Consider the following 263,457-nt stretch of genomic DNA (forward strand, 5'->3'; position numbering starts at 1 on the left):
CTTCAATTCCTTATTTTCTTAGAAAAGTTTTTTCAAATTGTATTTAGTTGATGAATATTAAATCCTTTTCTACATTTTTATCTTGGTCTTCATGTTCCTCTTTCCTTTAAACTTGCCCTTCCTGGAATGAGCCCTACTTGATAATAATATATTGCTGCTATGATTTTTATTGTTATTATTTATATTATTTTGCATTCGTATTAATTTTCTGTTGAGTATTTTTGTGTCTGTGTTTTAAATTTATGAAATTGGCCCATAGTTTTATTTTATTCTTTGCTCTTACCAGAATTGGTGTGATGACTAGCACAATGTATGTTATACTATTCTGGCATAATAAAATTAGTTGAATGGCTTTTCCAATAAATGAAAATTATGAGTTTAATGTGGACATAGCCTTCCAAATAATCTAGACTTATTCAATTATAAAAGGTGTGTGTGGGGGGGTTGTTTTTGAATTAATCGATCTACTTAAGTTTTCTTTCATCTAGGAAATTTCAAAAGATTTTTCCATTATTTTGTTTATTTTTATAATTTTTTCTAATATACTAACTTGTGCTTCATATTATTATTTCATAATTTTTAAAAAATCTTCATAATTCCTCAGCTGTTTTTCACTTATCTTATTTCATTACTGTTAACCCCTTTCTCCTCCTTTTCTTAACCGCTCTCTTCAGTCTGTTCAAAGTATTTTAAAAGATTTTTTTCATAGGGTCCACTTTATTTATCTATAAAAGTTACAGAGGGAGTGAGGGACAACATAATAGAATCTCACAAACATTATTTAACGTATATACAAATACATAGATATGTGTATATGTGTTTACGTGTATGCCTGTATTTACACTTAGATATATGTACACACCACATATATATATATATATACATATATATATATATTCAAAAGATATTTTAGAAGGTTGGTTTTAGGTTGTCACACCTGGTGATATTCAGGGCTACACCGGCTCTGTGTTTGGGGATTGTGGTGTTCTGTGGACCAGCTCAGTTCTGGGATTAAACTTAGGCCTCCAGCTCTTTGAGCTATCTCCCCTGCCCTGTACAATATTACAGATGCATGAATTGGTGTGTACTCTTTATGATTACTTAACTTACAGTTCCTCATCCTTTTGAATCTTTATATTACTAATTTTGAAATTTGATCAACATTAAATTTACCTCTTTTAATGTTGCTTCTGCACTATTTTTTCTCTACTCTCTGAAACTCCAGTACACTCAGATCAGACTGTCTCACTGCAATTTCTATCACTTTACATTGTTTTATGTGTTTGTTTGCTAGTTTTGTTTTTGTGCCACACCAGTGATGCTCAGAGGTTACTCCTGACTCTGCATGCAGAAATTATTCCTGGCAGTGCTCAGGGGACCATTTGGGATGCCAGGAATCAAACTACAGGTTGGCCATGTGTGAGGCAAACTCCATACCTTCTATTTTGCCAGCCCTTGTCTTTTTACACTTTTTAATATCTTTTCTTTCTCTTGTCTTTCACTTTGGATGCTTACTTATTCATTCTTTCTTGACTCTTTTGTGTTATTAACCTCAATTACTGTGGTTTTTAGTTATGAAATGTCTATTCCAGTCTTGAAAAGAAAGCTTTAAATCCATGCCAAAATTTGAATTCTTGTTTGTAATTCTTTGAAAATATTGTGTTATTCTAAGTCTCCATATCAGATAACATCTGTATCCCAGATGTTAGCTCTATTACCTATGTAGCTCTATCACCTATTGTTTTCTTCCTACTTTAGCACATTTCCTAGTGTACATATTTGTTTTTAGACTAAGTGCTGGAATATAAATAATTGTAAAAATGTCTAGGGAATAGGATGATGATAGGATGATGCTGTTTATCCTATAGAGAGAATTTGCTTTTGCACACATTTCAGGGATAGTGGCGATGCCATATATTTTAAGTTAATCCAGTTATTGAAGTTATCTGAGGCTATCAGTCATATTTTTCAGTTATCCTTTACTCTGAGAGCATAGCATTTTTGAGGTGCCTACCTGGAGGTGTTACCAGCCTCACACTGCCACTTAATTGGTCCTGAACTACATATTTTGTCCTACAAACTGAGTCTGTAAGAATCTCAGTTCAGCTTGTCTGCTGATTCTTCAGAAGTCAGTATCAGTCCCCAGATCAGGCATCCTGTGTTTCTTCTCCTGGAGTGGTCCTGTACTGTTTCACAAACTCTCTAACACCACCCTTTTTAGATGCTCTCAGAAGGTGCCTTAAATAAAACTGCCAGGTTCGCGATTAAATGAAATAAAAAATTTTTAACTATGCAGGATAATCGTTTTTTTTTTTTCCTTCAGGGTTTTAGCCACATACAGTGGAGCTGGCAATCAAACCAAGTCAGCTGCATGCAAGGCAATCACCTTACCATCTGTGTTATCTCTTTGGTCCCTTGCAAGACATTCTTACTTTTTTTGTTTGCTTGTTTTGCAGAGTGAAGGATCAAACTGAGGACCTTCACATGCAAGGCATGTGCACTACTTCTGAGTCACACCTGAGGCTCCTACTACTGGTTTATATATTCCATTGTTTAGATGGGTTTACCTGCATATAGATTTACTTTTTATTTTCTTTGTTCTTTGTTCTCTAGACTTTGGAAGTTTCTTTACAGTGAGTATATTGTTGGTTTTATGTTGGTCACACACTATATCATTTACCTTTATTCCTGAAAAATATAGTCGCTGAATCAAGATGGACTGTTATTTTTTCAGCACAACAAAGAAACCATCATTCTGCTTGCTTTTAGATTCTATTGTTGCTATACACTGAATCACCATGAGATAGTTCAAGCTTTCATGTTTGAGTTTCAATCATACAATGATCAAACACCCATTCCTCCACCAGTGCATGGTCTCCACCAGCAATGTCCCCAGTATACGCCCCCTTTTCCAACTCTCCCCCTGCCTCCATGGCAGACAATTTCCCCCATACTCACTCTTTACTTTTGGGCATTATAATTTGCAATACAGATACTGAGAGGTTATCATGTTTGGTCCTTTATCTACTTTCACCACACATCTCCCAACCCGAATGATTCCTCCAACCATCATTGACTTAGTGACCCCTTCTTTATTCCAACTGCCTTCTCGCCCAGCTCATGAGACAGGCTTCCAACTATGGGGCAATCTTCCTGGCCCTTGTTTCTACTGACCTTGGGTGTCAGTCTCATATTATGTTCTGGGTTCGATTCCTCTGCAATTCCTCCACCCCTCTCAGAGAGCCCAGTAAGCTACCAAGAGTATCTCACCCGCACAGCAAGGCCTGGCAAGCTACCTGTGAAGTATTCAATATGCCAAACACAGTAACAACGAGTCTCACAATGGAGACGTTACTGGGCCTGCTCGAGCAACTCGATGAACAATGGGAGGACAGTGCTACAGTGCTATATTCCAAAAATGAGTGCAGTCCTCCTATGTCTGTCCCTCTCTTTCTGATTCATTTCACTTAGCATGATACTTTCCATGTCCATCCACTTATACGCAGATTTCATGATTTCAACTCTCCTTGGGCTGGAGCGATAGCTCAGCGGGTAGGGTGTTTGCCTTGCACGCGGCCAACCTGGCCAACCTGGCCAACCTGGGTTTAATTCCTTCTCCCCTCTTGGAGAGCCCAGCAAGCTACCGAGAGTATCTTGCCCAAACAGCAAAGCCTGGTAAGCTACCCATGATGTATTCAATACGCCAAACACAGTAACAACAAGTGTCACAATGGAAACATTACTGGGCCCGCTCAAGCAAATTGAGCAAATTGATGAACAACAGGAGGACAGAGCTACAGTGCTACAGTGCATCTCTCCTAACAGCTGCATAGTATTCCATTCAAATACATAATAATTTTCAATAGTGTTAAATACATCTACACAGTTGTATTACCAATCTCTAGAACTATCTTCATCTTGCAAATAGAAACTGTCTGTTCATTAAACTATCCATTTCTCTCCCAACCACTACTGTCTGCATGAATTTGATTCCTCTAGATACTTCATTAGTGCACCAAATGAGTTTCTAGTGACTGTTTTATATAAATTAACATAAATTTCTCAAGGTCCATTCATGTTGAAGTAATTGTAGTGTGCCAGAATCCTTCTCTTCCTCCTCCTCCTTGGGGATGGAGGAACACCTGGAGGTGCTCAGGGCTTACTCCTGGCAGGGGTTAGGGGACCATATGGAGTGCAAGGGATTGAACCTGGGACAGCTGCATATAAGACAAGCACCTGTCCACTATACTATCTCTCCAGCCCCCCAAAATTTCTTTTTTCTTAATGGTTAAATAATATTCCTTTGGTGTCACATTTGCCAGGAAGAGCCTTGCAAGCTATCCGTTGTGTATTCGATATGCCAAAACCAGTAACTACAACTGGTCTCATTCACCTGACCCTGAAAGCTTCACCGACATGGCAGCACTGAGGATGAGAAAGGAGAGGCCGACAAAATCTCAAGGCCGACCTAGGCTGCCACAACGAAGGAAGACAAAAATGATCGTCTGTACTTTCAATGCACGTACGCTAGCATCAGATGCATCCATCGAGGACCTGATGGTACAAGCGCGAATGATCAAGTACGACATCATTGGTCTGACCGAGACAAGAAGGCACGAATCTCACCATGCCGTTTTCGACACTGGAGAAGAATTGTTCCTTGGAACATGCGATAAAAGAGGTGTTGGAGGCGTTGGTGTCCTTGTCAACACAAACTTGGCCAAGAGCATTGATTCATTCGAATGCCTAACAACCCAAATCAGACGTTTACATTTGAATAGATGTGGCTCACTGCCTGCAGTTTCTATCTTCATTGTCTACGCACCAACATCTCATTATGATGAAAGAGAAATCGAGAAGTTCTACATGGAGCTAGAGAAGTTCTATAAAGAAGACCACACCTTCTACAAGATCATTGTGGGTGATTTTAATGCCAAGATAGGACCAAGAAGATCAGCTGAAGAACTTCACATCGGGACCCTAGAATGGAACGAACAGGGTGAGAGACTGTCTGAGTTCATCATGTCGACCAAGACCATTCATGGTAACTCACAGTTCCAGAAGGCAGAATCTAAACGATGGACATGGGAGTCTCCCGATGGACGATTCCACAACGAAATAGACCACATCATATTCAATCGACGGTTTTGCCTGACCAATGTCGCTGTTGTCCCAAAATTTCGAACGGGATTGGACCACCATCTCCTTCGTGCAAAATTCTACTTCACAGAGCGGGGAGAAAGGGCTGCAAAGTTCAAAAAGAGAACTCCCAGAATGACCACCAACTGGGAACTCTTTGGTACTATTGCGGCAACATGGGAAGATGCCATTGTTGACAACATTGAAGAGGAATACGATCGACTGGTTCAGCACCTCCATGAATGTGCGAGGAATGCCAAGAGAGAGATAAGCACAAAAAAACGCCTGTCTCACAAGGATTTGTAAATCTACAACTGTACCTCATGGTGCTTCACTAATAAAAAAAAAAAAAAAAAAGATTAACCAACATTGTAATCAACATTGTTAAACCACCATGATTAAATAAAGTAAAAAATATTTTTTAAATGCTTTTAAAAATAAAAAACAAACAAACAAACAAAAAAACGCCTGTCTTCGAAAACTCTTGAGCTAATTCGCCAGCGTGGTTTGGCGCATGCCTCAGGCAACCGCAAGCTAACGTCCGAGCTCGCAAAGCAGTGCAGAGATGCGATCAAGGAAGACCTCAAAGAGAGAAGAGCAGAAGTACTGGTAGATGCGGCAGAAGCCGGGAAAAGTATTCGTAACGCCCGCCTGTCCTTCGCCAACTACAAGACCAAGATGACTGCCCTCCGACGTCCTGATGGATCCATCACATCCTCCAGAACGGCAATGGAGAAGATTATCCATGACTTCTACTCAAATCTCTTTGATAGCAATGTCCACTTGCCGACATACCAAATTCCACAGGATGGATATGTCGTTCCCAATGTTCTCCCTTCCGAAATCCGACACGCCATTTCGTCGGTAAAGAAACAAACAGCACCCGGCCCAGACAAGGTCAGACCTGGACCTGAAGAACCTGCCGTCAGTACTCATCAATACACTGGCTCGGCTCTTCACTTGCTACCTGTCTGAATGCAAGGTTCTGTCCCAATGGAAAACCAGCAGGACTGTACTACTGTTCAAGAAGGGAGACATCCATGACATTGGCAACTATCGCCCGATCTGCCTATTGTCTGTCATCTACAAGTTGTTCACTCGAGTCATACTAAATAGGATTAGCAGAACACTAGATGAAGGACAACCATGCGAGCAAGCAGGGTTCCGCAAAGGATTCAGCACCATCGACCATATCCACACAATAACCAAGCTCATTGAGGTTTCTCGGGAGTTCAAGATGCCGCTCTGTTTAACGTTCATTGATTTAAAGAAGGCCTTTGATTCTGTTGAGACGGAAGTGGTCATTGAAGCCCTAGCCAATCAGGGCATTCAAGCCCAATACATCAGGATCCTCCGTGAGCTGTATTGCGGATTCACTACCAGGATCTCACCATTCTACAAAGAAGTGATCGTTGATGTCAAGAGAGGGGTGCGGCAGGGTGATACCATTTCACCGAAACTCTTCAGTGCCATCCTCGAGAACATCATGCGATGACTGGAATGGGAAGGAATGGGAGTGAAGATAGATGGTCGGCAACTACACCACCTCCGCTTTGCTGATGACATTGTTTTAATAACACCAAACATCAGCCAAGCGGCACAAATGCTGGCCGACTTCAACCGCGAGTGTGGAAAGGTAGGACTACAGCTGAATCTTACGAAGACAATGTTTATGAGAAACAGCCTCGTTCCTGACACCCCATTCACTCTCAACGGAACGACCATCTCCGAATGCAACAGCTATGTGTACCTAGGTCGAGAGGTCAACATGACAAATGACCTGGCACCCGAGCTGCGCAGAGGAAGAGAGCGGCTTGGAATGCCTTCAAGAAATAGCTAAGAGGATGAAGAACCTCCGGCTCCGGGCACATCTCTTTGATTCCACTGTTCTTCCTGCATTAACATATGCCTCAGAGACCTGGGCCCTACGCAAACAAGATGAGAACGCTATTCAGGTCTCCCAAAGAAGAATAGAAAGAGCTATGCTTGGAATATCACGTTTCACTCAAATGAGAGAAAGAATCCGGAGTTCTGACATCCGTCGACGATCAAGAATCAGGGACGCTGTCTCATTTGCCAAGGTGTCGAAAATCAGATGGGCTGGTCACGTAATGAGATTTAAAGACGACCGCTGGACTAGCGCTGTTACCGACTGGATTCCACGGGATGTCAAAAGACCGCGTGGCCGCCCACCTACCAGATGGTCAGACTTCTTCGTCAAGATCATGAACGATCGGTTTGAGGCCCTTCATGTTCCCGGAGTGAACAGATGCCATGGGGCTACACTAGCACGCGACAGGGACAAATGGAGACGTTACTGGCGCCCGCTCGAGCAAATCGACGACTAACGGGAAGCTAAGTGATTAAGTGATTAAGTTGCTATACACCAATCAGTTGAAAGTTTGGACTATTGACTGCATCTCTTGAATTTGCAGAATGGTGTCCTTTAGGTATTCTGTAAAATTCTCTTCATTACCTTTTAAAGTGTTGGTTTCTCCTTTCCTTCACAGATAGCAACTAATCATGTTAGACCATATTATTCTAAGATTTAAATATATTTTATCTCTTATATCTTTTATATATTTTCCTTTCTACTTTTTAAATCTCCCATGCTGCATTCTGGTATTTTCTCCTATGATATCCCTGCACATTAATTCTTTCCTTATATATGCATGTGATCTACTCTAACCTGTCTTTCAAGTTCTTATTTGAGGATATTGTTTGTTTTAATTTTAGAGGTTTCACTTGCTTCTTTTTTAATATTATCAGTTTGATTTTATAACTACAGGAGACCTCCTGCTTTACTATCAAAGGGAAGGAAAGGGGGTGAGGGAAGCCACATCCCTGGTTCAAACTACTCTTGACAAGTTCTTTTTCAGTTAAAGAAATAAATCAATTTCACTATGTATGTCTCTAATGTTTCCAATTATAAAATGCTGCTGTGAATAAAAATGTGAATTTAAAATTTCCCTATGCATTTAGAATCAACAGCCAGAGAATTTCACAAATTTCAACTTCTTATTTTGTTTTCTGAGTTTTCTTTTGTTTCATTTTATGGTGCCAGGGCTCACACCCAGGGCCTCACACTAGTGAGGCAAACGCTCTATGGCCAAACTATATCTCCAACCTCCGCAAAACTTTGTAAAATTAGTTGAACAATGTCAATTTTTCCCATTTATTATTAAAATCTCTGCACAGTTTCATCTTGCATAGTTGTTTTTATAATCTGTCATTATCGTGCTAAGGGAAGGTTTCCTGTATAAAAAAATAACTGGTCTCTGGGGGTGTGGTGCTGCCAGCAGATCAACCTGTACCTTTGGGGCGAGTGCATCAGCATCCTGATGGTGCCTTCAAGCTTCCTGATACCCCAGAATTGCTGCTGTGCCTTTAGCTGGACCAAGTTTCCTGAGAAACTTTCCTGAGAAACTCGGGACCAAGTTTCCTGAGAAATTAAATGGGCAGAAGTTACATATATGGGAACCATGCCCACAAACCACCTCCGGCTCAGCTGTACAAGCTCATTTATTGGCCTTGCTTCAGAGACCCATAAACAAATCTTGAAAGAGATCTAAAGCCGAAGCTAATCTCAGACCCACACAAGGCTGAACAGACCAGGATAAATTGGAGCCGGGGGGCGGGGGGGGGGCAGGTAAGCCTGGTGTCCTTGGCAGCCACTTGCTTCCACAATCCACTCCCCCAGCCGGACATCACCATCTCAGGGCGGACTTCACCGAGATAGTAACTTGTTGAAAATTTGGATATGCAGATTTTGTGACTGTTACCCAATTAAAAAGCTACTGTGATTATTTTCTGTTGCTTTTTTAAAAAAATTTTTTGGAGGGGCTGGAGCAATAGCACAGCGGGTAGGGTGTTTGCCTTGCACACGGCCAACCTGGGTTCGCGTCCCAGAATCCCATATGGTCCGCTGAGCACCACTAGGAGTAATTCCTGAGTGCAGAGCCAGATGTGACCCCCCCAAAAAAATTTTTTTGAGGAATTGTAAAGAACTGGTGTGGCTCTGTATTTATATTACTTACTTTATAACTCTATTTCGTTACTGAATTAATTGTTGCAATGTGTTCGAAATGTATAAGTCAAATGAAATACCTACATATATGCTCCAGAATTTTTTTTTCTGTGTCAGGAGTAAGAGCTTCCAAGCAGTGTACCTGGATCTGAGGGTGGTGGTGGGCATCCCCTGTGATACTCTACAGGGCTGTGCTGGCATGACAATGGGGTGCTTGGCCACAAATGCAGTGCTAAGTGCTACTTGACCCATTGTTGCTTGGGACCACCAGGACTATCTGTGGCAATGGGGATGTAGGGGAGGCCTACAGTGAGTATATTGTTGGGATCAAACTCTCCACCAACTCTCTTTCCTCTTCTTTCTTGCTTCATCTCTTTCATATTATCTCTGTTCTAATTCTCTAATTCCTCTGAAAAACTTTTGGTAACTCTCTACCACCTCCCAAATATCTGCACAACTAAATGCCATCCCTAGAAGGAAAATATATTTACAGTTGACAGGCGTTCCATTAGAAAAATATTCAGTGGGAAAGCAAGATAAACATTCAGTTTTCTTATTTTTTTCTATCTCTGGGTTTTCCCTTTAATAATCACGAAGTGTGTATCGCTTCTCAGCCTTTTGGCTAAGATCAAGTGTAATAAACACCGAGTGTCAAGTTCCTTTTAAAATATGCCTCTGGTAATTAAAGAATGAATATTACATGAAGTCTCTTTGGGGAACTCCTAGTGGAAATATCTACAGTGATTCCAGATGGGGAACCTCATAAAAGAAATTGGCATTAGTGCAGTTAGACTAGTTCTTACTTTGGGGGTCTTAGACCCCCAAATCAGTGGAAACAAAGGAAAAGGTAATTGTGTAGTTGTTAACTGTTGGCTTTATTTTGAAACTAAAGGTTTGAAATATGCCAAGAATTATATTCCTGTTTTCACGTTCTAGTGGGAGTCTGGAGGTGATCTTTTTAGAGGCCTAGCTGGTAAATGAAAACTTTATCAGCAATGTATGAGTTTTCGGGCTCCTGGAAAATGGTGGTTCTGCTCTGGACTCTAGATAAGTCACTGAATGGTAAATGAGTGTGGCTTGTATCATCTCTTGTCAAAAGAAAAAATAATTTGTATTGAAATACTAAAATGTAAACTACTCATATATAGACATACTTAATGAAGCTGTTGAGCTAAGACTGCAACCTAGTGGTGAGTTTGTTATTAAGAAAAGTGACTATATTCATTGTAGACTATCGATAAAAGGCACATTTGATGGGGAAATGAGAATGAACTCTCTGTAGAAGCATGTTTGTGCCCTTGTTAAGACTGATCTTCCTGTTGGAGGTTGGCTAAGAATAAAGAAAGGATAATTGAAATCGAATCTCTAAAGCTGTTCATTTTGTGCAGTATAAAATGCTACCTTATCTGAAGATCTGCTCACTTCTCTCAGTTCTTTGTCTTTTTAAAGATGAAGACCTTGACTAGACTGCCTTTGCTTCCTTACCTTCTCGCATTAGTAGAACTAGTTTTTTTTTTAATTGGTTTTTTAGTCAGCTCCACTTCAGTTGCATTTTTTTTCTTAAATTTTTATTAGTGAAACACCACGAGGTACAGCTGTAGACTTACAAATTTTTGTGCTTGGGTTTTAGTTATACAATGATCGAATACCTATCACTCCACCAGTGCCCATTCTCCACCACCACCAGTCCCAGTATCCCTGCCACCCCCCAACCCCCCATCCCACCCTACCTCTGTGGCAGGGCATTCCCTTTTGCTAACTCTCTCCTTTTGAGTGCTGTGGATTGCAAAAGAGACATTGAGTGGCAGTCTTGTTCGGTCTATAGTCTACCCTCATCATGCATTTCCCATCCTGAGAGGAACGTCCCAACACCCTTTATTTGGTGCTCCCTTCTCTAACTGAGCTGCTTTTTCCCCTAGCATGTGCAGCTGGCCTCAAAGCCATGGAGTAATCCTCCTGGTACTTATCTCGGCTATTCTTGGGTGTTAGTCTCCTAATTTGTTACTTTATGTTCCTCAGATGAATGCAATCTTTCTATGTCTATCCCTCTCTTTCTGACTCATTTTGCTTAGCATGATACTTTCCATGTAGTACCACTTGTATATGAATTTCATAACTTCATCTTTTCTAACAGATACATAGTACTCCACTGTGTAGATGGACCAAAGTTTCTTTAACCAGTCTTCTGTTCTCGTGCACTCAGGTTTTTTCCAGATTCTGGCTATTGTAAAGAGTGCTGCAATGAACAAACAAATGCAGATGTCGCTTTGACTATACATTTTTGCTTCTCTGGTATATATTCCCAGGAGTGGTATTGCTGGGCCAAATGGGAGCTCAATTTCTAATTTTTTGAGGATCGTCCATACTGTTTTCCAAAAGGGCTGAACCAGTAGGCATTCCCACCAGCAGTTAAGGAGGGTCCCTTTCTCACCAAATCCGCGCCAACACCAGTTGCTTTTGGTCTTTTGGATGTGGGCCAGTCTCTTTGGTGTGAAATGATATCTCATTGTTGTTTTGATCTGCATCTCCCTGATGATTAATAATGTAGAGCATTTTCTCATGTGCCTTTTTGCCATTCGGATTTCTTCTTTGAGAAAGTTTCTTTTCATTTCATCGCCCCATTTTTTGATGGGGTTGGTTGTTTTTTTCTTGTGGAGTCCAACCAGTATTTTGTGTATCCTTGATATCAATAATATCAATAATGTTTGGTCATTTGTTCCCTTGTCTGATGTGTATTTGGAGAATATACTTTCCCATTCTTTAGACTGTCTTTGTATTTTGGTCACTGTTTCTTTGGAGGTGCAGAAGCTTCTTACTTTAAGATAGTCCCGTTTGTCTATCTCTGTTTTCACTTGCTTGGCCAGTGGCATGACATCTTTGAAGATACCATTAGCTTCAATGTCATGGAGGGTTTTGCCAACTTTGTCTTCAATGTACCTTCTGGATTCCGGTCTGATGTTGAAGTCTTTAATCCACTTAGAATTTACTTTTGTACATGGAGTTAGGCAGAAACCTGAGCCCATTTCTTTGCATGTAGCCGTCCAGTTTTTCCAGCATAATTTGTTAAAGAGGCTTTCCCTACTCCACTTCACTTTTCTTGCCCCCTTATCGAAGATTAGATGCTCAAATGCTTGGGGGGAGATGTCAGTATATTCGACCCTGTTCCATTGGTCTACAGCTCTGCCTTTGTTCCAGTACCATGCTGTTTTAATTATTACTGTCTTGTAGTAGAGTTTGAAGTTAGGGAGGTTGATTCCTCCCATTTTCTTTTTCCCAAAAATTGCTTTAGCTATTTGTGAGGTCTTATTGTTCCATATAAATTTCAGGACTGTTTGCTCCACTTCTTTGAAGAATGTCATGGGTATCCTAATAGGGATTGCATTGAATTTATACAGTGCTTTGGGAAGTATTGCCATTTTGACAATGTTAATTCTCCTGATCCATGAGCAGGGGATATTTTTCCAATTCCTCGTATCCTCTTTTATATCCTGAAGTAGAGTTTTGTAGTTTTCTTAGTACAGGTCCTTTACTTCCTTAGTTAAGGTGATTCCTAGGTCCTTGATTTTCTGGGGCACAATTGTAAACGGGATTGTTTTCTTCATGACACTTTCTTCTCTTTCACTATTTGCGTATAGGAAAGCTATGGATTTTTGGGTATTGATTTTATAGCATGCATTCAGTTGCAGTTTTAACTGATTTTATTTTTGTGATTGAAGGAATTAAGATCATACTATTTTTTAACCCAGCTGAATTTTTCATGTACTCTGATTATGAATTTTATTCTTATAATTCTTTGACTCGGCAATAATGTTTGGTCATTTACAGCTTTTCTTGGAAATGCTTTTACTAATTATATTGATTCATATTTCATTGTATTCATTTATTCACATGGTAATGATCAGGGCTCAGGGGTTAGTTCAACAGGCTGAGATGCACTCTGCTTGCTGGTACCCTGGGTTCAGTCTCAAGCACTGCATGGTCACCCAACACCACCGGGAGTGGCCCCTGAGTACTAACCCAGTAGTAATCCCCAAACATCTGGGTGTGGTCCCAAAACAAAAAACATAGTAATGCTCAGACTTTGTCCTTTTTAAAGCAATCATTTTTCCAACCCAAAATATAGAAAGGAGATTTCCCTTCTTTCTGAGAAGATTCCAGCAGCCTCCATATATGACATCTGACATTTTAAAGGTCCCACCTCCACATCTCCTGATCCTCTGCTTGCTCCCCTGTTCTTCCAAGTGAAATTAATCTCCCAGCTGACATCTCTAGACCCTTTTCAGAGCCAGAGGCAGATTCCCCTCTCTTCTGACTACGTTCCACCAACCTCCACTCCCAACCTCTGTCATATTAATGCACCTAGCTCCACATCTCCTGAACCACACGGCTGTATATGCAAGTTGCACAACAGCTCTACTCACCAAATTTCAAACTTCACACAGTTATACTTCTTGTCACTGGGTGAAGAAGAGAAGGGAAGGAAAAAGAGCAATACCCAGACTCATAGTCTCTCAGAGTCTCCCAGTGGGACTAACTACAAAGATTCACCCTCAGCACAGCAGGAGCACAGTAAAACCAATGGGGAAGACAAGCAGACACCCACCAAATTCACTGAGTGAAAACAGTAACACAGAAGGCTCAGTCAGCACCAACAAGCTCTGTAAATCCTCAGAGAATAATGAACTTCAAAAACACAATGGTTCAGGTTAGTTAACAAAACATAGAAATTCTGAGAGTCAAAATGAAAAAACTGTACTCAGAAATGAAGAGTGATAGGTGATATTAAAAAAACTCAACAGAAGATCTGAGCAGCAGAATGTAACGGCAGCTGAGGACAACAGTAAGTAGCTCCACGATGACATGGAGGAAACCTTGGAAAACAACAAGATGAATAAAAGTCTGAAAAGAAATTAACAGCACACCAGAGAATATGGGGTGAGTTCAAAAGGAACAATATAAGAATCACTGGAGTCCCTTGAGGAACAGGAACACAAATTTGATGACTGGCCAATGGTTAAAGGAATCACAGATAAGAATTTCCCATTTACACAATGGAGTACTATGTAGCTGTTAGAAAAGATGAAGTCATGAAATTTACATACAAGTGGTACAACACGGAAAGTATCAGTTAAGCGAAATGAGTCATGAAGAGAGGAATAGACATAGAAAGATTGCATTCGTCTGGGGAACATAAAGTAACAAAATAGGAGACTAACAACCGAGAGTGGCTGAGATTAGTACCAGGAATTTTGCTCCCTGGTTTGGAGGCCAGCCACACATGCTAGGGGAAAGGGGAGCTCAGATAGAGAAGGGAGCACCAAATAAAGGGTGTTGGGAGGATCCTCCCAGGATGGGAGAAGCACGCTGAAAGTAGACTATGGACCAAACATGATTGCCATTCAATACCTCTTTTGCAATCCACAGCACTCAAAAGGAGAAAGTTAGCAAAAGGGAATGCCCTGCCACAGAGGTAGGGTGGGATGGGGGGTTGGGGGGTGGGAGGGATACTGGGACCCGTGGTGGTGGAAAATGGGCACTGGTGGAGGGATGGGTACTTAATCATTGTATAACTGAAACCCAAGCACAAAAATCTGTAAGTCTACAACTGTACCTCATGGTGTTTCACTAATAAAAAATTTTTTTTTAAATTTCCTAGAGTTGAGTAATATAGAAAGCCAAATACAAGAGGCCCAAAGGGTTCCAGCAAAAATAGACTCAAATAGGAAAATTCTCAGAATGACAAACTCCAAATACATAGACAAACTACTGAAAACAGTAAGATATAAAAGGAATTTGAGTACAAAGAAAAGTATATAAGATTCATAGCAAACTGATCAAATGAGACTCTACAAGCCAGAAGGAAATGAAGGGGTATAGGACAAAAACTAATAACATGAGTACCTCATCAAGAATACTATCCAGTGAGATTATCATTCAGAACAATACAGTGATTCATGGACAGGCATCAACTTAAGGAATTCATAGTCTTGGAACCAGTTTTGCACAAGTGTTTAAAGACTGCTTCTTTAAAAGACAGCACTTGGCATTGAGTATGGCATTCACTCATGGTGCTTATGGTTGCTTTCCTCTAAATTAAAAGTGTATGTCTACTCCCAGCTTGCTAAAGTATTTTACACATTTTCAATAACAAATTGTTTCATTTATATTGAATTTTCTATGTCTATAAATTTATTCATATTACACTACTTAGGTTACTGCTAATCAGTAAGCTTTCACACTGATCAAAGTGGTTTATCCCATTTCATTCTTCTAACAAATTGCCTTAGCATCAAATGACGCATTCCTAGTAATATGTAGGAACTTTTAACTGGAAGAAACTTATAATAAGGACTAGTGGTTTAAAGTGTCTCAACTAGGAGGCATGTGGCCTCTGTTGGGTCCCTAGTCTATTCTGAGAGAGCAACAGTAGAAATTGCCCAAGTAGAAAACCATAGTAAAGACTAGGTGGCCACATAAGGAAATGAGAATTCAAGGAAACAGAAGTGACCAAGAAAGGAAAAGTTATCAGAAAAAGATAGAAAACTATTGGTTTAGATCATGGGTTCTAGAACTGAAGTGTCTGGCTTTTATTCTCAACTTGGCCACTTCCTGGGTTTTCTTGGGAAGATTACATAGCTTCCCTGTACCCTGATTTCTTCATCTGAAAACCAGGTATTATAATTATAGGTATTTTATAACATAACTATGAACAGCTTAATTTAACATGTGTAAAGTATTTAGATTTGTGCTTGGTACAGAATAAGAATATGTAAGAAATAGCTATTACAATGAGTAAAGATTCTTGGTTGACTAGCATTCTAGAACATAGATCAGTGCCAACTGACTATTGAGAGATACCAGTGATGACATTTTATAAGTGAGAAAGATTCTTGGTTGACTAGCATTCTAGAATATAGACCAGTGCCAACTGACTATTGAAAGATACCAGTGATGGTATTTTATAAGTGAGTTTGAGTAACTGAGGAAAGCTTGGATAAAGTGGGGACTTATAGTATTCATATAGGATAATTAAATTTTGGGATTATCAGTGAGAAAATTAAGGGAATTTCATGAAATAGATTTAGAAGTGGGATAACTATTTGGACATGGATAAATGAAATTAGAGAATCACAACCGCTCAGAGCCAGGAATTTTTTTTTCAGTGCTGAAAATTGAACCCAGAGCCTCACACTTTTGTGGCAAGTGCTCTACTGTAGGGTTTTATTCTCTGGCCTAAGATGCCAGGAACTTTGAGGACAGTGTGGGGTCACAAGAGCAGAAGATTTGTTAGACAGTTCAGGGACTATGATTAGAGCCTCTTCACTCCACACTTGAAAAACAGAAACAAAGCGTGATGGGGCTGGTGAGACCACTCAGAGGATTGACTTGTGCTGATCTGCACAGGGCCCCAGGTCAAGCTCCCGTGACTGGATTGCTGCCTGAGCACCACTGGGGTAGTCCCCCAGGAACCCTGTGAGCCCCCCACCCATCCCCAAAACAAACATGTTAGCTTTACCTCTGAAGAACAGAGAATATTTATTGGTTTACTATTTAATTTCTTTAAGAGTGGCCACTGCCAGCAGGGCAGGTGTAGGGGAAGGTTAAGGGTCGGAAAAGGGACAGAGCTGCTCCTGGGAATGCTTGGCCAAGAGGTGCTGGCTTATCATTTTATTGTTTGGGTCCCACAGTGTTGTTGTTCTTGGGCTGATGCTCCTTGGGGGGGCCACCAAGTCTATACCCAATGGTGCTGAAGGGGAGAGAAAAGGGGGATAACATGCAGTGCCAGGAACTGAACTTCCAGCCGTATGCATCCAAGGCATATGTGCTTTACTACCTGATCTCTTTACCTATCATAGCAAGGTATTTACTTAGCTTGAGAGTAGAATAAATTATCAGGAAAATATTGGCAGGATGGTTCAGTTAGAAGAGTAAGGAAAAGGAGTAAGAAGCAAGATTTGGTCATTAGATATGGAGATGGTACAGGGGAAGAGACAATTTTAGTTTCAGAATTTTAAGTCAGAAGTGTGAGGGTGCTTTTCACAAAAATGGAACTATTGAGAACATAAACTGCTTTGAGGAAAAGATGCATTCGATTTCAGAAGCATTGAACTAGGGTGATGAAAACGCATTCAATATGAGGCTGGAGCGATAGCACAGCAGGTAGGGCATTTGCCTTGCATGCGGCCAACCTGGGTTTGATTCCCAGCATCCCATATGGTCCCCTGAGCACCACCAGGAGCAATTCCTGAGTGCAGAGCCAGGAGTAGCCCCTGAGCATTGCTGGGTGTGACACAAAAAAACAAAAAATAAATAAAGAAGAAAAAAAGAAAACACATCCAATAAATGATTGGGCAGGTAAGGCAGAAAGACTTCCCTTGAGACTGTGGCCCTTCCCCCTTTTTTTCTACTTTTTCATCTTTCTCATATTACTGAGCATGTTACTAGAATGAACCTAAACCAAAACCTTAAAAATCTAGAATGATATCTTAGCTTTTCTTGTGTATTTTAAATTCTATAAATGTCTAGTAATATTTTAAAGTGAGGTTAAATGAAATTAATTATATATATATATATATATATGAAGAGAGAGAGCGTGTGTGTGTGTGTGTGTGTGTGTGTGTATATGCAAAATAACTTAAAGCACAACTGAGTGGAGTCTCCTCACCATTTCATTATCTTGGTCCTTGGACACCATTCACTCTCAGCCTCAAAGAAATTAAGAGCAAATAAAATATGTAGGTATCTGATTATTTTCTAAATACCACAAGATCTTAATCCATATGTTCAGGAAATAGCACAGTACTTGTCCCCAAACTGTGAGGCATGACCGGTCATGTCTGGCAGATGCTCTTGCCTTTAATGAAACAGAAGCAGAAGCATTGATTGGGAGGAGGCATGGATGTTATCATAATACTGATAACTGGGTGAAAAGTGCATTTGTGAGCAAATCCAGCACTGCCTAGCAACTGTTTCCAGGCAGAGGGTGCTGGCGCTGGCAGTAGCAGGTGCGCCTTTCAGGAGCAGCCATCCTATTTCTGTATACTTTATAGGATGTGAGTTTGGGGTTATTTGGATCCAACTTATAAGGTACTTTTTTTCTTAACAACTCAGTATTGAATATTTTTCTTTTTAGTGATTAACACAACAAACTTAATTGTATTATGACTAGCTCTGAATATGATATAAGTACACAGATTTTGTGTGTGTTATAATAGACTATAAATGGTATCTGAAGCCAGGAGCTTTGGCATTTAAAAAAAAAACTAGTGTGAACTCTGCCACATTCTTAATCAGTCTAGGATTTACAACAATTTCTGAAAACCCAAGATGTGGTTTTAAACATATTGCAGAAACTAAACTTTTGTTGTCTCTTGGCTTGTTTTGGTTTGTTGGGGATTCACACCTCATGGTCCTGGGGGCTACTCCCTGCTCCATGATGGCAGCATGGAAGGGCTTGATCATGCCTGATGGTGCTCTGGGGATCATGCAGTGCGGGGAATTAAACCAGAGCTGAACCCTTGCAATGTAAGCACTTTAACTACCGTACTATCTCTCTGTCCCCTGAAACCAAGCTTTAACTTTTCTCCTGAAAAGTAGATTTCTGGTCTCTTTGGTGTAGTTACTACTTACTGATGCCACTATTGGTTTATTCACTTGCTCCAGGCCTTGCATGAGGGTATTGCTCTACCCATTCATAGTTCCAGAGAAACTAGGAGTGATGCTAGAACTGAGAGTGAGACAGGAAGACTTATTGGTGGTGTAGTGTTTCTCAGGAGAAGAATGTTCAAAAATTTAAGAGTGATGCAGGAAATTCCATAGTCTCAAGGTGGCTGAATATACCCGGTAACTGAGCATTTTAGCACTCTAATTTTGCCCAAGACAGTTGTTGTGAGAATCCTGAAATACATTCCAAAGTATGTGCTTGCATTCAGCCCATCATCCATTCATTCTTTTATACCCATTGCTTCTGGAATTTTTACCCCATTTCCATGTTCATTTTCTTACTGCAGTTAGGCCTCTTTATCTCCCAGGATCCTCGGAAAGCCTTCTTCTTTTACAAACCCACTTTCCCTAACCTCTTTGGAAAATATCCATCCATTGCTTCTTTCTTTTAGTATAAAGCCCAAAGAAATCTGGGGCAAGAGAAATTGGGACAGCAGGTAAGGTGCTTGCCTTGCACTCTATCAATCTGGTTTCAATCCCCAGAACAAATAAGACCTTCTGAGTATGACCAAGGGGCTCCTGAGAGCAGAACAAGAAATACAGTCTGAACACCACAGCTATGGCCCCCCCAACTCCTCTCTCCCCCAAAGAACAAAACTCCAGGAGCTATAGTGACAGAATAGTGGGCAGGGTATTTTCCTTGCATGCAGTCGGCCTGGGTTTGATCCCCAGTATCCCATATGATCCCCTGAGCACTGCCTGGAGAAATTCCTGAGTGCAGAGCCAGGAGTAAGCCCTGGGCATTTCCAAGTGTGACACCCAAAAAAGTAAACAAACTAAAAGAACAAAACTCCAAGGATCTTACTTCATTCTAATCCCCAGCAAACAGAGCTTGCCTTTATTTTTTTTATTTTTATTAGTGAAACACCATGAGGTACAATTGTAGACTTATAAATTTTTGTGCTTGGGTTTCAATTATACAATGATCAAATACCCATCCCTCCACCAGTGCCCATTTTCCACCACAATGGGTCCCAGTATCCTCCCCACCCCCCGTGTCTCTGTGGCACGGCATTCCCTTTTGTTCTCTCTCTCCTTTGGGGTGTTGTGTTTTTGCAAAAGAGGCATTGAGTGGCAATCATGTTTGGTCTATAGTCTACTTTCAGCATGCTTCTCCCATCCTGGGAGGATCCTCCAAATACCCTTTATTTGGTGCTCCCTTCTCTATCTGAGCTCCCTTTTCCCCTAGCATGTGTGGCTGGCTTCCAAGTCATGGAGCAGAACTCCTGGTACTAATCTCAGACACTCTTGGGTGTTAGTCTCCTATTTTGTTACTTTATGTTCCCCAGATGAATGCAATCTTTCTATGGCTATCCCTCTCTTTCTGACTCATTTCGCTTAACATGATACTTTCCGTGTAGTACCACTTGTATGTAAATTTCATGACTTCATCTTTTCTTACAGCTACATAGTACTCCATTGTGTAAATGTATCAAAGTTTCTTTAACCAGTCATCTGTTCTCAGGCACTCAGGTTTTTTTCCAGATTCTGGCTATTGTAAAGAGTGCTTCAATAAACAAACAAATGCAGATGTTGCTTCGACTATACTTTTTTTGCCTCTCTGGGATATATTCCCAGGAGTGGTATTGCTGGGTCAAATGGGAGCTCAATTTCTAATTTTTTGAGAATCGTCCATACTGTTTTCCTAAAGGGCTGAACCAGTCGCATTCCCACCAGCAGTGAAGGAGGGTCCCTTTCTTGCCACATCCGCGCCAGCATCGGTTGCTTTTGTTCTTTTGAATGTGGGCCTGTCTCTGAGGTGTGAGATGGTATCTCATTGTTGTTTTGATCTGCATCTCCCTGATGATTAATGATGTAGAGCATTTTCTCATGTGCCTTTTTGCCATTCGGATTTCTTCTTTGAGAAAGTATCTGTTCTAATGCCATGTACAAAAGTAAGATCAAAATGGATTAAAGACCTCAACATCAGACCAGAATCCATAAGGTACATTGAAGACAAAGTGGGCAAAACCCTCCATGATATTGAAGCTAATGGTATCTTCAAAGATGTCACGCCACTGGCCAAGCAAGTGAAAACAGAGATAGACAAATGGGACTATCTTAAACTAAGAAGCTTCTGCACCTTGAAAGAAACAGTGACCACACAATGGAGTACTATGTAGCTGTTAGAAAAGAGGAAGTCATGAAATTTAGATACAAGTGCTACTACATGGAAAGTATCATGGTAAGCAAAATGAGTCAGAAAGAGAGGGACACACATCCAAAAGAACAAAAGAAACCGATGCTGGCCAGATGTGTCGAGAAAGGGACACTGTTTCACTGTTGGTGGGAATGTCCACTGGTTCAGCCTTTCTGGAAAACAGTATGGACAATTCTCAAAAATTTAGAAATTGAGCTCCCATTTGACCCAGCAATACCACTCCTGGGAATATATCCCAGAGAGGCAAAAATGTATAGTCGAAGTGATATCTGCACTTGTTTGTTCATTGCAGCACTCTTTACAATAGCCAGAACCTGGCAGAAACATGAATGCCCAAGAACAGATGACTGGTTAAAGAAACTTTGGTACATCTACACAATGGAGTACTATGTAGCTGTTAGAAAAGATGAAGTCATGAAATTTATATACAAGTGGTACAATATGGAAAGTATCATGCTAAGTGAAATGAGTCAGAAAGAGAGGGATAGACATAGAAAGATTGCATTCATCTGGGGAATATAAAGAAACAAAATATGAGATTAATACCCAAGAATAGCTGAGATCAACACCAGGAGGATTACTCCATAGCTCAGAGGCCAGCCAGGCATTCTAGGGGAAAGAGCAGCTCATATAGAGAAGGGAGCACCAAATAAAGGGTGTTTGGAGGATCCTCCCAGGAGGGGAGATGCGTGTTGAAAGTAGACTATGGACTGAACATGTTTGCCACTCAAAGCCTCTTTTGCAGACCACAACACTCAAAAGGAGAGAGAGAACACAAGGAATTGCCCTGCCACAGAGGCAGGGTGAGATGGGAGGGATGGGGGTGGGAGGGATATTATCCATGGTGGTGGAAAATGGGCACTGGTGGAGGGATGGGTATTTGATCATTGTATAATCGAAACCCAAGCACAAACAATTGTAAATCTACAACTGTACCTCATGGTGTTTCACTAAAAATAAAAAAAATTAATAAAAAAAAAGAAAGAGAGGGACAGACATAAAAAGATTGTATTCACCTGGGGGACATAAAGTAACAAAATAGATTAATACCCAAGAATAGCTGAGATAAGTACCAGGAGGATTATTCCATGGCTTAGAGGCCAGCCGGGCATGCTAGGGGAAAAGGCAACTCAGATAGAGAAGGGAGCATTAAATAAAGGGTGTTTGGAGGATCCTCCCAGGATGGGACATGCATGCTGAAAGTAGACTATAGATCGAACATGATTGCCACTCAATGCCTCTTTTGCAGACCACAACACCCAAAAGTAGAGAGAGAACAAAAGGGAATGCCCTGCCACAGAGGCAGGGTGGGATAGGGGAGTTGGGGGGTGGGAGGGATACTGGGATCCGTGGTGGTGGGAAATGGTCACTGGTGGATGGATGGGTATTTGATCATTGTGTAATCAAAACCCAAGCACAAAAATTTGTAAGTCTACCTCATGGTGTTTCACTAATAAAAATTAATAAAAAAATATAAAGAAACAGTGACCAAAACACAAAGACAGTCTACAGAATGGGAAAGGATATTCGTCAAATACACATCCAACAAGGGGTTGATGTCAAGGATATACAAAGTACTGGTTGAAATCCACAAGAAGAAAAAATTGCCTTTATTTTTTGTATAACCATAACCCCCTAAACAAAGCCAGAACCCCAGTGGGCCTTCTTGCTTGCTGCATATCCACATTTCTCTATTCTCTTCATTTGGTAGATGAATTAGCTTTTTTTCCTACTATTTTTAAATGGCTTCCACAAATACTTTATTTAAGCAACCTGTACAGCTTTAATGAACACAGGATAAGGTTTTTGTCTCTTGAGGATGTTGTATAAACCACCTAATCTTCCTGAGCCTCCATTTCCACATCTGGAAGAAAGGGGGGAAACACATTATTTTTCATGGTTTTGAAAAAGAAATGATCCATTATTCCCACAAATCCTTAATACTATGTGCCAAGTCATTTTAATTTTTGTACTAAAATAAAAATCCTGCCTTCAATCAAGGTTGTCATCTCGTGAGGTGGGGGACAGGTATATTTATGTTTATATACATGAATGTTGAAACTTAGGTGAAAAAGAAAGGTTAGGGTGCTGTGTAGAGGATTGATAGTTTTAATTTAGATAGTGGGGAGGTGGCTTGGTACTCTGAGGCAGTAACATTTGAAGTGACACTGAAGTGAAGTGTTTGGTAGACTCTAGAAGATTTGGAGGGAATAGAGGATATTGAAGACAGAGGTTTAGATGGACACATGCAGAAATTGAAAGAAAGGTCAAGGGGCCAGAGTGATAGCACAGTGGAGAGGGCATTTGCCTTGCTTGTAGACAACCTGGGTTCAATCCTTGACATCCCATGTGGTCCCCTGAGCACCGCCAGGAGTCATTCCTGAATGGAGAGTCAGGATTCATTCCTGAGTGGAGAGCCAGGAGTAATCCCTGAGCATTGCCGGGTGTGACCCAAAAGCCAAAAAAAAAAAAAATCATAAAAAAAAAAGGTCGAAGTAACAGGGAGAGTAGTTAGAGAGGGCAGTTGGGGACAGAGTGTGGGAAGTAAGAATGAAGGGCCATGAGATTTTAATTTCGTTTTTCAAACAATGGGAAGCAGTGATTTGAAGCAACATGATTTGTGCTTTTAAAAAACCTCTTTGGGGGATAGGGTAGGTAGTCCAGTCAGAGATGCTCAGGGGACCCACCCTCATTGCTAGGGATGTTCTTGGGGGCTTCTCAGCCTGGATTGGCCTCATAACGCCCCCAGCACCAGCAGGCCAAGCTTTCAAATGTGACACCTGGTAGGTCAAAGTGTCTTGGCCAGGGAGGGGAAATGAGCACTGCTTGAGAGAACCTTGCAACAAATCTCTCTGAGAATAGGGTTTAAAGTCGATGATTTCTTGACACATGGCATATACATACATTGACATCTCACTCTCCAGTGCTCAGTGGATATCATGCAACTGACTCATAGATTTCCTTTCTCCCTCAAATGATCGTCAGCTCCCATTGATTCACTCATCCCCAACACTCAGACCAGAACTCATGACATCCAATACCTTGGTAGCATGCTGGATAGCCTCCAAACCAGGGTCAACTCTACTTGAAGTCTTCTTTCTCCTCAAATACTCTCTCCACAATCTCTATTCTAGTTCCTGTCAACCCTGTATTATAGTTGGGCCTCCAGGGACATGAAAATGAGAACTAATGGACAAGCTAGGGTGGGAAAGGTTGTTCTAAGGCTAAGGAACTTCAAGTGTGTCTTGTAAGAATAAGAAAGCAGAACTAATGTTTTGTAGAATAATTTTTTTTTAAAAACCATGATTTACAGTCATTGATAGTTGTATTTTAGACATACAATATTTCAACACCAATCCCACCACCAGTCAACTTCCCTCCTCCAGTACTCTCATACTTTGTCCCCGCCTCCCCACCTACCACCCTGACAGGCACATTACAAAGCTCCATGGTTGCATCTTAGATCTCAAGTTTTTAGTGTGTTGAGTCTGTGCTTTGGATATATGGCTATACTATTCTCCCACACCACCTGTATAACCAAAGCTCCGACTCCTCTTCCCACATTACTTCCCTTTCTCATCATCTTCCTTTTCCTCTTGGTTTCATTCCTTCTCTGTCCTCCTCCTCTCTAAGTCCTGGGGTCAAGGGTGATCTAGGAATCCCCCACCCCTTACTACATTATATTTCCACATCCAGTTATTCTGTATGCCACAGATAAGTGAGATCATTCTGTGTTTATGAAAGCAGCACTACTTTTATAGTTTTCCCAAATGCACTCAGGCAGGTGCTGTTCCCTGGACTTGATATGCTGCCTCCTCTCGGGATCCCTTTCACTCTATTCAATCTCCTGGGATGGGATATGGGCCACTCTGGGAGGCAAGAATCACCCCTGATTCTGTACTCAGGGATCACTCCTAGCAATGCTGGGATCAATTCAGGGTCATCCCAGTGTCAGGCAAGTGCTTTGATCTCTGCATCATCTCTCTCAGTGGTGCTCTGAGCTTCTTTCTGACTCTCTGCATAGAGGTCACTCCTGACAGTTTGAGGGACCAGATGCAGTGCTGGGGGTGAGACCCAGGTTGACCACATGCAGGACACTTTCCCTACCACCTATGCTAACTCTCCAGTTCAACACATTATTTTTTTTAGTATTTTTTATATTATTAGTGAGACACCATGAGGTACAGTTGTAGATTTACAAATTTTGTGCTTGGGTTTCAATTATACAATGACCAAATACCCATCCCTCCACCAGTGACCATTTCCCACCACCATGGATCCCAGTATCCCTCCCAGCCCCTACCCCCTATCCCACTCTACCTCTGTGACAGGGCATTCCCTTTTGTTCTCTCTCTCCTTTTGGGTGTTGTGGTTTGCAAAAAGAGGCATTGAGTGTTGATCATGTTTGGTCTATAGTCTACTTTCAGCATGCTTCTCCCATCCTGGGAGGATCCTCCCAACACCCTTAATTTGGTGCTCCCTTCTCTATCTGAGCTGCCTTTTCCCCTAGCATGTGTGGCTGGCCTCCAAGCCATGGAGTAAGATTCCTGGTACTAATCTTGGCCATTCTTGGATGTTAGTCTCCTATTTTGTTACTTTATGTTCCCCAGATCAACACATTATTTTTTAATTGCATAGCACCACCTTGAAATTTACCCAGGTAAGATGCAAATCAAAACAACAATGAGATATCTCACACCACAGAGACTGGCACACATCAAGGAAAAGAACAACCAATGCTGGTGCAGATGTGGGGAGAAAGGGACTTGTTGGTGGGAATGCTGACTGGTTCAGCCTTTTTGGAAAACAAATGGGCATTCCTTCAAAAACTAGAAATTGAGATTCCATATGACCCAGCAATATCAGTTGTGGGAATATATCCCACGGTGCAAAAACGTTACTAGGCCTGCTCGAGAAATCAATGAACAATGGGAGGACAGTGACAGTGACAGTTGGAAGTAATACCTTATTGTAATTTTGATTTTCATTTCCTTGATAGTCAGTGGTAGGGAACAATTTTTCATATGCCTATTGGCCATCTTTAAGTCATGTTTGAGGAATTTTCTGTTCATCTCCATTTTTTTTTAAATCATTTTTGTGTCTTACCTGGCAATGCTCAGGGCTTACTCCTGGCTCTGCACTCAGGTATTATTCCTGGAGATGCTCAGGGGAGCATATGGGAGGCTGGGGATTGAACCTGGCTTGGCCATGTGCAAGGCAAATGTCTTACCCACTGGATCACTCCGACCCTCCTCTCCCCCTTTTTTTGATGAGGTTGTTTGTTGTTGTTGTGGAACTTTGAGTGTTATTTTTATATCTTGGATACTGACCCTCTGATGTGTGGTATTCAAATATTTTTCTCAGTGGGGAATATTTTAGGCCTTATTTATCTTATAGTACTAAAACTTTTTAGCTTGATATAGTCCTTTAGGTTTTTTTTTTTTTTGGTCTATGAGATTGTGTCATTGAAGACTCTTCTGAGGTCAAGGTCTTAGAGAATGTGCCTGTGTTTTTCTCAATGTATTTTATGAAAGTATTTTCAATTTCAAGGTCTTTATTACATTTTGAATGGATCTTTGTGAAAAGGTGAACTGGGATCTAATTTTTCTTTTTGCATGTGGTTATTCAGTTTTACCAACACCAGTTATTGAAGTGGTTCTCCTTCACCAGAAACTCAGGCACTTAGCTCTTTTGTCATAAATTAACTAATATAAGATTTATCTCTGGGCTCTTATTTCTATTCCATTGATCTTAAAGTGTGTGTTTGTACCAGAAGCATGCACTATAATTACTATAGTTTTGTAGTCATGATTAAGTCTGGAATGCAATGCCTCCCATCTTCTTTTTTCTTAGAACTGTTTTGACTGTTCAGTAGTTTTATGGTTCCATGCATATTTTATAAGTATTTGTTCTATGTCACTGAAAATTGCCATGGGGATTTTGATGGGAATTGCATTGCATCTGTAAAATTACTTTGGGTAAGATGGTCTTCATAGATGCAGAGAAAGCATTGACAATACCCAAATCTTGTTTATGCTAAAAATATCCTTAGCAAAATGAGGGTCGAAGGCACTTGTCTCCAAATTATAGAAGCTATATATGTATATATATATGTTGGAGGCAAGATGGCGCTGACGCTGGTCAAACCCCTCTTGCTCTCCCGAATCCGGCTCACCATCTCACTCTGGATGATGCGCGACTCAGCACACCAGGCATGGAATTGCCCGTGTGATCCCTGCTGGAACTCTGTGTGTGATTCCCACTGGACATCACCGGCTGATTTGTGGGATTAAAGACAGAATGGCATCAACAGGGCGTGGAAAAACCGCAGCCGGGGCTGCAGCATCACCACCTCCCCCCACTGGGCTGAATTACAACACCATTGAGTGTGGAACAGTGACAGTAGTGCACGCAATGGCTTATCCACTGCAGGACGCAGTCCACCAACCATTGACTGACTTGGGACTCAGCATAGGTGTTCCACTTGGCATAGACTCTATACAACGACATCTGGGTGCACTCCAGCCACCTCAAGGAGATCAACCTGAGGCTGCAGATGCCCCAGGCACTGCTCGGAGATGCAGGCAGGTGTGTGTTGTCAGCATGCAAATTGTTACAGCAGGCCAGTCACCAAGAGCTTACATTCAGTAGACTGGGAACACCTGCAGGGATGGTTAGAGATCACCCAAAACCTCCACTCCCACTCTGAGAGAGCCCAGCAAGCTACTGAGGGAATCCCACCCACATAGTAGAGCCTGGCAAGCTACCTGTGATGTACTAAATATGCCAACAACGGTAGCAAAAATGGAGTCTCCAGCTGAGTTGGGAAGAATTAGAGGGCTTGTACTAAGCAGACGGTGTGCAAGTAAATGGGCAGGAAGGCGCCCCACAAGCAACTGGTGGCCACCAAGGCGGCCCGCAAGAGCGCACCAGCCATGGGCGGCGTGGCCAACAATGTGGCGCTGCACAAGATCCGTCTCTACCAGAAGTCCACTAAGCTGCTCATCTACAAGCTGCCGTTCCAGCAGCTGGTGCACAATATCCCGCAGGACTTCAAGACCAACCTGTGCTCCCAGAGCTCGACTGGCATGGTGCTGCAGGAGGTGTGGTAGACCTACCTGGTGGTGCTTTTCAAAGACACCAACCTCTGTGCCATCCATGCCAAGCATGTCACCATTATGCCCAAGGACATCCAGCTGGTGTGCCGCATCCGCAGAGAAAGGGCATAAAGTTTATGATGCTAAAATCTCAGGGCTCCCTTTCTGCTGCCCAAAATGAGCTGGTCTCTTCTCCCCACTCCCCCAGGTCAGTTTTCTCGCCGTCTCTCAAACCCGGGACTTGGATTTCACCGCGCAAGCCCCGAGGCATCCCCCGGACACCGGGAGACAAAGCAGATCTGAGCCCCTCTGCCTCTCCCTTTCCGCCGCCCAAGCCGAGCTGGTCTCTTCTTCCCACCCAGTCTTTACTCCCCGGACACACACCAGGTATCCGTGGGGGTGTGGCCACTTTAGAAGTGGGCGTGGCTTTTTAAAAAGTGGGCGTGTCCTGGTTTTCAGCGGGCCAGGGCTTACGCAGCCGCAGGTAGTTTACTCAAATCAAGAAATCTGACCCCTACACCTGCACAACAACATGAAGAAACAACGCAAATCCCGCCACAGGGAGACGACGAGGAAACAAGTCCAGAAGCCTCAGTAGGTGCTAGCCACCTTAGGGACCTCTCTGACAAGTAATTCAGATATGAAGTCATTAAGATGTTCAACCAACTCAATGAAACAGTCAGACAGATATCCGCTAAATTGAAAGAGGACATGAAAGAAACAATTGATTGCACAATCGACAAAATACAGCAAGAAATGAGAGCAGAAATTGGAAAGCTTCACACAGAAATGGCACCGATCAGAGATTCCATAGATGAAATAAAAAACTCAGTCTGTGCCCTCAAAAATAGAATAACCACAGCTGAGGAAAGAATTAATGATCTGGAAGATCAGCTCACCAAGCCAACATGCAACAACAAACAATGGCAAAGAACCTCAAAATAGCTCTACAGAGAATCAGAGTCCTAGGAGTTGATTCCAAAAGAAAGAACATTAGAATCATTGGACTACCAGAAGCTCATGGAAACAATCCCAATGAAAAAACCATGTTTAAACAAATCATCGCCAAGAAAGTCCCAGAACTCCACAATAGTCATTCAGATTCAAGAAGCCCGAAGGGTGCCAGCTAAAAGAGACCCTAACAGAAACACTCCAAGATATATTATAGTTAGAATGATCAATGCTGCCGATAGAGACACAATACTGCAAGCAGCAAGGGCAAAAAAGGAAATCACTACAAAGGAGCACCCCTGAGATTCACAGCAGACCTATCAGAGGAAACCCTACAAGCCCGAAGGCAGTGGCGAGATATAGTGAAAAAACTCACTGAAATGAATGCTTCACCAAGAATACTCTATCCGGCTAAACTCTCACTCAAAATTGAAGGAAAGGTACACTATTTTCTAGATAAACAGCAGCTCAGGAACTTCATAGACGCAAAACCAAACCTAAAACAAGGGCTAAAGGGGCTACTATAAGACAAGACAAACCCTACAAAAACAACACACCCACACAGAAACATGACACAAAACCCCATAACCATACTCTCTCTCAATGTCAACGGTCTAAATTCACCATTTAAGAGACACAGAGTGGCAAAATGGATACAGAGACAGAACCCAACATTCTGCAGCCTACAAGAAACTCATCTCAACACTCAGAGCAAACACAGACTCAAAGTCAAAGGATGGAAAACAATCCTGCAAGCAAACAGCTCCTGCAAAAAAGCTGGTGTGACCATATTAGTATCTGACAACATTAATTTCACCTTGAAAAAGACTAGAGGGAACAGTGAAGGCTATTTTCTCTTCATCAAGGGATACGTACAACAGGAAGAAATCACACTCTTAAATGTATACGCACCTAATGAGGGAACAGCTAAATATTTAAAACAACTGCTAACAGATTTTAAGGAGGACATTGCAAGCAACACAATAGTACTTGGAGACTTCAACATCACCCTATCACCTCTGGACAGATCAACAAGAACAAAACCCAGCAAGGAATCATTGGCTTTGAAAGAAGAAATAGAAGAGAGAGGGCTTATAGACCTATACAAGGCTTTACACCCCAAAAAGAAAGAATACACATTCTTTTCCAGTGCACATGGAACATTTTCCAAAATAGACCATGTGCTAGGACACAAAACATACCTCAACAAAATCAGGAAGATAGAAATAGTATCAGCCATCTTTTCAGACCATGATGCACTGAGGATAGAAGTGAATCGCACACAGACACGGAGAACCAAATCAAACACCTAGAAATTAAACAACTTTATGCTGAACAATGAGTGGGTCAGGAACGAAGTCAAGGACGAAATCAAAAGATACCTGGAAACAAATGAGAATGAAGACACGAGCTACCAGAACCTATGGGATGCAGTGAAAGCCGTATTAAGGGGAAAATTTATAGCTCTGCAAGCATATCTTAGGTCTGTAGAAATGGTGCACATAAACAACTTGACCTCACAGCTCAAGACCTTAGAAAAGGATCAACAGAAAGAGCCTAAATCAGGCAGAAGGAAAGAGATCATAAAACTTAGAGCAGAAATCAATGTCATGGAACCTAAAGAAACAATCGAAAGATCAATGAAACCAAGAGCTGGTTCTTCGAGAAAATAAACAACATAGATAAACCACTAGCAACACTCACAAAGAAACACAGAGAGAGAACCCTAATAAACTGAATCAGAAATGAGAAGGGGGATATCAAAACAGAAACCAAAAAAATCCAAAAGATCATCAGAGACTACTTTGAAAGTCTGTATACCACGAAACAAGAGAACCTAGAAGAAATGGTTAAATTCCTGGACTCCTATAATCTCCCAAAGCTGAATCAAGAAGATCTGGAGTATCTGAATAGACCTATTAACATCAACGAATTAGTAACTGTATTCAAAAGTCTTCCCAAAAACAAAATCCCAGGTCCAGATGGATTCACTAGCGAATTTTTCCAAATATTTAAAGAGGACCTACTGCCAGTCCTTCTCAAGCTTTTCCAGGAAATTGAAAAAACGGAAACTCTCCCAAACAGTTTATATGAAGCCCATATCTCTCTAATACCAAAAGGAAACAAAGACACCACGAGAAAAGAAAACTACAGGACGCTATCCCTGATGAACACAGATGCAAAGATTCTCAACAAAATACTAGCAAATAGAATTCAACTACTCATCAAAAAGATCATACACCATGACCAAGTAGGATTCATCCCGGGGATGCAAGGCTGGTTTAACACTCGGAAATCAATCAACATAATCCACCATATCAACAAAAGAAAAGATAAAAATCATATGATCATATCAATAGATGCAGAGAAAGCATTTGACAAGATCCAGCACCCATTTATGATGAAAACCCTAGCCAAAATGGGGATAGAGGGCACTTTCCTCAATATAGTTAAAGCCATCTACCACAAGCCTACAGCAAGCATCATCCTCAATGGCGAAAAACTGAGAGCCTTCCCTCTAAGATCAGGGATGAGACAAGGATGTCCACTCTCTCCACTGCTGTTCAATATAGTACTGGAAGTACTTGCAAGAGCAATTAGGCAAGAAAAAGATATTAGGGGCATCCAGGCAGGAAAGGAAGAAATCAAGCTCTCACTATTCGCAGATGTTATGATACTATACTTAGAGATTCCTAAAACCTCTACCAAGAAACTTCTAGAAACAATAGGCTTCTATAGTAAAGTTGCGGGCTATAAAATCAGTACCCAAAAGTCCATGGCTTTCCTATACGCAAATAGTGAAAGAGAAGAAAGTGTCATGAAGAAAACAATTCCGTTTACAATTGTGCCCCAGAAAATCAAGGACCTAGGAATCACCTTAACTAATGAAGTAAAGGACCTGTACAAAGAAAACTACAAAACACTACTTCAAGAAATAAAAGAGGATACAAGGAAATGGAAAAATATCCCCTGCTCATGGATCAGGAGAATTAACATTGTCAAAATGGCAATACTTCCCAAAGCACTGTATAAATTCAACCTAATCCCTATTAGGATACCCATGACATTCTTCAAAGAAGTGGAGCAAACAGTCCTGAAATTTATATGGAACAATAAAACCCCATAAATAGCTAAAGCAATTCTTGGGAAAAAGAAAATGGGAGGAATCAACCTCCCTAACTTCAAACTCTACTTCAAGACAGTAATAATTAAAACAGCATGGTACTGGAACAAAGGCAGAGTTGTAGACCAATGGAACAGGGTCGAATATACTGACATCTCCCCCAAAGCATACGAGCATCTAATCTTCGATAAGGGGGCAAGAAAAGTGAAGTGGAGCAGGGAAAGCCTCTTTAACAAATTATGCTGGAAAAACTGGACGGCTACATGCAAAGAAATGGGCTCAGGTCTCTGCCTAACTCCATGTACAAAAGTAAATTCTAAGTGGATTAAAGACTTCAACATCAGACCAGAATCTATAAGGTACATTGAGGAAAAGGTTGGCAAAACCCTCCATGACATAGAAGCTAATGGTGTCTTCAAAGATGTCACATCGCTGGCCAAGCAAGTGGAAACAGAAATAGACAAATGGGACTATCTTAAACTAAGAAGCTTCTGCACCTCAAAAGAAACAGTGACCAAAATACAAAGACAGTCTACAGAATGGGAAAGGATATTTGCCAAATACACATCTGATAAGGGGTTAATTTCAAGGATATACAAAGTACTGGTTGAACTCCACAAAAAGAAAACATTCAACCCCATCAAAAAATGGGGAGATGAAATTAATAGAAACTTTCACAAAGAAGAAAAGCGAATGGCTAAAAGGCACATGAGAAAATGCTCCACATCATTAATCATCAGGGAGATGCAGATCAAAACCACAATGAGATATCACTTCACACCACAGAAACTGGCCCATATCCACAAGAACAAAAGCAATGGGTGATGGCGCGGATGTGGTGAGAAAGGGACACTACTACACTGCTGGTGGGAATGCCGACTAGTTCAGCCCTTTTGGAAAACAGTATGGACGATTCTCAAAAAATTAGAAATTGAGCTCCCATTTGATCCAGCAATACCACTCCTGGGAATATATCCCAGAGAGGCAAAAAAGTATAGTCGAAGTGACATCTGCAATTGTCTGTTTACTGCAGCACTCTTTACAATAGCCAGAATCTGGAAAAAACCTGAGTGCCCAAGAACAGATGACTGGTTAAAGAAACTCTGGTACATTTACACAATGGAGTACTATGTAGCTGTTAGAAAAGACAAAGTCACGAAATTTACATATAAGTGGTACTACACGGAAAGTATCATGTTAAGCGAAATGATTCAGAAAGATAGGGATAGACATAGAAAGATTGCATTCATCTGGGGAACATAAAGTAACAAAATAGGAGACTAACACCCAAGAATGGCCGAGATTAGTACCAGGAATTTTAACTCTATGGCTTGGAGGCCAACCACACATACTAGGGGAAAAGGGAGCTCAGATAAAGAAGGGAACACCGAATAAAGGTGTTGTGAGGATGCTCTCAGGATGGGAGAAGCATGCAGAAAGTAGACTATAGACTAAACATGATTGTCACCCATTGCCTCTTTTGCAAACCACAACACCCAATAAGAGAGAGAGAACAAAAAGGAATGCCCTGCCACAGAGGCAGGGTGGGATGGGGGGGATGGAGGTGGGAGGGATCCTGGGATCCTGGTGGTGGGAAATGGGCACTGGTGGAGGGATGGGTATTTGATCATTGTATAATTGAAACCCAAGCACAAAAATGTGTAAGTCTGCAGCTGTACCTCATGATGTCTCACTATTAAAATTTTTTTAATTAAAATGAATAAATAAATAAATAAAGCCCACTTAATTATTAAAAAAATAAAATAAAATAAATCTCAGGGCTGTGACAAATGGAGACGCTACTGGCGCCCACTCGAGAAAATCGATGATTAACAGGATGACAGTGCTACAGTACAGTGCATATATGGTAAATCCTCAGCTAACATCATCCTTAGTGAGAAAACTAGTATTTTTTTCTAGGGTCAGTCACAAGACAAGGATGTCCACTGTGACCGTTACTATATAACATAATATTGTAAGTTCTTCCCACAGCAATTAGGCAAGACGATATATCCAAAGATGTCAAACAATTAGGGTCAAAAAGATTAAAACAGCATGTAGGATATTTGCCTTATATGCAGGACAGTGGTATAGTGCAGCTAACCCAAGTTTTGATCTCCAGCACCACAGATGTTCCCTGAGCACAAAGCTAGGAGGAAGCCTTGAACACCATTGGGTGTGACCCAAAAGCTAAAAATCGAACAAAATTTTCTTACTGCTCCTATACTCACTCTTACTAAAATTGTGCATTTGTAAGATTTATCTAGTTCATGTCAATTTAGAATATGTATTAGCATAGAATTATTCAACTCTTTAATTTTTTAATTTGTATGCCCACAAAAGAGAAAGATACAGGTTTTGAAAAACTTGTCAATTTTTTTGTTATTTCCTTTGTTTTGGAATTTCAGTAGTTTAGCTTTAATCATCTATATGTCTGTCAGTGTCACCACCTACACAATAGATTTAAAAGAATAAAAAAAAGTATCTCATATGTGGGATATAAAGAATCATAGTAAAGGAACAACCAATGGCCAAAGTCATTGGAACAAGAGAGTTTCTCTATGAAACTGGGTTACATGACTGGGGTCTTGCTTGGGGAGAGTGATGGGTGTGGTGGTAGAATGATGTGAGCATGAAAAATACAGTTAACAGTATTGTTAATCCTGTAGTGTCCTGTAGTGTCAATAAAATCCTCTAAATCCTGTAGTGTCAATAAAAGTGATAAAATACAAAAACCCCAAAGAATGGAATTTTCTGGGGCTGCGAAAAGAGAGAAGGAAGGGCAGAAGAGAACTAGAGGGCGTTAGTGATCTTAATTGGGATTGGTCACTTGCCTCTCTCCTCAGACTTGAGAGTTGTGATTACAAATGACTAACCTCCACCTAATCTGGTACTAACTCTACTGACACTGTGACTGCCTGAGGAACCCAGGCAAATCTGTCAGCCTTGGATGTTAGTGAATACAGGCCTGCTGGCAGCTCTGAAACCAAATGGTAAGACTTCCTATGAGCCCATGGGAGTTCTAGGATGGTAACAGCATGTAGGTCAGCTGCATTGTCAGATTTTATACATAAATTATTCTTAATGATGGTATTGTTATGATTATAAAATATTTACTCTTTTCCAAATATGAGCTAATCTGGATTTAATTTCTGGAGATCTTTGGTTCTGGGTTTTTTTTTTTTAAATTGAATTCAGGACATAACCCCTATTTTGATTCATGAAGTAGGGCTGCAGGATTGCTGAAAGTTGGCATATTAGGCTGTGAGTGTGACTCATTAATATGAACCCTTAGCTGATGACTATCCTGCAACCACAGTCCTCTGGTCAACATGGCGTAAAGTAATAGAGCTTGCTAAAAATGTTCAGACAGAGATATTAAAGAAAAAAAGGCTAATTAAGTCACAAAAACTTGACTCTGAGACTTATATGAGAGGAGAAACTATTCAAGGAAATCAGAAGTCAATGAAGAAAAAATGGAAAAGTTTCAACTTTCAATCAATTCATGTGTGTGCAGATGTGTACAAATGTGTGTATGCCAACACACACACACACAGGTTGGTTGTACAGGGGGTACAACTGATGCTCAGTGGCCAGGGTGGTGCTAGTTGAACCTGGTAAACCACATATGAGGCAATTGCCTTATTCCTGACCTCTCTGGCCCTCCAGAAACTAATTCTTTTTTTTTTATATTTTTTTTAAAGTTGTAGATTTACAATTTTTTGTGCTTTGGTTTCAATTATACAATGATCAGATACCCATCCCTCCACCAGTGCCCATTTTCCACCACCATGGATAATATCCCTCCCACCCCCATCCCCCCATCCCCCCTGTCTCTGTGGCAGGGCAATCCCCTGTGTTCTCTCTCTCCTTTTGGGTGTTGTGGTCTGCAAAAGAGGCATTGAGTGGCAAACATGTTCAGTCCATAGTCTACTTTCGACATGCATCTCCCCTCCTGGGAGGATCCTCCAAACATCCTTTATTTGGTGCTCCCTTCTCTATCTGAACAGCCCTTTCCTCTAGGATACCCGGCTGGCCTCTAAGTTATGGAGTAATCCTCCTGGTGCTGATATCAGCTATTCTTGGGTATTAATCTCATACTTTGTTACTTTATATCCCCCAGATGAATGCAATCTTTCTATGTCTATCCCTCTCTTTCTGACTCATTTCGCTTAGCATGATACTTTCCATATTGTACCACTTGTATGTAAATTTCATGACTTCATCTTTTCTAAGAGCTACATAGTACTCCATTGTGTAGATGTACCAAAGTTTCTTTAACCAGTCATCTGTTCTTGGGCATTCAGGTTTCTTCCAGTTTCTGGCTATTGTAAAGAGTGCTGCAATGAACAAACAAGTGCAGATGTCACTTCGACTATACCTTTTTGCCTCTCTGGGATATATTCCCAGGAGTGGTATCCAGCAACTAATTCTTAAGAGCTTCTGGCCCATTCTAAGTTTGTCTTTGAGAGTGCTGTCTTTAATTAAAAACAGCAAGCTATAAAGAATTAGAAGTTGCAAATGTAAAATGATGTAATTTATGAATTTGTAATTTAATTGCAAGTAAACCTTTATTGAACAATTTGCTTCCAGTTTAGCATTTGAGGCATTGCTTTAGTTAGATGGGGGCATCAACCTCACATTTTAAAGAAGACAGTTATAAACTGTTTTTTTGGTTTGGGTTTTGGGGCACATCTGGTGATGCTCAGGGGTTACTCCTGGCTCTGCACTCATGAATCACTCCTGGTGGCGCTCAGGGGACCAATTGAGATGCTGGGAGTCAAACCCAGGTCAGCTACATGCAAAGCAAATGTCCTACCCGCTGTACTATGACTCAGGTCCCTATTTATAAAGTTTTTAAGAAGGGTAAATCAGGAAAATTCACCTTTTCATATATCAGGTTTTGATATGATCTTCCATACCAGAGTACTTTGCTTTTTCAGGTTCCTGTTTTTTTTTTTTAATTAATTTGCTCTGCTAATGACTAACATATTAAAGATATATGCTCCTAGGCCACAGGGTGAGTTGATAATGCAATAATTTATGAACAACGGTTAGAATCAGATTTAGAATCCCAGGTTTACTCCTGCCCAGTTTCTTCTACTAACATTTATTGACCTAAAGGTAAAGGTAAAGGTAAAGGTAAAGGCCCTCCCGTTGATCATCGATTTGCTCGAGCGGGCCCAGTAACGTCTCCATTGGAGACTTTGTTGTTACTCTGTCTGGCATATCGATAGCTTGCCGGGCTCTCCGAGAGGGGCTGAGGAATCGAACTCAGGTCGGCCATGTTAGCTGCGTGCAAGGCAAATGCCCTACCCGCTGTGCTATCGCTCCAGCCCTAATTCTAGAAAAAAGTTTTCCTTTTCAACAGGGGCCACACCCTGTGGTGCTGGTAGGTGGCTTCCAGCCCTACACTGTGACTGGGATTGAACGTGATCATACATGCTCATCATGTGCTCTATCTGACATGGGATTGCTTTTATTAAGTCATGCTCACAGCCATATCAGTTATTGTTCACCTTTGAAAAATTTCCTGCCTCAAAACACCAAATTCCAAATATTAGTATCTTCAGTTTTACATCTAGGTCTTATGAAAATTTGCTTGAATTACCATATCCCTTGCTGAATGGAGTGTATATATATATATATATTACACATATATATTGAAATTCATTTTTTCTGCTATTATTTGCAAAGGTTGGAGCAATAGCACAGCAGGTAGGGCATTTGCCTTGCATGCAGCTAACCTGGGTTCGTTTCCTCAGTCCCTCTCGGAGAGCCCAGCAAGCTACTGAGAGTATCCTGCCTGCACAGCAAATCTGGCAAGCTCCCTGTGGTGTATTCAATATGCCCAAAAGAGTAACAGCGAGTCTCACAATGAAGACATTATTGGTGCCCACTTGAGCAAATCAATGAACAATGGGACGACAATGCTACAGTACTGTTATTTGCAAAACATGACTAAAAGGTACTTGAGTATTGACACATGGGAACATAGGATGAGAAGCAAGTTGGAGTATTAAAATGTTTCTCATTTCATGCGAGTTGGACAAACACAGGCTTCTGTGTTTGACCTGTCATGACAGGCAGGCAATATGATATTATGGCAAAATGCTTTCTTTAAAAAATTTTTTTCTTTGGATTTTTTTCCTAGGGGAATAAACTTTGAAAAATTAAATATATATTCTGTCCCTTTCACTGCATGATTCCTGAGTACTGCCAGAGGCAACCCCCAAGCACCAATCTGAGAAAAGTACCTGAGTTAAGTTAGTGGGTTTGAAGAAACTTTTTTATATATAGTGGCAGGGAGCCAGCCCAAAGAACTTGTGCACTTTCTTTGTTTGCAGGAGGTCAGCATTCATTCCTCTGCACCATGTGGTCCCATAAGCACCACCAGTAGTGTTCCCAGGCAGCATGCTGGGAGTATCCCACCAACTCTCTGAGTGTGGCCAAAAGAGTAAAGGCACATATGAAAGGCAAACAATTTATTTCATCAACAGTAGCTTTCTGAGTTCTCAGACTGTCTTCTATTTTTAGGGTTATTTTCTGAGACTGCTCCTTACCACCAAGGCTCTTTTGAAAACAGAACTCATGCCCTACTTCTTTTTATTCTTGCTAAGTTGATGAGCGTCTATCCAGATACCTGAAACTGCCTCCAGTGTTTTCAGTTGCTCTAACAGGAGGGAGTCAGCTGTGTGAGAGAAACTGCATTTCAGCTGTTCTTGAGAAAGAATCGTCCCTCAGTTTGCGCTGGTCATGGTGCTAGAAGGAAAACTGTCATGAAAACCAAAAATGATTAATAACCCTTCCTACAGAGACCGCCTTGTGATTTCATTTGCCTCTATTAACCCACAGGGACAGTTCAATATAGTTGAACCCAGAGTGTCATTTGTGACAGTCTTTTTTAAAAGCATTTGCTTGCTCTCTTAAGTCATGTACCTTTTAACATAATAGGCATTCCGTCTAAAATGGCACTATGTCTACTTTCTGTAAACACCTCTGGACGTCTCAGGCCTACCTGCTTAAACAAGTTGTCTTGGGACTCTAGGCATAATATTGTTTCCACCCCCAGGCCCATTTTCATGTTATCTTGTAAGAGCAATTCCTCTCACTAAATAGCTATATTCACTGTTATTTTTGTCAGTTTTCATCAGCCTTTGGCTTTAGGGCAGATATCAGTGCTAAGCTCAAATACAGCAGCCAATAAATAGACTTTCCCCTTCCTTCTTAGAGATGCTTGAGCAGAAGCAAATGTATTATCTTGCTGCAAAAGAAGATAATTGCCACTAAATGAAAACAGTAATGGGTTCTGGACTAACTTGGGGAGAAATAGGTTATACCCACCCCACCCACACTCTCTCTCCCACCGAAAAAGAAACCACCTATATCGGATAATACACACCTATTATCAGGAACTGGGACTTAATTTAGAAGACTTTTATTGGTTCTATTCTCTCGTCACTGAGAGTAAAAAATGAAATGGTTCAAAGTTGTTTTTACTTCTGATACATAATTTCCTTGGATGCAGTTAACAATCTCTACTAATCAAGTTCAGGAAACTCATTGCTACCTAGTATGACCCTTTCTGGTGCAGAGAACCTGAGATTCCAACCCAGAGCATTCTTTTGAATCATGCTGGCTGACTGAGCCCACCTGTTTCCTATCAAAACCCCACCCCTGTCTTTCTGTTTCCAAGGCCTAGTTGAATGATTAATTACAATCAGATGTAGGAAATAAACTATTTTCTTTGAAAATCTGAGGAATAGTCTGAGTATATTTTTATTATAATACAACTTGTTTTGTTTTTGGAGGCCACACCTGGCAGTAATCAGGGATCATTCCAGGAGGGGCTCAGAGACCATATGGGGTGCTGGAGATCTAATCTAGGTCGGTTGCATGCAAGGCAAACACCGTACTATCTCTCCAGCCCCCAGACATCTATAGCTTTATATCAAGAAACATTGTTATGACAGGGCCAATAGTTCAACAGGCTGGAATGCAGGCTTTGCATATATTCTATCCTTATCACAACATGGTTCTGAGCACTGCCAGGGATGCTCCCCACGCATCAGTTTGGGCAAAGTCCTTGAGCACTTCTGGGTTTGAAGAAACTTTTAAAATGTATCTTGAACTCTAGAATATTTAAAAATAAGCTTGACATTTCTCCTACTGGATTATTTTTTGAAAAATAAAATACTTTATTTAAACACCCTGGTTTACAAACACCCTTGTTTATAACACAGTTTATATGGGCTTTTCTTGTTCCAACACCCATTCCACCACCAGAGTGACCTTCTACCACACTCTCCCAATTTTCCCAGCACACCCCCACCCCAAGCCTGCCTCCTTAGCAGGCACACAATAATTCATTTTATATTGTGCGTTACAACGAAATGACTAATGAAATTATTGAAAGTACTTAAAGTAAAAGAAAATTTGTGAAAATCTTTAAATCTGATCGTAGGGTTGTTAGTCCTTATCTAAAGATTTACTTAGCTCTTCGTTGCCAGTTGAGGCGTCTGTGTTGTGGTCCTTTGAGTTTAGTTGGCTTCATTGTTACTTTCCATATAATTTCATGTGTTCCTACTGGGATTTCTGTATTGTGGAATTTGAAGATGTCCAGAGACTTCAGGATCTGTATTCTGGGTCAATGAATGGACAAGTGGTGGCTGTGGAAGGTAGGTGTGGTTGCCAGTGCTTCTGGACGAAGCGGGGACAGGGGGGAGGCTGCTCACTCTCACTTTAAGAAGATCCCAGAGTTCTCAGCCTGGACATTGGGGTACCTGAAATTCTTCGTAGCTTGGTGTGTCTGCAGAGATTCTTATTGAAGTAGTGGAGCTGAGCCGTTGGCATGGCTGCAGTGGTGGGGTATGTGTGCAGCAGCTGGGGCTTCGGGAGGGCGGGGACTTGACCTGTCCCCCTCTCAAGGGTGTCCTATAGTTTTCAGTGGGGAGACCAGTATGTCCATAAAGTTTAGCTGCTTTGCTTGTGTCTCCTTGGAGATCGAGTTGTGAGTCAATAGAGCAGGGCCATAGGGAAACAAACATTTGGTGTTTCCAAAGTTTTAAAGCTTTGCATCCTGGCTTGCTCTTCAAACCCATATTCTCACTTGACATGTATCTTGCTTATTTGTCTCTATTTTTATTTACTTTTTAAAATCCACTCCAGAGAAGCCCATGTTCTCTCTCAAACATGTACTTTCTCTCTTTCCCTCCCCTCAGATCTTTCTAAATAAGTTTTTTTTTTACAAATTTTATTTATTTATTTTTCTGCTTTTTGAGTCACACCCGGCGATGCACAGGGGTTACTCCTGGCTCTGCACTCAGGAGTTAGCCCTGGTGGTGCTCAGGGAACCATATGGGATGCTGGGAGTCGAACCCGGGTCGGCCACGTGTAAGGCAAACGCCCTATCTGCTGTGCTATTGCTCCAGTCCCCTTAATAAGTTTTGAACAATAAAAACCATCTAAAAACATTTTGCATCCCAAAACCCTAGACTAGGGTCTGACATAAAAATGTACATGTCACCTACTACACGGAGATTATTTGACTATTTTCCAGTCAAATATAAATACTATTTAATCACATACAAAAACTCTGATTGGGAGACTATCAATCAAAAATATAAACCCCAAAAATGAATCAATAAAATATATGTATGGGAAAATACCAGGTTTTTCAGTAAACACTAAAAGTTCTGTTCTAACTTATAAACTGAAACTAGAAGATAGAATTCCAATTTTTATGCATTAAACAAAATTTTTTTAATTTTAGATTTTCTAATATTTAGGAATGTTTATTGAGATACTGTTACAAAGTTTTGTTTATAATAGAGTTGTTTCAGGCATGCACTATTCCAACACCAGTCCCACCACCAATGTCCCCTTCCTTCCACCTATATCCCCACGTTCCCTCTCACTCTCGAGCCTGCCCTCTTGGCAGGCTTGTAATAAATTTATTTTCTATTACTTGGTCCAATAAAACTTATTGGGAAATAATGTAGCACTGTAGCACTGTCCTCCCATTCTTCATCAATTTGCTCGAGCGGGCACCAGTAATGTCTCCATTGTGAGACTTGTTGTTTCTGCTATTGGCATATCGAATATGCCTTGGAGAGCCTGTCAGGCTCTGCCGTGCGGGCGGGATACTCTCGGTAGCTTGCTGGGATCTTTGAGAGGAACGAAGGAACTGTAACCAGGTCGACCATATGCAAGGCAAATGAACTACCTGCTGTGCTATCGCTCCATTGGGAAATAATTGAAAGTTCATTTGTGATGACGAATTGCTATATTTTTAAATCTTAATCTAGTAGAAGACAACCAGATGGGCTATTACTTAGTGCCATACTCAATGCCACATGATGGGAAGTTTTCCTGTCTTTTAAAGAAATTCTTTTAATACTTCTTGCAAAACTGGTTTGAAGGCTACAAATTCCCTATGCTGTTTCCTGTTCATGAAGCTCTGTATAGGTCTTCAAATCTAAATGATGATCTCGCTAGATAGAGTATTCTTGGTGAGGTGTTCATTATGTCGAGTTTTTTCTTCCATATTCTCTGGCTCACAGTTTCATTTGACCAATCTGCTACATCTTACAGACTTTTCTTTGTACATCAGTCCCTTGTTTTTTGTTTTGTTTTGTTTTCAGATTTTTGGGTCATACTCGGTGATACACAGGGCTTACTCCTGGCTCTGCACTCAGAAATTACTCCTGGTAGTGCTTGGAGAACCATATGGGATGCTGGGAATCGAACCCGGATCGACTGTGTGCAAGGCAAATGCCCTACCCACTGTGCTATCGTTCCAACCCCTCAGTTCTTCTTTTGATCTTGCTTCTTCCAGTATTCTGTTTCTATTTAGATTTTATCATTTTTGAGTAACATGTGGAGTTTTCCTAACTTAATCTCTTTCCACTGGGATTATACAGTCTCTTGGATCTCTGTCTGAAATCCTCAACTCTGGGAAGTTATTTATAATTTCTTTACTGTTATTCATCACATTTGCATTCCTGTTCTTCAGAGACTCTAGTGATTCTTCTATTGTTCCTCTTGAACTCACTCCATAGTTCTCTGGTGTGAATTTCTTTCCAAGATATTTTCCAGCTTCTGCTGTTCCCAATTCCTCATTTTGGGAGCTCCTTGATCTTTTGCTCGGCTTCTGTTATTCTGTTGTTCAGAGTTTCGATTAACTTTTTTATATCAACAACCGTATTCTTCTTTTCTGTTATTTCTGTAGTCGTGTTTTCATTCCTACTCTCGCATTTTCTTGTGCTTTGCGGACTACCTGTGCTGTCATTTATTTGAACTCATTGAATATCCCCATCATAGTGTCACTAAGACACTGAGGATTTACTGGTGTGGCTTATGTCTTCAGTGATATCGTTTTCACTCATTAAACTTGGTGGGCCATTATGTGCTTTCCCCATTGGTCTTCTAGTATTTTTGTTCTGCTGGAGGTGAGTCTTTGTAGTTGCCCCCTGGCTGATACCGGGGTATTAAGCGGAAGGTTGCTCTCTGTCTTCTCTGCCCTTCCTCACAGAATGACAGGAAGAATAAGTAGATATATTATGACACGGCCGCATGAACAGCCATGTGCTTCAGAAGCTGTGGTGTGGGCTCTTAGCATGGCACAGTATGGGTATGGAGGCTACCGGGACCCACCCAGGAGGAAGGGGTTTAGCCTCTCTTTGGAATAGGCCCAGTGATATCAGCCAGAGATGATTCACCTGGGATGGTGGAGCAACAAGCAAAAGTCAGGTGGGAGCTGTGGCGTGGGCATGAAGCAAAAGTCTTATTTCATTTCTCTATCATTTATCACTCTGGAAGTAAAACATTTGTTTCTTGTAAATTGTACCTAGATGCTATTCTATTAGACTTCTTACTCCACACTGGTAGGACACAATCGTGCCTTTTGTTTGTCTCTCCTACCTGAATACAGTGCCCACACACTTGGTTGCTGTGCCAGAGAGCACACTTGGCAATGTGGGGATCAGACTCTCCAGGACCTGTCAAGGCACTACCTCTGAGCCACTGCCCTGGGACCTAGGCAGACATTTCTGTCCCATCCCTCACTTTCTAATTTACACCGCAAGCTCTCTTGTGACTCTCCCAGATTTCTCTGCTTCTACAATCCTTTATTGCTATATAATCAGACGATAAATGCAAATGTTTGATCCTCAGATATGCTGGCCAGTGCCACAGTGGTGGCCGAGGGAACCCCATGGACGGAGGCACCTCACTTCACATCATATTTCTGTCTGCCTGGCTAACGACGTGCCCTCTCTTGCTGCTTGCACAAGTGTGAGTCTGCTGGCCTGGCCTGAAGCAGACACGGGAGCTGGAGTTGGAGTGTGCTGTACTTCCCATGTCTCTGCTGTATGTCTGCACTGTGCATGGAAGAGGACTGAGATAGAAACAGGACCTGTTTGGGGCCCTAGTGATAGTGCAGTGGGTAGTGCACTTGTCTTGCACATGGCCAAGCTGAGTTTGATCTCTGGCACCCTCTATGGTTCCCCAGTCCTCGCCAGGAGTGATCCCTGAGTACAGAGTCAGAAGTAAACCCTTGAGTATCATTGGGTGTGGGAAAAGAAGGAAGGAAGGAAGGAAGGAAGGAAGGAAGGAAGGAAGGAAGGAAGGAAGAAGGGGAAGGAGGGAGGGGAGGAGAGGGGGAGGGAGGGAAGGGAAGAAAGGGAAGGGGAAGGAAAGGAGGATGAAAGAAAAAGAGAAATTTACAAGGAAAAGGTTATAGGGTGCTTTGACTGAAGGAGATATATATGTGTATATATACATATATATATATATATATATATATATATATATATATAGTGAGCTTTTTGTTCAGCCAAGTTTTAGGTTGGGGATTCTGTGGATAAAAATGTGGTTCTCCTTCCAATACCTGCTGGGATGTCTCTGGGCCAATTTGCTTTGGGTTTAAATTCTAGCACTTCATTATAACTATCTTTATCATTATTATTCTTACTACTACTACTATACTACTACTACTTCCATTATTTTAATTTCCATGACATGCTGGAAACAAGGAACTCAAAACTCACTGAATTCTTATGATAGCTTGTGTCCGAGAGCCCGGCAAGCTACGGAGAGTATCTCGCCCGCTCGGCAGAGCCTGGCAAGCTCCCCGTGATGTATTCGATATGCCAAACACAGTAACAACAAAGTCTCCAATGGAGACGTTACTGGGCCCGCTCGTGCTTGTGTCCAATCCCTTACTGCATTTGGGTAAAGCCTTATTTTTGAGGGGGTTTTCTCCTCAACACTTATTACGCCAACATTTAACAGGTTACACTTAAGGCACTCATGTTCCTTCATTTTGCTTCTGCCATCAGCGGTTGGACTTTGTGAGAACCCTTGTCCTTCCTCTTTCCCGGTTCAAACCCCCCAGAGCAAGGAAACGCCGGGCTCTGACTTGCAGGTCGGACCTCTGTCTGTCCTTCCCAATCCCAACAGTAGAGGGCGCCGAGCTCCCTCCAGGTATATTTTCTTCAGAGGCTTCTGCAAGTCTTGGTCTAGACCAGAAAGAAACCCAACCCGAGGCCATAGGGGAGACCAAGGTCCCATATGGATGTCATTAGACTGGCCGCTGGCGGCCTCTGCTCGATATCTGGAGATGCAACCTCCGCTGGGGGTAGAAGCAGAGTCTGAGGCGGCCTAGGAACCGCTCTAGGCACCAGCCCCCCAGCTACAGAGCATCAGACTGGCCATTTCGTGGACAACCCCGTGGGGTTTTCCTCTGTCTTAACCAGCCCCTGGGGTGGTAGAAAGAGGGCGAGCCCTGGGCGAACCAGAGCCCTAGCCCCAATGACGGGGGCCACAGCCAGCGAGCTGCACTGCAGAACTACGTTTGTGTGCCGGTTTAGACCATGCACCGGGGGTCCCCAAGCCTTCCAAAAGGCGTCGTGGGGAACAAAAACAGGAAGATGAACAAGTGCATCGCACAGTTGGGGAATATGTGCGTACATACAGTTTTTCCTCTTCTGCGGAGGCCAGAGTCTCTTTCCTCCTAGTCTTGTGCTTTGGTTAACTGGGGAGCAAAAGACTTGGAAAATGTTTTAGTTTCTCCTGTCTCATCCTCAGTGGCTAAGGACTCACGCTGATTTCTTCCTGTGGAATCCAGAGAAGAAATCTATCTAACCTTTTATTCTTGAACGAGGTTGGTAAATTAGGGCTAAAGGCAGAAGCTCAACGATTATGTTGTATGCCTGAAAAATGTAGAACTCATTCTTTTATGAGTTTTAATGCATAATCAATTTGCATTACAAAGACTTAGATCTGACAAACCTAGGACTATTAGTAGCTTCACATTGTCAGAGTGTACCCATTCCAATTCCATTATGTCTTGAAGAAAAATTACATTTCGGGGCTACTGTAATGTTATCTTCATTTAAGTTTTAGTTACAAGTAAGAATGCTTGGTTCATATGGATGCTAAAAGATCCCTGCTAGGTTTTGCATAGTTTGTGCTCCCAGACCCTGGTCTATAGTGATTCTTTGTTATACCTGTTTTCTTATCTTTTTGTTGTTGTTGTTGTTTTGCTGGGGGAGGGGACATACCAGGCAATACTCAATACTCAGTGAACTCAGGGGACCATATATGGTGCCAGGATGAAACCCCGTTTTACTGGGTGCAAGGCAAGTGCTTTAACCACTGTCCTATCTCTCCAGCCCCTACTCTTTGTTAAACCTGAAGGTAGCTAAGCCTCACTATCCTCAGATCTGAGCCTTGTAGGGTCAGTCTTTCTCCAGCTGTTTTTTGAGTCAGGTGAAACCATCACTAGGCTCTGGGCCTTCAAGATTGAATGTTTGCATGACTAATCCATTGTGGGACACAAGAACCCAATAAAGGTTCTTTTGTATGCTCTGACTGTTTGGGCTTTGACTATTGCTAGGAACCGTGCTGGGCTGGGGCCATCACAAAGGCCACGCTGGACTGAATCAGGACCTTGTTTGGGGGAGGTGACTTCCAGGTTTCATAAAAGGTGTTTTGTTTAGGACGCAGCAGGCTTTGGAAACTGCTGTCGAGTCTTTAGGGGGAGTAGAATCTGGGGGTTTTGTTTGTTTACGTGTAAAGGCTTGAGCCACTGAGTCACTTCTGTTCCGCCAATTCTGGACCCAAGCACGTAAAATCAGGGCCTCGAGTGGGGGGACTTGTAGGATTTGAGGGTGAAAACGGGGTCGGAGGGCTCGAACCTTGGGTCCTGGAGGCCTGGGGGAAGCTGCTCAGAGATCACCTGCAGCTGGGCGCGGCGGGGCGGTGGGTTGCTGCATGCGTACAGCCGCGTAGTTTTCTTGGAACTTTGGGGGTGAGTGATGGGGGGGTCTTAATTCCCGCGCCCGGGGAAGGGGCCAAGTTCTGAGCCGTCGGTGAGGGGAGCGTGAGGGCGGCGGCCGCTTTCCCCCAGCACCCCCGCCTCGCACCTCTGCTGGAGACCCCTGCGCCCCCCTGCCCTTCCTCGGCCCGCGCTGAACTCGGCCCGCAGAGGGCGCGCCCCGAAGCCCGGCTCCCCGAGGCGGCACCTGCGGCCCCCGGCGGGCGCGGGGCGCGAACCCGCGAGGAGGTCGCGGAGGGCGGTGCGGCGCGGGAGGAGGGGCCCGAGCCCCGAGCGCGGCCACCGGACGCCGGATCCCGGATCCCGGCTGCGCCGCCGCTCGCCCGAACCTCGGCCTCCGCGCCCGCCGGAGCTTCGGGGCGCGGAGCTCAGCGAGCGCCCGCCCGCGGCCGCCCGGACTCCCGCAGCCCCGAGGGGCGATGGCTCGCGGCTCCCCGGGGACGTGCCGGGTAAGTGCACCCCTGCGACCCCAGGTCTGCCCCGCGGGCTCCCGGGCGGCGGGAGTCCGAGCACCGAGCCTGCAGGGCCGCGCGCCCCGCCCGTGCACCTCGCTCGGCCCCGCGGCTCCCGGGCTTTGGGACTTGCGCCCACGCTACTCCAGCCTGACCACAGGCTTCCAGATTTAAAAAAAAAAAAAAATTTTTTTTTAAAGGTTCGCGTCGGAACCGCGCCTTTCTGTGCTTTCCCCCGCTGCCAATCTTGGGTTCCAAAGTGGCTTGGGAAGAGCAAAGTAGCTCTGATGCTCCTCGGAACCGCGGCGAGCTGGGTCTGGAGTGCAGGCTGGGGCTCGCGGGGCCAGGAGCTCCAGCCCGGGGGGACGGGATCTCAGGAGCAAAGGCAGAAGGACTGCAACTGTTTCCAGTCGGCCGCCGCCTCCCCGGCCTGGGCAGAGGGAGACTGTCATTCCCGGGCGTCAATCACGCCCTTATCAAAGTCTGCGTCTTTGCGGGGACCGGGGCGGGTTTCACTTAGGCTCCGAGGGGAATGAATGCATTTAAGCGTTCAGGTGAGGAGTCTTTTATTATGACCAAGCACAAAGCACTAGCCAGAGCTGGGGTTCTGAGGCGGAAAACCTCATTCGAGTACCTGAACTCCGACTCTGGTTTGTGGAAGGGACAGAGCGTTATTCAGGTAGGCTTGACCCTACGTGCCAGGAAGACGGCCTGGGAACGCAGTCACTTGGGGTTGGCCGTCGGATGGAAGTTGCTCGTTTAGGTCCACGGTCTTAGCAGCGTGTTCCTTTAGACCATCCTCCCGTCCAGCCGTTCTGGCTCCCTGGCACGCCCAGCGAACAGCCACTGCTTCGAGGAACCGGGCCTGTGGCAAGGAGTGCGGGCGGCTGCATTTGGTGGGAGGATAACCCGCCCTTTCTGTTACCAGGCCTTGGGCTGCACTTGCTTGCTTCTTCAGACGTGTTGCTCATTAATTCTGCTTCTGCCAAGTAACCCTCCACCCTGTGTAATTAGATGCAGAATTTTTCAACAGGGAAAATCCAGAACTCATGTGGATGAAAGGAGTTCTTGACACCTCCCCCCCCCCCACCACACACCACACACACACACACACACAAACAATAAAAAGTTCAGAAATGAAAGGTCTCAGACCTCAGTAGAGGGAAGCAGATACTGGTGGAGAGTGTGGTGTTGGAAGAGAGAGAAAGGAAAGATCTAAAAAGGCACAGAGTAAACCTGGTCTCCTTTTACTTGCCAGGCTTTTAGACCCCGGGGCCTCAATTTCTTCATCTGTGAAATGGGAATGGGAGTGCACTTTTATTTATATAGAGAAATTGTGAGCATTCAATGAGATACATCTTCAACAATGAATTTAGAATAGTTACCTCAAAGTCAACCAAGTTATCTTTGGATAAATAATAATCACTTTCATTTCCTTCTTTACCTCAGACCCTTCTCTGTGCTAAAATTCTTAAGCCTGAGTTTAGTAATGCAGCCTAGTTAGAAAAGAGTGCAATTAATTCCTCTCTTCCACAAATTGTCTACGAGTTGGCATTTATACTGATCACATCTACGTTGACTAAAGACCTTACATTCCCCCCCCCCAGCACACATTTTTGTCAAGATAGTCTTTACATTGTGTAATTATGCAGTTAAACTTTTTAAATAGTAACATTTGCCTTCCTGACTTGATTCCCCTAGCCAGTTTATGACTTGGTAGGTTTCACCTTAGCATTTGGTAGGCTTGTCCTCTGTTTGAATGTCATCAACACATTTGGTAACTTTGTTCACCAGCCAAGTCACAGGTGATATATATGGAACAATTCTTTTTGTCATGCTGGCCTATCTTGAAGCTTCTGTGGTAGTCCTGGGCTTGAGGGGCAGGGTGACAGACTAGATTTTACACCGTGGTCCTGACCCCTACTCACGTTGTAACCTTGAGAAACTTCTTATCCATATCAATAAGTGGTATCATCTGCCTCTCACTCATCATCTTCTCTCTGGTTTTTGTTAAAAATCAGAATTATGGATGCAATGAACCACATGCATGGTGATAGCTAAGAATCCCCAGTTGATCCTCAGTAGATTCTGCTGAGATGAACTGATGAATCAGCTGACCTCAGTTAGCCCTGTCCTCCTTACCAGACTAATTCTAGACTATCCTAGTCAGTTGAATCATTGTTTTTCATAGGGGCACCTGCAGAGGAAAAAAAAATTAACCAAGTGCTTTTCTAAAAATAAAGACCTCAAGCATTAACTCATCTATCACAAAAGTAAGCAATGATTTGAAAAAAATCTGGTTCTTAGTGAAGTACTAGTTCCTAGAAATCCCTAATCCCAACCTCCCCAACCCCAGTGTTCCTTATTCACTGATTAAGTCTTGGATTTATCAGATTGTTATCACGCTAACTGATTGGTGACAGCTAAAATAGTGGGACTAAAGCATTTGGGTTTCTAGCGTCTTGAGAATGCCCTCCTCCTACATGTTTTTTTTTTCAAAGGTGGAGTCAGAATATTTCTTTGTTCATGTCTGCCGGTTCTTACTGGAATATATGTAAGTCACCAACACAAAAAGAAATGGATTCTTCGATTCTTTCAAAGTGGCCTCTGCTCTTTGTAGCTTGGTTCTCTCTTAAAGCAGTTTCTTCTGTCTTCTCCTTTGCTTAAAGAGAGCACAGACCATTGGTGCAATTATTTTTCTTCAACTAATATACCATCTGTCTTCAATGTTTGGATTTTTTTCTCAAAAAAAAAGTTTGTTTTCATAGCACGGACAGCACGCAGTAAATCAGTGGTATATCGTGATGTTGAAACTTTGAGATGTATTAACTGGTCCTTGTTAGTGTATGGAATGGCAAAAGCCTGATTGTTAGCATAATTTAAGAAGTAATTTATTTTTTCTAATTAAGAGTTGTGAAATTAAGGATGTTTTGCAAGAGACTACAGGTAGGATAAATTAGTGAAATGAGATAAGATATACAGAGTGCAATGAAGTGGAATGAAATATCCGGCTTAGAGCAGTTCAAACATTGTCTGAGCCAAATAAAACACAGGTTCCAATCTCAAACTCTGCTGCCAGTCTGGGACGTTTGCTTGGAAGTGTCCTGAAGGAGACAGAACTATGTGTAATTTGTTGCTTTCTCATCTGTGTGGAACACAAGGTGAAGTTCATGGATAGCCACTCTTTAACTTTCATTACATGCCTAGATGTGGTTCTGTGCAACCTAGCAAAAGGAGAAGAGACTGCGCTTGAGGATTATTTCATCTTGTGTGGGAAGAAAGTATGAAGTCAATAAGTTTAAGAGGAGAATTCTGAGTAAGGATTGGAAGAATTTAGGAACTCTGATGGAAGACGACGAACCATCCCCAGCCTCCCTGCTCCCCAATCTGGTTTAAGCAGGAAGAAAGGAGGAGTGAGAGGAAATGCTTTAACAAAGACGAGAAAGCTAGGAGACCATCATAGGGCGTGCAGTAAGGAGAATTGCTTGATGGGAGCGAAGATATTTTGGGGTTAAAAGTGAAATAGAATAGATTAAAAATGGGTGTTTAAAAAAAGGTTTAAAAATACCCCTAACCCCTGATCTACTTTCAGTTTAACAGGAATTCAGTAAAGACTCTTTTGGAGTGTGGTCTGTGTATTAGGAAAGAAGTCAGTTCCAGGCGCACAAGCACAGGGTCTACTGCATCTGTCTGGTATGCTGTCAACCCTGGTCTGATTCACTAGTACCACATGATTGCCAAGCACTGCCAAGGGTCACTCCTGAGCACTGAAAGGCGTGAGTCTCCACCTCTCCATCTGCCCAATACTACTAAACTAAAAATAGCAAAACTTTCTGGTTCCTTGGCCCTTTGAGCTAGAGTTGAAGCATATTTGGACACTTTCCCCATGTTTATGATAATGATATTGTAAGTATCCAAAATTATGCAGACTACTAGGCTTGAAAATTAAAGCACATCAACAATTCCAATATACAGACCTTATTGCTAAGAGTTCTGAAATATAAAGACCAATCTTGACTATGTAGGGGGAAAAAGAACTCTACCCTCAGGTTGGGCTGGAGCGATAACCTTGTGGGTAAGGCGTTTGCCTTGCACACAGCTGACCCAGGTTCGATTCCTCCACCCCTCTCGGAGAGCCTGGCAAGCTACTGAGAGTAAGCTCCCCATGACGTATTCGATATGCCAAAACAGTAACAACAAGTCTCACAATTTGTTGTGAGATGTTACTGGTACCCGCTCAAGCAAATTGATGAACAAGAGGTTAATGCTACCCTCAGGTTCACTGACTGGGTCCATGAATTAAACTGCTATTAAGTGAAAAGAGAAAAAAAGATTTATGCTTCTATGTACATAAAGGATTTCACTAAGAAATGTGATTCAAATAGATGGCTAGCATCGGAGACTCTCTATATATGTATCTTAACATCTTACTAAATGGTGATAAGCAAGAAGCTAGACTAAGTGAAAGTAATTGGAGCACCTGAGTTGAGGGTATATTATGGAAAGTTAAGTAGGGGAAATTATGATAAATAAGGGCTGTCTGATAAGATTCATTAAGTAGATGAAAGTTCTCAGATGGTAAGAATTATCTCCAGATACAGGAGTGGGAAATACTTTTTCAGAGTGACTTGTATACCTGTCCTGTTTTTGAAAAGAAAGAGGAGATTGTAGACTGATGGCCTTTGGCCCAAAACAATTATTTCACTTTTTTGCTTTCTGGACCACACTCAGCATAGTTCACTTGCGGCAGTGCTCAGGGACAAGTTGGATTAGTGTCACTCTCTGCAAGGCAAGCTTCTTAACCCCTGTCCTATCTCTTGGGCCTGCAAAACAATTCATATGCTAATATGGCATATGGTGGGATACAGACTGTTTCCCTTCAAATTTTTCATGATTCTTAAAAGTGGAACAAGCTTATTGTCTCAGAAGAAATGTTAGTTATAATCAGTTGATCAATTAAAATGACCAGCCTTTCACTAGACACTATTAAAGTAGTATAGTTGAGAGAAGCCATCCCTCTTCACCAGGAGATGGACAGCAACCTCCCAGCGGTATGCACCATGAATCCTTGATACAATCACCTCACTCAAGGACCTATAATTTTCAGGAGTATTTGGCTTTCACCTCTGAGGAAGACTTTGAGATGGGATATCTGTGGCTTTTGAATGAGGCAGTGAGACCACTGTTCAGAAGCATGGAGTGAGAGCTATCCCAAACAGTCGGATGTCAAGATTAGTGATAATCTTAGAATAGCAGCTGTGATTCTTGTTTGTTTCATCTTTTTCGATTTGGGGTCCATACCTGACAGTGCCCAGGGCTTACTCCTGGCTCTGTGCTCCTAGATCACTCCTGATGGTGCTCAGGAGACTATATGTGGTGCTGGGGATTGAACTCAAGTTGGCTATATTCAAGGCAAGAGCCTACCTGCTGCACTAAATGGTCAGCCCCAGCAGCAGCTGCATTTTTAATGCTTCTTTGTGACTTTCCTTGTCATTGTTCATGGAGGTATTTGGAGCAGGAACTATCACTTTTAATTGAGCATTTAGGGGCTGGAGCAATAGTAGTGGGTATAAAAAACAGTGGGTAGGGTGTTTGCCTTGCACGCAGCCGACCCAGGTTCGATTTCCAGCATCCCATATGGTCCCCCAAGCTCTGCCATGAGTAATTCCTGAGTTCAGAGCCAAGAGTAACCCCTGAGTATCGCCGGGTGTGATGCAAAAAAAAAAATAAGTGAGAATTTTATTATTGGTAGTAATATTATGTGTATGTATGTCTGTGCCTGTGTTTTGCGTGTCTGTTTCTGTGTGCTAGCAACCAAAGTCAGGTCTCATGCATCCAAAGCATGTGCTTTACTAATAAGCCACATTCTCAGCCCCCAGGAAACTGTTATTTTTTTCTCTTTTAAATTTTCATATATATATTAATTAAATCACTGTGAGATGGACCCTTACAAAGCTGTTCATGATTAGGTTTCAGTCATACAGTATTTCACCAGTGTACATTTCCTAGCGTCAGTGTTCCCAGGTTCCCTCCCATCATCCCCACTCCCCATTGTCTGTCTGCCTGCCTCTAGCAGGCACCTCTCTCTCTCTCTGTCTCTCTCTCTCTCTCCTTCCCTCTCTCCCTCCTTCCCTCCCTCCCTATCTCTCCCTCCTTCCCTCCCTCCCTCTCTCCCTCCCTCTCCTTTTGGGCATTATGGCTTGCAATATACTTACTGAAAAGTTTTCATGTATATCTCTTTTAACATTCAGTTCTTGTTCAACATCATCATTTCCCTTCCAGCAATTAAACAACATTATTTTTCAGTGCCAGGGCTTGAACCAAGGGCCTCAGCACATGAAGACAAGTGCTTTAGCACTGAACTATATCCTGGTTCTAATTTTATATTTGGTTTCGGGGAGTCACACCTGCTATAGCGTAGGGCTCACTCCTGGCTCTGCACTCAGGAATTACTCTTGGCAGTGCTCAGGGGGTCATATGAAATGCTGGGGACAGAACCTGGGCTGGTCACGTGCAGGGCAAGTGCCTTACCTGCTGTGCTATCACTCCAGCTCACAGTTCTAATTTAGAAGATGAAACAATCTCTGAGAAGCCAAGAAAATTGCCTGCAGTCAGTGACATGGCCCGCTAGCTTCCCCAGAGGATAGTTCGATGGGTTCTGAGGCTGGCCACCCTGGGAGTGACCTAAAAATAGTTTTTTGAAATCCCCCCCTTAATCTAGTTATGAGCTACTTGAAAAACTTCCTATGTAGAATCTATTGGTCTTTCTGGTTTTCCTTATGTCTGAGACAAGTTTGTTGTATATTTTTTCTCCACTGGCCCAGTGAAGTTCAAAGGAAACCTCATGGGAAGGATACAGATTTTATGCACTGATTTCGTGCATAAAGTCATTTGCTTTAATGGAACTTTTAAAGTTTTGTATCTTCTGAAATCAAGGAGTTTTTTACTTTTTTGTTTTTGTTTGTAATCTTGAGTAAATTGCCAAGCTGCACCCAAAGAAATGATTGGACAATATAACCTTATCAAATCCTAAAATGTAAGCAACTTTCCTCTTCTGTATATTCAACTTTACGATGAATGAAAATCATACTTGACCTTGCATATGGAGAATGCTGCTCCCAGACTGACAGAGGCTGGAATGTCATTTCCAAGTGTATTTGCTACATCACAGATGGCAAATGCTGAATTTAAGAAAGATCCAGGGATGCTCAGCTTTTTAATATTCTTTCCCAGCACAGACCTTGATCTTTTGGTAAAAGGAGAACAATTTATACAATCTGAAGAGATCCCAGAGTATTGACCTTGGTCTCTTGGGATCGGCACCATGAAGGGCATCATACTTCTCATCAACTTGTTCTTGATTCTGATGGTCAATCCTGCATTAGCTTAGCTTAACCCTTGCATCCATCTCAGCACTGTTGGCTTTCGTGTTTATTTTTAAATTTAGAAATACTGCAGCCTCACTGTTTTCACTTCCTCGAAGAGTCTGCTCACTTGATATAAATCCATTGCTGCCCCTCTCATAAAATGGTTGAGTCTCAGATCAGCATTAAATCTGGATTTGAAGTAGCTTGAAAGTATTACATCAAATTATCAATTTGGGTTTTTATTAAAAATAAAATTGGGGGCTCACAAAGGTGCTGAGGGACTTGGTGCTTGGAGTTGCTCTCTGCAGAGCTTGATGGGGAACGAGTGGTACTGGAGATTGAACCCAGGATTCCCACATGCAAAACATGTGCCCCAGTCCTTGGAGTTGTTTCTCTGATCCCATCTGATGTTTTTGCTTTTGTTATTTTTGTGCCACACCGGCAATGCTCAGGGGTTACTCCTGGATCTGCACTCAGGATTTACTCCTGGTGGTGCTTGGGGGAACACATCAGATGCCAGGAAATCAAACCCAGGTTGACCTTGTGCAAGGCAAGCACCCTATCCACTGTACTATTGCTCCAGCCCCCCCATTTGACTTTTGACACTTGGGCGTAGGAAACTAGGGATGCTATTCAGCTTTACCTTGCTTGGGGTTAGATCCCTGGCACCACTATCAAAACATAAGTAAAACCATAGGTGCAATTTGGGTTGAAGAAAAACCCAAAATCTGTTTGTTTCTGTTTGTTGGTTAAAGAAGGTAGATTTCTGGGGACATTGACCTTTTTCTTCTATAAAGGGAGTCACACCAAGTTTGGGAACCTCTTATCTGAAGAGCATTTTTGTTTTATTTTATTGAATCACCGTGAGATATTTATAAGTTTTCATGTTTGGGATACAATCACACAATGATCAAACACCCATCCCTCCACCAGTGCACATTCCCTACACCAATCTCCCCGGTAAACCCCCTTTCCCACCCTCCCCCTGTCTCCATGGCACACGATATTCCCCATACTCTCTTTCTACTTTTGGGCATCATGGTTTGCAATACAGACACTCAGAGGTCATCATGTTTGGTCCTTTACCTACTTTCAGCATACATCTCCCATCCTGACCGGTTCCTCCAGCCATCATTTTCTTAGTGATTCCTTCTCTATTCCATCTGCCTTGATCTGAAGAACATTTCAATGGCAACAAACCAAAGACAGCCTTCTCATGTTACCCAGTTCTTCTCCCCCTTTCCCCACTTGCCATCTAACAACCATAGCTTAGGGATATAACTTTCAGATTTTATAGAGCTCAATTTATGTGTCAGGAATGCAGACATATCACTTGATGTGGCAAAGGAATGAGTGTAGAATATAAGGTCTCTGTGCTTTACAGCCTTGGTGGTTAACCTGGATGATTTCTTCCAACTGTTTGTTTGTATTTTACAACTGGTTGATATGAAGCCAATCTTCATATTCCTGCAAAGATTTATAATAACTGCAGGAGGAATTGCTATAGACTGGGGTTTACCCTTCACAGTCATAAATCAGGGTGAAGCCATACAGTACCGAGGAAGCTGGGAGGATCTGAGGGGAGGCTGGTCTCTCCTTCTGCAATGAGCCTCCATCAATGAGAAGAGGCGCTGCCACCTGACTGAACTCTCCCAGCTCAGCTCAGACTCCCACAGGACTGTCAACATTATTAAAGCATCATTCTTTCCTTAATTATCGTCTTAAGATAAAATAATGAAAAGCACTTAAAGTAAGTACTTTGATGTTCACAGACTTGGGGGGACAATTTAAGAAGGAGAACAACCCTTGCTGAACGTGTTTCATGCTCGGAGGCAGTTCTCCCAGCAGCGCCCTTCATTTCTGTGATGCTCGGTGGAGGAAGATTCCCAGGTTACAGATAACATCAGAATCCACCAGGTCGCTAGTTGCCAACCACCCTTTCACAGAACACTGTTGCTTTCTCTGCCTCTCCACTGAGAGAACCTGGCCTCAGATACGCCCCATGGGGAGCCCGAGACTGCTGCTTGCCTGAGGAAACCGGCTGCTCATTTCCCAGCACTGCAGCAGCGCTCTTGAGGTGACCTTCAGGATGACCAGAGTGCTATTTCCTGTATTTTCTAGCTTTTTCTTTTTGAGTATTACCTTTAAATGGAACCGCTGCCCACTTCCCCATCCCCCTACCCCCACTCCCTTTACCAGCTTAAATGTTGTCATTTGATCCTGTTGTGAATTTATAGTCTGTCAGTGATCCTCATTACAAAGTCCTCTGTTGAACATCCAAACTTCGGGGAACATGCCTGTCGTACCTAAAGAACCACATGGCACACAAGAAAATGTGCTTGTGGTACCCATTATTAGGGGAAAAAATGACAAACATGATTTCAGGGACTCAAGCTTTTTTTATAAAAAATTTTTTTATTTGGGTCATACCGGCAATGCTCAGGGGTTACTCCTGGCTCTGCACTCAGGAATTACTCCTGGCAGTGCTCCATGGACCATATGGGATGCCAGGGATCAAACCCGGGTAGGCCACATGCAAGGTAAATGCCCTACCTGCTGTATTAGAGCCCAGTAAGCTACCGAGTGTATTCGATATGCCAGACACAGTAACAACAAAGTCTCCAATGGAGACATTACTGGGCCCGCTCGAGCTCTGGCCCACAGTTTTTTTTTTTTTAATGACTTGGCTTTAAAAAGTAAGTAATGGTGCTTTGGGATTCCCAGCAGTGCTGGGGATGTGGGGTAGGAAGGGCCAGGGACCAAACGTAGGGCCTCACATATGCTAGGCATGCGCTCTACCACATGAGCCATATGCCTAGACTTGAATTGGCATTTTTTTAAATATATATATATATATTTTTTTATTAGTGAAACACCATGAGGTACAGTTGTAGATTTACAATTTTTGTGCTTGGGTTTCGATTATACAATGATCAGATACCCATCACTCCACCAGTGCCCATTTTCCACCACCATGGATAATATTCCCCCCACCCCCATCCCCCCACCCCCATCCCCCATCCCCCCACCCCTATCCCCCATCCCCCCAGCCTCTGTGGCAGGGCAATTCCCTGTGTTCTCTCTCTCCTTTTGGGTGTTGTGGTCTGCAAAAGAGGCATTGAGTGGCAAACATGTTCAGTCCATAGTTTACTTTCGACATGCATCTCCCCCCCTGGGAGGATCCTCCAAACACCCTTTATTTGGTGCTCCCTTCTCTATCTGAGCTGCCCTTTCCTCTAGAATGCCTGGCTGGCCACTAAGCTATGGTGTAATCCTCCTGGTGCTGATCTCAGCTATTCTTGGGTATTAATCTCATATTTTGTTACTTTATATCCCCCAGATGAATGCAATCTTTCTATGTCTATCCCTCTCTTTCTGACTCATTTCGCTTAGCATGATACTTTCCATGTTGTACCAGTTGTATGTAAATTTCATGACCTCATCCTTTCTAATAGCTACATAGTACTCCATTGTGTAGATGTACCAAAGATTCTTTAACCAGTCATCTGTTCTTGGGCATTCAGGTTTCTTCCAGTTTCTGGCTATTGTAAAGAGTGCTGCAATGAACAAACAAGTGCAGATGTCACTTCGACTATACATTTTTGCCTCTCTGGGATATATTCCCAGGAGTGGTATTGCTGGGTCAAATGGGAGCTCAATTTCTAATTTTTTGAGAATCGTCCATATTGTTTTCCAGAAGGGCTGAACCAGTGGACATTCCCGCCAACAGTGAAGGAGTGTCCCTTTCTCGCCACATCCACGCCAGCATCGGTTGCTTTTGTTCTTTTGAATGTGGGCCAGTCTCTGAGGTGTGAGAGGGTACCTCATTGTGGTTTTGATCTGCATCTCCCTAATGATTAATGATGTAGAGCATTTTCTCATGTGCTTTTTTGCCAATCGGATTTCTTCTTTGAGAAAGTTTCTGTTCATTTCATTGCCCCATTTTTGGATGGGGTTGGATGTTTTCTTCTTGTGGAGCTTAACCAGTATTTTGTATATCCTGGATATCAACCCCTTGTCAGATGTGTATTTGGCAAATATCCTTTCCCATTCTGTAGGCTGTCTTTGTATTTTGGTCACTGTTTCTTTGGAGGTGCAGAAGCTTCTTAGTTTAAGAAAGTCCCATTTATCTATCTCTGTTTTCACTTGCTCGGCCAGTGGCATGGCATCTTTGAAGATACCATTAGCTTCAATGTCATGGAGGGTTTTGCCAACTTTGTCTTCAATGTACCTTATGGTTTCTGGTCTGATGTTGAGGTCTTTAATCCATTTTGATCTTACTTTTGTACATGGTGTTAGGCAGAGTTCTGAGCCCATTTTTTTGCATGTAGCCATCCAGTGATGCCAGCACAATTTGTTAAAGAGGCTTTCCTTACTCCACTTCACATTACTTGCACCTTTATCAAAGATTAGATGATCATATGATTGAGGGGAGATGTCAGTGTATTCAACCCTGTTCCATTGGTCTGCAGTTCTGCCTTTGTTCCAGTACCATGCTGTTTTAATTATTACTGCTTTGTAGTACAGTTTGAAGTTCGGGAGGTTGATTCCTCCCATTTTCTTTTTCCCAAGAATTGCTTTAGCTATTCGTGGGGGCTTATTGTTCCATATAAATTTCAGGAGTGTTTGCTCCATTTCTTTGAAGAATGTCATGGGTATCCTTATAGGGATTGCATTGAATTTATACAACGCTTTCGGTAGTATTGCCATTTTGACAATGTTAAGTCTCCCGACCCATGAGCGGGGGATATCTTTCCATTTCCTCATGTCCTCTTTTATTTCCTGAAGTAGAGTTTTGTAGTTTTCTTTGTACAGGTCCTTTACTTCCTTAGTTAAGCTGATTCCTAGGTACTTGATTTTCTGGGGCACAATTGTGAACGGGATTGTTTTTTTTTCATGTTGCTTTCTTCTCTCTCACTGTTTGCGTATAGGAAAGCCATGGACTTTTGGGTATTGATTTTATAGCCTGCAACTTTACTATACGAGTCTATTGTTTCTAGGAGTTTTTTGGTGGAAGTTATGGGGTTCTCTAAGTATAGTATCATATCATCTGCGAATAGTGAGAGCTTGATTTCTTCCTTTCCTACCTGAATGCCCTTAATATCTTTTTCTTGCCTAATCGCTATTGCAAGTACTTCCAGAATTGGCATTTTTATTATTGTTTCTACATTGAAATTTGAAAGACAGTAAGGCTTTAAAAAAAAAGACTACCATGTGACTTTTGATTTATTTTTTGTTCCAGCACATATCCCTTTACCAGAGTACATCAGTTTCCCTCCCATCCCCCACCTGCCTTTATGAGAGGCGCACCTACCCCTGCCCTCCACTCTCTCTTCTCTTTTGGGCATTATGGTTTGCAATACAGATACTGAAAGGTTATCACATATGTCCCTTTGCCTACTTTCAACACACAGTTCTTGTCCAGAGTGATGATTTCTATTACTGTCATACTGGTCCCTTCTCTATCCTAACTGCCCTATATGTCTCCCTCCACCCCTCCCCCCACACACCCACAGACCTATGGTCAGCTTCCAACCATTGACCAGTCCTTTTGGCCTTTGTTTCTCCTGGCCTTGAATATTAGTCTCATAGTGGTAGGGCATTCGCCTTACAAGCAGCCAACATGGCCGACCCGAGTTCGATTCCTCCGCCCCTCTTGGAGAGCCCGGCAAGCTACCGAGAGTATTCGATATGCCAGACACAGTAACAACAAAGTCTCCAATGGAGACGTTACTGGGCCCGCTCAAGCAAATCGACGATCAACGGGAGGGCCTTTACCTTTACCTTTACCTTACTAATTTTTTAAATATATCACAAATGATTGCAGTTGTTCTATATTTGTCTATATATATATTCCTTCTGACTCATTCCACTCAGATGATACTCTTTGTGTCCATCCGTTTATAAGCAAATTTCATGACTTTTCTCCCCTTTATTTTATTAATTTTTTTTTAGTTTTTTTCCCCTTTATTTTATTTTATTTTTTTTACAGTTGTAGATTTACAATTTTTTGTGCTTTGGTTTCAATTATACAATGATCAGATGCCCATCCCTCCACCAGTGCCCATTTTCCACCACCATGGATAATATCCCTCCCACCCCCATCCCCCCATCCCCCCTGTCTCTGTGGCAGGGCAATCCCCTGTGTTCTCTCTCTCCTTTTGGGTGTTGTGGTCTGCAAAAGAGGCATTGAGTGGCAAATATGTTCAGTCCATAGTCTACTTTCGACATGCATCTCCCCTCCTGGGAGGATCCTCCAAACATCCTTTATTTGGTGCTCCCTTCTCTATCTGAACTGCCCTTTCCTCTAGGATACCCGGCTGACCTCTAAGTTATGGAGTAATCCTCCTGGTGCTGATCTCAGCTATTCTTGGGTATTAATCTCATATTTTGTTACTTTATATCCCCCAGATGAATGCAATCTTTCTATGTCTATCCCTCTCTTTCTGACTCATTTCGCTTAGCATGATACTTTCCATATTGTACCACTTGTATGTAAATTTCATGACTTCATCTTTTCTAACAGCTACATAGTACTCCATTGTGTAGATGTACCAAAGTTTCTTTAACCAGTCATCTGTTCTTGGGCATTCAGGTTTCTTCCAGTATCTGGCTATTGTAAAGAGTGCTGCAATGAACAAACAAGTGCAGATGTCACTTCGACTATACATTTTTGCCTCTCTGGGATATATTCCCAGGAGTGGTATTGCTGGGTCAAATGGGAGCTCAATTTCTAATTTTTTGAGAATCGTCCATACTGTTTTCCAGAAGGGCTGAACCAGTGGACATTCCCACCAACAGTGAAGGAGTGTCCCTTTCTCGCCACATCCACGCCAGAATCGGTTGCTTTTGTTCTTTTGAATGTGGGCCAGTCTCTGAGGTGTGAGATGGTACCTCATTGTGGTTTTGATCTGCATCTCCCTGATGATTAATGATGCAGAGCATTTTCTCATGTGCTTTTTTGCCATTCGGATTTCTTCTTTGAGAAAGTTTCTGTTCACTTCATTGCCCCATTTTTGGATGGGGTTGGATGTTTTCTTCTTGTGGAGTTTAACCAGTATTTTGTATATCCTGGATATCAACCCCTTGTCAGATGTGTATTTGGCGAATATCCTTTCCCATTCTGTAGACTGTCTTTGTATTTTGGTCACTGTTTCTTTGGAGGTGCAGAAGCTTCTTAGTTTAAGATAGTCCCATTTATCTATCTCTGTTTTCACTTGCTCAGACAGTGGCGTGGCATCTTTGAAGATACCATTAGCTTCAATGTCATGGAGGGTTTTGCCAACTTTGTCTTCAATGTACCTTATGGTTTCTGGTCTGATGTTGAGGTCTTTAATCCATTTTGATCTTAATTTTGTACATGGTGTTAGGCAGAGTTCTGAGCCCATTTTTTTGCATGTAGCCATCCAGTGATGCCAGCACAATTTGTTAAAGAGGCTTTCCTTACTCCACTTCACATTACTTGCACCTTTATCAAAGATTAGATGATCATATGATTGAGGGGAGATGTCAGTGTATTCAACCCTGTTCCATTGGTCTGCAGTTCTGCCTTTGTTCCAGTACCATGCTGTTTTAATTATTACTGCTTTGTAGTACAGTTTGAAGTTCGGGAGGTTGATTCCTCCCATTTTCTTTTTCCCAAGAATTGCTTTAGCTATTCGTGGGGGCTTATTGTTCCATATAAATTTCAGGAGTGTTTGCTCCATTTCTTTGAAGAATGTCATGGGTATCCTTATAGGGATTGCATTGAATTTATACAATGCTTTCGGTAGTATTGCCATTTTGACAATGTTAAGTCTCCCGACCCATGAGCGGGGGATATCTTTCCATTTCCTCATGTCCTCTTTTATTTCCTGAAGTAGAGTTTTGTAGTTTTCTTTGTACAGGTCCTTTACTTCCTTAGTTAAGCTGATTCCTAGTACTTGATTTTCTGGGGCACAATTGTGAACAGGATTGTTTTTTTCATGTTGCTTTCTTCTCTCTCACTGTTTGCGTATAGGAAAGCCATGGACTTTTGGGTATTGATTTTATAACCTGCAACTTTACTATACGAGTCTATTGTTTCTAGGAGTTTTTTGGTGGAAGTTATTGGGTTCTCTAAGTAGAGTATCATATCATCTGCGAATAGTGAGAGCTTGATTTCTTCCTTTCCTACCTGAATGCCCTTAATATTTTTTTCCTGCCTAATCGCTATTGCAAGTACTTCCAGTACTATATTGAACAGCAGTGGAGAGAGTGGGCATCCCTGTCTCGTCCCTGATCTTAGAGGGAAGGCTCTCAGTTTTTCCCCATTGAGGATGATGCTTGCTGTAGGCTTGTGGTAGATGGCTTTAATTATGTTGAGGAAGGTCCCCTCTATACCCATTTTGGCTAGGGTTTTCATCATAAAGGGGTGCTGGATCTTATCAAATGCTTTCTCTGCATCTATTGATATGATCATATGCTTTTTATCTTTTCTTTTGTTGATATGGTGGATTATGTTGATTGATTTCCGAATGTTAAACCATCCTTGCATCCCTGGGATGAATCCTACTTGGTCATGGTGTATGATCTTTTTGATGAGTAGTTGGATTCTATTTGCTAGTAGTTTGTTGAGGATCTTTGCATCTGTGTTCATCAGGGATATCGGCCTGTAATTCTCTTTCTTTGTGGTATTCTCCCCTTTATTTTTAATTTAAATTTTTTTTTTAGTGTTTGGACTACACCTGGAAGTCCTCAAGGACTAATCCTGGTGGTACTCAGGGAGAATATATATAGTGCTGGGAATTGAACCAGGTTTGGCAGCTTGCAAGGAAAGTGCCTTAACTAATAGTCCCTGTACCATTTCTCTCCATACCCCCCTAAATCTGCTGAAAGGCTCAGAAGATTATCCAAAGTAGGACAATAAGAAGAAACCATCTCTGTTTTTTCCTGGATTGATTGTATATTTGTTTTATTTAGTCACCCTCTAACTGTAAAGTTATTTATGATTTGGTGTCAGGCATACATTGTTTCAACACCGATTGGTTTACCAGCGTCCACTTCCCTCCACCAATTCCTCCCTGCCCATTTGCCTCCCTGAACACTCCAGTCTGCCTTAAGAGAGGCACTTATAAACACACACACACACACACACACACACACACACACACACCTATTTTGCACTGTGGTTTACAGAACTATTTCTAATAGGGCTCTGTACCTAACACTTGACCACTTTTCAGCACACCACCTCCTCCTCCAGAGAAACCATCTAGTAGTTAAGGTGGACTTCTGGGAATTTAGTGGCCTGAGTGTTGCCAGAGCATATTTTTGAAGTTCCTCTGTTTCTGGCTAGAGCTTCGGGTCTGAATCATATCCAGGTCATGGCTTTTCTGTGACTTCTTAGGCAGTCTGGTAACACCGCACCCAGATGGAGGACCACAGCTCCATCAGAAACAGCCACGGTGTGGGCTGCGGTAATTGGCAGCTGTAGTTTAGGACCGAACAGAAGAATCAGTGGTGGCCGCTAGGCCCAATCCTGAGGAAAGTGCCAGGTCATTCTTTGGATTCTAAGTACTTTGAGGGACTCACATGAAAAGGGCTTCCCTTGTGTTTCTGTTGAGAAGAAGGGTGGATAGGAGAAAAAGTATTCTTAGATTTGGGGGGTGACAGTGGCATGAACAGTGGGCAGTTTACCCATCAGGGCAAGACAAGCAAAGGGCCTCTCTGGGCATCTAAACTACTTGTAGCCTGAGTTAAGTGGTTCTGTTTGCACTCTATTATCTACCTTTGATCTCTGCTAAGTGAGTTTTGAAAGCACTTACACTGGTGGATATTGGTCCTAAACACACAGTGGAGGCTCCATCAAGACTGGCTGATGGGTAAAGTAATGGTCTCACTGACAAGGCCTTATGGAACTTCAGATTATGTATGAAAGTTGACAAAATTGATTTTCAATATTTAAAATTTTTGTTTTAAAAACAATTGTATTTTGTATGATTAGTTAAAATGACAAGAATCTCTTTCTGAAGAGAAACTCTGGTTTCTCTTCAGATTGTATAAATCTTTCTTTATAATATATATAATATATTATATATTATATAATATATATAATATTATATATAATATATATTATATATTATAAAGAAAGGGCTAGAGCGATAGCACAGCGGGTAGGGCGTTTGCCTTGCACGCAGCCAACATGGCCGACCCGAGTTCGATTCCTCCGCCCCTCTCGGAGAGCCCGGCAAGCTACCGAGAGTATTCGATATGCCAGACACAGTAACAACAAAGCCTCCAATGGAGACATTACTGGGCCCGCTCGAGCAAATCGATGATCAACGGGAGGGCCTTTACTTTACTTATAATATATATTATATATAAAAATATAAAAATATTTATATATATACAAAACCCCATACATAAATGTGTATATATATACATATATGTATATAAAATTTGTTTTTGGACCACATGCAGTGATGATCAAGGGTCCATCTAGGAAGCCAGGGATCAAACCCGGGTCAGCCAGGTCCAAGGCAAATGCCCAAACCACTGTACTATCACTCTGGCCTCAGGAATCAAAACATTTTTGTATTTGTAATTCATATCTACAGTTTAATGTACTTTACCTTCACTTGGTGGCTGTGTTAATTTGCAGTTAGAGAGCTCATAAAATCTAAGAAGACCCCCACAATATACTGACTTGCATCAAAAGCACATACAGGATGCCAGAAAAATAGCATAGCAGGTAAAATGCTTGCCTTGCATACAGCCAACCTGGGTTCAATCCCTGGCACTCCGTATAATCTCCTGAACACCACCAGGAGTCATCCCTGAGTACAGACCCAGGAGTAAGCCCTAAGCAGGGCAGGGTGTGTGCCCCTCCCAACCAAAGGCCCAGGGAGAGCGTACATGGGGGTGTATTAAGTACATTGTGTTGTGTGTGGCTTATCCTAGTTTTATCCCCTGAGCACTGCCAGGTGCAGCCCAAATCTGCCCTCACCCTAATAATAATAATAATAATAATCCATGTACTATTGAAATTTAATTTTCTTGTTATGAAAACTACCTTATAGGGAAGAATGGAATTCTACAAAGTCCTTCTCTATAGTGGTATACAGGGTGAAATTGTTGTTCACAATATCAATGCTTTGCTCATTTTGGCTCTGATTTTCCTTCCTCTGATTATCCTTCCTTATTCATAATAAAGGTCCAGGAGTTTTGTGAGGCAAAACTCGCAGAATTGAAATTTAACAGGTCTATGTGGCAGCTGGTACCTTCTCTGAGCATGTGATGGCACGTGATGGCAAGTACATGAGAGTGTTAGACCAACTCACCTACTGACATGAGTCTATCTGTGTGATTCCACCCAGCCGAAGCCGTAATGCCAGATCTGACAGTTACTCTTAAGGTGGTGCCCTATTCTGGAGCAGGGATGGGCCTGGGTCCTAATGGACCTGCTGGTGGAGATCAGGCCAGGGATGGGAGCACTGAGTGGAGGAGCACGAGACCCTGGGGAGGAGCAACATGCGTCTTTAATGGGAAAATGAACTTCAAAGCTAGGATTAGGGGAAGTTCTGCATAATCAAGAGGGGGTGCTGCTGAGTACTCATAAACAGGCCATGACTGAATAGCATTTTTCTTTTTTAAGATTTTTTTTATTAAAACACTGTGAGACCCTTAATAAAGCTGTTGATGATTAGGTTTCAGTTGTACAGTGTTCCAATACCCATCCCTCCATCAGTGTATACTTCCCAGTACAAATGTTCCCCTCTCTCTCTCCCCCCCCCCCCCCACTTTCTCTCTCTCAGATTCCACGAAGAGGGACTAAAATGAGCACAGCTTAGTCTTGCTTGCCATGAGCTCTCAGGATGTTTCCTCTGCAAGAGGAACAAGTCAGGTCTATCCCATTTCTTGGTTATAGGAAGGATGGTAACCACACACACACACACACACAAGTGTGTGTGTGTGTGTCTATGTCTATATAGCACAGTGGGTAGGGCGTTTGCCTTGCATGCGGCCAACCCGGGTTTGATTTCCCCATCCCTCTCGGAGAGCCAGGCAAGCTACCAAGAGTATCCCGCCCGCATGGCAGAGCCTGGCAAGCTCCCCGTGGCATATTCGATATGCCAAAAACAGTAACAATTCTCACAATGGAGACGTTACTGGTACCCGCTCAAGCAAATCAATGAACAATGGGAGGACAGTGCTACTGTGCAGTGTGTGTGTGTGTGTATTAGTGAACTAAGATGATGAAATCTGTAGAACAATCATTTTACGTTGTTTTAGAAGCTAAACTAGCTGAAGGTAGATGGCAGATGGCAGAAAAGTCTACTATCTGGGTATTCTGCACTGCCATGGACAGTACTGAGGCGTGCCCAGATTCAGAGCACTGTGGAGAAGGGGGCGTTGCTAATCTAGTTCTCTGCATGAGGTTATATATCATGCTGTCTACTACACGCTCCTACTCCCTCCCTCTACTCAGGAATTAGTTTAGGAACAATACTGCTAAGAACGAAGTTCTTTCACATTTCATTTCCAAAGCAATTTCTTTTTTAAAACTGCCATTATTCCAAATCAAAGCACTCTTCAAGTTGTCAACGGAAGTGAGACATTGAAAGCCTTCAACTGGCAGTGTCTTGCTGAGGTCCAGAAGAATGGACCCCTGAGCGGGGCTGATTTTAGGCCCGAGGCAGAACAAAGAAGCGCACCTCTTACAGAGCTGGGCACCACTACTGCCTGTGACTCTAAGGGCTGGGACTGTAGACTGATTTGAAAACCTGGCATGACTAATTGCAGCAGGCAGCCCTTGTAAGGGCCGATGCATTTATAAATAGATCAGCGCCTTAGACTTAGGTCTTCCAGAACATCTCAGAAGTGGTTTTGTAGATTTTACGGATATTAAGGAAGATGACAATGAAGTAAACAGATGCTACAAGTTCTGACAAATGTATACACCCATGTAATCAGCACTCCAAGACGGAGAGCATTTCAGTCACCCAGAAAATTCTTTATGGCCCTTTCCAGGCAGACCTGCCACTTCATCTTCAATGAGAACCACTCCTAGGATTTCTATTCCTGGCCTTATTATTGTCCATTCTTGAAATTAACGTAAATATGATTAATCTCGGGGCCAGAGATAGTACAGGCAGGAGGGTGGGGAGCACTTGCCTTACTAACCAGGTTCAATCCAGAGCATCACATGTGGTTCCCTGAGCACAGCTGTGTGTGGTCCAAAACCAAGCAAACAAAGACAACACTATGTTGGCAAAAGGCTATACACAAGCCTATGGAACAGTCTTTTTTTATGGGCCTATAGTTCAAAAATAGAGCCTCCCCCCCAATATAGTTAAGTAGTTTTTATTAAGTCTTACTAGTACTGTATCTTGGTAGTAGCCCTTTGTCAGATGATTGATGGGCAAGTACTTCTCCCAGAGGCTCTCTGACCTCTGTCTTAATGATTCCAGTTGCTCTCAAGACCCAGGGCGCAACCTTGCAGATGCTAATGATGGGAGATGCTCCAGGCTGGAGGTCAGGATGATCCACTGTGGGGTTTAACACAGTTTTCTTCTCAAAGATTAGTCTTGTTGCAATGTCTGAAAATACCTGCCCACTATTTTATTGCTTGGGGTTAAAGGGTACATATATCTGGCATTAATTACTTGGTGATTTATTGTAACATAATGCTGCTTTTGTAAAATCAAAGATCCTAGGGAAAATAATATTCTGATAGTTCCGCTGAGGGACTTCATCTGAAATTCATCAAATAAGTAATCATCTTCAGATTAACCTGAAATATCCAATCATTCATGTCTAATTCTCTTTTCTATACCTCATAATATATAATAGATACCCTATAGAGCAATACATTGTAAAGATGCACAACCAATGAGATTCCTATCTGCAGGGAGATTTTAATCTTGTAAATAAGACAAATGTCACACATCTATCTTGTTCCCCTTTGAAGTAACACATCTAGAATGTGTAGCACTGTGTACAGAATTGACAACAGATAAAAGCAGAAGGTTGGACTTCCTACATCCCACTACATCATCCTTATCAGGTGGGGAACAAATTATGGGGGAAATGGGTAGAACATAGATATTTAGACTTAGTTACAGAAAGTTCACAATAATTTTTACCTTGAGACACGTCATTTCACAAATAAGTCAAGTGACTTTTATGACTTTTTAGGAGCCATTATTTGGTCCAGAAGTAAGTAGGGACCAAAGTCTCATTTGCAGAGCCTTGATCTGATTTCTATTTTCTTGATTGTAGGCATATTCTGCTTCCCCACATATGATCTATCCTAGAGAGTGGGCAACGGACAGGAGTATGTGCTCAGCTTTTTGGGGAGGGATTGCCAAATAAATGTCTGTTAAGACAAGCACTTCCATTTCATCCTGTGATGTTCTTTCCTTACTGTCTCTCTGGTTAATCTACTCCGGGGTGCTATTAAGATCTCTTTCTCTTGATGTGCCACTGTCTATATCATCCTCCTAGCCTGTTAGCTGTAGTTTTATGTATTTTGATACTCCCTCATTTGGCACATACATATTAATGCCTGTTAAGTCTTCTTGATTTATAGATCCTCTGTTTATATAATGGCCAGCTTTCTTTTTTATACCACTTTAGTTTAATAGTCTACTTTGTCTAATGTAAGTATAGCATCCCAGTCTTTTACTTTGAGCTTGTGTTTATTGTGAAAGTTCAAGAGTGTCTCTTGTAAGCAGCAGATGGTAGAATTCAACTTTCTGATCCATTTAGCCACTCTGTGCCCTTACACTGGCCACTGACATTAAAATCATTCAACTATGACAATTGAATGCCATCTTTTTGTATAGGTTCTGGTTCTATGTGTAGTCTTTGTTCTTTTGGGGGGGGTAGTTTTGGGGATATATCTAGTGATGCTCAGGGCTTACTCTTGATCTGTATTCGGCGATCACTTCTGGCAGTGCTTGGAGAATCATATGTGGTTCTGGGGATCAAACTAGGTTTGGCTGCGTGCAAAGTAAGTGCCTTACTCCTGGAACAATTTCTCAGGCCCTCTTTGTTTCTTTTAAAAGTGTTCATTCAGGGGCTGGAGCGATAGCACAGCAAGTAAGGCGTTTGCCTTGCACGCAGCCAACATGGCTGACACAGGTTCGATTCCCAGCATCCCATATGGTCCCCCGAGAATCGCCAGGAGCAATTCCTGAGTGCATGAGCCAGGAGTAATCCCTGAGAATTGCCAGATGTGACCCAAAAAGCAAACAAAAACAAAAACAAAAAAAAAGTATTCATTCATTATACAACTCTTTTGGGTTGTTTGTAAATATCTAACCAACAATAAAGTCTGACTAATAGAAGCCCAAGATGTATAAACTCTTGACGTTGGAAGTAGGAACCATTTTTAATATGCTAATTTCTCCTAACACTATAGATCCAGGTTAGCAAATCAATAAATACTCTGAGCTTTGCAAATCACCGGGTCATAACTACTCAACTCTACTACTGTAGCATGAAATGGATGATATGTAAATAAATAAGCCTACCTGTTTTTGCATAAATTTTATAACAAAAACAGGCATCTAGCTGAAATTTGGCATTAAGGCTGGAAAAGTTTACATGAATATAACCCAGCAAAATTTTAATATCTTGTCAATTGCCATTTATTACTTAGTAACTATCTTTTCTATTAAAAGATAAAAATGTTACCTCAACATTCCCTCTAAGTGACCAAAGTGGTGGTAAAGAGGCCCCTTTCCACATGCTACCTGCTTATTCAGTATTCTGCATTCTGTGACTTCAAAATGAAACATCTCTTCTCTTGACAGATAAACACTACCTGTGGAGAGTGGTGAGAGGACTTTCCTGAAGTGGCCTGAAGTGGGAACGTGCTAGTCAACGTCACGTGGATACTCAGGGTTTTCTTTCAAAGATGCTGCTGAAATAGTCCTTGTGGCTGCTTTCCTTCACTCTTCATAACATGGGCTGCATGAAATCAAAGCAGACTTTCCCATTTCCTAACACATTTGATACTGGGAAGCAAAATGCAAGTAAAGAAAGCTTTATATCTGATGACAGATTTCTACCCAGGAAGCCTTCTTCATCTTGTGTCATGGAGGACATGAAGGAATCCCCAGTGGCCAGTGTGGCAATCACCAATTTTGCAGACCGCCTGTCCCAGAAAATCATAAGCGATGCCATACAACAGTGGGCAAGCAACAACGTCAAGTACCACGACATTCCATACATTGAAAGTGATGGGCAGTGATGCTGTAGGAGAACAGCTCTTTCTTGACCTGTAGATAAGAGCTGGTGCTAGTTTCCACAGGGGGAACTAAAGCCAAAACTGGTGTGAATAAATACAAGTAACTTCATCTGTTCTAGTAAGTCTGTATTAGCAGCAATTTTTATCTGCTAAGTTTTGAATTTTGGTCTTTCAAAGGGTTAACCATAGGTTCTGTGGCACCACAGGAATCAGCTACATGTCCTATCAAGTTCTCCCTGAGGAAGTAGAATTATTACCAAAGAAGAAATTTAAAGAGCCACACATTTCCAAGTGGTTATTTTAAAGACATCTATGGTGGGTGGTGGGGAGGGGGCTACAGGGTGTGTGTGTGTGTGTGTGTGTGTGTGTGTGTGTGTGTGTGAGACCAAAGCCTGGACCGTATACATATGAAGTATGTGCACTACCACTAAAGCTAACTACAGACCCTACTACTGAAACAGTGGCTGTAAAATATCTATATTCATTTATACCCCAAAATCAAGATATGAAGTGAAATTTTCTTGAAATGCAAGGGAATGGCACTCAAGTCACGGTACTAATAACTGGCGGTCCTGTTTGTGTCCAAAAACCATGTGCCGAGGATCCCTACTTCACAAATGACCCAGTATCAGAAAATAGCCCTTGTAGGAGAGGTCTATGTGAGCCTATACAAAAGATGCCTTTGCCCCATCACATAAACAAGCATAACAATTACCTTGAACCTCTGACTAGCCACAGCTGCTCCTTGATGACTTTATATCTCAGACAAGAGTTTGCAGAAATCGTGACAGTGATGATTATTGCTTGAAAACAAGAAGCCCCATGATATACAAAAAAAGTACTAAAGGCCATACATAGAAACCAAGTCCTGATTGCTTTTAGTACTGAAAGTGTTAACTTTACAGTCTCAAAGACACAGAGCTCACATACTTTTGAAAAAAAACTGACTAGATGGCTGATCACCAAATCTTACTACTATGAGACAAAATCATACATGAGTAGTTTTTTTTATAAAATATCACTATTCCAAAGTACACATTTGATGATAACGATACTCATAGGGCAGTTATAGCTATGTACTATTTTTAAAAATAGCCTTCTCCCCTCAACCCCAAATCCCAATTTGGGAAAGTTGTCAGTACACATCTCATTTTTAAAAAAGAATAGCACATTGTTATCATTTTGAATTGGAAAAAGTGGAAGTCTTTAATCTTCATCAAGATTTGCACATGCTGAGTATCACTGGAGTTTTATTGAAGGTCATGAGTATCAGGTCTTTTATTAGTTTTGTGATTAAAATCAAAAGGCAAGAAAACATTTGTAATTTTTAAAATTATACATATACACACATATATGTATGTATATATAGAAAGGCAGAAATACTTGAAACTTGCAGTTTAAATGAATGATCTCTCCAAGTTACATGGGGGTGAGGGAGCTACTTTGAGTAGTATGCAATTTTTCAGTTGTCTTGCAATACCTGATCAACTTCCATTTCACCTAATCTCAGAATCTGTGCTATCTAATGTACTTGCACAATTGAGCAAAACTATAAAACAGATGAAATTCATACATGAAGTTTTGATGCTAGGAGCAGAGTCCCCAAAATGCAAACCTATTTATAGATCATTAAAAAAAACTATTTTTCTGGGGTGGGGGGTGTTGTGTTTTGGTTTTGATGGCACTGGGGTTGAACCCAATGCAAAAAAAAATTAGGCTTTTGAATAAAACTTAACCTAGTAACTCAAATCTCTAGCCACATTTTATCAATTTTATATCAGGCATCAGGACATTTTTTACAAGTAATTTGCTGTTTTAAGAATTTAATTAGGGCTGGAGAAGTATAAGACACCTGCTGACTGCATACAGCTAACACCCATCTGGTTCCTTAAAGCACCATCAAGGGTCACTCCTGAGCACTACTGGGTGTGGCCCACCCCCTATAAGAAAAAGATTTAAATATATATTTATATATATACAATATCATGGCAAGAATTGAAAAGCCATATAAAGTAGCATGTCAAAAGCTTTATTTTAGCGCACATAGAGTTGTAGATTGGTGGCATTTGGTCAAGTCTAAATTATTTTAGCCTCAGGTTTCTCCTTTGCTCTGGGGCCCTATATACCAGGAATATAACAGGGATTTCTGCCAGACCCATATGTAGCTAGAAGTCTAATCTCTGTTCCCTCTCTGACACTGAGGCAGTAGTTTTTGTCATCAAGCACTACCCATGGGTCCCTGGGTCATTTAGTAGAGTATGATATGACATATAGGGCTTTATCTTGGTTATGAAAGATATATATCAAACCATGGACCACGAACTACAAGACTCGCAAATCAGTGAATTAGCAGATAAACCAAGTTGGGGAGGAGAAAGAGCTGGATACACAAATCTGCATTGCATGAGACTGTTAACAAGATAAACAATTTTCTGTAAGCTTCCAGATCACAGGTCCCTGGGGTGTGGGGTCAGATGAAGTGTGTGCATGGGAAAGACACAGAACGTAGTCAGGCCTATGAGGGTCGCCTTTTTTCTTAACACGTACAGACATTTTTGCTTTTTTCCCTAAACAATATAGTGTAACAACTATTTACAAAGCACTTAAAGAGTAACAGAAACAAGTAATCTAGAGATGATTTAAAGTATTGCACATTTTACCAAAAGAACTTGGGCATCTTTTGGTTCTGGTATCTTGGAGGTGGGATTAGAGCATATCCCCTGCAGATATAAGGGTTGATTATAGACCTTGTAACAGTGAAATGGGGACATCTTTTATAGGACAGTTTTATTTCAATACTTTAAATACTGGCTTTTCCTGAATGCCTTTGATGAACAATGTCAGAATACAGAGCCTGTTTGGAAGGAAGCTGAGGTGTAAACAAAAGACTGAAAGAATCGTTAGCTACTAGAAAGAAAAAATACTGGTTCCAACTGAAATCACAAAGGAGGTAAAAGCAGTGGCCAGGATCTGTTTGGCTATCAAAATCTTGGACAGTAACTGAGTCAAGATGCTGCGAACTTTGCTGGTGCTTTGTCATAATATCCAGAGGCACAGAAGTACTGCTTCACACAGGCAATAAAGTTTCCAGAGCAACAAAGGTTCTCTGAGGATGATAATGCCAGTGCATCTACAGGCTGGGGTGGCTGCTTCCCTTTGGAGAGATTCTTAACAGTTGGTGGAATAGCTTGTACCATACAGCGACCTGTTCATGGCTGCAATCCCAAGAAGTGGGATTAACTTCAGTTGATCATCCCAGCCATCAGCTGGTTTGGCGGACTAGTGGAGTTTTTGGGGATCAGCATTTATTATAAACATTGTAACTGCCACAAATAAAGCTGTTTTTACCATGGGGGGGGGGGATCCCCACCAAAACTAACCAAAAACCAGTGGCGAAATTATAAGTTAAAGCGTAGGAATAGGAAGGCCCAAACAATGACACTCAGCACTCAGGCTTCGTCGGAAGCAGCACTCTAAAAACGAATTTCCAGTGTTTGCAGCTGGAGGAAGGGACAAGGTGGTACCTTCACCATGCTGAGCCATACCCAGCCACTGTATCGCTCTCCTTAAGAACATCCCGGGAAGGGTCTGGAGTGATAGCACAGCAGGTAGGGCGTTTGCCTTGCACACGGCTGACCCAGGTTTGATTCCCAGCATCCTATATGGACCCCTGAGCACCACCAGGCATAATTCCTGAGTGCAGAGCCAGGAGTAACCACTGTGCATTGCCGAGTGTGACCCAAAAAGCCAAAAAACAAACAAAAAAAACCCCACCTAGGACAGGGGCAGTTGAGTGCTACCAGTGCAACAAAGAACCTGCAGGTGGCAACTCTGTAGGAAACGTGCCCGTCCCCCCTCTATAAAGCCTGAACCTCAGATGGCTGCCCTGCTCTCCCACAGCACTGTTGGCTCTTTTTCAGTTTCAGGCCTTTGATCCAAGAAGTCGCTACTTTCAGTTGCCTTATGAGTTCTTTGCAAACTACTTCTAGTTATTAGCACATAAAGCACAAGTTCGAAGGGAATCAGGAATAAGACGATCTTACTCCCAAAGGAACCCCCTTTTGTCAAATTGCCTTATTAGTACCAAAACAGGTAGAGTAACATGAAATTTATCAGCCCTTACTCAGTTTGGTTGGCATTTCCGGAGTTATGGGGAAGCAAACTTCTGTGTTAGTTTTAGAAATGAAAAATTCAGGACAACACTCTACATGAACTCAAGGACCAGCAAAAACAAAGTTGTAACAGATGATTGCTGAACCCCAGCACCCTCACCTGGGGTTGGTATGACCAAACAGGACTTCCTGGAGCAGCAGACCTGAGTTCAGAAGTGCTCCCCACTTCTTCATTTACAGAACTCAGTTTTGTTACCAAATTCTCTTCACTGTAAGACCGAACTATGATATAGTCTATTTTTTTCCAAATGGCTCTGTGAAAACATTTTTGTAACTGTACAATAAAAGCTTCGCTGAAACTATGAGTTCTAATTGAAGTAAGCCATTGCTTGTCAACATGATGTTTTATGCTACACTTTCGAATTCTCACAGCAAAGATTTAATGTATTTGATGCATTTCTTTTGGGGTGTCCCACAGTGACCTTAAGAGGCCTGTGGGTCCCTCCCACCTGTTTTTAGCTAACCAGCTACTGCGGGGGGGGGGGGGTTGGGGGGCCGGGCACAGTGGGCGCAGAATTATCTTGCCATCTCCGAGGCTCCTGAGGGCCTCCAGGGCTGTAGCACCCTGTGATGTTCGAGGGACCATGTGGTGCGAGGAATGGAATTGGGATTGGCCACCTGCAAGGCCTGCGCCTTAATCCTGGTACTCCCTCTCCAGTCCCTCTTTTCTGCATTTGCATCCAATAAGTGAATAAAAAATTCTTTCATACAAATAATTTATCAGATCATGTAGTTGGTCCTCCAAGTAGGAGGGATTTTGTTGTTTTTGTGTTGCTTTTCAGGTACTGCTCAGGGACTGCTCCTGGTTCTGTACTCAGGATCACCCATGGTGGGTCCAGGGTACCATATGCTGTGCAGGAGATTAAACTGGGGCAAGTGGCCTAACCACTCTACTCTTTTCGTAGTCCCCACAATGGAGAGTTTTAAGAATAAACAGGAGAGCTAGAAATCCAGCACAATGGGTTGGTGTACATGCTTTGCGAGCAGGAAGCCTAGGTTCTATTCCTAGCACTGCATGGTTCCCCAAGCTCCGCCACGAGTGACCCCTGACCATGACTGGGTGTGAGCCCCAAACCAAATCAACCAGAATCAACCCAGAATCAACCCAGTAATCAAACCTGTGGGCTCCCTCTGAAATATCTCTCAACCCTTATGATGGTCCTGAAACTATAATGTACATATAAGTTTAATTAATAAAACCTTAGTATAAAACATAAAGTTCCTACTTTAATTACACATTTCACATGCATTAATGGCCTTCAAAAATAGGAACTGATGAAATTTTCTGTAAAGGACCAGGGTAAATATTTCAGGCTTTGGAAGCCTTATAATCTCTACTGAAGCTATTCAACTTAAAAGAGCTATATATGTAAAGAATACAGTATAAGCCAATAAAGCTTTATTTATGGACATTGATATGTGAATTTCATATAATTCTTACATCATGAAACATTAGTCTTTGATTAGTCTGATTTCTTTCCCCAAACACTGAAAAAAAAGTAACTCCAAATTCAACACATGGGCCAGAATTTGCCAAATTCTCCTCCAAAATACCTTAAAAATAGAGTCACCTCAAAATTTTAAATCATTACTTCCCAGAGATTTAAAAAGATCTTTCAAGTCTTCATCAGTAACTTCTTTTAGATCAGCTGGTTTCCACTTCGGACTTTGGTCTTTATCTATTAACACTATCAAGAAAAGAAATAGATGTTAGCACATTTCTGATACTGCCAGAATTTAATTACTGAACTGACGGAACTACCTTGCATTAGGCATATTTTTCAACAGCATGAGTATATTCTGCAAAGTTAAATTTTGTACATTTAAATTTTTCTGCTAAATTAAGCTTCCATAGAATTTAGATGGATATCAGCATACTAGTCGTGAGTATAATGATCTCAAGATTATATTTTAACTTAAGCCTCATGTCTCTAGTTTAAATAAAGTCATGTGAACTGATCAGTGGAGTAAGCCATAGAACTTTTTTCTTCAACAAAATGAAAACTGAAACTCCATGTTATAAAATTGCTAAAACTCAAGTTAGTGTATTACACAAAGAAAACAGGGGCAAGTGCAAGGCCCAGACCAGCCTCATAACCTCCTCCATACTGAATTTCAGGAGGAGAGAGGGGACTTTATGTATAACTAATTGTGAATTCTATTGTTTTGCTGAATCTCCTAGTTCACACAGCTCTGAATTAAAGTTCCAGACTTTTCTTCAGGTTATCATGAAACCCTCCTCCTCTAATTTCACACAGTCATCACTCAATAACCACAGAGTATCCCCACAGGATTTATGAGTATGAGGTAATCTGTAACCTCTCCTTTAATAAGGAAGGCAAATGTCAATATCCTGGTTGTGACACTATTTTATAAAAGTAAAGTAAAGGCCCTCCTGTTGATCATCGATTTGCTCGAGCGGGCCCAGTAACGTCCCCATTGGAGACTTTGTTGTTACTGTGTCTGGCATATCGAATACGTCACGGGGAGCTTGCCAGGCTCTGCCATGCGGGCGAGATACTCTCGGTAGCTTGCCGGGCTCTCCGAGAGGGGCGGAGGAATCGAACTCGGGTCGGCCATGTTGGCTGTGTGCAAGGCAAACGCCCTACCGCTGTGCTATCGCTCCAGCCTATCGCCATTAGGGAAACTGGGCAGGAGGTCTGCAGAGCTTCTGTGTAATGCCTTCCCAGTGCATGTGCATCAATCACTGTTACCGAGCTAAAAAAAGGGGGGAGGGGGAATAGGGTCTAGGCTGAATGCGGCTGTGGAAGGGACATAGGCTAATGCATAAAAAAGCACATGGTTCTTGTGAAGTATAGAAATGTCTAGACACGAAAGCTCTAGGGTGAAGCTAAAGAACAAATTTAGCATTACAACAACAAAAACAAAAAAGCCAGTCTGGAAACCCAAGAGGCAGGCTGCCTCTGGAGGTAGAGGGGAAGGTGGCTTTCTGCAGAATTAGAGGTGTGTGTTTGGGGGGGAGCGGGGGAGGTATCTGTAGGTTTGGCTGCCAACCAACCCTACTCCAGCATCAGGTAAGTGCTGATACTGAATGGCATGTTATGATGGGATTGTGATCACACCCAAAAGTGTTTGGGGGACCTGGTGGTGCTGGAGAACAAATCAAGGATATGCTGAAAAGTGAGGCAACGCATACTCTTCATTGGAAAGTAACACAAAAAGCACCTGCACAGTGAGTCAGAACTTTGAGACAACCTGGCTTCATCCCTTTCTCCTTAAAATAACTTTGCACTAGAAAATATTATTTCTTTCAGTTTGAGAAGGACTATTTCAGCAACATAACTAAAGGAACACTCAGGTTCTCCTAAAATAAGAGGGAGAGGGAGAGGTAGAGAGAGAGTGAGAGGGGGAGAAGGAGGGGGAGAGAGACCCCATTATTGAGTCAGGGTGATACATCCAAACATCTAAGGGTGAGCGTACATGCTTAGCATGCAAGAGGCCTGGGTTCAGCCCCCAGTACCACATGGTTCCCAGGCACCTGAGCAGCACTGAGTATGGTGCCAAACCAAAAAATAATAAAAATTAAAATGAGTACTGGTTTCTGTAAAACACACAGTCATCTCCTCTGACTAACTCCATGTCTTCTAAGAGAATGTGAGCTTGATTTTTATATCACATGATGATATAAAAATTACCCTAGAAATCAAGAGTAATGCATTCTAGAGCAGTGAATGGTATTTATTAACATCTACAGCTCTGAGTATATAACCTTTCATTCAGATGTCTAAATGTCTATTCGGAATCTGTACTATGTTGATCAATAAAACATAGGAAAATTAGAGATGCAAAAACAGGAGAAACAACTCATGTAAAATAAACAGTGATTGTAGGGATAAGGACTTACACATTAAAAAGCAACTGTGCACATTTGCTAGGAACAGCATCAGTCATGAGATAATTTCAGACAAGGTAGAGAATATTAATCTGTAATTAATCTGTAAGTGAACAACACTGGTTATGTTGTATAATTTTTTTCTAGCAGTGTTCAACTGCTCTGGTGCAAGCAAGGAGCTGGACATTTATTTATTTTTATTTTTATTTTTTTGCTTTTTGGGTCACACCCGGCGATGTTCAGGGGTTACTCCTGCAAAGCCATTGCACTCAGGAATCACTCCTGGCAGTGCTTGGGAGACCATATGGGATGCTGGGAATCGAACCCAGGTGGGCCGCAAGGCAAACGCCCTATCTGCTGTGCTATTTGTTCCAGCCCCGGAGGCTTTGGCATTGCTGAACCATGGCCCAGTCAGTAGAAGAGGGAGCTGGGAGGGGACTTGAGAGGTATCCTGGCAAAAATAAACACAGCTTACAAAGACCAAAGCAGCAGAGAGTGCTCAAATGCTCTGTGGCCCTAGAGGCAGGCCAGGGGCTGAGAGGGCAGATAACCACCCAACAGATAACAAGATTAGAGAAATCTCTGTGGTTTCAAAAACTTGGTCTTCCTTTTTCATGTCAGCTGACAACATGAAAACAAAATAAAACTTTGCAATCTTTACAAGAATGTAATATTGACTAATAAAGTAACTATTGTTTTTGGTTAATAGATGCTCAGGAGTCCTCCACGGGAAGGAAAAGGTCGTTTGTCACTCACCTGCTCTAACCCCTTCATGAAAGTCATGGCCTCCCTGTAAGAAAACAGAGGTTAGATGGGGGAATTTCCCGTCCCAACCAGGACTGTGCCATTCAGAGAGTGACCCCCCCTCTGAGAGCCCACACTAACTCACCATCTTTGTTCTCCACTGCTGCCAATTCCTGCTTCCCTGCGGAGCTCCTCTGAAGCTGCTTTCCCCTCCAACCCCCACTATCTATGGCAGCACTTTGCTTTTCAATTGGCCCACTTTCCCCAGCCCATTAAATGTAGTCACTTTTCTTTGAAAATATGCTCATCTCCTTCAAGCCTTTCTATCTCTGGGACAAAAAAAAACTTTAAAAACTCCAGCACCAGTGCAACCCTGCTACTATCTCTACTGACATCCAGGTTGCTAAATCTGCTGAGGAAAAAACAAAACAAACGGACAAAAATAAAGCCACCATACAATTTTGACTGGTTTCACTGAAAGTCTATGATCACAAAGCTCACATAGACATGGAATACTATCCTACAGTCGTTTTCTCTTTCTCATTCCCAGACAGTCCAACTGATTTCTGCCTCCTCAATCTCTACCCCTTGCACACTTAATTCTCATTTATTCTCAGCCCTAACGATCTGCCCCTTCTGAAATGATTCGGCAGATTCACCCACAATTTCCATGTTGCAAATTAACCTAAGGGTCCTCTGTACATAAAAAGAGAAGGCATTTTTATTCAAAGTTGAAAGAAAAAATCACTATGATTCTTAAGTGTTCCATAAAATTCTTTGTGTATTTACAATACTGGGCTGGAGCAATAGCACTGCGGTTACTGCATTTGCCTTGCATGTGGCCGACCAGGGCTCGATTCCTCAGTCCCTCTTGGAGAGTCCAGCAAGCTACCGAGAGTATCCCGCCTGCACCAGGCAGAGCCTGGCAAGCTCCCTGTGGCATATTTGATATGCCAAAAACAGTAACAAGTCTCACAATGGAGATGTTACCGTGCCCGCTTGAGCAAATCAATGAACAACAGGAGGACAGTGCTACAGTGCTACATTTACAATACTATTTTCAATGCTAAGTTCATAATGAAAATGTCAGACTAGTAACTTGCAGTGTACATTTATTTTTCTACTTGTCTACTTATACTATAGTCACCAGGATGATGTCTTAAAATGATCACATTTTGCTTTGAATGCCACATGAGATAAGGAATTCTTATCCTTAAATACTGCAAATCAACTTGTTTCACAAAGCCCTAGAGAAGCAATATTGCTGTATATCTTTTTATTATTATTATTATTATTATTGAATCACCGTGAGCTACAGTTACAAAACTTTCATTTTTTTCCCCCTTTTTTGGGGGGATGTCACACCCGGCGATGTCCAGGGGTTACTCCTGGCTCATGCACTCAGAAATTACTCCTGGCAGTGCTCAGTGGACCATATGGGATGCTGAGAATCGAACCCAGGTTGGCCGTGTGCAAGGTAAACGCCCTACCCGCTGTGCTATCACTCCAGCCCCAAAACTTTCATGTTTGAGTTTCAGTCATACAGTGATCAAACATCCATCCCTCCACCAGTGCACATTTTCTACCACCAATGTCCCCAGTATCACTCCCTGCTTCTCTCCCCACCCCGCCCCATTCCACCCCTCCCCTTGCCTCTATGGCAGACAATTTCCCTCTTACTCTCTTTCTACTTATGAGTATTATGGTTTGCAGTACAGATAATGAGAGGCAATCATGTTTGGTCCTTTATCTACTTTCATATTGCTATATATCTTAAGCCAATTCCATGCTATGTTTTCACAGAATAGATTTGCAGGTAGTCTGAGTATTCTTGCTTATAGCTTTCTGATTTTCACATGTTCTACAATGAACACTTATTATTTTACTCACTAGAAAATGACATTTAAAAATTCTTACCATACAAGCTTGACTCAGCCGATATTCCATCGTTAATACTTCTTGCAAAGTCTTCGAAGACCCCTCTGTGAGTTGCCTCAGTGTGATCTTTAGTGATGTTGGAGACATTTTATTAATTACCTATTGGAAAAAAATTTAATTTACTAATTTTGGATCAATTTATTGTTTGTAATAAGCCAGTTGAGTTGAGCATTGGTATAAATAACAGTTAAATATGTCCCTTACCAAGTAAAGGACCTGTACAAAGAAAACTACAAAACGCTACTTCAGGAAATAAAAGAGGACATGAGGAAATGGAAAGATACCCCCTGCTCATGGGTCGGGAGACTTAACATTGTCAAAATGGCAATACTACCGAAAGCATTGTATAAATTCAATGCAATCCATATAAGGATCCCCATGACATTCTTCAAAGAAATGGAGCAAACACTCCTGAAATTTATATGGAACAATAAGCCCCCACGAATAGCTAAAGCAATTCTTGGGAAAAAGAAAATGGGAGGAATCAACCTCCCGAACTTCAAACTGTACTACAAAGCAGTAATAATTAAAACAGCATGGTACTGGAACAAAGGCAGAACTGAAGACCAATGGAACAGGGTTGAATACACTGACATCTCCCCTCAATCATATGATCATCTAATCTTTGATAAAGGTGCAAGTAATGTGGAGTAAGGAAAGCCTCTTTAACAAATTGTGCTGGCATCACTGGACGGCTACATGCAAAAAAATGGGCTCAGAACTCTGCCTAACACCATGTACAAAAGTAAGATCAAAATGGATTAAAGACCTCAACATCAGACCAGAAACCATAAGGTACATTGAAGACAAAGTTGGCAAAACCCTCCATGACATTGAAGCTAATGGTATCTTCAAAGATACCACGCCACTGTCTGAGCAAGTGAAAACAGAGATAGATAAATGGGACTATCTTAAACTAAGAAGCTTCTGCACCACCAAAGAAACAGTGACCAAAATACAAAGACAGTCTACAGAATGGGAAAGGATATTCGCCGAATACACATCTGACAAGGGGTTGATATCCAGGATATACAAAATACTGGTTAAACTCCACAAGAAGAAAACATCCAACCCCATCCAAAAATGGGGCAATGAAATGAACAGAAACTTTCTCAAAGAAGAAATCCAATTGGCAAAAAAGCACATGAAAAAATGCTCTACATCATTAATCATCAGGGAGATTCAGATCAAAACCACAATGAGATACCATCTCACACCTCAGAGACTGGCCCACATTCAAAAGAACAAAAGCAACCGATTCTGGCGTGGATGTAGCGAGAAAGGGACACTCCTTCACTGTTGGTGGGAATGCCGACTGGTTCAGCCCTTCTGGAAAACAGTATGGACGATTCTCAAAAAATTAGAAATTGAGCTCCCATTTGACCCAGCATTACCACTCCTGGGAATATATCCCAGAGAGGCAAAAATGTATAGTCGAAGTGACATCTGCACTTGTTTGTTCATTGCAGCACTCTGCAATAGCCAGAAACTGGAAGAAACCCGAATGCCCAAGAACAGATGACTGGTTAAAGAAACTTTGGTACATCTACACAATGGAGTACTATGTAGCTGTTAGAAAAGATGAAGTCATGAAATTTACATACAAGTGGTACAACATGGAAAGTATCATGCTAAGCGAAATGAGTCAGAAAGAGAGGGATAGACATAGAAAGATTTCATTCATCTGGGGGATATAAAGTAACAAAGTATGAGATTAATACCCAAGAATAGCTGAGATCAGCACCAGGAGGATTACTCCATAGCTTAGTGACCAGCCGGGCATTCTAGAGGAAAGGGCAGCTCAGATAGAGAAGGGAGCACCAAATAAAGGGTGTTTGGAGGATCCTCCCAGGAGGGGAGATGCATGTCGAAAGTGGACTATGGACTGAACATGTTTGCCACTCAATGCCTCTTTTGCAGACCACAACACCCAAAAGGAGAGAGAGAACACAGGGGATTGCCCTGCCACAGAGGCAGGGGGGATGGGGGTTGGGGGTGGGGGGGATATTATCCATGGTGGTGGAAAATGGGCACTGGTGGAGGGATGGGTATCTTATCATTGTATAATTGAAACCCAAGCACAAAAAATTGTAAATCTACAACTGTACCTCATGGTGTTTCACTAATAAAAAAAAAATAAAAAAAATATGTCCCTTACCAGTACTTTCATCCACTTACCTTGGAAATAAGGAAGGACAACAATTCAAAAGTCACTTGTATTCCTGAATAAAATAAGAATGCTGGGCCTGACAACTGCAAGAACAGTTGCAAAAACCACTTCCTTCTGCATTTAGAAGTGATACTGCTACCATTATATGTGTAAGGGTCATAAATTGCAAGAATCAAAAATCTGAAGCTTGCTTTTTCCTTTAAAATTATAACACAAAATTTTCACACATGTTGTTGAATGACTGTCTGAAAGGTGCAAAATTTACTTTTTGAGTGAAAGGCATTAGCCACATCAAAATTCCAGCCTCTTTAAGCACCCTCAAATTTGGCACAGAAATTCAGAGAACAGACTGCATGAACAGGACCTTACTTAGCAAATTCCAGAACATAAACAAATGATGGCTATCCAGGAAGCATTCAGAGAAGATCAAAGCCCAACAGCTGCTGGAGAAAAGTTAATATGAGGAGGAGGAAATGGTGATGAATCTGGTTCTTCACAGGAATTCATTCTCTCTCCAGTACTATTTGAAAATAGTCCCTTGAATGCCCTGATAACAATTCTATTATAGTTTTTCTGGTTGCAAGCCATGTGGAAGATGGCACTGCTGCAAAAGACTGCATACAATCGGAAGAGATGTCCCCCTTCTATAGCCAAGTAGACAATGGATCCATTTTGATGAGGGGAAAAAAATACCCACTAATTTTTCTAGCCATATAACCATGTTCATATTGCTACAGAGAACACTTGAAGGACTTCATTTACAATGTAAAAGGTACAATAACGGGACAGACGCAGACACATTTATGCTTTTCTAGTCTACTTGGCGGGGCTGGGTCCCTTGGGGTGAGGAGGGCTCTCACCCCCCCCCCCCCCCCACTGCCTGGCACAGCAGCTGAACCTCCACTACCCAATCACTGCCATGCTCCAGGCAGCTTTTCGGACACTCAGGCCAAGCCTCACGCATGAATGAAGTCCCATGGAACCCAGATAATGTGGAACTTCGTGACCCTGGACTCTGGACTCAACAGGATCCTGGAAAAGAGATCCTCTGCCTGCTTTCCACAGTCTCCAGTGACTCAGGGATCACACCCATAAGCCACACCCTGCAAAAATGGTCAATTCTTCATAATATGATGATATGATGATATCCTAATACATTATTTTTCTATTATATAGTACCTCAAATTATTCCAGAGTATTTCTACCTAAGAAATAGATTCTGCTGGTGGAGAGCACCCAGTCCCTTCTCTTTTGTCTAGTGTGAATTGATTTTTGCTCCAATATACTTCCCGTTTCTAATTAGGCTTAAGCTTCTCTTCTGACGTCATACAATACTACTCCTAAGTATACAGAAAAATGTGTATCTGTGTTACCAAATGAAATAGGCAAAAATGTTCACAGCAGCACAATATGCAGCAGTAAAACCAACAAATACTCCTATGTATCAATTGTATGAATAAAAAAAATGTGGTCTGTCATATAATGAATTATAGCATTGTAGACTAATTGCTATATACATGAAAGAGTCTCACAAATACAGAGAGCAAAGCAGCTAGATACTCAGTCCATGGGAGGGAGGAAAGACAAAGAGACCCAGTGGGACATCTGGAATGCTCCAAATTCATTCTGGGTGTTCTGTTCATCCTGTAAAAAAATTCTGAGCTCCACGTTTATGATATCTATATTTTCCTCTACTTCAAAAATAAATTCTTTAAATATATCCACACTCAGAACAGACTCACTGAATTTAAGTTCTCAAGTATAATTCTAAGGCCAATCTGGTTCCAATCTTCGTGGCTGTTTCCTGATACTCTACTTTTGCTCCCTTCTGCATTCTCCAAATGCTTGTCCTGTGCACGCGTGTTTTGTTCTGTATAAAATACCTTTTTTTTTTTATCACTTGGCAACTCATCCCATCTTTTAGACGGTAATTAGATAAATCCTCTATAAAACAGAGCCAAAGGAGAGAGCGAACAAAGGGTCTAGCAGAGACACAGGAAGCCTGTCACAAGGTCTGGTTTGACGGCACAGCACAGAGATAAGGCAGGAGGAGTTGTTGCTAGGAAGGGAGCTGACAGAGGACAGAGGTACACACACAAACAAAAGAAATGGAAAGTTTCTGGCTCACCTCCTTAGACAGTATAAAAGGGGGAGGCAACTGTCTTTTACCAGGATCCCGACCATTACGGAGCGGGAATTTCCTAGTCTTATTTTGCCTTCAATAAAACTTTACTTTTTGCCCTGCTGCTGATCATCAGCTGCCTCTCCTTTGTTGAAAGGTCAACAAGAACCTAGCTATGTTGTAACAATACTTTATTGGGGGGGGGCAGTTTGGGCCCCACCTTGTGGTACTCCAAGGCTACTCCCAGCTCTGTGCTCAAAGAGCCATCCCTAGCTGCGCAAAAGGGACCATAGAGGCCAGGGATCAAACCAGGGTTAGCAGCATTCAAGGTAAGCACCCAAACCCTGTTCTATATCTCCAGTCCTGTCCTCTGAAACTTTTTAGATTCCATCCCTCCCTCACTTTTGGTTTCTTTGAGGGCCACACCTGGTTGAGCTCAGGGTTTACTCCTGACTCTGCATTCACTCATGACAGAGCTGGGAGACCATATGCAGTACCAGGGATTGAACTGGAATTTACTGCATGCAAATGCCTTCTCTCCCAAACCCATGAACTGTGGACACCAATGGTGCAAGACCCCATTTCAGTGGCATTTGTTATACTCTACTATAATTGCCTTATTAGCTGCTATTCCACCAGACTGAACTCCCTCGTCCCTCTCAGTTACTACAGCTTCATCTTTGTGCTTCCAGGAAGAGTATAGCCCCATACCCACTCATTCACTCATTCCTCTGACTTGCCATGTGACACGGTATGCATGAAAGCTGTCTAGAAAAACATGAGTGAGCAAGTTTCTCAGAAACTAGGGTCTGCCAGACAGCACTCAATAAAGCCAAGAGACAGAAGGAACAAACAAGTATACACAACAGGATGAGGATAAGCAGAGAGAGGGGCGCAGATCTTTATGGAATGGCACGGCCATTGTGGAGGTTCGGAGGTTCCAAGAAGTGCTCAGGGAGCCCAAGACCACCTCCAGGGATACTTGACCAATCAGTCAGAGGTTTAATGCTCACTGTATTAACCAACACTGTCATTAATTTACTTTAATGAGGTAATAATGTGGTGCCAGAGATTAACCAGCTCCCCAGTCCTTAAACTCACATTAAATATAATTTAGTAGATTATTTCATATTTTTAATAGTTCATTTTGCTGGGGTATAATTTGTACTCTCATAAAACTATGAAATGTTATACTATAAAATTCACTTTCAGTGCACAATTCTTCAAGTCTGGTAAATATATACAGCTATGTAACTATTTCTGCAATCAAGACAGAGGACATTTCCATCACCTTGACACGTTCTTTCTTCAACTCTACCCACAGACAACTGCTCTGTTTTTTGCTCATACTGTTTTTTCATGTGTCTTTTCTAGAATCTCATAAAAATACAAGCATAGAGCAGGTGGTGCTTTCTATCTCCCCTCTTTTGCGAGGCTGCTTCTCATCCAAGAAGCATATTCATCCAAGTTATATGTGCATCAGTCCCTGGTCTCATCTAATAGCTGAATAGTGTTTCACATGTAAGTATATCACAATCTCCTCACTCCCTCTGTGACTAGCAGGGATTGGGCTGTTTCTAGTAGCAGACTATTACAAAATTACTATGAGTATGTGAATACAAGCATCTGGGTAGATCTGTTTTCTTTTTTCCTTGGTAAATAGTTAGGAATGGGATTGTTGGGTCTTGTAGCAGGTGTATATTTAACTTTATACAAAGCCACCAACCAGTTTTCCTGCTCCCAGTATGAGTTCTCTACGAGCTCTACCACTACATGGCCTTGATATGATCCACCTTTATGGATCAGATCATTTAATGTGTGTATAATGACAACTGTGACTTTAATTTGTATTTTCCTGATAATCAAAGATGTTGACAGGTTTTCGTGAAGTTGCAAAAATTCTGTATATATTATTTTAAAGTCCTCTTACCACATACGTTTTGTAAATATTTCCCATACACCTATATCATTCTCATTTTCTTGACAGTCTTTCCAAGAAGAATAGTGTTTTATTATGAAACACAAATTTTATTGATTTTTATTGTAGTCTGTAGTTTTATCTTAAAATATAACATAAAAGCTCATTTTTTGTCCTGAGGGTCACCAGCAGCTCAACCTTGGCTCTCTTCTAGAGAAGAAAGTGTCTCCCCCTCCTCTCCCCTCTTCTCTTCTCTCTCTCTCTCTCTCTCTCTCTCTCTCTCTCTTTCTCTCTCCCCCTCTTGTCTTTCTTTCATTCTCATTCTCTATCCCTCCCATTTCTCAAAATACAGCTCTTTTATTTGAAAAATTGAAATAAAGTGTAAAGACACAAAGATTTTCTCCTATTTTCTTTTAGAGGCACACAGTGTTAGCTGTGAGTACGAAATTCATTTTGAATTGTATACAGTGTAAAGAAGTTCACAACATATGACCTCAAGTTATGCCACCTTGGATTAGGGATTATTTTGAATTAAAAGCACTTGGAAAGGCAATAATTATAGCAGGATACCCTGATTATCCTTTCTTCCTGAAAGCACAAGAGACACCTTCCAACATCAGGAAGAAAGGATATATATTTTCTAACCAGAAGCAAGAAAATGGGGGCCAAGAAATGGTACAAATCTTGTTTCCAACCTTTATCTTTCCAGTTACTTTCTTCTTACCATCTACTCTTCCTAGCTCACACTCCCTTTTCTTGACTTTTTTCTTCACTAACTTATTGTTTCTATCAAACTCTTTTGAATCCTCATTCTCTTACTAAGGCTTTCAGGTACATGTAACAATTTTAAAAGATTTATTTTTTATCCTGTGACTGTGCTACCAGTGTATGTAGACCCTAAGAAGGTAGAGGAGAATTTATAAGTACAAAGAGTCAACTTTTCCTTTATATGATTGTTCCAGTTGTTCTAGAAACACTTGCTATGAAGACTACCTTTTTATTCCCACTGAATTTACCTGGTGGTTCAAGCCAGTCTTTACGCTATTTATCCCCTTCCCCCCATCTCCCCATCCCACCCCCTACCCTGTCCCACCCTCATATATTTAGCTTCTGGCACAGGAACACAAACTTTTCCCTGCTTTCAGGGCCTTGTTAGCAGTTCAGCTTAGTGCTTGCCTGAGATTCTGTCTCTGGTCTTGGTGATTTATCAAAACAGGTGCTGGTTAATTGTCTTGGAATTCCCAAAGAAGAAAGCTAAGGCAATTTTCCTACTCTCTTATTTTTTCCTTTCCTTTAAGAATAACAGTCCTGAGCTGTCTTCATTGTCCAAAACCTAAAACATATTTTTCAAAGTTTCAACCAGTTTTATAATTGTTCACAGAAGAGCACTCCTGTAGTATTTAATTGGTCATGTCTGACTCTATTTTGAAATTGTAAAGTATATGTATGTGTATAAAACTTAATGAAATAATTATACTTCTGGGTATATATCCCAAAGAATTAACTGAAGGGCATCAAAGATATATTTGCAACCCATGTTCTTTTTTTTTAAATAGTTTTGTCTTTAATTCAAAGCTCTGTGATGTGAAAATTCTGGCTACAAGATACAAATACTGGATTACTGCACTTAAATTTGGTATGTGAACAAGCAAAGCAAATCATAGACAATGTCCAATGAAAATAAACCCCCAGGTTGGCCATAGAATTGAAGTTACCAAAGTGGAGGGCGGGTAGAGGGTGGGTGGTGGGGGAACTAGTAGAATTAAAGGTTCTTATAGACTGTGGTGTAGGAACATTGACATTTTGGTGGTGAGCAATGTGGTGACTTTGTAACCCTAAAGCATATAAACATTTACACTCTTGTAAAAACAATGGGCTGGAGCGATAGCACAGTGGGTAGGGCGTTTGCCTTGCATGGGGCCGACCTGGGTTTGATTGCAGCCGACCTGGATTCAATTCTTCTGTCCCTCTCGGAGAGCCTGACAAGCTACCGAGAGTATCCCGCCCACATGGCAGAGCCTGGCACGCTCCCCATGGTGTATTCAATATGCCCAAAACAGTAACAAGTCTCACTATGGAGACATTACTGGTGCCCGCTCGAGCAAAACAATGAACAATGGGAGAACAGTGCTGTAGTACTGCAGTAAAAACAATGTTCACTGTATCACTGTATCACTGCCATCCCATTGTTCATCGATTTACTAGAGCGGTCACCAGTAACGTTTCCATTCGTTCCAGCCCTGAGATTTTAGCAGCCTCTTCTTACTCGTCTTTCTCAATGCTGCGGTATTGGAGGTTCTTCTAGGGTCAAGGGAATGAGACCTGTTGATGTTACTGTTTTTGGCATATTGGATATGCCACGGGTACCTTGCCAGGCTCTGCTGTGAAAAACAATGTTACCTCAGTAAAAAAAATATTTTTTAAGAAATTTATGGCTTCTCCTTTATAGTTTACACTTGACTACTACTAGGACTGTATTATCATAATTTAAAGCTTTGTTTCCATTAGCTTTGTTGAATTACAGTTTTATGAAGTAAACTAAACATAAACATAAAATACGATATTTGATAAATTTGAAATGTGAAACTACTTACAATCAAAACAATGCCCATTCCATTTCTCCCAAAAATGTTTTTTATAGGCCTTAGTATTTCTTCCTTCCTATCTCAATCTTCCCCAACAGCAATATAAGCAATTACAGCTTTGCCATATTTCACTTAAAGATTAATTGGGATTTTACAAAATTTTATACAAATGGAATCATAGTTTATGTACAAATGGAATCATAGTTTATGTTTTTTACTTATTACATTCAGAATAATTATTTTAACTTATATTGATTCATGTATGAATAATAAGTCATTCTTTTTGTATTGAATAAAATATTTTCATTTCCTTTTCACATTTTCATATCCTTTTCGTATTGTCAAATTCCACTGAAGGTAATATAGCACATTTCATCTACCCATTCATTTCTATTGGACACTTAGGTTGTTTTATTTTGCCAATTACAAATAAAACTTTTATGATTATTATATACACATAGTCAAATAGGCATGTTTTCATTTTCTTGAGGTTAATACCTAACAATGAAATAACTGGTCCCGATAGTAAGTGACTCTTGACGTTTTTAAGAGACTGAAAGTCTTTTTTACAGAATTGTTATACCATTTTACATTCCTAGTAGTGCTGAATTTTATAATTTGGGAGGGATTATGAATACTTTTGAATTAGTTTGAATATTTTTAATCACTGTTCTTGGACATGGATAATTTACTTGGAAAAAAGTTAATCTTTTTGAATCTTGCTTATATGTTTTTAGGCCAATCTAGAGGAGTATTATTCTAGGACGAATTTGCCTGAATGAGAGAAGTGTGTTCTGTGTACTCCACACAATGCCCTATGAATTGTGATGTTTCATAGTTTGAGAGATGGAAACGGAAACTATTCCTAGTCCAGAATAAACTCCAAAGATGATATTCTGTCTGACCATTTTATATAGGTCTTTCCACCAGTTTCAGGTAATTTACATGTGTGTATACACTGATCTCCTGATGTCTCCTGCATACTGAGAAGGATATTCTGCTGTTCTCTGGAGTTATCTATTTTGTAGCTCATCCTGAGCACTCTGGCAACCCATGTTCTAAGCAGAATTATGTACAAGAAACAAAATATAGACACAACCCAAGTCCCTATTAACAATACTGGACAAAATGTGATAAATACACACAATGAAACTTGCATTATTCTGCTTTTAAAAAAATTGGACACAAACTGCAACATGGGTGAAACTTAAAACATTATACTCAACAACATAACCCAAATACATGAGGATCAACACTATCTGATTGAACTTAGGGAAGCTACCTAGAACATTCTAATTCAGAGAGAAAGAGAAAGTAAAATTGTGGGTGCCAGGAGCTGCAGTGGAGGGAGGATGGGGGCGGGGGGAGGGAATGAAGAGTCATGATAGAGATGAAGTGTCAGTTTTGCAAGTGTGTGTGCAAACCCCAGCCTTTACAGTGACAATATAGGAAGGAAAAGAAGGGCAAAAGTGAAGAAAATAAATGAAACATTAAAAATTCAAGGTATAAATCCTCCATTTGTATGGACATGTTGATATGAGTGCATAACATAAATTGCAGCTCTTGTGTTAACATGTTAAGCAATTAGCAAGGATATAGAAACGACTGTGCTGTTGTCCACAGATGATCTTTGAGAGAAAAGGAACCCACAAGACTCAAGAACAGATGATTGCAACTTTGAACAAAAACAGAACAAGGTCCTTGAGATTTGCAGAAAATAGAAAGGAAGCTCCGAGAAGCCACTGGGCTTGGGAGTTTCCCCAGAGACTCACTCCTTAGGGTGAGAATCTTCCTCCAAATGTGTTCAGACCTCAGTTCTCATCATTCTGTGAAAAATACCAGCAAATATCTTCTCCTGATATTAATATCTATCTTCCCCTTTTGGTGTTTCTAGTTAACATAAGTAAAAGAAGTCCTGTTTCTAAAATCTGTCAAGATGTCTCAGGTGGGAGTTTTTGGAACCTCACATCATGTTATTCCCAGTACATACTAATATTCTGTAGCTACATCAATCACCAGAGCTGCAGATCGAATTAATGAAAAAGAAAATCTATCCTTCCGCTGAGAGTGTGTTTATCCTACCACGCTAGGGGACTCAGTTAGAATATTTTTCTTTTTGTGTTTTTGTGCCACATCCAGCCTGCTCAGGGGTTACTCCTGGTGGGGGTCAGGGAGCCAAGGGGGATGTCAGAATCAGTTGGGTGCAAGAAAACTGCCCTACTTGCTGTACTATCTATCTCTCCCCTGGTAAGAACCTTCTTCTGAATAGAGACTAATCACAATTAACAGAGACTAGAGTGAACACTGGAACACTACACAGCCATATCCCTCAGTTCTGAGACCACCAATATGTGAAAGTGTTCTGCATCATTCATCATCAGGGAAGAGCAAATCAACAAGAGAGAGATATCACCTCACTCCAGACAGACCAGAAATCAAAGATGACAGAAATCAATAGTGCTGGAGGAGTACTGGGGAAAAGGAACCATCAACCACTGTTGGTGGGACTGCTGTCTGTCTCTGGAAAACAATACAAAGACTTCTCAAAACACTAGGAGGAGAGCTTTCATATGACCCAGCAACTCTACTTCTTGGCCTCTACTCGAAGAGAGTCACTGTCACTGTCCTCCTGTTGCTCATCGATTTTGCTCGAGTGGGCCCAGTAACGTCTCCATTGTGAGACTTGTTGTTACTGTGTTTGGCATATTGAATACGTCACGGATAGCTTGCCAGGCTTTGCCGTGTGGGCAAGATACTCTTGGTAGTTTGCCGGGCTCTCCGAGAGGGGTGGAGGAATTAAACCCAGCTCGGCTGGGCCAGCTGCACACAGGGAAACGCCCTACCCGCTGTGCTATCACTCCAGTCCACTCAAAAAGAGTAAAAGCATTATTTTGAAAAGATATTTGTACTCCTTTGTGCACTGAAGTGCTATTCACAAGAACCACAATCTGAAAATAAAAGCCTCCCACAAAAAGATGAGCAGATTAAAAAAAGTGGTACAGTACACACAAATGTAGTATTGAACACTACACAGATATAAGAAAAGATGAAATCTTGCAGTTCACTACACCTTGGATGGAACTGGAAACTATTAAGCTGAGCAAAGTAAGTCAAATGGAGGATAAATGCCAAATGACCTTACATATATGTACAATAAAACATATATAAAGGTAAAGGTAAAGGTAAAGGCCCTCCCGTTGATCGTTGATTTGCTCGAGCAGGCCCAGTAACGTCTCCATTGGAGACTTTGTTGTTACTGTGTCTGGCATATCGAATACTCTCGGTAGCTTGCCGGGCTCTCCGAGAGGGGCGGAGGAATCGAACTCGGGTCGGCCATGTTGGCTGCGTGCAAGGCAAACGCCCTACCCACAAAGTCTCCATTGGAGACTTTGTTGTTACTTTGTTGTTACTGTGTCTGGCATATCGAATACTCTCGGTAGCTTGCCGGGCTCTCCGAGAGGGGCAGAGGAATCGAACTCGGGTCGGCCATGTTGGCCGCTTGTAAGGCGAACGCCCTACCCGTTGTGCTATCGCTCCAGCCCAAAACATATATAAAGGGATCAGAAAGACAATACAGGAGGTAAGGCACTTTACCAACCCTACTACAAATCCCTAGTACAAGGTACTCCTGAGCACAGAGTCAGGAACAGCCACTGAGCACTTCCAGATGAGACCCTCTCCCATAACTTCCCCACACCCACACACATAAATGGAGAAATATATATTATATATATATATGTGAACATATACATATATATGGTAATGAACAATGCCAATGATAACATCATATTGGCAAAATAAGAGGGAGGTGATCAGTGGTGTATGGATACTGGTGCTCTGGTCGCCAGTATGGCACAGCAACATCATACTCCTGAAACACTACCACGTGAACATTACTGTAAAATCATGGTGCCTGAATTAAAAATATAAAATAGGGTCCAGGGATGTGGATCAATGGAGGAGAACATACTTTACACGTATAAAGACCTAAGTTTATCCCTGATGCTATGCACATACGAAACAGAGAAATAGAGCAAGAATGTGGCTCTGTGGTAAAGTGCATGCCTGTGAGCAGACGTAAGACATGGGTTCAGTTCCCAGTACCTAAAACAATTATTAATATATGTGTGTATACATGTACATATATGTATGTATATATCACTGTCACTGTCCTCCCACTGCTCATTGATTTGCTTGAGCAGGCCCAGTAACACTGTGAGACTTGTTACTGTGTTTGGCATATTGAATACGTCATGGGGAGCTTGCCAGGCTCTGCCGTGCGGGCGAGATACTCTCAGTAGCTTGCAGGGCATTCTGAGAGGGGCAGAGGAATTGAACTTGGGTTGGCCATGTTGGCTGCATGCAAGGCAAACGCCCTACCGCTGTGCTATTGCTCCAGCCCACGTATGTATGTATATGTGTATATATGTACACACACATACACACACATACACACACACACACACACACATATATATATATATATATATATATATATATTTGCTAACATCTATACTGCTTTGCGTTAATATCTGACACCTTAGGAAGTACTGTTCTGTCTGATTAACCAGAAAAGAATTGAAGTAAAAATTCTTGAACTATAAAATAATAGCCTGATGCATCCAAAAGAACAAGAGCAATAAGATGTGAGGAGAAAGGGGTTCTCCTTCTTTGTTGGTGGGAAAGCTGACTACTTCAGTCTTTTTGGAAAACAAGATGGACATTCCTCAAAGAAACAGAAATTGAGCTCCCATTTGACCCAGCAATACCACTTCTGGGAATACAGCCTGGGGTCCCCAAAATGCCCTCAATTGCTTCTTCCACTGGACAATGATGACCATAGGAGATGAAGCATGCAGACTAAGTTGTTCTTTTCTAAGTCCTTAAACAGTTTGGCTTAGCTGTCAGTATCCAAACAGGCAAACTGAGCACTTGGATTTAGGTGATGAAATTCTGGAACTGCTTTCTGAGGCTCAACTGGATTTAGGGGAAACTAGTGTGGAAGCTCACACATGATACAGAGATGCCCCCTGTCACATGACTTCACCAGGCTTAGGGCAGGAACCATGCAAACATTACCTTCAACTGCTCTAGGGCAAAAGGCGAACCATCTTTTCGTAAGTTTTCAATAACTTGTTCCACAGTATTGGCTGAAAAACAACTAGAAAAGAGTAATTTCATCATTGTACAAGTGATTTCTTCTTTCTAGGAGAGGAATGAATCTTAACATCAGCTTCCCTGAGCCCCACTTCAATAATGAAAATTTTCCCAACTTTTTTTACTGGATGATATAAATAACACCTTGCTTCCCTGGCTCGGTGTATGCAGAGTAGTTTCACAAATGCAAAACATAACCTAAATTTTTCCGTTTGCTTCCTTATGTCTTCTATATATGAATCAATGGTATCTGTGAAAAACAGTTAATTCTAAAAACTGCAGAGAGTTGGTTTATTTTTCAACAGTTTCCTTCCTGTTTCCTTAAGCTAGTATGTCCATCTGCCAAATTACTGCATGACGTCTTTTTGCTGATAAATTTGATAACCTTTCAGAGAAGATGATTTTACAAATATAGAGAATAATTCCATTGTCACATTAGAGTCTTTCTTCCTTTTATTTTTGAAAAAGACATCTTGTAGGGTGAGGATGTATTTCTAGGGTAGGACACACACTTCATATAAATTATGTTTATATGAAAAAAGAAAAACATGTTTTGCACTAACATGAATCAGCATGTTTACTTAAATAGAACCGATTTATTTCTCCTTGAAAGAGTGGGCAAGAAATAACTTTCAAAGATAAGAGCAAATAAAAACATGATACAATCTGATTCTAGAATCTGGTGTGTTAGCAAGCCCAATGCAAACATAATGTTATCAAATTCAACTGAATAGTCCTTCCAAAGGAATAGCTATAATTGAGAGCTCTGCTTAAATACCTGTTTATTTTGTCCATGTGTTCTTCAAGTATAAAAGGCTTGTCTTGATCAATTTTGGACTGTTCAAAAAGAAAAAACTTTAATTAATTTGAAGTAACAAGCCTTTTTAGCTTCCTTAAAATTTTCATTTTAATGATACACTTTGTGACAGATTATCACTTTGAAATTACATCCAACAGTCTCATAAATAACTGCCACCATATGTTCAAAATTCAGACAAGTGTGTATTATTCCAGGCTCACTCCTCAAAATGCCAAAGGCAAAAAATGTTCCTATGGGGCCAAGGCTGTGGCTTAAGAGGCAAAGCACATGCGTGGCACATGTGAGACCCCAGGTTCCATCCCTGGCACTACATGTCCCACACCACCTGCTATGCCAGGTGTGGCCCCTGTGAAAAGTAAAATTTTTTGTATTTCCATTTATGTACCATGATAGGTGATACATTATCACCTATTATAATATGTCAGTGAATTTAACAGTGTCCTGAGAACAATTTCATCATGCCCACATTTCCATTACCATACCCTGTACAATCCCCAAACAGTACCTCCCACAGGAGCTCAAGGACACATGAACAACTGTGAAAGGAGATTCTGGACCCAAAATTAGTCCTCTCACAAAGGAATATCATTTTGAAACCCTAATCCCTAAAGTGATGGTACATAGAAGTGGAACTAGAGGCTTTGGAAGGTATACTCGCCCAGAGAGTGGAGCCCTCACAATGGGATTAGTGCCCCCTAATGGAAGAGATGTGGGGGAACTTCCCTCCTCTGCTCAGTGTGAGGGAGGAATAGCAAGGAAAGATTTGTCAGAATTCTTTCTTTTGTTTTCTTTTTGGGTCACACCTGGCATTGCACAGGGGTTACTCCTGGTTCATGCACTCAGAAGTTACTCCTGGCAGTGCTCGGGGGACCATATGGGATGCTAGGAATCGAACCCGGGTGAACCGCCTGCAAGGAAAATGCCCTACCTGCTGTGCTATCACTCAAGCCCCTTGTCAGAATTCTTATGAGGGCCCTCAACTGTAATGGTATCAGCTGGCTCCTTAATCTTATATTTTCCAGCCTCCATGACTCATAGAAGTTTCATTTCTGCTACTTAAGCCATAAAGTCTATGGTATTTTTGTTATAGCTGACCAAACTGACTAAGAGAGACTGTATGTACCAGTTCTGAAAATGATCAGAGAATGGGATGGATGTCTATCCATATGATGTCAGGTATCAAGCCTGGGTTGACTGTATTCCAGGCAAATGCTCTACCCACTGTACTACTGAGCTGGCCACTATTTTTTTGCATTTTGAGCCACACCTACCAGTGCTCGTTTCTTACTCCTACCTCTGTGCTCAGGGATCACTCCTGGCCAGGGTTCAGGAGACCATACATGGGGTGGCGGATCAAAGATGGTTTAACTGCATGAAAGACCAGTGCCTTACTGACTGTTCTTGGCTTCCCCTTCTTCAGGTTAAGCTTTCAGTGTTCTCCTATACTAAGTAGCTGCTCTCAACTTTGTGCTTTAAAACCTTCAAAATCCTGACATCACATACCTGCCACTTTCTTCTCTCTTATTCTACTGACTTTTATGTCTTTTCTATTCCTTTATTGGAATTTTAATGAGGTTCTGTGGGGGGGGGGAGGGGAACATATAGTAAATCCATCATGTTTAATTAGAGGTCATCGAGCACTTTTATAGATCCATGACTCTTACAAGAAAATCTAGACAACAAAACTAAGGATTACTAAAGTAAACCTTGCAATATATCACATACATACGCACCAGAATTTCCCGTTAGTAACTCCATAAATAGCATCAACACTGGACCTTCTTTATAAAAATGTCAGGGTGTCATGAAAAGCCTTTGAAAGTATCAAATGAACATAGAACAATGCCCTCAATGCACCAGCAGTGAGCAGATAAGCTGTACAGTTTCCCAGTATCAGTTTCTTAGATAGCTGTTCTAACACTTAGGAAACAACAGTAAATAATTTCTAATACACTTATTTATACCCAGAAGCTATAATACTCGCCAACTGCTAATTTTCCAATCACTTGCCCTTTCCCATAAATTAAACTGAAGTAGAAAATTGAAAAGATTACCTTCTTATGGTATGTTTCTAAGATACCCGCAATATTTTCTTTAGAAGGAGATTTCAGGGCTAACAAATCTTCCTCTAACATACCCAGCTAAAGGAGAGAAAAAAAAAATAAAAGATGAGAAATGTTCTAGAAATGCATAATCTTAGAAATTTTAAAATCTTTAAATCTTCCTATGTAGTTGAATCACTACAGTAAGTTTTACTGAAGTTGAATGTGTATACCTTAAAGAAAATTCTTTAAAGAAAATTCTCTAAAGGCTACCTTAAGGAATAAAAATGGAAGCAACTAGTGAGGATCTCCATTTCTGTTTTTCTCTGGCAAAGAACTGAGAACTTGAAATGTAATACTGGAATCAAATATCTGAATTATAAATTTTAATTAATTTAAAAATTATCTTAAGTAATGTCTACTATAGTCTGTGCATAGCATTATAATATGTATATACATATATAATATATCCAGGGCTGGAGTGATAGCACAGCAGTAGGGCGTTTGCCTTGTGCGCAGCCGGCCAAGCCGACCCGGGTTCGATTCCTCCGCCCCTCTCAGAGAGCCTGGCAAGCTACTGAGAGTATCTCGCCCGCACGACAAAGCCTGGCAAGCTACCAGTGATGTATTCGATATGCTAAACTCAGTAACAGCAAAGTTTCAAAATGGAGACATTACTGGGCCCGCTCGAGCAAATCGATGAACAACGGGAGGATAGTGACAGTGATAATATATCCACACTTACTTCCTTTTCTACATCGTTCATATACCTATCCCTATTCTTAGTTAAGTAGAACTTCTTTCCAAACATAAGTAATACTTTGCTGTCCCTGTGATTTTCTCGTTAAATATTTCTTCTATCCAGATGCCTTTTCCTGACACTACTTTCCACAGTTGCAATCTTTAAGAAAACTTCTCGTCCTTTCTTATAAATGAGTTCTTCTTATCCAATCATTCCTTTGTATTCTGTTTTCACATCTATCTCACCTACTCCAGTAGATAAGACCGTGCATCTTTGGATCGTCCTCTATCCCTTGCATCTGCACTGCTGTATTACTCATCTCTGTTATTCTCTATGAAGGCTGGTGAATATGTGCAACCTATACACTTCATATAATATTCCTGGACAAGCTGACAAAGACTGAAGAAGGTTGTGAATCACTTTCTCCCGTCCTTAACTACATTCCACCATAATCAAAGATGTCTGCTCCAAATCATGGAGTACTCATGTTTACTTCCTGCTACATATCAACGGAAGAAAGAAATAATCACCTACTTGATAGATCTGAAAATGTCCCAAACACAAAGAAACATATGAAACTTATTCTTCGTCAGCTATTGTAAGGGAAATGCTAATGAGAGCAACAATTGCCATCTCACACTAGTGAAAACTATTACGGAAAACAGTATGAACATTCCTGAAAATAAAAAAAAAATAATAACAGCAACTTTATGACACAACACTTACTGGCATCTGCCCCAAACCACAAAACCAACAACTGAAAAAGATATGTGCTCATATCTGTGCTCACTGCAGTGCTTAGTACAATAGACAGGATGTGCAGGGTGGGGCGGAGGAGATGAGGAAACAACAAATTTCTAAGGTACAATTAATGAATCAAGAAGTTGTAGTGTATGTGTAGTGTATGGGTCAGTAAGACAGTACAGTGGGTAGGTCAATTGCTTTGCAGATAGCTGATCCAGGTTCATTCCCCGGCATGACATACAGTTCCCTAAGCCCCACCAGGAGTGATCCCTGAGCACAGAGCCAGGAGTAAGCCCTGAGCACTACCAGGCATGACCCCAAAACAAAAAAAAAAACAAACCAGGAAATAAGTATCAATGACAAACCCTTGTAAAGGACTGCAAAGCTCAGATTACGAAGCAGTGGGTGGAGGTGGAGAGGAGCTGGAAGTAGCATGAGAACATTGGTGAAGGGTCCTAATTGTAGGGGATGAAGGAGCTTTGTCTATCAATACCATAAACTTTAATACATTCATAGATGTTACCAAAACTATACTTAAATAAAAGATATAAATACAAATGATTTTTAGAATTTATTTACTACTATCCATATAAATTATTATACCAGCTATAAAAATTAAATAAAGATAATAAATTATCTTCTTATGTATAAAATGTATGTACTTAAATAACTGAGGTTGTGAATCTTGGGCAAGGGTTGCTAGAGGGAAAAGTTTAAGGAGCCATGATATAAATCAGTTCAATCAGAGTGACCTAAGTCAGGTGAAACAGAATATATCCTATGTCTGCTGATAGGAACCATAAGGCAAAATCACCTTGGGCTGGGCTTTCTGTTACATAAAAGTCTTAAAACCAAATATCATTATTATAATTTCACATAAGATGAAAAGGAGGACTATGAGCTTTAACACCTTCTCCAAGGTCACACAGTTTGAAGTAGTAAATCCAGGAATCAAACCCATGTCTACCAAAAAACCCTATAATCACAACCACTCACACTATCTCCTGTGCAGGTAATATGAATTATTCCAACCATACACAAAACAATCACTGAATTTTATTTAATTACCTTTTCAAAATCTACAAAGTGTGTAGCGATTCCTGCTTTTAAGACATCTCTTCCTTTTAGCCTGAATCCCGTTAAGGCAAGGAAGTAGCCAAGTTTTCCTTGAAGCCGTGGCAAGAAATAACCTCCACCCACATCAGGGAATAATCCTGTGTTTAAAAAGCAAAAAAGATACAACAATGATTATAATCAAAGGGATAAACATAATTCACTGTATTTTTAGATCAGATGGTCATATTTAATTAAAAGTAGTATCAAAGTGCAGGCGGGAGAACCCGGCAAGCTACCGAGAGTATCCCGCCCGCACGGCAGAGCCTGGCAAGCTCCTTGTGGTGTGGCGTATTCATATGCCAAAAACAGTAACAACAAGTCTCACAATGGAGATGTTACTGGTGCCCACTCGAGCATATCGATTAACAACGGAGGACAGTGCTACAGTGCTACAGTATCAAAGTATTTAATTCAATTGGTATCAATAAACAGTATAAACTGGAGTATATTTCAAAATTTTTTGTTTCATTCCCATACAAGACAACAGGGTATTAATTTTGATATCCTTCTTTCATAGGCTGATGTAAATATAACTAAATTACTTTTTAGCAATCTCAGCAACAAGTAGCACTGTAGTACTGTCCTGTTGTTCGTCGATTTGCTTGAGTGGGCCCAGTAACATCTCCATCGTGAGACTTGTTGTTACTGTGTTTGGCATATTGAATATGTCACGGGTAGCTTGCCAGGCTTTGCCGTGCGGGCGAGATACTCTCGGTAGCTTGCTGGGCTCACCGAGAGGGGTGGAGGAATCGAACCCAGCTCAGCCAGGCCGGCTGCATGCAAGGCAAACGAACTACTGCTGTGCTATCCCTCCAGCCCCTGAAACAAGTAAAAACTAAAATAAATTTCTTTCCAAATAGCATTCATTGGAAAACTAAGGCTACTGTGGGGAATTTTATTTTACAGTTCCTTAGCTCCTGTGGCTTTAGGAATTAACATTGATCTCTGCTATGGACAGAACTGTGTCCCCTCCAGTTTCCTATGCTGAAAGTCCTCACCCTCAGTGAGATAACTTAGATCAGATCATGTATCTTTCTAAGAAAGGAAAATTCAGGGGTACATACAGAAGAAAGGCCATTCCAAGTCAGAACCTCAGGAGCAGCCCGGCCAGGCCAGGGCAGTAGCGGGGCAGTAGGTAAGTGCCTTGAATGAATAAGGCCTGACGTTCTCTCTCTGGAACTGCAAGTATTGCAGTAGCAGTAGGAGAAACCAAACATGCCAATGACTTGATCTTGGACATCAGTCTCTAGAACTGTGTGAAATACATGTCTTAACCACCCCGTTTGTGGTATTTGATTATGGCAGGACTAACAGACTAATACACTCCCAAATGATACATTTACTTACACTTTTCCATTGAATATCAAGAGCTTAGATCTTAATTCTAAACATGAACACAAAAATTGTAAGCATCTGGGATAGCCACCTGGCAAAAACACAATTCTTGATCCTCATTTCTCCTTCCACAATGTTTTTTCCCGAATAGATTTCATCTATCCAAAAGATTTACTTGGAAATTCAAGACATTCTGAATAACAAAATAACCCATGAGGAAAGAATAAAAATGGAAGTATCATGGTCCCTGGCTTCAAATTATACTATAAGAAAAGTAAATTAAAATGGCAAGGCATTGTAATAAAGCCAGGCACAAAAGACAAGGGAATAGAACCGAGAGCCCAGAAATAAACCCATACATACATGGACAATCGATATATGACAAAAATGTCAAGAGCTACAATGTGCATGGAAAAATCTCTGCCTTCAACAGTGCTGGGAAATATGGATAGTAGATGCAAAGGAATGAAACTAGACCACTAACACCAATTCCAGAAATCAATTAATGGATTACTATAAATACACTGAGGAACTCGTAAGTGATAGTCTCCTTGACATCAATCTTATAAATATGTTTTAGATCTCAATTCCCAATAAAAATGGGGGAAGAGGAAAACAACATTTAAAAGTTGCATAGTGAAAAACTATGATAAAAATAAGAGCATATATTTGCAAATAATGTATCTGACATGAGGATAATATTTGACATACAGAAGAACTCATAAAACTTAACAACAGCAGGGGCTGGAGCGATAGCACAGCGGGTAGGGCATTTGCCTTGCATGCAGTCAACATGGCTGACCCAGGTTCGATTCCCAGCATCCCATATGGTCCCCTGAGCACTACCAGGAGTAATTCCTGAGTGCATGAGCCAGGAGTAACCCCTGAGCATCGCCGGGTGTGACCCAAAAAGCAAAAATAAAAAACAACAACAACAACAAAAAAACTTAACAACAGCAACTAAAAAACTAAGGACTGGAGAGATAGCTTGGAGGACTCAGGTTTAATCCCCAGCAATTTGTGGTCCCTCACAAATGCCAGGAGTGACCCCCCCTGGAACACTGAGCCAGGAGCAGCCCATGAGTACTGCCAATCTTGACCGAAAGATCAAAAATAACTTGGAATTAAAAATAAAAAGTGTCTGAACAGAGACATTTCCAAAGATGACATACAGATGACCATCAAACACCAAAAAAATACTCATTTCTTGTTTTTAGGAAAATGAACAATGAGATAACACCTCACATTTCTGAGAAAGGATATTATTCATAACACAAAACAAATGACAAGTATTGGGGAGAATATGAAGAGAAGCTAACCTTTGCTGGTAGGAATGTAAATGATTCAGTCATTAATCACTTAATCACTTAATCACTTAATCACTTAGCTTCCCGTTAGTCGTCGATTTGCTCGAGCGGGCGCAAGTAACGTCTCCATTTGTCCCTGTCGCGTGCTAGTGTAGCCCAATGGCATCTCTTCGCTCCGGGAACATGGAGGGCCTCAAACCGATCGTTCATGATCTTGACAAAGAAGTCTGACCATCTGGTAGGTGGGCGGCCACGCGGTCTTTTGACATCCCGTGGAATCCAATCAGTAACAGCTCTAGTCCAACGGTCGTCTTTAAATCTCATTACGTGACCAGCCCATCTGATTTTCGACACCTTGGCATATGAGACAGCGTCCCTGATCCTTGATCGTCGACGGATGTCAGAACTCCGGATTCTTTCTCTCATTTGAGTGAAACGTGTTATTCCAAGCATAGCTCTTTCTATTCTTCTTTGGGAGACCTGAATAGCATTCTCATCTTGTTTGCGTAGGGCCCAGGTCTCTGAGGCATATGTTAATGCAGGAAGAACAGTGGAATCAAAGAGATGTGCCCAGAGCCGGAGGTTCTTCGTCCTCTTAGCTATTTCTTCGACGTTCTTGAAGGCGTTCCAAGCCGCTCTCTTCCTCCTGCGCAGCTCGGGTGCCAGGTCATTTCTCATGTTGACCTCTCGACCTAGGTAGACATAGCTGTTGCATTCGGAGATGGTCGTTCCATTGAGAGCGAATGGGGCGTCAGGAACAAGGCTGTTTCTCATAAACATTGTCTTCGTAAGATTCAGCTGTAGTCCTACCTTTCCACACTCACGGTCAAAGTTGGCCAGCATTTGTGCCGCTTGGCTGATGTTTGGTGTTATTAAAACAATGTCATCAGCAAAGCGGAGGTGGTGTAGTTGCCGACCATCTATCTTCACTCCCATTCCTTCCCATTCCAGTCGTCGCATGATGTTCTCGAGGGTGGCACTGAAGAGTTTCAGTGAAATGGTATCACCCTGCCGCACCCCTCTCTTGACATCAACGATCACTTCTTTGTAGAATGGTGAGATCCTGGTAGTGAATCCGCAATACAGCTCACGGAGGATCCTGATGTATTGGGCTTGAATGCCCTGATTGGCTAGGGCTTCAATGACCGCTTCCGTCTCAACAGAATCAAAGGCCTTCTTTAAATCAATGAACGTTAAGCAGAGCGGCATCTTGAACTCCCGAGAAACCTCAATGAGCTTGGTTACCGTGTGGATATGGTCGATGGTGCTGAATCCTTTGCAGAACCCTGCTTGCTCGCATGGTTGTCCTTCATCTAGTGTTCTGCCAATCCTATTCAGGATGACTCGAGTGAACAGCTTGTAGATGACAGACAATAGGCAGATCGGGCGATAGTTGCCAATGTCATGGATGTCTCCCTTCTTGAACAGTAGTACGGTCCTGCTGGTTTTCCATTGGGACGGAACCTTGCATTCAGACAGGTAGCGAGTGAAGAGCCGAGCCAGTGTATTGATGAGTACTGACGGCAGGTTCTTCAGGTGTTCAGGTCTGACCTTGTCTGGGCCGGGTGCTGTTTGCTTCTTTACCAACGAAATGGCGTGTCGGATTTCGGAAGGGAGAACGTTAGGAACGACATACCCATCCTGTGGAATTTGGTATGTCGGCAAGTGGACATGGCTATCGAAGAGATTTGAGTAGAAGTCATGGATAATCTTCTCCATTGCCGTTCTGGAGGATGTGATGGATCCATCAGGACGTCGGAGGGCAGTCATCTTGGTCTTATAGTTGGCGAAGGACAGGCGGGCCTTACGAATACTTTTCCCGGCTTCTGCCGCATCTACCAGTACTTCTGCTCTTCTCTCTTTGAGGTCTTCCTTGATCGCATCTCTGCACTGCTTTGCAAGCTCGGACGTTAGCTTGCGGTTGCCTGAGGCATGCGCCAAACCACGCTGGCGAATTAGCTCAAGAGTTTTCGAAGATAGGCGATTTTTTGTGGCTATCTCTCTCTTGGCGTTCCTCGCACATTCATGGAGGTGCTGAACCAGTCGATCGTATTCCTCCTCAATGTTGTCAACAATGGCATCTTCCCATGTTGCCGCAATAGTACCAAAGAGTTCCCAGTTGGTGGTCATTCTGGGAGTTCTCTTTTTGAACTTTGCAGCCCTTTTTCCCCGCTCTGTGAAGTAGAATTTTGCACGAAGGAGACGGTGGTCCGATCCCGTTCGAAATTTTGGGACAACAGCAACATCAGTCAGGCAAAACCGTCGATTGAATACGATGTGGTCTATTTCGTTGTGGAATCATCCACCGGGAGACTCCCATGTCCATCGTTTAGATTCAGCCTTCTGGAACTGTGAGTTACCATGAATGGTCTTGGTCGACATGATGAACTCAGACAGTCTCTCACCCTGTTCGTTCCATTCTAGGCCATGGGTCCCGATGTGAAGTTCTTCAGCTGATCTTCTCGGTCCTATCTTGGCATTAAAATCACCCACAATGATCTTGTAGAAGGTGTGGTCTTCTTTATAGAACTTCTCTAGCTCCATGTAGAACTTCTCGATTTCTCTTTCATCATAATGAGATGTTGGTGCGTAGACAACGAAGATAGAAACTGCAGGCAGTGAGCCACATCTATTCAAATGTAAACGTCCAATTCGGGTTGTTAGGCATTCGAATGAATCAATACTCTTGGCCAAGTTTGTGTTGACAAGGACACCGATGCCTCCAACACCTCTTTTATCGCATGTTCCGAGGAACAATTCTTCTCCGGTGTCGAAAACGGCATGGTGAGATTCGTGCCTTCTTGTCTCGGTCAGACCAATGATGTCGTACTTGATCATTCGCGCTTGTACCATCAGGTCCTCGATGGATGCATCTGATGCTAGCGTACGTGCATTGAAAGTACAGACGATCATTTTTGTCTTCCTTCGTTGTGGCAGCCTAGGTCGGCCTTGAGATTTTGTCGGCCTCTCCTTTCTCATCCTTCTCAGTGCTGCCATGTCGGTGAAGCCTTCAGGGTCAGGTGAATGAGACCAGTTGTAGTTACTGGTTTTGGCATATCGAATACACAGCGGATAGCTTGCCAGGCTCTTCCGTGCGGGCGGAATACTCTCGGTAGCTTGCCAGTCTTTCCGAGAGGTATAGAGGCTTTTGGGGTGACCTCTAATCACCCTTGTAGGTGTTACCATATTTGAACCCTATCATTATGGAAAGAAATATGGAAAACACTAAATCAGACAGATACATGCATCACCATATTCACTGAAACATTATTTACATTAAACAAAAGCTTGAAACAATCCAGTGACCCACAAACAAGTGACTGGATATACCAGAGGTAGCATATATACACAATGGAATACATATTACTCAACTACAAAAACAAAAAGACAAAATCCTGCCACTTGCAGCAACATGGTAGAACCTAAATGGTAATACATTAAGTGAAATAAATAAGAGAGAAAAGAATCCATATGATTTCACCTACATGAGTTACATATGTGAACAAGAGAGGAACTTTTAGATTATAAAAGCACATTTTGGTTACCAGAAGGAAAGAGGATAGGGCAGTATATAAATCAGGTAAAATGAGTCAACTCTAGAGTAAAGGATAGAATGGGACTTTTAGGAATGAAATAATATATATGGATATTGATTTCCACTATACACACAGAAACTTATAATGCAATGCTGTGTCAATAAAATTTCAAAATTAAATATCAAAGCACAAAGTAGAAAATAAAACCAATAGCTTTTTTGAGATAAATAAACCTCTATTTAGATAGAATCCAAAAAAGAGGACACTTCTTTTTTGTTTCTATAATATTGAATCATCGTGAGGTACATAGTTATAAAGTTGTTCATGACTGGGTTTCAATCATACAATATTCCAACACTCAAAAAGAGAGGATACATTTTACCTATAGCAAGAGTGAAAAGTCAGCATCAATCTATATTCTACAGAATAAAAAAATATGGGACCAGAGCAATAGTGCAGTGTACAGGGCATTTTCCTTGCACATGGCTGACCCAGGTTCAATTACTGGCATCTCCTATAGTCTTACTAGCCCAGCAGGCTTGATCCTGAGTGCAGAACCAGGAATAACCCCTGAGCATCACCAGGTGTGACCTAAATATATATATATATATATATATATATGACTGTTATGAACTAGTTTATGGTAATAAATTAGACAAATTGCTTAAAAGACCAAAAGTATCAAAACTTGAACAAAAACAAACATAAATTTAGTAGTTTTAGAGCTCAACAAGCCACTAAGCTGCCAAATCATTCAAGGTAGATGGCTCACTGGGCTGAAAACTCTGTGACCCTCTCTTCCAGAGAGACCCAACAGCCCCACACCTGACATCCTCAGACATATAAACAGCCCAGCTTCACAGCTTCTAGAGCATGAGGCTGCATGCGTGACTGCATGTGCAACTGCCTGACATCTCCAAATTTCATAGTACTGACATTCCAATAGAAGCACAGCAAATCATATAGAAAAGTTGTGTGGAAGCCCACTAAGCTCAATGAGTGAAAACAGTAACACAGAAAGCTCACACAGCACCAACCATCTTAGTAAATGTTCAGACTATGACTTTAGTAATGTCACAGTGAGAGAGACAATGATCACAAATTCTAGATGGAATTCTACCAAACAGAAGGGGAAAAAAAGGAAAAGATAGAAATTCTAAACAAATTCTTTCAGAAAATTAAGCCACTATTACCTTGCTACAAAAATGAAGTAAGAATGTTATAAGAAAATCACATAACAGTACCATAAATGAGCATAAATCAAAAGTTCCAAATGAAACTGCATTATACCAGAGTCTCAACATTAAAAAAACACAGTAACAACTAGGCTATACCGGAGTCAGATTTAGCTCAGCAATACAGAGTTAGTTTTATGCTTATTAAACAATTCAAGTAAAATATCATTAACAAATTAAGGAAGAAAATCTACAACTATCTCACTAGATGTAGACACACATACACACACACACACACAAAGATGATAGCACTGTAGGGGGCTAGAGAGATAGCAGAGAGGGTAGGGCGTTTGCCTCATACGCGGCCGGCCCGGGTTTGATTCCCAGCATCCCATATGGTCCCCTGAGCACCACCAGGAGTAACTCCTGAGTGCAGAGCCAGGAGTAACCCCTGTGCATCGCTGGGTATAACTCAAAAAGCAAAAAAAAAAAAAAAAGACTGTAGTATTGTCCTCCCACTGCTTATAGATTTGCTTGAGTGGGCACCAGTAACATCTCCATTGTGAGACTTGTTGTTACTGTTTTTGGCATATGGAATATGCCATGGGGAGCTTTCCAGGCTCTGCCATGTGAGCGGGATACTCTTGGTAGCTTGCTGGGCTCTCTGAGAGGGACAGAGGAATTGAACCTAGGTCAGCCGCATGCAAGGCAAATGCCCCACCCCCTATACTATCGCTCCACAAAGACAAAATCCAAAATCTACTATTCAAAAATCCTCAGCAATATGGGAATAGAATGAAATCAGTTCTCATTCTGATAAAGGGCATCTATAAAAGACTTACATCAAACGAAACTCAACAGGACTGAAAGTTTCCCTTAGCATCAACAACAAGCTAAGAATATTTACTCTCAACATTTACAATCAACATTATACTGAAGGTTCATTCTACCAGTACATTAAGGCAAGAAAAAAAGAAATTAAAAGTAACCATTTAGAAATAAAAGTGTAAACTTTACCAATGAATTTCTTGGTAAAAGACAAAATTATCTACTTAGAAAATGCAAAGCAATCTACTGGGAAAAAATATGCTAGGACTAATAAATAATGTTAGCAAGTACGCAGTATATAGAATCACACCCGAAAAAAGCTGCATTGCTAGATACTGATAACGAAAATCTAAGGATTAGATTTTAAAAATATAAACTAGACATGAACAAACCTCAGACCAGAGCAACTTGCTGCAGAAATGGCCCCGGACTTTGCAATAGGCCGTTTCCACTGTGCAACTCAAGACGGGGGCAGGCTCTGTCCCTTTGCCCGCCCTCTAGAAGCTCTGGTGGCCGCCATTTTCTAGAAGTCAGCGACAAGCTCCAGGTACAGGTGGAGGTGGTGGCAGCCTCATGGGACAGGGGAGGAGTGGGACCTTGTCCTTCCCCCCACCCCAATGGGACTCAGAGATGATGCTGCATCTGACCACCGTCTACTTAAGCTCCCACATGGCCATGATGCACAGACACACAAACAAATCACTGCAACTTGCTCCAGTGATCTCTTCAGACCCTAATTATTGAAATTTTAGAATTCCTAGAGCGTGTGGCCATGACATTATATTGTATCCATAACAAGCAATACAAAACATATTGTCTAGCATTGCCTTTTTGGGAGGTATGAGCGGTGGTGGGACTGGTTTCGAAATATTGAAGGTAACTAGAGAAAGAAAGTATTGTGCAAACTGTCTGCCACACAGGCAGGGGGAGGTGTGGAATGGGTGGGGAGGGGGGGATACCGGGGATTTTGGTGGTGGAAAACTTGCACTGGTGAAGGAATGGGTGTTTGATGATTTTATGATCAAAGCTCAAACATGAAAGCTTTGTTACTGTACCTCACGGTGAATCAATAAAAAAAATATAAAAAAATAAAATAAGTAAACGAATAAAAATAAATATAAACTAAAATTTTAACTACCACTTATATTAGCATTATACAATAGAAAGTACATAAGATAACTCTGACAAAGGATGTGTAAAAATTAACGCTGAGAGAAACAATAAGAACTAATGCCAAAAGAAACTAAAAACTTGGCTGAGTGAAATAAAGGAAGATCTAATTAATTAGGGAAATGTACCTTGCTCAGAGCTTTGAAGACTGTTGCGCTGGAGAGATAGTACAGCAGATAGGGTGCTTGCCTAGCACATGACTGACCCAGGTTTGATCCCCAGCATGTTATGTAGTAGCACAGCCAGTAGTGACCTCTGAGTACAGAGCCAAGTGAAAGTCCTGGGTACCCCAGAGCGTGGCCTAAATAACACAGAGACACCACCAACCACATACACACAAACTGACTAACTTACTGTACAAACCACAGAAATGGATGGATCTTGATAGTCAAAACAACTTAGGGTAAAAAACAAAAGATCATCACTACCCGATTCCACAACTTACTAGAAAGCAAAGTAATCTAGACTGGATTGTTGGTGAGAAGATCGATATATAGAGAAAGGTGGAAAGACAGTGAGTGAAGAAACAACAGCATTTTCAATAAATGGTGTGGGAAACATTGTCTCTCTACATGCAAAATAATAAACATCAATCTACACTTTTGTTCTATTCGTCATGGAATATATAAAAGTTAGCTCAAAATAGATCATAGATATAAGTATATTTACCCCTCATAATCTTCTACCTAAAATTACTTCAATGTCCTAGTATCTCCAGCTAGTCTTGCTCTTATATTTTCAAATATACTTAGGAATCTTCTTATCCTAATTCATTTTCTTAAAGGTTTTTTACTGCAGTATATCACACAGATTCTACCAATTCCTTGACAGTATAATCTGAAATGTATCAAAAGAAGATGGTTTCTGGGCTAAGGATGTAGTGCAAGTGGTAGAACACGTGCATTTTGATTCCAAAACCAACTCAGTCCCACTCCCCATCCCACACCACCAGGTGTTGCTCCTACAGTCACAATAAGAACAAACAAGACATAAATAATAATAAAAATACGGGGCTTTGGGGAAGGGGGGGTTGTTTTTGTTTTTGCTTTTTTGTTTTACCTATTGCTGTTTCTGGCATTGCAAAAAGAGACTTTTCAGTAGCCACTCGGAATTGCCCATGAACTGAGAGGCCAACTCCCTAGGGGGAAACAAAAGGCAAAATGTTTCAAAATACTGTAAAACATAAAAGTCAGCTCAATACATACACAGACATAAATCAAATAAATTACCTTCATATCCCACGGGGAATGCTTTCAGGAGAGACTGCCGGAAAGCCTATATCACATAATTTCAGAAGAACTTACTGAGCAACAACAAAATATAAGAGTATCTCTGTTTTGGAATAGATTTGTTGTAGCAAAGATGTTTTTGATTAATATTCTATGTTGTGCTTTGTGTCCTTGTTTTCAATGCCCTTTTATTTCAACTAGATGAAGCATTACAGAATACTGATTCTTCCCAGAACCCCTGAGTACTGTGAGTAAAACCAGTAATCAAAATGCACAAATAAGCTATTCTAGAAAAATTCAGTATCTCTGTAAAAACAGACACCTTTTTTTTTTTTTTTGGCTTTTTGGGTCACACCCGGCGATGCACTCAGGAATCACTCCTGGCTGTGCTCAGGGGACCATATGGGATGCTGGGAATCGAACCCGGGTCGGCTGCGTGCAAGGCAAACGCCCTACCTGCTGTGCTATCACTCCTGCCCCAGAACACACTTCTTAATTCATATATTTCATCAAATAAAATAGCAACATCATTTTCTCAGATATATTTGACAGAAGCAACCATATAACTCTAAGAAACTGGTTACTGGGCTCAAGAGACAGTACACAGAGATAAAGTGTCTGCCTTGAATGCCATTGACCCAGTAAAATCTCCTGCACTGTACATGTCCCCTGAGCAATGCTGGGGTGTCTTCTGAGCACAGAAGAGGAATAGCTCCTAAGCACTACCAAGTGTGACCCCAAAACAAAACTAAACAAAAATTAGAACTGATTACTAAACACAAGTTTTAAAAAATAAAGATTTGACTGAAAATGTATCTGACTTCTTGAATATCACTAAAAAGGACCACCTCACAGTCATCTTTTTTTTTCTTTTTTTTTGCAGGGGTCACACCCAGCGATGCTTGGGGCTTACTCCTGGCTCTGCATTCAGGAATTACTCCTGACGGTGCTTTGGGGATCATATGGGATGCTGAGGATTGAACTCGAGTAGGCTACGTACAAGGCAAATGTCCTACCTGCTGTACTATCACTCTGGCCCTCATAGTCATCTTTAAATAAACATTTGAGTAAACAAAAATATCTGAATTAGAAAAATACATGTATGATAGAGTTTATGATAATCACTATAACATACCAAGCTCATATTCTGACACGTATTTTCTATTAAGTTTATTTACTTTACATAGAACTTCCTATTAGGCATTTTAGTGTTCAATTCTTTTTAATAAATGTGCTCCATTTTTGACATCACAGACTTAAAATCATCCCCCACTTTTACTTCAAATATATAATCTTCAATCCCATTTTGGCAGCTTTAATTTGAAGATGTATCTTGGGCCAGGCTACCTTTTACCATCCTCACCATTACAAACCTAACTCAAGTCACTATCATCTGTTGCCAGTGCTAATCTCTTCTTTTTTGCCAAGATCCATCCTCTACACACCAGGAAAGTAAACTTTTAAGATTGTATCATGTCTTTTTCCTGCCCCCAAATCTCCAGTGACTTCCCATCATGTAGTAGTATTATGAAATTTCCCCCCATGCCTGGTAATATCCTACATGATCATCTCCCTTTCTTACCCCCGATCTTTAGGATCTACCATTCTCAGCTTTTCTCACATTTACTTTGGTCGTCAACCATACCAGATCCAAAACTTCTTAATTAACATGTCTTTTTTTTTTTGAAGTTTTATTTATTTATTTATTTGTTTGTTTGTTTTTTGGGTCACATCTGGTGATGCACAGTGGATACCCCTGGCTCTGCACTCAGGAATTACTCCTGGCAGTGCTGGGGGTGGGGCATATGGGATGCTGGGGATCGAACCTGGGTTGGCTGCATGCAAAGAAAATGCCCTACCTGCTGTGCTATCACTCTAGTCCCAAAGTTATAATATGCATATACAAATAGTAAGATAATCTGTGTATAAATAAAATGATTATCACCACTACTCATATGAACCAAAATGCAGTTAATAGTTATAAAAAATTATTTTATGTACCCTATTAGTCACTACTCTGTTCATCTTTTTTGATAACTAGTACTCTGACTTCTTGTATCACTTGGATCACTTGTCATCCCCTTGATCATTGATTAGCTCAAGCAGGCGCCAATAACGTCTCCATTCGTTCCTGTCCCATGCTAGTGTAGCCCAATGGCATCTGCTCACTCCAGGAACACGAAGAGCCACAAACCATTTGTTTAGGGTTTTGACGAAGAAGTCCGACCATCTCGTAGGAAGGCAGCCATGTGTCCTTTTGACGACCCGTGGAATCCAATCGGTAACGGATCTAGCCCAGAGGGCATCTCCAAATCTCATTACATGTACAGCCCATCTGATTTTTGACACCTTGGCAAATGAGAGAGCATCCCTGATTCTCAATCATTGATGGAGGTCGGAACTCTGGATTCCTTCTCTCACTTGAGTGAAATGTGATATTCCAAGCATAGCTCTTTTGAATCCTCTTTGGGATACCTGAATAGTTTTCACGTCCTGTTTTCTAATAAATAATATCCTGACTTCTAATAAAATTAATTTTGTTCTTGTTTTAATCTTGATATATAAACTACTGTCACTGTCCTCCCATTGTTCATTGATTTGCTTGAGTGGACCCAGTATAGCAAGTTATCATTTTTCATTCAACATAATTCATGGATGAGAAAGAAAAAAAGAACGGATTCCCTTCTAGGGCCACAATCTGTGAGGAGTTTCCTCATGTCTATGTGGATTTTCTGTGAGTGTTCTGGTTTTCTCCCACAACCCAAAACAAAGATGTGCATCTTGGGTCTACAGGCATATCTACATTGTCCTAGCATGAGTTAGTGTCGGAGTGTGTGTGTGGGAGTGTGTGTGTGTGTGTGTGTGTTGTATGTGTGTCCTGTCATGGGAGGACTAAGGGCTTTCCTGCACAGTGTTGGTTCCTTCTTTGAGCACTGAGTTGCCAAAATCAGTTAAATTCCCTCATGAACCTAAAATAGAATAGCTTAATAAATAATAATAAATAGAAACTAATATTAGAAGTGTTTGGATTAGTCATGTTTTTGTGGCCAGCACCCAATACTGTCCCCCAAGTCTCAATAGGAGTGATCCCAGAGTGCAGAGCCAGGAGTAAGCCCTGAGCATCACAAAGTGTGACCTAAAATCAAAAAACAATACAAATAAAAATAATAAAGTCAGTTCCCAAGAACCGATTTACATTAAGGAATTGCTGTGTGAACTTTTTATCTGTTAATACCTATGAGGCCAATTCATGTGTTTATGTTTATAGTGATATTTTTCATTGTACAAATTCCTTTGTATAAATAAACAATAATTTGTCTATTTTTTTTTTGTTTGGGTGCCACAGCCAATGGGAGTGTGAGAAACCCAGGCAGTCTCAGGCTAGGCTGCTGTATCTCTCTGACCCCTAAGTAATAATTTATTAATATATTCTACTCTAAATAGCTACTTGAGTTTTCCAGCTTGAGTCTATTACAAATAATAATTCAACCATCATTCTAATGTTTAATCTTTTGCTGTATAAGTACACACATTTTGGTAGTCAGAATAAATATATATATATGTATATATATAAAACTGTCACATCAACTATTTTAATTCACTGAAATTTAAGATATTATCAACATTTTTCAAAAACAATAGTTCCAATATCTACTGCACCAGGAGCACAAGTTTGTTATTCCACATTCTTAACAATATTTGGAATTGTCTAACATCTTAGTCACTCTGAGGAACATATGTTAGTATTTCAGTGTGGTTTCAATTCGCATTTCCTTGATGATTGTTTTTTTTGTTTCATGTTTATTAGCTATCTGGGCATTCTCTTTTGAAATGTCTAGTCTATATTATTCACTTTCCACTGAGTTGACTTACTGATAGAAAAATTTTTTTCTTTGAGTGGTAGGCAACTATCCCAAGGCCTTAAACATACAGGACAAGTGTTTTACCTACTGCTATACTACATCCCTGGTCCTAACAGATTTTCTTCATATGAAATAAAATACATATGTACTTTTTTTTTGGAGAATTCTTTTCTAAGCCATAGGTCTACCAATTATCATTTTTTAAGCCTGTGATTTTTCTTTTTAGTCTCCTCCTGATTTCTTGGAATACACATAAATTCTTAATTTTAAGTCTAATCTGTTTTTATTTGTGCTTGTAGAGTACTTAGTATTTAAAGAGTTCTTTCCCACCCTCAAGACATACTGCTTATATTTCAAAAACTCAGGATTTTCCAATTATCTTCTTATCTTCTCATGAGTGGCTGCTAGTTTAATTCTGCCAGAGGCACACAACACATTCCATAAGCTAAATCCGCTGATTATGTTGAGAAGACTATTCTATGGCCAATTATGGTAAATAGCCTATGTACATAAGAGCTGCTGTTACTGAGTACATACTGATTGGATGGAATATACTTTAAAATATTAAAATCATATGCATACATGTCAAATATACGTGTATCCATGAACATTCATCAAATATGTCTGTATCATCAAATTTTGTACAAAGTGTGTTCAAGACATTAGAATAAAAGTACAGCAGGTAGGACGCTTGCCTTGAATGTTGAAAGGTTCTTCCCTCCCATCCCACAAGGAACCTGAGCCCTTCCAGGAGTGAATCTGAACACAGGGCCAGAAGTGAGCCCCCAGCACCTCTGGGTGTGGCCTCAAAACAAACAAAATAAGTGTGCTCAAATTTGCTGGGACTGCCTTGTTTATTTCCACACACGGAATTTCCACTGTTTTTGCAAGACACAACTTTCTTTCCCTTTGAAAAGAAGGAAAGTTCTTTACTTTTTTCTTTTTCTGAATTAGAAAAGACTTTAAGAGAAGGAAAAGGAAAGGGATGCAGGGTAGCTCCTAAAGGATTCCAGAGAAAGGGAAGTCTTTCCCTTAACAAAGGTGGGTGGGTGAGCATTTCTTTATTATGTTCTAAAAATGTGGATGCGACTTTCACTGTTGTGGTGCTCAAGGTTGCCTGACCTGCCAGTGTGATGTAGTGGGAGCGCAGAGTGCACCCAGACAAACATAAAACACATCCCTAGGTCCACAACATTCTTTAATGTTTGAAAATATCATAGCAGTAGAGTTATTTCAGATAACCCATCATTTTTGAGTTTTATCTTCATTTTCATACTATATGCTAGGAACTCATTAAATAATACAGTTCAACCTCAATTTCTGTTTTAGACTGGGAGTTTCTAAAGTGTATTTATAAAATATCTTCTCCCTACAGATTATTAGTAAGTAATGTTATTTTCAGAATCTGACAGTGATGTTAAGGGGGTAAAAAGTTACAAAGTTTTAAACTGAGGGAACGCTTGGAATTTATTTGTTTTTTAAATTTTTATTAGTGAAACACCATGAGGTACAGTTGTAGACTTACAAATTTTTGTGCTTGGATTTCAAGAGGCTCCATCTTCAAGAGAGAATGCCTGGATGCAAACCAGACCTCAACCAGAGTGAAGTGTGCCTTCAAATACTCCCATTCCTAACTGGATTGAGATGATCTGGACATACTACTTTCTTTGCATATGTCTATCGAAAACAAAAGTCATCCCCTTTGGGGAGGAAAATAATGTCACCCCTGGGCTTAATAATACTCATTTAGAAATAATAATATTCAAAAATAGAAGAAAAAAGCCACATGACCAAAGCCACAGAAAATGCTCTAATTAGAAACATATATAATAATTTTTGTTGTATTTATTTAATAATTATAAAGCATCCTATATCAAATTAAAATGTTTGCAATAAGATATGTTAAATTTGACATTGAAATTGTCAAATATCTGGGGTTTTTGGTGGTGGAGAATGGGCACTGGTGAAGGTATAGGTGTTTCATTGTATGACCGAGACTTGGACCCGAAAGTTTTGTAACTGCTCTCACGATGATTCAATAAATAAAATTATAAAAAATGAAAAAAAAAGTAAGGTGGAGTTCATGCACAATTCAATCAGCTAATCAGTGGCTGAATAAATGGCAGTACTCCTACATAAAAAAAAAAAAAGAAATTGTCATATAGGTTTTTTTTTAAGTTAATACTGGTATGGAATATTTTTCTTTTCTTTTACATTTAACCATACCTTATATTTTATAGTATGTGAAGCATTCTGACATTGTTTTTCACTCAGATTACTGCAAAACAATCATTTTTGCAACATTATGCTGACATTAATAGATAAATTAATTTGATCAATATTTATAAGCTACTATAAAAATGACAATATGGACAAACATAAATAGCAAAAATGAAACAAGCATATGAATGTGTCATTCAAACTCATAAACATTTATATCATCATAAGGATGACAATGAATTTTTGTTCAGGGACCAAAACTCAGTTTTTATATATTGGCATCCTTAAAGGCAAAATATAAGCAATCTAGGTCTTTTTAAAAATGTTTTTATATTAAGAGACATGGTTGGATGACTTTTCAGATTGTTCAAGAGAGGAAAAAGTGTTACCATAGTTTTATTTAAGGTGATAATCCAGTTACAATTACTTAAGAAGCACAACTAAATCCTCCTCAGTGAAAATGCTAAGATGTAACTAGGAAAAAACATTTGTATATTTCCAGGTACTGGTATTCTAGACCCCAAAAACGCAGTGTTATAAAATGATTGGTATAAAAATTAAGTTAATTAATAGTCATCCAAATGGCAAATATATGTCAAGATGAATCTCTTGACACACAAACACATGTGGAACAATTTAACTTGGTACTTTAGAAGTAAAGATCCCAGATAATAGTAAATTGACATTAAATTTCCTGAGTTTACTGTTTTTATTAGATTATACATATTGAAGGATTCAGCAATTAAAAGAAATATAATATCTGGGACTGGAAAGTTGTAAGGTGCTTGCCTTAGGTGTGGCCAACCTGAGCTCAATCCCCTAGCACTACAGAAGGTCCCTCAACAGTACCAGGGGGGATTTCTAAGCACAGAACCAAGAGTAAGCCCTGTGCACCATTGGATGTGCCCAGAAAGCAAAAATAAATACATAGAATTATTGATTTCTCAGTTTCATATTTTTAATTGTAATATCTCTACCTTTCTCTCAAATGGTTCAGAAAAATATCATTCATAAATGTAAAGGAGAGGAAAATAGAATGATGAAAAGAAGAGAAATTAGAAAATGTGGATGATGGATATATTAGAACTCTTTGTACTGTTCTTACATTTTTTATTTTTTAATTTATTTTTAAAATTTTTATATTTTTATTTTTATTTATTTATTGTTTTTTGTTCTTACATGTTTTCTACTAGTTTGAAACTGTTTCACAATGTGAAAAAAAATTATTTAAAATTTTTAAATGAATGTTCCAAGTAAACTGTGACAAAGATCATAGCAAAAAAAAAAATTCTAAAAGGCACATAATGGGTCACATGATTAATGCTTACAAAGTTTGGGATTTAAATTTTCTTACAAGACAATGAGTAAACTTCTGCCACCACTGCCCCAACAAAGCCCCATCAGCCAAAAACCTTCAGAACCCAATCATCTCCATGCTCATAGCCAACTTCCACAGGCTCAGGACATGCCCCAACTCATGAGAATGAATCCACTGAAAAACCCAGGTATGTGGTGTTTGTGACTGAAATCTCCAGGCTTGCATGGAGTCAGGAATGGGCGACCTCTCCCCATATTCCTGTTCTTCCGAGAGCCTGGTAGTCATGCCCACGAACTGCCTCTGTTACTATATAAGTTCATTAACAGCCATGATCCAGAGACACACAAATAAATCTCGAAAGAGAAAAGCTGCAGATATGCCTCTCGACCCCAAAGTCATCCTCCAGTTAAAAATTTAACTCCAGCTCTATTATCCTATTTAAGATTTTAGAATTGCTGGAGCACATGGCCGTGAATTCCATGCAACATCTCATAACTCTATACCACTGATGTATCAAGAGTAGCACACCACATTTGATGGGGTATAAAGTAGAAACCGATCTTGATGAAAAAAAAAAAACACATATATAAGCACATGAGGCTCAACCTGTAACAACATGTTAGTAATCTCTTATACAAGGGCTTAATGGCTCCAAGGTGAAGATGTAACAATTTTCACATACTATCCTCTAAAGAGAACTTTTGGGATCATTTTTAGCAGATTATTTATAACAAGCAATATAAAATAAATTATTTAGGTTCTGCCTTTAGGGCAGGTTTGGGTGATGGTGGGAAAATTGGAAATAATGGTGATAGGAAGGTGTAACGGTGGTGGGACTGGAGTTGGAATACAGAATGTAATAAATTATTGTGAACAACTTTATAAAAATAAAATTACAAAAAGAAAGTCATCTCTGATTATATCTGATCATCACTTCTGTTCCAAGTTCCAAGTATCTGATTTACTTTGAACAGAATTATTTAGCATTCTTTTACTGGGCTCCCAAAATTTTTCTCATTCATTACCTCGAAAGATTTATTCTTGGGGGTTGGAGTGATAGTACAGTGGGTAGGGCGTTTGCCTTGCCCACGGCCACCCGGGTTCGGTTCCCAGCATCCCATATTATCCCCCGAGCACTGCCAGAACTAATTCCTGAGTGCAAAACCAGGAGTAACCCCAGAGCATTGCCGGGTGTGACCCAAAAAGCAAAAACAGAAAAACTTATTCTCATTGTTTGTATTCTTGTTCTTTGGTGAGAGCTTCTCAAATTGGTTCAGTTAGATTTGGTTTTGGGGCCACACTCAGCATTACTCAGGCCTTACTTCTGGCTCTGCATTCAAGATCACTCCTAGGAGAGCTCAGGATCACTCCTAGCAGGGCTCAGGGAACTACATATAGGGCCAGGGATTGTGCATGGCAAGCAAGCACCTTACTCATACTATCTCTCTGGCCCCAGTTTCTCAAGTCTATCCTTCACAGATACAACTTCCTTATCTATAATATTCAATTTGGTTTCAAATCTAGGCCTTCAAAATGAAATGTGAATCCTACTATTACATTTTATTTGACAGCCATCCTTCCTTCTGCTACCCATTCTCCTTATAAAGCTGTTATCCTTTCATCTGAGCTCACTGAATCCCTAGGGAGTCAATATTTTATCAGTGCCATCTCTTTGTACATGCGATTAAATATGCCAATTTTCATTTTTATTCTTTTTTCTTGGTTGTATTCATAGTCATATTTCAGTTCTTCCTCCAGTTCCTGTTTCTTTTCCTTCCTCTTACTCTGCAATATTTATCATTTATCATGGAGCTTCTATTTTCCCTGTTCTAATACTTCTTGTCCAATAAAAGCAAAATCAATGTATGCTCAGTACCTGCGAACTAGTAGGAGGGTATAGACTGCTTTTGATCCTGCAAGTAAAATCACATCCCAAAACAATGTGTAAGATCTAAGAATTTTCTGGTGTCTAAGAGGATTATTTTGTATAGTCCTGCTAAAGAAGAGGGGGACTGTCTTCTTTTATCTCCAGTGACTCAATCTACGAAACATTAAACATGTAGAATTTTCCAATTTCCTCTCTCTGGTCTCCTGCTACCTCCATAAAGCCTACTTTTCACTGCCATGAAAGCTCATTCTCGCCTTTCACTTTCTTTTTTTTTAAATAAGGCTTATCTGTGTTATAGGCAGTGCCATACAATTTACCAATTTTTCTGCAGTCATTTCTTATATCTTTTTTTTCCAATCCAGATCAAGTTATACAATGTCAGTGACATTTTATAATTCTTAGTAATAGCACAAACACATACCAAAAAAAAATTGTTGACTGATATGCAATATTAGAAAACTACAAAAGAATCCAAATGATGGGCTGGGGATATGACTCAGCAACATAGCTCAAACCTCAAATGCATGAAGCCATGTGCTGAATCTCTGGCACCAACAAATAACTCATAAAACAAAAACTGAAACAAGGAATTCAAATGCTTTTACTAAGGAAATATTTTGTGTAACAGGTACAATTTAGGTAACCACATCCCCACTAATCAGTCTTAAAATAACGCAATAGCAGTTTCTTTCCTGAGGCTGTTATCAGCCATCATTTTCAGTTTGAGCAGAAAAAAGCAGGCATTCCTTCTCTCTTCCATCTCCTTAATATACACACATACACAGTTCTGTTGTCTTAAAACACTTGATAATTAAAGGTAAAAAAGCATGTAGCAAAAACAAATTTTCTGTGACTGAGATGGTCTAAAAGTGCTATATGCAAACAGTATATTCCAAATCTTTTAATCACTTCACTTACATTTAATAATTGTTAACTCATGTTAATACAACTCCTATAAGTGGGTGCACTTACCCCACCCATTGTAATTCCATGAATAAATGCAACATATGGTTTCTTGCAAGAATCTAAAAAAGAATAAAGCTGTAATTAGTTTCAGTGTTTGAAGCATAGTATTTCACTTTTTCTGAAAATCATATTGCATGTAATAAAACTATGTTCTTAAAATTGTTGTATGAAATAAAGTAGATTACATGTCATTTTCCATTAATGTGTCATTTCTGAAATGTCAATCTATAAACAATCCCCTCCCGGTCATCTACTCATTATCACTTAACACTTAATATGTAATTTTCATATATATATTTTCAGATATAAAATAATGGAAGCTAATTGATGATAGAGCGATAGCACAGGGGGTAGGGCGTTTGCCTTGCACACAGCCAATATGTCCGACCTGAGTTTGATTCCTCCGCCCCTCTCGGAGAGCCCGGCAGGCTACCGAGAGTATCTCGCCTGCACGGCAAAGCCTGGCAAGCTCCCCGTGACATATTCGATATGCCAAACACAGTAACAACAAGTCTCACGATGGAGACATTACTGGGCCTGCTCGAGCAAATCGATGAACAATGGTAGGACAGTGAAAATTGATGCAGGATATAAAACCAAAATCAGCAAAATTATTTATTTATTAAAATGCTTTATTTTATATTTTGTAAAAATTAATTATTTTAATACCCACTTCTCACCATAGATAGATCAACTAGAGGAAAAAAATCAATAAGTAAAAAATTGACCTACAAGGAAGAAATGGGAGAGATGAGCCTAATAGATATTAAAACGCTCCACCCCCAAAATTCAAGTATATGTTCTTCTGCAATGCATATGGGACATTCTCCAGGACAAACAATGACCATATGGTGGGATACAAAACAAGTCTCTGAAAATCAAGAAGACAAAAATATCAAGTGTCTTCTTAGACTGTAACACTTTGAAAGAGGAAATTAATCCAAAACAGAAAGTAGGGTAAAACTCAAATACTTGGAACTAAACAGATTATTAATGAGCAACCAGTAGGTAAAGACACAATTAGAAGAAATCAAAAGATTCCTAGAAACAAATGAGAATGAAGATCAAGTTACTAAATCATATGGGTCACAAATTAAGAAGAAAGATCATAGCAACGCAAGCACGCATCAGAAAATAAAAAAAGGCCCAATTAAGTAACCTAACTATACATCTTAAATTACTAGAAAAAGATCAACAAAAGAAGCAAATGAAATACAAGAAAGAATAAAACCAAGTGGTGATCAATGAAATGGAAGCCAAAATAAGCAAACCAACAATGCCAAGAACTGTTTTTTCAAAAGAATAAACAAGATCAATTCATTCTAAACTAGACTTATAAAGAAAAAAAAATCTTATAAATTGGATCAGAAATAAAAAAGGAAGTTACACACCTGATAGAATAGAAATTCAAAAAGAATATCAAAAATGAAAATGAAATACTACAAAACTGAAGAACCTAGAAGAAATGGATAAATTTTTGTCCCTTTTTTTTTTTTTGTTTGTTTGTTTTGCCATACCTAGTGGTGCCTAGGAGCTACTGCATGGCAATGCTTGGGGGACAATGTGGTGCCAGGGATCAAACCAGGGTCTCTTACGTGCAAAGACTGGGCTCCAACTCACTGAGCAATTTCTTCAGCCCCAGGTTTTCCGAATTTTGTAACTTCTGAAGGCTGAGTCAAAAGGAAGCAGAATACCTAAAGAGACTAATTACTGATAGAGGAATCAAAACAGTCTTTCCCCTAAACAAAAGCCCAGGCCCAGGTGGGTTTACTAGTGAGTTCACCTATAACCCTAAAAGAAGACCTACTTCCTACCCTTCTCATGCTATTACAAAAGTAAAAAATAAAAAAAAAATAAATAAAAGAAAAGAAATCCTCCTGAAACTTTCCTATGAGATCTATATCTTTTTCTCTCCCCTATTTATTGTGGTACTATGATTTACAATACACTTAGTGATACTTTCATGCATTCATCTTTCCAATACCAGAATGCCTCCTACCTCTACTAATGTCATATTAACCTGACAGCAAAAGCAGCCAAAGACATAACTAAAAAGAAAATTATAGTCCAATACTCCTGATAAATACAGATGCAAAAGTCCTCAACAAATCTTAGGAAACCATATCCAAAAGAAGATAGCATGTTTATGCTAGGGATGCAAGGACAGTCTAATATATACAAGGCATTCATATCTACGCAAATACCAAAGAAATCATATGATAATATCAATAGATGCAGAGAAAGCATTTGACAAGAACCACTACCAATTTATGATAAATTCCATCAACAAACTGGAAATAAAGAGAATTTTCCTAAAAATAGTGAAGGCCACTTGTCATAAACCACAGCTACCATCATGAACTCAAAGGAGAAAAACTGAAATTTTTTCCCCAAAGATCAAGCACTAGACAAGATCAAGCACAGTCCACCTTTTGTGGATTGTGTAATATTTTATGCTTGAAAGCGCTCTCTCTCTCTCTCTCTCTCTCTCTCTCTCTCTCTCTCTGACACACACACACACAGACCCTAGAAACAACACACACGTGAAGGCTGTAAAATGAAAATACAGAATGCATGTATATAGAAATCCATGGCATTTCTTTATGCAAACAATAGAAATAGCACTGTAGCACTGTCCTCTCATTGTTCATCAATTTGCTTGAGCAGGCAACAATAACATCTCACAACAAATTGTGAGACTTGTTGTTACTGATTTTGGCATATCAAATATGTCACGCAGAGCTTGTCAGGCTGTGCTGTGCAGGCAAGATACTCTCGGTAGCTTGCTGGAGTCTCCAAGAGGGACGGAGGAATAGAACCCGGGTCGGCCATGTAGGCCGCTTGCAAGGCAAACGCCCTACCCACTGTGCTATCGCTCCAGCCAAAGAAAATTTTTTATTTACTACTGTGCTCTCAAAAATCAAGTTCCTGGCTGGAAGAAACCTGAGTGCCCAAGAACAGATGACTGGTTAAAGAAACTTTGGTACATCTACACAATGGAGTACTATGTAGCTCTTAGAAAAGATGAAGTCATGAAATTTACATACAAGTGGTACTACATGGAAAGTATCATGCTAAGCAAAATGAGTCAGAAAGAGAGGGATAGACATAGAAAGATTACATTCATCTGGGGGATATAAAGTAACAAAATATGAGATTAATACCCAAGAATAGCTGAGATCAACACCAGGAGGATTACTCCATAGCTTAGAGGCCAGCCAGGCATTCTAGGGGAAAGGGCAGCTCAGATAGAGAAGGGAGCACCAAATAAAGTGTGTTTGAAGGATCCTCCCAGGAGGGGAGATGCATGTTGAAAGTAGACTATGGACTGAACATGTTTGCCACTCAATGCCTCTTTTGCAGACCACAACACCCAAAAGGAGAGAGAGAACAAAAGGGAATGCCCTGCCACAGAGGCAGGGTGGGATGGGGGGATTGAGGGGGGAGGGATATTATCCATGGTGGTGGAAAATGGGCACTGGTGGAGGGATGGGTATTTGATCATTGTATAACCGAAACGCAAGCACAAAAAATTGTAAATCTACAACTGTACTACATGGTGTTTCACTAATTAAAAAAAAAATCAAGTTCCTGGAAACCAACTTAATTAGGAGGTTAAAGACTTATGTGGGGAAAACTAAAAATCCCTATTGAAAGAAACAGAAGACACAAGAAAATAGAAACACATCCCCTGCTTATGGATTGAAAGGAAGAGCAGCAGTCCCCATAAAAATTTTCAAGGCATTTTTTATTTCGATTTTATTTTTGTTTGGGAGACACACCTGGCTATACCCCTGGCTCTGCACCCAGGAATCACCCCTGGAAGACTCAGGGGACTATACTGGGTGTCAGGGATCAAATCCAGGTCAGCCACATTCAAGACAAGCATCCTACTTGCTATACTAATTGCTCTGGCACTCCAAGGCACTTTTTAACGTCATAAACTGAATACCACTAAAATTCATATGGAGTAATAAAACCAGCTTACTAGTCAAAACCATCCTGGGGAAAAATGAAAATGAGAGAGGTTTTTCTCTTCCCAACTTTAAATCATACTAAAAAGCTGTAGTTATAACCAACACTGTGTGGTAGTGAAATAAAGGCAGACTCAGATAATAGAACAGAATCAAGTGGGTGCCTTGCATCTGTCTGTAAGGCTCTGGATATAATCCATGGCACCACAGAAAAACAACAACAACAAAATATCAAAAAAGCCCAGCACTAAATAGAAGTATGTTTCTGCCCCACTACCAATGGAACATGGAATGTCAATTTTCCTTCCAGAGTTCCTTTAGGATTAGGAAATAATATTTCATAGGACTTCGGTTCTTCCTTTTCCAAGAAAGTACATATAATTAGAATACATTCTTTTTGATTTTATAACATATTGGTTTTATAACAAATATACTGTTAGTACAGCCTACTGATATTGAAGAATAAATTATTCTTGATGTATGGTCAGAATAATTCAATCAACTTTATGTCTGGAACATGGTATATAAAGGAGTAAATAAGTGCCTACTGATTACATTTTTAACAATTCATACTGTGCAGTTTCTTTGACTCAGTTTTCAAAGCACTCAGTAGAGCATACATACCAATTGCATTGTTCAGTATATACTCTTCTCTGAAAAAGTCTTTAGCTAATTGCTGTTTTGCCTTTCCGGCTTCTGAGACAGCTACAAAAAAGAAAACAATAATAAAAATTTTAATGTCTTTTTTAGTCAATACAGCAATAAAAAGTTCTTAAAAACCATATCAAATACTGAAGGGAAATTCTAGAGTGGCTTTTTTTAGGTTTTAAAGTTGCTTTTGGCACAATGGGAGAACAGATCTGCACAACTGGGTTTGGAAATAGGGGGGGTTGAAAGGGACCCTGGAGCCCTTGGGAACAAGAAATGTGCACGCTAGTAACAGGTGTGGTGTTGGAATTCTGTGCACGGGAAACCATCATTAACAGGACTGTACATCACAGAACCTCAATCGATAAAGAATAAAATAACATTCTCTTTGGCACAAATATTTTAGTTACCCTCAGATCCACAGCATAAAGCAAAATTATAATGCTAAAGTTCCTAATAATTTCTCATAAATATCTCTGCCTAAATTAAACATTAGAGAGCCCAAAACGCAGTGCAGTGGCTTAGGGTGCCCGCTGGCACGAATACAGTAGTTCAAATCCCCAGAGCCTCCCACACAATAAGCACAATCAAGTCAGTCTGCTGTGTGAACCTGACAGCTCTTTCTGTCTGCAAACAATCCCACAGTGTGTCAACCAGGTATGTGCAAGCATCACTGAGGGGTATGACTCCTGGGGAGCATCCCAACTCAATAAAAGATGTGCGAGTGCCCTGGAAGTGCCACCTCTGGTGAGTATGTAGTGACCACTGCAGCAACCACCAGGCAAAACAACCATAGCTGCGGGTTCCCGGCAAGCATGATTGCAAAACCAGCTAAAGGAGTGCAGACCTGAGTAAGCAGGACAGCTGCCTGCACACGCAGCATGGTCTGAAACACAACCCCTGGCAAGCACATGTGTGAGCCCATGGAACCCCCAGTCATCATCACATCAGCAGCAACAAAGAAAAAAGGGGAAGGAGAGGGGAATAAAAATGAATTAAAAATTAGACATTGCCACAAAATTGCTTTCCATCTGACTCCTTTCTCTGAGTTAAACATTCAGTAGTGATACAGTATAGCTTAACACAAGATTTTAACACAACACATTCTAGATACTCATAAATCTATTGCTTGTGAGCTGTGCACACAAGACCACAGCTTGTTCTACTGAGTTAAATATTTCTGCTATATTCTTTTAATACCAAATGCACTTAATGAGTATCCACAAGGTACCAAGCACACACAAGATGAGGTGCTTCACAGAGTAAGACAGCAACAGAAGAGAGTCAGCTGAATGAGAGAGACAGCGGCAACTACCACACCCTCCCTTGGGCCAGACACCAGGGAGGATAGGCGCTGTGCAAATGGGACCCGGATCGAAGCAATTAGAAAACAGTTCCTATAGAGGCAAGCCTGAGCCCAGTTTAAATGACAGCTAAGCATTTCCTAGAAAATAACAGGGGGAAAGTTTCCTGTCTCAGAGCAAAGAATCACATGCAGAAATGAGGAAAAACAAGTCCCCTTCCCTTCCTTCCCTCCCCCATTCTCCCCTTCTCCTTCTCTCCTTCCTTCCTTCTCTCCTTCCTTCCTTCCTTCCTTCCTTCCTTCCTTCCTTCCTTCCTTCCTTCCTTCTTTCCTTCCTTCCTTCCCTCCCTCCCTCCCTCCCTCCCTCCCTTCCTCCCTCTATAAATAAACTCTACCTCTGGGCCATGCCTCCTGTCCCAAATTTAAGACTTAAACAACTCAAAAAAATGGTAAAAGGTGGGGCCAGAGAAGAAAAATAAGGTTGCTGTATCTTTTAATAGTGATAGAAATGTAATTTCTTAAAGAGTGGGTGACTGTTTGGTTTAACAGACAATTGCAAAGCAAAATATAAATAATGAATACTAGTCGATTACTTTATTTCTGTTACCATTCCCTGGGAACGAAAGTTCAGCGATATCAACGGTTCCTCAAACATTAAGGTAATTAACAAATCTTTCTCATCCAGTGCTATTTCATATGCCTTTTCTGTCTTTAAGTCCTATGAGAAAATAGGCTAAATTAAATGTATTTGCTGTGTGTTTCTCCTTTTGTAAGAGTTACTTGTAAAAATGATCATAGATATTAGATTCACTCAAGAACTGTGATTTATCTTCCTTCAGAAGACAGTCTTCTTCTCCTGCTCCTGTCTGTATCATGGTAGTAGGACTCACACCCCAATCTCATACAAATCAGGCATGCAATTTACCTGAGTCATATCCCAGCATCTTTCTACTCTTTTCAAGAACAGCCTATAATATAGCTTATCATTCTGAAGCCCTCTAGCACAGGCACCTCCAACTCGCATCTGCTGTCCTTTACTGAGGCCTCACCAGTGCTTACCTAGTCTGAAAAAAAAGAAGAATATTGCCTGGTGCAGTGAAGTTCTCTAACTTAAAAATCTTCAGGGTTTTTTTTTTCTTTCTGATCTTATTCTAATCCAGTTCCATGTAAATTAAAGTAATTAATGGTCATGTACTGTTTTGTTTTTGCTTTGGGGGCCACACCTCAACGACTCAAGGGTGGCCCCCAAAGGGCTGTGGGGACCATGCAGTGCAGAGAATGGAAGTTGGGTCTCCCCAAAGCATGTGCTCCAGTCCACTGAGCCATCTCCTGGGACCTCTGAATCATATCTTTTTTTTTTTGAGGAGGTGGGGGGAGTGAGAGTTAGGGCTGTGGAGCATGGTGACTGACACTGGTGCAGATAAGACCTAACTTTGCAAAGCAGCCCAGAAGCAAAGCCTCACAAGAGGAAGTATCTGGGCAAAGTTGGCAAAAACAGGTGTCAGCCAGCACTGGGTATTCGACCTTGAGCCTCACTTGACCGGAGGTCAATAGTCACATGAGCCCTAGACACAGAAACTGTCACATGTGTTTAGCAGGTCATCCTAACTGCAGCACCTAGCCTTGATTGCAATTGGACTGGGGCAAAACAGAGTTGGAGAGGTGATAAGCTAATAATGCTAAACTTTCTGTGATTGGACCATCCTCTTAAGCTGTGACTCCCTATAAAATGTCTGTATTTTGCAATAAAGTGAACAGCCATCAGCTGCTCCCAGAGGGATGATGTCTGTCATCCTTCACCCCACGTCTGCTTTGACCCGGTGCACAACATGTCCAGGCACCAATGTGGGGGAAATTTTTCCTCAACATCGGGCTACAACTACCAGTACTCGGACTGCTCCCCACTCAGGGTAGAATGCAGTGCCAGGGTTCAAACCTGGGACTCCTGAACATAAAGCAAGCATTCCAGAACTTTTAGCCACTAATCATACACACACACACACACACATGTGTGTGTGTGTGCATTCCCTTGATATCTTTCACTTATTGATTTGTCTGTATTTTATTTCCTTATTATTATTTTGATTCAAGAGCCACATCTGGTAGTAGTCAGGGCTTACTCCTCGTTTTGTGCTCAGGAATCACTCCTGGCTGGCTTGGGGACCATAAGGGATGCCAGGTATCATACCTGGGTCAGCCATATTGTGCAAGGCATATGCCTTGCTCACAATACTATCGCTCTGGCCCCCAACCTGTAGTTTTTAAAGAATCTATGAATTTCCCATAATTTAACTGCAATGCTCTATACATGTATACTAGAATAATTCTACAATGCATTGCTGAGTTACAAACATGAATATAATGTTAAACCTACATGAAGAAAATAGCTCACAGTCAAAGAAGACAAAAATCAATACATAAGCTTTTACCATCTGTATGCTGACAAGATTAGACCAACTCCAGGGAGAAATTCAATTACAGATCGAAAAATAATGCCTTATAACTATTCACATTGTGGGCAAAACAATTTAAAAATCATTCCACCAACAAGTGAGCCAAGCTAATAAAGCTTTAAATCTACTTTAATATGAATTTTATTTTCTCCTGCCCTTTCTTTGTGGGCACTATGATGTCCAGTGTCTCATACTGGTTTGCATTACTCATACACACTTGGCTGCAGTGTGCCGAAGGCTGTACTTGCTGTGCCAGGGATCAAATGGGTACAATGTAGGTGGTGCAAGGGACAAAGTCTGTGGTCTCATGAATGCAAAGAAGGTGCTCTTATCACTGAGCCATATCCTAAGAGCTATTTAATTTTTGAGGAATGGCACTAGAGACCAAACCTAGGGCCTCATGCATGCAAGGCATGAGCTATACTACTGAGCAACATTCTGGATCCCTGCTAGGTATTGATTGCATGTTTGGGGGCCATACCTGGAAGTGCTCAAGGGCTACACCTGGCTCTTTATTTAGGGATTGCTCCCGGTGGTATTAGGGGGACCAGGTGTTTCCAGGTTATTCAACCCACATGCAAACCATGTTCCACTGGCTTCACCTGCAGCCGAGCATGCTCTCCATCATCTCTCTGACCCTAAGTATTTATGTGATACCCTGAATCAAGCTTGTTTCTTCCTAATCCAAATGCAATTTATAAGATCTTGTGATTTTGAATGCAAACACTATTTATTGTATAACACAATACAAAAAATTGTCAACTATTTAAAACTTAAAATTTCTACGAATATAAGGCAAACAGCGTCCATAAACCATACCAATGCTGGTAGGGATATGGAGCAATGGTAGGAAGGAAGGAACAAACGAACAAACTTTTGGATTTAAAAACAAAATACCAAAACAGATTTGAATATATATAAAATACGGAGAATAATCATTGTATAACTGAAACCCAAGTACAAAAATTCGTAAGTCTATAACTATACCTCATGGTGTTTCACTAATAAAAAAATAAATAAATAAAAATAAATTTTAAAAAATGAAAAAAAATTAAATTTAATTTAAAAAACAAAATAAAATACTGAGAATACATGACTTTGATACTCAACTTTTGTCTTTAAAGTTAAATGTGTTCACATTGGCCAATGAAATTAGAAAAGGGTAATTAACTTTATTACTCATCTCAAAATATTTTATTTTTTGTTTCATTCGGTTTTTGTCTTTTTGGGGTCACACCCCATGATTCTTAGAGCTTACTCCTGGCCCTGCACTCAGGGATTCTAGTGGGATCGGGAGACCATATGTATTTCCAAAGATTGAAACTAAATTGGCAGCAAAGCTAGAGCCCTATCTGCTGAACTATCTCTCCTGCTCTCAGCATGCTTTTTCAAACATATGGAACATTATGTTGACAATATTGGATAAACTCTCTAATTAAGTACATGCTCACACTGGAATTACAAAGCGTGAGACAACATGGTAATCATTCTGGAAACACATGAGCACATGTCACACTTAAAGAATAGCAAGGCACTCACCACAGCCAGACTTTCAAGTCATATGACAACCAAACTGCTTGGTATCAGCTGTTCTAACACAAAAGTAGACTCTCATGGTCTAACTAAACATTCTGCTTCTGGTGACACCGGGACAAGAACAAGATATTTCAATTCAGAAGTACACACATGTAACTTGTTCTTTTTTTTAAATAAACTGTTATTTCCTCTTTTTAATATTAACTGCAAAAGATCCCTAATTTTCCCTTTTTTCCTAATTTAACAACATAAGAATGCATAACTTCATAGCAAAAAAATTCTAAAAAGTAGCACTGCACTGCACTGTCCTCCCGTTGCTTATCGATTTGCTCAAGTGGGCCCAGTAACGTCTCCATTGTGAGACTCGTTGTTACTGTGTTTGGCATATCGAATACATCATGGGTAGCTAGCTCGGCTTTGCCATGCAGGCGAGATACTCTCGGTAGCTTGCCGGGCTCTCCGAGAGGGGCAGAGGAATTGAACCTGGGTCCGCCAGACTGGTCACGTGCAAGGCAAATGCCTTACCGCCGTGCTATCGCACCAGCCCTCTGGTTTCTCTTCAGATTGTATAGATCTTTCTAAAAAGTAAATTTAAAAAATAGCAAAGTAAATCAAAGAATTATAATACTTGCTAATATTTTATCTGTTTTAGTATAATAAAAAGTTCTTTGACGTGAAGGGAAAATTTATTTTTACCTCTAATATCACCTCCAGCACAGAAAGCTTTTTCTCCGGTTCCCTTTATAATGATCAGGAACGTTTCAGGATCTTGTTCCCATTTCTATCCAAACGTGAAAGAATATGTCATGAACATATCACAAAAGCAAACTCATTGGAGACATAAACATATGCACATATAAACATATTGTTAGAATATATATGAAAATATATGTGGATACACATAAGGTATAAGCTTTATAAACCATAACCAGAAGAATGGACCATAACTCTATTTTCCTTTCTGACATAAATTGAGGTTATTCCAAAATATTGCTAGAGGAGAACTCTGCAATTCAGATTTCATAGAGGCATCTGGAATAATAGCCGTGATGAATTTGAGACCACAGTTCTTTTTTAAAAATGGGCTAAATGACTTATTCATGAAACATAAAATAACATAGTATGAGGAAAGATAACATAGTATGAGGAAATGCTAATAAATCAAAGCTAAGTGTCAAACACAAGTGAGTCTGGCTTTAAGTCATGCCTTTCCACAGTAACATGCAGTTCACTCAGGAAAAGACTAAGGGCTTCGTTAAGGAAAATACTGATCCAGGGGTTGAGGTGAAGGTGCATGCCTTGGATGCAGACATTCCCAGGTTCAATTCCTGGCACCGCGTGGTTCCCCCATGCATCACAAAGTACCACCTGAGAAGTGGCTCCTGAGCTCCTATGGGTGTAGTCTGGAACCCCCAATTACTGACAGGCTAACTCAGGGAATCTCACACATATCACCATAAGGCCCTGGTAGAACTGCACCCACCTATCCCTCACTGTAGTGCAAGTCAGTGGCCAAGAATTCTAGGAGGGGGCCCTGGGATGTCCTGTGCACCATTTTGCCTACACACCATCCCCCCACTTTCTATCCACCTCCCACAAATGTTAGAAAAACAAACCAAAATAGTTTCAAACCAAAATAGCACTGTGTGGAAGTAGATTAGATCATGCAGGCTCATGCATACCCCAGAAGGCAGAATCAGAATCATTTGTTAAAAGGTTAAATAAATAAGTGGGGAGCACAATCAGGAACTTAGAGCTATGTGAAAGTAGAAGTGTTATCTATTGATGTGATGAAATTCTTGCTTATAAATGGATGGTCATGGAGAGGCTTATGCCGAGTGAAAAGAGTCAATAGGAAAGGAACAGTCATAGAATGACTGCACTCATGTGTGGGATTTAAAAAGCAGAGTGTGAGTCTATTACCCAAGGACAGTAGAATCAAGAGTCAGGAGGACTAGTCCATGGTTGGAAGCTTGCCCAAGTTGGGGGCGGGGCAGAGGGCAGGAGAAGAGCAGTTAGAATAGAGAAGGGACCACTATGACAATGATAGATGGAAATGATGACTATGGATAAGAATTGAATACTGAAAGTTGGTAAAGGGATATGCATGATGACCTTTCAATACCTGAATACCCAAAGGAATGAGAGAGAGAGAGAGAGAGAGAGAGAGAGAGAGAGAGAGAGAAGAAAAGTGGGTTTTGATTCTCTCTCTTAGGGGGCTAGGGGTAGAAGAAGTGAAACTGAAACTGGTGGGAAATATACACAGAAGGGATAGATGTTGGAAAATTGTATGGGGAAAACCCAATCATGAACAACTTTGTAACTATGTAGATCACAGTAATTAAATTAAAGAAATAGAGAAATTCCTCTGGCTAAGAGGATACCAGAAGAACACCCTAGAGAAAGGAAAAAAAAAATGGAGGTTCCAAATTCATGAGAACTGGGCACTGATCCTGGAGAATCCCATGATTCTATGGGTGAGTAGGAGAAGTGTCCTATTAAATATTTTGAGGGCTGTGGCTCATGACCTGCAAATTGAGGCCCTAGTCAGATATCCCCCACTCTCCCCAGTCCCCACCCAAGACCATGAGATGGGGCCATGTAGCCCTCGAAATAATTGTAATTGCTCTAAAGCTAGTACAAACCTTTAGCTGTGGATAAATCTGCCGGATCATATTAAGATTAAGAGCATTCAGGAATTTTGGTCTGTTCAGTGTGATCACTCCAGCACAGCCTCTTTTTTCCAGTAGCACTTCTGCTGCTGCATCTGTGTGCTTGGTCATTCTCTGCTTAAAAAAAAAAAAAAAGGAATTTTAGAGTAAAATTAACAGGATTTTTATAACAGGTTACATCAAACAAAGATCTCATACAGTGTTAAGACTATGGATAAGAGGCTGGAGTGATAGTCCAGCGAGTAGGGCATTTGCCTTGCACGTGGCCAACCCGGGTTTGATTCCCAGCATCTCATATGGTCCCCTGAGCACCTCCAGGAATAATTCCTGAGTGCAGAGCCAGGAGTAACCCCTGTGTATTGCCAGGTCTGACAGAGAAAGCAAAAAAAAAAAAAAAAAAAGTGAAACTCACATGTCAGAGTTTCTTCTAGGAACTTTTTCTTCTAGACTCTGTAATAGTGTTTCAACAGTATGTCTATTTCCTTACTTTAAAGACATCACAGGATAGCTGTCTTTGTGATATCTATCAATTGGCTAAAAATAAAAAAAAACCATGCTTGTAATATAATTATGGAGGGCCACATATACCATAGCAATCTCACATCTCACAGATCATGAGTACTGATTTATACACTTATAAGGTACAAACTACATAGAAATTTCCCCCAAAATCTATATTTGTAGCTAACGGAACCACACATTTCTTTTTCTTTTGGGGAGCCAGAGAGATAACTCAAATCCTCCTAGTTTCTCGAGTACTATGATAAAGTGACCCCCCCAAGCACTCAGGTAGGAGTAGCCCCTCAGCATATCATGGAAACCGACCCCCCCTCGACTCCCAAAAAAGAAGGAAAAAATGCTTTCTTTAATCCTCACACACCATAAGGACAATGTATAACATGAAATTCAAAGTCAGGTTAACTTAGAAAAATTTATCTGGTACGTGACAACCAAAACTAAGCAGGACACCCATTAGCTAAAATCTAGTGACATCTGAAAGTTCATATTTTAACTTCATGATGCTTCAGTTCTCCTTTACAAAAACATTTTCATATTGGAGTTACAGCAATAGCACAGCAGTAGGGTGTTTGCCTTGCATGTGGCCAGCCCAGCCGAGGTGGATTTGATTCCTCAGCCCCTCTTGGAGAGCCCAGCAAGCTACTGAGTATCTCGCCCGCACAGCAAAGCCTGGCAAGCTACCTGTGACATATTCGATATGCCAAACACAGTAACAGCAAGTCTCACAATGGAGACGTTACTGGGCCCGCTGGAGCAAATCGATACGCAACGGGAGGACAGTGCTATATGTTAAATTAAACAACACAATAGATAGTATCTTATCTTCAAACTAATACTAAAAACTGTAATAAAGTATTTTTAGCCAATTGATAGTTATCACAAAGACAGCTATCCTGTGATGTCTTTAAAGTAAGGAAACAGACATACTGTTGAAACACACTATTATAGAGTCTAAAAGAAAAACTCCAACACTTGTTTAAAATCATTCACACTGGAGAGTAATTCCTGTCCTAGAAAACTACAGAATGATTATTTTTACATATGGCTAAGATGAAATACATGTAAGTACAGATACTACAGTTGCCTCTTTAATGGAAAATGACTGAAAATAAAAAATATTATCAAAAGAAAATTAGTTTTGCATATTATAGTCAGACAAAAATGCATCCTATGAAGCCTTTCAAAAGAATGGGGCAAGCTGGGGCTGGAGCAAGTATAGTGGGTCTAGGGCTCTTGCCTTGCATGCAGGACCTGGATTCAATCCCCAGCATCCCATATGGCCCCAGAGCCCACCAGGCATGATCCTTGAATGCAGAGCCAGGACTAAGCTCTGAACACAGACACAGCTCTGAACCACCTCCATCCACCCCCCAAAAAATAAGAGAATAAATTAAGTTACTTCTCCATATACTGTAAGAATAATCTCAAGGGCAAATAGTGTTTCACTTACTCACTTACATACAAACTTGCATTTACAAACTATCTCTAGCTGCATTCACAGGATAATGTGAAATGATTCTTCTAGAAAAGAAACCTGGGTGTCTCAGAGACAGAAATGGAAAACTTTTCATTATTATTATTATTATTATTATTATTATTATTAGTGAAACACCATGAGGTACAGTTGTAGACTAACAAGTTGTTGTGCTTGGGTCACAGTTATACAATGATTGAGTACCTGTCCCTTCACCAGTGCCCATTCCCCACCTCCAATGCTCCTGGAATATCTCTCCCCCTGCCAACCCCCCATCCAACACCACCCCTGTGGCAGGGCATTCCCTTTTGTTCTCTCTCTCCTTTCGGGTGCTGTGGTTTGCAAAAGAGGCACTGAGTGGCAATCATGTTTGGTCTATAGTCTACTTTCAGCATGCACCTCTCATCCTGGAAGGATACTCCCAACACCCTTTATTTGGTGCTCCCTTCTCTATCTGAGCTGCCTTCTCCCCCCGCATGTGCGGCTGACCTCCAAGCCATGGAGTGAACCTCCTGGTACTTATCTTGGCTATTCTTGAGTGTTAGTCTCCCAATTTGTTACTTTATATTCCCCAGATGAATGCAATCTTTCTATGTCTGTCCGTCTCTTTCTGACTCATTTCACTTAGCATGATACTTTCCATGTAGTACCACTTGTATGTAAATTTGGAGAACGTTTTTAAGGCCACGCTTGGCTTGGCTGTGTTCAGAACTTATGCCGGACCCTGACCTCAGGGATCACTCCTGGCTAGTGCTCAGGAGACCATATGGGATGCTGGATATCAAAATTAAATTGGCCGGTGCAAGCCACGTGCCCTACCTGCTGTACTATATATCACTCTGGCCTAGGATGTAAAAATTTTTACTGAATGGTTCCTCTAATTTTGTGCAATATGTATTCACAACCCACTCAAACTATGCTTTCAGATACTATGGGGGGGTGGGGCAAGGCAAATTTGGATTACCCCAGCTGTGTTCACAGTTTACTCCTGGTTCAGTGCTCAAGGATCACTCCTGGTGATGCCAGGGAACCCTAAATAGAGCTGGTGTTCAAACCAGCTGTAAATGGAAAGTAAAAACTTACAAGAGTTGGTTAAGTGTCCTTACATTGAAAAAAATACTCTACAAACATAGTCTTATGCAATAAACAGAAATTAAGTATAATATTTAGAGTATAATCTGTGTTTTTTATATATTCACAGTCAGAGAAAAAAATGAATGGCTGTATGTACATCAAATTAAAAACCAAGGTTTTAGGTCTCCTCCTGGGTTCAATTACTGGTACCACAGATGGTCTTCCGAGTCCTCAGGAGTGATCCCTGAGCACACAGCCAGGAGTAATGCTTGAGCACCACCAGGTGTGGTCCAAAAATATATAACATCTTCCCAAAATAATCTCTTTAAAATATCTTTAGTCTCTAAGATCAAATCGGTGATTACCAGTGGGGAAAAGGCCAGAGAACAGCCTTCTATGTCAGAACAGAAGCTATATTTAGACTCAGCATCCTCACAGCCACGAAGTCCATTTCATGCTTAGTACCTCAAAAGAAAAGGCTGAGTTCTACATCCTGGAGCAACATAACTGAGAGAAATCAAGGGGGAGGATGCACCAGAAGGAGAATCGACACAAGACAGTGGACTAATCCGGCACTTGCCCTTTACTGACTATTCTTTTGATTTTATTACTAAAAATTGCACCACGAAAGTTTGGTGGGCTTTTGCGTTGCTTTGCTGGCGCGGATGTGGCGAGAAACGGACACTCCTTCACTGTTGGTGGGAATGTCGACTGATTCAGCCCTTCTGGAAAACTGTATGGACGATTCTCAAAAAATTTGAAATTGAGCTCCCATTTGACCCAGCAATACCACTCCTGGGAATATATCCCAGAGAGGCAAAAATGTATAGTCGAAGTGACATCTGCACTTGTTTGTTCATTGCAGCACTCTTTACAATAGCCAGAAACTGGAAGAAACCTGAATGCCCAAGAACAGAGGACTGGTTAAAGAAACTTTGGTACATCTACACAATGGAGTACTATGTAGCTGTTAGAAAAGATGAAGTCATGAAATTTACATACAAGTGGTACAACATGGAAAGTATCATGCTAAGCGAAATGAGTCAGAAAGAGAGGGATAGACATAGAAAGATTGCATTCATCTGGGGGATATAAAGTAACAAAGGTAAGGTAAAGGCCCTCCCAATGATCGTCGATTTGCTCGAGCGGGCCCAGTAACGTCTCCATTGGAGACTTTGTTGTTACTGTGTCTGGCATATCGAATACTCTCGGTAGCTTGCCGGGCTCTCCGAGAGGGGCGGTGGAATCGAACTCGGGTCGGCCATGTTGGCCGCTTGTAAAGCGAACGCCCTACCCGCTGTGCTATCGCTCCAGCCCCAAGAATAGCTGAGATCAGCACCAGGAAGATTACTCCATAGCTTAGAGGCCAGCCGGGCATTCTAGGGGAAAGGGCAGCTCAGATAGAGAAGGGAGCACCAAATAAAGTGTGTTTGGAGGATCCTCCCAGGAGGGGAGATGCATGTTGAAAGTAGACTATGGACTGAACATGTTTGCCACTCAATGCCTCTTTTGCAGACCACAGCACCCAGGGGGAGAGAAAGAACAGAAGGGAATTCCCTGCCACAGAGGCAGGGGGGAAGGGGGGGTTGGGGGGGTGGGGATGGCAAAGATATTATCCATGGTGGTGGAAAATGGGCACTGATGGAGGGATGGGTATTTGATCATTGTATAATCAAAACCCAAGCACAAAAAAATTGTAAATATACAACTGTACCTCATGGTGTTTCACCAATAAAAAGAAAAAAAAATTGCACCACGGTAGAAATTTAATATGCTAATGAGGAACGGGCCTCAGAAAGAAGCTTGATCTACTGTACCTACCTATCCTATATCTTCCCAGCACTACATGCTCACGTCACTCCTTTCCCATCTCAACTCCTATAAAAAACGGTCCTGGTGTTGTACTGAAGTCAGTTAAGATACACTGCCCACATAACAAGACACACGGGAACTCACGGGATGGGGTTAAGCCGGCGCTTTCCTTCACCTGCCCCAAGGAGACCCCGAGTCGCTGCTCACAAACGGCCTCTCTGGCATCTGATCAAGCTGCTTAATGGCCATGATCCCAGAGACTCAGAAACAAATCTCGGAAACCCAGCGGCTTTTGGCAGAAATCCCTCCAGATTTAATTATTAAAATTTCAGAATTCCAAAATCTTGCAGCCGCATGACTTCATATGCTATTCATAATCAGCAACAGAAAATAAATTGTCTAATGTTGCCTTTTCGGCAGATCTGAGTGTTGGGGTAAAATCCCAAATAATAATGGTGGGTATGGTGCCGAAATATTGAATGTAATCAAAGTAGAGAGAGAGTAATGTGGAAATCATCTGCCACACAGGTAGGAGGAGAGTGTGGGATGGAGGGGTATACTGGGGGTTTTGGTGGTGGAAAATGTGCACTGGTATAGGGATGGATGTTTCATCATTGTATGATGGAGACTGAAACCCGAAAGCTTTGTAACTGCTCTCACAGTGATTCAATAAATAAATTTATTAAAAAAAAAAAAGACACATTCTCTCTTGCAGTCTCCCAGATGCTCAGGATAAAACTACATTAAGTGCAGCCTGAATCTTTCCTTGATTTCAGTTTATATCAAGGAAAGCCATGGGGTCATATCATAAACAAAAGGGTCTGATTCTGTAATGAGTATGGGAATTTTTAGTTATGAATTTAGTGGAGTATTCATAGGTGTTGATTTTTAATGACGCACACCTGGAATATATATTATGAAGCAATTTGCCTTTTTAAATTAAAAAAATAAATATGTAAAAAGTCATAGGAAACAAGCCATGGGGGCATCACTTTAAAAAAAAGAAAAATCTTACAAGAACTAAAAACTTAAGACAGGTTGCAGTGCCGCCAGCAGGTCAACCTGTCATCATGCACTGAATGCATCTGCAGACTAATGGTGCCTTCAGGCTTCCTGATACCCCAAAATTGCTGCTGTGCCTCTGGCCAGACCCCAACAACTCATGGCCAAGTTGCCTGAGAAATTAAACGGCCAAAAGTTAGATATGTGGGAGCCACGCCCACACACCACCTTCAGCTCAGCTATACAAGCTCATTTATCAGCCTTGTTTCAGAGACTCATAAATAAATCTCAAAAAAGATCAAAAGCCGCAGTTAATCTCAAACACTCACATGGCTGAATAAACCAGGGTAAATAGGAGTGTGGGGGGAGACAGGGGAGATGAGACAGCCTGGTGCCCGCCCAAAGCAGAGTCCCTGGCAGCTGCTTGCTCCCACAATCCAAAATCACCCCCTTGCCCCTGCCAGATTTCATCATCTCAGGACAGACCTCACTGAGATATTAACCTGTTGAAAATTTGGATATTCGGGTTATGTGACTAAAATCTCCAGGCTTTCTCGGGGTTGGGATGGGCCACCTCCCTCCACTTCCCTTGTACTTCTGGAAGTCTCGGCAGTCACATGCACACCCCAAAGCTGCCACCCAGTTTAAAGAGCGACTCCATTCTTACCTTCTTGATAAAAATACTTAACACCCGCCCGCCCGCTCCTCTCTGGAAAGAAAGATGGCGGCCTCACGGGAGCCTTGTGGACAGCAGGTTTGAGCCGCAGCTGAGAGCGGCATGGACCTCATGGGAAGGGGGGCGTAATGGGCCGTCCTTCACGCCCGACCGAGGTCGCCAGCTGCCCCCCACGAGCGGCTCTCTGGCACGACCACGACTCCAGAGCACAGAAACCAATCTCTTAACTATCTATCTTTTAATAGAAATTCTTCCAGGGTTAATAAGTAAAATAGCAGAAATCCAAAACCGCGCGGCCGCAATAGCAGCTGCGCGACATCATTTTATTCTTAAACCAAGTTGTAGAAAGCAAATCATTTCACAACGCTGTTTCAGCATGTCTGATGGGTGGGGGGAGGGTCCTAAACTCTAAACAATAATTGTGCATCTTCTATCGAAACAATGTATCTAGTCAAAGTAGATAGAGTATTAACTAGAACTCATCTGCCTCACAGGAATTGGGAGGGGTGGGAGGTGGGGTTCTATTGGGGTTCACGGTTAAAAATAAGTATTGCTAAAGGGAAATGTGTTTGATATTTACATGACTGAGACCTAAACCCGAAAGCTCTGTAACTTTTCCCACAGTGATTCAATAAAGAAATAAATTAAAAAAAAAAAAACTTAACACCCTGAACAAACACGATGACCTCTTAGTACCTGTATTGCAAACCATAATGCACAAAACAAGAAAAGAGCCTGCCATAGAGGCAGACTGGGAGGAGAGGCAAGGTGGGGGTGATGGTGGGAGTGAAAAGGGGGACATTGGTGGTGGAAAATGTATGCTGGATGGCCGTTGGATCACTGTATGACTGAAACCCAATTATGAACATTTTTATAATGGTCTATCTCATGGACATTCAGTTAAAAATTTTTAAAAAACCCAACTTAAAACAAACAATAACATGTTGTCAAAGATGCAGTGTGAAAGGGACACTGTAGTGGGAATGAGAAATGACAGTTATGCTGGTAGACAATTTGGCAGACTCATAAAGTTATATTTAGACTTACCATACAAACCTACAATCTTACCCCTCGCTCAGCATTTACCCAAGTGAATGAAAAACTTCTATTCACACAAACATAGGTCAATGTGTAACAGCTTCCCCCCACCTCACCCCCAATCTCTAAAACCTGAAAGGAACCAAGGTGCTCTTCGACAAGAAAATGCATCAATACTGTTGTGGATATACAAACACGGGAATCCTACTCAGTGTAGATTCACCCAATAACACAGATACATTTTACCCAAGTGAAAAATCTTTTTTTTAATTTTTTAAAAAAATTTTTAATTTTTATTAGTGAAACACTATGAGGTACAGTTGTAGACTTACAATTTTTGTGCTTGGGTTTCAGTTATACAATGATCAAGTACCCATCCCTCCACCAGTGCCCATTTTCCACCACCATGGATAATATCCTTCCCATCCCCATTCCCCCCATCCCACGCTGCCTCTGTGGCAGGGCATTCCCTTTTGTTCTTTCTCTCCTTTTGGGTGTTGTGGTTTGCAAAAGAGGCATTGCGTGGCAATCATGTTTGGTCGATGGTATAGTGGTCAGCATAGCTGCCTTCCAAGTGAAAAATCTTGAGCCAAAAGGCTATTATAGAACCCCCTTCAATGTGACCTTCTATAAAAAATCAAAATTCCAGGAGGCATAAAGGGTGGAGGTGAGAAAAGTGGTTGATTACAAAAAGAGAAGTACACTAAGTCTCAGGTCGTGGGACTGCTCTGTTTGTACAGTGGGTGCATGATTTACACATCTAGCAAAACCACTGAAATATAAAGAGCAAACTTTATGTATGCAAACTTGGGGGCATAAGGTGTCCCAGGCCCTGGGGGAAGAAGAGCACCTGGGCCATAGCTGGCAATATTGGTTACTTGGGCAACCAAGCTAGACTAACGGGTTCAATCAAGACGTGCTACACCGGTCCTGCAGTGCCAGGGACCATGAGGGCCAGCCCCTCATTACTGGCAGCAGCCAGGTCCTGAGAGCCTCCAGGGCTACAAGTGATGATGTTGCAGATGCTATGGGTGAGGGTATGAGAGAGGAGCTATAATATAGCAGGATCAAACCAGGGTCCCATGCTTAGGGTGTGTACCCCTAGCACCTGTTCAGTCCTGCCCCCTAAAAAGCATATGTTGTTTTAAAAGATCTGCCAGGATATCAGGGGATTCCGACACGGAATTGTAGCTCTAACTTGGGACTCTAACTGAATTACTATCTTCTATGTTCTTCCTCTGTAGACAGAAGGGGCAAGGGAGTACTCCCAAATCCCTTTTAGAAGGATCTGATCTTGTTCATGAGATTTCCCACTTCCTAATTGCCCACTCCAAAAAAACCCCACTCCAAGCACCATTACACTGATAATTAGATTTCAGACAATGAATTGGGGGGGGGGGGGGGTTGACACGTCCAGCCATTCATTTCTGGCAATGTGATCAATGAACAATATCCAAGCTTTGCAAGGATATGACAGTAGCTGGCATGAATAAAATGATTATCATATTATAATACCAGATTTTTAAAGTTTTTTTTAACTTTTAAAACATTGTGGGACGGGGCACTCTCAACAATGCCCAGGGATTACTCAGGAATCACTCCTGATGGGGCTTGGGATACCATATGGGATGCCAAGGATCTCACCCAATTAGGCCTCATGCAAGGCAAGTGCCCTTCCCACTGTACTATCCTTCTAGCCCTAAAAGATATATATATGTATACATAAAATTTTTTAAAGATATATTTTTAAGTACCTCATTCTCACAAGCACTTAAGGTAGATACTATTTCCCCATTTTATATTTGTCTAAAAGGAAGTTAAGAGAGAGCAAGAATAAGTAGCAGACCCATTATTTAAGCCCAGGCATTGACTTAAAAGTCCCTTGTTCATATTCATAACCTTATGACACCTGCAGAGTATATGAATTAAGTCTTAAAACTATAAAATCAGGAACCATGGCATGCCAAGGCCCACAAAATTTACCACTATTTCTCTATTTCGCTAACAATGACACAATTAGTTACACTTCATAATCTAAATGACAGTAAAGTCAAACTTACCAAATGTTGCAGTATGATATCAGTCCTTCTGGCAGAATTAAACCTGAAACAAATGAGAATACCATGAACAAAGTAATGTTAGTCATGTCTCAATGTTTAAATATATTTTCCCTTTTTCTTTAGCCTCTTCTAAAAGGCTTCAGATCAAAACGTTAATGACAGGGCCGGGAGATGATGGAAAGGGCTGGAGCGCATGCTTTGCATGCAAAAGCCCTGCATCTGATCCCTGGCACTGGGTGGTCCCTCAAGTACCACCTGGAGTAACCATGGAGCACCCAACTAGGAGTAGCCTCTGAGCACTGCCATATATTGCTCCCAACCAACAGCATCAACAAAAAGTTATCAACAACAGCAGACATTTCTGTTCTGTTTTGCTTTGAATTTTGAGTTTCACAGCCATATTTGGCTGTACTCAGGGCTTACTCCTAGTTCTGTAATCAGAGATCACTCTTAGCATTGCTCAAGAGACCACAAGTGGTATCAGGCATTGAACCCAGTCCATCTGCATGCAAGGCAAGCACCTTCCATACCTGCTGTATGTCTCCCAGCCTCCAAAAAAAGTGTTTAAGTCTCGCTCGTTTCCAGAGTAAATGAAAAAAATGATACAACTACTCTGAAGGTCAATTTGGCAGCTTTTTGTTTTTTTGATCAAATTAAACACATTCTTACTGTATGATCAAGCAATTGTGCTCCGTGATACTTATCCAAATGAGCTGAAAATTCATGTGCACACACAAACACACAAAACTTGACACATGTGTACTAAAGTTTTATTCATTACAGCCAAAATGTGGAAGTAACCAAAATGCCCTTTGTCAATGAATAAACAAACTGCAACACATTCATACCATGGAGTATTACTCAACAACAGTAAAAAAAAATGATATAGTATTCTATAAGAAGACACAGTAGAACCTTAAATGTATTCTTTCAAAGCAAAAAGAGAAAAAAGTCAGTATGAAAAGACCACAAACTATGAGGCCAACTCTAACAAGACTTCTGAAAAAAAGACAAAAGAATTGAAATAGAAATATCCATAAATAATCTCAGTGGTCCCAGGGGTGGTGATTTTGACCCACACTAGGGGACGTTCAAAAATAATCTTATTCTAGCCCAGTGGTTCCACAACTTGTCTGCTCATTAGAATAACCTGTGACCTGTTGGAAATATCCCAAAGACCAGGTCACAGCCAAGAACAATTCAAATGTGGAGGTAAACCATGGTCATAGGTGTCTTGTCTGAAATTCCCCAAATGATCTCAAAGTACAAACACTTTGCATATCTGTACTTGTAGCTCTCAAGATCCTGTTTCCCAACAATAAACTGAAGTGACAGGTTCTTGCCTATTCAGGGGGCATTTTTATATATAAGATTTTCATAATGACTTAGCATGTGAGTAACAGCTTCTCAGAGGCATCACTTGTAAACTTTTTCCCAACCAAAAACTTTTTTTTCTTTTTAGAAGTGTTAGGATAAAAAAAAAAAGGAAAAAAAAGAAGTGGAGCTTGAGAGAGTGGATTAAGGGCACACCTGCATGCAGCTGACCCAGTTAGATCCTCAGATTCACACAGCTCCCCAAGCATGTAGGTGCATCCCTGATGGACCCCAAGTACCCCCATGTGGCCAAGTACTCCCTGACACCCCAGGGCCAGAGAAGAACTGCATTGTCAGGCCCTCAATTGTCAAGAACTATCATGAGGGGACCCCAAGGCTCCTGAGCACCACTCAGAGAAACCTCCCACCCCCCAGTCCCAGTAAAAAACAGCAACAACAATCTGTTTAAAAATTACTTTCTTTTCCAGAATAACTAAGAATTATTAATGAGGCAAGTATTCAAATGCCAGTTCAAGGTTAAAGGTAAGGAAGCCAGACTGGCAAGTCTTACACAAATAAGGGCAGTCTGGGGCATAAAAAGTAACAGAGGCGAACTCAGGCTTAGCTTCAAGTCCCAGTTAATTTGGAAGATCATTCTATTCCACTAAACAGAAAACTACCAAAAATAAGAGGGATGGGCTGAGAATAGCACTGTGGGGTCACAGAAACCTCAGAACTTGAGGTCCTGGGGCAAGCTCAGTGACAGAGTCTGCTCCCTGGTACCACCACATGCATTCAGCTCTGGCCTGGTGGTCTGCAAGATCCCCAGGTCACATGGAATTCCTGGCCACACACAGCCAGGTGCATATGAGCACTCAGACTGAAGGGGTGTGACCCTGGCTGAGAAATGCAACTACAAAGACATGTGAGACCTGACGAGTACATGCATGAGCACCACAGGGAACTTGGGACAAAATATCTGAGCTAAAGAAGCATAACCCCAGCAAGCACATGTGTGAGCAAATCAATCTGATGTGTACCCCTGGAAAGCACTACAGCCACATTGGGGGGGAGGGGTGCTCCAGCTCCGAGGTGAAACTACATTTCTAGTTAGATCTTGTAGTCCTATTTCTTCTATTTGTTCATAAAAGCTCCATTCTCGGTGACTTTTAACAGAAATGAACATTCTTTCTTGAAAATGGAGTTTGACAAATAGAATGATTAAGAAATTCAGAACTGAGGGGCTTCTCCTTCTTTCCCATCAGTCCCCACACTGCCCTCTGGTGGAAGAGATGAGTATGGTTACGTGCTGGCTAGTGCTCCCTGGCTCCAGAGGAGGCAGAGTTCCATGGGCAACTGCTCCCCAAATGTGGCATCCAGACCAGCATCATCATTAGCCCTGGGAACTTATTGCCTGGTTCAGAAATGCACATTCAGATAGACTGAATTAGAAATTAGCATGAGACTCAGAAACCTGTTTTTAACAGAACCTCTGCTGGGTAACTGTGATACAGGCTTAAGCTAAAAAGAATTGACTAAGAAGGATGAGAGTATTATTGTTAAGATTTTGGAAAGTATACAACAGCACATGGGGTCACAAAATTAACTTTTCATGAAACTGTGAAAGATGATGTATAATGCAGGCCCAAGATTGTGTGGCACAAGTGGAAGAGAACATGCCTGAAGTATATAAAATGCAATCTGATCCCTGGTATGGTATAGCCCCACCCCACAACATCACACATAGTAACAGCCCGGAGCACCAAGCACTACCTGGAGTGACTGCTATAAAGGACCTTGAGCATCACCAGGTTAAACAGTCATAGCAAAAAGAAAAGAGAAAAGAAAATATACATAATGAAAATAATACTGTCACACACACATACTGTCCTCCTGTTATTCATCGACTTGCTCGAGCAGGCCCAATAATGTCTCCATTTTGAGACTTGTTGTTACTGTGTTTAGCATATCGAATACATCACATGGAGCTGGGCAAGGTAGGCTTACTCTTCAAGCCCAAATTCTCTCTTGAACATGTATTTACTTTCACTTCCCTAGCATCTTTCTAAGCAAGTTTCATTCAATAAAAGTTATCTTGCTTCACACACACAGAAAAAGACATGGGCAAGGTAAGAAAGTGGACAGGGCAGAAACTCAAGGCCAAAACCCAGTTATTAATTGTTGAACTTATTAAACCAACTGTGAAAACAGAAAGGAATGATTCTGAGGAGTTATGATGACTAGATCCAGAACACAACAGGCTGATTACATGCCTTGCATGCAGGAGACCTGGGTCCAACCCACCCAACACAAGGATCTCTAAGCACTGCTAGGGAGCAACAGCCAAGTATAGAACCAGGAATGACACATGAACACCACAGGTCCAACAACAACAACCACCACAAAAACCAAAAAAGTTGTTATAAAGTTAAAAAAATATATGGTAAAGGAAAATAATTCTATCCATAATTACTCCAAAACTGGATAGTTAGGATACAGGTACTGAAAGTTTGGGAAGGAAATTCACTGGCTTGTGGAATGAAATAGGAATTCCCTTAAACTCTAATTTCTACAAACAGAAGTAGAAATAGTCTACAGCCAAGTGGAGAAAAGAGACAGCTTGAGAGCAAAGTTAGGGCTGAAGATAGTCAGGAAGTCACATGCACAATCACTTAGGTATAAGAACCTCTTAGCACTGAAGTATAGATGAGAATCTAGACTTTAAAATGAGCAGCCTCAAGTTTGCCTAGGTCTACAAGTGTTTTGTCTGTTTTTGTTGAACAAAATCAACAAACACATCTAAAAATTGGGGGATGGCCCAGGGAACTGGCTCAGTGATTTAGATTTAGAACATCTGCACATGTGAAGTCATGATTTCAGACCCCAGCACTGCCACACAGGCAAGCTCTAGAGGTGGGATATCTGTTTGAGCCCATCAGCTCCGGGGTCCGTGATCCCCAAACCACAAATGACTTGCACCTACACCACAGTCTAGTGGGGTACAACCCACAGCAAGTGAGCCCCATTAAAAGATCTGCAAGCACATCATTCCTGTGCACGTGTGAGAGCACCTTGGCAACCCTCACAAGCAATCCTAGGTGAGCACCAAGGCTGAGCAGTGAGCCCTGCACCTTGATGTTTTATTCCCATCAGCGCACTGTAGCACTGTAGCACTGTCCTCCCGTTGTTCATCGATTTACTCGAGCGGGCATCAGTAACGTCTCCATTGTGAGATTTCTTGTTGCTGTGTTTGGCATATTGAATATGTCACGGGTAGCTTGCCAGGCTTTGCCATGTGGGAGAGATACTCTCGGTAGCTTGCCAGGCTCTCCGAGAGGGGCAGAGGAATCGAACCGGGGTCAGCTGGGCCGGCCATGTGCAAGGCAAACACCCTACCGCTGTGCTATCGCTCCCATCGCACAGCTACAACAAAACAACAAAGGGATGAAAAACCCAGATATTTTATCTGAAAGTGAAGTTTTCCACTTCTCAAAATAAGGGTTGTTACAGGAGCCTTCGTCCTGTACTCTAACATGGTAACAAAGCAAGGCTTGGGCTAAGAGCTGCCCCTTGATTCAGAGCAGTAGTTCTAACTCACTTGCCCACTGCTGGCATCCGGACGTGGGATTTGACCTCTCCACTCCGTGGACTGCAGCTGAAAATCTTAGCTCTAGTCAAACCCTCTATTCCTACTCCCATTTAGCCTCTTCACCCCGGTTTTGTACTCCTACCCTGGAAGAGTAACAATGAAGAATCAAATACTGAGCCTTTCAAAACTTCAAGTGGCCCTGGATTAAGCAAGAATCAATGTGTCTCAGCACAGTATAAGAGCAGATGGAGAAAGCTAAAGTAACTAAATGTAACTTTGTTTAAATATTTGTTTCAAGTTGGCTCTGCTTTATTGCTACTTCAAAGGCCTCAGGAAACAATAAAAAGATAAAGTGAGCCAAGCTGACCACAGGCTAATTTAATTAAACTTTGAAACAGACCCCCACCCCCATATACACCCCAGAAGCAAGAACTTAATTATATATTATAAACTTTGTTTGGGGGGAAGTCTGTGCTTAGGATTTACTCCTGGCTCTGGGCTCAGACACTGGCCCAGGGATCACTCAGAGATCACTTGTAGCAATGCTCAGGGGGCCATAATGGTTGCCAGGGATCCAACTCAGGTAGGCTATGTGCAAGACAGAGATGCCCTACTCGCTGTACTATAGCTTCAGCCCCAAGTACTACAAGTTTAAGTCAAACACAAGAACAGACATTCTCAGGGACTTCCAGCAGTAGGAAGGCCCCCCTGAGAAGTTCTGAGCAGAGAAAGAGCAGGCACTGAAGTCAACTCCGGCAAGATTAATCTGGAGGTCATGTGCTGAAGAACATATTGAACAGAGGAACAGTAAGTGCACCAACTTTCCGTAAAGTGGACAAACAATGAATCAGAACTTTTCAAATTCAAGCCAACAGGAATAAAGTTAAAAATGGCAGAACTGAAAATAACGTCAGAAATCTGTGTAAAGGACAGTGGCCAAGAAGCTGAAAGTGCCGGTGAGGACTAAAGGTAGCTTTCCTATTACACTTATAAATTTATATACAGATGTTTCCAGCAAGTGTTTATGTAAAATGCAAATGAGACAGCTAAGTGGTTGTGATGAAGACTGAAGTGCAACATAAATCAAGGTCAGACAAACACGTGACGAGTTATCTTCAGCACAGGGCATTTGATTGGGAGGAAATGCGCAAAAGCTGAATTGGCACTAGCACTAAGTAACTGGGAGTGGTTGTAGGAGAGCAAGAACAATGCCACAAGGCCAGGGAAGCCAAGGAAGGCTGGAGTTCAAGGGTTTCCCAACAGCGCCACAGCTCCGCAGCCCCATTTCTTCTCAGAACCACTCTGTGCAACCCCCAGTGCCTTAATTCACTTGTGGGGTGTGCCTTGATATACCGAATAATCTCAACTCCACTCTGCTAAGGCAGGATCCACTCCAGCACTGACACTGGAGGAGCCCCAAACTCATACAAGTCAGCCCCAAGTCAGCCTGTGGTTTGAAGAGTGAATGAGACTAAATAAAGTTCATCTGAATTCTGGGAATGAGATACTTTCCCCATCTGTCCACCCACTTTGTTTTGCATAGAGCTGGATTATTTACTGACAATTTCCCCAAAAAAGCAGGTCGTGGGAACCTGGTCAATAACAGTCTGGCTTAGCATGGGGATTCACCTGCCACACATAAAGAAATACCTCTGAGCACCTCCCATTGTAATCACCAAACCAAAGAAATTAAAAGTACTAATTTTTTCTTTTTTTTTTTTTACTGTTTCTGCTTCTCCAAGACAACTAAAGATTAAAAAAGAAAAATATGAAAGAAGAAAACTACCCTTCAATTCCCATTAAGTAATCGCTGAGAGCCATGATACACTGTTCAACAATTAAGACACTTCCCACTAAAGCACTTAGATTGTTAAACAAAGCAGCACTTCCATCCCTTCGCTTCAGAGCAAACTCAAAGAGGTGAAAGAAGGCAGCAATTTTAACTTTGGGGTAAGAGGAGACCAGATAGAGTAGGATGCTTCTCCCTTCATATGATCCCAGTTGCTTCCTGGTACTGTATGGAGGTAACACTGACGCATCCTAACTTATTTTTTAAAAAATAAAATAAACGAGGACTATCAAAGTTCCTGAGCTAAACTCAAAATGCAATCACTAGCACTTTCAAAAACCAAGCACATCGTTGACACACAGACTCCACCGTGTCATGGTGTCCCGCCAGACCTTAAGTTGGAGTCTTTTGCAAAAAATAAAAAAATAACGAAAAAAGTCGCTCACGAGCACAGCTGCAAGCATCAGCTATGCGCGAGCGTTTGTTGGCTGCACAAAAGATGCCTGATATTCCTCTAACTTAAAACCCGACGTGTGCCCCAAACTACAGTCAACTCTGAAGAAGGAAAAGGGACGGAGAAGGAAAGAAAAGAAAGTTTTGCAGGGGGGAAAAGTTAAGCAGCCGGAGCCGCTGGAAATCCAGAAGGAGCGGCGAGTAAGAAGGACACTGGGGAGGGCCGGGGGGCTCCACTGGAAGGGCGACGCCTCTGAGGACCACTCGAAACTTGGAGGCGAGGATACCCCGACCTTTTTTCCACCTTGGCGAGCTCAGCTGACGAGCCCGCCCTCCGGTGCTCGCTCACTCACTCACCTCGACATGAGCCTGCACACCGCCTGCAACCCCATCGCCAAAACACTCGCGAGGCGACATTGGCCGGGCGGCGAATCCCATTGGTTTCTTACGCCTCACGTCAGACCCGCCCACCGCCGTTCTACGCCACAGGTCATAGATGATAAGTCCTCCACAAGGCCAGAGCGGTCTTGAGGGTTTGTTGTTGTTTTTCCCGCTACGCAGCACTAGGGGGCGGGGCCAGAATAAGCGCTAGAAAAGGATTGGAGGAGGGAGAGGAATGGAAAATAGGGCGTGGCCTAGGGACAGCTAGGTCGGGTGGGGCGGGGCTAGGTGGGGTGGGGCGGGGTCAGAATAAGCGCTAGAAAAGGATTGGCGAAGGGAGAGGAATGGGGAAATACGGCAAATAGGGCGTGGCCTAAGGACAGGCGGGGCGGGGCGGGGCGGGGCGGGACGGGGCGGGACGAAGTGTAGGACGTGCTGTCTCTGGACTCAGGGGCCAGCAGGGAGCAGGCGCGGGCTCATGGCAAGTAAAAAGTTGGTGCTCCAAAGGCTCTCCTGCGAATAGCTCTAATAGTCCAGGCTTGACCTATTAAAGTTTCTAGCCAAGACTGACTGAAAGACCTTGCTGCAGTGTTCACATTTTTAGATTAAAACTGTAATCTTGAGTTTGAAACACACGATAACAGTATAACTTTGTCATTTATTCCTGAACCAACAGAACAGAATTTTTTTTCAAAACAGTATTAACATTTCCAGCTATAAAAAAAAATTGTCTCTGCCAATTCAACTAACTACTATTATCAATAAAAGCGAGATTACATTCAAAAAGTAGTTTACTTAAATGAAACAGATTTAACTTGCTCTCTAAGAATCACTGTTGAGTTGATTCAGAAGAGTGTTCCACCACATTCAGAGTTCGGGAGCAAATATTTTATCATTTGTATGGACCCTTTCATCAAGAAAAAAAAGTTTATGTAAAAACTTGAAAGAGAAGTTAGATTTTATTTTCTCTCCTTGACATTTTAGACAATGAGGTCAAAACTTTGACCAAAATCCACTTTTTTAACTTAATCACCGAACACCCAATGAGCAGACAAGCAGTGAGCATTGCAAAAGTTCCACCTGCTATTACATTGCTTAACTCTTTAGAGGACTTGGCTGTGGAAGCACCATCATCTGATCACCTTAGGTTTCACTCTGCACTCACAAAACACAAAAGAGGCCCCTGACCCAGCATGGTTAACTGTAAAGGAAGTAGAATTTCCTGTTAGAAAACCCTAGGTTCAGAGCTCATGTTTCCCCCTAACTTCTGGGGTGCAGCTGGTGACACACAAGTCCAAACCTGAAAGAGCCCTGCATTACTCTTGACGAATCTTAAATATGTATGTATGTATGTATTTATTTATTTATTTGGGGGTTGGGTGACATCTGGCTGTGCTCAAGGCTTACATCTCACTCTGTACTTAGGAATCACTTCTGGTGGGGCTGAGGAAACCATATGGGTTGTTGGGGATCAAGCCCTGGTGGACTTCATTCAAGGCAAATGCCATACAGGCTGTCCTATCTTTCTTCTCTTTTGATACATTTTAAAGGTCTCCTTGGATGTGGTTTGCACCAAAATGGTTTGCAGGTGGGGAGTCTCCGTTCAGTCCCTGGCACCCCCCTTCTTACACACACACACACACACACACACACACACACACACGTCATTTGTAATACCCTGAGCCACAATTCAAGTGTGTGATCCTAGAGAGCGCCAAATTCCATTATGAGGCTGAGGTTATCACACAAGGCAACAAGGTAACAGAAAGAGAAGGACATATAAAGAAATATAAAGATACATATATTTATAGTTTAACTTTTTGGATTATTTTCTCCCACCCCTTCCTTCAAATAACACTTCTAATCAGAATCCTAGTACATCACCTTGTTAGAATTGTTTCCTAAATGCTAGTTTTCTCTTGTTCCTTGAGGCTAAAAACAGAATCTATTTTCCTTCTGAATAAGTAGCATTGGTTTACAAAAATAAATATTTATATACATTAGGAGTACAATGTTGCCACACCACATCCATGACTAAAATGCCAATATCCCTCCACCATAGACTGAACCCTTTCAGCCCCTTTCCCCCAATACCACCACCTGCAATTTCGAACATCAATGCTGTGGTCAGTTCAAGGTTGTTTGTTTTTATGGGGTGTGCATGGGGGAGGGTCTCCCAAGCAGTGTGCAGGAGGTCTAGGGGCTCTTCCAGTGATTCTCCACAACCTGGCTACCCCTGCAGTACTGGGAGTCTCCAGGACTGATCCTGGCTGTGCAGAAGGGGTGAGGACTGTGATTCCTCGGTTCAAAATGAAGTCAAGCACATAAAACCTTGTACTCTCTCTGGCCCCCAAAGTCTAAGGGTTATTATTATTATTTTTTGCTTGGGTGTGGTATGTTCTCTCACTTCGATTTTTATACACCACACGAGTGTGATAATGCAGTATTTGTCTTTCTGCTTCTGACATATTTTGCTTAGCAAGACACACACAAACACACATACCAGTTCCCTCCATGTTATAACTAAAGGCAAGATTCCCTCTTTTCTAGTAACTGAGTAGTATCCTAATGTAAACTTATACCACATCTTTATCTCCACACCTGTCACTGAGTGACTGAGTTGCTATTATAAGTTGTGCTTCAATAAGCATAAGTTTTCATATTATCTTTTCAAAATTGAGATTTTGTGTTCTTGGGATAGACACTAAGGGATAGAATTGCTCGATCATCTGGTAGTTCTATTTTTATTTTTTGGGAGATCTCCATATGTAGAAATAGAAATTAACATGTTGCTGGAATCTTTCATAAAACATAAAGCTAAGAACATAACAAATAACATAAAATTTGATATACTAATTAACTAATTAGGAAAGATATTTTGCATACAAATAACAATTGTGTGTCTTAATCAGCATAAACCTGGCATTAGACTGAAAAAAGTCAGGTTGTAAAATGTGTCATAATACAGATGCTCCCAGAATTAAGTATCCAAAACAAGCAAAAGATATCTAGTAGCCAATATCAAGGGAAACGACTCCCTCTTATTTTCCCTGTTGGAAATCAATAACTAGGCATCAATAAAGGGCTCTGGAGGGTCTACATAAAAGTCACCTCTACCTTGAAGGTCCTCAGCCCAACAAGCCTTCCCCATACTCTACCGCCCTCAAAGATTTCTGCCAAAGCCAGAAGTAGCTTATTCATCCCAGCATCCACTTCTGGAAGAACTTCTGATCCGGTCTCTTCTATGTTCCAACAGGCCTGCACTGTGCCACCTGCCTGGCTGCACCAATTTTCCCTGACCTGGGAGTTGGGTAGAAGTCTCCCCCAAACAATAACCTATAAATTAGAGGAGGCTTTTCAGAAATAAGGGTTTTAGGTATAGAAAACTTCACAGACGACACCAAACATGCGTGTCCAGAATTCCAGTCATGGTACTGGATAGGGAGGGAGGGCAGGAACAGATGACAAAAGGCTGACCTGCCTAATTTAGGGTAATTACACAGAAATAGGATAGGTAAAAGGTAAAGGTAAAGGCCCTCCCGTTGATCGTCGATTTGCTCGAGCGGGCCCAGTAACGTCTCCATTGGAGACTTTGTTGTTACTGTGTCTGGCATATCGAATACTCTCGGTAGCTTGCCGGGCTCTCCGAGAGGGGCGGAGGAATCGAACTTGGGTCGGCCATGTTGGCCGCTTGTAAGGCGAACGCCCTACCCACTGTGCTATCGCTCCAGCCCAGGATAGGATCAGATTTTAATTTAATCAGGATAATTTAGAAGCATGGTCCATGGATCAGATCAGAAAAGAGTAAATCCAAACTTACCACACCACTTCTAGGGCCTTTTCTGAACCTTCATATTAATTTGCCTTGCAAGAGATTTTGATTTGCCTTGAAGCTAGAGCGATAGCACAGCAGGTAGGGTGTTTGCCTTGCACACGGCCAACCCTGGTTTGATTCCTCTGCCCCTTCCGAGAGCCTGGCAAGCTATTGAGAGTATCTCGCCTGCGCGGCAAAGCCTGGCAAGCTACCCATGACGTATTTGATATGCCAAACACTGTAACAAGTGTCACAATGGAGACATTACTGGGGCCACTCAAGTAAATGGATGAACAATGGGAGGACAGTGACAGTGACAGTGACAGTGACAGTGACAGTGGCTTGCCTGGCTACAACTCTACTCGATAAAATTTCACAACTTAGTGTTTAAATAATCAGGCATTTATTTCAGTTTTCTGGCAAAGTTGCTTCTTTCTTTCAGAACTCAGGAGAACAATCTGATTAACTTAGTTTTTGTTGAGTCATGAAAGGACCACCTTTGATCAAGAGGCCATGGGGTTAAGGAATCTGAAAGATGGCTCAAAGGGCTGAAGACAAGTTTTGCACGAAGGAATACCTGGCTTTGTCTCTGGCACCACTGCCAGGAGTGACCCCAGAACAGTAAGTCAGAAGTATTCCGAGATCATCACCAGGTAAGGTCCCAAGACCCCAAAGTAAAAGAGGCCTTGGGATTTAATTTCAGTGATGCTGAGAATGTACACATATTCACAAGATTATGTGAATTTGGACTGGCAATGAAGACATACTTCTGAGATCATTAACCAGTATCCAAGCCCAGATAACTGCTTCTGATAGTAGCTGATTAAAATAGCGTTAATAGGGGCTGTAGCAATAGCACAGTGAGTAGGACGTTTGCCTTGCATGCGGCTGACTCGGGTTCAATTTCCAACATCCCATATGGTACACCAAGCACAACCAGGAGTAATTCCTGGGAGCATGAGCCAGAAGTAACCCCTGTGCATTGCCAAGTATGACCCAAAAAGAAAAAAAATAGGATTAATAAAAAGGAAAAATTTCAAAACAAAGATGTTTTCTGTTAGAAAAAAATATGTGCATTAGCATACACAGAAACAATCTAGAGAATAATATTCAATCAACAACATAAGTCACAACTAGGTGGTGGTGGAAATATGGATGACTCATTAATTTCCACAATTATTCAATAGTCTCTCTTAAGAACATTTGCATAACAAAAATAAAAGTGAATTATTTATAGAAGTAAAAATAAAGGTATTCATCTGGAAATATAGCAAGGGGGTCTTCAGGCACTTGACTTTCACACTGCCAACTCTGGTTTGGTAGATATGGTTCCTGAGCCCTGTAAGAAGTGATCCATGAGTACATAGTCAGGAGTAAATCCTGAGCACTTCCCCAAACCCACTAGTAATAAATTATAATTTTTAAGAATAAATAACTGTCTCATAAAACATACTGTATGTTTCTTTAAAGAAAACAGTCAGAGGATATGGTGCCACCAGCAGGTGAATCTGTACCTGTGAGGCGAGTGCATCAGCAGCCTGATGGCACCGTCAGACTTTTAGATACCCCCAAATTGCTGCTGTGCTTTTGGCCAGACACCAAAAACTTGGGGCAAAGTTTACCAAGAAAGTAAACGGCCAAAAGTTAGGAATGTGGGAGACACACGCACAAACCACCTCCAGCTCAGCTATATAATTGGAGGCATGGCCTCTCTGGTTCCTGATCGAACAGCTTAACGGCCATGATCCCAGAGAATCAGAAAGAAACCACGGAACACAAAGGCTTTGGGCAGAAATGCAACCTCTTCCTGCAGTAGGTTACTGGGGCTGGGCCACTCCAGGTGGGAATAGGTTTCATGCCTTGGCCTGTTCCCCCTGGTGGCCGGTGACCGCCATCCTCCAGAGGCCACTGGACAGTCACGTTTGGTCCTGCAGTGACGAGACACGTGGGGCCTCACCAGATGGGGGTGGAACCGGCCCTTTCCTCCCCATCCCAGCAAGATCCCGAGTCGCCGCCCATGAACGGCCACTCTGGCTCCTGATCAAGCTGATTAATGGCCATGATCCCAGAGACTCAGAAACAAATCTTGAAATCCAGTGGCTTTTGGCAGAATTGCTCCTGGACTGCATACAAGGTGGTAGTCATCTCAGAGCTTATAGGAAAGCCAGGAATGAGCCAGTGGTGACGGGGCAATTGCGGTTTCATAGGAAAGGGGTTGGTACCGGCTTGTCCTTCATACCCTACCGAGGTCACAAGTTGCCCCCTAGAAACGGCTCTCCGGCACGGCCATGGCTCCAGAGGCAATAGGACTTAATCCAGAGCCCGGCAGCTTGCGGTAAAAAAGTGAATGGACCATGCGTTAAACTATGGCACCATGCCTCCCCGGGAGGGAAAGGGTGTTGTTCCCTTCTGCGTTTCCCCCCACCCCCCGGCAGCAAGGTGGCTGCCACCTCAGAGCTTATAGAAAAGCCAGATATGAGTGGTGACCGGGCAACTTCAGTCTCATGGGAAGGGGTGGCGGTACTGGCTGGTCCTTCACGCCTTACCAAGATCACGAGTTGCCCCCCACAAGTGGCTCTCCCACACGGACATGGCTCCAGAGGCAAAAGCCCCACAGCTTGCAGCAGAAAAGTGAATGGACCATGCATTAAACTCCAGTGCCATGCCTCTCCAGGAGGGAAAGGGTGTTGCTCCCTTTCGCCTTTCTCCCCCATGGCATCAAGGTGGTCGCTGCCTCAGAGCTTATAGGAAAGCAAGGTATGAGCCAGCGGTAATGGGGCATCTGCAGTATCATGGGAATGGGGATGGTACTGGCTTATCCTTCATCCCCTACTGAAGTCACGAGTTGCCCCCCATGAGTGGCTCTCCGGCACAGCCATAACACCAGATGCACAGAAACCAATCTCATAATTATCTGGCTCTTTGCAGAAATCCAAAATCATTATATGATTCTCATAACCAGCTATAGAAAACATAGTACTTCACAATGCCTTTACAGCAATTCTGATTTTGGGGGGGGGGGGGGAGGATTCTAAACAATAATGGTGCATCTTTTGTCGAAATAATGAATGTAATCAATGTAGAGAAGAGTTAAGTGGAAATCATCTGCTTCACAGGCATTAGGAGGGGTGGGAGAGGGTATATTGGGGTTCTTGGTGGTGAAAATTGAGTACTGGTGAAGGGAGAGGTATTTGATTATTGTATGACTGAGACTTAAACCTGAAAGTTTAGTAACTTTTCCCAATAAATCACAGATCACAGATCATCCTGTTATTCGTCGATTGCCTCGAGCAGGCCCCAGTAACGTCTCCTTCATCCTAGCCCTGAGATTATGTTCAAGGCTCTTTAGGAGAATGAGACCCGTCATTGTTACTGGTATATTGGGTACGCCACGGGGAGTTTGCCAGACTCTGCCGTGTGGGCAGGCTACATTCGGTAGCCTGCCAGTTTGTCAAAGTAGGAATGAGATGTCATAATAAGACCCCGCCTACTGGAATTTGGAGGATCTGGGGGGAGGATGCTCAACTCCAATCCGAGTAGGCTTGGAGATCTCGGCCCCGGAACCCACGTGGCTTTGTCCCTCTGCCGGTACCTTCAGGTGTGTGGAGAGTGGTCTCAGCATGGTGGTGGCTGGTCCTGGAGGTCTTCGGCTGCCGGGGCCCTGGTCAGGGCGGGGAGGAAAGCTCAACCCACTCCCCTCCAAGGGGCCCCGGCGAGGAATAGTCAGGCGTGGGGGCAGGAGACTGCACTGTTCTCCCTCCGGGAGCTGGTTTTTATAGTCTCTGAGTCTTGGCCGCTGATGGGATTACACGGCGCCAGGGGGCCAGTTCGTGGGTGTGACCAATTAATTGATCACAGCCAGTTACAGATTTCTTTGTTCCTTTCCCAATAAATATTTTAACAAATATTTTATTTATTCAATAAATAAATATAAGAAGAAAAATAAATAAAACTATGAAAAAAAAGTAAGGTGGAGTTCATACCCAAATCAATCAGCTAATCAGTGGCTGAATAAATAGCAGTACTCCTACATAAAAAAAAAAGTGGTGAAGCACAGAAATTGTGTCCAGGTTCCTGTCAGACTATGTCTTAACTGGGAGTTTTATGTGGAATGTTAATGATAGGGAAAGTTTACTAGTAGTTTGAATGTATTTACTTTAATATACACTGTTTCAATAAACATTTTATCCTGTTTAAAAAAAAGAAAATTACCAACTCTATAGATGAAATTGTTCTTTATCACTGTATACACAGTATACACTATTGTATAAGTCTAGTGAGTTACCATAGGTGGTGAGTGTATTGCTTCAAAGAAGAGTGAAAAGCTTGTGTTCTTTCATAAGCAGTTCCTCAGAATCATAGGAAAATGTACCAATACATTTTTTATTTTTATATGTTGCATGCTAAATGGTATCTGATAATTGAAATAAAGATACGTGTATAACACATACAACATAAGATAATAACTTTGCACTTTATTTTCAAAGAATAGAAGTCTTGGTCTATGGCAATAGCACAAGTCTATTTGTCTATTTCTAACATGCAGTATCAAATCACCTACATTATTTAAAATTACATAGAGCCTAGGATGTGGATCAAAAAGCCTAGAATGTGAGAGGCTCTTAATTCAACCCTGGGTACCACATACCTCTCCCATGCCCTCACTCCTAATATTCTAAGGCATGACCCTCTTGTCACCTTAGCACCATTAATGCCTAAGCACCACTGGGTCCAATCCCTTTAAAAATAAAGTAATAGAACTGTACAGTGGGTACAGACAGTACAGCAGGTAGAGTGTTTGCCTTGTGTCCAGCTGACCCAGGTTCAATCCCTGGCATATCCAATGACCCCCCAAGCCCATCAGGACTCATCCCTGAGCTCTGCCAAGTAGGATCCCAAAACCAAATAAATAAATAAAATTAATAAAATATCTGTATCACTGTATCACTGTCATCCCATTGTTCATCAATTTACTTGAGCGGTGGTCAGTAATGTCTCCATTTGTTCCAGCCCTAAGATTTTAGCAGCCTCTCCTTACTCTTCTTCTTTTTTTTTATGTAGAAGTGCTGCTATTTATTCAGCCACTGATTAGCTGATTGAATTGGGCATAAACTCCACCTTGCTTTTTTTCATAGTTTTATTTATTTATTTATCTTCTTATATTTATTTATTGAATCACTGTGGGAAAAGTTACTAAGCTTTCAGGCTTAAGTCTCGGTCATACAATAATCAAACACCCTTCACCAGTACTCATTTTTCACCACGAAGAACCCCCAATATGCCCCTCCCCACCCCTCCTAATGCCTGTGAGGCAGATGATTTCCACTTAACTCTTCTCTACATTGATTACATTCATTATTTGACAAAAGATGCACCATCATTGTTTAGAATTTCCCCCAACAATCAGAATTGCTGAAAAGGCATTGTGAAATACTTTGTTTTCTATAGCTGGTTATGAGAATCATATAACGTTGCACGGCCAGTAGTGCAATTTTGGATTTCTGCAAAGAGCCAGATAATTATGAGATTGGTTTCTGTGCATCTGGTGTTATGGCTGTGCTGTAGAGCCACTTGTAGGGGGCAACTAGTGACCTCGGTAGGGTGTGAAGAATGAGCCGGTACCGCCCCCCTTCCCATGAGACTGCAGTTGCCCTTTCACCGCTGGCTCATACCTGGCTTTCCAATAAGCTCTGAAGCAGCGGCCACCTTGCTGCTGGGGGGGTGGGCGGGGGGAGAAAGGCAGAAGGGAAGGGAGCAACACCCTTTCCCTCCCGGGGAGGCATGGTGCCATAGTTTAATGCATGGTCCATTCACTTTTCTGCTGCAAGCTGCCGGGCTCTGGATTGCCTCTGGAGCCATGGCCGTGTATGTGGTCCAAAGGCATTTCTGCCAAAAGCCACTGGGTTTCAAGATTTGTTTCTGAGTCTCTGGGATCATGACCATTAATCAACTTGATCAGGAGCCAAAAAGGCCATTTGTAGGCGGCGACTCGGGATCTCACTGGGATGGGGAGGAAAGGGCCAGTTCCACCTTCATCTGGTGAGGCCCCATGTGTCTCATCACTGCATGCCCAAACCTGTCTGTCCAGTGGCCTCTGGAGGATGATGGTCACCGGGCCGCCAAGTAGAACAGGCCAAGGCACGAAACCTATTCCCACCTGGAGTGGCCCAGCCCCAGTAACCTACTGCAGGAACAGTAGGTTTCTGCCAAAAGCCTTTGGGTTCCGTGGTTTGTTTCTGATTCTCTGGGATCATGGCCGTTAAGCAGTTCGATCAGGAACCAGAGAGGCCATGCCTCCAATTATATAGCTGAGCCGGAGGTGGTTTGTGGGTGTGTCTCCCACATACCTAACTTTTGGCCGTTTACTTTCTTGGAAAACTTTGCCCCAAGTTTTTGGGGTCTGGCCAAAGGCACAGCAGCAATTTTGGGGTATCTGAAAGTTTGATGGTGCCATCAGGCTGCTGATGTACTCGCCTCACAGGTACAGATTCACCTGCTGGCGGCACCATACCCCATTTACTCTTCTTTCTTAATGCTTCCATATTGAAGGCTCTTTCAGGGTCAGGGGAATGAGACCCATTATTGTTACTGTTTTTGGCATATCAAATATGCCACAGGTAGCTTGCCAGGCTCTGCTGTTAATAAAAATAAGTTAATAAAATATGCATTAATTATTCCTCAGTTTAGCAATAAATATTTTAAATCACCACTAAATACCCCCATATGAGTAAGGGAACAAATTGCCCATACTAAGTTTCATAAATTAGGTTATTAGTTTACAAATTATGTTAGTTCCAGCAAAGCTGTGGAATCAGGAAGATTTTTTGTAATAATAATGGTCTTTAAATATTTCTAGGTTTCCTTAGAAATGCTTATATCCATGTAAATATAGCTATACTAATATGTAACAGGTTAATTTTGTTTTCTTTTGTTTATTCTTTCTCTGATTAATGATATTCCTTAATATTTCTTTTGTAGTTGAGAAATAAAATTAAACGAATGTCAAAATAGTGTTTCCTAACTCACAGGGGGAAACTTTGAGTCTTTTTCAGAATTTTTAAAAATTTAAAAAATTTTATAAGTTAGTTCACAATGTTTGATTACATTCAATCTTCAAACACCAATCCCACCACCTTTACACCTTCCTACCACCAAATTCAGGATCTTTCCATCCCAAACCCCAATCCCTGTCCCAAAACACAATCGAAATAGTATATTTTGTATTGTCTGTTATGAAGAACTGCTGAACATACTTACAAAAAAGTATTCATATAGGAAACAGTGTGAAGATTGTTCTATTTTGATGGGAGCCATTAAGACATTCTATAGGATTATTCTTTTAACTATGTTTGTTTTCCAGAAGGATAATTAAAAAAAAAAAAGATAAGGAGAGGCCGGAGTGATAGTACAACGGGTAGGACATTTGCTTTCTTTACAGCCGACCTGTGTTTGATCCCTGCTACCCCATATGTTTCCTTCAGCATCATGAGGAGTAAATCTTGAGTGCAGAGACAGGAGTAATCCCTGAGCACCGCTGGGTATGACTCCCCCCCCCCCCAAAAGAGGTAAGAATAGAGAAAAATAATGGATGTCAGTGTTCTGTGAGTTTACTATGCTCAGAAACCCTCACATATGTGCAGCCATGATGCTTGCCATGAGTCACACATCAGGTTGTGAAACTTAAATTCAGCTGTGGTGCTCATCAAAGTTAGCATTCCTGTCACTGGCACGTGCCAGAGGGCACATTCTTAGTGGAGGCACATAAGCTACGGTTGTGGTGCTTCTCAGGACCGCTGCTGCTCTCACACACTTTCATGTCAGGACTTGCACTTCCAGGTCATGGCATTTACACATCCCATGAGTCTCAGTGCTTGCTGGGGGTCACACGCCTTTTGGTGGTGCTCACACACACACCTGGCATTGGTGTAGCCAGGAACAATTTTTGGTGTCAGGGATCAGCAAAGCAGCCAGGCTGACCAAATCATGCTTAGCACGTGTCGGGCACTGGAGATTTGAGCTCATAACCATTTGCTTACAAGGTGGGTTACTCTAAGTTCGTGTATTATTCCTAAGACCCTGACATATGACTTTTAACACTCAGAGTGAATGAAATTTTAAGTCATTTACTGCTGATTAAAAACGTATGGTAGAGAGCAAAAGGGAATGCCCTGCCACAGAGGTGAGGTGGGGGGAGGGGAACAGGGGGACGTTGGAGGGAGGGATACTGGGATCATTGGTGGTGGAGAATGCGCACTGGTAGAAGGATGGGTACTCGATCATTGTATGACTGAAACATAAGCACAAAAGTTTATAAATCTGTAACTGTACCTCATGGTGATTCATTTAAATAAATAAATAAATGCCAAGATCAAAGTCTGCACCCCACTCAAAAAAGATTATCTTAAGCCACAGGCAACAGGAGACCAGACATATCTTGGGGAAATGAAAGGTGACTAGAAATTAAGCTTCCCTTCCTACATCTTGTGGTGTTAAACCATGATCTGCAACTTCTATACCTTGGTAGTCCCAAAGAAGCATCTGCTAACTACATACTAGCTATTTCCAAATTAAAACTGTATGGCATGTAATATATTAAACTTTTGTGGGGTTTTTTTTGTTTGTTTTGTTTTTATTTGGGGGTGGGGGCACATCCAGCAGTACTCAGGGGTTGTTCCTGGCTCTGCACTCAGGAATTTCTCCTGAGGGTTGGTGGGGGGGTGTGCTGGGCACTGAAGGTACTTCAAATATTACTTAAATGTGCAAGGCTGTACTATCACTCTGCTTCATATTTAACTATTTTAAAAGTCCAAAAATTCTACAGGGGCCAGGAAATAGTATGGTAGTTAGGGTGTATGTCAACCATGCATCTGACCTGGTTCAATTCCCTGGCACCGGCAACTGAGATCATCCAAGCACTACTGGATATGGCCTTGAAGACCCCCCTACCCCAGTACTAGCAAGGGGCCCAAGTAATCCACAGCATCTCAGAGCAGAGCAGTGTCATATCTTCAAGCCCTTGCACTGAAACTCCTGTCAGGTTGGTGAAGACTCTTTTGGGAGTCTCGCCACTCAAAAAAAGTTCTACAAGGGAAAAATGTGCTTGAAAGAATAAAAAGAAAAGTGAAGTATTAAAAAAAATAGAAAGAACCAAGTGTATGTTTTTGGCAATGTTCCAGTGTTTTCTTTGCATTGATAATATTTGATTTGTGACTACTCAAAAAGAATCATAACAAGTAAGCATTAACACTTGGTGTACTCTATTCAAAAGAAAAACCTCGTTAAAACATTTAGGATCTAATGTTTAATACGTGTCAGGGATTGGAAAAGCTACAATTTCTTTTAGGTTGTAAGGTATTAGAAGTAATAGTTTAGTTCCAAATGCCCAAATATTTTTAATGTCTTCAAATATTACTTACATAGTGAGGGACTCCATTGGTCACAGAAAGAAGTTACTTAACAAATTGAAAATTATATTGATCATCATATGAGAGATCTCCTTCTTGTCTCTTCTTGCCTTTCTAGTTTTTTTGTTGGCTTTTCACCAGAGTGATTTGGTAATAAAAGATGTGGAGGAGATATAATAGGTGTGGTTTAGAAAAAGAATTTGATTATGAGTATTAGACATTTTAAAGAAACCTCTTAAAATTCTATTTTTGAAAGTTTGAGAAATTGAAAGTCTTTTCATAACCATTCCCTATAAAATTAATCATGTCCATACTTGTCACATAATATCCAAGAGACAGATTATGACATTGTTAACTGTTCTAAAAATAAAGCCAGGCAAATTTATCACAAAGTAAAATACACAAAGGAATAAACAATCAGGATGTAAATGGTCAAGATAACAAAGTATGCCGTAAAATGATTTTACAATCTTAAGCCTTTACGGTAGGATCCAAAAATACATTCAATTTGGGGTCTTCTCTGGATAGCTAAAGTAAACAAGAAATATTCTAGAAAGTTTAAGAATTGAAGGAAATGACTCACCAGATAGTATGTTTGTCCAGAGGATAACCTTTGTACTAAACCACAGAGGACTTTACACCTAATCAGCAGGGGTTGGGCCTGGCAGTTTAGAAGGAATGTTCAGATGAAAAGCAGGGCAAGGCAATTCAGTGCCCCTACCCTGAACCTGATTGCTTTCAGATTCCATGTTTTATTCCCATGAGACAGAGGGGAACTCAGATCTAAGATTTCATCTACTTAACACTTGGATTTACAAAATTGTATAGCTGAGACTTCAGTAAGCAATAGTTTTGTGAAAAGGTACGTTAAAAAAAAACATACTTTTCATTTCAATGAATTTTATATATATAAAGTGTGAGTAAGTGAGTGTGTGTGTGTGTGTGTGTGTGTGTGTGTGTGTGTTATGATATAGATACTCAGGGTCAATGAAGCCTTTTAGGAAGGATACTGGGATCATTTGTGGTGGAGAATGGGCACTGGTGGAGGGATGGGTACTCGATCATTGTATGAGTGAAACACAAGCACAAAAGATTGTAAGTCTGTAACTATACCTCACGGTGATTCATTAATAAAAAATTATTTTAAAAAAATTTTAATGCATGGTAAATGATTACAAAGATTCCTTCTCTCAAGATTTTAAGTGTTGACTTCAAGGAGAATGTATTATAGACATGTACAAATGCTGAAAAATTCCTTATAGTGCAGTGAGTTAGAATCTAAATCAAGATGTGACAGTATCAGGAAATGTTGTGTAACAATTGCTAAATTTAACAGTAGTTTGATTAGACTTAGTAAAGAAATTGACTGAGTCTAGAGAGTTGAGAGCTGCCAACTGTTACAGCACTATTAACTTCATTCTGGAGGCTTTGGCTAATGTCTCTGCAAGGTTCCTGGACCCAGCTGCAGTATGTTGGGAATGGGGAGGACATTTTCTCACACATCCCACAAGCCATGTTCTGTTACTAGCTAGGGGATCCTACAGTTCGCCTCAATTATGCCACTATGCATCTGAAGACTTTTCTCCTTTTACCCAAGGATTCATTTTTATTTTTAATTCATTGAAAAGGTTTTACAGTGGTCTCACTTTGGTGGGTGTAGAATTTCAGTGATTATGTTGTAATGTTTTGAATCTTTGTTCAAAACTTGCCAGGAATTCATTTTCTGATTGTATATCTGTAATCATTAAGAGTTGGAAACAACACAACAACCGATCATAAATAAAAGAAAAAGACAGGAATTTGGATTTGAGTTGTAGGCAGTCTAATATTCCAAGAATTAATGTGCAGAAACTAATGATCTAATAGTCTCTTTAATCTAATAGTCCCCTCACTCACTCTTGAGTATTATGTTTAGGTCAACATTTGACCATGCATAATAAAGACTAAATTACACATTTTAAATTTGTATCGAATATCCCTTTGACAGACTGGAGAGATAGTACATGGTTTAAACCATTTGCCTGGTATGCAAATGACTCCAGTTTGATCCCAGGCACCACATATGGTATCCTAAGCACTACCAAGAGTCACCCCTAATCATAAGGCCAGGAATTAACCTGATCACTCCTGGATGTGGCCCCAAATACCCCTCCTCCCCAAAATGAGTAGCCCTTTGACTATAATTTGTCATTGTGATATAAGAAGAAGTAGATTGTAAAATTTCTGGATTTATATCTTTAGAGAAAAGGTAAATTTTTCTTTGTGTTCTTTTGTCCTGTTTTTTAGAGCATAATAGTGGTGGTAAGCTGTACTGAACATTGTCAATGATGCTAGCAGAGTGTCAAAATGGAAGGAGTGAATGAAAACAGGATAGCAAAAAAAGTGGTTGCTCTCCTAATATCATTTCACAAGGCCAAGATTAAAGTTTTAACCCACAAGACTTCCTCCTCACTCCTATCCCTGTTCCAAAACTGCAGAGGCCAGTCCCAAGTTCAAGGTTACCTGTGCTCCTCACTGACTCCCCATAAACCTCAAATTCCTACAAGTTCCTTCTTCAGTTGATTAATAGAAACATGCACTTACCAGACCACCAGAATATAAAAGGATACAATTCATGAAGAGCCAGTTCCAAGAGAAGCAAAAAGGTCAGCTATAGGGAAAGGGTCTAGGGAAGGTTGTAGAACTTCCCTGTCCACTTTAAGCAGGTTGTTGTTTACCAACCCAGAGCTCACACCACCTTGTTCTTTTGAGGTGAGGGGTTATGGAAACATCACTTTACAGGCATACTTGATTACATCACTGGCTATTGGTACAGGTGTTTAACCTCCAGCTTCAGATCAGAAGAGTGTGAGCAAAAGTACCAACATTAACCATGTGGTGACTCCACCTTAACAAACCTTCATCCTTAGGTAGGATCAAAAAGGCATCTAACATGAGGTTGGAATGATAGTACAGTGGATAAGGTACCTGCCTTGCACACGGTCAACCTGGGTTTTATCCCTGGCACCCCATGTGGTCCCTGGGTGATCCTTGAGCATAGAGTCAGGAGTAAGCTCTAGCTCCACCAGGCATGGCCCCAAAATTTCAAAAACCATCCAAACATACAAAAAAGGAAATCTAACATAACTAAAGATACCTGTTACTCTTATTGCTAAGGAGACCTAAGGATTTAGGCAGTTATGACCCAAAATTTGTAGACTACGATCAACTGTATTTTTCTTTTAAACTATATAGTACCTTATAACTATTGAAATAATTTTTCAAAGGAATATTTAATTACATTGGTGAAATGATCCTTCATGATGATTAAGCAACAGTACACAGAACAATGTTAGGCAAAGTTCACAAGCGCACAGGAAATGAAAAATTATGCTCCAGCGTTTTAATGGTTAGAGTATTTATGGTTGGTTTTATTGTATTTATATATATATATATATACATACACAAATATACGTCTTTATTTAAATTTTTTACTGTTGTAGAGGTAACATGATTTCAATATTATTAAAGCATATGGTCTTTTACTGAGGAAAGGGACATTTTGGGTACCACACAGCAGTACTAAGGGGCTATACTCAGAATCCTGGCTCTGGGTCAAGGGTCATTCCTGATGGTTCTGGGGATCAAACCAATATTGGTCATGGGTAAGGAAAGTGACTTAAACTTTGCGCTCTCTCTCTCTCTCTCTCTCTCTCTCTCTGATACCACATTTATCCCTTCCCTTCACTTTCCTTCCCTCCCTTCCCTCCCCTTCTTTTTTTCTTTATATTTTGTTTTTGGGCCATACCTTGAGATGCTCAGAACTTACTCTTAGTTCTGTGCTCAGGGATCACTCCTGGCAGGCTCGGGGGACTGTATGGAATGCTGGGGATTGAACGGGGCTGGCCTCATGCAACAAGTTTCCTACACACTGTGCTAACTCTTCCACCCACCCCCGCATTTATGGTTTTGATGTACCCAGTTACTGCACCTCATCATCCCCAAAGTTCAATACCCTCCACTAATGTCCTTATGTTACTTCCAGTCTACCTCTTCTATCCCTTCCCATCTTATCCCCCTGACTTGGTAATGTCGGTTTTGTAATTCAAGGCCACGTGTTTGCCATCGTTTGTTGTTATGTTGTGCCTCGTCTTTATTCTCCATATACCACTGATAAGTGAAATGATGCACTATTTGTCCATTTTGCTCTAGTTTACTTCTCTTAACATGAGGCCCTCTAGTTCTACCCATAATTCTACCCAATTTGTTTTTCACACTCTTCAAGGTTTCCACAAACTTAAAAAATTTCTTAAAATACCTTGAAAAAATTAATTTTGGTGTACAGCTATTGTGTTGCTATTTAAAAAGCTATGACAATTGTCCAGTAATCCAGAAATGTATAATCAAGGAAATTGGAGGACCCACAATTAGTGCTTAGAGGAATGCAATACAGGATATAGTGATCATTGCAGAACTCTGGAACTCACACATGCTAAGTACAAGCCCCACCACTTAAGCTACAATCCCTGGAACCTACTTTAATCTCATTTAGATGTTAGACCCCATATTAGCTTTTTATTTTCCTTAGAGGTTCAAAAAAACATCAAGTTTTGAATATTTCTAGACTAGAGTCTGTGATTTTGAAGTCAGTAGATGCCATGGGTGGCTTACGTGAAGCAAGGAAGGGAGAGATGGTCACTTTCTCCTAATCTTCCTCTGCCACCCGATCCCAACTGGGAAGGCTAGGACAGATAAAGTCTGTGATGAGCCCCACACAGCATGGAGCTCGAGTCCCGTCAGCTCTGCCCCACAAGGTGGCCATCAAGCCACACCTGATGTTCACTTGGTCTTCTCGGCACAGGAGTTGATCCCCATCACCCAATCTCTCAGGGAGTTGCGGATTCAGACTGGAGCAAGGAATTGCTTTTTGCAGTAAAGAAAAGTTGGTCCTAGGCCTTACCCAGGGTTTCTTGGTCCTTGTCTTTCTCACAGAAAGGAATTTCAGGAGTAGACAATTAGTGAAGTAAACACAGATTTTATTTGGTGGCTTTTAGGAAGGAGAAGGAGGGAGAGCAAAGGAGAGAGAGTTAAGTGCTCAAGGGAGAATGCGGGCTTTTCCAGAGATGGGGCGAGACCTAGTACACATCTCAAGAGGGGAGATGCAGGCGACACATGTGCTTGGTCGCCACATGTGCTCAGCCACATGGGCACAAGCAGCAAAGGGGCTCAGGCAGCATATGCACACGCTTTCTTTTTTCAAGGTGGCTTTTATAGGGTTTCTCCAAACTGCCCCATGTGAGGCTTCTACCTAGGTAAAAGTTCGTTGCTAGGGTGGTTGCCAAAGGGGTTAGAGTTGAGAGTGGTCAATGATCCTATTTGAAATTCCATTCCTGGCCTTTGTTCCTGCCAGAGTTTCTCTTGGAGGAGGGCTCCAGCCTCCTCTGTGTCTGTTGGCATCAGGTGAAAATCTTATTAGGCCCCTTAGCTCACAAGGTAGGTCCTGACGACCTCAGTCCTGGTGGTTTTACTACACCCTAGGAATTCCATTGCCATGGGGCCCTTTCCTGTCTGTCTATATGAATTTCTTCAAAATAATACAATGGGGCATTCTCAAAATCTAATAGAGATGGACTGGGATGTAGCTCATCAGGATTTGAACACTTCCCTTGCTTATATGAGGTACTGGGTTCCATTGCCAGTACTGCAAACAAACAAACAAACAAACAAAGAGAGAAAAAGGGAGAATAATAGAGTACTACATTCCCAAAGACTAGCCACACAGTGAGAAGGCAAGTTCCTGCTTCAGGAAACTTGTAAATTCTTTTTACCTTGCCAAAAGTCAAAAGTGCAGATGAAAACATGCAGGACTTGTTGCAGATGAAATGAGAGAATTGTGTCATATGGTATTCGCCAGCATTCCTTTATTACTTAGACTGCCCTATAAGGAGCCAACTTCCACTCAGAGTTTTCAACCTCAGAGGTTTTGTTGAATCAACAATTTGCAAATGTCAGAGGTTAGGTTCAGTTGTGAGTTGATGAGGTGGAAATGCTAAGAGACATTGAAGATCCCAGGTCCTTAGAAAACACTGTTATTCTCTCTAGGAATGAAAGGGGAAAGGAGGTGACCATGTTAGCAGGGCATTGCAGAAGGAACTGCCCAGAAGAACTCTTAGAGGAACAAAATCATGATTGAGCCCTGTCCCAAAGCAGGAAAGGAAGTGGGAGGAAATACCTCAGTAGTTCTCCTTTTCTACCCTAACAACCTATTGCTGTCACCCATTGGTTTCTTCTACCCAGTAGATGGTGGCACCAGAGCCCAGAGGGAGTGACTAGCTTTTGGAAGGTCTACCAAGGCACAGAGTGTAGGTAGAAGGCTGAGAAATAGATCTGGCAGAGAACAAGTTGGCAGTGATCTGAATATATCTAGATAAATACTGTGAACCTGATACCCAGTAATAGATGCATGCTTCAGCAACTGTTTTTTTTTACCCATTCTTCAATTATGCAAACAATGGAATTCAAAAAACCATTATGTATTCAGGAAGCACCAGAGAGAGCTACAACTACACCTGCAGCTTTGAAGGAAGATTTTCTTATTGAAAATGGAAAAGTAAGACATTTTCTTGTCACCAGGTAAACTTTCTTTTATCTTTCATTTCATTTCATTTCATCATCCTGTTAATCGTCGATTGCCTCAAGCAGGCCCCAGTAACGTCTCTTTCATCCTAGCCCTGAGATTATATTCAGGGCTCTTTAGGAGAATGAGACCCATCATTGTTACTGGTATTTGGCATATTTGGTAGGCCACGGGGAGTTTGCCAGACTCTGCCCTGTGGGCAGGCTACATTCGACAGCCTGCAAGTTTGTCCAAAGTAGAAATGAGATAATAAGATGTCGCGCGGCCGCGAATGCGGCCGCGCGGTTCTGGGATCTGGATTTTATAGTCTCTGAGTCTTGGCCGCTGATGGGATTACACGGCGCCAGGGGGCCAGGTGGTGGGTGTGACCCCCGCCTACTGGAATTTGGAGGATCTGGGTGGAAGATGCTCGACTCCAATTCGAGTAGGCTTGGAGGTCTCGGCCCCGGAACCCGCATGGCTTTGTCCCTCTGCCAGTACCTTCAGGTGTGCGGAGAGTGGTCTCAGCATGGTGGTGGCTGGTCCTGGAGGTCTCCGGCTGCCGTAGCCCTGGCCGGGGCGGGGAGGAAAGCTCAACCCGGAGTCCCTTGGAGGGGAGCGGGTTGAGCTTTCCTCCCCGCCCCGGCCAGGGCTACGGCAGCCGGAGACCTCCAGGACCAGCCACCACCATGCTGAGACCACTCTCCGCACACCTGAAGGTACTGGCAGAGGGACAAAGCCATGCGAGTTCCGGGGCCGAGACCTCCAAGCCTACTCTTTTATCTTTATTGAAAAATAATACATATTAGCAATAGAAAACTACCATATATACACCCCTCATAAAAAAAAGTTGGTCTCATGCTTATCCCCAAACCACAATGCACATCTAGTGTGTTGATATCCTTTCAGATTTTTATTTTCTACGCAGAGACAAAGATAATAGTTTAGCATTAGGGAATAGCTCCGTAAAAGTATTTCTCCAGCTAATAACCATGAATGCTATGAAATGACTAACATTCTGAAACTTTAAAACCTTTTTAAAAGTTTCCCTTGTAATTGTAACTAATGGCTCTCATTTAGTTTGGTTTCTCTTTGCACTATTCCTAAGTGCACTGTGATGAAGTTTCTTGCAGTCTTTTCTTTATGCATTTTACTGCTCTTAGGCCAGTTTTAGGCCACAGTCTTTTTCTATAGGGATCAAGTAAATAGCTTTCCTATTTTAAAAAGGCAGTTCAAAAATCAGTGTAGGAAAAAAGACAACAGAGACATTTGTGGTCTCAGAGCCTAAAGTATTTGCTACCTGGATTGTACAGAAAACACCTGCCAATCTCTTTATTACGAATTCCCAGAAATGCAATTTTTGAGTCAAAAGGAATTTTGAGGCTTTTACTACATTCTTCCAAATTGTCTCCAGAAACATTGAACCAGTTTATGTTCTTCTCAGTACTGAGTTTGGTCATTTGTCATGCATATTGCCTTTAGGGTTGCTGGCCCAAATTGCCAACTGAATATTCTTATTCTCTTGTTCGTAATTTGATGGTACATTATCATTATGTTTTCACTGCCCCCCAAAACGTTTGCCCATTTACAGTTTTCACAACTTAGTTTACATTTCTCTATTAAGAAATAGGATATTTATATTTTATATGAACCCTATTAAATGAGGATGTTCTTTTAAATTTTGTATATTGCAATTTAGGGGGATAATTTTTTTTTGTTTGTTTCACCGTTGGCCCTTTTTTTAAAAAATTTTTATTAGTGAGATACCATGAGGTACAGTTGTAGACTTACAAATTTTTGTGCTTGGCTTTCAATTATACAATGATCAAATACCCATCCCTCTACCAGTGCCCATTTCTCACCACCATGGATCCCAGTATCCCTCCCACCCCCCATCCCCCCCATCCCACCCTGCCTCTGTGGCAGGGCATTCTTGGGGGATAATTTTTACTTGTCTTTTACTTAGCTTGATTATTTTCTTGTTTAGGGGCCACATCCAGTGATGCTCAGATGCTTCTCCAGGCACTACTCGAATCAGTCAGCCCCAGCAGTGCTGGGGACTATGAGGTCCAGGGAATAGGGCCTGGGGCTCCTGCATGCAGTCACCTCACTGGCCAAAATTTCATTTGTCTTTTAACTTTTCTCTATGGGCCTCTTTAATGAAAAGTTAAAAATGGTTCAATAATAGAAATTTTATAGGGAATTGCTTTTTTTCAAAGTTGCTTTGTGATTAAAAAGAAATAAGAAGCAGTTCACTTATATTTGCACCTTAAATCCTTTTAATTTTTAAAATTATTTTAATCCTACTAAAGTTCTGTATCTAAGAAAGTTTGAAGGCTTAAATGGGCATTATAATTTGAGCCTGATTTCTATTGCTATGTTCAAATTTGGCATCCATCCACTATATGTTTGAATAGTTTATTTAATCTAAGTCATAATTTTGTTCATTTTTTAAAAAACATTTTTAATTTAATCACCATGAGATACACAGTTTCATAGTGTTCCAATTCACCTGCTACTGTAAGGCTTTATATATATATATATATATACATATATATAAAGTATATCAATTTAACCATCTTTCAGCATACAGTTTTTGTCCAGAGTGATCACTTCCAACTATGATTGTCATAGCAGTCCCTTCTCTGTCCTAATTGCACTCCCGCAACCCCCGCCACCCCATCCCCACTTTGTGGCAAGCTTACTGCCAATTTTATTCTGTCTTAAATGGAGAGAAGACCAAAAAGTTAACACAAAAATGAACAGTCATAACAGATATAAAGCATAAATAACTACCAGTTATTATAGCACCACAAATATTCCAGACAAAAACAATAACACATACAACGTGCAACGGTATAAAACAAGTTTGTGCATCCAAGAAACTAGATGTAGCATGGAAAATATGAGGTGTCAAGTATGAGGGTCAAGTGTAGGAGAGGGGAGGAGAGGGGAGGGGAGCTTTGAATACCACATCTAAGAGTTTACTCTTAATACTATGTGAGTGAGGGAGCCAGTGAAGAGTTTTGAACAAGTGAAACTCCATGGAGATGTGAGGTCAAGAGCACCATCTCTAAAGCAGTAGAGTCTTGAAAGCAGTAATAACTGGATCTATCCTGCCCCACCCCCCTCCAAATTCCAGCTCTCTAGAGTCAAATTCCTTTACCTTCTAACTATGCTGGTATCTACTTCTTCTAACACTGAGTTTAAAAAGATAGGACAAAGGGCTGGAGTGCACATGTTATGCACATGTTACATGCTGGAGGCCCAGGTTCCATCCCCAGCACCACATGGTCCCTTGAGCACAGAAGAGCCTGGAGTAGATTCTGAGCATCACTGGTTGGGGTCCAAAGACAAACAACCCTCCTCCCTGCCAAAGTTGAAATGATTACTCCATTCTGTCATTATGGCTAAAACTAATTAAAAATAAAGGAAGATAGATCTAGAGGAATCCCAATTTGATGGATTCAAAAGATGGGTCTGAGTGAGAGAAAAAAAATCAATTGCACTTGTCAGTTAGTGAAAGCTGGCGTATGGATTAGGTGGGTGGGAAAGCTGTAATGGATTAGAGATTTCAAGAGCAGGCTGGGAAGGATAAGCAAGAAGTTTGTCAGAAGATATAAAGATCAAAGTCCAGTACTGCCCCCAGGCTCCTGTTTCTGCTTTCCAAACCTTGCTGCTCCAGGACCAAGTGTTGACTTGGTCAGGAGACTTCTGAAATGGTCTGGGAAGTGCAGATAAGAAAGCCCGCAGCTGGAACTTGAAAGATGCTTCCCTCCCTTGAGTGATGGGCTGCAATGCTGGAACCTAGATACCCCCCTCCCGAATCTTCCTGGATAAAGCACTGTCAGACTGCACTGCCTGTTCTGAACATCTGACTAGGCCTTGCAGAGGCATCATTTCCCAGAGATGTGTGAGGCACTGCTTTAGCACTGAGGCTCTTAGCTTTCCTTTCTTCCTTTTCCTTCTTTCTTCTTTCCTTCCTTCCTCTCTTTTTCCTTCCTTCCTTCCTTCCTTCTTTCTTTCTTTCTTTCTTTCTTTCTTTCTTTCTTTCTCTTTCCTTCTTCTATCTGCCTTTCTTTCTTTGTTGTTAGTTTGTTTGGGGTTTGGGGCTACACTCGGAGATACTTAGAGCTTACTACTGACTCAGTAATCAGGGACCAAGTGTCAGCCCTGGAATCAAAAGACTTTGGTGGACAGAAGGCCCACCATGCAAGGCGGACAGAAGGCCCACCATGCAAGGCAAGTGCTTTTCTTCCTGTATGCTTCCTCCTGCCCATTTTTCTTTCTCATTTGAATCATTTAGAGAGCATTTAAAATTTCTCATGTCATTCCAAAACTCATGATCCATAGTTGAAGCCCAGAGCATAGCTATGGTAGCAACATCAGAAGAATCTGTGAGGGACCCAACAGGCTTTGGTAATTTTATGTCAGTTCAGTGAATTCTGTCTTTAGTGAGCTTAGAGAACCCAAGTTTCTCTAAGAACCAATAGTCAGCTTCCACACTTCTATTCAAAACTTTATTTGCCTTTGCAAAATGCATCTATGGATGGAGAGATAGTGTCTTGCAGACAGCCCTACCAGATTCCTACCCCAGCACCCTAGACGGTTCCCTGAATAACCAAGTGTGATCCTGGAGCACAAAGCCAGGAGTAAGCCCCGAGCTCAGCTGAGTTGTTGCCAAAAACCACTCCCTGCCCCCTACAATGTCCACCTTACTCCCTGACATCACCCCATCAGATTCCACCCATTTTAAGAGGTCTGGAGAGAGGTGTTCCCTGCTCCTCATAAGCCTGTCAATGGGCCTGAGACCACAATCTCCTTAGACAAGGGCGCAGGACACACAAGAGAGGCATTTCACTGAGAACAAGGGAGGGGCCTATGACGCAGGCTGGAAGTCCATCTTCACAGTGGCTAAGACTGTCAGACTCATACCTCCACCCCACAGTAGGAAGACAAAGGTGGGATTTTTTGAGGGGGTGTGGAGCTCTCACGCAATGCTCAGAGGATCCAGGGTCACTCCAGGTTATGCTCAGCCTGGCTATGCAGGCCTGACCATTCAATGCCCAGGTAAGAACCTGGCAGTGCTCAGGAATAGAACCTGGGGCTTCATGCCTCGAGTTTTCTCCCCTATTGTAGGAAGATTGCTAAGCCCTTTCCCCCTACACACACACACACACACACACACACACACACACACACACTCACAAACACAGACACAACACACACAGACATACCGAAACACAGACACACATAGACTCACACACACAGACACAGATACATACAGACATAGACTCACACACACAGACACAGATACATACAGACAGACACACACACAGACACATAGACACACAAAGACACATCGACTCACACCCACTCACACAGACTCACACACAGACACACATACAGACTCATACACACACAGACTCACACAAACACAGACACTCAGACACACAGAGACACACACAGACTCATACACAGACTCACACAGACACAACACACACAGACACACACAAATAGACACACACAGACACACAGACACACACAGACACACAGAGACTCACACACAGACTCACATACAGACACATACAGACACACACAGACTCACACACAGACTCACACACAGACACACAAAGACTGTCACACACACAGACCCACACAGACACAGACACAGGCACAAAGACGCATAGACACAGACACATAGACACAGACTCACACACATACAGACACACACACACACACACACACACACACGAACAGGAATCTGCTGGGGGCACCCCCGAGTCCATTCCAGGCCGACACTCGCCCTGCATCGTCACGTTCCCCTTGTGACGTGGCGGGCTCCCGGCTCCGGGGGCGTGGGATGCCCGGGGCGTCACCGCGGTCGACACGCCGCAGCGCCGGGCCGGCGGGGAGCGAGGGGGCCCCGGGCGAGGTCGGGGACCCGCGGCCGTGCGAGGCGGCGCCGCCCACCCGCCCCGCCTGGGCCTCCCCGCCGTGACCTCCGCGCACTCCCCGCCCCGCGGCTCGGCTGTGCCCGCGAGCCGCCCGCGCCCGCCGCCCCCCGGGGCACCGCCCGCGCCCCTGCGCCCGCCGCGCGCCTCCCCCACCTCTTCCGTTCCTGTCGGGCGGGCTGCAGCCTCCCGCACGCGCCCCTGCCCGCCGCCTCGGACCCGCGTCCACCCCGCAGCCCCGCGCGCCGCTCCCGGGGCCAGGTGAGTGTGGATCCGGGGCGCGGGGCGCCGGGGTCCCTGTCCGGCCTGTGCTGACCTCTGTCTGCCGCGGCCACGCTGCCGACCCTGGCCCGGCCCGCCGGCCGGAGGGGCTCGCGGGCGAGAGCGGAAAGAAATCCAGAGGGAGGGAAGGAAAAGCGACGAGCAACTCGCTAGCAAAAGCGAAAAGGCAGGCGCCTTTCCAGGTGGCCGATCGATCGCTGAGGACAGTCGTGGGGAGCCCGGGTGGCCCGGCACCCACAGGTAGAGGGCGTAGCTGTCAAGCGCCCCTGGCTCGGGTTCTGGCGATGCTCCTACGCGTCCGGCGTGGTTGGATGCACACAGAATAAACAGGTCGCGTCTACATGTAAACTCCTGGTTTTGCATTCTTTGCCTCTTTGGAAAGGTGAGACGGGGCAGAGTGTGGCCGGAGAGGGCTGGAAATCGGTAACCTGGGTTTGCTGGAATCGTTGGAGGTCATCAGTGAGACTCTGGAAACAGAGGAGAGAAAGGAAGGACACGAAGGAAACATAGTGTCAGTTCTGGGGATTGCAGCTTGTAAAGCTAAATTTAAGGTGTTGCTCATCAGCACCCACTGTGTGAAGGGCTCTCGCTTCAATACGACACAGGGTTAAGACTACGGACGCTTTAAGAATAGTACGCTCTTTGAATGAAACAGCTTTTGAAGCTGATAGTCTAGTGGTGAAAATAGCCCATTGGACTATTTTTGGTTTGATGAAGTAGCTAAGTGATCTCATTTTTACCTTTTATGCATTTGTTTTTACTAGTGGGGGAGGTGGGCCACACCTAGCATTCAGCAGCGCTGGGGATTTGAGAATGGGCGGGTTGCCCCTTTTAATAGGGATTAAGGCAAGCCCCTTAACCCGTATTCCATCTCTCAAGCCCCTCATTTTTACCTTTGTGTGGGGTCCACCCAACTGCGCTCAGGCTACCCCTGGTAGGGCTTCAAGGTTCATATGCAGTGCCGGGATCAAACACTTGTCAGCTTGGCTCATCAGCTGCAGGCAAGGCTATCCTTCGATAAACTATCCACTTTACTATCTCTCCACCCAGCTCTCTCTCTCTCTCTCTCTCTCTCTCTCTCTCTCTCTCTCTCTTCTCCCATCCTCGTTTAAAATAAGGAATAGACAGGGAAATGAAGGTAATGAAAGAGTTCTTTTTCGAGACTTCACTTACATTCTAATTTAGAACCTACTGCATTTTTAAGCTTTTGTGGTTTTTTTTTTGATACTATTCTACAAGTTATTCTTGGTCATGAAGATGATTATGAAAGAGCATAAAGTTACACTCCTGCAAAGAATAAGCACTGCTTTTCAAACATTTGTAGTAAATTACCACTTGCTTGGAAATTGTAGCTTTGACTCATGCAACTTAATGTGAAATATCTCATTATAGATTTAAATTATAGGTATACTTGTGGTAATTCTAAAGGGAAAAAGTCCTATTTGACTTAAAATGCCTGTGAAGCAGAAGTTCTAAAGTTATTCAGTACATATGTATTTCCTCTTATTTTTTCCCCCTGATTTGTTTTTCTACCATGCCCAGGGATGCTGGGGGAATTCAACCCTTGGTTTCTGCTTGAAAAACATGAACCCCAGCCCTTTGAGACTTCTCCCTGATTTCGTTTTCTCTTATATTTCTGTCTCTGACAACCAGAAAATGCCTTATTCTATTTCATCTTGTAGATGGATTGCCTGAAAGATTTATTGCCTGTGTAGAGGGTGGGGACAAAATATGACTAAAGTTTTTTTTTTTTTTTAAAAAAAGATTTCCTGGTTGCAACTTGGGAATTTTTAGACTGTCTAAGCCGGAGGGGGGGGGGGGGCGGGGAGAAGGTTACTTAAACTAGACAAACATGCTAAAAGGGCAAATAAAATCAAACACAAAAGTCAAGTTTGAAAAACACAGGTGGGAAATAACTTGTTGGAATGAAGAGATGACATTACCTGTTAGCATTGATATAGAGAAAATGTTCCTAATGGAAGGCATGACTTTACTAATATAATGATGTTTTTCATTTAGGGAATCTGAAATGTTTATAATCTCTTGTCACTCTACTGGTGATTGAACGTTTTGCATGTTTCGTGCCTTTGAGGTGGTATGAAATGTTAATTTTAAGGTCTTTTATAAGAACGTTAGATTAATGGAATTTTAATTCAGATTACTGTGACTGGTAATCCACAGCAAAGTATTAGGTCTGAGAATTTCTCTTTTATATAACAGATCTGTTACCTCTTCTATGTTCCTGATTGGGGAAGACATGCAGGCAAATTTTAATAACAATGATTGCTTTGTAATTTTTGTTTTTATGGGGGGAGGACTGTTAGTTAGACTGTGCTAGAGGGCCCCAGGCCAGTCTTAGCAGTTCTCAGTCAGGAGACCAGTTGGTATACATGAGAGATGCAGTGCCATGGCGGCCCTGTGCTGCTGGGGTCTCTAGGCTGCACCTGGCAGGGCCCAGGGACCATGTAATGACAGATTTCAGTGAGATTAGCCACATGCACCTTAACCGCTATGCTATCTGTCTAGCCTTCTTGCTTTTATTTAAAATGATTAAACCATCTGCAGAAGAAGCACATCTTTACTTGGATATAAAACAGTTCCATTAATTTGAAAGCAAATCAACAAAATTGACTGTTAACCATCTATAAAAGAACTTGAGGGTCTAGAACAATAGTACAGTGGGTAGCGTGTTTGCCTGGCATGCGACTGACCGGAGATCCATCCCTGGCGTCTCTTATGGCCCCTTGAGCACCACCAGGAATAATTCCTGGGTGCAGAGCCAGTAGTAACCCCTGAGCATTGCCCAATGTGACCCCAGAAGTAAACAAAAAAACCAAAGCAGAACTAAAGGTGGAACTTGATAAGATGAATTACCACACTGAGTGTTATTTTCCTTTCCTTATCGTTCAATTTCTATACTTGTTTTCTCTCCCTCTCTTTTCTTTCTTTCTTCCTTTTCTCCTTATTTTTTCTTTCTCTTTTCTTTTTTTTCTTCTTTTCATTTTTTTGAAGGAGCATTGTTCGCTTGCTTATTTTTAACAGTTATTTAAAACCTAAATTACTTATCCATGTTTATGTTAATATAAATGAATTTAGTAACTAAAGCAATTTAAAAAATACTGCTTAAGGAAATGTTAACCGAGTTAAAGTAATACCATTATTTTCCATTATTAGTACTATTTAAAATAAAATATTATATTTCATGTATAATGTAGAAAACTCTAGGTAGTTCCTGGGAACTTGAAGAGCTACATACAATTCCTACTTCATCTGAAAATAATCTTAAAAACATATATTGAATTATTAACTTCATGAATAGCAAAGAATGAGGGAAATAAAATTAAGGAATCAAGTCAAGAAAAGAAATTAAAACCAGCTTTTGACATTTAGTTATGGTTGCAGGATCAGCAAAAATGCAAAATCATTTAGTATATTTATATATTGAGATGGCCTTAATATAGTCATGCACTGTTTAACAATAGTAATATGCTCCCAGAAATGTGCAGGTATGTTTGTCATGCATTGTGCAAATGTCATAGAGTGTCCTTATACAAACCAAGATAGTAGTGCTTCCTGTACCTGGTAATGTACAGGATCACCTTTATTCATGTGACTTGTCTTTAACCCAAAAAATCATTATGGCACAGAACTATACTTAAAACTGTCCAAATCACAGGAACTCTATTTTTTTGTCAGTTTGTTTGGGTTCCTTTGAAGGCAGTGCACATGCTAGTATTCTCTTGTGCTCTACTCAACATTTCTGAGCATCTGTTTAAAATATTTGCCTTGCTAAACTGGAAGTAGAATGATAACAGATATACTGCTAACACAGACTGCCAGAATGTTTAATAACACAATCTAGGACATCTGTTTTCTTACTATAATATTCAGGGATTAATTTTTAGATCATGTGATTTATTTATCACTGCAGAAAATAAGAAGTGACAATCTTCCTGGAAATTTTGTAAATAACTGGTTTTAATGGTGTTTCCAAATTGTAATCCTAAATTTGCATAAAATAATCACTTCCAGATTAATTTTGGTGAAAGAAATCCTTTAAAACATGTTTATCTCTAAAGGAATGAAAATCTATCAACTTATAGAGCTCCTACTGTTTGTCTTGAGGCAATGCAGAAAAAACAGGTACCTTACTCAAATGGAACTCAGTAGCCTATTGGAGAGAGAACCACAGTGTCCTTCAGGGTATTCATTGACTCCCACCCACACAAGAACTCTACTATATGTAAACATATATAAACTTCTGTTTATATATAACATATGAATATGTTCTAATCAGAACTATTGGCCAACTCTCAAAACCCAGTGTGATGTACAAAATGCAAAATCAACTTGAAGGCAGGTAGCTTAGTACCCAAACTTTTTTCCAACTGATTTTCATACCCTTAAGACAACCTTTTCATTTATCATTCAATAACGTTTATTATGCTCTCATTAGGTGGATGGTAAACACTGAAAGCATGAAAACTTTTAATTATTTTTATTTTTGCTCTACACATGACAGTGTTCAGGGCTTACTCTTGACTCTGGGTTCAGAGATCATTCTTGGCAGGGCTTGGGGGATCATAAAGTGCACCAAGGATTGGCCTTGCCCAAGTCAGCCTTTTCACTGTACTATTTCCCTGGTCACTAAACTGTGCACATTTTAAAAACCTATGATTTTTTCTTTAGTATTTAAGAATTTATAGTGAACATATTTTATTGTTGTTTTGGGGCCACACTGGCAGTGCTCAGGGTGTATTCCTGACTCTGTGCTCAGGGATTACTCCTGGTAGTTCCCGGGGACCCAAAGCAGTGCCAGGAATTGACCCAGTGTCAGTTGCTTGCCTTAACCCTTGTACTATCTCTCACACATATTTTAGTAAAATTTATATCAAAATTTTTCATGTGATAAAGAATACGTACCTGGTTGGTTAAGGGAAAAGTAGAAGCTTACAGCCTATGATCAAAATAAAGACTCTTCTTATATCAATTCACCCACTTGGCCATATAGACAGTAAAAGTCTAGTGTTAAATGAGGTGGTGCCAAAAATAAGTGCTTCAGGAGTTCAGAAGATAAAATGGTAGAAGACTGTTATATTCAAAATGGACTTTAGCATTAAGATTCTAGAGTCTGGTTAATAGCTATCAAACTATTAATAATATTCTACTGGACGGGGCTGGAGTGATAGCACAGCGGGTAGGGCGTTTGCCTTGCATGGAGCCAACATGGCTGACACAGGTTCGATTCCCAGCATCCCATATGGTCCCCCGAGCACCGCCAGGAGCAATTCCTGAGTGCATGAGCCAGGAGTAACCCCTGAGCATCGCCGGGTGTGACCCAAAAAGCAAAAAAAAAAAAAATGAAAAAAATAATATTCTACTGGAAAATATTGAATAATTTATGGATATTGCATAATTTCTTTCTTTGAATTATGTATTACATATTACATTGTGATTACATATTCCAAATATCTTTAAAATGATATTACTTCCAAAAGCATTACACTGAATCAGCCTCAATTTTTTTTATAATTTTTTATAATTTTTTTTTTACTGCTATTTATTCAGCCATTGATTAAACTGATTGAACTTGGCATGAACTCCACATTACTTTTTTATTAATTTTTTAATGTTATAAGTTAGTTCTCAATGTTTGATTGCATTTAATATTCAAACACCAATCCCACCATCTTTACACCTTCCCACCACCAAATGTTTCCATCCCAAGCCCCAATTCCTGTCCCAAAACACAACCGAAATCTTATATTTCATATTGTCTGTTATGAAGAACTGTTAAACATGCTTACAAAAAAGTGTTCATATGAGAAACAGTGTGAAGATTGTTCTTATTTGGCAGGAGCCATTAAGACATTCTATAGGTATCACTAACATGTTGTTAAAGTTTGGGTAATGTGAGCTTTGGTATATATATATATATGAAAATATGTATATATGCATATATTCATATATATATTTCCCTCTATGATTTGTTGCCTACTATCTGAATCCCATCAAATGTGGTATGGTAATTATGGAGGATGGTTAGGGAGTGTTGGGGCCTCATGGTCCAGGAATGTATTTACTAGTATGTGAAGCTCAGCCCCAGTGTGTGGGGAGCAGCCTTGAGTGTGCAGTGGTTGGGTTTTGGAGGTTTTTGGCTGTCAGAGCTGGGTCCCTTGGGGTGGGGAAGGCTCTCACCCACCCCTCCTCTGGGGTGCCCGTGTGAAAAACACCCTGGCACGGAGTCCGGTGGCATGGTTATGGGAGCCTCATGTTATGCTCCCTTTCAGGAGAAGCAGCCATGTGACCTGAATGGTGGCTGATCTCCACATTACTTTTTCTTATTCTATCCTAATGTTAATTTTAGCACAGCGGGTAGGGTGTTCGCCTTACAAGCGGCCAACATGGCTGACCCGAGTTTGATTCCTCCGCCCCTCTTGGAGAGCCCGGCAAGCTACCGAGAGTATTCGATATGCCAGACACAGTAACAACAAAGTCTCCAATGGAGACGTTACTGGGCCCGCTCGAGCAAATCGACGATCAACGGGAGGGCCTTTACCTTTACCTTTACCTTATTATTATTCCCCCCCCCCTTTTTTTTCACCGTGAGATACAGTTACAAAGCTTTCATGTTTGAGCTTCAGTCATACAATTATCAAACACCCATCCCTTCACCAGTGCACATTTTCCACAACCAAAATCCCCAGTATTACTGCTGCCACCCCCGCGCCACCCCCCCTTCAGCCCCGGCCCCATTCCAACCCTTCCCTTGCCCGTGTTGAGCTTATATAGCTGAGTGGGAGATAGTTTTATGGGTGTGTCTCCACATGCCTAACTTTTGGCCGTTTAATTTTTTGGTAAACTTAGTCCCAAGTTGTTGGGGTCTGGCTAAAGGCACAGCAGCAATTTAGGAGTATCTGGAAGTCTAAAGGCACCATCAGGCTGCTGATGCACTCGCCCTACAGGTCCAAGTTGGCCAGCTGGCAGCACCATAAGGTAAAGGTAAAGGTAAAGGCCCTCCTGTTGATCATCAATTTGCTCGAGTGGGCCCAGTAACGTCTCCATTGGAGACTTTGTTGTTACTGTGTTTGGCATATCGAATACGTCACAGGTAGCTTGCCGGGCTCTGCCGTGCGGGTGAGATACTCTCGGTAGCTTGCGGGGCTCTCCGAAAGGGGCGGAGGAATCAAACTTGGGTCGGCCATGTTGGCTGCGTGCAAGGCAAACGCCCTACCACTGTGCTATCGCTCCAGCGCCATACCCCCATCAATTTTTATATTCTTGAAATCATCTTGTAGCCTCTAAAAGCCTATGCTTATGTTTGGAAAAGAACAGATAGAAAAATATCTAAATGAGTAGCTCTTCTAGTTAGTGAAAATGTTCTAACTTAAGAGAACAGAAATGGTCATTTCAAACTTGAAAGTCTGTCTAAATGGCATTGTTTTTATGGTTTTCAAATGCATTCTGAGAAGTCTTTGAAAGGCCCATTTCTTGCAAGTATTGTGCTAGTATTATTGTACATACAAACTGATGTGCATTTTCTCCCAGCATTTAATCTCTGTTGGAAAGCCCCTGAGCTGACCAGGTTTCTTACCCTCAGTTGCACTAGCTGGGGGATACCAATAAGAGCCAATTGCCTAGTATTTTTTTTTTAAATATTGTTAGGTAAAAGTAACAGTGGCTTCAGGTAAGCCACTTACCGTGTCCTCCACTCTGATCCACTAAATCAGTGTGTGTGTGTGTGTGTGTGTGTGTGTGCGTGTGCGCGCGCGCCAGGGGACCCATAAAATATTTATTTTTTTAACAGGTTTCCCAATGAATTCTTTATCTTAATTTGGGGAACAGTATTTTAGCACAGTCTCTCATTTACAAGCTACGAGAACAGAATTTGAGAACTGAGCACCTATTTGGGGGCTATTGCTTAGAGTATGTGGTCTCAGGCAGTTCCTTAGAAACTCTCACAGAGCTTGGGTCAGGTGGATGCAACAGTTTAGAAATGCTATAGATGACAACAGTGTTTGAAGGTTAGGTAGTGGTAGGCAGAAACTTGAAGGTTAAAGAGGTGAATTAACATATACCATATCTTAATGACTTTTCTAACAAACCAAATTACACATACTATTTTGGGTTACTTAACTAAATTAATTTAGGTCACCCTGAAATGGCAGTGGATAATTTTAGATTCTAATTTGGCACTCAAAAAATATGGTGTTGTTGCTAATCATTCAGATATAGCCCTGTTTTGTTTTATAATAAAAATGAGTCTAGAATTATATGTATATAGACTTTTATGTAAATACACATGGGTTCCCATGCCCAGAGGCACCTGTGTAATGCTGATAAAACCCAAATATAATAAATAAAATGACAAAAGTAAATACTGTGTTTATAAGGCAAAGTAGAAATTCATCAATCAACATTCATGAAGTGCCACTAAGGTATGCGGAAGTCTAAGAAATAGCACATGTTTAACTCTCCTGCCAAACAGATAATGGTACCAAGCTCACAGTGGCACAGAGTGTTGGGAAGCTGAGGTAGACACACGCCACCTCCTTTCTCCCAGGGTTCGTGTATCCAAGATGGGGGTCAGGAATGGCTTCTAGAGACATCAACAGTTAAAATTGTTTCACCTCGTTCCATGCACACACTTGGAAGCAGACAGCAACACTTTTTTGTTGTTGAACTAGAAATATATACACAGGAATATGCAAGTCCTATACATTTATATAGTTTGGCCCATCCATGGTCTAATAGACTAATAGACTAATATAACCCTTAGTCTGCCCACCTCATTGATAACCTCCTCTTTTCCAAGGCTATACCACAACTTAAGTTTTATCAAGTTTTCCATTTCAGTTAACTTGCACAGCACATATCTTTTGACTTGTTCCCCTCAGAAGTATGTTATTCTTTTGCATGTGTGTGTGTGTGAAATGGCCCACACTGTTTCCTATACCACTAAGATATTCATTCTTAAGCTATAGGGTATGAGGGTGTGTCTTTACCATATGAATAATTTATAGTAATATCTGGTTTCTTACCATCAACTATATACATAGGTTATTTAATTTTATCACAGTGGTTATTTGAATTACTAGTGTGAGGTTATTATAAATTATGCTGCTCCAAGTGTTTCCAAAATTCATTCTTAGTACATGGATTTCTATTGGGTAATATCTGAAAGGGGGATTATTGGGTCATAATAGTGATCTAGGATCATTAATATGCATGAATACCATGCTTGTATTCAATAAATTGCAAATAGTTTTTCTAAACAGTCACACCAATTTTATTTACATCAGCACTGTCACCCAAATTTGAACATTTTCAGTTTTATTTTGTTATTTTTTGTTTGTTTGTTTTCTGGTGGGGGGGTGTCACGCCTGGTGGTGTTCAGGGCTTACTCCTGCCTCAGCATTCAGGGATCATTCCTGGTGGTGCTTGGGGGACCACATAGGATGCTGGGGATCAAACCCAGGTTGTCAACGTGCAAGGCAAGTGCCTTACCCACCATATTATCTCACTATACTAACTGCCCCATTTTCATTTTTTAAATCACAGCTTTTCTCATTAGTGGAGGGAGGTAGACATTGGTAAAGGGATTTGTGTTGAAACATTGTACTCCTGACACTCAATCAGAATAACTTTGTAACTACTTAATTCATGATGATTTGATAAAATTTAAAAAAAACGAAAACAATTACAGCTATTCTGCTAAATATCCAGTGATATCCTGTTGTGATTTTAAATCACATTTTCCTGATGTTGGACGCTTTCATTCCAGGTGTTTATTGGCCATATGAATACTTTTTTTTTTTTTGCTCAAGATTTTTGCCCTTGAATTGATACTGAAAAGAGAGTTGACCTTATATATAAAAAGCAGCAGGGACTAGTGCCACAGTATAGCAGATCAGGCTTTTGCCTGAACATGGCCAACCCGGGTTCGATCCCAGCATCCCATATGGCCCCTGAGCTCACCAGAAGTGATTCCTGAGTGCAGAGCCAGGAGTTACCCCTGAATATGCCTGGGTGTGATCACCCAACTAATGCTGTACCCCTCCCCCCCAAAAAAGCAGCAGGAAGGCCTGCCAAGCAAAGAGAGAATAATATATGAAATAACCGCCTAGAACCTGGTCTTCTGAAAGCACTGGATTAAGTGCAGTGGAGAAAGAAATGCGCTACCAAACTTGATCTGAGCCCAGAAGGTCTTGGCAGCAGTAGCTCTGAGAGCAAAGTAAAATAGCATCCTCAAAGTATAGGCAATCCTATTTCATAGTTAATGAATTCTGAAGAAAATGTTTGGTATGGCTGGGGAGATAGTTCAAGTGGGGGAGCACATGCCTAGCATGGGTAAGACCCTGAGTTTGATCCCTAACACCACATCGACCTAATGGCCCTTGAGCATTTATCACTAAGCCCAAGCCAGTCAGATCTACAATGCTGGGCCAAGCATTAGCTGTCCCTCTCCCCGCCCCCACCTTCCCCCACCTCACAACATTGGATATGGCCCCTATTTTTTTTTAATTTTTATTAGTGAAACACCATGAGGTACAGTTGTAGACTTACAAATTTTTGTGCTTGGGTTTCGATTATACAATGATCAAATACCCATCCCTCCACCAGTTCCCATTTTCCACCACCATGGATCCCAGTATCCCTCCCACCCTCCATCCCCCCATCCCACCCTGCCTCTGTGGCAGGGAATTCCCTTTTGTTTTCTCTCTCCTTTTGGGTGTTGTGGTCTGCAAAAGAGGCATTGAGTGGCAATCATGTTCGGTCCATAGTCTACTTTCAACATGCATCTCCCATCCTGGGAGGATTCTCCAAACACCCTTTATTTGGTGCTCCCTTCTCTATTTGGGCTGTCCTTTCCCCTAGAATGCCCAGCTGGCCTCCAAGCCATGGAGTAATCCTCCTGGTACTGATCTCCGCTATTCTTGGGTATTAATCCCCTATTTTGTTACTTTATGTCACCCAGATGAATGCAATCTTTTTATGTCTATCCCTCTCTTTCTGACTCATTTCGCTTAGCATGATACTTTCCATGTAGTACCACTTGTATGTAAATTTCATGACTTCATCTTTTCTAACAGCTACATAATACTCCATTGTGTAGATGTACCAAAGTTTCTTTAACTAGTCCTCTGTTCTTGGGCACTCAGTTTTTTTCCAGATTCTGGCTATTGTAAAGAGTGCTGCAATGAACAAACAAGTGCAGATGTCACTTCGACTATACATTTTTGCCTCTCTGGGATATATTTCCAGGAGTGATATTGCTGGGTCAAATGGGAGCTCAATTTCAAATTTTTGAGAATCGTCCATACTGTTTTCCAGAAAGGCTGAACCAGTCGGCATTCCCACCAACAGTGAAGGAGTGTCCCTTTCTCGCCACATCCGCGCCAGCATCGGTTGCTTTTGTTCTTTTGAATGTGGGCCAGTCTTTGAGGTGTGAAATGGTATCTCATTATGGTTTTGATCTGCATCTTCCTGATGATTAATGACGTAGAGCATTTTCTCATGTGCTTTTTTGCCATTCGGATTTCTTCTTTGAGAAAGTTTCTGCTCATTACATTGCCCCATTTTTGGATGGAGTTGGATGTTTTCTTCTTGTGGAGTTCAACCAGTACTTTATATATCCTTGATATCAACCCCTTGTCAGATGTGTATTCAGTGAATATCCTTTCCCATTCTGTAGACTGTCTTTGTATTTTGGTCACTGTTTCTTTTGAGGTGCAGAAGCTTTAGTTTAAGATAGTCCCATTTATCTATCTCTGTTTTCACTTGCTCGGTGGCCCCTATTTTTGATGGTCAAATACATGAAAGCTGACCAAACATTATACAAGGACAATTTCATTTCCAATAAGCAAAAGGTATCATGGTAATTCCCTGATCATGCTCTGATACAGTTTCCCTTGCCTAAGCTCCAGGGAGGTAGTGAGCATTTTGCATAGTGACATTGGGGTAGCAAATTGCACTTTATTTATTTTGGTTTGGTTTATTTTTGGGGAGGGGGTGTCACACCTGGAAATGCTCAGTGTTTAACTCCTGGCTCTGCACTCAGGATTCATTCTTGGTGGTGCTCTGGAGACCAAATAGAATGCCAGGTATCAAACCTGGGTCAGCCACATGCAAGGCAAATGCTCTACTCATTCTACTATCTCTTCGGCCTCTGCAAATTATACTTTCGCCACTCTTAGTTGTTCTGAGAGTTGAAGAAGTTGGAACCCAAACATTGTGTGGGCCTACTTCTGCCAGAGAAGTTTCCATTCTTTAAACTGCTCCCTGGAGCAGCTTCAAGTATGATACCGAGGAAGAACAAGAAGGAGATCTTTGTTTAAAGTGAGCTAAACAGAGCTGGAGCTGACCCTTTAGCAGTGCCCACCTCAGGGCATGGAGGACAGCGAAGACAGCTGTGTCTCTTGGTGAGGGGGCACTACAAACCTTCACAAGACATTAGGTACTTCCTAAAGCCAGGACTCCCACCCTCCCCACTGCCATTCCTGCCTCAGTAACTCTCAGGCTATGCATAAGTCTCAAAATGCTGGTTCCCCAAAGATGAATGAAAATCTGAATTCAGGATAGGAGGAGCGTGTTGTGTGTGTGGGCAGAGGGGAGGCTGGGTGTTGGGGGGGGGCAGTGAAGCCATTGTGTATTAGGCAAATAAAGTGGTGGTTCTCTGTAGGAGGCAATGTTTTTTTGTGGAAATGCTCTGAACCACTTGCCGTCTGCTCAGAGAATAGTTCTGTTGTGTGGAGAGCTCTGATCCATGTCATCACACTTCCCTTGCCAGGAACCACAAAAGGGCCCAGCCCAGTTCTGCTGAAAGCAGGCTCTTCACGTACCAACAAATGTCCTTGGCTCTAGAATCCCTACTTGACAGAAGACTGAGTCTTTGCAGTCATCCTTAGACAGTTTGTGGTGCCGACAGGGCACTCGTGCCACCTTTAGCGTCAGCACCACCACGCCCATGCTCAAGCACTAAGGCGGTCAGAGCTGGCCCGCACAAGGAACTTTTTTCAGGGTCATTCAAAGAATTACAAGTTGTTGCCAGCTTTTTGGATTTAATGAACTAGCACATTTTCATAAAATACGGTAGTAACCCCTATCATGTTGCCAATCTGTTACTTTCTCAAGCAAGGATGCATGACTTTCTTACATGGAGTTGGATTTCACAGTCAAAGCTGTCATTTGTTCTCTTCTGTATGCAAGGCATAGAGCTGAGTCCTTTCCCTGTTTCATTTTATCTTCTTGAAGGCTTTGCAAAGTATTATCTTCATATTAAGAGAAGGGATTCTCAGAGGGGGCAAGCAACTAGTTAATAGTGGAGCCAGACTTTGATCATAAGTTTTGATTTCAAAACTTACATATCAGGAGCTGAAGCAATAGTACAGCGGGTAGGGAGTTTACCTTGCACGTGGCTGACCCGGGTTCAATTCCCGGCATCTCATATGTTTCCTGGAGCACCACCAGGAGTGATTCCTAAGTGCAGAGCCAGGTGTAACCCCTGAGCACCCATGAATGTGAATTCCCAAAAGCAAAAAATACCTTACACAGCTACATCTAAATTATGGATTACATCTGTAAAATATGAAATTGCTAATCTATGATTTTTAATTTTTATTTTTGGGGGGCAGGGGGGATTTGGGACCATACCTGGATACTCCTGGGTCTGTGCTTGAGGGTTTCTCCTGGCAGTGCTTGGAGGACTGAGAGTGCCAGGAACTAAACCCAAGCCTCCCTCCCATGTGGAAAGCATGCACTCAGCCCTCTCAGCTATCCTTCAGGCCCCCTATTTGTGACTTTCGAACTTCCTGTCTTCCTATGAAATAATAGAATAATCAGGTATTAAGACTAAATTTTGTCTTTGTAGAAAGATTGAGTTTCCAAGAAAAAAATCTTGATACACGCTTTCAAAAATGGATCTTACATGGAGAGTATCATGCTAAGTGAAATGAGTCACAAAGGGAGAGACGTAGAATGACTGCACTCATATGTGGAATCTAAAATATCATAATATGAGACTAACACCCAAGGACAGTAGAGACAGGGCCAGGAGGATTGCTCCATGGTTGGAAGTCTGCCTTATGAGCAGGGAGAGAAGGCAGCTGGGATAGAGAAGGGAACACCAAGTCAATGATGGCTGGAGGGATCGTTCGGGATGGGAGATATGTGCTGAAAGTAGATAAATGATCAAATGTGATAGCCTCTCAGTATCTATATTGCAAACCATAATGTCCCAAAGTAGAGAGAGAGTCAGAAGGAAATTATCTGCCATTGAGGCAGAGGGTGAGATGGGATGGGGAAGGTAGGGATACTGGGGACATTGGTGGTAGAAAATATACACTGGTGGAGGAATGGGTGTTCAATCATTGTATGACTGAAACTCGAACATGAAAGCGGATTTGTAAGTGTAGCTCACAGTGATTCAATAAAAAAGGACCTTGATTATATTGAATTGCTTATCAATTAGATATATAAAAATTCCATAAAAGCTAAAGATACTGTTTCTACCTGACATATGTGATGTCTTTATTAACATACAGATAGCCATTTTATCTGAGATGGTAAAGATGTCACTTCATAAAGCTACTCTGCTCAAATGTAATCACATATGTTGTCACAAAGTAAGGCTTATGAGAATTTACTTCAATTTACCTACATCATTAGGCTTGGCTATTAAAGTGAGTAGCCTTGTGTGGGAAAACTTGCTGCACAGGATTAAATTCTATAGACCACAAAAATGGGGAAGACAATCCTAACCCACTTTTACTGTTTGACCAGAAACTAAAAGACAAAGGGAATAGATTATATTGACATTTACTAGAATTTTAAAGGCCTTTCAGGAGAATTACAAGGTAAATTATACTTTAAAACTTCGTGTGTTCAACTATCCTAATCCCCAGGGTCTTGCTATGTGACTGTATTTGCAGACAGGTCTTTAAAATATCATGTATGATGAAATTAGGTCATTTAGTCGGGCCCTAATCCAGTGGGACTGATGTCTTTATAAGAATAGGGAGAGGCCTCAAGGGTGCTCTCATAGAGGAATCGTGTAGAATACAGTAAGAAGGTGGCTGCAAGCCAAGGAGACAGGCTTAGAAGAAACCAAACCTGCCCACAGGTTGATCTTGTACTTCCAGTCTTTTGAACTGGGAGAAACCATTTTTGTTGTTGTTTATGCCATCCAATCTGTGGTATTTAGTTGTTGAAGGCCTCATAAATTAATATGAGAAGAATTTTATATTAGGGATGGGCTAAGAGACATCAGAAGAACTTGATGGATGAGTTATTATTCAGCAAAGACAGTTTACAGGAAGCCTAAGGATCACCTAGGGTGAGTGTGTACTGAGAGTAAATGGGAAGTTATGTCAGATCGATACTTAATAGTCAGACTCATGTTTATCTATAGGATGTATGCTTTTTTGATTTTTTTGCTACTGTATATCAATTCTTCCTGTAGAAAAATATTTTGAGTCAATTCTGACTCTTGACACAATTAAGACATAAAAGCAGCAACATCTCTAAGGATCATTTCCAACTTGTTCTTGGGAAACCCCCTTGCTTGCACCCCCATGAGCAACCTATTGACCTTATTCACAGCTTCATTCAGAATGAAATGAATCCTAACTTCAAAAGTAACCTGAGTGTCCAACAGGCAGTTGGGTAAATAAGATGTATAAGCAGTTGAAGGCTATGCGGTCACTATATATATAAAATACTACATATAGTTACTATACACACAGAGAATTCTGTCCTACACAGATATCATCATGGATGGATCTTGGTATTATGCTTAGTCAAGTAAGTCAGAAGGACAAAGACAAAACCATACATATAAACCATGTATGTAAGAGTTCACATATACATGCCTTATTAAAGAAAGGAATAAGTCAAATTTTAAAAAAATTAACTTGAACTATAAGACCAATTTAGGGGTTATCAGAAGGGAAGGGGAAATGAGGATAGATAAATCTGGCTCAAAGGGGTGAAGGCAAAGTCACTGCCCACGAACAGGCCCTCTGGCTACTCAACAAGAAGCTGAAGCCATGATCCTTAAGAAACAAATCCTTAAGGCTTAGAAACAAATCTCAGAACCCAGCGGCTTTTGGCAGAAATCTCTCCAGATTTAATTATTAAGATTTCAGAATTCCAACATTGTATGCAATTCATAATCAGCAATAGAAAACAAATTGTCTAATGTTGCCTTTTCAACAGATGTGAGTGTTGGGGTAAAATCCCAAATAATAATGGTGGGTCTGATGTTGAAATATTAAATGTAATCAAAGTAGAGAGAGAGAGTAATGCGGAAATCATCTGCAATACAGGTAGGGGGAAAGTGTGGGATGGGGGGTATACTGGGGTTTTTGATGGTGGGAAATATGCACTGGTGAAGGGACGGGTATTTCATTATTTTATGACTGAGATTTAAACCCAAAATCTTTGTAAATTGCTCTCAGGTGATTCAATAAATAAATTTATTTTAAAAAAGTGTGTGGGGGGGACTATTGTGAGAAATAGACCTGAACTTCTTTTTTTATTAGAAATTATTTAATTTACCCCAGAGGCTATACAAACAATCATATATGAGTCACTTGTGGGAAATGCAGAAGATAGATCAGATGAGTGAACTTTTGATTTTTAAAAAATTTTTATTAGTGAAACATCATGAGGTACAGTTGTGGACTTACAAGTTTTTGTGCTTGGGTTTCAGTTATACAATGATCAAGTACCCATCCCTCCACCAGTGCCCATTCTCCACCACCAATGATCCCAGTATCCCTCCCAACCCCCTATCTCCCCCATCCCACCCCGCCTTTGTGACAGGGAATTCCCTTTTGTTCTCTATTTCCTTTTGGGTGCTGTGGTTTGCAAAAGAGGCATTGGGTGGCAATCATGTTTGGCCTATAGTCTACTTTCAGTATGTATCTCCCATCCTGGGAGGATCCTCCTAACACCCTTTACATGGTGCTCCCTTCTCTATCTGAACTGCCTTTTCCTCTAGCGTGTGTGACTGGCCTCCAAGCCATGGAGTGAACCTCCTGGTACTTATCTTAGCTATTCTTGGGTCTTAGAAGATAGACCTGAACTTCTCGTGGTGAATTTTATGTGGTATATACAGTCTTTTATTTATAATGTTGCATATCTAAAAATTTTGTGGCATTATAAAGTAATGCTACTTAGTAATGACTAAAAATCACGAAGGCTTAGGAGTTAGATCAAATGGTAGAGCAAATGTCTATTACGTTTAAAACATCCTGCCTGCTTGTTCACTAGTCTCTGCATAAGATAGAAATATGCTGCATATTTTCAGTCAGTTTCTTTACTGAGAATTTAGTTCTATATAGAATGGATTTTTGATACTACAAATATTTTTCAAAATTTCTTTTAAATTCAAATTTTCCTTGATGATTCCTTGCGTGCAGAGGCTATAAATATGCAAGATGCTCATTGATCAGCCATGCTAGACGGCCAGATGCGTGGTGAGCGTGCAGAGCGACAGCCTGACATCACTCTGAAATGCTTTCTCTTTCACATTCTTGTACTTTTCCAGCTGACGGCACAGAGGTGGGTGCTGGTTCCACCAGCAGAGCAAAGATTCGAGATGTCAGCTATCCTCCGAGAGCTGCTTTGTGTCTCCGAGAAGGCTGCCAACATTGCCCGGGCTTGCAGGCAGCAGGACGCCCTCTTTCAGCTGCTAATAGAAGAAAAGAAAGATGGGGACAAGAACAAGAAGTTTGCAGTTGACTTCAAGACTCTGGCTGATGTACTGGTACAGGAAGTTATAAAACAGAATATGGAGAACAAGGTAAGAAAGGTCACAGCCAAAGTAACTGCGAAATATTTGCCCCAGTGGTTCACTTCTCTTGCCGGAATAGCGCGTGTGCTCTTCCCTCTCCCCAGCTCCAAATACTAGCACCTTGGAATCCTATCAACGACTTAGGTATCCTCCCTTGTTTGGACAACATTTACTACTAACATATTCACTACAGAATGAACTTTAGAAACTGAAAGCAAATAAGGAAATAAAAATCACTCCCATTCCTAACAGCTAGAGAGAAATGATTCCCCCCTCCCGCCCTCCCACTTCCCCGCGCGGTGGTGGAGGGAGGTGGGGCACTTGGCAATGCTGAGTGCTGGCGTTGCTCAGGGGTTAACTTTTGACTTTACACTCAGGAATTAATCCCAGCAGGAAAACATATGGGACGGCAGGGATTAAACCTTGGTTAGCTGTATGCAAGTATGCAAGGCAAACCCCTTACCAAATGTACTATCTCTCCAGCCAGCAGAAACAGCAATTTTTTTTTTTTTTGCTTTTAAGGTCACACCTGGTGATGCACAGGGGTTACTCCTGGCTTTGCACTCAGGAATTACTACTGGCAGTGCTCAGGGCACCATATGGGATGCTGGGAATCGAACCGGGTTGGCTGCATGCAAGGCAAACACTCTACCCACGGTACTATTGCTCCAGCCCCAGAACCAGTTTTTGACAGACCAACTGGCAAAGTCTGTGTTCTAGGTGCTACAATATTGCCTTTCTGTGGAGCTCTAATAGTTAATATTTTTTTTAAGAATTGAAAGAACAGATATTTGACAAATCACCATGAAGAAAGATTGGGATAATTTCCACAAAATATGAAAATAATTTAAGTAAATACTTGACCATAAACAAGAAAATAAGTGACTCCTTGAAATTTCAACAAATTCTGCTTTTCCTGCCTGACCAGTGAATTAAATGAAGCAAGTTTATTAAATGAAACATTATCGATTACTGATCAAGATCAAGATATTTGGTGTACTAAGCAAATGAATTAGAAATATATCAACATTCAATTTTATGGGTTAATATTTGCTCAAAAGCACTATGATACATTTAGGCAATTTATTTTTCACAAGAGATATGCCAGAATTTATGAAAAATAATTTTGAAACTTTTTTTTTTGCTTTCAGTGTTTACTAGTTTTTTTTTAATTTATTGGATCACCATGAGATACATTTACAAACTTGCATGATTTTGTTTCATTTGAACAATGCTCGAGCACCCATCCCTCCATCAGTGCGCATTTTCCACCACCATTGTTCCCATTGTCCTACCCGCCACCCCCACCCTGCCCCAATTCCTGCCTCTGTGGCAGGTACCGTCTTTCTTACTCTCTCTCTAATTTTGGGCATTGTGATTTGCGATACAGAGTTCATCGTCTTTGATCTTGGTCTACTTTCAGCACATATCTCCCAACCTGGGTGGTCCCTCCAATCATCATTTACTTAGTGGTCCCCTCTCCATTCTAACTGCCTTTTCCCCCCAGCACGTGGGGCTGGCTTACATACCATGGTGTGATCTTCCTGGACCTTATCTCTACTGTCCTTAGGTGTTAGTCTCATATTATGCTACTCTATATTCCACAAATGAGTCAGTCATTCTGTGTCTTACCTTTTCTTTCTAATTTCACTTAGCATGATACTCTCTATGTCCGTCCACTTATACGCAAATTTCATGATTTCATCTCTTCTAATGGCTGCATAGTATTCCACCATGTAGATGTACCAGAGTTTCTTCTGTTTTTTTCCAGTCATCTGTTCTCAGGCACTCAGGTTTTTTCCAAATTCTGGCTATTATAAGCTGTGCTGCAATAAACATACAATAAACATACAAGTGCAGATATCAGGATGCTGGATCATTTGGAAGCTCAATTTCTAGTTTTTGGAGGAATATCCATATTGTTTTCCAAAAAGGCTTTACCAATTGGTATGCCAGCACCAGTTGTTCTTGTTCTTGTTCATGTGTGCCAGTTTCTGTGGTGTAAGATGATACCTCACTGTTGCTTTGATTTGCAGCTCCGTGATGATTGGTGAAGTGGAGCATTTTTTCATGTGCCTTGTGGCTAATTTTGAAACTTTTGACCTATGAAACACCTTTGTTTCCTAATCCTCAGTCCTTTCCCTGGATGAAAGAAGTTAGTCTAAAGTAGAGAGAGAGAGTATGGAGGAAATTGTCTGCCATAGAGGCAGAGTGAGGACTGGGAATGGTGAGGGGAGGTGGGATACTGGGGACATTAGTGGTGGAAAATGTGCACTGGTGGAGGGATGGGTGTTCTGATCATTGTATGGATGAAGCTCAAACATGAAAAGTTTGTAACTGTATCTCACTGTGATTCAATAAAACAAACAAAAAGAAATAAATAAAAGGAAAGAAAAGGAAAGAAGTTGGTCCTGGTCAAACAGGCTTTTTGCCAACCTTGTAGATTTGCACTATTATTCAAAAGACAAAAACCCAAAACTAAAAATCAATAATAAGTAGTTGTGGGCACTATTAAAGCTAATGGTAAACAGTATTCACTGAATTTAAATATTTAAATCAATTCCTTGCTTTCATTCTTTGAAAATATCACACCAATTATAATTTATCACACATTTGAAGAAAAAAATACCTTTGCTATAGAATGGATCGAAACAAATTATATCTAAAAACTTCTTGGTCATAGAGAGATGAGAAAAAGAATTTTAGCTCTATTTTTAAAATTCAATGTTGATATATAAATTATTAGCCAATATTTCCCATTTTGGGCTGGAATGGTAGTAAAGTGGGTAAGGTACTTGCCTTGGATGCAACCAACCCGGGTTCAATCCTCGACAAGCATTTCTTATGGTCCCCTGAGCACTGCCAGGATTAATTTTTGAGTGCGGAGCCAGGAGTAATCCCTGAGCATCACTGGGTATGGTCCCAAAACAAAACAAAAAAGATATTTTCCTTCTTATCACTTATTAATAACGCAGGTTTAGAGGACATATTTTGAACAATTAAAACAAAATCTAGTGTCATCTCTTGCCTTTTCTAATATCTTGCATAAGCAATATTATATAAGATATAGCATTTAAAATCTCTTCCTTGTAATTATTCTATGGTACTTAAGAGGGATGAAGTTTCTTGAAACTTTTTCAGACTCAACAGGACATAAGAACTTCTGTCATGATCTGAACTTTATAGAAGGAACATAGGAGCATAAAGTATTAGGAAGGGATGGACCAGAGAGATGGTATAGGTGTTAAGGCACTTGCTTTGCAAGTACTAATGCCAGTTCAGTCCTTGGACTGCATCTGGCAGCCCAAGCACCAACCAGGAATCATTCCTGAGCAAAGATCCAGGAGTATACTGTGAGCACTGCTGGATGTGGTCCCAACGCCCCCCCCCCCCCAAAAAAAAAGTAAAACAAAAATATTAGTAGTTTTGTCAGAGAGACAGTACAGTGGGTAGGGCACTTACCTTACATGCAGCCAACTCCTGTTTAATCCCTGCACTCCTAAAGGTCCCCAGAACACAGCCAGAAGTGAACTCTCAAAGCAGAGCGAGAGTGTTAAGGTCTGAACAGAACTAGTATACATATGGCCAAAAAACCAATTAATTAATTAAAATATTAGGAAACTAAGCACTGCATCAAGCTGACTTCCCTGAGCCAAACTGTTTTCTGGAATTGTACATTTCTGAATTTTAGGTCTCATTTTGCTACTTAATTTGAATTATTAGTGAAAAATTGTTTAGAATTTAACAAGTATCGTATGGTTTATTGTTGACCTCATGCTGTAAATCATTCAGTTTCCAGGCTTGGGAGAGAAAGTTTTTGGAGAAGAATCCAACGAGTTTACTAATGATTTAGGTAAGCATAAGAATCAATAAACTTTAGTAACTCCATTATGATGTAGTATTTTAATTTTCAAAAAGAAGGATATTTAAAGGTCTCTCATGTAAATAGCACATTTAAATGTGATTCCAAATTCCCAGAGGATCATGATGTTTAGAGAGATGGTTTATCTTAGAAATTGTTTTGGAAGTCCACATCTTTTATTTTGATCTTTAAATAATGTTTGACAACCTTTGAAAGAGTTATACGGCCCTTTGGGAATTTAATAGTATATCCAGAAAAGCATATATCTACATAGTTGTGCAGACAGTTTCAAATGTAAGGTTTCAATGCATAATCCTGGAAATTCATGGCCCTTGACTGAAAATCAAAAGGGAGCTGAAGCACTTTGATCTTGATCCGATCAATAACTTTTCTGAGTTTGCAACCTCTGAAAAGGGAGCTAGACTGAAAGGTTCCATTTTATGGCAGGTTTTAAGTCTTACTTAATTTTTTTTCCTGTGGTCTAAGATCCTCTCTCTTGTGGTTTAGAGGGAATAAATAAAAATCTCTGGTTCTTTTCAGAAAACCAGATTACTTTAAATTTGTTGGGTTTTGTTTGTTTCTGTAAATAGTAGAAGCTGAAAACCATGAGCTTTAAACAGTGGCATGGGCTAGAGTGGTACTAGAGCAGATAAAGTGCTTGTCTTGCATGCATTTGACCCAGGTTTAATTCCCCAGCATCCCATTTGGTCCCTAAGCCCTGCCAAGAGCGATCCCTGAATGCAGCACCAGGAGAAATCCCTGAGCACAGTTGGATGTGGCCCTTCCCCCAGAAAATAAATATATAAACTAAACAATGACAAACATCAAGAGGTACCTTTGCAAGGAAAAACTTTCTGCATTAGCACTGGAAAAAATATTTTACTGAGATTTGAAGGAGTGAATGGTTGTGTTGGCAGGACAAAGAGAGGGAGAAGGGAAAGCCAGACACTGACATACACAGCAGGAACAGAAATTGGGGGGTGGGGGGAGAGGGGCTGTGGCAAGAAGTTTGCATTCTCGTCTGTGATACAGATTCACTGAAGAAGTAATGTAGTAATCTTGTTCCTTTGAGCCACTCATACTGAGCCCAGAATAGTAGTTGCCTCAGCAATGGCAATGATTAGATTTTTAATTCCCCAACTTTAACAGTCAAAGGTAATTGACTTTAAATTTAATGAATGTTTCTTGCTGACTCAGAGTTATCATTGGACTAGATTGATGCTGTGCTTAATAATCCTATGAATCACTTGGGGATCTTATTAAAATTCAGGTCTGGCATGAGGCCCAACATTCTGAGTTTCCAGCAAGTAGCAGTTGTTCCTTGGAATGGATTGTTTCCAGGAAAAATGCATTTTCTTGAAATATATATTCAATATATATATATATGTCTATATACCTAAAAAGTTCCAAGATGCCATGTTTTCTTAATTTTAAGATGTTTAAAAAATATATTTTCTTCATTGCTTTCACATTTTGTTGCTATCAGTTTGCATATTTTTTTGTCAACCTCTTCCTTTTTGGGGCAGCTGTAAAACATTTTGACAAATGATGGGTGTGGCAAATCAAATCAAAACAAAGCAGTATGCTAGAAGTAGTTAGAGGCAGTTGCATGTGCTGATAAAATTTAGGCTCTTTTAAATCACATCTCCAAGCAGGAGCAGATTAGACTATTAAAAAGCAAAGGACATACATATAAATATAAGCATAATAATCAGATTGGGAGGCGGCTCAAAAAGCTGGAGTGCATCACCCACAGGCAGAGGTCCTAGCTGTGATTTTGGACACTGCAAGGTCTCCTGAGCAACACTGAGCTGGCTCAATATCACAGTGAATACTGTGGCAAGTGACCCCAGAGCCTCCTGAACAGTGCTTGGGAGGAGATCCCCTTCCCCCTTCCTGCGCCCCCCAAAATATCCGGGGGCTCCTGACTCAGGGATTCTTATCTGATCCAGAGGCTCCTTTAAATTGCATACAAAATTGTGTGTATGTGCCCTGTAGGCAATTTTCTGAGGAGAAAGGAGCCCATTGAATCCTGCAGCCTGTTCCCCACAGTTCACATGAAGTGAATGAGTGATCACTGGACTCCCATGACTTTAGCAAAGTCTTTTAGGTTATTCTGGCCGTCAGACAGGTTGGATCCTCTGGTAGCGATGACTTGTCCTCACCTAACTGAAGAATGGTTTTTGTTGCCCCCAGCCCTCTTATGCACCCTCTCCCAAACTCTCGAAATGGGCTAGCTTTAGTTTGTCCTTATTCTAGGGGAAAAGATTATCTTGAGAATGTGTGCAACAGAGGAAGAAACAGTGGAGCTTCTTAGCAAAGTTCTTAATGGCAACAAGTTGGCATCGGAAGCATTAGCCAAGGTTGTCCACCAGGATGTCACCTTGACTGACCCAACTCTGGATTCCATTGAGATCTACATTCCACAGGACACACTGGGAATCTGGGTTGACCCTATAGGTAAGTGCAGGAGAGTGAGTTTGATTGTTTTAAATTCTTTTTACAGAAATGTTTGGGGTTGTGGGTGGTAGTGGTGGTGGTAGAGTTGATAAAATTAAAATTATTGAAAGTATATTTTAACCCTCCTAGAATTTTTGAAAAATTGACTTTGAAACGGTCAAGGGCTAATATGTATAGACATAAGTATACCTCCAACAGATATATGTAAATGTTCGTGTCTGTGTACAAAACCACTGCACAGCAGTCAAGCAAACGACAGCTGTATGTGACTTCTTTAGCAATCAGTTGGGAAATTTACATAAACTTGACTCTTTATTTTAAACTATTATACTAGTTATAATAATATGAGTCTCATTGCCTTGAGGTTATATAGGCCTCTTAGCTGTACTGCTAATTTGGGAATACCATAATATTTTCAGAATTTTTTTCTTTCCCATCTCTAGCATATTCAACCTACTACAGTGGGAGTCATTAATTGTGCTGGGGAGTCAGTCTGCCTCCACCATTCCCATCTTGCACACACACTAACACAGCTCCTTACAAATACTTTGAGTCAGAGACCAGAATATCCAGCCAATGGATTATATATGTAAATGAAGGACCTTCCCCAAAATCTTTCATCATTTAAGAGTAACCCAGCATCAGTTCAGATTTCTGTGAGACTGACGTTTCCCATTATTTTGTTCTGTCCTGACCTGACTTCTTAGCTCTGTTACCACAGCCTTAGCTCAGAACATCCAAATTGGTGTTTACACCCTCCCTGCTGTGGTCTTGCCGTGTCTGTCTTGAAGGAAGCACTTGGCTCCTCAGCTTCTTTTTATAGACAAACCATTATTTTTTTTTTTGTTGTTGCCACAATTGTTGTCCCTTTTTCAATTTGAAGAACCAAAAAGGAAAAGCGATCCCCCCCCCCACCCATGGCTTTCTGTAAGGCGGTTTTCTTATCCATTTAGAATTGGTCCTTTCATTAGCAGGAACGCCAATAAATCCTACCAGCTCCTCTGAGTCATGGTTTTTTAAATATTTGTGACATGTGATGAGTAGTTGAATGCTTCTGAGCTATAAGGTGCCATGCTAGATGCCAAAGGAACTACCTACATCTTCCCACATTGCTGGAAAAATGGGACACAAACATAAAAAGTACACAAGGTCATGTAACTGTTCAGTACAAAGAAAAAACTTGACATGTGATTGTCACTTCATCCAAGCTGAGATAACAATGCCATGGAGTGGGTTGCTTCCAAACAGAAATTTATGCCTCATAGTGTGGGGGGTGGATGGTTTAAGTTCAAGGTGCCAGAATAGTTAGGGGAGGGTCCTCTTCCTGACTCATAATTTGGGCCTTCTGGCAATGCCCTTTGCTAATGGAAAGGACTGGATATTTTTCTCGAGTGTCTCTTAAAAGGTCACAAATCACATTCATGTGGTTCCCTTACATCTCTCCCAAAGACACCTCTTACTGTTACCATCACCTTTAGGGAGTTAGAATTTGGAGAGAGCCACAAAATTCAGATGATAATAGTTTCTAAATGAGTAGGAGAAGAAATGACATTACAGTCTTTATCACTATATCATTTTCTAAATAAAATTTACCTGAATGCAAATAACTTTGCTTCATTTTTTCAGATTCAACTTACCAGTACATAAAAGGTTCTGCAGACATTAAATCCAACCAAGGAATCTTCCCCAGTGGACTTCAGTGTGTCACCATTTTAATTGGGGTATATGATATACAGACAGGCATCCCCCTGATGGGGGTCATCAATCAACCTTTCCTCTCACAAGACATAGAGACCCACAGGTAAATGATGAACATTTATGCATCTGATGGTTTTTAAAAAATTATAAACAGTTTATTGTTAAGAATATTACTTTTTTTTAGAGAATCCAATGGCTCAATACATTGAGGTGTTTCTACTAAAAATCCGTACATCTAACTCAAAGTTCTCATTTTAATCCTACATTTGGCACTATTTTATTTGGGACTTGATGATAACAGTGGGTGGAAAAATGGGGGCAACAGCCATCTCAGAGATCAGTATTGCATTTGAGATCTAGCAATTTGGCCCTTATTTTCTAGAGTCCACTCAAAAAAGAGTAATAGAACACTTTTCTAAACAGGTGTCATCTCAACTGATACAAGTTCACTTTGAATTTTATTAATGGACAATTTATAGCAATTTCAAAGGAAATTCAAAACAAAATGTGAAATGACCCAGATTTGTAGCTATGCCCAGGATTTGATGTGCCTGTGGAGCACTGTTCCTATAAATAATGCAGCTTCGCCTCCTTTCCTGTCCCTCCCTCCTTATTCTTCGTGGACCTCTGCCTGGAAATAAGGAGGCCACCAGGATGCCAGTTGCTCTGATCTATGGCCCGTGCTCTGCAGGCGGCACCAAGGCCTGTGGAGTCCAAGTGAAAGCAACCAGCTTTTCATCTGTGATGTCAGGTTTTTTTTTTTTTTAATTGAAATAGGTCCCAGTTTTCTATTTCTATTCACCTTCTTGAATCACTTTGGGCAACTAAAAATGATTTTCTCCTTAATAGGTATAAACTGTGTCTCTAATATTTTTCACAGGTTTCCTCTTTCCCGAACTTCTTCCTAACCAAAACCAGGTTTCTATTACCCTCATATTATCATTACCCAGTTCAAAAGCAGCAGGTCTGGCTGCAGACACAATCCTGGCCTAGAAATGGGGGTGGTGGCGAAGCTGGGAGAGGGGCAGGCTCTGGAGCCAGGCTGCCTGAGTCTAGACACAGATCTCATCTCTTATTCGCTGGGCTTCTGCAACTTGTTTACATCCTCTAAGAGCTTCACTTTCCATCTCTGTAAGCAGAGTCAGTTTCCCAACACATACAATCTGCTGAGCATTATTAAATGTTAGGTATGGTCATTGCTGCTAAAACATGAGTTTCTTGGCTGTATGGTCAAAATGGATCTAACAAATGGGAGAATAAAAAGGAATGGCCAGATGAACAAAAGGTTACTGTAAGGATCATAAAAATTTGCCGATTAAAAAGATACTACCTATTCATTTTTGTTCCCTGTTAAACTTCAAACACCAAAAGTAGCATTGACATTTTGCGAGTGACCAGAAGCCCTGCAAATATTTTATTTATTTATCTATTTTATTTTATTTTACTTTATTTATTTATTTATTTATATACCTAAAGCAGCACACATGTGTTTGGTTTTAACATACTTGCTTGTATTTTCTTATATACATTCTCCATCCCTCTTGGAGGGCCCGGCAAACTACCGAGAGTATCCCGCCCACACGGCAGAGCCTGGCAAGTTCCCTGTGGCATATTCCGTATGCCAAACAATAACTGGTTACAATAACTGGTCTTATTTGCCAAAAACAGTAACAATAACTGGTCTTATTCTGCTGACCCTGAAAGAGTCTCCAATACAGCACTGTTGGAAAGGACAAGTAAAGAGAGGCTGCTAAAATCTCAGGGCTGGGTCGAATGGAGACGTTACTGGCACTCGTTTGAGCAAATAGATGAACAATGGGATGACAGTGATACAGTGATATTTATTTATTTTTTTAATTTTATTTTTTAATGAATCACCGTGAGGTTCAGTTACAGATTGGCGAACTTCTGTGCTTACATTTCATTCATACAATGTTCGAGTTCCCATCCCTCCACCAGTGCCCATTCTCGACCACCACAGATACCAGTTTCCCCACCACCCCATCCCTTCCCCCAACCTTTGCCTCTGTGACAGGGCATTCCCTTTTGCGCTCTCTCTCTCTCTCTCTCTCTCTCTCTCTCTCTCTCTCTCTCTCTCTCTCTTCTCTCTCCTTTTAGGTGTTGTGGTTTACAATAGAAGTATTGAGTGGCCATCATTCAGTTTGTACTTTACTTTCAGCTTGCATCTCCCATCCCAGGCTGCCCTCCAAGAACCCTTTACTTGGTGGTCCCTTCTCTATCTGAGCTACCTTTTCTGCCCTGCAAATATTTTAGTGTCGTCCCAGTTAGATGTGATAATTGTGTGAGATCCACAGCATTGCTGATCTGTAACAATGGAGGCAGCTGTATACGTGTGAAAACCTTTTAGAAAGATAATAACTACTTGATATCTGTATCACTGTATCACTGTCATCTCGTTGTTCATCGATTTCCTCGAGCAGGCCCCAGTAATGTCTCCATTCGTCCTAGCCCTGAGATTTTAGCAAGTGCCACATTGGAGGCTTTTTCAGGGTCAGGGGAATGAGACCCATCATTGTTACTGGGTTTTGGCATATCGAATATGCCACAGGGAGCTTGCCAGATTCTGCCATACGAGCAGGATACTCTCGGTAGCCTGCTGGGTTCTCTGAGAGCGAGAACTAGACAATAAGAGGTTGCTTGGTTTTATAATCTCTGGATCTTGGCTGTTGATGGGATTATACATGCGCTGGGGGCAGTTGGTGGGTGTAACGCCTAGCTACTGGAAGATGGGGGATCTGGGTGGAGGAGGCCCAGTCCCAATCTGAGCAGCCTTGGAGATCTCAGCCCCGGTTCCCATACACCTGGGTTCCTCTGCTGCTTCCTTCATGTGTGAGACTTGTCCGAGCATGTGGAGAGTGATCTTAAACGTGGCTGTGACTGGTTCCGGAGGTCTTTAGCTGCTGGGGCTCTGCTCGGGGTGGGGAGGGAAACTCAACCTGCCCCCATCCAAGGGACCCCGGTGAGGACGGTCAGGTGTGGGGGCAGATATATGTATATACTTTATATATATGCATGTACATATTATTACTTTATATATATACTTTATATAAAGATATGAACTATTCAATTCTAGACTTAAGAACAATGGAGATGCCTTACATTATCTGTATTAAATAGTATACATGTCTCTGTCATTGTCACTGTCCTCCTGTTGTTCATCAATTTGCTCGAGCGGGCCAGTAACATTGTAAGACTTGTTACATGTATTTATCATTATGTACAAATATGTAAAGTATATGTAAGTCTATGTACAAACATACATACTAATCGATATATTATCATTAAGTTGGAAAGCAACGTAGGAAATTGCTATAACCCACCTCCACAAACTTAAAATTGTTCTTTGCAGGTGGGAAGGACAACGCTATTGGGGCCTTTCTTACATGGGGACCAATATCCACTCACTTCCACACCACCCTGAAAGAATCGTCAGTGAAACGCAAAGTCAAGCAACTGGAAAGAGAAGCTCTGAAGCCAAAGAGCCAGCATCCTGCTTTTCAGCTGTCATTAGTACCAGCGAGAAGGAGCCCATCAGAGCCGCACTGTCTCGTATATGTGGGGAGAGCATTTTCCGGGCAGCTGGGGCTGGCTACAAGAGCCTTTGTGTGGTCCAAGGTCTTGTTGACATTTACATCTTTTCTGAAGACACTACTTTCAAGTGGGACTCTTGCGCAGCCCACGCCATCCTGCGGGCCATGGGTGGAGGAATGGTGGATCTGAAAGAGTGCTTGCAGAAAATTCCAGAGCCAGGCCTCGATCCCCCACAGCTAGTGTATCACCTGGAAAACGAGGGTGCTACTGGAGTGGAGAAGTGGGCCAACAAGGGAGGACTGATCGCATACAGATCAAAGAAACAGCTGGAGACATTCCTACACCTCCTCCTCAAAAACCTCACACCTGCAGATTCACGCATATAGATAAACCCTGGCTCCACTAGACACTGAACTGTGAAATGATTTCCCATATCTCTTTATTGATGGTAGCCTTGTTTCACTGATGATCAGTATTCATCTTTGGGGTTTTCGCAAGGAGGGAGCTGAGGGGGGCCCTCAGCAACATTCAGAGGGCCTGGGGGACAGGCTTACCTCTACCTACTCCAGCTCAGTGGGCCGGTCTGCTCAGAACTTGGGCCTGGTGGCGGTTTAGGGTACGGGTGGGGGTGCCAGGAACTAAACTCAAAGCCTAGCACACGCAACGCATGAGTCCCACCCTCGGTGCTCTTCCTCTTTTGAGGAGCATTTTTCCATTGTGGGTTCATAATGTTTATTGCAATAAATGAATGACATTTTTACAGCAGTCCATAGCTGTGTGAAATTCTTCAGAGTGGATATTAATTGAAACACTTCAATAATGTATTGGAGCAAGGGGGGCTATTCTGCTCTGTGAAGAAAACTCACCCAAACTTCCAAGTGACAAGGAAAATGTGATGAAGAGCGCACAAGAGGGCATTGTACTCGGGTCTGGTTTCCTATCTCAAGGGACAGTTTGCAACTTTGACCTTTGGCAGGACATTTAGAACTGAATTTTCTGCACCATTTAGCCAATTTTGTGTGTTTTACACAGTATTCTTGTGTTTTTCTTAAGAAAGCCTGGAATACTCTAAACTTCTTCCTCTTCCTTCTCTTCTTCCTCCTCATCCTCCTCTTCCTCTTCTTCCTCTTCTTCCCCCCCTTCCTTTCTCTTCCTCCTCTTCCTCTTCCCCTTCTTCCTCTTCCTCCTCTTCTTCCTCATCTTCCTCCTCCTCCCGCTTCCTCTTCCCCTTTCTCTCTCTCCTTTCTCATATTCATACTCACTTTCTATCACCAACTCTAAATTTCTCTCTAAATCTTTCACATTTCAGTAAAACATAAAAAGAAAGTAAAGGGTTTCTGAAAATTTTTTGGCATTTACTATTCTTAAATACCAAAGATGAAGTTAAACACCACCCTTGTGTCTACTAGCATCTCCTTTGGGTAGTTCTCTGGGTACTTCCCTCTTCCCTATTGCAGCTTTAGAAAGGAGAGGCCCTCAAACCCTCAGCTCTCACTTCTTTCCATGCTGCGCCCTCTGGGGGCCAGAGGATATTTCTGCAGCGTTCTACATTTTTGTCTGTTTACAGAGGCCTGGAAATATTCAAACTCCTTTCAGTACGTTGTACCTAGCAGACTTAGTAATTTATTGAGTGATAAGGTTTTTGCTTTTAAAAGTCTAATGGTACTTTGTGAGTGATATTTTGCTCTCAAACTCTATAATCTTCCCTCTTACAATATAATTTTAAACTAGATTTTCAGGCAAGTGAATTTTCTTCACCAAACACATGAAAAATGAAAACTCATATATCAGTCCTGCTTTTTGCTATGTTCCAGAATGGGGAAATAGAAGAAAAATTCAACATGTCTCTGAACTTTTTAAAGTTTTCAAATGAGGGGCTGAAGTGATAGCACAGCGGGTAGGGCATTTGCCTTGCATGCGGCTGACATGGGTTCGATTCCCAGCATCCCATATAGTCCCCCAAGCACCGCCAGGAGTAATTCCTGATTGAATGAGCCAGGAGTAAACCCTGAACATCGCTGAGTGTGACCCAAAAAGCAAAAAAAAAAAAAAGTTTGCAAATGATAAAAATGCAGTGAAAAGCCACGTGACCAGAACAATTTGTCAAATTAGTGCAGTGGAAAGATAGCTGGGACCAGGAATGATTAATTCTTATGAACATCTATGTATACATTGCTGTTCACTATTTTTACATTAAAGCCAAGACTTCTGTCAACCATTACTCATACTTTGATATTATTTTCCTTGCACTAACTACCCCCATGTGAATCTAATCTCTGGTTTTCATTTCTTTAAAGGAAGAACTTAAAAAAAATAATCTGAGGGGATAACTGAGCTAGATTTCTTCCTTTCCCCTCTATTTTAACAGTTATCTGGTATGTGGTAATTTTTAAATGATCTTTTTTGTTGTTGTTACAATTTTTATACATTTTGTTTTCATAAAGTAGTTCACAATAGTTCACTGCAGATAATATTCATACACCCACTCAACCAGAGAGTATCTTCCCACAATAAGAGGGAAGTGTATGAAGGTTGTTGTATTTCATTCTGGGGCCATTTAAGCCTGTATATAAGAGAATACAAGCAAGTATGTTAAAACCAAACACATGTGTGCTACTTTAGGTACATCAGTGGGCTAGAGTATAAGTATAGAGTATCCAGGAAATACTGGATCACTCTCTTCCAGGAGCTTTATTTTATAGTCTCTGGATCTTGGCCATTGATGAGATTACATGGTGCCAGGGGCAGCTTGTGGGCATGACTGCCAAACTGGAAAACTGGGGAGCTGGGTGGAGGAGGCCCAGTCCCGATCCGAGCAGGCTTGGAAATCTCAGCCACGGGTCCTGCATATTTAAATGATTTCTATCAACCCTTTCCAAAGGGCTCTATGCTTTGTTCCCAAACTCACAGTTCCATTATTTTATATCACATTTAATTAACATACTTAGTTTTTAAGCATATAATCAACACAATGTGTTGAAAGAAGTCCACAATGCTTGGTAAAGGTAAAATAGAATTAAAGGAGCAAAGTCAAGGATGACGAAGGAGGTATTCCAGAAAGCCTCTCGTCCCTGAAGATAAACTTATTGTGTATCAGTTCCTTTGTTTCATAGAATCAATAGCTTAATTTGCCAGGACACTTGGATAGATGGCGGTGTAAGTTTTGAGTGCACTTCGATAATAACAGACGAGAAACAAAATCAATGCCAGTTCTTTCCTTTCACAACTGACATCGTTCATTAAGGGTTTCCTAATATACCCTTTGGCTTCCCTATTTACCTTCAGTATATAACCAGAATTCTCTTCGCATCACTTTGTCACCTTCACCCTGTACCCAGGCCTGTGTCTCACGTGGATTACTGCCAAAAACTGTCACTGTCACTGTCCTCCCATTGTTCATCGATTTGCTTGAGTGGACCCAGTAACATCTCCATTGTGAGACTTGCTGTTACTGTGTTTGGCATATCAAATACAACATGGGTAGCTTGCCAGGCTTTGCTGTGCAGGTGAGATACTCTCAGTAGCTTGCCGGGCTCTCCAAGAGGGGTGGAGGAATCGAACTCGGGTCGGCTGTGTTGGCCTTGTGCAAGGCAAAGACCCTACCTGCTGTGATATCGCTCCAGCCAAAAACAAAACACACACACACACACACACACACACAAACAACTAAAAGTTACACAAAGTGATCTTTTTCAAACATTTCATACCATTATCTTCATTCTGTTCAAAACTCTCCAACAGTTCCTCAACTTCCTCCAGGTAGAACCCAGTGTTCTGAAACAGACAATTAGGCCCATCACATGACCTTCTACTCCCCCTGCGAAGTAGGAAGTCAGCTGCTCTCACTTTCCCTCCTTGCTCACTTTGTTCCAGCCACACACTTTTTCTTCCACTGTTTGAACTTTCTAAATATCCCTTTTCCTCCTTAGGATATTGGCACTTACTTTCTAACTGGAATATTTTCGCCAGATATTGGCATGGCTCTTCATTCATATCAAAACTTTACTCAACTGTCACTACCAGTATGCTCTTTACTTATACTGATAGCTTGAGGCACCTTTCTCGAACTTCCTGTCCTCTTTACCCCATTCTCTTCTCATAGTGCAGATTGCTTTGCAATACAAAGTAGGATGTTTAAATCTCTAGCAATAGTCTCCAGACCCTATTGGTGGGGATGAGTGAAGGAATAAAGAAACCAATTAAAGGAGAAAGTAAGGAGTGTCTGAATCACTTTCCCCCTACTCGAAGTCCTTTAGATGTTAGAGCAAGAAGGGGAGAGCTTGCAACAGTTCTAAATAACTAAGAAGTGCTAACTAAATAAGGGAAATTGGCGACATCTCCAGTGAAAACTGAACTCATGCAACTTCCAATTGGGTCTGGGAGCAGTAACTTGAGCTACAGTGCAGAGCAAATTCATCTGAGGTCAAGTATTTCTAAGAGCATGGAGCTCTGCTTGCAAGGCTTACCAAGCTCACTCAACCATGCCCAGTTATTTCCATGGAACAGCTTGCTGCATTGGGTGAAGCGGAAACCATCATGCAGTTAAATTGTTATGTAAAGGCTTAGGCTAGAGAAATAGAAAAAATAATTAAAAATCAGAGAGAGTGACTGTATGGTTCCCCTAAGATAGTGGGAGGAGTACCATTAAAGTGGGAAATTTATTGCATTATTATTTCTCACACCAGATACTTCTAAAAAATCAGTATCATAATATAAGCAAGGGTGTGTATGTTAGATTGGCTCTATGGTTTGTCTTTTCTCCCCAAACCCCATGATTGTTTTCTAAACAAATTCTAGGAGTTTGGGAGTGTGACTCAGTGGAGAGCAAGTGTTTGCCTTGTAGATGTGAAGCTGAGTTTGATCCTCAGCACTGACCCACAAGCTGAGTGTCCTCATGTGAACACTGTTGTCTTTGATCCCAGGCACCACAACAAACTGTGTCATCTCCAGCTCACAGCAGCCACTCACACCCCATAGCCTACATGTAAACTCATCCACTGCCCCGGTTCTATAGATTCTATAGTTTCTGGAGCATGTGGCCATGTAAGCAACGCCTCCAAATTCCACAATACTGACAACCCAATGGGAGCACACCAAAATAGGTGGGGAAGTCACATAGAAGCCAACTAAGTTCAACAAACAAAAAAACACAGAAGACTCAACTAGCAATGAACAGTAAACCCTCAGATAAGGACTTAATGACCCCATGGTGAAATATGGCAATTTTCATAAATTTTCTTTTGCTGCAGTATTTTTTGGTAATTCCATTATTCCTTTAGTTGTAAAAGCAATATAAAATAAATTATTTTGTGACTGTTAAAGGGGCAGGATTGGGTGGTGGTTGTTACAACGGTGGAGAGAAGGTCATACTCGATGGGATTGGTGTTGCCTATAAGGATTGTATTATGAACACCTTTGTAAAACACAATGTTTAAGTAAAGTAAAAAAAGAAAAAGAAATATGTCCAATGTAAATTGATATGTGCTGTAAGTTAATATAAATACTGAACTTCTTAAAAAGTCTCTAAAATATGTACATGTGAAGTAAAACTATTTTGGTTATATAGCATTAAATAAAATATTGCTACAATCAATTTTACCTGTTTTTTTAAATTTTTGATGATATGGCTGCTAGAAAATTATAAATTATACGTTTAGTAGCTTTTATAATTTTTACTTTCTTAAAGGAATGTGATAATACATATGTATATAACAAAATTTCCATTTTAACCATTTTTAAGTAGTTATCATTCAGTGACTTTAAATATATTCACATTGTTTTACATCTGTCACCATTACTGATTTTCAGAACTTTTTTTATCTTCCTAAATGAAACTTTCTAGTTTCATTGTTAAACACTGATGTTGTTTCTTCTCTGCCTTTCTGGATATTATACTCTACATTCTGTCTCTGAATTTGAATGGTAATTCAAGATACAGCATGTAAGCAGAATCATGTAACATTCACCCTTGGGGGCTGGGCTTATTTCACTTACATCATGGTCCGAGTTGACTCGTGGTGTAGCATGTGTCTGCACATTCTTGCACTGTAATACTGAACATTATTCCCTTACATGTACATTTTCCCCAGAGGCTTTATCCTATCATCTGTTGAGGACCCACTGAACTGCTTCCTCCAGATGGAGGAAATACCTTCTCTGATAGTTAGCAAGGATGACTTGCCAAAGAGTACATAATAAATTACTTTGGTAACTTAAGGGTATTTTAAGAATCCTTTTCTTCAAAGTTAAGCAGACCCGTAGATGCACAGCTGCTGACCAAGAAGATAGTTAAAAAGTGAAAGAAACAAAGAGGAAATATGTTTTCTAGGATCAGCTCAGGACACTTAGCTGCTAGCCAATCATCAGTTAGACCTTTTCTGATACTGAATTCCGTCATTAGGTAACTCTATTACTTAACTTTTGCAATAGATAATTTTAAGTTTTGAATAAAATACCTTAATTTGCAACTTGGTGAATATTATAATCTTTTAACAAAATAGTACATCCCAACGGTACTAAGTTTATTAGTAGCAGTGATTAGTAAACATTTAATAGTTGCTTAATAAACCTCTATAAACTACTTATCTGCATTTTGCTATTTTTCACATTTCATGTTATAACTAGCAACTTACTCTTTTTTGCATATCATATAATTGTATTTCCACTGACTTAAAATAGGTTTTAAAAAAGCATGTCAATGAAAAAAAATGTCTGCCCTTTATTTCAGTAGTTTAAAGTGAATTACAAATGAAATGTGACATGTACCTTGCTACCAAGGAAAGTGTAAGAATTCCTATAAAGGAAAGAGCATGTGCTTTGGAATGAAATGACTTAAGTTTACCAGTACCTATATTGTGATCTAAGCTAGATACTGAGCCATGTCATCATTTTGAATCCAGTTTATTTAGTAAAGTGATTTATGCCACTGCTCATGAAAATAAGAAGCAAATGTAAAATAATATACAAAACATCCTTAGCATGGTAGTGATCAGTAAACTAGTAGTTAAAAACTATTAATATTTTTATCATAAATGTATAATGTATTCAACCAAGAAATTACTGGGATAAAAGCTGTAAAGAAATAAATTAAAAGGACATCACTTAGTGAATACTTCAGCCAATTCCTTAATAGGCTTATTTCTTTTATTGTAATAGAATTAAGTTATGTTGATAGCTAGCATATATTGAGTGCTACATGCCAGGTGATATGCTAGACATTTATTTGCATTATTTTATTTAAAATGAACAAAATTTGTGCATTTCTGACTTCTTGGATTCACGCTGTCTTTTCCTATTGACTAGATGTTTTATTTGCATTAAAAATTTAAGTAATAAAATTAATTTTTAAAACATTTTTATTTTAAAAATTGTCTTAAATTTATTCTTTTTGGCTAAACAAGATAGTTTTTATTGAAATTAATTTAGAAAGATCTGAGGGGAGAGAAAGGGAGAAGTGAGTGTTCAAGAGAGAACATGGGGGGCTGGAGCAATAGCACAACAGGTAGGGTGTTTGCCTTGCATGCGGCCAACCGGGTTCAATTCCCGGCATCCCATATGGTCCCCTGAGCACCGCCAGGAGTAATTCCTGAGTGCAAAGCCAGGAGTGACACCTGAGCATCACCAGGTGTGACCTAAAAAGAAAAACAAAAGAGAGAACATGGTCGAGGCTGAAAGCAATAGTACAGCAGACAGGGCACTTGCATGCGACTAACCTGGGTTTGATCCCTATCCAGAATTGATCCCCAGAATTCCATATGGTTCCCTGAACCCCGCCACAAATGATCCCTGAGTGCAGAGCCAGGAGTAACCCCAAAGCATTGCTGGGTGTTACCCCAAAACAAAAACTAAGACGGGGGAATAGCAAAGAAACAGAGACAAGCAACTGAGATACATATTCAAGGGAGAATACAGGCTTGAAGAGCAAGCCAAAAATACATTTTAAAATTTTTATTTTGTGTATGTATTATTTAATTATTTTATGAAATTTCTGAGAGATACTCAGTTACAAAGTTGTTCGTGATTGGGGCTCAATCATACAATGATCCACCACCCATCCCTTGACCAGGCATGAGTATTTTGTAAAGACCTTTCTTGATATTATAAGGATAGGACTATGAAGGACAGACCATGTAGGTTTCTTTTCTTCCTCTCCCTCCTTCTCTCTCTCTCTCCCTCTCTATCTCTCTCTCCCTCTCTCCTTCTCTTTTTCCTTTCGGGCATTATGTTTTGCAATTCAGGTACCGAAAGGTTATCATGTTTACCTGCTTTCAGCATTCAGTTCTTGTTCAGAATGATAATTTCCAACTATCATTGTCATAGTGGTCCCTTCTCTATCCTAGTTGCCCTCTCCCCACTACCACCTGTGGCAAGCTTCCAGCTGAGGATCATTCCTTGTGGCCCTTGTTTCTAGAGTCCTTGGGTATTAGTCAAAAATATGATTTTAAAAACATTTTCCCCAGTTTTTTTCCCCTTGTTACTCTCTATATGAACCATTATCGAAACTCAAACCCAACTGTTTGTAAGCATTGGGTCCTACAGTCTTTAGGGTTCTATAATCATGAACTTTTAATGTATTTTGTATGTTGCATATTTTTAGTTCTGGCTTCCATTCCCTTTTTAATTCACACATCCTATTTTGGGGGGTTATTTAGAGCATTCTTAATAGGTGTGCAGGGATCTTCAGGACTACACCTAGTGATGCTGGTAGATCATATAGTGCCATGGATAGAATCAGGGTTGGCTTCATGTAAAGTTTGTACCTTAGTCCCTTGTACCATCTCTCTATCCCTCTTGCACCAAAGTTTGCAGTTCCAAGGCATGAGTATTTTGTAAAGACCTTTCTTGATATTATAAGGATAGGACTATGAAGGACAGACCGTTGTACCTATGTGCACTATCCAACTGAGATGACCAGGCTATGGCCTCAGTCTGATGTGTGTGTGTGTGTGTGTGTGTGTGTGTGTGTGTGTGTGCATGTCTGTGATACCAAGATGGGGCCTAGAGGTATAGTACAGCAGGTACTTTATGCTTCAATCCCAGGCACAGCTTATGGTCCTCAGGGTCTTACCAGGAGTGAGTCCTGAACACAGAACCAGGAGTTAAGCCTTGAGTACTGCTGGGTGTGGTCCCCCATATATATATATATATATATATATATATATATATATATATATAGTGTGATCATAGTTGAAAATGTAAGACCAACAAGCAAAGTTATTTCTCTTATGAAATGTGTGAGAAATCCCAGGGTTCTTGAACCTGCCACTCAACTGGAACTCTATTGTACTCTCCTCTCTGCTTGTATTAAATGCTCAGTATGCAGTCAAGCTTTGCATGCTTTTCCTATCTTGCTGGGCCATGTCGTACAAAAAGTCTGCTTAGCCCAATCCACAGCAACTGATCCCAATTCTTTGTCCAGTAGTCATAGACCAGATCTTGTTACTGTAACCAGCCCATTCATTTCCTAGACAATTCATTTTCTAGCAGAGAAAGTAAAACAGACCTACATGCTTCACACCCCTTAATCCCAAACAGAGGATTAAAAAAAGCAAAATTTCTTTTTGTTCTGTTTATATTTTTCCTCCCCTTCTCTCCCCCCAAACCCAGTATTACATGCAAAGGAAGAGTAAGAACTATGCTGCAACCCTTCACATCCATAGCTAACACCTCTAATTGTATCTGGCTTGGCAGTTCACTTGAAACACATGCTCAACAAGGCAGACATAAGTAGCAGCAAATGTTCTCTTTGATAGGGGACTTTACTGAAGCCTGATATGTGTGCAAGTGTGCAAACAAAGAGCTTTGAAACTGGTCCAGGGAAAGGAGCTGCTTTTATTATTGTCCTCTATCCTTTTTTTTTCTTTTTTTTGGGGGGGGGGTCACACCTGGCGATGCTCAGGGATTATTCCTGGCTTCATGCACTCAGGAATTACTCCTGGCGGTGCTCGGGGTACCATATGGGATGCTGGGAATTGAACCCGGGGTCGGCCATGTTGGCTGTATGTAAGGCAAATGCCCTACCTGCTGTGCTATTGCTCCAGCCCCGTCCTCTATCTTAAAAGGTTTTATTTTCCTATTTCAGGTTAGCCAAAATTTTGGCTCTCAAAATGTCTGGAATTCTGAATGTTTTCCAGAATGTTTCTGATGTTAAGGGAGACATGATCTTGCAGGATTTGGAGCCCCTTTTCTTCTTTTCTTATTACAAAAGAAAGGGAGACCACTAACCACGGGCTTTACTTCCTTTACTTGCGGCTTGCACAGCTGTGAGATACCCTGCAAATTTCTCTTCAGACTTGTGTCTTATAAATTGAGCTGGTGGAACAATGGAATATATACATGTATGAACAAAAGAGTGAAATGTCCCCTTCCTTCCCTTCATAGAACCCCAAGTGTTCTTTGAACCCCATGAGCATAGAATGCCTGTGAACCCATGATATATGGGACATTAGCATGACCACATGAGTTAAAAGTAAGTATGACACTTATGAATGAGTAAGTCAAAGTGTCAATAGCCCCTGACAACCGGAACTTACTTCCAACAATCAAAACTTGCTTCTTTTCACCTAGAAAATTGTTTGGAGGACCAAAGAAACTTATCATAGTCTTTCTTGTTTGTTGTTTTCCTAAATTAGTAAATTACTTCACATGAAAATGAAGACATAGAAGAAGAGAGAAGGTACAACCACTCAGTTCCTACTCTTTCTAGTTCTTTCTTGCCAATAATTGGAAAGTTGACAGGATGTATAGAATATATGTATATCAAGAAGTGAGATAACAAATGTTGAGTTGAACTGGAAATGTGGCTTGGTAGTAAACCACTTGTCTTGCAAATGTGAGGTCCTGTGTTAGATCTCTGATATCACATGGTCCCCAGGGCATCATTGCCCAAGTACCACTAGATGTGGCCTCAAACAAAAACAAAAAGAAAACTCTTGGGGAGAGAGAGAGAGAGAGAGAGAGAGAGAGAGAGAGAGAGAGAGAGAGAGAGAGAGAGAGGAGAGCAGGGGGTGATGGGAAGGAACCTGGGGGCACTGATGTTGGGAAATGTCACTGGTGGAGGGATGGGTATTGGAACACTGTATGACTGAAATCCAATTGTGAACAGCTTTGTAAGGGTCTATCTCACAGCGATTCAATAAAGAAGTTTTTAAAAAGCTCTTGGTTTCATGCATTGTTCTAACAATTCTGACAAGAGCAACATATATATCCAAATATGAGTGGTGAAAAATGACTGATATGGTTTGGAATTTTCCAAATATGAATGAAATGTTCTCATAGCTACCCTTAAAACTCATAGTAATATAATATATATGTATATATTATGTAATATAATATATGTATATATGTAATATAATATATGTATATATGTAATATAATATATGTATATGTGTAATATAATATATGTATATATAATATATAATATATATGTATACATTAATGTATACATATATGTATACAAAGATGAACAACAATTTTTAAAATTTCTTTACTTAAAATTACAGTGAATGCAAGTAAATAATGATAGATTGAGGGAGAGAGACAGACTGTGGGAGAAATAGAGAATTTTTTAATTTGGTCCCCCTGAATTTAGAAGAAAAACCCCTCTCACCCCCACCCCATACACACCTTCCCATATTTTCATTTGGTACTGAAAGTCCTAAATTCACCTCATTCCTCCTCCTAATCTTTTTTCACTTTACTCAAATTTTTGTTCTAGTAACTCAACTGATGAGTTAGATCTACCCCTATCTGGCAGTTTGTAGGGTATTTTAATCACTTTAAAACAGTTGATAGAAGAACTAGAATGTTCTAAGTATATTTCACACCTGGCAAGTGGCCATTTTTTATGCAGTGACATCTCAAGTACATTCAACACTTGCTGAAAACTTTTTTTCCCTCTGTCCACCAGGTGTCTCCAGCAGATTTGAGCAGGCACAGATGTAATGTCCAAAGAAATCATGGCAATTATTGAGAAACCTCTGACTAAGGGTGACTTTTCCATCATGGATTATTTTTATTGTGTTAAATTTTTAATTTTCATTGCATGCTTAAATGGAAAACATTGCGAAATCTAAAAAGGACAAAATCCAACATTCAGATACTACTACTGTTGACATTTTTGTCAGTTTTCCCTAGAGTTGTTTTACTTCATGCATAAAAGAGTGAAAATGCAAACTGGAGAGGAGATGATACTTATAAAATATATGTGGCAAAAAACATGTATCCAAAAGGCCTAAAAGACTCCTACAAATTACAAGAAAAAGATAGAAAGCTCAATTTAAACATGGTCACATAACCCTTCGCAAAGGATAGTATTTAAATGACCAATGAGCATAGAAAATGGTGTTCTACATCACTTCCTTATTAGAAAATTCAAGGGTACATAGAAATGCCACTATATTGGCCAGAATGACAAAACTTAGCACCATATCAAGCGTTAGTGAGAACTTGAAACCATTTGCGGTCTTTGTTAGCAGGAGTGAGAATTTGCACAAATGTTTGAGAAAAATATTTGGCAAGCACTTACCTGCTATACTATCTCTCCAGCTTCTAAAGTGCTTTATAACTAGAGGATGTTAATATGTCAAAATAATAGTTTACATGTTTTATATCATGTAAATTATGTCTATCAGATTTAAATTTGTTGTTCACTGCCTTTACAGAGAAATGTGTTTGTGTGTGTGTGTGTGTGTGTGTGTGTGTGTGTGTTTGGTGCCAGTGATTGAAAATTAGGATTTCACACATGCCTACACTCTAACTACTGAGCTATGTTCCCATTCCCTTTAACTTTATTTTTGTCTTCCTTAAACTCGATATTCCTACTTACTAGTTCTAGCAGCTTTTAATATGAGCAGATTAGGATTTTCCACCTAGATAAACCTATCATCTGTCAATAAAGATAGTTATGTTTCTTTTCTTCCAATATTGTTGCTCACTTTATTTTTGCATTGCACTGTAGCACTGTCCTCTCATTGTTCATCGATTTGCTCGAGTGGGCACCAGTAACGTCTTCATTGTGAGACTTGTTGCTACTGTTTTTGGCATATCAAATACGCCATGGGTAGCTTGCCAGGCTCTGCCATGCGGGCGGGATACTTTCAGTAGCTTGCCGGGCTCTTGAAGAGGGATGTTTTTGCATTATTACACTAAATAGAACTTACAGATGAATAGATGTTAGAGTTTGTTAAACATTTGTTCTGGCTGAAAACCCTAGCCAAAATGGGTATAGAGGGGACCTTCCTCAACATAATTAAAGCCATCTACCACAAGCCTACAGCAAGCATCATCCTCAATGGGGAAAAACTGAGAGCCTTCCCTCTAAGATCAGGGATGAGACAGGGATGCCCACTATCTCCACTGCTGTTCAATATAGTACTGGAAGTACTTGCAATAGCGATTAGGCAAGAAAAAGATATTAAGGGCATTCAGGTAGGAAAGGAAGAAATCAAGCTCTCACTATTCGCAGATGATATGATACTGTACTTAGAGAACCCAATAACCTCCACCAAAAAACTCCTAGAAACAATAGACTCGTATAGTAAAGTTGCAGGCTATAAAATCAATACCCAAAAGTCCATGGCTTTCCTATACGCAAACAGTGAGAGAGAAGAAAGCAACATGAAAAAAACAATCCCGTTCACAATTGTGCCCCAGAAAATCAAGTACCTAGGAATCAGCTTAACTAAGAAAGTAAAGGACCTGTACAAAGAAAACTACAAAACGCTACTTCAGGAAATAAAAGAGGACATGAGGAAATGGAAAGATATCCCCTGCTCATGGGTCGGGAGACTTAACATTGTCAAAATGGCAATACTACCGAAAGCATTGTATAAATTCAATGCAATCCCTATAAGGATACCCATGACATTCTTCAAAGAAATGGAGCAAACACTCCTGAAATTTATATGGAACAATAAGCCCCCACGAATAGCTAAAGCAATTCTTGGGAAAAAGAAAATGGGAGGAATCAACCTCCCGAACTTCAAACTGTACTACAAAGCAGTAATAATTAAAACAGCATGGTACTGGAACAAAGGCAGAACTGCAGACCAATGGAACAGGGTTGAATACACTGACATCTCCCCTCAATCATATGCTCATCTAATCTTTGGTAAAGGTGCAAGTAATGTGAAGTGGAGTAAGGAAAGCCTCTTTAATAAATTTTTCTGGCATCACTGGACGGCTACATGCAAAAAAATGGGCTCAGAACTCTGCCTAACACCATGTACAAAAGTAAGATCAAAATGGATTAAAGACCTCAACATCAGACCAGAAACCATAAGGTACATTGAAGACAAAGTTGGCAAAACCCTCCATGACATTGAAGCTAATGGTATCTTCAAAGATGCCACGCCACTGGCCAAGCAAGTGAAAACAGAGATAGATAAATGGGACTATCTTAAACTAAGAAGCTTCTGCACCTCCAAAGAAACAGTGACCAAAATACAAAGACAGTCTACAGAATGGGAAAGGATATTCGCCGAATACACATCTGACAAGGGGTTGATATCCAGGATATACAAAATACTGGTTAAACTCCACAAGAAGAAAACATCCAACCCCATCCAAAAATGGGGCAATGAAATGAACAGAAACTTTCTCAAAGAAGAAATCCGAATGGCAAAAAAGCACATGAGAAAATGCTCTACATCATTAATCATCAGGGAGATGCAGATCAAAACCACAATGAGATACCATCTCACACCTCAGAGACTGGCCCACATTCAAAAGAACAAAAGCAACCGATGCTGGCGCGGATGTGGCTAGAAAGGGACATTCCTTCACTGTTGGTGGGAATGTCGACTGGTTCAGCCCTTCTGGAAAACAGTATGGACGATTCTCAAAAAATTTGAAATTGAGCTCCCATCTGACCCAGCAATACCACTCCTGGGAATATATCCCAGAGAGGCAAAAATGTATAGTCGAAGTGACATCTGCACTTGTTTGTTCATTGCAGCACTCTTTACAATAGCCAATACAAAAACTGGAAGAAACCTGAGTGCCCAAGAACAGATGACTGGTTAAAGAAACTTTGGTACATCTACACAATGGAGTACTATGTAGCTGTTAGAAAAGATGAAGTTATGAAATTTACATACAAGTGGTACAATATGGAAAGTATCATGCTGAGCGAAATGAGTCAGAAAGAGAGGGATAGATATAGAAAGATTGCATTCATCTGGGGAATATAAAGTAACAAAAAATGAGATTAATACCCAAGAATAGATGAGATCAGCACCAGGAGCATTACTCCATAACTTAGAGGCCAGCCGGGTATCCTAAAGGAAAGGGCATTTCAGATAGAGAAGGGAGCACCAAATAAAGGGTGTTTGGAGGATCCTCCCAGGAGGGGAGATGCATGTCGAAAGTAGACTATGGACTGAACATGTTTGCCACTCAATGCCTCTTTTGCAGACCACAACACCCAAAAGGAGAAAGAGAACACAGGGGATTACCCTGCCACAGAGGCAGGGGGGGATGGGGGGATGGGGGGGTATTATCCATGGTGGTGGAAAATGGGCACTGGTGGAGGGATGGGTATCTGATCATTGTATAATCGAAACCCAAGCACAAAAAATTGTAAATCTACAACTGTACCTCATGGTGTTTCACTAATAAAAAAAAATGTAATAGACAAAAAAAAACATTTGTTCTGTAGCTATTGAGATGATTATAGATTTTAAAAAAATTGTTCACATGCTGAATTATACTGACTGAATTTTGTTGAATTGAACCAACTTTGTATTCCTAATAAATATCAGTGTGTCATGGTGTATTAATATGTTGCTGGATCCAGTTTTCTAAAACATACAAAGAATGATTTTATTTTTGGGCCAGCATGATAGTACAGTGGGTAGGGTGCTTGCCTTGTATGTGGTTGATCTGAGTTTGATCCATAGCACCCCAGCACCCCATATGGTCCATTGAGCCAGTCAGGAGTGATATCTGAGTGCAGAGCCAGGAATAAGTCTTTAGCAGTGCTGGGTGGGGTCCCAAAACAGAACAAAGCAAATTTTTTTAAAAAATCTTACATCTATGTTAAGGTTAGTGGTAGTTTTTTTTTTTTTTACGTAGGAGTACTGCTATTTATTCAGTCACTGATTAGCTGATTGAATTGTGCATGAACTCCACCTTACTTTTTTTTCATTTTTTATAATTTTATTTATTGAATGACTGTGAGAGCAGTTACAAAGCTTTCAGGTCTAAGTCTCAGTCATACAATGAAACACCTGTACCTTCACCAGTGCCCATTCTCCACTCCCAACAACCCCAGTATATCCCCGTCCCACACCCTACCCCTACCTGTGGGGCAGATGATTTTCACATTACTCTCTCTCTACTTTGATCACATTCAATATTTTGACACCAGACCCACCATTATTATTTGAGATTTTACCCCAACACTCAGATCTGCTGAAAAGGCAACAGTAGACAATTTGTTTTCTATTGCTGGTTATGAATAACATATGATGTCGCGTGGCTGCAGTAGTGGCTGTGCGATTTTGAAATTCTGAAATTTTAACACTTAAATATGGAGGGATTTCTACCAAAACCTGCTGGATTCCGAAATTTACTCCTGAGTCCCTGGGATCATGGCCGTTAAGCAGATTAATCAGGAGTCAGAAAGGCCATTCATGGGTGATGACTTGGGGTCTCGTTGGGGTGGGGAGGACAGGACTGGCTCCACCCCCATCCTGTGAGGCCCAACATGTCTTGTCACTGCGGGCCCAAGCCTGACTGTGCAATGGCCTTTGGAGGTTGGCAGCCACCGAGCCACCAAGGGGGAGCAGGCGGAGGGACAGCACCCTTTCCCCCCTGGGGTGGCCCGGCGACAATAACCTACTGCATGGTCCGGACGCATTTCTGCCAAAAGCGCTGGGTTTCTAGATTTGTTTCTGAGTCTCTGAGATCATGGTTGTTAAGCAGCTTGATCAGGAGCCAGAAAGGCCATTCGTGGGCCATGACTTGGGGTCTTGTTGGGGTGGGGAGGACAGGACCAGCTCCACCCCCATCCCGTGAGGCCCTGCATGTCTCGTCACTGCGGGCCCAAAACTGTCCAGTGGCCTCTGGAGGATGGCGGCCACCAAGCTGCCAGGGGAAACAGGCCAAGGCACGAAACCTATTCCCACCTGGGTTGGCCCAGCACCGGTAACCTACTGCAGGGACTGGACACATTTCTGCCAAAAGCCACTGGAATCATGGTCATTAAGCAGTTCAATCAGGAACCAGAAGAGGCCATGCCTCCAATTATACTAGCTGAGCCGGAGGTGGTTTGTGGGTGTGTTTCCCACATACCTAACTTTTGGCCATTTACTTTCTTGGTAAACTTTGCCCCAAGTTTTTGGGGTCTGGCCAAAGGCACAGCAGCAATTTTGGGGTATCTGTAAGTCTAAAGTCTCCATCAGGCTGCTACAGATTGACCTGCTGGCAGCACCATACCCCCAGTGGTAGTTTTTTTATTTTAATTTTTTTGTTTGTAAAATCAGAATAATGTTGGCATAATAATTGAGTATTAAAAAGTTCCTTCTTTTTTAGTTCCTGTGTTTGTACAAAAGTGGTCTTATGTCTTGGTTAAATGTCTGGTAGATCTTACCAATAAACCATGTAGACTGGAGGCTTCTTTATAGAAAAGAAACCACAAATACATTCTTTTTAACAGGTAAAGGTCTATATATATATTTATGTTATCTAGTTATTTTTGAGAAGCTTTGACAGTTTGTCTTTTTTGTTTTGTTTGGGGGGATCAAATCTGGGGTCCTCACTCTGAAATCATGTATCCAATTTCTTGACAGAAGTTCTGTCATGAGGGAGATACCTCTATACCTCACGCCACACTGAGTCTCAGCTAGGACTCTTGAAGTGGGGTGGGTCAGCCCACCACCCACCCAAACAGAGACCCAGCAGCCAAATACCTCCAGAACCCATTTGTCACTATGTTCAGGGCCGATCTCCACGGGCTCAGGGTGAGCCTCATCTATGAGTTGAATAACTCAGGTGTGCGGGTTTTTTAAAAAGACCTCCAGGCTTTCATGGACTCAGGGTTGGGTGACCTTCCCCCAACTCCCTGTTCTTCTGGGACCCTGGCAGTAACAGCATGAACTGCCTCTGGTGCCAGATAAGCTCATTTACCGGCCATTATCCAGAGACACAAATAAATCTCAGAAGAGATCAACAAGCTGCAGAGATGCCTCTGGACCCCAAAGTCATGATTCAGTTAAAAATTTAACTTCAGTTGTATCACCCTAGTTAAAATTTTAGAATTCCTGGAGCACATGGCCACAAATTTCATTCTTTATTCTACCACAAATGTACTAGGAGTAACACACTACATTGGATGGGGTATAAATTAGAAGGCAACTGATCTTGATATATATATATATATATATATATATATATATATATATATGATATACATATATGTGTGTGTATTAACTTACAAGGCTCAACCTGTAACAACATGTTACAAGGACTTAATAGCTACAGGGTGAGATACAGCAATCTTCACACACTTTCTTCTAAGGATACATTTTTTTTTTTTTGCTTTTTGGGTCACACCCAGCAATGCTCAGGGAACCATATGGGATGCTGGGGATCGAACCCAGGTCAGCCACATGCAAGGCAAATGCCCTACCTGCTGTGCTATTGCTCCAGCCCCTAAGGAAACTCTTTTTGGTCATTTTTAGTGGATTATTCATAACAAGCAATACAATATTAACTATTTAAGGTCTGCTATTGGGCAGGCTTGTGTGGTGCTTGGTAAAATTTGAAATAATGATGGTGGGAAACTGTAATAGTGGTGGGATTGATGTTGTAATATTGAATGCAATTATGGTTAACAACTTTATAAAAATAAATTAAATTAAAAAATAGAACTACTGTCTTGAGAGAAACACCTCTATTTTGAGGTATATGCCCAGTCCTTATTATCTTTTTTGTTGTTCTTGGGTTACACCTGAGTATGCTTAGTGGCTATCCAAAGATTGGTGCTAGGGAGTGGCTGTACCCCATGGTGTTTGAGAAAAAGTTAGGTGCCAGAAATTGAACCTCTCCACATGCAAGGCAAGTGTTCTACCATAAGCCATCTCCCTGGCCCCTTATAATCTTTTTAAATTGGATTGGTAGAGACATCTCTTTTATTTTTGTATTGGTGATGAATGTGTCTTCTTTTGCTCTCCTGTTTAAAAGTAAATAACTGCGGATTTATCTATTTTATAGATATTCTAAAAAAATACGTCCTGAATTTTACTTATATCAAAAACATATCTCACGTACAATATAAAAATATAACTGATAATTTTAATTGGTGTTTTGGGGTTTATAAAAATACACCCACTTGAATATATCCCAGAGAGGCAAAAATGTATAGTCGAAGTGACATCTGCACTTGTTTGTTCATTGCAGCACTCTTTTTTTTTTTCTTTTTTATTAGTGAAACAACATGAGGTACAGTTGTAGATTTACAAATTTTGTGCTTGGATCTCGGTCATACCACGATCAAATACCCATCCCTCCACCAGTGCCCATTTTCCACCACCAGGATAATATCCCTCCCCCCCATCCTCCCATCCCCCCATCCCCCCCTGCCACTGTGGCAGGGCATTCCCCCCTGTTCTCTCTCTCCTCCTGGGCGCTGTGATCAGCCAAAGAGGCATTGAGTGGCGAACATGTTCAGTCCAGTCTACTTTCAACCTGCATCTCCCCTCCTGGGAGGATCCTCCAAACACCCTCCACTTGGCGTTCCCCTCTCCATCTGAATTGTCCTTTCCCCTAGAATACCCAGCTGGCCTCTAAGTTATGGAGTAATTCTCCTGGTGTTGTGGGTATTAATCTCATATTTTATTATTTTATATCCCCCAGATGAATGCTATCTTTCTATGTCTATCCCTCTCTTTCTGACTCATTTCGCTTAGCATGATACTTTCCATATTGTACCACTTGTATGTAAAGTTCGTGATTTCATCTCTTCTAAGAGCCACATAGTACTCCATTGTGTAGATGTACCAAAGTTTCTTTAACCAGTCATCTGTTCTTGGGCACTCAGGTCTCTTCCAGTTTCTGGCTACTGTAAAGAGTGCATTGCAGCTTTACAATAGGGGGGGTGGGGGGATGGGGGTGGGAGGGATATTATCCATGGTGGTGGAAAATGGGCACTGGTGGAGGGATGGGTATCTGATCATTGTATAATTGAAACCAAAGCACAAAAAATTGTAAATCTACAACTTTAAAAAAAAATAAAATACAATAAAGGGAAAAAAAATACACCCACTTTGCTCTGCAAAATGCAGTTAAAATAAATAATGAGAAAATGGACATGGTACATGACTCATTAGACATGTCATAGAACACATGTCTAATAAGTGCAGGACCCTAAGTTTTATTCCTGACCTCACAAGGTCCCCAGAATAGTGCCAGGTCAAAGGACCATGGGCCCCCCAGCACTGCCAGGTATGACTGCATTAAAAAGAGAGAATAAAAGACAAGCCACAGACTTAAAGCAAAACTTTCAAATTATGTAGCTGGTAGATATGCTATATTCTGAACATACAAGGAACCTACAAAATACAACAAAAAAGTGTAATGAGCCCAATAAAAAATGGGCAAAATATCTGAATAAACACCTTGCCAAAAAAGAGAGATAAGCACCTACTTTAAATAAGCATATCAGCATATGTAAAAGATACTCAATATTTTTAGTCATTCTACAAGTCAGATGTAAACTATGACATATGTCTGCATCCCTGTTAGAAGGGCTAAAAGCAAATGCTGAAAATAACAGAAGTTGGTAATGCATATTGCTATATATTGCTGTGGGAATGCAAAAATGTTATGGCTACGTTGAAAATACTTTGGGTATTTCTTATGAAGTTTAGCACACATTTACCATGTGCCCTAGTAATATTACTCCAGGATTTACTTAAATAGAAAACTTCATTTAAAACTCATAGGTGCTGGAGAGATAGTCAAGGGTAAGGCACTTGCCTTTCATCTAGCTGACCCAGGTTCCATATTTAGCACCACCAAGAGTGAACCCTGAGCATAGAGCCAGGAGTAAGCTCTGAAAACAATGAGGTGTGCCATTCCCCCATCAAAAAATGAAAAAAAAACAGGGGCTTGAGCGATAGCACAGCGGGTAGGGTGTTTGCCTTGCACATGGCTGACCAGGATTCGATTCCCAGCATCTCATATGGTCCCCTGAGCACTGCCAGGAGTAATTTCTGAGTGCATGAGCCAAGAGTAACCCCTGTGCAATGCCGAGTGTGACCCAAAAAGAAAAAAAAACAAATCTTGTTATAGAAGTTTCATTAATAACCAATAAACAATAACTGAAACCTTCTATGCATTTTATTTAGAGAATGTTTAAAACATTGTACAAGCCTATGTAATGGAATATTGCTGAACAATAAAATAGAAATGAAGTATTTATTTATACAATAGCAGTGGATCTAACTTGGATATAGCTAAGGGAAAGAAGTTTATGAAGTTATGTATTGTATGAGTCCTTTCTTTTTTTTGAGTTGGGGGCATACTGACAGTGCTCAGGACTATGAAGTACTTGGGTTTGAATTTAGGGCTCCCACATGCAAAGCATGTGTTCTAGTCTTCAATCTATCTCTCTGTTGCTGTATAGTTTCTTGTGCTTGCTATTCTGTTAAAAAAACACAGTTAACTAGTGGTTACAAAGGATTAGGAGGAATAACTAAATAGAGAGAAAACACAAGTAAATTTTCAGGCGATGAAACCATCATGTCACTGTGCTGTACATAAATATAAGTGCACATATTAAAAAATCCATAGGATGGGATCTGCAAAACAGTGAATTTAATTATATATAAATAAAAATAGGATGTAGGAAACAGACTCAAGACGAATTGCAGAACTTTGACAAATTAAATTTCTTTTAAAATTAATCCAATTTTGCAAGTAACCACATTGAAAGTTCAGGTAAGAAGAGAGCAGACCCGGGCCAGAGACCGTGCAATAAGTAAGGCTCTTGCCTTGCACACAGCCTACCTGGACTTGACCCCTGGCACCCCACATGATTGCCCTAATGAGTTTTTAGAAAACAGTGTCTTGACTGGATATCATAAGGATAAAAAAATTTTATGTTCCAAATGCTAGTTTACTCTAGTTGGTAAATTTGCTCCTAACCTGGTTATACCACACATACTAGATTTGAATGAACACATAAGTAAATATGCTGGAGATAATGCAAGTCATGTTTTTGCTGGTAGAGAAAATTCACAAAGAAGCAAAGAATGTTACAATTAAACATATGGTGTAGGATTGGAGTTGGAAATATAAGTATGGATGGTGTTTTGTTTTAAATTGTAAATAATTAGGACCAGAGAGATAGAACAGCAGGTTAGCATATGCCTTGCAGGCAGTGGAAGGGACCTGGGTTTAATCCCCAGCACCACATATGGTTCCCCAAGCACCACTAGGAGTGATTCCTGAGCATAGAGCCAGAAGTAAACTCTGAGCATATCCTGGTGTGATTCCCCCAGACAAAATAAATAAATAAGATATGTATAGTTAGAAATAAATATAAATATTTAGCTAGAAACTAAATATTCATGCATATCTACATTTTCTACTTTTCCCATTGAAAGATGTTAGAAGCAATAAAATGCCAGAATAATGTGTGTAATTCAGTGAATTCTAAGTATCATCCTTAATAAAATGTTAGTACAATTCCTTGGAGAAGTTTATTTCAATGTAAGAACAAAAAATATATGAGATGAGCCAGAAAATCTTGTGATATCAAAGCTACTGAAATATAAACAAAGAAATTGTTATGTCAAAAAAGACACAGTAATAAAAAGAATGTGGAATATGTGTACAATGGGAAATTATTCACCCTTAAAAAGGAAAGAAATTCTGACACACAGTACAACATGATGGACTAAGCCAGAAACTAGGAACAAAGCTCTTCAGTTCCACTGCAGGTTTCATTTGTCAAATTTATGGAGAAAGTAGAACGAATGACTGGTGAAGTTGAGGACTATTGTTCACTGCAGTTTTAGTTTGCGAAGATGATGTCATTTTAGAAGCGGATGGTAGTGGACCAAAGTGATAGTACAGCAGGTAGAGCATTTGTCTTGCACACGGCTGACCAGTGTTTGATCCCCACCATCCCATATGGTCCCCTGAGCACTGTGAGGAGTAATTCCTGAGTGAAGAGCCAGAAATAGTCCCTGAGCACTGCCAGGTGTGACCCAAAAAACAGAAAAAAAAATGGATGGTAGTAATGATTGTACAACAATGTAAATATATTTAATGCTACTTAACTTTACATTTCAAAGTGGTTTAAAGACTAAATATCATGCTTCATTATAATTTAAATGCACTAGTTATGATGTAACTAATAAGAGGGTTAATTTTAGGAGATATTGTGGCAAAATGCTGACATTATCCTGTTACACATATTTTAAATTCTGTTCATATATTTTAATTTGAAAGTAAATTTTCAACCTAAAAAAATTTACTGAAAGAACATTCAGCTACAAATAATAGAACAATTTGAAAAAAGAAAATTATGTTAGTAGTGAAATTTTAAGTCAAAGAATTTTAAGTCAAAGAATATAATAAATATCTGAGTCAATATTGGTATAAATAAACTGTTGAAAAAGTGAGGCAGTCACCCCTCTTCTCTGGAAAGAAGGATGGCGGCCGCATGAGAGCCGTGTGGACAGCAGGTATGAGCCGGGGGTGTGGGGGCGACTAAAACCTCATGGGAAGGGGGGTGTTCCGGTCCATCCTTCACGCCCTACCGAGGTCACCAGTTGCCCCCCACGAGCGGCTCTCCAGCACGGTCACAGCCCCAGAAGCACAAGGACTTAATGCAGAACCCAGCAGCTTGGAGCAGAAAAGTGAAAGGACTATGCGTTAATCCAGGCCATCATGTCTGTCCGGAAAGGGTGTTGCCCCATTCGCCCTCTCCTCTCTGGAAAGAAAGATGGTGGCCGCATGGAGCCTTGTGGACAGCAAGTATGAGCCGGGGGTGTGGGGGCGACTAAAACCTCATAGGTCGGGGGGCGTTCCGGTCCATCCTTCATGCCCTACCAAGGTCACCAGTTGTCCCCCACGAGCGGCTCTCCAGCACAGCCACAGCCCCAGAAGCACAAGGACTTAATGCAGAACCCGGCAGCTTGGAGCAGAAAAGTGAACGGACTATGCCTTAATCCAGGCCATCAAGTCTGCCAGAGGGGAAAGGGTGTTGCCCCATTCGCCCTCTCCTCTCTGGAAAGAAAGATGGCGGCCGCATGGGAGCCTTGTGGACAGCAGGTATGAGCCGGGGGTGTGGGGGCGACTAAAACCTCATGGGAAGGGGGGCGTTTCGGTCCGCCCTTCACGCCCTACCGAGGCCACCAGTTGCCCCCCACGAGCGGCTCTCCAGCAAGGCCACGACTCCAGAACACAGAAACCAATTTCTTAACTATCTGACTTTCAGTAGAAATACTTCCAGGGTCAATAGGTAAAATAGCAGAAATCCAAAACCAACGTTTAATTCTTGAACCCAGCTGTAGAAAGCAAATCACTTCACAATGCTTTTTCAGCATGTCTGATTTTGGGGGGGGGGGGGGTAAACTCTAAATAATAGTGGTGAATCTTTTATTGAAACAATGAATCTAATCAAAGCAGATAGAGTGTTAACTAGAATTCATCTACCTCACAGGGACTGGGAGGGGTGGGGGTGGGGTTTTATTGGGGTTCTTCATGGTAAAAAATAAGTATTGGTAAAGGGAAATGTGTTTGATATTTACATGACTGAGACCTAAACCTGAAAGCTTTGTAACCTTTCCCACAGTGATTCAATAAATAAATAAAAAATATATATATAATGCCCAACGGAAATGCAATTAGACTGTGCATTTAACTATGGTGCTATGCCGTCCGGGGAGGGGAAGGGTGTCTGTCCCTCTTCCTGTCTCTCCTTGCGTGGTGGCATGGTGGCCTCCATCTTTTAGATCCTAATGAACAGCCAGGTATGAGATTGCATTGATGAGGCACGTGAGGCCTCATGGGATGCTGGGTGGAATCGGCCCTGTTCCCCGCCATGACAATGTCCCAGGTTGCCACTCACAAATGCCTCCTCCAGCTCCTGAACAACCATGATCCCAGAGGCACTCAAACCAATCTCAGAACCCAGGGGCTTTGGGCAGTAATTCCTGTAGGCTTATTACTAAAATATCAGAAATCCAAATTCGCATGGCCTCTATTCTGGCCACACAACATCATATGCTCTTCATAATCAGCAACAGAAAAAAATTATCTAATGATGTCTTTTTGGCAGGTCTGAATGTTGGGGAAAATTCCAAATAATAATGTTGGGTCTTTTGTCATAATATTGAATGTGATCAACATAGAGAGAGAGTAAAGTGGAAATCTCCCACACAGGCGGGTGGTGGGTGGGAGGGGGGGTATACTGGGGTTCTTGGTGGTGGAAAATGTGCACTGGGTGAAGGGACAGGTGTTTGATCATCCTATGACTGACCGCGACTTAAACTGAAGGCTTTGTAACTGTTCTCATGGTGATTCAATAAATTTAAAAAAAAAAAAAAGAAAAAGAAAAAAAAGTGAGGCAGGTAGGAACATTTTCTGCACAGAAGAATTTCAATAGTAAATTAAAAAATCTCCATTCGTAGTATAATAGCTTTAGGCAAGAACAACCAATGACTTCAAAAACTAATGTGTAAAATCTTAAGTGAAAAAGCTATATTTACATGGCATCAAAGTATCTCTTCTCTAAGATAGCTACTAAAAAAAAAAAGAGACTGTGATTTTTACATTGGAAAAAACCTAGAAAACATCATCATGCTCAGGGGATTGAGATTAATATCATGGATATGGGATCCATGATATTGAGGAAGGTGCATCACAACTATAAAATACTTGACTTCAATCTAATCATGAGAGTGTATCAATGAATCTAAGTTGATGGCAGCTACATATCAGCTGGACAGTAAGTCTTGAAAGTCTCAAGGTCATGACTGGGGAGATAGCTCAAAGAGCTATTGTATTTTCCTTGCTGCATGAGACCCTAAACTGGATCCCTGGCACCACTTGACCTCCTGTTGGGGATGACCCCACCCCAAGACCCCAGTACTGTTAGGGAGGCCATTTTTTGGTGAGGGTGGGGGCATACCCAGCATTACTCAGGGATTATTACTGCTCTGAGTTTAGGGTGGTTTTTTTTTTTGCTTTTTTAGGGATCACACCCAGCGATGCTCATGGGTTACTCCTGGCTCTGCACTCAGGAATTACTCCTGGCAATGCTTGGGGGACCATATGGGATGCTGAGGATTGAACCCAGGTCGGCCATGTGAAGGCAAATGCCCTACCTGCTGTGCTATCACTTCAACCCCTCTGAGTTTAGGATTTTATCATGTGGCTGCAAGAGTGACTGTGTGCTGCTGGAATTCTAAAATTTTAGATAATTGAGTCTGGAGAAATCTCTGCAGTGAGCTGCTCGATTTGGAGATTCCTTTGTGTGTCTCTGGATCGTGGCCATTAAAGAGTTTAAGTAACAGCTGGAGCCCATTTGTGGACGTGACCTCCAGGGTCCCATGGGGATGGGGGGATAAGAAGGACCAGCCCATTCCTTATCCCTTGGGCCTGGAGTTTGTTGTCACTGAACCCACATACCTGCACTTCTCACTGGGTTCTGAAAGTTGGTGGCTGCCAGGGTTTTTAAGGGGCAGGTGGATACCTAGGCACTTTAAAGTGCCTTGGATTATAACTGAGTAGATATGCAAGATGGAAACAAGGAAGTCATTACAGAGACTCTGGTATTAGGGTCTCAGATTAGTATGGATAAGAGCATTAAAGATGAGATATTGAAGAAACATTGAGGAGATGAAATTGACATATTTAAGTGTTTGACTGGAGGTGCTTGTAGACTTGGAATTTTATGTATTGGGCCATTAGAATCTAATGAGATTTTCTTAGGAGTGAAAGAACACGATGAAAGAGATATTTTTGAACGGTTAATCACTCTACTACACACAGCATATGCTACTTTCTATTATAATTGATCTATTTTTAGACATGTCGCTTCTATTGAATCACACCTCTCTTGATGAAAGGGACATAATTTGTTGCTTGTTTAAAGGCTAAAGTCTCTATTCTACTGCTATAGATTTATTGTCATTTAACATGATCATTAACTGAAAGCCAATAAATGACATTAGGATTTTGGCTGGATTGTTATGGACCAAGAAAATATCTTAAAAGATATATGAAGGGAATTAGAGTAAAATACCTAATGTTAAATTATTAAATTTTCATTTAAAAGTCAAACATAGGACACTTTAATATTCTCATGAAGAATTGCCTCTTGCAAAGTAATAGTTTTCTCAAAGAAATTTGTATACTCAACATAAAGAAAATAATGGAATGTCTACTGATAATCATGACTATAATTATTTTGCCAACATAATCATTTGTTTTTATTTTAAGTTTTTAGATTCTCCCAAACAGTAATTAGGAGGTCCAGGGTCCACTTGCAGCTATACAAGGCCACCAGACCAAATGGTTGCATATCATCACTGAAAACTCAGTGCTGCTCAGACCCAGAGTCACACTTAGCAGTGCTCAGGGCGTCATGTGGTGCTGGGTATTGAACTCTGATCCTCATCCATATAAGACATATGCCCCAACCCCTTAGCTATCCTCCCAGCCCCAATATACTATTCTCAAAACTATATATAAGTATTGGAAATAAGATCACAATATCACTATTTGTCAGCTAATATGAACATCCACCAGAAAATCCACGGGGACAATGCAAAAAGATATCAAAATATTTCTGTAAGTCAGACTTCCTTCTTCCTCATGGCTCTCAACCAACAGTGCCTAGCGTTTGCTTCTGGTTCTGCACTCAGGAATCACTACTGGTGGTACTTGGGGGGACCATATAGGATGCTGAGGATTGAATCCAGATCGGCCACATACAAGGCAAGTGCTCTACCCATTGTACTATCTCTCTAGGCACTCAGAGCTCTCTTAACATATTCTCTCTCCACGTTCATTCAGAGTGAATCGACTCTCTTCTCCCTCATGAATATAAATAACAGCTCCATGGTGACGACTGCTATGTCCATCCTTCTATGCATTGGACTCATATTAATGCTATTTCATATAGCTCCACCTGCAAATCGTGCAGGCATCTCAAACTCACTATGCCAAAATATGAACCCCCTTCTTTATTACCTCCCACTTGTTCTTCCCACAGTCTCCTCCCTCTCAGCAAAGGTTATCACAATCCACCCATTTGCTCAAGCCAGAAACTTGTGAGTCATTCTTAACACCTCCTTTCCCTTGCCTCCCACACTCAATAGTCACCAAATGTGCTGAAGTACTTCCAAAAACTGTCTCAGATCCATCCACTTCTCTCCATTGCCATGGCTGCCACTCTGATCCTCACTGCTGGTTATTTTCTGTGATTCAGTTCCACTTTTGTCCTCCTTGTGCCATTTTCCACTCAGTCGTCATCACAAGTTTTCATTTTAATTTTCTAATGTTTGGGAAATCTACAGGTTGCAGGTTGGGAGCTGCTTCCAGTGCTACTTGGAGCACCAAGGAGTTATCAGGGACCAAACTAGGGGCTCCTGATTGCATGCAAAGCATGGGCTTCAGCCATATGAGCTCTCTCCCTGAACCCCATAGTAATCTTTGAAAGCACAAACCACACCCCCGAAATATACCTTATAAAGTAACATTGGATAAAAACGCAAAATGTGGAGCCAGAGCCAGCAGTACACCCGGCGATGCTCAGGGGTTAGTCCTGGCTCATGCACTCAGGAATTACTTCTGGTGGTGCTCGGGGGACCATACGGGATGCTGGGAATCGAACCCGGGTCGGCCATGTTGGCTGTGTGCAAGGCAAATGCCCTACCCACTGTGCTATCGCTCCAACCCCTGGATCTACTTTTTTTGATCTTTGGTAATTCTCCACCACTTGCTAACTTAGATTGATTTTGAATGTATAGTGTGTGACGATGTCATTCTATTTAATCAGGCTGTGATGTGAACCATAATCCAAGCTTCATGTGAATGTTACATGCAATCGAATCTTACATAAATTATCTTCTGGTTATAAGAATATCTGGGGACTGGAGCAATAGTACAGTGGCTAGGGCGTTTGCCTTACAAGAGGCTGACCCAGGTTTGATTCCCAGCATCCCACATGGTCCCCCGAGCACCTCCAAGAGTAATTCCTGAGTGCAGAGCCAGGAGTAAACCCTGTGCATTGCCGGGTGTGACCCAAAAGAATATATATATATATATATATGGGTATATATATATTTTTGTAGGTTTGTAGGTTCGTGTGCAGACGTGTGACATGTAGAATTTTCCCTTCACCTGAAATTTCTTATGTAATCTCTTAAATCGATAAACAGTTCCTTTTTCTTGTGCATGTTTCTCATCATCTCTGTTTGTCTGAAGTGATCCAAACTGAACCTGCTCTTAAGCATTCTCACCTCAAAGCAAAGCATGGCTAGTCAATTTCTGAAGTTAAATCTTTGATCTTTAAAAACGCAAAATGTGGAGCCAGAGCCAGCAGTACAGCAGGTAGGACCTTTGTCTTGACTTGGGAGGGTGTCATCCCCAGTACTCCATATGGTTCTCTGAACATCATCAGAAGTAGTCCCTGAGTTCAGAGCCAGGGAACCCTGAGCACCACTGAAGGTGCCGCCCCATAAAAGAAACAAAATCCTACAAAATCACCCCCACCCCTGCAGAAAACCAAACCAAAATACATACATGGTATGAAAGGTCCTTGCCTGACCTGACTCCTGCCCACTTCTGCAATCTCAATCTCATCTCTTGCTACTTTCCCCCACTTTAGCTCTTCATTCTGTTCCAGTCACCAAATCTTATTTTGCTGCTCCTTCAAATGTGCCCCTGCTAGGGTTGATTCTTTCCAGATCTTTTCTTGGCCATCTCCTCCTTAAGCTTCAGATTTTAGTTTATTATTATGTACCCAATGAGAATTTCTCTACCCTCTAATCTAAATTCTGTTCATTTTCTTTTCTTCTTCTTCTTTTTTTTTTTTTTGATTTTTGGGTAACACCAGTGATCAGGTCTTACTCCTGGCCTTGCACTCAGAAATTACTCCTTGGTGGTGCTTGAGGGAACCATCTGGGATGCTGGGATTTAAACCTGGGTTGGCTGCATGGAAGGCAAACATCCTACCTGCTGTACTATCACTCCAGCCCCTCTTCCTTTTTTTTTTTAATTCTGCAGAACACCTTGCCTTCCTCTCTGTGGAAGAATGACTCCCCAAGTCGATGCTCTCAATTTTCTTTTGTAGTAATAGAATTTAGCAGGGTCTACATAGCAGATCAGCTAACAAACTTTGCTTCCTCTCTTCTACCTAGATGTGGACATTGGCTGCCACTCTGATCCTCACTGGGGATATATGTGCAAATTCAGGGGATATGTGTGCAAACATACACATTCACATGTGGATGAATTCAAGGGCTCTGAATTCAGACTACCTATTCTATGTATAAACTCAGATTCTATCACTAAAGAAACTACCAGAAGCGTAGTTTCTTTAGTGATGTTATTTAACTTTTCTATGTTATCAGGTTTTTCTTCTGTAAATAGATAACAATGCCTAATTGTCTCAGTTTTTATTTTTTTTTATGAGGATCAAATAAATATTTAAAAAGTGCTTCAACAGTGCCTGGAAGAATGGTCTTTTAGGTGGCAACTACTGTTACCATGATGATTATTATTATAACCCACTGTATATATTTTATTTGTTATTAAAAAATTTGGACTGTAGCGATAGCACAGTAGTAGGGCATTTGCCTTGCACGTGGCCAGCCCAGGTTCGATTCTTCTGTCCCTCTTGGAGAGTCTGGCAAGCTACCAAGAGTATCCTGCCCGCATGGCAGAGCCTGGTAAGCTCCCCATGGCATATTCGATATGCCAAAGACAATAACAACAAGCATCACAATGGAGACGTTACTGGTGACCACTCAAGCAAATCAATGAACAATGGGAGGACAGTGCTATACAATGCTACAGTGCTATTAAAAAATGTAATCAGAGCTTAGGGGATAGTACAGTGTGCCAGGCACTTGCCTTACACTCTGTCAACCTGGGCTCAATCTCTGACACCACACATGGCCCCCAGACTCCATAAGAGTGATTGCTGAGCAGAGTCAAGAATAAGACCTGAGTACCACTTGGTGTAGACTTTTCCAAAATAATAAGCTAATCAATCTGGCCAATGGAAATAAAAGAAACAAACATTTCAAGGAGGACTAATAAATTGAGTGGAATAAACAGTTTGTGAGACAAAGTAGGTAGTGAGTGCGTTAGTGAAAAGCACTGAATATTCTAAATATTCTTTTTTGTTTTATTTTGTTTTCAGGTCATGCCTAGTAGTACCCAGACATTGTACTTACAAATCTTACCCTGGCTTTATATACTCAGGGATCATTACTGTTAGGTTTCACGGGATCATATGGGAAGTTGGAGATCAAACCTGCAAGGTTCTCCATGGGGGCACATACAAAGCAAAATTATCTGTGGGAGAGGTCCCAAACCACTATATTATCTTTCCAGCCCCCTAAAATATCCTTAATATAGCAAATCCTAAGGACATGAGGCATTCAATATCCAAAGGTTAAAATGACTACCCACTGGAGATAGTTAGGCAGCTTTCACTGTTTTCTGTGAGAGGAAAAAACAATGTAAATAAAAAGTCCATGTCTACACATCAGTCTAATTTGTGATCTAGAACTGTGGCTAGGCTTACTTACTCTCCCAATCAAAAAAGTGTGTGTTAGCTCTGGTCTCAAGCACCTTCTGTCTGTCAAGGCCTCTCATTCAGCCTCAGCTCTGGATCTATTCAAAGTAACCATCAGTAAGGCATGCTGAAAGAGAAGAGATTGCGTGTGTGTGTGTGTGTGTGTGTGTGTGTGTGTGTGTGAGAGAGAGAGAGAGAGAGAGAGAGAGAGAGAGAGAGAGAGAGATTCTGTTATGCTCACGTTAACTCCTGCTCTATCTGAAACAGTAACATCAGGGCTAGAAAAAGAGTACAGAGGTAAGGCACTTGCCTTGCACCCGGCTAACCTAGGTTTGATCCCTGGCACTGCATATGGTTTCCTGAGCCACACTAAGAGTGATCTCTGAACACAAAGTCAGGATTAATCTCTGAGCAGTCAGGTTTAGCTGTCCCCCATACCCCTCAAAGAACAAACAAGAGACAGTGCCTTGATCTTTAAAATGATCTGGTATGGCTCTTCAAACAAGCAAGAATAACCCTCCTCGGGCTGCAAGCTCAGTTCTTTCTGCTTTCCTTCTTCCAAATACAGGAAAGGCCCTGAACCAAGGAAAACCTGTAGTCGTTAATGTTCTTCCTTGCCTTGTTCTTTCATTTTGAAAAAGGTGTTCCTCTAAGAGTTGGACAGATGATTAGACTGAAAAAAAAATGATGCTAGTGGTCAACTGTGTACTCTGAGCAGTTTGGTTCCAAATAATACAGTGGGAAACTGCCCTGAGGCCACACCAGACCAATATCTGTCATGTCTAAGTTCAGCAACGACCTCAGTCTCTCTCATTTGAAACTTTAACGCTCACCACCTTTAATCGTTTTTTGTTTGTATGCAGCTTCATGGCAAGCAGATTTATCAGAGCCTGGTGTGGTTTCTATGTTTCAGTTACCCGCTGGAGCTCTGGGTCGGAGTACAGAGACTTTAAATTTCTTATTTTTAATCTTCCTCAAAGAGAGACCCCCACACCCCCTCAAACTGCTGATGGCCAGTAACATCTCATCAGTTATGATTTCACGGTTAGAAGGTTAAACACTGGAATCAGGGATGTAATCCATCGGTAAAGCACTTGCCCGGCTTCTGTGAGGTCCTGGTTCCACACTCAGCACTGCAGCAAAATAAACCAACAAAGTTAACTTTGGAATTAAAAGGTGCCTCTCCCTTCTGCTTTGAATAGACTGTATTATCACTCAGCCTCGGTCTCCTCACTGGTAAATGGGAATACTTATTCCCCGTGCCTGCCGAATTCCAGTAAACGTTCAATAGCACTGAAGCAGGCGCTTCCTATTGAATCAATATGGGCTGCTGGGATTCTTGGCATGACCACACCAATCTCTGGAGCTGCCCGCGACCCGTGCTGGGTCATCTCCCAGGCCCACCGGAGGCACAGCAGGACACCTGCTGAAGAATGACACCTTCCCAGCCGAGTTATCCTGTCCCCACGCCCAAGCCTGGGAGCCTAACCAGAAAGACGACTTCGATTTCGCTCGCACCGAGACCCACGGAGGTACCTGCGCAGCCGGGGCCGCGCCTTCCCGACCCGACCCGACCCGCTGGGCTCTGGCGTCTCGGGTGAGTCGGGACCCACCGGGGCGAGCCTCTCCCCCTCCCGGACCCGGCGCAGCGGGTCGGGCACCCGGAAAGGCTACGCTGGGCTGTCAGTGTAGACGACAAGGGGGGTCAGCTCCCCGGCCCCCCGCCCCCCACCTCCCGGCTCTGCAGCTCCGCATCCTCGGGCAGTCCCCGCGGGGGAGCATCGCCTCTGGGGTGCCTGGAAGCCGGGACCGTCGGCTCGGGCGCTCTCAGCGCGCGCCCCCTGCAGGGCCGGGCCGGGGTCCCCCGGGGCCCGGAGGCGCGGGCGGGCGGTGCCGACGCAGCCGCCGCAGGAGGCGGAGCGCGGCGGCACCTGGCGGCGGGGCGGCGGCGCGGAGACGGGACAGCGGCCGCGAGCACTGAAGGCCGGCCCGGAGCCCGGAGCCGGACAGCCCGCCGAGACGCCCCGATCGCGGCCCGCAGCCCCCCGCCGCAGTCCCCGAGGCCCGACATGGGGCGCACCGCCCCGATGCCCAGCACCGCCGCCGCGCAGCGCCCCCGCGGGGATACAGCGCCCCGCGCCCCGCGCCGCTGAGCGCCGCCGTCGGCCGCAGCAGGTGAGTCGGGCGGGGCGTGCTGGGAGGAGCGGGTGGGAAAAGAAGGGGCGACCCCGGCAGCGCCCCGTATCTTCCCATCGGGTCGCGGGGCCTCCCGGAGGGGGCGTCCCCCGCCCGCGCGCGCCCACCTGCCGTCGGAGGCGGGGGGAGGGGGCGCTGCAGAGGCGGGGCCCCGGAGCCCCGGGCGGGTGCCGAGGGTGTGGGTGCTCCCGGTCCGCGGCTTCCCGGGCTGCTGTCACGATTCTGGGGTGCAGGGGGGTGCCTGCCCGCGAGGGCAGCACTTCCGCAAACGTAAGTGAGCCGGGAAAACAAAGGCGCTGCCCGGGGGAGCCTGGCCCGGCCCGACTGCGCTCGCGGGTAGACCGGCCCCCGCGTCCGGGCCTCGGCCAGCACCCCCATCCCATGCCACGACCCCCAAACGCCTCGGGAGAGAGGGGAGCCGGAACGCACAGGCACCCAGGCGGCGAGGACGCGCGGCCACTTGTGTGGAAGGGGAGATGGCAGGTGCACAAATAGGAAAAAAACAAACCAAGAAGATTCCAACCCCCCCCCCCCCCCCCCCCCCGCCTCCTCCTCCAGCCGGCGGCGGCGGTGCTCTGGGCTGAGCGCCTGCCCTGGAGCCTGCTGGTCAGCTTGGCCTAACGCATCCCTTTAGAGAGCGCGACTGGGGGCGGAAGGGGGGGGGGTGTTACTCATCCTTACAGGGCCCGCCTATTTGTCCCCCAGGCAGCCCCCGGTTAATTCGAACAGGGTGTTGGAGAATTCCAAACGTCGCCGGACCCCGCCGCATGAGAACAGACGTGCCTTCACTGCTGCCCTCAAAGGTCGGCGCTGGGTGCCTTTTGCCACCCCCCACGCACCCTCTGTTTGATAAACACCCTCAGCGCTGCTGTTTGATAAACACCTGACAGCAGGGGGCCCTGGGCCTGGCAGTCCCGGGAGAGAACCTTAGGAAAGACTTGGGGCTCTTTTCCCAGCTGATGTCTAAATCGTTGCCTATCCTTGGGCGTGCCACGTCGTCTTGCGCCTCCGTTTTTCTCACGTGGTAGAAGAGGTGGTGGCCACATTTCTCCGTAGTTATTATTCGAGGGTAGCTTGGTCGAACTCTGCGAATGAATGAGTGGACAGGGCAGCTGGGTGTACAGTTGATCAGCAGTGGAGTGAATGCAGTTGTGTGTTTGGTAGATGCCCGCTTCCCTAAGCCCTGGTCAGCTGAAGGTATGGCCTTGTCAAGTCCAACAAACTGGCAGGAAGCCTCTTTTTGTGTCTTGTGGTCACTAGCAGTCAGGAGGTTTTTTTCTGTTGTTTTGTGGGCCAGTCAGATGGTCACAAGTTGTAAGTAAAATTTGGAATTGCTTAGGAGGAGGCTGGGACATTGCTAATGAGTCAGTGCCTGGCACTGGGGGAGGAGGCGGAGGAGAGAGGGGCCTATTTCAACCATGCATTAAAGCTTCTGAGCTTTTGAGTAGTTCCTTTCTAAGGCACTTTCTTTGTCTGTACAAATAAGGTAATTAGGAGAAGGCAAGTGATAACATTACAAGAAAGAAAGCAGCTAACTGTATAGGCATTTGACGGTCCAAAGTATTAGATCATTAAGGGCCATATATGCTTCTAAGATTATTCACAGTAACAAGGCCCCTTTGGAGCACTGGCTACATTCAGGACACCATCTGAAACGATGCTCAGGGTCTTGGCTCTGCACTCAGGAATTATTTCTGGCAGTGCTTGAGGGACCATATGGGATGCTGGGAATCAAACCTGGGTCGGCCATGTGCAAGGCAAGTTCCCTACCCGCTGTACTATCTCTCCAGGCCCACACTAGATTTCTAAATCTCTGTAAGATAGCTTTCCCCCAGTTTTGTGGATGATAAAGATGAAGCTCAGAGGGAAAAGGAACTTAAACCACATAGTCAGGTGGCCTTAGACTTAACCCCAAGCCCCAGACTCCCAACCAGATTGCCACACATTGTCCCTCCCTGCTCAGAACTCATTAAGCCTTACCACCCACGCATGTGCCCTTCTTTGCTTCTTTGCCTTTGAAAATTAATTTTCCTTCATTGTACATTATATGTTAACATTTGTCCATGAAGGCTAATCTCTGTATTTATAAAACATCTTATTATATATGTATGTCTGTTTGTTCATATGTTCTGATCATTTTTAGGTTGAAGGCAATTACAAAAGTTTATATAACCAGACATAATATTTGGTATTATGTTGGCAGATTATTGTATTTCTTTTGATATTCAGTAAATCTTTAGCCATCTCACTAAAGGGAAAGGGAGAAATGCAATAAGTGCAAATGTGTTTTGAAGCTTTGGTACATTTTCTTGAGAAAAATCAAAATGCATTAGTAAGCAAATGAAGGAAATTAATAAAAGATTTATTTGCGTATATTTGTACATATGTCTATCTACCTCAGTGTCCCAAAACAGTTGACACTGGCTTCCTACCTGAAGGAAGTGACAAGAGAGGAATGTTTTTGCTTTTTACCATATAAAGTCATGTTTGTTTTTTTCTCCCTCAATTTGGAATAAGCCTGAGTTTAATGAACTAAAAAGGTAGCAAAAAGTAGCATCAATTGATTTCTTTAAAATCCAAAATAAGGTAAAAATGGAGTGTGCCTAAACCCCGTACTGTTAAGGAAGTGAAACGTGACACAGGACTTCAAAGGGAAAGATGATATTCTGGGAATTGCAGGTTATGGGAGCAAAGGTTGAAGACTTTTTCTTAGATGACTGGTTTTTACCTTTTCTGACATTATCTGCAGTTTGTTCCACAACACCCCTCAATTTTTCTTAATAACAGTGCTTTGACATTCACCTCAATTTATGTGCTTGTCTAGGGCAATTTGAGTTTCTTTCTCTTGGTCTTGCTTGTAGGCATTGCTCTTTACATAGAAGGTGGGGGAATTAAATTTACCTGCTGTGTCATTTCATGAAACAATGGCATTCTGGATGACTGGGTACAAGTATTTTTAGCAACATAATTTCAGGAGCAGTGAGTTATTAGGTTAGTCTAGTATGTGTATTTATTTAATACAATCCCACAATTCTGCTCAATGTTATGTAATGTTAACAAGTCATTCCTTAGAATCCTTAAAAATTAATACATTTCCCTGTTCAGACTTAGATATCCAATACATTCATGCTTTTCAGAGTCATGCAACTCTGTCTGGGTAAACTTACTTAGTTTGTTACAAATGTGGTAGGTAATTCTGAGAAAAGAATCTTTGTAAATTATTTTTTAGAATAGATAGTCAAACAATTTTAGTTGTTATCCAACATTTAACATAAGGTTCTAATTATGTTTTTGGGTGGAAGGGAATCTCAGTCCTGTGATTTAGGAAACTGGTTTTCAATAGGTTTTCTTTAAACCCAAAAGTCAGTGGGAGGGGCTGGGGTGATATACAGCAGGTAAGGCACTTGCCTTGCTTGCAGCCAACATGGGTTCAATCCCTGGCATCCCATATGGTCCCCTGAGCAACATCATGAGTAATTCCTGAACCCAGAGCCAGGAGTGGCCTGAGAATTTCCAGGTGTGGCCTGAGAATTTCCAGGTGTGGCCCAAAAGCAAGGAAAAAAAAGTAAATGGGAGAATCCTATCTTCGTACAAAGCCCGCATTGGTAAAGCTTTTTTTCTTAGTATAAAACTATTATGGCATTTCCCAGGTATAGCATTTTGGACTCCTGGGAAAAGCAAGCATACATATCTGATATGAACTGTGCGTGGGGTATTGAAAGCACTAAAATGCCTCCATCAAGAACATTCCATTTGCATTTATAGTTCGTCCATGGCTAATTACCCACCATTTACTGTTTGTGGCCATTTTCCATCTTCGCTACTAACTGGAGAAGGAGAGGGGCCAGTTTGAGCCTGATTTGTCATCCCAAACCCTGAAAAGCCACATTATCCTCTCTGGCCCAGTTTTTGGAAGTGAGTAACATATCTTTTGTAGTTTTTTTTTAGTTTTGTAGGTTTCTTTTGTTCTCCATACTTAAAGGATTTTTATTTACAAATTCCGAATGATAGACAGTGGATAAAGAACTTGCAATGCATGCTGACAGCCTGGGTTTGATCCCTGGCACCCCATAGGGTCCCCTGAGCACCCTCAGGAGTGATTTCTGGGTGCAAAACCAGGAGTGACCTGACCTCTGCCAAGGGTGACACAAAAACCAAAAAAAAAATTATTATTTTAACTTGGTCTTATGTAAGATTAAATTGTCTAAATCAGTGGTTTTTAATGACTGGTATGCACAGATGTGAAAAAGGTTAAAAACCATGGTTACTAAATTAAGTTGGTTGACCAGGCAGTTTTGGGAAATGATCACAATCATTTGCTAAGACAGTATTTTATTGGGGGCAGGCTCCAAAACAAAGCACCGCCCCCCCCCCCAGAGTGAAACACCTAAACCTTGAGCTTATGTGTATGTATGTGTGTGTGTGTGTGTGTGTGTGTGTGTGTGTGTGTGTGTGTGCGCGCGCGCTCGCATTGTAGATCCTCCTTGCGACTCCTATTGCTTATTATACAAGTACCTCCTCTGCCTTGATAGGTTATTGTGAATGTGGCTGAGCCCTGAGTTTGTGGACTGTGCTCAAGAGATGTCAAGGTCTGGATATGAAAAAGAGATCTCTGTATTGTCTGTGGCCTGGTGGTCTGCTGCCGTCTTCAGAATGGGAGAGAATGGGACAAAGGTGCTCTTTGAAAAGCCATGTTTCAAAGTATGAAAAGGATTCCTGAAAGAGTGCCCAGACAGTTTTTACATTTGGTCTAGGGCACGTTTGAGAGGGGGAAACAAATTCAGGGAAAGTTCTGAAGCTGAAAATGGGAAAGCCCAACTCTTTGAGTGACTCTGAGGAAACATTTTAATCTAAAACCACAAGGTGGACGAGGGGGAGAGCCAGAGATGGGGAGTCATGAGTCAGCAGTGGCCAGAGGGAGCTCTGGTGTGGCTTTGTGGAGAATAAAAGGAGAACTAGAAAGAGGAATTTGTGTTGTCTCAACAAGCCTGATTTGTGGGTTTATTGTGCCAAGGGAAAGTGACTCAGAAGCCTGGGCAGGTAATTGGCTCTGTGTGTATGAAGAGTAGACCATGTGCCTCCCGAGTTTCCCCTGGGACCCCTCAGCTCTGACCCTGCTGCAGCTCAGGGACAGTCCAGCAGTGTCCAGACCTCCCTGAGAAACGGAAGGGAGAGGTGGAGGAGAGCGTCCTTATGTGCCATGTGGGGGAATTCTTCGCTCCTAACTGCTCCAATACTTGTAGGAACAAGATTAAGGTAGAAGAGATTTGGGCCCAAAGTCAATATGGCGCTGCTCTTAACAGAGCAAAGGTCCCTACTCTCAGCATCTGAAGTGGGACCCGTCTGAGATCTGTGACTTTTGAAGAAATGTACTGATCTGACCCAGCACAGTCAGGCTTCTGTAGCCGTTCTGGAGTGCATTCTTAATTCTATTTCAAAATAATCTTTGTGGAATTGTCTCTCACACAAATGAACCTTGATTCACTTTGATTAGGGAGTTTGATAAAAAAAATTTTTTTTTAAAGACTTCTTATCCATCCTTTCTAAGGGGCCCAAAGAACACTGTTCTTTGGGGGGGGGGGGGGGAATGCTTGTTTTTGGCCACACCTAGCGATGCTCAGGGGTTCCTCCTGGCTCTGCACTCGGGAATTACTCCTAATGATTCTCAGAGGAGTATATGGGATGCTGGGGATCGAACTTGGGTCAGCAGCATGCAGGGCAAGTGCCCTACCCGCTGTACTATCTCTCCAGCCCCAAGTATCTGTAGTTTGAAGCTGGGTCTTTAAACAGACCCAAAGCCCATTGGTGAACACAGGGATAAACAAACTTTGGCATTGTACCTCACTCTGACCTTTCAGGAACTGCAGGATCTAGGGGTCCTGGTTGCTGTGCATATTAAAAATGACACCTTTTAAAAATAAATATTTTAAAGGTGATACTTATTGAGGGAAAAAATCAGAAAAATATAAGAAAAAAACTAACTTTTATTTTCCTACTTAGAGACAACCACTAGGAAACTGTTTTTTTTCTAAGCTTTTTCTAAAATGCATTTCATATAAAGTACTTACACTTACAAATAAAACTTAAAATATACATAGACGTTTGTCTTCTGCCATTATCACTTAACATGATGCAAATGCACAGGATGTAAACATTTCCTCAATGTTTATTTTTTATTTATTTATTTAAGTTTTATTTTCTACCCTGTAAATATAAAGTTTCTGTTTTTCACTATTGTTGTGTCATATTACATATGAATATACCCTAAGTTCTTCAATTCCCCTGCCTTTTTAATGTTTCAATTGTTATGAAGATTACAAAATAAACACTCATACATTTAAATATTGCCTTCTCAAAAGTTTATACTTTTTCTCTTAACGGATATAACATTCTTCATCTTTACCAGTATTGGATATTTTCATTTTCAAATATATTGATACTATTTAATAAAGTAGTTTTTTTTATGGAGGGTAATCTTTTCCTGAGAGAAAAACATAGTTCCTCAGTTTATCATAGTACTAACAACAGAAGAATCAGTTTTAGAATCCATATACTGGAATGTGCTATGATATAAATGATCATTTACACTATATAGTTAGGTAGTACAAGTTAAAATGATGTATTGTAGAAAATATATTTTAAATATATTTTTGTTTGAGGCCTACACCCAGTTCAAGGTCATCCTAGCTATGCACAGGGACCTGTATGTGGTACTGTGGATCAAACGAAGGTTGGCTGTTATATAAAGCAAGTTCTGTAACTCTTATGCTGTCTCTCTGAATTCAGAAAATGCATTTTAAATCTTGAGGTATATACTCTGATCTAAGTTGTGCACTTAAAAACATGAGTATGATGTACCTATAGATTTCTATTTAAAATGTCTTGCCTTTTGGATTGTACTTTAACTTTCTCAGTTTCTTAGTGCAACATTAAACAACTATTAGCATTAGTCGTTTCTTGAGTATCATGTGCCCATTATAAATGTGGGATTATTTTACACGTATCATTCACAAGCCATTGCCATAACCTAATGTTATATTACCACTGCTTCCAGTTGAAATTTTATTATAATTCTTATTTGTCCACTGTCTGATTTTTCCTGTGTTCCTAGTTTTTTGAAGCTTTGAATTAAAGTCTATACTATAAAGTCTATACTAATTGCATTTATCAGTCTGTTCCTTTCTGGAAAGACTTTCAAAACATATGTGTGTGCAGTTATGTGTGACTCTATACTTGAAACAGGAATTCATGTAAATAGGTTTAAAAGTTAAACCAAAAAGTGTTTCAAAGAATTGTAACATCCCTTTGTTTTTCACTCATGTACAGTCTGTAGACAATAATTTACTAAAAAACATTTTTTGTAATACTTTTAAGCCATTAACCACTTTCAGTATCCTTTAACAAGTTCTTTATTTTACGCTTTGAAATGGGTAGAAAGTGAAAGTTTTCCCACATTTAGTTTCTTAGGAAGAAACACATTTATTTGCTTCAATGTTGTACATTGTTTAATAATAGAATGGGTTTGGAATAATGAGTGTGAACTTGCTGTGGCTCCCAATTCTGTCAGGCTTATGTGATCTGGTGTCCCCCTTCTCCCTCCCTTCCTCTTCTGGCCCCAGAAAGATTCTCTTAACCTAATTGGAGTTTGACGACACCATCTCTACACTGGTAGAGTCATCAGGCTCTCACACTGCATAGTGGTACTTGTAGATTTTTCTCTGAAAATGTGCACTACTGATAGAAAGCGTATAAGAGTTACATTATCATTTATTGGAGAAATGTATCATGGAAGCATCATGGCTCACTCAGAAGAGAGTGAATTCCTATGCATCACACATTGGTGTAGTGATACTCTATGGCTCTCACAGTTTGGAACTGTTGCCCTAGAGAAAGCTGATGGTGGGTGATTTTGTGTTTGCTGTTGTGGTTCAGGACTGGAGCTCAGGGTTCAGTGGTTTTGGAAGATGTGCTGCTGGCTCCTGAGTTTGATAAGTACAAGGTGTTTACCTTTAAAAATTACACTTGCTGTGACCCTTAGTTTCTTTAGCGTTTTTCATTCAGTACCAGCACTATTTTTACAATGTGGAAATGTTTTCTAAGCTTCAGTAATTAAAGTGAATATTGGAAACCTATTTTCTTCCTTACTTTGGTGACTCCTAAATAATTTCATTCCAGTGGGGGCTGGAGTGAATTGCTGGGTGTAACCCCCCACCCCTTGCAAAAAAAAAAAAAAAGAAAAAGAAAAAAAGAAAAGAAATGTTATTTTCCATGTAATTTTTGACCTTTGTTTCAGCAGAGATGATTTTGCATTGGTTCTACTTTTACAAAGCTTCTATGATCCCCTTAAATCACTGTTGTTTCCCTTTTCGTCAAATAAATGCAGAATATCAACAGTACATTTGATTAATTTTACTAATTTGCATATCTGTTGAATTTTTGCTATTGGAGAAACTATCAAATTGAGAGTTTCCCTCCCTCCCTTTTACCCTCCTTCTTCCTCTCTCCCTCTCTCTTTTTCTCTTCCTCCCTCCTTCCCTTCCTCTCTCTCTCCACACATCTCTCTTCTCTCTTTCTTTTTCTCTCTTTCTTTTTTCTCTTTCTTTTTTCTCTCTTTCTTTCTCTCTCTCTCTTTCTTTCTTTCTTTCTTTCTTTCTTTCTTTCTTTCTTTCTTTCTTTCTTTCTTTCTTTGCTATACCTGGCAGTAATCAGTATATACTCCTGTCTCTACACTCAGATATTACTGCTGGTGGGTCTTGGGGAACCATATGTGATTCTATGGCTTGAACTGTGTTCAGCCACATGCAAGGAAAGTTCCTTGACCTCTGAATTATTATCATGTGGGAACCAAGGAAAAGTAAATACTGCTTTAAAAACACTTTTTCTCCATGCTATAATATGAACTAAAATGGTTCTTCCTACTAGGCTTGTTTTAAGACAGGAAGTTTATTTGAGAGGTAAAGGAAATGAAATTCTGGGACCTGCTTTAAGTTTTTACTGCAAGTTAATATTTAATCAGTAGCCTAAAACAAATAGAAATACTGTATGATAGTTTATATGGTCTAAAGATCTAAATTACAAGCTTTAAAATTTGTTTAGTTGTGTTTTTCACAAAATGAAAGGGAAGATACACTTGGCTTTTATTACAAGAGTAATTTTTGGAGTATAAACACCATTTTCCCCTCCCCAAAGATGAAAATTATGTGTTCTTTTTACCTTCTTAAGGGAAATATGTTAGGATTTCAGCTCCTTACTTTCACATTTATTATGTCACAAATAAAATTAAAATAGTCTTATGGGACTCTGCTTGAAATGAATAGCTAATTCTGGCCTGAGATACTTATCATTCCAGTCCATTATCCATGTTGTGCTCTTGAGCAAGCCAGAGGGCGTCTCTCTTTCCTCCTTCCTAGTTAGACTGTGTACATGGAAGTGGATAAGAATATAAATTCATGAGCATTATGTATAAAATACTGTCATACTTCAGGCACAGTGCCAGGATTCTTGAACACTGACTCGGGAAGAATGTTTTGGGAATAGTTACAAAATAAGGCCCAGTGTTGTACTTTAAATAGGCCCTGGAGTAAGACCACAACTACCAACAACAAATGTTCATGTGCTGCTTTTGAGTTAGCAGAATTCTCTTTTCATAAATTCCTTTTAAGTCCTCCAACTCCTCTAAGAGTTGATTTGTGTTTGTTTTTCATCTCCATTTTACTGTGATGAAAAGAAGGCTCAGAAAGGCATAGATGTCTGAGCCAGGAGAGCAACTGGATCTTCTTCCTGTGCTTCCTAAAAAAGTCATATTTGGTTACATTCAACTACACCCAAACGTTACATATACCTTGACACCCGGTGCTTATCAAAAATCACCAGTATGTACCCAAAACTCTGAAAAGTAAAGAGCAGGATGCTAAGCAGCAAATGCATTTCTCAAAGTGTTCAACATCTAGTTGGGCATGTAAGAATCCTACAAGATAGCAATAATAATATTCTCCCAGAGGCCCTGGAGCAGCTCAGGTATGACAGCCACTTACAAAAGCAGAGTCAGGAAAACATTGCAAGTTTATTTCCCCAGAATTGCATTAGATTTATTTTATAGAGTACTACTTAAAATGATTCCACCACAATACTTGTATTTAGTGTTAATACCGGCAGACTAAAATCAAAGGTCAAAATACTAGGAAATCATTAGTGGTTGCAATAGCAAAATCCTGTCGTCTCCATGCTAACTCTAGGATGATCTTTGTGTAATATATGCTCCTGTTTAATTTCCTTCAGTAGCTTCCCATTACTTGTATGCCTACAAATTACAAATCTATTAGCTCTATACTAAGAGCGCCATTATATGTATTTTTATATAGACAACTATCCTAATGGAAAAGTATTGTATTCTTCATCCAGCTCTATGGGACACTGGAGACTCAAACTAAATTGATAGAATTGGAACCAGTTTGGGCTCCTTCATAATTGGGCTACCTCTAAAAGAACCATGTCAGAGATTCCAAAGTAATCTTCCACTTCCTTTGCATATGCTGATGCCCTGTAACATGTTATAAATGTCATAAAATGAACCATGTGTTTGTTTGTCATGTCTAGCAGATGCTAAAGCAATCCTTATTGAAAAAAATGTAAAAAGATCTGTTGGAATTAACATTGAATGCTAGTCTATTAAAGGAAATTTCTGTTCTGGAAATTATGGGATTTTGCTAAACATTCATGAGTGTCATATGTGACTTCAGCACTGTAAGCATCTTCTCTGTGCTGATAATAACTTACAGCTGGAATTAGACTCCTGCTTTGGTGCTCTCTTTGCCATGGAGAATGGTCAATAGCAGTTGACAGTGTAGTATTCATTCCAGGGGTTCAGAAAGTGGATCTCCCCATTCCCATTCTGGGAACAATGAGTTGTGATGGCAGTGGCACCAAGCAGAGTGCTGGTGTTATTGACTGTGTTATCCAAGGATAGTTTCCTTCCTTCACTGGTAGTGATGTCACTGATATGTCAGATTACACTCTCATAGCAGTCGTGAATATGACCTTTGCAGTAATAGTTCAAAAAAGTAGGTTCGGGTCTAAGTTTTTCCTTCAAAACTTAAATCCATTTCCGTACTCAGCTATCTGTAGTTAACTCAATATACGTTTGAGCAGTTTTAATTTAAATACTTAATGAAGAAAGTTATCAATTTTAATAAGAGTGATTTCATTCTCTCATTAATAATTTAAAAATACCTGTGATTTTAATGACTCAGCATATGTACTTGTATAAAGTAGTTCCAGGTTTTAAAAAGCTGTTGTGTGTTCACAGTTAAGGTGTTGATTACTTTCATTAAAGTGTGCTGGGTGAGAAAACTTTCTTGGCTTTCTAGACAAAAGTCCTCTTTATCCAATTAGAATTGGCCGCAAACTGACCCTATCGACTTCTCGGAGAAGTTCATACACTTAATTTTGTCTAATTTGAAGTGTTTTCTCTCTTTCAAAATTTTGTTTCAAATAGTATTTAAAAATTCAGATTCAGGAGAAAGCGCAAAGGGTTGCGGTGTATACCTTGCATGCACAAGAATCTTGAGCTGATCCCCAGAACTGTATGTCCCTTGAGTACTGCTTGGCATAGCTCTGATGGCCCCTGAGCACCCACAGGGTGGTCCCCAGGGCCTCCAACCCTGTCTGAGCACTGCTTGAAACGCGCCCCCCCCCCCCCCAGTCATTACGATTCAGTGTTTTTATTTGTTTTGTGACTGATGAGCAAACTCTCCCTTGGATTTATAAAATGATGAGTGCTTCGTCCAATATATTTGTATTTTTACTGTTTCTTACATTTGCGCTATCATTTTGTATGACAAGTTAAAGGTAATATAAGTCTTCCAATGCATATCTGCCTTGACATTTTAATTTTATTAAAATCTGGAGTTTTGTTTATTTATTTTTGTCCCTGATCCTGTGATTATGAAGATGTCTTACTTTTGTTGCTGTGTTTAAAATGTGATTATTTGTATTTCTATCAAAACAAAATACAACCTGAATTTTTTTTTCCCTTTATTTTATTTTATTTTTTTAAAAGTTGTAGATTTACAATTTTTTGTGCTTTGGTTTCAATTATACAATGATCAGATACCCATCCCTCCACCAGTGCCCATTTTCCACCACCATGGATAATATCCCTCCCACCCCCATCCCCCCATCCCCCCTGTCTCTGTGGCAGGGCAATCCCCTGTGTTCTCTCTCTCCTTTTGGGTGTTGTGGTCTGTAAAAGAGGCATTGAGTGGCAAACATGTTCAGTCCATAGTCTACTTTCGACATGCATCTCCCCTCCTGGGAGGATCCTCCAAACATCCTTTATTTGGTGCTCCCTTCTCTATCTGAACTGCCCTTTCCTCTAGGATACCCGGCTGGCCTCTAAGTTATGGAGTAATCCTCCTGGTGCTGATCTCAGCTATTCTTGGGGATTAATCTCATACTTTGTTACTTTATATCCCCCAGATGAATGCAATCTTTCTATGTCTATCCCTCTCTTTCTGACTCATTTCGCTTAGCATGATACTTTCCATATTGTACCACTTGTATGTAAATTTCATGACTTCATCTTTTCTAAGAGCTACATAGTACTCCATTGTGTAGATGTACCAAAGTTTCTTTAACCAGTCATCTGTTCTTGGGCATTCAGGTTTCTTCCAGTTTCTGGCTATTGTAAAGAGTGCTGCAATGAACAAACAAGTGCAGATGTCACTTCGACTATACATTTTTGCCTCTCTGGGATATATTCCCAGGAGTGGTATTGCTGGGTCAAATGGGAGAAATTTTTGAATCCAAAGAATAATACCCTGAGTTAAAATACAAAAAAAAAGCCTTTTATTTTTAGATTTGAGCTTCATATAAAAGTTATGGAGTGTGACATATAAAAAAATAAGTTATCTTAGAGGAACTCTGCTTAAGTACTTTTATATATATATATATATACACACTTTGAAATTTAACATCTGAACTCATAGCATGAAAAGCCACTTATGAAGACTGATCATCTGAATAAGAAGAAGATGAAAGAATTGTTTGGGTTTAAGCCAACATTCTAATGCATGTTTTTTGCAGGTCTTCATCAAAACTTGGACAATTGAGGGAATCCCCCTTCCCTTAAGCCATGAGAACCACCTGACCTCAGAGCTGGTTCTCAAGGCTTATTCTTGACTTTTTGCTCAGGCGCCTCACTAAAAGGGAATTTAACCTTGGTTATAGCTGCAGCCACATGCTATGCAAGCACCTTCACCCCAGTACCATCTTTCTGGCCCCAATTCCTGATTTTAAGTGTAGTTAAAATCTGTTCTATGTGTTAGAACAGAGATTCCAAAACTTATTTGACCTCACCACCCTGTTTTCAGAAAAGAAAAAAAAAAAGAAAAGAAAAAAGAAATCACTCAGGACCCCATTCGAAGTCTCTGTGCTGAGTTTCTGCTGCCCCTGGGTCATTCCACTGCCCCCAGGGATAGTATCGCTGACTTTGGGGACAGGCCTTCCTACTATAGAAAGAAATCATTTTCCTTTTTTTTTCTCTTTTTTTTTGGTTTGCTTTTTTGGGTCACACCTGGCGATGCACAGGGGTTACTCTTGGCTCTGCACTCAGGAATTACCCCTGGTGGTGCTCAGGGAACCATATGGGATGCTGGGAATTGAACCCGTGTCGACTGCATGCAAGGCAAACGCCCTACCTGCTGTGCTATCACTCTAGCCCCCTCATTTTCTTTCTTTGCTTCAACTCTGTATATTCTTTCAGCCATCTTAATTTCCTAACTTCCCAGTTTTGCTTCGTGGCAATTTGGCCCTTTCCTTATTCACTAGCCAACTTACAATGACTTCATATCCCAGCTGGGCAGTGGAGTCAACTGTGACATTCTCCTGGTCTGTACCTCCTGGAACCATCAGGGCTGGCCCTGCCAGCTGGCTGCCTTGTGTGTGGCACACAGCCATCATCCTGGAGCCCAGTGCCCACCTTGCCAGCATTCCTGTCACTCCCAGGTTAGGTCTCTTGTTTCCTCTGTCCCATATCACATTCTTTCCTATCTCCTTGTTTTGCACACAATCCAGAGAAGGGTTTATGAGAAATGTACTTTTAGAGAAGATGAATGTGTAAAATGTCTTTCTTTATCAAATGGTAATGTGCCTGGGTGTAGCTTCCAGTGACTGGAGAAATCAGTTGTTTGTTTGTTTGTTTTTTTGGACCGCACCCAGCTGTGCTCAGAGCTTACTCCTGGTTCTGTTCTTAGGGATTTCTCTTGGAGGTGCTCAGGGAACCATATGGGGTGCTGAGGATTGAACCCAGGTCAGCTGTGTGCAAGGAAAGCACCCTGCCTTCTATACTATCTCTCTGGTCCCAGAAATCTAGTTCTTGATGCTTAGTATGTAATGCGTTTTATTCTCTGGAAGCAAATGGCTGTGTTCCACAGTTGCAATGCTGTGCTTTGACTTGGGTCTATCTTCACCATTGTTTCTGATACTCAGTGCATTGTTTCAGACAGACTACTCATATCTTTCTGTTGTGAGAATTTTTCTTGAATGAGAGTTTGTCTTTCTCTTAAATTTCCCTATTTTTCTCTTTTAGGTATTATTTTTCAGATGGGCTGGAGCGATAGCACAGCGGTAGGACATTTGGCTTGCGCACAGCAAGCCTGGCCAAGCCGGGTTCGATTCCTCCGCCCCTCTCAAGGAACCGGGCAAGCTACTGAGAGTATCTCGCCCACATGACAAAGCCTGACAAGCTACCTGTGACGTATTTAATATGCTAAACTCAGTAACAATAAGTCTCAAAATGGAGACATTACTGGGCCCGCTCCAGCAAATCGATGACAAAGGGAGGACAGTGTTCTGTTTTATTTTTCAGATACTGTAGTTTTTGAATAACCCTCTATTTGTATTGTCACCCGACATTCTTTTTTTCTTTTTTCTGCTTCATATTCTTAAGTTATGTCCATTATTTACATTCATATTTTAGTTGAAGAATGATATTGTTTAGTGATTTTTCACAAATTGTTATTTTACATCAAAATAAACATGACCCAGGTAAAAGTCCCCAGAACCCCTTTATCAAGGTTACCATTATTGTGAGTTTTGAAATTAACCTTTCCATTTTGAAATAATTGTATATTTCACATACAGATACAAGAAACAGTAGGACTCATCTATTTACCTTGTGCTTATTCCTCCCACCCCTCCAAAATCTTAAGGTTTTGGCAAAACTTTCATACTCTAGCACAGCCAGGATACTTACACTGATGCAGCCAAGGTATAGACCATTTCTATCACCCCACGACCCTTCATGTTTAAAGCCACGTACAACTTCTCTCCTCCATCTCTTCTTCATGACTCCCTGGCAATCATGCTCCCAGTTGGAAAGTCATTCAATGACTTTTGGATGTTTCAGTAGCTCCTTTCTCTTGCTACTTACTACTACATGGTATGGTTGTGGTAAAGGTAAGGTAAAGGCCCTCCCGTTGATCGTCGATTTGCTCGAGCGGGCCCAGTAACGTCTCCATTGGAGACTTTGTTGTTACTGTGTCTGGCATATCGAATACGTCACGGGTGGCTTGCCAGGCTCTGCCGTGCGGGCGAGATACTCTCGGTAGCTTGCCGGGCTCTCCGAGAGGGGCGGAGGAATCAAACTCGGGTCGGCCATGTTGGCCGCTTGTAAGGCGAACGCCCTACCCGCAAACCATGATTCACAACCATACCATACCGTCTGATCTCGGTATGGTTGTGAATCATGGTTTATTTAACCATTGTATTCATTGAAGGATATCCAGGTTGCTTCCATTTGGAGGTTAATAGAAATAAAACTTCCATAAATTTTATGTGTAGATTTTGTGTAAAAATAAACAAACACTCTCCTCCTGTTGTTCGTTGATTTGCTCAAGTGGGCTCAGTAATGTCTCCATTGTGAGACTTGTTGTTACTGTGTTTGGTATATTGAATACGTCATGGGTAGCTTGCCAGGCTTTGCTGTGGGGGCAAGATACTCTTGGTAGCTTGCCGGGCTCTCCGAGAGGGGCAGAGGAATCAAACCTGGCTCGGCCGGGCTGGCTGCGCTCAAGGCAAACGCCCTACTGCTGTGCTATCGCTCCAGCCCGTGTAAAAATAAGGTTGTATTATTCTGTGATACATGCCTAGAAGTTCATTTGTTGGGACATATGGTATGCACATAATTAATTTTTTAAAAAGCTGATAAAATGTATTCCAGAATGGCATTACCATTTTACATCCCCATCAGCAATGTATGAATCATTAGTTTCTTCACAGCCTTGTCAGGATTTGCTGGTGCCACTTTTTAATTTTAGCCACTGTCAAAGATATATGTTGTGTTTAATTTTTTATTCCATGAATGTCTAATGAGATTGGGCTTCTTTTCATTTGCATATGTTAAATTATGAATAGCCTCTGATAAAATTTATCTTTGTTTTTTGTCTATTTTATAATTGAATTTTTTTGATTAGTGACATTAAGAATTACTGTGATGGAGCAATAGAACTGAGCCCACATTCAGTCCTTGGTATCCCATACTGGCCCTCACTGAGGCCACCAGGAGTGATCTCTAAGTGCAGAACCAGGAGTAAGCACACTGGGTTTGGCCTCCTCATGAAAAAAAAACCAAGAATTATATAGACATATGTGTGTGTGTGTGTGTGTGTGTGTGTGTGTACAAGTCCTTTGCTGAATAATTGACTTGTCAATATTTTCTCTCAGTGTCTAGTTTATTTTTACATCTTCTTAGTGGGCCCTCTGACAGGGCAAAGGTCTTTTTGTTTTATTTTGCTTTCGGGTGGGGAGTTGGACTATTCACAGTCACAGCATGCTCAGGGTTTACTGCTGGCTCTATGCTCAAGGATCACTCCTGATGGTGCTTCTTGGATCATATGCAGTACTTAGCATTGAACAAGGGTTGGCCATGTGCAAGGCAAACACCTTACTTTCTGCACAATCTCTCTGAAGCAGGGCATAAGATTTTAATTTAAATAAAATATAATTTACCAATTTTTCCTCTTGGTGCATTTGGTGTTAAATCTGGCCTCATTTTCTAGCATAAGAGCCTAAAGATTTTTCTTAGGTATTTTAGTTGTACATTTAAACCCATGTCTCATTTTGATATTCAAAAATTTATGAAATTTAGGTTGATGTCTTTTATTTGTTTATTTATTTTTGTCTATGGATGGCTAATTGCTTTAGTACCATTTGCTGAAAGAGTGACCTTTTAAGATTGGAGTGATAGTATACAGAAGATAGAGCATTTTCCTTTCATGCAACTGACATAGATTCAACCCCTGGTATCTCAAAAGATCCCCTGAACCTGCTAAACATGTAGCCAAAAGTAAGCCCTGAGCTCAACTGAGTGGGAAGGAAGAAAGGAAGGGAGGGAGGGAAGGAGGGAAGGAGGGAAAGAGGAAGGATTAGCTGTTCTAGTTTCTTTTCCTTGCCTTGCCTTTTTCCATCTTCCTTTCCATCCTTTGATGATGATGTTGCCGTAACTGGAGCCTACTTAGACTTGGGTGTGTTGCTTGTGTATTTAGCTCATGGTGCTGCCAGGCATCATGTACTTTAGGTTGCAGTGTGCTCACACACAATGGCGGTAATGTGGCTGGAAGTCCTGGTGGTGCTGGGTTCACAGAGAACAGTGCCTTGCTTGATACCTGCAGTAACCCTTGGGATCAATCCCATGGCCTTCCATAGGTCTTCCTTATGCCATCTCCTGCCACGCACACTTTCCTTTTCACCGGATTTTAGAAAATCTTGTCTCTACAAGAAAATCTTATAGAATTGTGCTAGGGATTGTGTTAATTTAACCCGTATGTAAATTTGAGAATCGGGGGCCAAAGTGATAGTACAGTGGCACTTGCCTTGCACATGGCTGACCCCACCCAGGTCCATCCTTGAAACCCATATGGTCCCCTGAACCCTCCAGGAGTGATCCCTGAGCGTAAAGCCAGGAGTAGCCCTGAGTATTGCTGAGCGTCGCCCCCAACAAACAGAAAAACAAATAAATACATTTAAGGAGAATTGAAATATCTACTACGGTTGAGTGTTCCACCTTCATTCACAAACATAGTATATCTCACCATTCATTTTATGGTTGTCAGTGTGTTGTCCTGCACGTTTCATTCATCTCAAACAAAATTTCTAGTTCTTAAATTTTTTTAGCAATTTCAAACGGTTATGTTTTTAATTTTGCTGTGTGCATTTTTAGTATGTAGAGCACAGTTAAACTTAAAGTTTTTAGGTTTTTTTTTTGTATCCTGGGAAATTGATGAACCTATTTACTACTTAGAGAAGATTGTGTATCTACCTTGGTATTTCCTGCACAGATAGCCATGACAGCTATAGAGTGCTTTTTTTCCCTTCTAACCGTTTTCCATTTGTTTCCTCTGCACCCCCACCCCCAACCCCTTGTATTGACTAGAGTTTCCAGCGCTGTTGTATAAGAGTGGTGAGACCAGATAGTCTTGCCCTATTCCCTGTCTTAGAGAAAACAATTCCATCTTTCACTGTTAAGTGTAATTTTACCTTCAGTTGTTTTTTTTTTTTTAAAAATTGGCGATCTTTATTTAGTTGAAAAAGTTTCCTTCTGTTCCTTTTTTTCTAAGACTTCTAATGAATGAATGTTTAATTTTCTTAAATGCCTTTTCTGCTTTGAATGATAAGATCGTGATAATGCTGTTTATCTTTTTTGGGGGGTGGGTATTATTTTTTGAGAAATGTTCAGGAGTCCAGGGCCCCCCCAAGGATAATGTGGTGGCTGCTAGCACTATACCTGGTGGTACTCAGTGTCCCATGCATTACTGAGAATTAAACTTGGATCCTTGTACATGTGTGGTATGCAATCCTGAACCTTGAACTATCTCCCTGGCCCATACGCACTTTTCCCTTAACTTGGTGGATAGCACTTACTAAATTTCAAATATTGCACCATCCTTGTATCCCTGAAGTAGATGCCACTTAACTACAATAGGTACTTATTTTATATATTGCCAGATATATCAAATATATATCATCTTTTCTAATATTTTGTTAAGTATTTGGTGTAGGGTGTGGGGGAAGTTGGACCAGGACTTACTTCAGGCTCTGTGCTCAGTGATCACTCCTGGTCACATTTGGGGAACTTTATGTGGTGCCAGGGATTAACCAGGGTTGGCCATGTGCAAGAAAAGTGCCATGTCTACCCACCACATTTTTGTTAAGTATTTTTATGTGTATGTTTATAAGGCATGTTGCTTTGTTGCTTTCTAGGCTTGGGACTTTTTAAATTTCTTTCTTTCTTTTTTTGGGGGCCACATCTGGTGGTGCTCAGGGCTTACTCCTGGCTCCGCATTCAGGAATTCTACCAGTCAGGGGTGGGAACCATATGTAATGCTGGGAATCAAACCCAGGTTGGCTGCTTGTAAGGCAAACTCCCTACCCTCTGTGCTATTGCTCCTTCCCCTTGGGACTATCTTTTTTTCTGACTTCAGATTCTCAGCAGTGTTTTTAGCACTTAAGAGATTATTATGTCATTTCCTTCTGGTGTCCATGATTTCTAATGTGAGAACTGCCATCTTCTGAATTTTCTTATTAGTAATTTGTGATTCCTATGTCACTGCTTGCAAGGTTTTTCTTTGTCATGCTTTGCCAGAGTGTGACTATGTATAGCTTCATGGGTTTGTATTTGGAGGTTATTTATTTTTTGTATTGAATCTGTATCTTGGTGTCTTTGCTACGAAATGCAGGCATGTTTTAAGCATTTCTGTTTTTGAGTTAGTTCAGGAGTCAGGGTTTCAACACAGCCCTGTCTCTCCTCCCCTCCCAGGATTCTGATGATGCAAATATTTGACCTTTAGTTACAGTCCTGCAGGTGCAGAGGCACTGTTCTTTCTTTATTTTTTTTTCTAGGTGTTTTTTCTGTTGTTTAGATTGTGCAATTTCTATTGTATCTTTTAATTTACTCTCTTTCCCCCTCATTCTCTAGCCATTTAAAAAATATTTTGATTGCTCTATTTTCTAGTTCAAAAGAGTCCTTTTCTTGTTGCTGCTGTTTTGTTTTGTTTGGGGGTCACTCCTGAATGTACTCAGGGTTCACTCCTGGCTCCGCACTAAGGGATCACTTGGGACTTGAGTGACCATATAGCACGCCAGGGATTGATTCTGGGTTGGCTGCATGGAAGGCAAGTGCCTTACCTGCTGTACTAGCTCTCCGGCTCCCATAAAGTTTCCATTAAAAAACTATATATTTATTTGCTGGGACTTTCTTGGCTGTGTGCTCAGGTACCACTCCTGGAGGTGCTTGGGGCCAGAGGGCGGGGCATATGCCATGCTCGTGACTACACTAGGTTTGGCGGCATGAAAGACAAGGCAAATACCTCCCTACCCCTGTACTATCTCTCTGGCCCTGATGCATTATTTTAAATGGAAACTTTGACATTTGGGAAATCATAAGGTCTTGGATTGTATTTAATTCTTCTGTTTTTAAGCTAGATTTCTGACACTGGCCTGGCAAGGGAATTGGAGATGCTGCCTCATTACTTCCAGAAGGTTCTAAGAGCCCAGGTTTACCACCTAGCCCCTTTTAACATTCATGGGCGAAAGGCTGATTGGTCTGTGAGGTGGACATGGCTTGCCAGTGGTACTCTCTGCTACTGTAGGCTGGCTGTGAGAGTGTGTGCGTGTGTGTATGGGGGGGGGGGGGTGTCACTGCTGCTCCCCAAGCAGCCATTGCTGACACCATCGGCAGGGGAGGAGTCTGGTTACTGCTGGTTGCTGGTGAAGTGCCTCCTCTGTCAACACTCCAGTGTGGAAGAGCAGCGGTGCTGTGATACTGACAGGCCAGGGTGGGCACCCAGACTTGCCCATGTGGTTTCTACTCAACTCTGTTGTGGACATAAAACCTCAGTCCTACACAGCAACGATCAGCATCCCAGTTCCCACTCACCATCACTGATGCCAGCTTCGTGGAGGGGTTGGAGTACTTCATAGTAGCCTAGTTAGGCAGCCAGTCTGGCTCCTTTCTTGGCATCTGCTGGTGTGAAAGAGACCACAGATTTTGTGTGTGTGTGTGTGTGTGTGTGTGTGTGTGTGTGTGTGTTTGGTGTGATGTGAGTTGAAATACGTTTAAGAAATTTTATGAGTTCAGTGAATTGATTGATTTAACAGGTTCCTGCCTCACTTTTCTCATCTGTTAAATGGAGACAATGGTAGAGTTGTTGCAGTGAGTATGGTTTAGCACACACAGCTCTTTTAAATGGCAATTGGCATGGAGGGGGTGCTCAATAAATGTCTACCTGTTCCTCCATCACCTCCTTCTTCTTCACCTCCTCCTCCTCCTTTTGCTCTTCCTTCTTTTCTTCTTCATTCTTCTTTTCCTAAATGGTAATCCATTTTAAGACACATATCTGGAACAATGCCATATTTAGTGTTATATGCAATATGGGGGTGACTTGCTTACAAGATGTATTTGTTGTGGCTGTAGTCACAACCCATTGCAATCAGATCCATTGCAAACAAGTGCAGTTTCTCCCTCTTTCTTGTTAGATTTATAGTTATAATCAGGAACTATGTTTTTCTCTGTCACTGTCACTGTCTTCCCGTTGTTCATTGATTTGCTCGAGCGGGCCCAGTAACATCTCCATTGTGACAATTGTTACTGTGTTTGGCATATCGAATACATCACGGGTAGCTTGCCAGGCTTTGCCGTGCAGGCGAGATACTCTCGGTAGCTTGCCGGGCTCTCCGAGAGGGGCGGAGGAATCGAAC

At 41.3% G+C, this 263,457-nt stretch overlaps 4 protein-coding genes and 1 pseudogene across 4 annotated transcripts; 4 read left to right on the forward strand and 1 right to left on the reverse strand.

The window, feature by feature from the left end:
* The first annotated feature begins 9,768 nt into the window (after window positions 1-9,768).
* LOC130021229 (uncharacterized) lies at window positions 9,769-9,930 on the forward strand (annotated as a pseudogene).
* Window positions 9,931-27,919: 17,989 nt separating this feature from the next.
* LOC130021049 (histone H3.3C-like) lies at window positions 27,920-28,162 on the forward strand. The gene has a single exon (XM_056111804.1). It carries the CDS (start codon window positions 27,920-27,922, stop codon window positions 28,160-28,162), a length of 243 nt encoding a protein of 80 aa, XP_055967779.1.
* Window positions 28,163-47,744: 19,582 nt separating this feature from the next.
* On the forward strand, window positions 47,745-71,923 carry CUNH2orf88 (chromosome unknown C2orf88 homolog). The gene is made up of 2 exons (XM_056111858.1): window positions 47,745-48,011; window positions 71,161-71,923. The coding sequence occupies exon 2, from the start codon at window positions 71,313-71,315 to the stop codon at window positions 71,598-71,600; it is 288 nt and encodes a 95-aa protein (XP_055967833.1). The 5' UTR covers window positions 47,745-48,011; window positions 71,161-71,312; the 3' UTR covers window positions 71,601-71,923.
* Window positions 71,924-77,146: 5,223 nt separating this feature from the next.
* Window positions 77,147-152,386, reverse strand: HIBCH (3-hydroxyisobutyryl-CoA hydrolase). Its single transcript, XM_056111760.1, has 14 exons — window positions 152,299-152,386; window positions 144,797-144,839; window positions 135,115-135,255; window positions 133,166-133,250; window positions 127,154-127,234; window positions 122,562-122,614; window positions 112,131-112,209; window positions 101,673-101,818; window positions 99,131-99,217; window positions 97,035-97,093; window positions 96,179-96,260; window positions 82,284-82,403; window positions 80,379-80,412; window positions 77,147-77,457 (listed from the first exon to the last, which is right to left on the reverse strand). Exons 1-14 carry the CDS (start codon window positions 152,331-152,333, stop codon window positions 77,342-77,344), a joined length of 1,161 nt encoding a protein of 386 aa, XP_055967735.1. The 5' UTR covers window positions 152,334-152,386; the 3' UTR covers window positions 77,147-77,341.
* A 25,792-nt stretch (window positions 152,387-178,178) lies between these two features.
* Window positions 178,179-208,505, forward strand: INPP1 (inositol polyphosphate-1-phosphatase). The gene is made up of 6 exons (XM_056111759.1): window positions 178,179-178,350; window positions 195,923-196,177; window positions 199,961-200,021; window positions 202,290-202,490; window positions 204,117-204,291; window positions 207,559-208,505. The coding sequence occupies exons 2-6, from the start codon at window positions 195,974-195,976 to the stop codon at window positions 208,124-208,126; spliced, it is 1,209 nt and encodes a 402-aa protein (XP_055967734.1). The 5' UTR covers window positions 178,179-178,350; window positions 195,923-195,973; the 3' UTR covers window positions 208,127-208,505.
* Window positions 208,506-263,457: the final 54,952 nt, after the last annotated feature.

Source organism: Sorex fumeus, unplaced genomic scaffold (genome assembly GCF_029834395.1).
Source record: "Sorex fumeus unplaced genomic scaffold, SorFum_2.1 ptg000014l, whole genome shotgun sequence".
NCBI lineage: Eukaryota > Metazoa > Chordata > Mammalia > Eulipotyphla > Soricidae > Sorex > Sorex fumeus.

Coding starts and splice junctions, on each gene's coding strand:
- CUNH2orf88 (XM_056111858.1), top strand. CDS start 71,313: ATGGGCTGCATGAAATCAAAGCAGACTTTCCCATTTCCTAACACATTT.
- INPP1 (XM_056111759.1), top strand. CDS start 195,974: ATGTCAGCTATCCTCCGAGAGCTGCTTTGTGTCTCCGAGAAGGCTGCC. Junction 202,491..204,116: donor AATCTGGGTTGACCCTATAG/GTAAGTGCAGGA, acceptor TCATTTTTTCAG/ATTCAACTTACCAGTACATA. Junction 204,292..207,558: donor CAAGACATAGAGACCCACAG/GTAAATGATGAA, acceptor TGTTCTTTGCAG/GTGGGAAGGACAACGCTATT.
- LOC130021049 (XM_056111804.1), top strand. CDS start 27,920: ATGGGCAGGAAGGCGCCCCACAAGCAACTGGTGGCCACCAAGGCGGCC.
- HIBCH (XM_056111760.1), bottom strand. CDS start 152,333: ATGGGGTTGCAGGCGGTGTGCAGGCTCATGTCGAG. Junction 144,840..152,298: donor GTGTGCAGGCTCATGTCGAG/GTGAGTGAGTGA, acceptor CATTTGTTTCAG/GTTTAATTCTGCCAGAAGGA. Junction 112,210..122,561: donor ATGGAATTACAATGGGTGGG/GTAAGTGCACCC, acceptor GTTTCCCCCTAG/GGAGTTGGCCTCTCAGTTCA.